The sequence below is a fragment of the Punica granatum genome, chromosome 6 (assembly GCF_007655135.1).
Source record: "Punica granatum isolate Tunisia-2019 chromosome 6, ASM765513v2, whole genome shotgun sequence".
Classification (NCBI taxonomy): Eukaryota; Viridiplantae; Streptophyta; class Magnoliopsida; order Myrtales; family Lythraceae; genus Punica; species Punica granatum.
In genome coordinates, this window is record NC_045132.1 from 26,394,599 (window position 1) to 26,671,302 (window position 276,704).

The 276,704-nt window shown below is 39.5% G+C and overlaps 35 protein-coding genes, 2 long non-coding RNA genes, 1 other non-coding gene and 3 pseudogenes across 62 annotated transcripts; 18 read left to right on the forward strand and 23 right to left on the reverse strand.

Moving 5' to 3' along the window:
• Positions 1–654: 654 nt before the first annotated feature.
• On the forward strand, positions 655–2,364 carry LOC116212040 (arogenate dehydratase/prephenate dehydratase 6, chloroplastic-like). The gene has a single exon (XM_031546619.1). The coding sequence runs from the start codon at positions 798–800 to the stop codon at positions 2,085–2,087; it is 1,290 nt and encodes a 429-aa protein (XP_031402479.1). The 5' UTR covers positions 655–797; the 3' UTR covers positions 2,088–2,364.
• A 7,998-nt stretch (positions 2,365–10,362) lies between these two features.
• Positions 10,363–18,921, reverse strand: LOC116210685 (transcriptional activator DEMETER-like). 7 transcript variants are annotated; one of them, XM_031544672.1, is made up of 22 exons: positions 18,774–18,921; positions 17,846–18,302; positions 17,624–17,758; positions 16,484–17,518; positions 16,092–16,376; positions 14,276–14,366; positions 13,500–14,148; positions 13,325–13,404; positions 13,149–13,233; positions 12,946–13,037; positions 12,759–12,827; positions 12,625–12,661; positions 12,465–12,547; positions 11,932–12,360; positions 11,809–11,845; positions 11,669–11,726; positions 11,418–11,545; positions 11,275–11,340; positions 11,079–11,193; positions 10,958–10,996; positions 10,729–10,872; positions 10,363–10,620 (listed from the first exon to the last, which is right to left on the reverse strand). In XM_031544672.1, exons 1-21 carry the CDS (start codon positions 18,798–18,800, stop codon positions 10,742–10,744), a joined length of 4,128 nt encoding a protein of 1,375 aa, XP_031400532.1. In that variant the 5' UTR covers positions 18,801–18,921; the 3' UTR covers positions 10,363–10,620; positions 10,729–10,741. The 7 variants fall into 7 exon arrangements, with proteins under 7 accessions (XP_031400532.1, XP_031400529.1, XP_031400528.1 ...); XM_031544669.1 differs by having other exon boundaries at positions 17,609–17,758; XM_031544668.1 differs by having other exon boundaries at positions 10,363–10,616; positions 17,606–17,758.
• A 3,111-nt stretch (positions 18,922–22,032) lies between these two features.
• Positions 22,033–27,791, forward strand: LOC116211236 (protein TIC 100). The gene is made up of 11 exons (XM_031545524.1): positions 22,033–22,778; positions 23,195–23,266; positions 23,516–23,605; positions 23,694–23,867; positions 23,948–24,038; positions 24,495–24,557; positions 24,654–24,720; positions 24,889–24,992; positions 25,081–25,207; positions 26,081–26,832; positions 27,214–27,791. The coding sequence occupies exons 1-11, from the start codon at positions 22,129–22,131 to the stop codon at positions 27,607–27,609; spliced, it is 2,586 nt and encodes an 861-aa protein (XP_031401384.1). The 5' UTR covers positions 22,033–22,128; the 3' UTR covers positions 27,610–27,791.
• A 4,115-nt stretch (positions 27,792–31,906) lies between these two features.
• LOC116211799 (uncharacterized protein At4g22758) lies at positions 31,907–33,204 on the forward strand. The gene is made up of 2 exons (XM_031546312.1): positions 31,907–32,620; positions 32,761–33,204. Exons 1-2 carry the CDS (start codon positions 32,194–32,196, stop codon positions 32,943–32,945), a joined length of 612 nt encoding a protein of 203 aa, XP_031402172.1. The 5' UTR covers positions 31,907–32,193; the 3' UTR covers positions 32,946–33,204.
• Positions 33,205–34,895: 1,691 nt separating this feature from the next.
• On the forward strand, positions 34,896–37,976 carry LOC116212055 (histone deacetylase HDT1-like). The gene is made up of 10 exons (XM_031546640.1): positions 34,896–35,048; positions 35,718–35,788; positions 35,882–36,096; positions 36,455–36,468; positions 36,571–36,618; positions 36,708–36,877; positions 37,085–37,150; positions 37,238–37,328; positions 37,407–37,530; positions 37,628–37,976. The coding sequence occupies exons 1-10, from the start codon at positions 35,024–35,026 to the stop codon at positions 37,686–37,688; spliced, it is 885 nt and encodes a 294-aa protein (XP_031402500.1). The 5' UTR covers positions 34,896–35,023; the 3' UTR covers positions 37,689–37,976.
• A 589-nt stretch (positions 37,977–38,565) lies between these two features.
• Positions 38,566–38,648, forward strand: TRNAL-UAA. The gene has a single exon. It is a non-coding gene; the product is annotated as a tRNA-Leu (tRNA).
• A 2,535-nt stretch (positions 38,649–41,183) lies between these two features.
• Positions 41,184–44,392, reverse strand: LOC116212310 (annotated as a pseudogene).
• Positions 44,393–47,173: 2,781 nt separating this feature from the next.
• Positions 47,174–54,338, reverse strand: LOC116211080 (glucomannan 4-beta-mannosyltransferase 2-like). Its single transcript, XM_031545281.1, is given in 10 exon segments — positions 47,174–47,915; positions 48,368–48,565; positions 48,755–48,954; positions 49,070–49,120; positions 49,122–49,184; positions 49,812–49,948; positions 50,533–50,643; positions 52,831–53,083; positions 53,288–53,386; positions 53,557–54,338. Coding segments are annotated over 10 exon segments (1,599 nt in total). The 5' UTR covers positions 53,887–54,338; the 3' UTR covers positions 47,174–47,758.
• A 14,948-nt stretch (positions 54,339–69,286) lies between these two features.
• On the reverse strand, positions 69,287–72,013 carry LOC116211683 (AT-hook motif nuclear-localized protein 1-like). The gene is made up of 5 exons (XM_031546161.1): positions 71,467–72,013; positions 70,628–70,695; positions 70,382–70,510; positions 69,991–70,155; positions 69,287–69,805 (listed from the first exon to the last, which is right to left on the reverse strand). The coding sequence occupies exons 1-5, from the start codon at positions 71,825–71,827 to the stop codon at positions 69,569–69,571; spliced, it is 960 nt and encodes a 319-aa protein (XP_031402021.1). The 5' UTR covers positions 71,828–72,013; the 3' UTR covers positions 69,287–69,568.
• A 2,482-nt stretch (positions 72,014–74,495) lies between these two features.
• On the reverse strand, positions 74,496–76,601 carry LOC116210919 (uncharacterized protein C227.17c). 2 transcript variants are annotated; one of them, XM_031545069.1, is made up of 3 exons: positions 76,175–76,601; positions 75,906–76,024; positions 74,496–75,173 (listed from the first exon to the last, which is right to left on the reverse strand). In XM_031545069.1, the coding sequence occupies exons 1-3, from the start codon at positions 76,260–76,262 to the stop codon at positions 75,000–75,002; spliced, it is 381 nt and encodes a 126-aa protein (XP_031400929.1). In that variant the 5' UTR covers positions 76,263–76,601; the 3' UTR covers positions 74,496–74,999. The 2 variants fall into 2 exon arrangements, with proteins under 2 accessions (XP_031400929.1, XP_031400930.1); XM_031545070.1 differs by having other exon boundaries at positions 74,496–75,147; positions 76,175–76,599.
• A 515-nt stretch (positions 76,602–77,116) lies between these two features.
• On the reverse strand, positions 77,117–84,038 carry LOC116210918 (DNA repair protein RAD5A). 5 transcript variants are annotated; one of them, XM_031545067.1, is made up of 20 exons: positions 83,301–84,038; positions 82,923–83,056; positions 82,728–82,809; positions 82,506–82,559; positions 82,280–82,426; positions 82,035–82,186; positions 81,872–81,956; positions 81,496–81,762; positions 81,199–81,345; positions 80,959–81,114; positions 80,377–80,444; positions 80,128–80,250; positions 79,947–80,046; positions 79,745–79,857; positions 79,133–79,408; positions 78,812–79,012; positions 78,467–78,560; positions 78,303–78,374; positions 78,077–78,205; positions 77,117–77,856 (listed from the first exon to the last, which is right to left on the reverse strand). In XM_031545067.1, the coding sequence occupies exons 1-20, from the start codon at positions 83,850–83,852 to the stop codon at positions 77,734–77,736; spliced, it is 3,075 nt and encodes a 1,024-aa protein (XP_031400927.1). In that variant the 5' UTR covers positions 83,853–84,038; the 3' UTR covers positions 77,117–77,733. The 5 variants fall into 5 exon arrangements, with proteins under 5 accessions (XP_031400927.1, XP_031400924.1, XP_031400928.1 ...); XM_031545064.1 differs by having other exon boundaries at positions 82,674–82,809; XM_031545068.1 differs by having other exon boundaries at positions 78,077–78,195; positions 82,674–82,809; positions 83,301–84,037.
• A 2,865-nt stretch (positions 84,039–86,903) lies between these two features.
• Positions 86,904–95,059, forward strand: LOC116211461 (DDT domain-containing protein PTM). Its single transcript, XM_031545853.1, has 10 exons — positions 86,904–87,057; positions 87,250–88,213; positions 88,430–89,143; positions 89,352–90,567; positions 91,371–91,659; positions 91,766–91,890; positions 92,036–92,496; positions 92,587–92,615; positions 92,876–93,334; positions 93,629–95,059. The coding sequence occupies exons 2-10, from the start codon at positions 87,390–87,392 to the stop codon at positions 94,534–94,536; spliced, it is 5,025 nt and encodes a 1,674-aa protein (XP_031401713.1). The 5' UTR covers positions 86,904–87,057; positions 87,250–87,389; the 3' UTR covers positions 94,537–95,059.
• Positions 95,060–95,548: 489 nt separating this feature from the next.
• On the reverse strand, positions 95,549–104,867 carry LOC116211462 (AP-2 complex subunit alpha-1-like). Its single transcript, XM_031545854.1, has 27 exons — positions 104,350–104,867; positions 102,644–102,775; positions 102,395–102,520; positions 102,196–102,258; positions 102,016–102,113; positions 101,701–101,908; positions 101,550–101,621; positions 101,381–101,473; positions 101,051–101,152; positions 100,816–100,913; positions 100,433–100,514; positions 100,245–100,333; positions 99,882–99,987; positions 99,739–99,804; positions 99,376–99,482; positions 99,193–99,297; positions 98,982–99,102; positions 98,650–98,835; positions 98,305–98,538; positions 97,766–97,846; positions 97,509–97,673; positions 97,342–97,428; positions 97,123–97,248; positions 96,918–96,998; positions 96,765–96,836; positions 96,363–96,442; positions 95,549–96,213 (listed from the first exon to the last, which is right to left on the reverse strand). Exons 1-27 carry the CDS (start codon positions 104,479–104,481, stop codon positions 96,075–96,077), a joined length of 3,051 nt encoding a protein of 1,016 aa, XP_031401714.1. The 5' UTR covers positions 104,482–104,867; the 3' UTR covers positions 95,549–96,074.
• Positions 104,868–106,107: 1,240 nt separating this feature from the next.
• LOC116210792 (BTB/POZ domain-containing protein At3g44820) lies at positions 106,108–109,871 on the reverse strand. The gene is made up of 4 exons (XM_031544847.1): positions 109,029–109,871; positions 108,468–108,537; positions 107,088–108,299; positions 106,108–107,011 (listed from the first exon to the last, which is right to left on the reverse strand). The coding sequence occupies exons 1-4, from the start codon at positions 109,079–109,081 to the stop codon at positions 106,436–106,438; spliced, it is 1,911 nt and encodes a 636-aa protein (XP_031400707.1). The 5' UTR covers positions 109,082–109,871; the 3' UTR covers positions 106,108–106,435.
• Positions 109,872–110,490: 619 nt separating this feature from the next.
• Positions 110,491–113,824, reverse strand: LOC116210793 (UDP-D-apiose/UDP-D-xylose synthase 2-like). Its single transcript, XM_031544848.1, has 9 exons — positions 113,377–113,824; positions 113,035–113,127; positions 112,815–112,922; positions 111,971–112,085; positions 111,751–111,884; positions 111,549–111,650; positions 111,378–111,470; positions 111,151–111,286; positions 110,491–111,054 (listed from the first exon to the last, which is right to left on the reverse strand). Exons 1-9 carry the CDS (start codon positions 113,662–113,664, stop codon positions 110,939–110,941), a joined length of 1,185 nt encoding a protein of 394 aa, XP_031400708.1. The 5' UTR covers positions 113,665–113,824; the 3' UTR covers positions 110,491–110,938.
• A 3,658-nt stretch (positions 113,825–117,482) lies between these two features.
• On the forward strand, positions 117,483–120,701 carry LOC116212343 (annotated as a pseudogene).
• Positions 120,702–121,921: 1,220 nt separating this feature from the next.
• Positions 121,922–122,796, forward strand: LOC116212342. Its single transcript, XM_031546898.1, has 3 exons — positions 121,922–122,121; positions 122,215–122,323; positions 122,430–122,796. Exons 1-3 carry the CDS (start codon positions 122,002–122,004, stop codon positions 122,606–122,608), a joined length of 408 nt encoding a protein of 135 aa, XP_031402758.1. The 5' UTR covers positions 121,922–122,001; the 3' UTR covers positions 122,609–122,796.
• LOC116212339 (protein SAAL1) lies at positions 122,674–127,003 on the reverse strand. Of its 2 annotated transcripts, none has more exons than XM_031546892.1 (11): positions 126,734–127,003; positions 125,994–126,323; positions 125,494–125,559; positions 125,223–125,362; positions 124,671–124,797; positions 124,426–124,577; positions 124,200–124,335; positions 123,994–124,078; positions 123,638–123,900; positions 123,399–123,515; positions 122,674–123,251 (listed from the first exon to the last, which is right to left on the reverse strand). In XM_031546892.1, exons 1-11 carry the CDS (start codon positions 126,845–126,847, stop codon positions 123,060–123,062), a joined length of 1,722 nt encoding a protein of 573 aa, XP_031402752.1. In that variant the 5' UTR covers positions 126,848–127,003; the 3' UTR covers positions 122,674–123,059. The 2 variants fall into 2 exon arrangements, with proteins under 2 accessions (XP_031402752.1, XP_031402754.1); XM_031546894.1 differs by having other exon boundaries at positions 122,689–123,251; positions 123,379–123,515; positions 126,734–127,000.
• Positions 127,004–127,295: 292 nt separating this feature from the next.
• LOC116212341 (magnesium transporter MRS2-11, chloroplastic) lies at positions 127,296–132,436 on the forward strand. Of its 2 annotated transcripts, none has more exons than XM_031546896.1 (14): positions 127,296–127,756; positions 128,288–128,360; positions 128,483–128,553; positions 129,105–129,190; positions 129,269–129,359; positions 129,611–129,679; positions 130,260–130,340; positions 130,427–130,592; positions 130,706–130,751; positions 131,113–131,193; positions 131,384–131,466; positions 131,673–131,716; positions 131,813–131,924; positions 132,014–132,436. In XM_031546896.1, exons 1-13 carry the CDS (start codon positions 127,379–127,381, stop codon positions 131,906–131,908), a joined length of 1,365 nt encoding a protein of 454 aa, XP_031402756.1. In that variant the 5' UTR covers positions 127,296–127,378; the 3' UTR covers positions 131,909–131,924; positions 132,014–132,436. The 2 variants fall into 2 exon arrangements, with proteins under 2 accessions (XP_031402756.1, XP_031402757.1); XM_031546897.1 differs by having other exon boundaries at positions 127,448–127,809.
• Positions 132,437–132,714: 278 nt separating this feature from the next.
• On the reverse strand, positions 132,715–135,567 carry LOC116212340 (SRSF protein kinase 1-like). Its single transcript, XM_031546895.1, has 4 exons — positions 135,186–135,567; positions 133,963–134,946; positions 133,538–133,585; positions 132,715–133,425 (listed from the first exon to the last, which is right to left on the reverse strand). The coding sequence occupies exons 1-4, from the start codon at positions 135,393–135,395 to the stop codon at positions 133,039–133,041; spliced, it is 1,629 nt and encodes a 542-aa protein (XP_031402755.1). The 5' UTR covers positions 135,396–135,567; the 3' UTR covers positions 132,715–133,038.
• A 336-nt stretch (positions 135,568–135,903) lies between these two features.
• Positions 135,904–138,575, reverse strand: LOC116211690 (aspartic proteinase-like protein 2). Its single transcript, XM_031546167.1, has 10 exons — positions 138,245–138,575; positions 137,964–138,093; positions 137,617–137,867; positions 137,313–137,540; positions 137,042–137,204; positions 136,861–136,934; positions 136,662–136,758; positions 136,514–136,577; positions 136,361–136,432; positions 135,904–136,264 (listed from the first exon to the last, which is right to left on the reverse strand). Exons 1-10 carry the CDS (start codon positions 138,484–138,486, stop codon positions 136,104–136,106), a joined length of 1,482 nt encoding a protein of 493 aa, XP_031402027.1. The 5' UTR covers positions 138,487–138,575; the 3' UTR covers positions 135,904–136,103.
• An 8,626-nt stretch (positions 138,576–147,201) lies between these two features.
• LOC116212464 (aspartic proteinase-like protein 2) lies at positions 147,202–150,154 on the reverse strand. Of its 2 annotated transcripts, XM_031547092.1 has the most exons (11): positions 149,748–149,964; positions 149,608–149,668; positions 149,285–149,414; positions 148,933–149,189; positions 148,622–148,849; positions 148,355–148,517; positions 148,187–148,260; positions 147,995–148,091; positions 147,847–147,910; positions 147,704–147,775; positions 147,202–147,607 (listed from the first exon to the last, which is right to left on the reverse strand). In XM_031547092.1, exons 1-11 carry the CDS (start codon positions 149,824–149,826, stop codon positions 147,429–147,431), a joined length of 1,404 nt encoding a protein of 467 aa, XP_031402952.1. In that variant the 5' UTR covers positions 149,827–149,964; the 3' UTR covers positions 147,202–147,428. The 2 variants fall into 2 exon arrangements, with proteins under 2 accessions (XP_031402952.1, XP_031402951.1); XM_031547091.1 differs by lacking the exon at positions 149,608–149,668 and having other exon boundaries at positions 149,748–150,154.
• An 8,639-nt stretch (positions 150,155–158,793) lies between these two features.
• LOC116211585 (lysosomal Pro-X carboxypeptidase-like) lies at positions 158,794–161,831 on the reverse strand. Its single transcript, XM_031546034.1, has 9 exons — positions 161,263–161,831; positions 160,925–161,114; positions 160,723–160,856; positions 160,496–160,608; positions 159,993–160,254; positions 159,722–159,874; positions 159,537–159,616; positions 159,301–159,350; positions 158,794–159,133 (listed from the first exon to the last, which is right to left on the reverse strand). Exons 1-9 carry the CDS (start codon positions 161,659–161,661, stop codon positions 158,994–158,996), a joined length of 1,521 nt encoding a protein of 506 aa, XP_031401894.1. The 5' UTR covers positions 161,662–161,831; the 3' UTR covers positions 158,794–158,993.
• Positions 161,832–164,974: 3,143 nt separating this feature from the next.
• On the reverse strand, positions 164,975–169,333 carry LOC116211587 (lysosomal Pro-X carboxypeptidase-like). Its single transcript, XM_031546036.1, has 9 exons — positions 168,905–169,333; positions 168,564–168,753; positions 168,250–168,383; positions 168,047–168,159; positions 167,668–167,920; positions 167,390–167,542; positions 165,708–165,787; positions 165,490–165,539; positions 164,975–165,361 (listed from the first exon to the last, which is right to left on the reverse strand). The coding sequence occupies exons 1-9, from the start codon at positions 169,301–169,303 to the stop codon at positions 165,222–165,224; spliced, it is 1,512 nt and encodes a 503-aa protein (XP_031401896.1). The 5' UTR covers positions 169,304–169,333; the 3' UTR covers positions 164,975–165,221.
• A 5,308-nt stretch (positions 169,334–174,641) lies between these two features.
• LOC116211586 (lysosomal Pro-X carboxypeptidase-like) lies at positions 174,642–177,557 on the reverse strand. The gene is made up of 9 exons (XM_031546035.1): positions 177,069–177,557; positions 176,744–176,933; positions 176,364–176,497; positions 176,163–176,275; positions 175,791–176,043; positions 175,478–175,630; positions 175,192–175,271; positions 174,960–175,009; positions 174,642–174,869 (listed from the first exon to the last, which is right to left on the reverse strand). Exons 1-9 carry the CDS (start codon positions 177,471–177,473, stop codon positions 174,730–174,732), a joined length of 1,518 nt encoding a protein of 505 aa, XP_031401895.1. The 5' UTR covers positions 177,474–177,557; the 3' UTR covers positions 174,642–174,729.
• A 7,712-nt stretch (positions 177,558–185,269) lies between these two features.
• Positions 185,270–185,611, forward strand: LOC116212311 (cyclin-dependent protein kinase inhibitor SMR1-like). The gene has a single exon (XM_031546864.1). The coding sequence runs from the start codon at positions 185,270–185,272 to the stop codon at positions 185,609–185,611; it is 342 nt and encodes a 113-aa protein (XP_031402724.1).
• Positions 185,612–199,452: 13,841 nt separating this feature from the next.
• Positions 199,453–200,993, forward strand: LOC116210320 (histone H2B.2-like). Its single transcript, XM_031544179.1, has 2 exons — positions 199,453–199,943; positions 200,056–200,993. Exons 1-2 carry the CDS (start codon positions 199,568–199,570, stop codon positions 200,628–200,630), a joined length of 951 nt encoding a protein of 316 aa, XP_031400039.1. The 5' UTR covers positions 199,453–199,567; the 3' UTR covers positions 200,631–200,993.
• Positions 200,994–202,056: 1,063 nt separating this feature from the next.
• LOC116210080 (RING-H2 finger protein ATL57-like) lies at positions 202,057–203,532 on the forward strand. Its single transcript, XM_031543889.1, has one exon. It carries the CDS (start codon positions 202,344–202,346, stop codon positions 203,232–203,234), a length of 891 nt encoding a protein of 296 aa, XP_031399749.1. The 5' UTR covers positions 202,057–202,343; the 3' UTR covers positions 203,235–203,532.
• Positions 203,533–205,272: 1,740 nt separating this feature from the next.
• LOC116211204 (RING finger protein PFF0165c) lies at positions 205,273–210,370 on the reverse strand. Of its 4 annotated transcripts, none has more exons than XM_031545469.1 (9): positions 210,149–210,365; positions 208,512–209,633; positions 208,065–208,183; positions 206,873–207,757; positions 206,472–206,781; positions 206,224–206,389; positions 205,957–206,062; positions 205,677–205,864; positions 205,273–205,562 (listed from the first exon to the last, which is right to left on the reverse strand). In XM_031545469.1, exons 2-8 carry the CDS (start codon positions 209,331–209,333, stop codon positions 205,747–205,749), a joined length of 2,526 nt encoding a protein of 841 aa, XP_031401329.1. In that variant the 5' UTR covers positions 209,334–209,633; positions 210,149–210,365; the 3' UTR covers positions 205,273–205,562; positions 205,677–205,746. The 4 variants fall into 4 exon arrangements, with proteins under 4 accessions (XP_031401329.1, XP_031401330.1, XP_031401332.1 ...); XM_031545470.1 differs by having other exon boundaries at positions 205,273–205,590; XM_031545472.1 differs by lacking the exon at positions 210,149–210,365 and adding an exon at positions 209,757–210,097.
• Positions 210,371–215,230: 4,860 nt separating this feature from the next.
• Positions 215,231–216,277, reverse strand: LOC116210317 (uncharacterized protein At1g08160-like). The gene is made up of 2 exons (XM_031544177.1): positions 215,839–216,277; positions 215,231–215,717 (listed from the first exon to the last, which is right to left on the reverse strand). The coding sequence occupies exons 1-2, from the start codon at positions 216,216–216,218 to the stop codon at positions 215,465–215,467; spliced, it is 633 nt and encodes a 210-aa protein (XP_031400037.1). The 5' UTR covers positions 216,219–216,277; the 3' UTR covers positions 215,231–215,464.
• A 1,877-nt stretch (positions 216,278–218,154) lies between these two features.
• On the forward strand, positions 218,155–219,689 carry LOC116211499 (cyclin-dependent kinases regulatory subunit 1). Of its 2 annotated transcripts, none has more exons than XM_031545923.1 (4): positions 218,155–218,311; positions 218,421–218,506; positions 218,608–218,668; positions 219,267–219,689. In XM_031545923.1, the coding sequence occupies exons 2-4, from the start codon at positions 218,454–218,456 to the stop codon at positions 219,417–219,419; spliced, it is 267 nt and encodes an 88-aa protein (XP_031401783.1). In that variant the 5' UTR covers positions 218,155–218,311; positions 218,421–218,453; the 3' UTR covers positions 219,420–219,689. The 2 variants fall into 2 exon arrangements, with proteins under 2 accessions (XP_031401783.1, XP_031401785.1); XM_031545925.1 differs by having other exon boundaries at positions 218,195–218,311; positions 218,391–218,506.
• A 460-nt stretch (positions 219,690–220,149) lies between these two features.
• Positions 220,150–222,600, forward strand: LOC116211497 (DNA repair protein XRCC2 homolog). 5 transcript variants are annotated; one of them, XM_031545920.1, is made up of 3 exons: positions 220,150–220,446; positions 220,580–221,633; positions 221,707–221,899. In XM_031545920.1, exons 2-3 carry the CDS (start codon positions 220,652–220,654, stop codon positions 221,787–221,789), a joined length of 1,065 nt encoding a protein of 354 aa, XP_031401780.1. In that variant the 5' UTR covers positions 220,150–220,446; positions 220,580–220,651; the 3' UTR covers positions 221,790–221,899. The 5 variants fall into 5 exon arrangements, with proteins under 5 accessions (XP_031401780.1, XP_031401781.1, XP_031401778.1 ...); XM_031545921.1 differs by having other exon boundaries at positions 220,641–221,633; XM_031545918.1 differs by having other exon boundaries at positions 220,151–220,446; positions 220,567–221,633.
• A 1,703-nt stretch (positions 222,601–224,303) lies between these two features.
• LOC116210334 (zinc finger protein ZAT5-like) lies at positions 224,304–225,653 on the reverse strand. Its single transcript, XM_031544199.1, has one exon. It carries the CDS (start codon positions 225,328–225,330, stop codon positions 224,458–224,460), a length of 873 nt encoding a protein of 290 aa, XP_031400059.1. The 5' UTR covers positions 225,331–225,653; the 3' UTR covers positions 224,304–224,457.
• Positions 225,654–227,368: 1,715 nt separating this feature from the next.
• On the reverse strand, positions 227,369–230,395 carry LOC116212065 (superoxide dismutase [Cu-Zn], chloroplastic). The gene is made up of 8 exons (XM_031546656.1): positions 229,885–230,395; positions 229,527–229,588; positions 229,386–229,425; positions 229,145–229,240; positions 229,028–229,059; positions 228,858–228,933; positions 228,417–228,470; positions 227,369–227,664 (listed from the first exon to the last, which is right to left on the reverse strand). The coding sequence occupies exons 1-8, from the start codon at positions 230,123–230,125 to the stop codon at positions 227,639–227,641; spliced, it is 627 nt and encodes a 208-aa protein (XP_031402516.1). The 5' UTR covers positions 230,126–230,395; the 3' UTR covers positions 227,369–227,638.
• A 749-nt stretch (positions 230,396–231,144) lies between these two features.
• LOC116211056 lies at positions 231,145–236,729 on the forward strand. Of its 2 annotated transcripts, none has more exons than XM_031545248.1 (7): positions 231,145–231,714; positions 231,986–234,793; positions 234,988–235,041; positions 235,142–235,495; positions 235,629–235,727; positions 235,822–235,871; positions 236,281–236,729. In XM_031545248.1, the coding sequence occupies exons 1-4, from the start codon at positions 231,253–231,255 to the stop codon at positions 235,397–235,399; spliced, it is 3,582 nt and encodes a 1,193-aa protein (XP_031401108.1). In that variant the 5' UTR covers positions 231,145–231,252; the 3' UTR covers positions 235,400–235,495; positions 235,629–235,727; positions 235,822–235,871; positions 236,281–236,729. The 2 variants fall into 2 exon arrangements, with proteins under 2 accessions (XP_031401108.1, XP_031401109.1); XM_031545249.1 differs by having other exon boundaries at positions 235,849–235,871.
• A 2,806-nt stretch (positions 236,730–239,535) lies between these two features.
• On the forward strand, positions 239,536–242,740 carry LOC116209799 (E3 ubiquitin-protein ligase RZFP34-like). Its single transcript, XM_031543500.1, is given in 14 exon segments — positions 239,536–239,769; positions 239,959–240,099; positions 240,212–240,299; positions 240,392–240,451; positions 240,775–240,807; positions 240,911–240,988; positions 241,091–241,134; positions 241,260–241,300; positions 241,432–241,514; positions 241,605–241,696; positions 241,933–242,002; positions 242,110–242,151; positions 242,251–242,364; positions 242,367–242,740. Coding segments are annotated over 13 exon segments (897 nt in total). The 5' UTR covers positions 239,536–239,769; positions 239,959–239,992; the 3' UTR covers positions 242,412–242,740.
• A 1,643-nt stretch (positions 242,741–244,383) lies between these two features.
• LOC116211614 (protein UPSTREAM OF FLC) lies at positions 244,384–248,273 on the reverse strand. Of its 2 annotated transcripts, XM_031546069.1 has the most exons (7): positions 248,008–248,271; positions 247,452–247,921; positions 247,304–247,373; positions 247,086–247,201; positions 246,088–246,973; positions 244,933–245,229; positions 244,384–244,814 (listed from the first exon to the last, which is right to left on the reverse strand). In XM_031546069.1, the coding sequence occupies exons 2-7, from the start codon at positions 247,639–247,641 to the stop codon at positions 244,745–244,747; spliced, it is 1,629 nt and encodes a 542-aa protein (XP_031401929.1). In that variant the 5' UTR covers positions 247,642–247,921; positions 248,008–248,271; the 3' UTR covers positions 244,384–244,744. The 2 variants fall into 2 exon arrangements, with proteins under 2 accessions (XP_031401929.1, XP_031401930.1); XM_031546070.1 differs by having other exon boundaries at positions 244,934–245,229; positions 247,452–248,273.
• Positions 248,274–250,304: 2,031 nt separating this feature from the next.
• LOC116212382 lies at positions 250,305–252,221 on the forward strand. Its single transcript, XM_031546968.1, has 5 exons — positions 250,305–250,518; positions 250,961–251,032; positions 251,149–251,277; positions 251,465–251,645; positions 251,788–252,221. Exons 1-5 carry the CDS (start codon positions 250,390–250,392, stop codon positions 252,006–252,008), a joined length of 732 nt encoding a protein of 243 aa, XP_031402828.1. The 5' UTR covers positions 250,305–250,389; the 3' UTR covers positions 252,009–252,221.
• Positions 252,222–254,133: 1,912 nt separating this feature from the next.
• LOC116210036 lies at positions 254,134–255,823 on the reverse strand. Its single transcript, XR_004157399.1, has 3 exons — positions 255,712–255,823; positions 255,427–255,564; positions 254,134–254,267 (listed from the first exon to the last, which is right to left on the reverse strand). It is a non-coding gene; the product is annotated as an uncharacterized LOC116210036 (long non-coding RNA).
• Positions 255,824–263,312: 7,489 nt separating this feature from the next.
• LOC116212021 lies at positions 263,313–264,269 on the reverse strand. Its single transcript, XR_004157799.1, has 3 exons — positions 264,158–264,269; positions 263,795–263,975; positions 263,313–263,650 (listed from the first exon to the last, which is right to left on the reverse strand). It is a non-coding gene; the product is annotated as an uncharacterized LOC116212021 (long non-coding RNA).
• A 4,829-nt stretch (positions 264,270–269,098) lies between these two features.
• LOC116212312 lies at positions 269,099–274,469 on the forward strand (annotated as a pseudogene).
• Positions 274,470–276,704: the final 2,235 nt, after the last annotated feature.

The following is a 276,704-nucleotide window of genomic DNA, read 5'->3' on the forward strand; positions in this document are numbered from 1 at the left end:
AGGGATTACGATGGACTTCCAAAAATAATAATTAAATAAAAGAAATAAAAGAGGGATATGATTTTCTCGCGATAATATTATGGCCCTCTTAACAATTTTGGGTCCCAGATACCTAATGGAGATTGACACCTGTAAGCTATGCATTAACCAGTTGCTAATTTCCTCTTTAATTTATGATAAATGATAATATCATCCACTTGAATGTGTAACGTCTAATTAAAATATCCGAAAGTGAAAAACTGACCCCACAACGACTCCATATATTCTTACTTACAAGCATTTTAATTTGTTCTTATATATCCAAAATGAATGAATAATATCCATTGAAAATTTTCTCTAACTGGATAGCCTGTGGTGAACTTTGATGGGATGTCACCAGTAATATATGAGAACTATGCCTGGTCAATAGATTGTTTTTCTTCATTTGTAAAATTTCAACTCTGTAAACAAGCATAGGAAATCATTACAGTATAAATAGTTATTTTTTATGAATAAATAAGAAAGAGAGAAAAAAAAAAAGAGGAAAATTTTGGGGGTAGGTGGGGGATTTGACTGAACCTCACATTGTTCTCAAGTTTTCTCTTGCTGGGTCTTCCCTTCCCTTCCCTTCCCTTCCCTCCCCTCCCCTTCCCTCCCCTCCATATATATACCAATGGCAGCCTCCATTTCTTCTCAGCTTGCTGTTCCCTTCTCTGCAAGAGAACTTCAAGCTTTTGAGGAAAGAAACTTTTCCCCTTTTTAGCAGTTTAATCCCTGTAAGATATTACATCCCAGTCCTCGACGACAGGCCATTAACCATGCAGGCCCTCTATCCTCCTACTCCGGCTCCTCTCCCGAACCTCGGCTCCGCCACCCGAGCCCCACCCGCTCGAGCTGTCCGGTGCGTGTACCGATCCGATGCGCCTTACTTCTCCTACGGGATAGGCTCGAGCCGAGTCGACTGGCAGAGCTCCTGCGCCATCCTCGCTAGCAAGATTCTCTCCGTCGAGCAGCTCGCTGCCGGCAGCTCCGACAGCGTGGTCGCCGTCAATGGCCACAAGGCGGCCGTCGACCTCAACCTGGTCCCCATCGAGAGCAAGGACAAGCTGCCCCCGGCTGCAATGGCGGCGGCCGCCCTCCAGCCTCCGAAGCCGCTGACGATAACGGACCTATCCCCTCCGCCAATGCACGGTTCCCAGCTGCGCGTGGCCTACCAGGGGGTCCCTGGGGCGTACTCTGAGGCGGCGGCCGGGAAGGCATACCCCGACTGCGAGGCCATCCCGTGCGACCAGTTCGAGGTGGCCTTCCAGGCGGTGGAGCGGTGGATAGCGGATCGGGCGGTGCTCCCCATCGAGAACTCCCTCGGCGGATCGATCCACCGGAACTATGACCTCCTCCTTCGTCACCGCCTGCACATCGTCGGCGAGGTCCAGACGCCGGTCCATCACTGCCTCCTGGCTCTGCCGGGGACGAGGGCGGACTGCCTCGCTCGAGTGATCTCACACCCCCAGGCCCTCTCCCAGTGCGAGCACACCCTCACGAAGCTGGCCCCGAAGGCCGTGCGCGAGGCAGTCGACGACACCGCCGGTGCCGCCGAGCACATCGCTGCCAACAACCTCCGCAACACGGCTGCAATCGCCAGCTCGCGTGCAGCGGAGCTTTATGGGCTCGAGGTCCTTGCTGACGGGATCCAGGACGACTCCGGGAATGTCACAAGGTTCGTGATGCTAGCGAGGGAGCCAATCATCCCGCGGACCGACCGGCCGTTCAAGACCAGCATCGTGTTCGCGCATGAGGGCGCAGGGACGAGCGTGCTCTTCAAGGTGTTGTCAGCGTTCGCGTTCCGGGACATAAACTTGACAAAGATCGAGTCCCGGCCCCACAGGAACCGGCCCATAAGGGTGGTCGAGCCCGAGGACGGGAGCGCGGGGACAGCGAAGCACTTCGAGTACCTGTTCTACGTGGACTTCGAGGCCTCGATGGCGGAGGTGCGGGCCCAGAACGCGCTGGCCGAGGTTCAAGAGTACACGTCCTTCCTCCGCGTACTCGGGAGCTATCCGATGGACATGACTCCTTGGAGCCCCAACTCCGACGATCAAAATGCGTAATAATGCATCGATCATCGAGCATTACCGACATATCACGTCTCTGCATGAGATGCCGGACATACAACATGCAAGAAAGGAACACACACCAAGGGAAAGGAAAAAAAAAAATTGCAGCGGGTTGTTGTTATTATATATGCACAGTCAAGAGAGATTTTTCAAGTTTGTGAATTGTAACTTCAAATTAATTCTTCCCTTTTTCTCCCGTACTGATGGATGGGTGTTGAGTATAAAAATGAGCATATACAATGACAACTATGATGATATAATTGGTGTCAAATTTCGTTCCATCGATTCTGTTAATTAATTACTTGTACTTAACGATGTTCTCCGATTGAATTTGACCTGTTATCATCCGACTTTTCTATCGGAAATCACAGCATGTTCAGTAATTGTTGTAAATAATTTTTTTTTCAGAATTTAATGACTTTTGGAAGAAATATTGTTTTTATCCCCCGATTAATCGAGTTTCCCGGTCAAGAGTTGTATGGTTGAGCTAGAAATGAAAGATACGATAGTTAGTGCTGCCCACACTTCAGCACAAAGTGATGTCGAAGATTAGATGATATTTCCCCCCCCGTTTTCCCAACCAGACTTTCCAAATCAATAAAGGCAGGTAGAGAAGAGTAATTTCACCAACTATTCATAAAACCGGACTAACCGGTTATGCTATGATGAAGAGGGCATCGATCATTCATCGCGGGTAATTGGAAGATAACATTCGGAGCCCTCTTAACGAAATCTGAGGCATGAACAATGAGGCTCGTGCTGAATGATCGATTCAATCACCGATTATTTAACCAAAAAAAAAAACTCTTATCACCCGGTATATATATATATATATCACCCTGCATATTATTGAAATTTGACATTGATCTGAAGTGACTCAAGTCATGAGTAAGGAAATTATCCGACCTCGGGATCCAAGAATATAACCATTCCAAAAAAAGATCGAGCGTGGTAATAATATCCGAAACTATGCTCCTAATCTTCCACGGTGAACTATGCGGGTGTAAAATGGAATCTACTAATAGTATAGCGTCACAACGTAGTTAAATTTTCGTCAATTCTCTTTCTGTAGCTATAGATTGGGCGAAGAGGGCTGCTCAAGCCTCTGCTTGCAGCGGCTTGACTTCACGTGAAATCTGATACCATGAGAATGCTGGAGGGCTGTTTGGTTGCTGTAGAACACCAGAAAAGAATTAGATAGAAGAAGTAGTGATCATAAATTCTCAGTGCAAACCATAAAGAAAAGAACAAACGCGATCTGTACGTATATTATATCTAATTTTGTTTGTCTAATTTCAAATCGACCAACCAAAAGCAATTAAAAGAGGCCCAAATTCATGTAATCATATTTTTTCAATTAAATGAAAAGAATCTTAATTATTTCGGCCTCACCTACTCCCCAAGAACAAAATTAGAAGACCGGCCACAATTTTTTTTTTTGAACTTTGATATCCGAAAGTCTAATTAGGCCCTGAGTAATCCAGTCGAGTCGGTTCAGTCCACGAAAGGGTAAAACTCTCCAAGTATGAATTTTCTACATTCACAACTACTCCAACTCAAGACCTTGCTTAAGCGGAATAAATATCGAATCGCTTGAACCAACCCATGTTGGTTCAATTAAATTTAATGAAGTGACTTCATCGTCATTATGTTTTGCTTTAATTTCCATATAACTGGATAAGGGAAAATAAATACTAGATAGTAGATACCACTTTTTTTTGGGTAAAGATGATACCACTCTTTACATATATGTATTCTATTCAATTAATTTATTAACTCACCGAAAAAGGACAAACATTTTATTTCTTTTTTCTTTTCTGTTCTTTTTTTGGCTGAATAACAAACATTTTATTTCAGCTATATATCGCTTAGAGAAATTCCATCTAATTAATCATGAAAATCCCCCGAAATTTAACTATTCCAAGGGAAGAGAAGAAGATATATATCCAGAGTAATTCTAGCCTTTTCCTTTTCTTTTCTTTTGTTTCTTTTCTTTTTGTTAATGAAAACAAATAGAATTTATGAATTTCCCAAGTGGGATTATGCGTAGAAGTATAACAAGCGCATATATACCAATAATTGACTTCGTATATATATATTGAAGTCATACCACTTCTTGACTTATGCATATATATATATATATATATATATGTGTGTGTGCGTGTATGCGCGCATAAGTCAAAAAGCATACTGTTTCTTCCCTCCTATTTCTATGAGATTTTCTTAATTTATTTCAATGATGATATCAGAATGAATTATCAGTAATAAACTCAATTCGATTGATAGGTCTAATGTTACTTTAATTAGATATTATCATATATTAAGAATATTAAGTATACATCCCTTCCACATATAATTATAACTTAATGTTTTGACAAAGAAAAGTCTTTAACCAGTCGTTAGAACATATTCTCAACTTCAAGCAATAAAAGGATATGGGTTACTTACATATGATGACATTGATTACATGTTCAAGTTCAACTAACCCAAAGCAAGCCTAGGTACAGGAGTTCATCACAAAATATCGTACCCGCGTTCAACGAAAATATACACGTGTGTTTAAGAAAATCCAATTGATAAAAGGTAGATTGCATAATCTCTCGATAGAGGATGGTGGTTGGTGAGAAAGGAGAAGAGGTGCTCATTGTGATTTTTCTTTTTTCTTTTTTTGCTAATAATTAAATTATATAAAACAAAAAGAAGTCAATGTTAATTTATTAGTGGTTGAAAGTTACTTCACTAATCTCCTACTAATTAATGACGCCTTCCCCACCTCCGCCTGACGTACACACGTCGCCCCTCCATGGCTCTAGCCTCTCCCTAAGGGATTTCTTTATATATCAAACTATACTAAACTAATGGGAATTTCAATTTCATCAATCGCACAATTTATCGAGGAAAAAAAACCCAATAATATTAAAGCAGGTTCCATCATAAAAGGGGGAAAAAAAAGACAACAAGGTGTAGGAGTGAGCGAAAAGGAAATCATAAACAACGACAAAACCAGTTTTGCAAAGTTCGATTCTTGCGGGACATAATTAATTTAGTAAAGGCTTTAGATTCAATTTGGAAAAATTGATCATGAAAGTTTCATAAGAATGAGAGCACTATCTATCCAGTTAGGCTAGGGTGGTGGTTAAGGCCGGAAATATCGGTGAGATGAAGATCGAATTGGATTACCATACGAGTTTATCCCTTCTAGTGTTATTAGACATGAGGAGCTTCAAAAGATATTGACATCGGTATCTTTTTCTTTAATATTTTTTGGGGATGCATGTCTTGATTTAAATATATATATATATATATACATACATTATTATATATATAACGAGCTTATATAAATGAGGAAAAAGATGGTTAAAAATGGGATTAAAGAAAACATGACAATACCAACAAAAGTGTTGACTGAGTGGTAAGCAACTCACCTCCGTAAGGAGGATAACACAAGTTCGAATCTCGGGAAGCGCACCTGTTGGGAGAAAGAATAACGTTCAATGCTCGATCTCCCGACTGAATTAGTCAGACCCCATTGAATTTTTGGATACCAGGGCACACACCGAAAAAGAAAACATGACAACGATAATATATATATATAAACAGGATGCTTGTGGGTATGTATATCTTAATCTTAAAATTGGGCTAATTTGTGTCCAAATCCTTAGCAATGGGCTTCATACAAACACCAATCCTTGTCTCAAGCACTCGTGGGCCAGACTTAATTCCTAATAATGGACTTCCTTAAAACAAACAAAAAAAAACTGATGCCCAATGGATCTAATATAAAAATCTGTCAAAAATATTAAGTCAAAAACATAAAAAATTGTCAATTGATTCTAGATATATTAAAGCTGCCAGTAGGAACAAGGAAACTAAAAGGGACATCACGCCAACGAAATAAGAAGGAATCTAATCTACTTATCAAAAAAAAAAGAAAAAGAAGGAATCTAATCTAATCTAATAAACTAATGTTGTACTGCTTTATTGATCGATGCTTTGCTGATGTATGGACCCACCAGCTTGTAGCAAGTCATAAATGGATTACTAATCAAATGTTGAGGAATCGAATTGGTTGATTCAGACGAACAACAAAATGATATAATTAGTGGAGTTGGTTCGGTAATGCTAGTTTAAGCACTGACGTTATTTGATCATTTTGTCAGAATCGAAGCATAGAATAATCCTATTTATTTTATGAGCAAAAGGAAAGAACCTAAAAGATTTCTCATAAAATATATCCTTCTAAGAGTTTAGAAAGCACGTTTTTTTTTTCTTTTTCCCCTCGACCTTTGAGATATAAATAAATTATTGAGCCAGAAGAAGCATCATGGACACTTTCCTATGCGTAATATTCCCTCTTATCATCATCAAATGAAGTCTTTGATTAATTAATCTTTCACTGCCCAGTCAAAGCTCAATTTAAAATTTGACCTCGTTGACCGTTGAAGATTCAACTTCAGGACGGGACTTGGTCAAGATGCATCCGGAAATGTGTCCCGAATGTTCAGAAAACCATTTATTTTAAAACATACTACTTTGCTGTCAAGGACCGAACCGATTGTCTACGGCCGTGGTGGGCTGGCCCATTAATCACGCTAGACAACCATATTGGGCCCATGAATCTTTTTTCCAAGGGCCCATTAACGCTAGACGCCTCGACAAAATGAGCTATAAAAGGAAAGTGCAAAATGGGCATAAAGCCCGGCCCAAATTTTATAGGCCCATAGTTTTGCGAGTTCTAGTCCTCTTAACCATGCCAAGATTGATCCTTTCCATTGCGCGTGGTCAGAACCGTCCCTTTCCGGGCACAAAACACGTGCGATTACTAGCCGCTGATCATCGAGGGAAGCAAAAGGCCATGCATCTTGGTTCTTGACCCCGAGGAACTCGCGGGTCTCAATAAAACTAAATAATCGTTCGACTAACTCTTCAAAAACCGTACGAAATTGTTGTACTTATAAATATGCATCAATTAAATTAATTTGCATCAAATCGGTAAAAAATAATGGTAATATCTATTAATATGCATAGTTTTAGCTATGGAATTTGGTGGCTCTCCCAATAGATAATAATTGTGCGTTTGGTTTCAGAGTTAAAGTAACTCTGATTTTAATTGTGAAAAATGACAAATAATTGTGTAGTGTGTTGAGTTAAAGTTAAAGTTAAAATTTTTGACTCGAGAAATGTGTATTTTTATTGCGTAATGTGTTGAGTTAAAATTAAAATTTTTGTGATTTTAACTGCAAAATTAAACGGAGCATAAGTTACGGTCAGAGGGGCAAATAATGCATTCCAATTTTATCTTCAGAATCATGTAACATCAAAAGTGATTCTATTTATGGGTCACCAGAGGAGAAGAGTGGGTCCCAGCCTTCAGGGGCCAAAATAGATGATACTGATTGAACATAACAAACATTCAGGAAAAGGACGCGTATATGTATATATATATATATGTGCTCATGTCCTCCCTGTGGAGAGGGAGGGCAATTAATTATCATTATCTCCACGTCTTCATTAATTGATCCACACAGTGAGTAAATAGGAACGGGGTAACGACAGATAATCTTAACATTTTTCGAAATTTCATCCCGATCGATAAACATACAACAGGCAATTTTAACGTTGTCGGTAATCTAACAGTGCTCTAAATGGGACGGCACTTGATACTTCACATTCCCAGTGGACCAATCATATGAATCATCCTTAATCTGTCCACGGAGGATGCTTATTTATGCACGAGTGAGGGGCCACGTATGCTACTTCACTTGACGAGACGGCATCTATTCTAGTGATGAGACTACACGTGTTGTAGCCATCGAACGGTAACAAAAATCGGGAAACGCCACTATCGAACGCCAATCGCCCATACAGAACACAGCTACCACTATCGAACGTGACTGAAGTGGCATTAACTATGTCAGTACACTCGCACCCGTACGACTCGGCTTCGGTTATGTTATGCGTCGAAAATATCTAATAATTATTCATTTATCCGCAAGGAACATTTTTAATTATTAATCATATTACAAAAGATCACTTTTTTTAATTAAAAAAAAAAAGAAGGGTAAACTTTGTTGGTCTCTCTCAGTCATCTCAGCACTGCTCCTTCCTCCCCCCGGTCTCTATGTCTCGATTTTCTCAACTCTCTCTGATCTGCCGGAAGAGAACAATCTCCAACTTACGGTGTCCTCTAATGGCGGAAGCTTAAGGAGAGTTCCACTGCTCGAATCGAAGCTGAAGTAAATTAATGGCGCCTTCCTTCAATCGGTCGCAAGGTTCTCGTCTCATTAGCCGCAAATGTTCCACGGCCCAAGTCTGCCTCCACAAGATCCTCCGCACGATCGCCGCGTGCCCGTACTCGAGCGGGAGCAATCCCGGGGACGGGAATGGCAGCTCGGGGATTGATTTGGCGCTGAAGATGGGTTCGGTTGATGCTGATGAGATGTTCATCGGTGGGAGCGATTTGACGATCGAGAAGAGCTCTGAGAATCTACAGGAGCGAGCGGAAGGTTCGGAGGTCACTAATGGCGAGGGAGCTCGGAGGTTCGAGGAGGCTTTGGTACAAAGCAAGGTGAGCGAGTTCGGAGATTCCGAAGATCGGCCGGAAAGCTCCAAACTTGACGGCTTCCTGGGGCTGCTCGTCGAGGCTGCGAGGTGGGTTTCCGGCGGCTTCGGGGATGGTGACGATGGGTCGGAGTCGGAGGGGCAGAGTCGCCGGGAGGGCGGGCGCGGCGAGGGGACTCCACCGGGGAGGGAAGAGCAAGAGGTGGGAACGAGCGGAGGTGGTGAGAAAGCTCCGAGCGGAGAACTGGGGGACTCGGTGGAAGCGGCAGCGGCGGCGACGGCGAGGAGATCGGAGAGGGGGAGGAACCGGGTTATGCCGTGCAGGTACAGGGACTCGGTGCTGGAGCCATACTGGAAGCGGCTGTCGCCTCCCCGCCGGAGTCGGAGGATGTCGGGGCCACGAAGGCCGAGGTAACATAAAAGTGGAAGAAATAATAATAATAATAATAATAACTGAGAAAGAAATTGACTAATATTTTTGTTTTGTTTTGTTTTGTTTTTTTTATTTTTCCTTCTTTTTGGGGTAATTTATATATTATTAAATATATATTATTATATTATGAGTATGAATGTTAACTGAAGTTGGAATTTTACGATGGCCAAGGAAGCTCTATAGCATTAAACTAATATTATCCGATGAAAGAAATCAATAATTTATTTCTTGCAAGAATACTGCGTCTGGTGTTCAGAGAAACAAACTCGGATATATTAATCGATTTGTCTTTGAGAATGCGTCTTTTCAGGGACTCGAACGAATTGCTTTTTCTCGTCTTGAATTGGTTCGCTTTTGGAAATTGCCATCGATGAATGCTCATGAAAAGGGTAGAATTAATATGAAAGGGACTCTACTTTTGCCGGAAATTGTCACATGAAACCCAAAAAGATAATTCCCTTCTAGCTTTTGAAGCCAAAAGTAGCATATCATATCATTGATTAGAAAGGCATTTTATACCCTCCCACCCACAAAAAAAAAAAAAAAAAAAGATTAGAAAGGCATTAACCAAAAAAACAAAACAAACAAAAAACAAAAGAAAGAAAAGAGAAATTATTGACCAAATTAGAGAAAAAAAAATGTATAGAATAATGACAGTTGGCAAGGCCATTTTCCACGTGTCACTTTGTGATATAAAACCTCGAATCACATTTGTCTCGCATTTTGGAATTTGCTATATGAAAATTTGTCTTTAATCCATTTACTCCTTATCCATATCGATATCTAATCTAACTCCTAAGATTATTCGCATCCTCCCATATTCTAGTCATTAGCAAAGCTTCTAATCTAATTCCTAAGATTATTCGTATCCTCCACAATTCTAATCAATTCCACGTTGCGAAGATCTTCTTGTGCAACGCAACCTAGGTTCATCGAAAATCATTGGACTCTTCTTCAACATCGGACCGACCATATGGAAGAGACCCCCAGGCCCCAGACCTCTCCGGTAGGTCGGTCCCGAAATTTCCTAACGAAAAACTTTTACCCACAGTGTGGCATGAGCCTTCATGAGGCTCGATATCCAGTCCAGTAAAAGCATTTGGGCTCTCTGAGGGCTTCGGGCCACTGTTTATATATTTGGATCTAAGAAATTCGATTCAGCACAAGAAACATGTAAATCCGATGTGCTATAATTCTTCTTCGTCGAATTTCCTGAAAATTAGGCGAAGCTATGTGAACGCTGGAAATCCCCGGAAAATTAGGTGAAGCCATGTAAATACGGGAAAGACCTAATGATTGCTCACAATGTTCATAACAGATATCAGCAGCTGGTTGCAATCCTCCTAAAGATTGGATGACTACAAATAAATTAAACATAGAAGCAGCGACATTTGTCGCGGGCAATTTTTCTGCCTAATTTTTTAACATAAGAATGATTCAATTCAATCGGTATATACAATGGGCGTACCCCTGAATGGCCAGCCTCCTAACTCCCTCCCTCCCTCACAGCTCGTCGAGTTTCTTCCCACCTTTCTAAGAAAAACCGAGTTACCATTCTGATAAACGGCACATATATTACCTTGTCTAAAATGTATCATGAGAGACTGAGCAAACTAGCTAATAGAAGGAAAAAAAACTCACCTCACACTTCGGCCTACTCATCATCTGCAGCAGCAGCAGCAGCAGCAGCTCCTTTGCCTGTCTTGCTTGTAGGACGATGGAACCGGATCGATAGAGGCCTAGGAGCCCTAGTCTTGCGATCAAATCCTCGTACGCAAACAAATTCTGCATCATCAATGTTTTTACCTCTCCAAGTGATTCATGTTATTCAAAGATGATTCTACAGAAAGTAAGGATTTGCTTTTCGTACCTTGCCAAAAGCATTTCTGAATTTTCTGGATCGGTAATCCTGCAGCACAGTTCATTCATAGTAAGCTACACAATCTAAACCTAATAACTTTTTTTGGTTTTCTATATCATGGAGTCATCACCTCTCAAAATAGTAGTGGTTGAGGTCCCGAAATACGCTATTCTTTTTGTTAAGAACCATATCGAATCCCTAGGAACGTCGATCGGGTCACGACTAGATTCATCATCAGCAAAAACCTGCATAGTAAAGACTTATTATGTTTGACTACCAAGTTGAATTCAAGAAAGGAAAAACAAAAATATTTCGAAATAACTCACCTCATTTACTTGAAAGTATGTCCCATTTAAAGGAAATGAACCCCTCATTGCCGTTCGACATGGTATCTACTCCAGAATTGTTACTAGGTTAGTTTTGTGCTCCAAAATATTACAGTGAGCATTTGGGTTTAATTTCTACCTACCAGTATCGTTCCTTTAACTGTCTTCGGACTCCAATCCCCACAAGCATGACAAGATAAGCATCTTTCATTGTTACACAAGTCTCCTGGGGTTTCAGACTCGCATCTTGATTCCGGCAATTCTAATGGACCTGGCATTTATCAACCAATCCATGTTACTATTGAGATATCAAATATCAATGATAGTTGTTCGTCAACATTTAAAAAGGTTCATCACGTCTTAAATATTTAGTGAAATTGTATAGTGGTTATACCAGTGGGCCATATGGCAAGAAGGTAAGGGCATGGATCATCAGGTTCGCGTCTATCAAGCTGTTATAAGAATGGCTGATTTATTAGAAACACAAATTCTCAGATGATTCGTTAAAAGAGAGATCGTAGTAAAGGAGAGTACCGATCTCACAAGGGGATGGTCATCTGGGAGCTCGTACCTACAACAAAATAAAAATATTTCATATCATCATCATGGTATAATGTAAGAGTTCTATAATCACATGAATAGAATGTGGCTACTCACACTTCGTGTTCCGTCCTTAGACGACCGACATACTTCAGCTTAGTCGAAGGAATGGATGCAGCTTCCGGTGTCAAAACAACCAGTGCTTTTGAAGCATCTTGAATCGGCCTGTTATTCTCGTTCATGATACTACACAAATTATCAACAAATGCACTCGAATTCAGCTTTATGGTTGGGATTTCATCATCACTATCATTGCCAAGGCAAAGATCTTCAATATCCCTCAACGGTGAGATACAAGTCTCTGGTTCTGGGGTCGCTGGCTCCTCAATAATAGGCTGACAGATACTGGCCTGACTGTTTGGCTCCAACAACGGGACGGAATTTCTAATGACTGTTGAGCTCTGGTCGAAATTATTTTCATCGGCTGAAACAGGTACCACCGAGGTCACCACACTTTCATCCCGTGGTGGTGGGAGGGGAAATGAACTGCGATAAAATAATCCTTAGTGTTGGGAGCAAATATAAATATGAACGCTTTCTAGGCAACATTTCATTGCGGGATAGAAACATAAATTCTTTTTATATCAGACCTTGCAAATGCACTTGCAAAATGTTTGCAGTCCCCCCTTAGTGGACACGCATTGCAATTCGGACTTCTCTTTGTGCAAAAAACCTGCAAAAAATTACAATGAGCAGAAAAAGCAAACTCAATCAAAGATAATATGCAGTTAAACAAAGATTGTAACGTACCTTTCCAAATGTAATCAGATGATAATGCAGCTCGTATCTGACCAATAACCGGAACCAAACAATTTACTGATGAGTAGTAGTTTTAACAAACAATTAAGCCATCTACTCACAAAGGAAAGTTAACGAAGTCTTACAGTGTTCGCTGGTGAAGAGTACAAATTCGTGGCCATAGATACCTTTGAATCTCGTCCATTATCGGGTATCTGCATGTAAACGAGGTCTAAATTTTCTCTATACTTCCACATGCACAGTTTTGTATTGATAACAGTGCTGACATTAAAAAGGGAATAGGAGGGCTCTCTATTGGTGATTTGGTCTTACTTTTCAAGCAGATGCAATTGAAGGTTATCTGGTAGAGGTAGTAATGGTACCCAACCAAGACGGACTGCTATGCGCCCAACATTAGTATCGACCTTCTCAAATTAAAAGTAGTCAATTTGTGAACAAACAATCCATATATATACGCAATACCACCAATAGAAGGGGGAAAAAATCTAGCAGATTGTGCTCGATTAGATCTTTACCGGGAAGGCCATATTTCGAAGACACAAAAGTCGTACACATTCAACACTTTTCAGTCCCAATCCATTCACTTTTAGAAGGTAATCTCTGCGCCATAAACAAATTAGCGAGCAAACAGTCAATTAACCTATTGCATTGTGAGAATCTTGCCAATGAACTGCATCTTAAAGTAGCTTACTTCGCTTTATTGGGTGGACAGTTACGTAACCATTCAAGGTCGATACTACCATGCAGCGTAACCAAACCCGTGAGGAATTCCTACAAGTTATTTCGATACAAATAAGCATTAAAAATTTAATTAATGACAAATGCTATGGTTTTAATTTCTGTGGGGACAAAAGAAATTCCAATACCTGTATTCGTGACGCGATGATATAATGCTGACCTCGTTCTCTAATTGTCTCGGCTACTTCCTCGAGCTTTGCACATCTCACTGCCTCCCAGTCCACCGAGTCCATATGATCCTTAGGTCTTGGTCCATCAGTTGAATATATTTTCCTTAATCTTTCCCATTCTGCGGGGTCCACTGTCTTCTTTTCCTTCTGAGAAACACTCTTCTTCTTTCTGCTCGGAGAAGCTGTTTCGTTTTCCACTTGAGCATGATCTTTTTCACTAATTTCTTCGAATATTGGGTCACTTTGGACTCGTCTCTCAGCTCGAACATTTACCGAATCAATCTTCTCGATCACATCTTCTGGAAATGGGCTACTTTCTTGGGAAAGACAAATTGAGGGAGAGCCTTTGGCAGGAAATGGAAAGACATTACAAAGATTTTTCGATTCAGTTGAAAGTGAAGGCATGTTCTGCACATATCTGCTTCCTTGATCTACACCTGAGCATTCATCAGACCCTTTTCTTGTCCCATCATCCAATTCTGTTTCAGACTCGACAAATCCCGCATTACTCGCAATTCGCTCCGCACGCTCGTCAATTTTCGCATCTTCTCTATCTTCATTTGCTGACTTAGGAGGAAACTTGGCGCAGAGTGACATAAAAGCAGAGCTGTAGTACGGCAGAAAGTGCTAATTAGTTGCTTGCAATATACGTTATGTACCAAAAACAAGACCATAAATATTTGTATTATCGAAAGAACACGACTTCCACCAAGATTGGAATAACTTGACCTCACCTAGAGAGATAATCTGATACATTCTGAGTGAGGAAAACTCCAACCACCGAGTCTACGACTGAACCTTTCCATGGCGTGAAACGTCTATCTCCTGCAAAGAGAAGGGCGTTTTTTCATCATTTATTATCAGTGGAAAAAAGAGATAAGTACCAAATCAGACCAAAAAATCTGCCTACTTTTCTCTTTAAGGTCAAAACGTTCATTTTCGTTATTAGTATGGCCATAACATTTCTTATAATGTTTGTATAGGGCCTTTCATCCACTTAAATTATTTATTCTGATGACATGGCCAAATTTCTGTCCACATGGATTTACACCCAAAAATATTTGAAATTGAAAAAATGTAAATATATCTTTTCGTTTTATTCTTTTTTTCTCCTTTTGAAATATAGACTGAAAACTGCAAAAAAATGACGCGATTTCCCTTTTACCAGGCTGCCCACATCCCTACTAGAGCACTGAAGACTGCTACTGCAAGACAGATTTCTCTCAGCTCTCTCTCAACTAGGCCGGGAAAAAAGAGCTCGGTCGAGAACTAGGAATGTTAGCCCTATGCAATGATTTAATTGCGAGACAAGAACGGAGAAAAGAAATGATTTTTTTTTTTTGGATTCTTGCATTATATTAACTATATGTGCTAATGCTGGTATGAGAAAATTGATGAAATAATGCAGTCGTACATAAGACCTAAATAAACAGTGCAGACATCCTATTCGATCAATGTTTGAATCAAACGGTATAACTATATAAAAGCTATTTCAACAAGCATATTAACAACTTAATTGGGCCAAGCAAAAGAAAAAATACTTAATAGGAAAAATTATATCAAGGTTACATGGACAAACTCCCTAAATAACTCAAAACTTGCAAGCCTGCATCAGGCAAATGTCTTTCAGCCATCAACATTAAAGACTTTGATCTGCAGACCAAAAATAAGTGAAGCGATACTTCAATTGACCATGAAGCAACAATCAACAGTCCCTGAATAAAATAATATATTGATCTGCAGATTTTTCATTATGGAAAAAGATGAAGCAATGCAAAGTCTGAGCATCATCTGAAATTGTTAATTGGAAAGTGAACAATGTACAAGAAAACTAAGTTGTTTAAAGAGCATACTTTTCATTGATAAAGAGAATACTTATCCGAGAATAGAATACCTTTAGTATAACTTCCCCGTCAAAAGTGACATTAAGCGAAACAATCTATTGCATTGGTTGAGTTCCCTCTAATACCAATCTTGCAATTCAAGCTAAACTCTAACTTGTAAATGAAGAAAAGCTTTGTTAGCATGAATCAAAAGAGCCATTATTCTCAAACCTGTAATTCCATTGCTAAGAATATATGAAGCCCTGACTCAACCATGGATCTCGTACGAGCATCAAAGAATTGAAAGAGATCGATTTTTGGACTCTGGAGTTTGGAGACGTGAAACTTACAGATACTTCCATGAGCAACTTCTCAGATGACTTTTAAATCTGCCTTTTTTTCCCCAAGTAAAAGTTTATTTCCTAAAATCATAAAGCTTGGGGGTTTTTTTTTTTTTTCACAGCAAAAGTGACTTGGCTGCGGTGTAATTCTAATATTTTTGGGTCTAAACCCATGTGGAAAGAAATTTGGCGATATCATCAGAATAACAAATTTAAGAGGATGAAAGGCCTCAAACAAACATTTAAGAAATGTTACAGCCTTACACAAAAATAAATGTATAAAGAGAAGAGTAGTCAAATGTTTTGGCCTGATTTGGTACTTAAACTAGAAAAAAAACTAGCAAGAAGCAATAATAAGGAATATGCTTCGCATTCAGAATGCATACCTAGGATCATGTGCATATAAGCGGTGAAGTTCTCAACCCATAAACGAAACTTATCTCTCTCTCTTTCCCATCTTTCGTCTTTTTCTGTTTCCCCGCTGTTGTCATTGTCCGCATACTCTAACATCATCAATTTATTCCATGCTCTCATGGTTTCAGCGTCTAGAAGGACCTTTGGTGCCTTTTGCTTAGGCTTATAAGGAACCAAACTCAGAGTGCCAACTCCATCTTCAATACTCAAACGCATCAGCTTCTGAATGTTTTGTTCGAGCAGTTTTTCCACTAGGCCTGAAAGCAAAGTTAATAAGAATCTTTCAAAAATATTGCACGATGATAGAGAATTACTAAAATTGTTTTTTTAAAAACAAATAAGGATTACTTAAATTGTGATATACCTTTTGTTGTACCGGCTCTTTTCTTTGGTGCTTTTTTTGGAGAAGCTTCAATTATCATATCACCCATCTGAGCATTATTACGACTCTGTTGTCCCCCCTCAACAATTTCAGTAGATTTCTCTTTCGCATTCTTTACCTTCAAACCTTTCATTTTCAGCTGCCTCCTCTGCAACAATTTTCTTTGTTTTTCATGAACAACTTCTAATATAAGTAACCAGAGTCCAGGTATATTTGCTCTAGACCTCCTAATAGACCTCTTCTTCTTGAAACTTCTTGGGAAACAAGGAAGACAGCCCAGAAATGCTTTTCGATGCCTCTCGGTTCTCTTCCCCTTGTATATCTCTGGAAAATTTGGCCCAACTTTTCGACTTCCAATGAGACATTGACTTCTTCTAATCACTCTACCCTGAACTCGAGGTTGAGATATCAATTCTTGAGGTAGCAAATTGAGGTCAAAATTCTCAGTACGATCATATCCCTTCACATCTACCTTCGGGAACTCATCAAAGTTCAAGCGCCGCTTACACGATTTCTCTCTAAGTCCAAAAGTTGGGTCACTTGCTTTTTGGATAACACTCGGAGAAGATTTACAGCTAGGAGAAGAATATTCCCTCAAAGCATCCTCAATGGGAGTATTCGGCGACTGATTCTTCCTCACATTCTTCCTGGGTGATTCTTCTACAAATGGTGTTGATGAACCTTCCACAACATTTTTCCGCACATACTTCCTTTTTCCTGTAGAGGAACCATTCTCTCGAGTTTCAAGCTTTGGAGTTCTCACAGGTTTTCCAGTAGCAATTTTGGGGATGGCATGCTTCTTCTTCCTTGGTTTCGGCCTTGGTGCCTTGTTTAAATCGATGCCAATTCTGCGTATCTTGTGCACATTGCGACTGTGCAATGGAGTCGGAGGAGCAAAGGCATCTTCCCTTGAAGTGCTCCCTGTTGTGTGGTCGTGACAAGCCTGATCAGGGACTAAACTTGTAGAGTAGGTGGTGTTTTCCTTAGCAACCTGATCTTCACCGTTACCTTGATCACCTGCATATGACAACCCCATATAAGAACATAGGAAAAAAGGCATAAATTTGAACTAGGATAACAGGTGCAAACTCTTCTAATAAATACCACCATCCGCTGCAGAACCTCTTTTCATACTAAATGTTTCGAGGCTTGCCGTGCTCCCAGTTGCTTGGCCACAACGAGCCTGATTAAGGCCAAGACTCGTAAAACAGCCGGCATCTCCCTTTTCAACTTGCACGTCTCCATTATTGCGATCACCTGAAAACGGAAACTGATAAGAACATCCAAGAAAGGCATAAAATTTGAACTAAGGAAACAAGTGGAAAAGCTGGAAATAAGAACCACCATCAACTGCAGAAATTCTTTCTATACTGAAGGATTCGATATTTGGTGCAATAGATGAGCTCAACAGTTCAGTGAAACTAATTCCAGCCAATGCAGCATCCTCGGCACTAAAGGCATCTAGTAAATTGGTGACTTCGGCACCCTCCCAGACTTCTTTATGCCTGTCAGTTTTGCTTCCATGCAGTGCCGTGCCATCAGCCAGAACAAAATTTAGAAGTTCGCCTCCTGTACTACGCTGTTCACCTTCACCGAGATCATGATCCTCTCTATTTTCGTCCAAGATATCCATGGCAGCAGAATCTGCTAACTCTGCCTTTAACCTGCTCATCCTCACGTTCTGCCGCCTCCTAGCATAGACCTGAACAAGTTTTGGTGGGAATGGCAGTTTTCGCTCCGAGTGACCTGCATTTATCTCTGCAATGCTGTTGACTATTGTTTTAGCTCTCCGCTGATACACCTAAAACACAAAGCCCAAACCTTTACCTACCTATTCTCAAACAACTAAGACAAAGCACAAACCTTTACCGACCATTTACAAACAGCTGAAAGAAATCCCACAAAAGCTAGGATCAGCAAGCATGAAAAAAAGGAAATCCCGGAAGAAAACCCCAAACCCGACAATAAACAAACAAGGCATCGAGAAATCGACGCAATTCGACACGGCGATTCTCTTATATCACGATGTGCGTCAGTTAAGGGGGTCGAAACAGTCAGTGAACCAAGCAGAACTGGAAAATTTGGCCACGCGAAACTGACCCGGATCGCAAGACTACAACTTGGACTGCATGCATGACTATGAGAGAGCGGAAGCAATTGACGGCAGTAGAGCGAGTGAATGCAGCGCAGGTGAAACAAGCAGCAAAGTAGAGTGAAGTTTGACCGAAAAATTAGGCGATCGAGACGGCTAATTGAATCGAGCTCGCTCTACCTGATGATCACTGCGTGAAGTCTGCATTTTTTGGTTACAATTGCGACGCTGATGATCATGAAGAACCTTTGAGAGTAACCCTGAGAGATAACCGGAGAAGAATGCGTTTCTTGTTTTTGGAGGCCTCGTAGGAGAGTCAGTTAAAGATTGGAGTTAACGGGGCCCCACGCTCAGGTTTTGAGGTTTTTTTTTTTTTTTTTTAAATGGCTTTCGGCTGACTGCTTGGATTCTTTGGAAGCAAGTTCGTTATTATAATAGTATTATTAATATTAATTAATTATGTTAATCTTACTTCTCTAAGATATTTCTGTTAAACTTGTATTTTAAAGTTTAAATTGAGATTTTCTATAACAATTAGATTTTGTAAAGTTAAATTACATTTTTATTTATTTATTTATTTATACTATCATTTTAAGTAATATTTTTTCTAAAGATATACTTTATTGTTATTTATAATATATAAATTATAAATAAATAAAAATAAAAAACCATTAATCTATTGCCTCGAAATAATAATTATCTATTTTTCATAAACGACTTCTAAAGTAATTAGAGCCCGAGTATATTTGCTCTAAAACTCCTACTAGACCTCTTCTTCTCGAAGCTTCTTGCGAAACAAGGAAGACGACCTAGAAATGCTTTTCGATGCCCCTCGGATCTCTTCCGCGTGTATTTCTTTGGAAATTTTGGCCCAACTTTTCGACTTCTAATAAATAAGATATTAAGGGGACGTTTGGATTCAGAGTTAAATTTACTTTGATTTTGATTTTAATTTTGATTGTGAAAAATGACAAATGAGATGTGATTATAAATTTGACTTGAAAAACATGTGTTTTTGTTGTATAGTGTGTTGAGTTAAAATTAAAATTAAAATTTTTGAATTGGAAAATGTGTATTTTTGTTGTGTAGTATGTTGAGTTAAAATTAAAATTAAAGTTAAAATCAATTGTCTTTGAATCCAAATGGGATTTAAGTTCTTCTAATCACTCTCCTCCAAACTATAGATTGAGCTATTAATTTTTGAGGCGGCAATTTGAGGTCAAAATTCTCAATATGTACGTGTCCCTTCCCTTCTACCTTGAGAACTCATTCAGGCTTGCGTATGGAAACCGAAGATAATTAATTATTATATTAGGACAATGTCATTAGTCCAAACCTTGATAACCAAAATGACAATATGTTCTAATTTAAATACAAATGTCAAAATTGTCGGATGAAAATTGTGAATGTGCTATATATATAATCAACGTCAACACCATTAATCGCAAAATTAATATCCGACTAACAAAATGATTTATAAACCATAGTACAATATGCTGTGATTAATTGGAACGCCGATGATCATCAAATTGGAAACGGTAAAACCCGGAGAGATAACCGCAGAAGAATTCGTGTTTCTTGTTTGCGGAGGCCTAGTAGGAGAGTCAGTTAAAGATTGGAGGTGATTGACCCCACGCTCAGGTTTTGAGTTTTTTTTTTTCAATGCATGACGGTTGACCTGTTTGGTAACAAGTTCGGTATTTATAATAATAATAATAATAATAATAATATATTAATTAATTGTGTTAATCTTACTTTTTAAGATATTTTTGTTAAACTGGTATTTTAAAGTTTTAATTGAGATTTTATATAACAATTATATTTTGTAAAGTTAAACACACTTTTATTTGTACGATCATTTAAGTAAAAATTTCATTTTGAAAAAAATATATAATCTATAACCACCACAATTTTTCCTAGAGATATACTTTATTGTTATTATAATAAATAATATATAATCTATAAAAAAAATTTAAAAAACCCATTAATCTATTTACCTCAAAACTTTTCCAAAGAATTGGATCAATTTTTTAAAATAAAGATGTTTGTGGCAAGACGCAAATGTTCTAATATAAATACAAATGTCAAAATTGCCAGATGAAAATTGTAAATGTGTTATATACATATATAATGTCAATACCATTAATCCAAAACTAATATTTGACTAACAAAATGATTTATAAACGATAGTACCAAATGCTGTGGTTTTATTGAAAGATTACTCTCAACCAAAATCTCTCACAAAGCATAATTTCTTTTTTTTTAGAAAGTGATTTTTACCTCATATAACTCATATTTTACAAATTTTGTCAAATCTATCATATGCTTTTTTTTGCAAGATATATCTCATGGTTTACATTTTGTTCCAAATTTATCCCGCCGTTATATCTCCGTCAACTTTTAATTGTTTTGCCGCTGTGACTCATTTTATCTGGAATAGATTTGAGAAAAAAATCAAAATCCTGTGGTAGTTTTGAGGAAATAATTAAAGCTATATGATAGATTTAAAATAAAAAATAAAAATACGAGATAAATTTGGAACCTACTAACGTTTCATTAACGGATAAGATAACATCGGGATAAATTTGGAGTAAAATATAAACTATGAGACATATATTGCAAAAAAAAAACACATAATAAATTTAACAAAATTTATAAAACATGAATTATATGGCGTAATTTTTTCCTTTTAAATAAGTGATAAATTTTCGGGAAAGAAGTGCCCACACCCCAACTTGGCTTTGTCTCTCCCAAGAACTTCTCGCAGGCAGACAACGCACTCAAAAGAAGAAGAAGCGGCATCCTCGTTCATGGCTACTAGAGATAACTGTTCTAGGGAATGAGGGGAGCAAAATCTTTTTCCTTCTTTGTATTCAGTTACCGTATATTTTTGGGAAATGAGGGGAGCAAAAGGAATCTCCAATCTATGAATAGAAAGCATAATTTATTTTATGATTTCGATTATATAATTCAAATATTCTTATATAGCTGGATTCTATCTTCATGACCTACTTGTTATCGGGAGATGAGATGGAGGGCACAATCGATCAAAGTGTAGTTGCGTGCAATCAGTTCGAGTGCAACGAGATATACTCGAGGTATGGACTCGATCATCGATTTGGTGTAGTTTTTGACGGACAATGTCATACCTTGAATCTGTCATACTTTGAAGCTAGTCCTGCGATAAAATTGTGTCTTTTTTGAAGATAGTGAGTAATGATCGAATTGCCGGGTATGTTTCTAGGAGACAAAAAAAAAATTGAAACTAAAGGGACTTTTTCTTTCCGGCCTCAGACTATTTGAGGACTAAAACATAACAGATGAAAAGTTTATGGGCTGATATTTTCTTGGCAAGAAGTAATGAGGCTGAATTGAAATTGACCAAAAAGAGAGAGGAAAAAGAAAAAAAGAAGAAATACCTCTCGTTTCTCTGCTAAGCGCTAATGCTTATGCGCTCTCTTACAGAAGCACTTCGTCGTTCCTATCGACCCCGAGCTCACCTTATCTTCTCCCGCGCTCTCAATCCTCAGTTTCAATGGCGAACGAAGAAGATTCCCCAAGCCCTTCCGAGTCTCAGCAGGAAGAGCTGGAGCAGGAGTTCGACCCGCAGAATGACCAGAACCCGGAGATGGACAGCTCATCAGACTCCGATTCCGACTCGGACTCCTCCTCCGACGAGGAAGAGGAAAAGGAAGCCGCCGGAGAAGCGGATGAAGCTCTGGCCTACATCCGCCGCGGGGACGAGCCGGAGGAGTTGGAGAACACCCCCGAGGCCAACATCCAGCAGTTCTCCGAAATCCTCAGCGGCCGCCGCATGAAGCGGAAGCAGGAGGAGGAGGACCGGTCCTACGTCTTCCATGAGGACCTCTTTGATTTCCCAGAGGACCCCGAGAAGTGGAGGGAGGAGGACCTGAAGGAGCTGTGGGCGGATGCCCCGCTCGAAATGACCAAGCCCGGGTGGGACCCGGTCTGGGCCGACGAGGAGGACTGGGAAATCGTCAGGGAGGAGATTAAGGCTGGGCGGGACCCGCCCATTGCTCCGTTCTACGTCCCCTTCAGGAAGCCGTACCCCGCTATCCCCGACAATCACTACGATATCTCGAACCCGAAGGCCGTCATCGAGGAGTTGGATCGGATTGAGGAGTTCTTGAAGTGGGTCAGCTACATTTTCCCTGATGGGAGCACGTAAGAGTTCAGCTCAGTTCAATTCAGTTCAGTTCATCGAAAGCTTGAGCTATCAAGTGCAGGCAGTGTGTTCTACCTGTGATTGAGTATTAGAAAATGTCGTAGCTGAAGTTCATTCTAACTCTTTATGGTCAACTCAGTCAATCCGTCTTTTGGGTCGTCGACTTCACTAGTTGGAATTATTACGGAGAAGTGCTCATATTGTGTTCGACGAAATTGCTCTGTGAAATGTGAATATGGTCGTATCGGTATTTTTTTGTTAATTGATTCTAGTGGTGCACTAAAGCGTTGCCCCTTGGTTTTCATCATATTGTGGCTGGAAAGTTCTGAAGGCACTCTCGATGTTGGCATTAGATTAGACAAGTGGAGAACAGCTCTGAAACACAATGTCATGTCTGAATCATTTGTTCTTCTAGGTACGAAGGCACGGTTTGGGATGACTTAGCTCATGGAAAAGGTGTTTATGAAGCTGAGAATGGACTTGTCAGGTTTGTCCGTCACTTATCATCTACATATCCAAGACGTATCGTATATCATTGTTCATTTAACTCTGTATTTGTTGGGAGTAGTTGTTGCTGCTATCATGTCATATGGTGCGGTTTCCTTGTCTAGCTGCAGGCATTCAGTGGTGAAATTACGCAAAGAATGTAAAACTTTGTTTTATCTTGTTCAAAGAAAACAAGCCTGTCAGTACCATATGTTTCTGAAATCATACGGTATTGGATATGTTTCTCCAGGTATGAAGGTGAGTGGCTCCAAAACAATATGGAAGGTCATGGAGTCGTTGAAGTTGACATACCAGACATTGAACCTGTGCCAGGTTCCAAGTAGGTTTAAAAGTTTATCTCCTATTGTTATAATCATACCATCTATTTAAATTTCTACCAGTGTCATAATGCTTTTTTATCTTCCCAGGCTCGAAGCGAAAATGCGAGCTGAAGGGAGAATAATAGCGAGAGATTACATGTCACCAGAAGATAGAGAGTGGTTGGAGATGGATATAGAAGACAGCATCCGTCTTGCTGGAGGAAATTATGAAATCCCTTTCTATGAGAACAATGAGTGGATCAAACAATTTGGCGAAAAACCGTAAGTTTCTTCTTTGTTGTATATTTTATCCCGTCCTTCTACTGGACATGCTACATAATCATATTTATTTTCTTAACCAGGGAGAAAGGCCGTTATCGCTACGTTGGTCAATGGAAGCACGGGAGAATGCATGGGTGCGGCGTTTATGAAGTCAATGAGCGTACCATATATGTAGGTCCAAATCAACAAGCCATTTGGAATTTTACTGAAATTTTACTGAATGGTCTCATTGTCAGCATGATCACCTTCAATTAAGGGCTTCAACTTGGAAGAAGGGAAGGATTTTTTTTTTTCCTTTTTTTTGTTGGGGGGGGGGGGGGGGGGGGAGGGGTTGGGCTGCTGGTGTTTGAAATCTAACTGTTTTTAAATTTTTGGGATAGCTCTAACTTCTAAACAGTTATCTCTGAGGTAGGTTGCATTTAAGTTGGCTCAGATAGATCATAGGCCAAGGACTGGGCTTTTATGATGTATCTGGTCTTTTGAAGCTTTAGAAGTTATATTTTCCTTTCTTTTTAGCATATGTATATATCTGGTTATACTCTCAAAAATTATATTGACATTCTTGATGAAATGTTTTTATCATCCAGTAAAAATGGTAGAGTGACAACTTGCATCCTTTGAATGCAGGGAAGGTTCTACTTTGGGGAGCTATTGGAAGATTCCTATGGCTGCGATGAGAACGTTTCAGCCGTATATCCTCAAATCTAAAACTTTTAAGTGCTCAGATTTTATATAGAGGTAAAAGAAAAGAATTTCCAGAAGCTCTCATGCATGGTAATGTTCCAGCTGCATGCAGGGATAGCAGAAATAGCTGCTGCAAAGGCACGGATGTTTGTCAACAAACCCGATGGGAGTAAGTTTTCCTATGCTCTGTCTTAAACTGGACAAGGTTAACACAAGCATCTTAAAAATCACAAGTGCAATAGTAGTTTCCATGAGATCCATCTAGAATTTATGTCAAATTTCCCCTCTTCTTGTTTTATAGAATATGGAGCTAACTTGCCTTTTATTGTCTTGACAGTGGTCAGGGAAGAGAGGGGTCCATATAGTGATCCTCAGCACCCGTACTTTTACGAGGAAGAAGATGTGTGGATGGCCCCGGGCTTCATCAACCAGTTCTACGAAGTATGTCACGTGTCGAGATTATTCTGGGAATGACTATACTTTATTATTATGTGGTGTAAATAATAATTTTACATTGATTTTGGTTCAGGTGCCTGAGTATTGGAAAAGGTATGTGCATGAAGTAGATCAGGAAAGAGAGCTGTGGTTGAACTCCTTCTATAAAGCTCCGCTGAGGTTGCCTATGCCTGCTGAGCTCGAGTACTGGTGGTCAAAAGGTACAATTTTCTAATTATCAGACTCTATCGTTAAGAAAAATTATATTCTTTGTTTCCAAGATTGAGCATGAAGATCCAATCTCTCTCTCTCTCTCTCTCTCTCTCTCTCTCTGTAGATTTTAGCTGGAAAGGAAGAATGCTAACATGTCTTATAAGTATACATGGATTAAATTGTCTAGGGAGGGGTATTTTATGTTGATGTTTGGTCCAATTGGTCTTTTGTGGTCATTTCTTTAATCTGTCTATATTGTGTTGGAAAAGTCTGTGCTAAGACTATTGTTATCTGTACAGGATCTACTGTTCCCACGAGTTTAAAATCGAAAAATATTTTTCATTGAAAGGAAATTTGGAAATAATTGATTTTATTAATCTTGATGATGCCAAAGTTATCTGAAAAATAATTAATACCAGCACTCATATTGAATATGAAATATCCGATCACACGCATATAATAATTTATAAAAAAATGTAGTAAGTTTGTGATAATTTTACATTGCAATTAGTATATGGGGTTGGTTTTGCCAAAACAGGTTAACTGTTACAGTACTTATGTATAATCAGTTTTTTCAGAAAATCGTAGTGGAGAGGAAAGTGTTTACTCATTCTGAAGGGGGTATCACTTTCACTCTTGCAGGTGGAATTTGTGATTTTAATGAGTGTGAATCTTGCTTTTGAACAGAACGGGGGACTGTATAAGATTCTATGATTTCAGGCCTTTGGAAGTCTTAGGTCAAGCAATGTACCACTTTAAGCTGCAAAAATAGTTTTGCTAGATGAGTGATAATAGATACTGAATTTTGTTTAGATAGATAACTTGTTGAAATGTTATTTATTAGAAACTCCGTTTATGTGTTTATTGTTTTGCTTGATCAGATGAAACTCCTGAGTTTGTTCTGCTTAACAAGGAACCTGATCCTGATAATGATGATCCATCCCAACAGTATCCAGAAGATCCCGTAATCCTCCACACGCCCACTGGACGTATAATCAATTATGTTGAGGATGAAGAACATGGGATCCGATTATTCTGGCAACCGCCTTTAAAGGATGGGGAGGAAATGGACCCTGCAAAGGCTGAATTCCTCCCCCTTGGTATTGATGAGTTCTACGGGCGAGAAGTGAGTGAGAAAAAGGAGAGCTTTTGGAAACGTCTTGTTCTAGCAGCCGAGAATGCTTGCAAGCCTGCCTTCGAGAGGTTTGATAAGTGGATTGAGGAGAAGAAGAAGGAAGGTGAGATGAAGATGAAGCTCATCGAGAAGGAGCTTGACCTTGTTGAGGCTGAACTCTGCTTGGAAGAGGCGATTGAGGACATGGATGAGGAGTTGAAAGAAAGAGAGAAGGAGGAGCAGAGGAAGGCTGAAATGGGTTTGCAGGAGGAAGAAGACGAGACCTCCGAACTGACAAAGGATGAGGGAAAAGCTTCCCTGGAAGTGGAAGAGGCAGAGGAAGCAGAAGAAGGGGAAGAGGATGAAGAAGAGGAAGAGGATGACTCTGCTCTGTCAAGTTTTGGAACTGTTGGCAATAACCAGGAAAAGCCAAAGAATGGCCAAAAACGAAGTAAACCTGAGGATTCGCCATTTGCTGCCTCCTCGTTGGGCTTTGCTTCTTCTAGCCTCATCTCAGCTGTGAGTAGTCATTTTCCTTGGAGTTCTTTGAACATTCTCTGCGCATTACTGTAGTTCTTTCTGGTTCACCATATTCTCTTTTTGAATAGAAATGAATAAACGGAAAACTTATTCTGATCTGCAGAACCAGAGATATTCACGATGACATCTTCAAACCATAGTTTAAGAAACCTGTCCGACTGGGATCATACTACTGTCGTTGTATAGAAACAGCGTCGTTTTCCTAAATAATTGTATTTCCATTTTTTTTCCCCTTTTAGTTTTATAAATAAGGCGGACGCATTCAACTCTGCTTGAACCTATATCACGACTGCTCTGTTGCTTAGTTCAGTTCTGAAGTGTTTGCTTATTGTTTAAGTCTCATCTCCTGTTTCTTTGCAGGTCTCTTCCACGGTGCAACAATCATTTTCATCATGGAAGCAGATCCAATCAAGGGCAAATTCATCCTTCAAGGTCTCTTGGGTTCTTCCCCAACCAGTGGGAACTGTCACTTGTCCTCGACCAATCCATCAGAGCGGGAACTTGAAAGCCGCAAGACAAGAATGCTGGCGATTTCAAAAGGGGATAACATCTGACAGGAGCTCATCTCGCATGCGAAGCCTATCAAGGATCATAGCATCCCATCCAGGCCCAATAAAATCGACGAGGCGTCCAATGGAGCCGAGAGTACGAGACTTCAAGTGGCTCCATGAAGCACCAGATGGGGAGCTGAGCAGGATACTGTCTTTGCATGACCAAGTGAATCGTTTGGAGTCACATTTGGATAGTGACATCTAAAAATGTGTATGTTCTCATTCTCAAGCTTTTGTAGGATTCGTCATCTTTAGTTTATTGTTTTCTTTCTGTAATGTTGATTTTCTTGGCCGAGTTTTGGTTGTACTTTTGGCTTAAGCGGAGCTACTTTGAGGCGCAATTAAATTCCAAGAGAATAATGAAAAGAAATTTGTTGAGTTAGCCCATGGTAGAAGGGTCGAGCACACTCTAATATTTATGTGTAAACATCCAGCTGTGACATCGATCGATGGCTGGCTAGATGATGCCGACCTTATTGGTCCAAGGGGGCTTCCCATTTGATTTGATATTAATGCCACGGGCAGCCAGAGAGGGCTTTTCTTTCCTCGTGGCCCCGAGGCACTAGTTGCCTGATGGATAGGGCTGTAAGGTCCACATGGTGATACGACTGCATTTGTCTGATCGTAAATAAACACGCATGATGTTTGTACAAGCCTCCATTCGGGACGGGGTGAAATGTCGGGGTCGGGGTCCAATAATTTTCCGATAAGCTTCCAAGGTGAAAGCGATGGGTAATCCTGCAAATTGTGCATGGGACCTTCCTGTGCTTTGCATAATAACAAAGGAGGAGAAAGGGACACAAAGTGATAGCAGAGCAAAGGGCCGCATCAGGACCTGCACCTTCTCACCCGTTTCGTTTCAAATCTCGATCCGATTATATTTCAGAATAGCATTAATCACGAAAAGGGAGCTTATTGCAATTGTACTCATTCTGATTTGCGATTGATCTTGTAAGAAATTTTTTTTTTTTTTTCGGTTACAAAAGAGGCCCAATGCCTAATGCATCTCGTAAGAATATCTTTTTTCTTTTAGGTTCGGGGAAATGATCTCAAACTTCAGGAGCGAAAATAGGTACGTACCGTGTAAGAGGTGTATGGTACAAACTGAGAAATCAAGAATCTAACCGGGGAACAAGTAGGTTCTTGTACTTTTCATTTCATCATGTAAATTGCAAAGTGGACAGGATGCCGTTTCTTGAGACGCAATTAGGGCTTTTTGATTGAATGTGGAATCTTCCAAATCAAGAGAAGAACAAATCTAATACTCAAAGTTTCTTATCTCTATTAATCCCCAGAGTAAAAAGACATGGCAACCCCCCTTATTAATTCAGACCGAAGTCATTATCAGACAAGGACAATTTATCAAATTAGATAGACCAGATTTTAGGTCCCATAAATGTTCAAGATAAGTCCAGATCTCAATTTGTCATTCCAAATCCAATGCTAGCTATAGCAATATTAACTGTCATCGGATCAGAAAGCCACCGTCAGTCGAGTCACGAGCGGGAGGACTTCTTGAAAAATTCAGGTGTCATTGCATCAACTCAAATAAGTAAACATTACACTTAACTCGAGAGACGACATCATTAACAAGTAAATATTCAATCAGTTCGCGGGTCTATTTGGATACCTATGTAGAAGGAAAAACATCGTCTATGATTGTCATTACAAATGCACCTCTACCTTCTCTCGTGTGGTATTCCCTTTTTAAAATTTTTTAGGCATCATATCATTCCGAGTAAACCACGTGAGTCACATGAATACGGTTTATATAAGCAATAAGAGCACGTGAATTTAAACCGAATACGATTATATCGAATGGAATCTTTGCGGGGTCGGGGGAGCATCCCTTGTGGCCGAATTAGCAGATCGTTGGACCCCAAGCAATCCCATCCTATCGTCATTATTGAATCTCAGAGTTCAAAGGCGTTTGGAACACAAAATCTGTAACCTAGTCACCTTTTGGCCTTCCTTCCTGACCCCACTGGCTGGTAATAATAGCTGTGTATGAGTTTCGGTAATCCGTCTCGCCACGATCGAGTTTCGATAATTTATCTTCCCACATACTTTGTATTCGCTTTCACATTAAATAATGGCAAAAAATACGATTCGAAAGTGATCGTTCCGTATATTATTAGATCGAATAATGATTCACATGACGTATATCCATGTATTCTCGTCTTTTTCGAACTATTCATCTGCATATCATGAAGAGAAGTTTAGCACTCCAACGAAGACGATGACGACGACGACGACTTAGACCCGAACTCCACCAGTTGAGACCTGACGAGGAAAATGTCGTATATGGGGGACCGGTTGGTAACCAAATAATTGAGAATCCTGGCTGGGATGCGACCTACAATGCGTACTGCCATAAATATTCCTCGTCTCCCCCACTCTACTTTGACTCAATACGCAGCTCTTTTTTGTTTTTTTTTTGGGAAGTCTCCACCCTGAATTATGATTGCCTCAAAATTATATAGTTAATCTTCTCTATAATCTTGGAAAATATTAATCTTATTTTCTATGTATTTTGAAGAACTTGGTTCGATATTTACTTAATCGACTAACTTATTGCCAAAGATATCTGTGTAAATATATAAACTTATATTTATTATAAGCAAGAGGTTTATAAAATAATAGTTTCAATATCAATAACCGCGTAATGCTCGGGTATATGATGTGGACTTGTTACTAGTCAGTAGTAAGTAAGTAGTGGTAATTGGCCCAAGCACATATATATTTTTATATGTAGATACCATACCTAATTTTGATTTTATTTGCTTCTATCTATAGATAAATATACTATATTTGGTAACTCGGTGGGCCCAAGCATATATTTTGAATTTTTGTGTGAAGTATTTGGACTAGCCGAGGGGAGTCAATGGGCATGTCAAATAGTTTAATTTATTATTTCCCCCCGAAAAAAAAGTATAATTTCCGACCTCTCCACGTGATCCATATGTTTGAGCGATTGACTGGTTCCCTAATTGTTTAATCGTCCATCTCCAAGGTAGGTAAAACCATCGTATTTAACTCCATTGATAAGTAAATAGTAGACTTTGTTTGGTAATACTCAACTTAACTCCGCTCATTGTCCAATTATCACTTTTTCTCTTTTTTCTTCAATTTTTTTTATCTTAATTACGATTCAATTCAATTTTTAATACTAAATTTTCTCAACTTATTCATTACTTTTTCCACAATTTAACAACACAATCATTAATTTTTTTCAATTATTTTTCACTTTTTCTACACTACAATCATTACAATCCCAATTAAACATATATATACATAGTTGTAATGGAGTGATGTTAAACTTCACTCCATTTTCAAACAAAGCCTAACACTCCGATTAAAATTATCATAGATATAAATGGTAAGTGTTACTACCAGTGATTTGATTGTTGTTTTCAAACATTATTACTCCATATTAAAGGTAAGTAATTAAGCATTACTTATTTTAATGACATAAAATAGTGCTTACACTAAAACGATGATGTTTATCTTAAATTACTATTGAATTTTGTGATTTGATTGATCCAGATGATGAGGATATAGCGTGCAAGCTTTACCATTGATGACAGATGAAATGACATTTGATATGTGCATAAATTTTAGATAATCTTATCTCAAATAACGTGGTAAGAAATAATCAATAGGAATTCTGTAATGAAGATCAATTATGGTAATTATTCGAGTAATTAGCACTAATTCATAGTTTCAAGCATTTTGATTGGTGTTTTCTCACGCTACGTGACGAGATAAGATCACCTAATAATTTCTCGTGTTTCTATAATACAACTCTACACGTATGAATAATGACAACATTTTTTTCCGTGCATAGTTAACACACTTACCTAATTAAGTGACCAACTTTAGAATTGTTTATATAACTCGATTTAAAAAAAGATGTACGTCCCCACGTAATTCAGGCACAAGGATAATCAGCCATGTTCACACGATTTCCACGATTGGTTAGATTGTATCATCTTACCCTGAGATCATGTGGCGCGTGCTTCTAATTTTAGCTCGTCGGGGGCGCAATGACCCTTTTGCCCCTGCCTCCCAACCCCAATGATGCAAAATAACCCACGTGACGGTGCACGTGAGGGAATGAAACTACATTCATTCATTCATTCCCCCACCTGCAGCCGCCTTTGACTATTACTGGCCGAGTGAGCTACTCTACCCAACGTCTTCACCTCAGCTCCAATATGAACCTTCCCGCCACAGCCCTCCCGCAACGTGTCACATCACTCGCTCAGCGCCCGCCACGTCACGGTCCTCCCGAAGCCGTTCGACAGAAGCGTAACATGGACCGCGCACATTTCCCAACCACCGGCAGCAGCCGGTAAGCCCCGACCCCTACGGGATTCCTTTCTAGCATAATACAGATCCCTCTCTTACCGGACACAGCCGGTGGTTCGTTCACGAAAAACCGCGCCGTTTCATCACGCGCCTCCCCCACCTTATCTTCTCACCAGTATAAATTGTGGCGAAGCGCTTCGTTGGGCTCGTCGCCCGCCATCTTCTCGTGAGCGGTGTTGATACCGTCGTTGCTTGATTCGTTTAATTAAGCTCGTGCCGTTCTGGGTTATGGTAGCTGCCGACCACGGGGAATCGGAGAGCCGAAGCTCCTCTCCAGCTCTCGGTTTCCCCCGCCCGCGATTCTTCCGGTTTCGCCGATTGAGGTGAGGTGAGGTGAGGTGAGGCGCTCGCCGGATCGGGTCCTACGGGGTTGAAACCTATTCTGCTGCGTGTTGCTCTCTTTTGTTGCGATATCCCAATGCCGAACTCGAAGACAAGTCACCGGAGAGGTCAGGAGGCCTGGAAAGACCAGAGCCGGAGGGGGAGGTCGACGGAGAAGGCCTCGTCGTTTCACGGCAGGTACCCGGTTGCGATGGAGGAGGCGAAGCAGCTGCGGCGCCCCAGGACGCTTCCGGACCTGCGCTCCACGGCGGCCTCGATAAAGCCCTCTAGCTCCGGGGCCAGCGTGGCGGCGGAGGAGAGACCGAGGCTGACGAAGCTCCTCCTCAACGTGACCATACAGGGGAGCCTGGGGCCTGTCCAGGTGGTAATGACGCAGGATTCTTCGGTCGCTGATCTGATTGCGACCGCCATGCGGCAGTACGTGAAGGAAGGGCGGCGGCCGGTGCTGCGGTCAGCCGATCCCGCCGGCTTCGACCTCCATTACTCGCAGTTTAGCTTAGAAAGTAAGATATTTTAACCTCTTTTAAGTTTAAGTTTTAGCCGTCCGATCTTCATCAATCAACCATTAAAAAGCGGAGCTAATCAGTCCTGATCGTTGATCTAATTCTTCGTGGCTGATTGCTTTTGGTTTTGGTTGGGCCAGGTCTTGGGAGAGATGAGAAGCTGATGACGTTGGGATCACGGAACTTCTTCCTCTGTCCACGGAAGCCTCCCGCGGCCGAGACGGACGGGGCTACGGCGACGCCGGCCGCTTCCTGCTCCAAGGAAGCCGAGAAGGCCACGAAGACGGGCTCTAATTGGCTCAAGTTCATGGCCTTCTTACTGTGATTCCTGCGCGCCGCTATCCATAGTTCTTATTTTGTAACTAATGCTATTCTATTAATCGGATTATTGTTAGAATGTGTATGGTGAAATTACACAAGTCTAGAATTGTTTGCTCGATTTTATTAGAGCTATTTTTAATTTTTAGACCGGTGAATGAAATTGCAAATGCAATGCGTTCATTCAATTGTTAAATTCGGTCACGTAGTTGGACAGTATGCGTGTACATATATATAGATATCGTGTTTCTCAATTTACCTCCGTCTATTCGATCTCGGATAATTTTGAACTTGAATATTAGTAGACATCAACTAGTCAATCAATACTTTCTTATATGCAGAAATCGAAAGGGATAACGAGATTCTCAGCTGAACAAGAACACTTTTTTTCTCGATGACTTGGAAGAAGGATGAAAACGAGTTTTTTTTTTTTTTAATTCTCTTGTTGGTTTGTACCGTGGTCGGTTCAGGAATATGCTCCAGCCACCAATTCCAACCTTAGTGTCCCGCAAACACAAGACAAGACATCTAAAAAAGGAAGAGAGATTTTGGTTGGTCTTCATTTTCCATTATCCATTTATTTACTTTGCATATCGAATTCTAGTTATTGTCGCTGCCAGTCAAATTGGCTCGAGTGCAAAATCAGAGGGGATAATAAGGACATTCTGGACGGAGTAAAAATGCATTTTTACGGTAGTATCATAGTTTGCGAGTAGGATTTCACTAACCGATTACAACCTTATCGGCCCAAAAACAAAACGTGACCTCATTGACACTAATGTCATCGCATTCACTACAAAAATTACCACTGTAACTTGTATACGTGTAACGACAGCCTATTGGCCAGACATTATATGCATTGCATTTCATTCAAACCAACATCGGAATGAAATTTTTTTAGTTTCCGCCAATAGTGTGGAGATACTTTGTGGTTTGACCGATAAAATTCATATCAATATGACCCAAGTGTGAGAGCAATTTATCAGTTGGGTGAAGTTATTGGCCATATGAAGTTGGTGGACGATACTCTGTTAGATACAGAGTGGGCTCAGATGAGACCATAAACTTTTGGTTTGATCCCTGGCACTCTGTAGGCCCCCTCGCAGATTCTTGTTTTAGAGGTACCGATTGTTTTCCTTCAATTAAAGGGCATGATCCTGTTAGTAAGGCGTATCGAAATGGTGGATGGAGGTGGCCGCAAAGTAAAGACCCACAGGATGAACAGATTAAACAGATTGTTCTTGGGCTAGTTTTGGATAGTGAAGATAAGGTGACCTGAATCCCTGGTAACACGCGTACGTGTATCACCCAAAAATGGCTTTGACTGTCTCAGATCAAGAAGGCTAGTGTTTCCATGGAGGAAAGCTGTTTGGTTTGCAGGACACATTCCGAGGGCTTCTTTCATCAGCTGGTTTGCTGTCTTGGATGGTTTCAATACTAAAGCCGGACTAAGTGTTTTCGGTTTTGAGTTCGAATTCTTTGGCTGTGCTATTGAAACCAGATATCATTTATTTTTTGCCTGCAGGATTACGCACTCTATTTGGAAAATCCTTCCTTGTCGATTTAGTATTACACAACAGATTACGGACTGATAAGCTGATGTAACTTGGATCAAAATGAGCATTTAAGCTTGAAGTTACTCCTGTCAATAGCACAGTTAGGAGCATAGTCGATACTTGTTAGAATGAGGCTTTTGTCCATCCATCCCCAAAGTTGGACATGAACGAGCAAATTCAATGTGCCCAAGATTTGGGGATATTTTTTCTTTTTTGGTTTTAGTAGTTTTCTCTTGGATGAGTGGCTTGTACATGTTTTGACTCCTTTTTATTTTTATTTTTTAATAAAAAATAAAAATAAAAAATTGGTGGAGGATAGGCCCAAGCAGCCAGTCATGTTTATATTCCGGGCCGGCCCAATTAAAAGCCCAAATTGTGGCGCCTAAACCCTTCACCGGGGAATGGACAAAAACCCTAGAAAGAACCTTCTTTTCATTTCGCACCTTCTGGAAGCCATTACCCACTCTCTCTTCACTGTAGAGCGTCTTCTCGTCCGCTCGGTCCTTCGCTCTCCCTCCGGAGACTTTCCATGGCCCTTCCTATGGAGTTCTGGGGTGAGCCATCCTAGCTCTACTTCGTCGATTATCTTCACTTCGCAGCCGGTTTTCCGGTTCTTATTCGGGCGAGCTTGATTCTGCTATTGGAAATTTCTTTCCCTGTTTGTGTGATGTTTGTCCGAGTTGATTAGTCACCGAGCAATCGATGATTAGGTGCCAGAATGTTTGAGATTGCCGTGGCCACTCGCTCTTTTCTTTATGCTATATTCGGAGCTGCATTTTCTGTTCGTTTCTTGGTAAAGGATTCCGCCTATAGCCTTGAGGACGTTGCTGGTGTTCTCCTCACTTCTGACAATTTTTCTCTGGCTCTTGCATGCGATTGCTTCGAGCTCGATATTTATTTTACTTACACTTAAAAGCGATCATTTCCACACCACTGCTTCGAACAAGATGAGAATCTATATGCTAACCTTTTTTTTTTTTTAATTGTAATTCCTTCACTACTAACTGAAAATTGAGATTCTCCTCGTGTCTTTGAAATTTGAATATGTTATTAAGTTAGCTGTATGCTGTCTCATGATGTGATTATGATGTTTCGCATTGTAATTAAGGATCATCGTTGAAGATTCTTGAGTGTTGCCATTGCCTGCTTCAGTCATCCTTGCATTTTCTGTTGCAAAAACATTAGTTGTTTCGCTAAGTTTTTGTAATTATATGTTCTGTAAGGTGTTGAAGTCAAGGCTGGACAACCTCTCAAAGTCGTCCCTGGAGAAGCTAAAATTTTGCATCTTTCACAGGTCAGGATAGGCAGCAGCTGTTAATTTTGTTTTAAGCACTTGGAGTTACAGGAATGGTCCTCGTTACTATCATGTAATGTATTTTTTTTTTAGGCATCACTGGGCGAATCGAAGAACAGTAAATCAAGTGATTCCGTGCCACTTTTTGTTAATTTTGATGGCCAGAAGCTTGTATTGGGAACCCTTTCTCCTGATAAATTCCCGCAACTAGCTTTTGATTTGGTCTTTGAGAAGGAGTTTGAGCTCTCACACAACTGGAAACATGGAAGTGTCTTTTTTTGTGGATACATGACTGTTGTACAGGAAGGATATCCTTTTGCACAAATTTATATTCTGATGGAATTCATTCATCAGCTGGATATCTTGTGCGCTTGGACCTAGTTTATTGATCTCTGTTTTAGGCTAGGTTTGCTACCCTATGAAGGACCAGTTCTAGCTAAAATAGAAGATAAGAGTTCATATTTTATCAATTGTGAACCGGTCTAGCAGTTGTTTTACCTTGTCACAGGACCTGTATGATTGTCTGGCGACAATATCATTGTTTCTAGGGGATTTAAATATTTGGGCAGCTATGGAAGTTCTGCATTTCGCACACTTCATTGATTATGTAACCATGCGTACCCCTTTTTGCCGTTCCTTGACTCTCTCTTGTCTTGATGTGAGCACGGATGATTTTTCTGGTGAGTATGGAATCAATTGTTAGTACTCTCTTCTTTTTCTCTATGTATGCGCTTGTGAAGATGGAGTAATTTTTCTTCCGTGTCTTTTTTTCTCATGTTCAGAGGATGAATCAGATGAGGAGGATATACCATTGATTACTGCAGAGAATGGTAATATACTTTCTTCGGTCAAATGCTAACAGTTGTTTTCAGTGTTACGAACACTGCTAATATGTGATCCTTGGTAATGTTGTATCCAGGAAAGGGTGGCTCAGAAGCTTCTGCTAAGCATTCTACAGCCAATGCTATCGCTGCTAAGCCTGAATCATCAGCAAAGCCGAAGGTTAGAATTGTGGAACCAATGAAAGTCGATGGGGAAGATAGTGATGAGGATGATGACGAAGATGAAGAGGATGAGGACGATGAGGAGGTATATATTTCATGTTTATCTAGCTTTATCAACGTTTTTCGATATTTTCACCGGATCCACGTAAGAATTCTGCTCACTGGATTTTCTTAATCTTCACATCTTCCACATTTAAGGTGGTTAATGTCTCGACTTGTAATATATTTGCATTGGATTATATATTCTTCCAACACAGAGTTTGCCTAATTCTCTCATGTCTATGGAAATTAGGGAAGCGATGACAGTGAGGCAGAATCTGATGAGGAGGATAGCGATGAAGAGGAGACCCCAAAGAAGGTCTGCATGACATTGTCCGACTGATTGATTATGAACAATGGTTGTATAGTCGCTCACTTCATCATTATGCAATGGTTGTATATGCAGGCTGAGCAGGGAAAGAAGAGGCCTGCTGAATCTGCACCCAAAACACCTGTTTCTGACAAGAAGGCAAAAGTTGTTGCTTCACAAAAGACAGGTGATGTTTCTCTTCCCTCTGGGATTTGCTAACTTTGTATGAGCTAATTGATAACGGTAGCAGTCGGTCTGGTTTTAGATGGAAAGAAGGGCGGTCACACGGCCACTCCTCACCCGGCAAAACATGCTGGGAAGACTCCTGCTAATGCTAAGCAGCAAACACCGAAATCCGATGGCAAAATCTCGTGCAAATCTTGCAACAAGTACCGTCTCTGTCTCTCTTTCTCTGTGTTGTGTGTATTAAAGAATCTGTTTGCTAGACTAGACCTGACCGAGTGTGTCTATGTTCACTGGCACCAGGTCATTTAATTCAGAAAATGCTCTTCAGTCCCACTCCAAGGCCAAGCACGGTGCTAAGTGAAGACGAGTGATAATGATGGACTCGAGAAGGAGAATATATTTCTGGCCTTTTAAAACTTTTTGCTGTCTATTGAGGTGAGGGTGAACTAATATCAGAGTGAGTTTATGTCTTGAAAGGTTATGTCAGTTCCAGCGTGATCTTAGTGTATGTTTGAGGCTGTGGGTTTTGACCCGTTTTTTAACTTTGATCAATGAGGAGCCCGTATAACATGATAATGGTCCGATCTTACCATGTATGCTTTTTAACTATTTTCAAGCCAAGATGAATGAAGGCCATCAAATTATAGTAGCGTGTGTATTGGCCTTTCTCAGACCCAAAAAAAATAAAAGAAAAAAGAATAAAAAAGAGAGGGTGTATTGGCCTTGATTCCCATTCTCATGAAACTCAGAACCTTGCAAGGGAAAGTCTGGGAGACGGGATGGGAGGAGAGTTAAGACACATTGACAAGAACGCGACTCGGGGAGTGTCTTGGTCTGACCCAAACATGAATTGTGCTCTACCGAGGTCTCAGAGCACCGTTGTATGTGTTTTGAAGTCCCACTTCCCATTTAAAAACTTTGGCAAGGGATAATTGAATGTTACAATTAGATGTAGAGCAGGGTGGACCTCCGAAATTGAACTTTTGGGCCGGTTCGCGTGCCCAATAGGCAGAGCATGATAATGTATGCAAGACTAGACCTAGAGAGTACATCAAATTTCTGTAGCTGTGAGGGAGAAGATGGTCCACCCACCCTTTGGTCCATCCCCATCTCCTACATTTTAATTTGGGTCTCTGGATTGCGGTGGCAGGCCTAGTTTTCAAATTCTCGTGGGGCCTTTAGGCCATGAAAGCTCATTGATATACTAATCAAAGTTGGAAAGAAGGGGGAAGGTCGGAGCTGGTTTGCCCGAGAGGTTAAGGGGGAAGACTTAAGATCTTCTGCACATAAGTGCGCGTGGGTTCGAACCCCACAGCCAGCATCGTTGATCATTTGTTATTCCTAATTTGATGTTTCTTTCCTCTTTTTTTTTTTTTTAAATAGTTATTATTTTTTCCTTGAAAAAAACAAACTTTGTTGCACATTTCATGTTAGGTATCAAGTTCTGGGTTACCTATTCAGCAAAAAAAAAAAAAAAAGAGTTTTGGGTTACTATGTGATTCCATTTGTCTCTGTCTGATCTCAATCTGCGGTGAAATTCTGAGGTAACAAAGAGAAGAAAATTCAAGTTGGCAGACAAAGAGTCATGGAATTTATTTTCCCTTGATGAATGACATGGCGATGATGAGAGAGAGAGAGAATATGTACAATCATACATATTACTATATATAATAATATAATAAATGAAAATTAAAATAAAATCGGTGGTGTGAAGAACCTGACAATCACAACCAGTGAGAAAGAGAGGGGTTGCAGAAGACATGGGGCTCCTATGTTTCCCACATGAATTGATTGCCTCACACCAATAATATTAAGTTGTTCACTTGCTAGAAAGACAGACCTTATGCCCCTCCAATTTGGCATAAGGTTCTCTTTCTAGCAACTGATAAACGAGAACAGACATCTCACCTAACTCTTAACCTAGCTAATTAATTAGGATATGCTTATAATCCCACTCGTAACACAAAAAAACTCATACTAATATATATAACATCACGGCGCATAATGGAATGAAATGTACATATTAAATTCAGGATTTCTCTTAGGCTTAGGTTTTATTTCACGAGTAGACAAATACTTCGACTTATGAAAGAAACTGTATTCTCTACTCAATAAAATTGAATTGGAAGAGGTGCTCGCAGATGCACATGTGGGCTCTAGATCAAACCTAAGATTTATTATTATTATTATTATTATTATTATTATTATTTTGGTTAGGGGTTTCGGGGTGGGGGTGTGTGTGGGGTTCATATACTGCATGTATTATAAGGCAGATAGAAGGATTGATCGCCTAAATATTACTATTGTACATATTCGTTTCGTTTTTATTTTCAAAAAAAAAAAAACAATGTAATTTATTGTTCCTCCTCATCAATAATTGGTCCACCTTCACATCTATTTTCAAGTCACATGCCACACATTTTTTTTTTTTAATCCCAGTTGACATTATGTCAGCTGGCGGATGCAATGTTTGATCGTATCAAACAGATTTATGAGCACCCCATGGACCACTCTATGTTAGAACAAGAAAAGGGAAATTTAATACTGTTTGTCCCCTATGTTTTAGATGTTATGTTACTGTAACATTGAACAATTATATATATGTCTCCTAAATTTTGTGATCAGATTGTGCAAAGTGGAAATATTATTATTATGATATATATATATACATGTATATAGTACTTGAAATATATCGTCATAGAGATTCCGTTGTATGTAGAGACGTCTCATGGGAAACACTGCGTCCCCCAAAGGGTGTGGAAGGAAGGAACAACCACAAGGTTGGAAAGAGGCTACTTGGTATAAAAGACAGACAAAGTCGCCCTGTCATTTCTTTCTGACTTCTGACGACATTCCAATTCCCTCCACGACAAACTAAAAAAAGCTGTTTTTGGATTTCAAAAAAAAAAAAAAAGAAAAAAAAAGGAAAGAAAGAGAGACTGTTCTTGGATCTACTTTTGTCTTCAATTCATGACACCACCTTATGAAGATTCATCAATTTACAGAAAACGCTCTGTAATTTCCCCACATACGTTTGGCAGGTGTAAATAGGGATAGGCTAGAACATCCAACTCATGATATTTAGATGCATCGCAATTAAGGTAAGATCTAATATGTACTATTATAGTCTCTGAGGTGAAACGATTAAACGTATTTTATCACATGACAAAAGGAAATTTCATGCGCAGATTGGATATAATGAATATATACGCATGGAGGAGCCTCCTTCACACTGTCTGTATCTTTCCCAATGAGAACACGGGTTAAGAGACGAGTGAAGAGAGTGACGCCTGTTTTTATAAATTTGTAATGGGAAGCTGCCAATGGCAAGTCAGTAGCTATCCTTATAACTACTAGTTTTGTCAGCTGGTAAATGCCAATGGCATCATAATGACAAGAGGGAAAAAGGGCACAGAGGCAAACATTAACTAAAGCAGAGAGCAGTAAAAAGCCTGATGAAGAGTAGTGTTCGCAGCTTTAGGGGACAAATAGTTGGGTGTTCCTAAGTAACCCTCCAAGGCCTGCCCTTCCTTCCTCAAACTGTATGCAAAGGGAACGTACAGGCAAAATTGTAATCATTGGCAATACTTCATGCCTAGCTTCTAGTCTTTCGTCTTTTGACCCTATATATATATATATATATATGTACATATATAAAAGGGTCTCATGAGATTTACTTTAATTAGGATTAGGATTAGGATTAGGATTAGGATAGGATGTATTCGCAGTTCCAAAATATGACGTGGATATGTATTGAATGAATTAATCTCCGTAGTTTGTCATTCAGTCTTGATACCTTTTTTTCTTTTTTCCCCCCCTTCAGCTCAATGTTTTTCTATGTGCCACGTCCTTATGGTTACATATGATCTGTTGTTACGGTGCGTGCAACGTTACTGAGAATTTCTCGGGAAATTCTCCGAGGGTCCTGGTCGATCTTCCTGGTTTGCAAGACATTTTTGGGATACATCCAAGCAACTTGTATCTCATCCCATGTTGTTTGAGAAAGGATATTTTCCATCAGAGTAAAAGGTAATATCAAGCAGAATCTTCTTTTCTTTCTTTTAGGACATTATCAAGAAGCAGCAACGGCGCCGGCTAATTATTTTTACAACTACACAATTAACTACTACTTTAACTTATTTTCCCACATAGCCCTACCAATACAAAATCAAATATCTCCGTAAAAATACCTAGAAAAATAAATTAACAACACTTGGAGAGAAAACTAATGAGTTATGCGGCACATGTTGCAGATTCATATAACTTAACTTGCGCAGGACTTTCTCACTTCAAGTTATGGAACAATTATCCCAATGCAGCCGAATCCCACTATGAGGAAGGTGATCACCTGAAGGAACAGGTAGACATAGTAGTGGTGTTTCCCGTACATGTAGTCGTAGCATGCACAAGTGAAGAGGAACACTCCGAACCCGAGCTCAAGAAGATGGATCCTGGTGAGGTGGAAACAGAGGATCTGAATTCTGAAACTAAGCAGAACAACATTTGGTTGTTTCTTTAAACAAAGATCCATCGAGATTCCTTTATTGTGTTCGTAACTGGCTCTACTCTAGCAAATAATGGTATAGGACTTCCATAAGAAGATTCTTCCCATGGAAAAAAAAACATAAGGAGCTTTTGCTTTCATAGTATGTGCCCTGCCCTACCTTGGAGTCCCGACTGACGTCAATATGGCAATGATGGAAGGGATGTAAAAGGAGCCCCAAACCGGAGCTTCGACTTCAGGGATGAAAATAGTCAGAGGAAGCACGACACAGTAGAAGAAGAAGGTGATCATGCTGGCTATGATCTTCTGGACGAAGAAGGAGCTGTATATGACATGCAATTTCTTCCAGAACTCAATTTTCTTCAGTAAATTTCAAAAACCAAAAGATAGTTAACGGAACACGTAATTTCAAATGCTTGCGTTCCTTAACCTTGCCCTTCTCTTGAGGTAGAGAGGCAACAAAGAGCAAACCTTGTTTCTGGTAATTTCCGTCACCGTCTTCCTAAAGAGGTTTGCTGGGCCACAGGATCAGCGGTGCTGCTGAAACCAGTATGCCTTGAAGGTACTCGGGAGTTCACTCTTCACCTGTCGTCACATATCATTAGAACATATATCTTGGTCATCAAGATTCACATAAATAAGTTACATGATTATTATGGACCTTCATGTTGGCACGACAATAGAATGTGATCTCGCGTCAGTCAGTATCTCTTTCTGGTGTAGGTAAGATCATCAATTTAACTGATAATCTACCGTTCCGAATCCCCGACTCAACAACAACATACATTTGCAGCAATGCTTGTTCATGTTTTCTAGTAATGAGAATTTATTGAACTACCAATTTGGTTTATGGATCGCAATTAATTAATTCGAGGAATCTGCACTACACCTGAAGGTCACCGAGGTAAACGAATTTCCAACCACAGAGGCTGGCTCTAACAGCAAGGTCCATATCCTCCACGGTGGTTTGGTCCTTCCACCCGCCTGCATCATTGATAGCTGCTATCCTTCACACTCCAGCAGTCCCTGCCATTTCAATTCGATCGAATGCAATATTATATACTTTGTCGGACCCCTGCCTTATAATTTAATGCATTGGACTATACAATATATCTTTTATCTGAGCCTTGCTTTGCCAGAACTATATATCTGCCCTTTCGGCCTTTTCACCTACCGTAAACTTAGCCTCTCCAATCACAATTGTTAATGGCTATCGATCTCGAGAATATAAGGTTCAATGCTCCTAGTTTGGAATATATGTCATTTAATTTCGCCTCTTACCATTGAAGCCGAAGAATGAATGAGTATCTGACCCGACTTGCTGCTCCACCTTGAAATGGTAGTCCAATGACATCTCCTGCATCCTCGTCAACAAGCACTCATCTGCATTGCATCTGCATTAACTGTAGCATCCCGCCCAAATTTAAATAAAACATCAGCATTACTATTATCAATATTAGTATTATGATATACGCACTTTGAATTTTCCTCATATTCACTAATTCTATTAAACAAGAAAGACCACTTGGTACGTAGTTTTAGTCGGAATTGCAATTCCAAGCCGACCTCTAAATGGGATCAGTCTCAGCCAATTAGGTCAGGACCCTCGTGATCTTACTGGGGGGAAGTGGGAGTGGCTAGAGTGGTGGTATAGTGGCCTGTTTACATAGATTTTTACTTTTGTATGTCCAATTACCACTAAGATCTATGTGGTCTATTAGGCACCCCATGCCTCTGTCAAGATCATGGCTCTGCATGGTCATGGTCTAGCTAGTATAAAATGAAATTAATACTTCTTCCATACTAATCAGTAACATGATAATTAATAACAAAGCAAGCTCAGTCTCAGCAGGTCATGTCGTGTCCTACCGAATCTCCAACGGGCCTGGACAAGGGCAAGGTCGGGGTTGTTGTTGAAGAAGGGGATGGCTCGTTTGAGGAAGTTCTGTTCGGGCCGGAAGTCCGCATCAAAGATGGCGACGAACTCACAATGCTTGACGTAGTCCCGCTCCAACCCTTCCTGGAGGGCACCCGCCTTGTAGCCTCTTCTGGTCTCCCGGGTTTGGTACATGATGTCGATTCCCTTTGCCGCCCACTTCTGGCACTCCAGCTCCACCATTTGCTGCCATTCAAAACCCGAACCTTAAAATTGGTAAATTCGACCCTACTAAATGTACTGACGAACCCGGAATTCAGAAAGCTCAAATCAATTTGAAATGCTGGAATTCGACTCAAATGCGAGTCACCCTTAATGTAGTATAACATCATACAATTGTTAGTCATGCGAACGGGAGCAAGTAATGTAAGGACTAATTATTGACTCTAATGAGTGTTGACTGAAATACAAATGAAGGTGGAGTAAACCTTGGTGACGGGGTCGGTCGAATCGTCGAGGTCTTGGATCACGAGACAATCTGATGGCCATGAGAGACCACAAGCTGCTCCGATAGAGATCTTGTACACCTGTCACATATGCCCACGAAAGCCTCAATACAATAGATATGATGGGGAGTCAACATACCGATCCGAAGGAGTGACCCAATTTACTACACCGAGTCCATATCTAATATCTAATAACGGTAACTAAACAGTGTTTCGTTAAACTTATGGGATATGATTTGCCGTCAATCTATATCATTAAATTACTGCATCTTTGATGCACCATGCATGTACAATCAACGACTAAGGCTCTTGCACCATTGATAGCTTACATCATGCGGAAATGCTCGAGTCTATTGAAATTTATACTAGTTGCTTTTAAAGCTAGGTCAACTCGACAGAAGCCATAGATGTCAATATCTTTGCTCGTCACGCCTATCATGAAGACACCTTCTCTTACTGCAACGAAGGGATGCTTGACTCTCCCATGACCCGAGGGAGCAACCCGACTTACTAGTTACTACACCATGCCCACCTCAAAATTTTCCTTCCGATTAAGGAAGGAAAATTCAAACCTTAAAAAACGGTCGGTTTCCATAAAGGGAAAGTGGTGGTCACACGTGAGGCATGTGACGATATTTGTCACTCAGTAATCAAAACTCTTCACTGGCCAGGCAAAGGAACTCGCCATGAAAAGTGGGTCAATGAAATAGAAATCAACCAATCGAAGGGGCTGGCTGATATTCCACAATCACTGACGCCCAATTATTATTTCAATTAAAATATGGCTTCTTTCTGTAACGTCAAAGCAATTTATCTTATGATGATCAGGGTTATTCTTTCCTTAGAAAAGAATTTAACGTATATCGATAAATGTGCACACACATATATCGAATTTGAAATCTTGATCTTATGATCAAGATCTGAAATTTTCTCTTTTCTTTCAATGAAATCGATTGGCATTGATGATCTCTAAGATCAATCTCTTATATATCTGATTTATCAAAGACCAATATATAAAGAGTATATAAAAAAATAAACATATTTATTTTTCATAATAAGAAAAAGCATAACCATAAATATTGATATAAATATAAATATATATAACTAAGGTGCGACTTCTATGCATTATATTTAAATTAGCATGCACATCATGCATGTTGAAAAACAATTCTTCAATTAATGATGACGCCTTCTACTCATCACGCATACATACATATATATATTCCTATGTAATAAATGAGCTGACCATGCACCCTCAACTTTTTTTGGCTAAATATAGATTCGAGTTCAAATATATTGATCATCTAGATAATAACTGGAATGAATCATGATGTACACTCCCAACTTCTGTTGTAGAATGTAGATGCATATATATATATATATATATGATGTATAAATCATCACTCTCTAGTTTAATTTTGGCGATATCAGATCATCTTTTTTTTTTTCAAATTCATATTTACCTACTAATAATAAAGAAATTTATCCTATTCTAAATCTCAAGTTATTCTCTCGTTCCCCCATAAAAATAATCAATTAAATTAGGCCACTAATTAATCATTTAAGTTCACATTGGTAGATCTAAACTAACGTAATCCATATGTAATGATCACCACAAAAATAATAGAGCAATGAAAGAAAAAACCCGGTCACATGTGAGGCATTTGACCAAAAGAAAAATTCCGCGGTCCCGTACATCAGACTCCCCTAGGCCTATCACCTGCTAATTTCCAATGAATTGCCAAAAAAATGACATCATTTTATGTCCAGTCCTGCTACAAAATTTACCCGAGGTGCTCTTTTATGTTGCGTAGTGAAAGTTTACTGATTGAGCCGTAAGTCTGTGAAGAAATATAAGGAGGAGCTAGGTCATAATCTTTGCAACATTGCCGTGAAGAACATAGTCGTCGGGATGAAATCTAGATCATCATCATTAGTCGACAGCAGTAACTACTCTATATCATCAGAATTTACCAAAAACATGTCTTTGTTCATATCAATTATTATACTATCATTATTAGAAAACTACCAATGGCAAGGGAGTGGCTTTTTATTTTATTTTATTTTATAGGTAAGAGGATAATAACTTCTATTCAAAAGGTACCTAGAAGGTACAAACGCGTGTACAAAAGGTCAAAAGAACAACATGTACAAAAAAACAAGCTTAGAGGATAGTCGAATGATCATTTACATCAATAAATAGGCTAACATCCCCTGATCGATTCCCATTTACCCAAAAACTAAACATCTTAATCCATCTACCTAACAAAATATTTATAGAATTCTCCAAACCTTTAAAAGTTCAGTTATTCATTTCCTTTTATATAAGTCAAAAAAGAAATAGAGGAATCATCTTCATGACATTCTTTTTTTTTTTTTTTTTTTACTATCTCCAGTAGCTTGGCGAGAGAGTAGCCCTTATTATCATTATTTATAGGTAAATGCCAAAAGAGTCATAATTATAATGATATAAGAGAGAAGAGCAAGGGAACATTATCAAAAGCCGCCGAGCTGCAGTAAGTAAACTCTGCAGCCTGAAGAAATGGAATGCTGATAAAGCTTTAGAGGATCAAATGATTGGATGTTCCTCAAAAACTGTATAGTCAAAGGGACAATTGAAATTATTGGCCACACTTCATGCCTTGCTCCTAAGAATTATATTTTCATCATGAAACCACGATCCAAAAAAGAAAAAAAAAAAAAAGTCCTATGTTTCCTAAATATAAGGATGCAAACATACGGTTCAGAATTTGTGACGCGATTTATTGTACTACAATCGAACGCTTAGAACTGGATACCTAAATTCATAGGTCCTCTTTTGTTCGGTCTGATCCTTTTCTTGAACTCGATGTGTCTCTATAATCTGAGGCACCTTTAATTAACTCCATTTATGTTGTTTGAAAAGGAGAATTAGCAAGACGTTTCTTTTGGGTAAAAGAAAAACATCGAGCAAGACCTTCTTTTTCATTATTTTAGCAAATTAAGAAACAGCAACTAGAAATCATTACAACTATATATATAACTGCTACTGACGGTTGACTACTTATTATTACAGCTTCTTTGCCCTCAACCCAACCCAAAAAAGACAAAAAGGAAAGATAAAAGAGTGAAAGTGACAACAAAAAGCCCCAGAAAACAAGCTTTAGGCCCTCAAAATACTATCTAATTAAAAAATGGAAAATAGGAGAAGCCCGTACAGATACATAATATATCTATTCCCTGATCCTAGGTTCGTGTTGTGCCTCCTATTACATTAGTCCCTTCAGGACTCTGTGTATTTGCAGCAAAAGAGCAGTTTGTGTCTTTTTCTCGTATATCCGCATTACAAGAAAGCAAGGTGAATGATCTATTTCGATTGCACGATCTGGAATAATTTCAATAATTTAATGGAGCTGTTTTTTCCCCCTACATAACCCTATTAATATAAATCTCCCTGTAAAGATACACAATGCAAATAAATTAACACACTCGAAGCGGAAAAAAAAATGTGTTATGCGGCACTTGCTGCACATATATTACTCGGGGAGGCCTTCCTCTGTTCGATTTTACGGGATGATTGTTCCGATGTAGCCGAATCCCGTGATAAGGAAGGTGATCGTCTGAAGGAACAGGTAGACGTAGTAGTGGTGCTTCCCGTACATAAAGTCGTAGCACCCACAAGTGAAGAGGAACACTCCGAATCCGAGCTCGAGAAGATGGATCCTGTTCAGGTGGAAAACAGAGGATCAGAAACCAAACAGCACCATATTCAGCTGCTTCTTCCTATGGAAGATTCGTTGAAGTTCCTTCACTAAGTTCATTAATGGCTTTTCTATAGAGAATAATAAGAGCAGGTGGGATTAGGTAATGGTGTAGGACTTCCACATGTTATCTTCATCTTCAGAGCTTAAAAGAACCATTAAAGACTTAAGACAAGGTTTCTAAAAGAATATATTCGACCCGCCTGGTTTCCTGTTATCGGTTTCCTATCTATAGAATTTGGCCTATTCCATCTAAAGAAGTAAATATATGGATTTGGTGAGGACAACCAAGCTGAAGCTTAGTTCAGCTAATTTAATGTGCAGATAAGAAGAAAAAGTTGCAACCAATAGTAATTTATTTTGTATTCAAAGTGGGGCTGATAGACCAGAAACAGGAAGGGGGGAAAATTTTACCTGTCCCCGAATTTGAATCGAGGTCTTTTGATTGAGGTCTTGTTGTTTGATTTGTTCTTGAGGGCATCCCCGAGTTTCTCGGTGACGACCCATTCGTTGGCTCTTCCAGCTTCTAGTAGACCGATGAAGGTTGCCTTTGTCCGGTGCAACGACATCACGTTCTCGAAAAGGATCCAGTAAAACAGTAAGTGAATTGACCTGCAATAACAGTAAGGTATTAAGGACAGGTTGTAGGGTACATATAAGGTAATTCAACCCATAAAATGCTGCTTGATTCTGATAAACCCAATTTAAGGATCACAGTTTAAAGCAAATAAAAGTTCTTGTTGGTTTAGTTAAAGCAATAGAGACGAAAAGAAAGCCTTGCTTTCATAGACTGTGGCCTACCTTGGAGTTCCGACTGAATTCAAAGTGGTGATGATGCAAGGGATGTAAATGGTGCCCCATACCGGAACTTCGACTTCGGGGATCAAAATGGACAGGGGAAGCACGACACAGAAGAAGAAGAAGGTGACCATGTGGGCGATGATCTTCCGGACAAAGAAGAAACTGTAGATAACGTACACTTTCTTCCAGAACTTGACTTTCTGCAGCAAATCATTGAGAGGCCGAAAAAAAAGTTAACAGGAGAGGTTATCCGAAGTACTTGTGCTATGTGAACTCGCTGTTCTTGTAAATTCTGAGAGGCAACAGGGAACAAACCTTGTTTCTTGCAATCTCCATCACCATCTTCCGGAAGAGATTAGCAGGGCCCACAGGACCAGCGATGCTGCTGAAACCGGAAGGCCTTGAAGGTACTCGGGAGTTCACTCTTCACCTATCATATCATATAGTAAAAAAATATCTTGGTCATCAGGATTCACGTAAACAGCCATATCGTACAAGAATAGAACGCGATATCGCTTTCTTATAATAGTTTTCCAGTGTAAGTTAACGTTCATCGATTAAAACTAATTATAATTCAGTCCCCAACTCTGGAACGATGCTCATTCCTAGTAATGCTCGCTCATGTCTCATCCTTGTCAATGAAAATGCACTGAAAATGCCAACTTGATTGGGACGAGATCGATCGCTTCCTTTGGAAACGAAATCAAATTTAACTTAACTTCATTTCACTTTATTTTTTCCTTAATTCAATAATACAATCATTAAATTTTTACTTTTTTCTTCAAATTAATAATAAATTCTTTCACATACTTATTCTCGTCTATTTTTACAATTAATTTTTTTATATTAAATTCTTCCAACCATTCGTTACTTTTCTTTCAATTCAACAATACAATCATTATTATTTTTTTTCTTCTTCAATTTTAATAATAAAAATTTTCAACTACTTTTATCTTCATCCCGTGAAATAAAGCCAAATCAAATTAAATCAAACTTCACTCTGTTACCAAACGTAACATAAGGATCGCAATAGAATTATGTTAATGTATAACTGTACCTGAAGGTCGCCGAGGTAAACGAATTTCCAACCGCGGAGACTGGCTCTAACGGCAAGGTCCATGTCCTCCACGGTGGTTCGGTCCTTCCAGCCACCAGCCTCATTAATAGCTGCTATCCTCCATACTCCAGCAGTCCCTGCCAATTCAATCCAATTTCCATTACTACATTGGATCCCTTCCTTGTAATTTAATGCATTCGAATATACATATCATCTTAGCGCTTGCTTAGTCAGATCGATTCATCTGTCCTTTCCTTTTGGCCTACAGTATGACTACATACTGCAACACAGAAAAATTCTTCGTCTGCCCTTCAAGCCCCAGTTGTCATCTATCGATGCCAAGAGTTTTAGAGCTCGGTGCTCCTAATGTCCGAGGATGTCCGGAAAGTCTCAACTATTACCGAGTCTTCGAGACCGGTAGGTGATTTTCGTATCTAGAATTGGGAATGAATGTCATTTTCAACCAAAAGCTTAGGCCAATCCTCCAGAGAAGTCGTGAGACAGGACAAGAAGAAGACAACAACATATCACATCCTCCTACCTGCGTCCCTATCTTTAGAAACGGTCTCTTTTCAAGAACCACATCTCATTGGAACTGATCAAATCAACGTTCTCGGTTCAAATTGTAAAAACATTATAATATGACTTTGCTAACTACACCTTCAGGACTTTCATATATCAGAATAATCGCAACGAATAACAGAATGGGATAAATATATACCATTGAAGCCGAAGAAGGCATGAGTAGCTGACCCAACCTCCTGCTCCACTGTGAAATGATAGTCCAACGACATCTCTTGCATCCTCGTCAACAAGCACTCATCGGCATTCACTGCAGCATCCCCCAAAATAATAAACATAACATAACCATTGTTGATTACGTGTGATTTAGTAACTCTTATTATAATTAGTATTATCATTTACCCAGCAATATCCTATTTTTCCTCGTCTGGTTTCATTCTTTTCCATCTTATATATTTTCCTTGTTTCATCATTGGCTACACCAAAAGGCTCACAGTATCGCATACAGAACGAAAACAATGACACGCATACACTGACACAAACATGAACAGCACAGGAGATGCTCAATGATAGGAGGAACATGGGGGGACTACGATGGCCCCACGTTAATTGTTTGCAGACAAAAATTGCTCTGCACCACATGAGTTGGCACCTCACCATTCGCTAGCTAACGACTATAAATCACCTCAAATAAATCAATTATTATTTTAATTGAATGAAAAATCAAGGGAAAAAAATAAAAAATAAAATGAAGATAAAAACAAATATCTTCACGTTTACATAGCCGTTTTGCCATGCTGCCCCCCCCCCCCCCCCCCCCCTCACGTGACGCAAACAGGAACGTGCCACGTCAGTCCCGGCCACACTCATCCGTCCACACCCAACCCAAGCCCGAATATAACACTAATCGTACGCACCCCAAAAAAAGGAAGGGGGAAAAAATATTTCTTCTTTACCATAAAAAGTGTCGGCAGGAAGTAAGCTATGGCCCGTCCGGTCGAGTCGCCATTCCATGGTGAATTTTCACGTGATTATGTATTCAGTAATTCAACGAATTATATTGAATATACGTAAAAATAATCTATTCGTGAATTACACTGTTTTTTCTACTCTACTTCGTATTTCAATTCTCTCGATTTATTATTATTCATCAAAAAGAATTCTCTTGATTTATTTTATTTGACATTTTGTAGGGATATTAGGAAAAAATAAAGAAAAAGGGCACGTGCTGGGACAGTGGAGCTGCAGGCGATTGCGAAAAGACCCTCAGATCCTTCAGCTACTCTTTCTATTAATAATGTGGACTCCCAACTGAGTTGACCGGTGCTCCGTACTATCCGGGCAGCTCGGTAAAGCAAAGCAGAGCAAAGCAAACTAGTACGCTACGATTTGTTCCTCCTTTTCTTTCGTTTAGAATGACGAAACTGCCCCCTCGCTGGATTTCTATTTCTCACATCAGCCAGAAGCGACTGCTTTTCAGCAAGCCTTATATGTGTATACGCACATTAAGAGGGGGCAGAGTGAAAAATATATAGTCTTCTTATCATTTCCGAACAGCATAGCAGTGATCTGAGAAACACCATATGCATAGCGTTCGCCGCCCGTAGTCTGTTTATTCTCAATACCCGATGTTCGACACCCGAATGCTTGTAACTAATCACGAATCACTTTGTACAATACGTGAGAGTTGCTAGAGTGGGGTGGCGATGGTGGTCTAGTAGTTGGTCTTTACTTAATTAATACTAGTTCACCTTCTTATATATATATATATATATATATATATATATATACGTATAATGATGGGGCCTACACACAACACCCAATTACCCGTGATCTACGGTCAATGGGCAGCCATGTGTCAAGATCAGGATCCTACATTGTCTGAACCCGTGATTGAAGGTGGGCTTTTTCCCTCCCTCCCTCCCTTTGGTGGACCCCATCATCATGCCCCATGAAGCCTGCAGCGAACCCCGCCGGCGACAACATACAGAACTAACTAGTCTCAATTATTTATTTTACGATTTACCAAAAAATAATGTAGTTATTTTATTCAATAATTTATAATGAAAAAAGAAAAAGGGGTTAAGACAAAAAAGAGAGAGAGATGAGAAAATACTAAATATTGAGCAGACCAAACAAAAAGTCCACCGACACTTCTAAATTTCATACCCCGTAGTTAAGGGGCGACCTCCCATTAATGGCGAGTGGTTCTTTATAGTTGAGTTGCGGAGATGTGAAGAGTTTTTTTTAATAGATTTTTAATTTAATTTACTCGCCGTAATTTGTCAAATGAGAAGATAGAATTATTACTACTTAATTTAATTACCCCATCAGGTCAATGATCGAAATTAATCATATTTCTGGGAATCCTAGTAATTAATATATTCATTCATAGTAATTGTAGTAACAGTTATAATATGTACTTACTTAGAGTAATTAATTAATATGGAAGGGAAAAGAGAGCTCATTGCGGGCAGGTCAGGTTGTGTCTTCTTACCGAATCTCCAGCGGGCCTGAACGAGGGCGAGGTCGGGGTTGCTGCTGAAGAAGGGGATGGCCCGTCTGAGGAAGTCGGGTTCCGGCCTGAAGTCGGCGTCGAAGATGGCGACGAACTCGCAGTGCTTGACGTAGCTCCGCTTCAGCCCTTCCTTGAGAGCACCCGCCTTGTAGCCTCCCCTGGTCTCCCTGATTTGGTACACGATGTTGATTCCCTTCGCAGCCCACCTCTGGCACTCCAGCTCCACCATTTGCTGCCCGACGACCCCAACCAAACAATGACACCAAACTCATCATCAGTAAAATCAACCGGAAACATTCAGAGCTCAAATCGAACTTCCAGATGCGGAATTCGACTCGTTGCAGTCGGTCGATTGAGCTGACGATGATGGTGCAAGTAAAAACTAGTGCCCCGATTGAAAGAATGCAAATGAAGGGGGGACTATAGTATTGCATACCTTAATGACGGGGTCGGTGGAATCGTCGAGGACTTGGATCACGAGACGATCTGACGGCCATGAGAGACCACAAGCTGCTCCAATGGAGATCTTGTACACCTGTAACAGATGCCCAACGAAGAAGCCTCAACAGACCCATTACGAGAGAGATACATTGTCCAGATTCTCTTTCTAATCCCATCAAAATCAGCAGAGGAAACGAGAAAGGACAAGAAGAAGATGAACGTAAGATGACGGAGGAGAGGAGACCAGAGCAGACAGACACTGACCTCTCTCTCGTTGAACATCGGGATTTGGACGAGGACCACAGGGTAGGCTGCGCTGCCGGACTCCAAATCCTCCTCGATAGGGTTCCAGTTGTAGCGGTCCTCCGGCTTCTTCCAGAAGAGCTTCACGAGGATTATGACGACCCCCATGTAGAGACGCTCGATGAAGAGCATGAGCACCATTGCCAGGCAAATGTAGACCGCGAGATTAAGCAGGGGGACTATCAATGGGGTCTTTATGAGCTCCCACATCATCCCAATCTGCCCCGCTATGTCCTCTCTGCTCACCATGAACGAATCCGGTATCAATGCCTTGGGCGAGACTTCTGCCATTTTCGCCCGCTCCCCCTTCTATCTAGTCTCCCTCCCTCCTTAAAACAAACACAGCAGACCAGAGGAACCGGAAGAACAAGAAGAAGGTAACAGGGGAACGGGGATCCCCAAAATGTGGATTGTAGAAGGGTCGGCTTTATTGGATTGGGCGGCTCATTTAGATGGAAATGAGCTCAGACCCAGTTCAGATCTCTCTCTCTCTCTACCCCTTTCTCTCTCAAACCATATACAGGTCCTGCTCTCCCTTCAATGGAGCTTCTTCTGTCTCATGAGTTCTTCAGATAAGGTAGTCTAAGCAGTGACAGAGAAGGAGGGGGTTGCTCTGCTCTCACTAATTGTGCCGACAAATGCCCCTGTTTCCCTTTTAATCAAAGGGAGAGGAAACAGAGCCACAGTAGCACTGAAGTGGGCTGCGAGAGAGAGAGAGAGAGAGAGAGGGGGGGGGGGGGGGGGGGGGGGGGGGGGGGGGGGGGGTGGGGGGGGGGGGGGGGGCGGGAGAGAGCAATGGACTCACATAGAATAGGCGAGTCTTTTATAGTCAGTTTCGGTCCTATTTGGAATTTTCCCTTCATTAATTATTCCCATTAATTTCTTTTTCCTCTATTTTCCCTTTTCCTGTTTCTACTTTCCTTTTTTCTTTTGTATTACAAATAAAAAGAAATATTCCACCAAAAATGAAACTCTTGGTTGCGTTCACATAAAAGGTTAAAAAATAAAAATTTATGGGTTCCGATCAAATATTGTTATCAGGAGGATATTGGGTATTATTGCACTGGATCCTCATACCATATTTTTTCTTTTTCCTAAGGCTGCATTTTCGTTAATTATCTTTTTGAAAATAAGAAAGAAAATGTAAAAGATTTATAAACCCAGAAAAAGTGAAGATCACATATGCACTTTCTTTTCCCATTTGAAGTGTGCTTCACACAAAAGGGCTTTGATTACACGATAATTGCGGCAAGTACAAAATTTCATGAATAATAAATATTTCTTTTCCATAGTGTAGTTAACAACAAAAGAGTAAGATTCAAGGATTGCCCAATTTCATGTCGATTGTCCATTTTTCAATCCTCTTCCCCCCTGAAATGATATCATGTCCTCTTTCGTTCTTGTGTTATATTAAACAAAGTGATCTGGGTTTGAGATATTATTACTTTTTTTATTACAAAAGAGGCTCACGGGTCTAAGCTGTAATCTCTTATTTGACAGGTGCGTCACTACGCTATACTCATTTTCTCTCCAAGCTATTATTACTTCGTTTAAGAATAAAATATTCTTAATTCGTTATATAATTATTGTTGAAGAGATTAAAATAAAACACCGCAAATTGAGAAATTTTTCAGATACTATCTTGTCACAAAGTATTAAAATAAGTTTACAATAAACCAAAGAAAAAGTTTACTGCATATAGTAAATGATTAAATTTTATACACTGAAAAATTAATTAAATTATTTTTCAAAATATTATTGCGATAAAAAATATTCTTTTAGTGAAAATGAGAAAAAAATATATTAAAAGTTTTCTCCCGGAGATCATAAATCTCGCAAAAGAAAAGATGACGCTCCCAGTCCCGCAAGCCTCATCCATGCAATTTCGTGATGGGCCCCATCTAACATGACATGGCGGATTTTAATTGGTCGATGATACTGCTAGGTGGAGCCAAAAGGACTTCCAACTTTAGACAGTTTTAATCACTTTTTATTAACCGTTACTGCACTTGCCTGAATTTTTTACCCATAAAAATAAAAATAAATAAATAAATAAATGAAATATGATAAATCACACCTGTCAGTTAGAATTAGAAAGCCCAAAATCCGAAAAAAGAAAAGAAATCATTTGTTTATTATGAAAAGGAAAGTCAGTCAATTGCACGCCAATGGATGGCCCAAATTTTGCGCTGAAAATCAGCTTTTTTATTTATTCTCTCTTTTTTGCATATGAATTATTCAGCATTTTGTTAGGGAAAAAAGACAGATGAAAATCATTACCACTGGTCTTACTTTACTTGTTAACACTTTTGAACAAATTAATTAATTAAAATGGCAGTAGACAATATGTGTCATGTCTGGAAAATCTAAATTTAAAGCGTTTGATGAAGTCGATTTTACTATCGGTAATGTGTTAATAATAGTCGGCTAAAAGCTTTTGAATAATGTCTTATATGTTGTTAAAGCTGTTGGTCTGCTTTTCTTCTTCTTTTTTGTACAATTAAGAGATTAAATAATGATGTTTTTGACAAAAGAAAAATGAAAAAATAAGAACATTAACAGTGTGTTTGGTTTTAAAATTAAATAAAATTGAGTTTTAATTTTAATTGTATTGTAATGATTGTGTTGAATAATGAAAAAAAAAGTGTGAAAAAATAGTGAATAGTTGAGAGAATTTAATATTAAAAATTGAATTGAACTATTAAAAATTTTGAAAAAAATGAAAAAGGTAATAATTGTGTTGTTAACTTTTGTTGTGTAGTGATTATAGTTAAAGTTAAAATTAAAATTTTAAAAATTGACCCTAAAATCAAACGGGTTGATATTTAGTTGCCCGGTGGCAGTTGTTTTTCTAGAAAAAGAAAGGGGAAAAGGCGGTCACATGTGAGGCATGTGACGACATCCGTCGCTCTTTGGGGGCAAGGAAGAAGCCATCGCGAGGGGGTCATATGAAGAAAATCAACTAATTAAAGGGGTTGATTCCATAAGTATTGAATATTAGTGGGCTTATTTGCAAACAATTATGCACTTGATCACCAATATGAATTGCAAAACGACATCATTGTCTGCCCACTGTTACAAAATCTATTTGATGTGATGTAATATGGGCAAATGCTTATATATATAGTAAAATACCACTTAGTCTATAAGTGATTGAACATATCTTTAATCCAAATATTCCAGTTCATAAGTTGTAAAATTTAATCTCTGATAAACTTATATTTTTATATACTATTTTTCCTTGTGGAATTAAATCCCAACAATTTTATCGTAATATATATCTTTGTGACATTGCCATGAAGACTGAACTCGATCGAGATAAACTTTAGATCATTACAGTGCGGTAATTACTCAATATCATTGATCGGTGTTGGATGAAAACCTCATAACTGCTCGATTTCGCTCGGAGAATATGCCAGTTTTTCTGGCAATTTCTTATCCTTCCAATCGATATAAAATAAATTAATAAATCTAAAAAGTGGAATATGGGAAATTGAGTCAGTCAAACATTGAGGTAAAATTGATTTTGCTGGATTTGTTCCTTAGTCCCTCTCAAACTTTATCTATTCATGTATTTATTTTAATTTGCTATATGCAAGGATAATGACACATTCCAAATCATTTTTTGACACATTCCAAATCATTGAATCTATATATTTTTTATATTAACCTTAACTACTTGTTTAACTTGAAGGAGATCACTGAATGATTCTACATAAGTTACATTGCGGCATCATCCGAATGATCTTACTGACCGTATCATTGTCGGTAGAGACTACACATCCCGATCAAAGGAATGACCGCGTGTACATAAGGTGAGGATCGTTTCAACTAGTGCAATTTTAAAAAAGTTTTGATGTTATCATTGAAAAGGGAAAAAAAATTCCAACTATCGATTCGGGAATTGTGTGTATTTAGTGAATTAAAGTCGCTTAAAAAAAAATTGAAGCGCCTAAAATTCAACTAAATCGGTCCAAATGTCCGGAGAAAGCCACAAAAATCCAAAATTAGAAGACATGAAAGTATTTCTTTTTCGTATATTAATTCCTTTGTAAATGCATTCAATCTCTGCGCACTTAATGGCACTCCTCGAGGTGCCTTCGGTTAATTTAAAGTCAAAAGACAAACAACCAAAACTAACTTTGATTTCTCTCATGCTTCCACGTAAGTACACAATTATACAGCAACGTTATGAGTCGAAAAAAAGAGAGAGAAAGAAATCGACAGGAAGGGACAATAGTTCATTTGGTTAATTAGCTGTTACAGTATAATAAGTCGCTAGCTAGCTGGCTAGCCTGTGACAGATTATGAAGTCGATCGGTTTAGATCTTGAAATAGAGAGCTATGTTATAAGACACACTAGCTTTTAATTGACAAGATCAATTAGGAATTACGTACTGGAAGGAAGAGGGAGAAAAGATGCCTTATGGTTAGATTTTAGATCAGACATCGATCATATATATGCATGGGAGAGTTCTGACAGAAGACAACTCAGGGAAGCCATTAAAGAAATGCATGCCCTGTCCTCTTTATTTATGATATCTCTATATGTCTATATATTTATTTTTTCTTTGATTTTTTTTTTCGTTTTTCCTTAGTTAATGTTGTAATTGGCCATGGAGGGTTGACGAACAATAATTCATTTATTAATATTTGAGGAATATATCAAAGTGCTAGTTTGATTACTTAACTAAAAGGAAGTCTAGAAGATCATTTCACAGAGAACAATATTCTTTCTCAGCGACAAGAACTTTTTTATGGGTATGGGGGACTTTTATATATATGATTTTTGTTCCATTAAAATTCACACATGTCTTTCAAATATCCCGATCAACTAATCGCAATTTTCCATCCTCATTTAACTTGTTTGCCGTTATGACACGATAAGACTGGTCGGTTTGAGTTGACATTTCACATTTGTACACAAGAAAAAGCGAGACGTACCATATAATATCGGAATGCATTTCTTTTACTTAATTTCGATTTGCAATTTCTTGAAAAGTTCGTAACAAAAAACAAGAGACCTACTGGGGCATTGGCTGAGGATGAACTAAGAACATTATTTAATTTTTTTTCCCCTCGTACCGAAACTTGCAAATTGTTTTTTTTATATGCAATGTATTTCTGTATAGTAAAGCCATATAATTTAATCCTTTTATAATTACAAATGTCCTTCTTTCTTTAGTGTCAAAGCAATTCATTAATGTTCTGAGCAAGATTATTCTTTTCTCAGAAGAAAAAATATTATATATACTTGGGAAAAACTAATATCCAATTGACCGAGTTAGAAAATTATTCGTGGTACATCTTGTGTTTCTGTTATAAATTAATGAGAATTAAAATGCGGCAATGCTACTCTACTCTGTATATATCTGATGTATTTGCTCTCAGTTATCAAATTAATAAGCTCGTATCCCACATGAGCTAGCTCATTAAGTAATTAATTAATTTCATCCAAAAAAGTACTTAATTAATAACAACAGCGACTCAAAATTATTATTATTATTATTATTTTGCAATATGTTGATTTGTAATACTGTCTGAGATCAATTAATTTGTTGTGTTGTATCTGATATATCAAAATGTCAGTATATTAAATATGTATATATAAAAGAGAATAAGCATAATTTTTCAACCAAAGAAAAAAGAGAATGGACACAATTAATTATAATCAAATAAGGTGAAGGGGAACATAAAGTCAAGTCCATGAATTATTGTCAAATGCTCTTCTTCTTTTTTTTCTTTTTTCTCTGAGTTTAATGGGCAAGCATGCTCGCTTGGATCCCGGCTAGCATGCGCATCATAAAAATGAATTTGAAAAAAATCTTAGATTGACGATGACTACAATTAATTATCATGTATATAATTTTTATACAATTAATTATGAGATGACCAAAAGAGAAGTGACACTATTGAACTTCTAGATCTTCTGTAATATTTATAGGTTCAAGTTCTTATTTTGATCGTCATCGAGATAAATATGCACTGTCTAAAACTCTATGCTCCAATTTATTCCAAATACGTGTGCATTTGAAGGATGCACAAATTAGCAAAACGAAATAAACCGTTCGAGTATATATGGAATTGTATACCCACATGTATAATCTACAGAATTCAGGTTGTCCAAATTGATTTATTGTTTGCATTAACGTTTACTTTTCTCCGTCGGACTCTTTCTCAATTAATTCATAAGTAGTAATGATGAAAAATTATACCGTCTTTAATTTCATCATATTCTTTTTTGTTCCCTCGAGGAAATTAAATAAGGGCATTAATGAATCATTTAAGTACACAATTAGTGATTCACATACCCAAAGAAAGTACACATTTAGTGAATGTTGTTGAGGATGTTAATCCCACGTAGAAAAAATGAATGAATATCCATGGATTTATATAAGATTTGAGTACCACCACTTATTAGCTTGAGTTTTTAATAATTAATACATATGGATCACATGCATTTAGATTTATTAAATTTCCATTGGCCTTATACAGGTTTTGGCCCATATTCACTTAAAAGCTCAAGCTGATAAGTGGTGATACCCAAACCATATATTAACCCATGAATTTTCTTTTTTTTTTTTCCGATGTGGGATTTATCCCATTTTACTCCTCAACACCCGCCCTCACGTGTAACGTATGGTCTATTTCTGCCTACACATTATCACGTGCCTTTAAACACCCGCCCTCAACAATTGACCTCGAGCCGAGCTCATCTTTCGTGTTCAAGCGAGAGGGGACACTAACATGAGGCGCACTCTTGGCTGCACTCGACATATTGGGCCTGGCGTGGTGTGGGTGCGCACACGAGTGTAGGCACGCATACGCGTAACCTAGACTCTGATACCATATTAAATTTTCATCGGGCTTAGACGGGATCGAGCTCATATCTACTTAAAAAGCTCAAGTTAATAAGTGGTGGTACCCAAGTCATATATTAACTCATGAATTTTTTTTTCTTTTTCGATGTGGGATTTATCCCATTTTACTCCTCAACAATATGTACATTTTTTTTTCAGTAATGAGTGGCATTTTCAATCACATCTTCACGAAAATAACTTGCTCAAGCCCCTCCAATCTTACATATTTACGTACTTCAGCTGGCTTTTGTAAAGGGCAATTCGTTCATTGATTTCCGGATGAAATCATGGTTCACTAAACACGATCTCAATCGATATCTCTTTCCCCTTTTCTTGTTCGTTTGTCTTTGCTATATATAATTTTATTATATATTATTTAAATAAAAATCCAAACTTCATTTTCAAAGAAAGATTTGGTAAATGAATTAGGCATTATGTAGAAGCATATATGCATAGAGCCCTGCGTCCATTAATTAATTGGGACAGTCCGCTTTGCCCCACCCACAGAATAATATAAATATATATATATATATATGTTATATTCTGAATCACGAAATAAGATTTACTGCATTTGATATAAGAAATTATTATGATTAATTAAAATTCAGATACACGTAACATAATTAATTATGCTAAAAGATCATGGCAATTGACACTATAACACAAATGATATATTGAAACGGCATTATATGTCTCTATAGGTTATTTATTTGCCTCTATAACATTTGGAGACAAAAAATTAACTGACCATGTTGGTACTGTTTCTATAGACCTTTAGAGGCAAATTTGAAATAAATTTTTATTTTTTTAATTAGTTCAATTAAAAACATGATTTGCCTCTATAAAAAAGTAAAAGAATGCCATAAAATTATCTCTATATACTTTTTAGAAATATAGTTGCCCAATATGTCTTTTCTTCCAATATATAAAGCTCTACAAAAAAGTAAATATTTTCTATGAAACCAAGTGGTGGTCCCCAAATCAAACAAACCAAGTTAATTCGCTAACACAAGTAATTCTAAGACAAAGAGATTGAACCATTGACCTCCATTTGAGTATAATATTACCTTATCCAATGCACCAATACTCCTTACTTGTTTAAATTTGCGAGTTTTATTTTTTATATACTTTAATGATAATATTTATATTCTAAATAAATCATTAATATTTGTATGTTTAAGTTTTATTTTCAAGTTACCTACAAAACAATAATATTTATTCCAATAAAATATTTTGTGAAAGTTTATCTTTTTAAAGAAATATTTTTGATAGACTTTTGTTTGAAATTATATCGAAAAAATTTCGGATATAATTTTGTAAAAAATTTATTGGTCTAGCGGAAAGGCTAGAAATTCTTATGCCTGCCGAATTTTTCTTAGATTAGTGGTCGTCGAATTTAAGTAGAGAATGAGAAGAGAGATATGGTTAGGAGGAGAAAGAACTGAGAATAAAATGTAAAGCATGACAAGAGAATATACTTGTAATGAAGAAAAGACCGGATGAAGAACAAAGAGATATACGAGAAATGGTTTTTAGAAAAAAAAGGATGAAAGAGTGAAAATTGAAATGAATAATGTAAAATTAATGAATTGCAAGAATAAAATTCTTAATTTGTAAAAATTTTACCTTTGAAAATAAAAGTTTCAAATTAAATTTAGCAACTCTTTATTAGTCTCTATACATTGATATACTTTAAAAGCGTATAAATTAGTCTCTATTGCTCATACTTAAGTCAACAATTTTTTTAATTCATTGTATCGGAGACAAATAGTATATCATACAGAGACACAATTTATTTGTTCCTGAAAGTAAAGATTTAGAGACAAATAACACTATATACAGATACATATATCTGATTTGTTTTTAAAAGTAAAGATTTATAAATAAAACAATTAAGTGTCTCTAATTTTTGTTTCTATAGATCATTTGTGATGTAGTGGGAACGGGACATATACATAAGTGACTTCTACGCTGCTTCGAACAACTATATTAGTTAGTTAATTAATTTAAGCTAATTAATTAATTGTAGTTTTTTAATATGATTTAGTTTGCTGCTCACATGATCGGGTTAGCACGAACTGCGATGCAGAAATTAACACTTGGACTTCAGCACCTTGTAAAACCCCTATATATAGTCTAGTCTACTGATGAACTTTGCCGAATCTTAAGTTGACGCCTCCGTGGATTAAGCAATGCCTGTTTCTTTGATGTAAACACCACTAATCTCTAATTTAATTTTTATATTATAATTAGGAACATGTTTTTCAATCATCAACCAACTAATATATATATATATATCTATGTATGTATTTGAAAAAAAAATCAATTTAATTACAGAAGCAAGAAAACTACCACGATAATTCAGATCATGAATATATATACATATATATATATATACACTATCAACTAATATATATTTGAACAAAAAAAATTCAGTTTAATTATATACTATCGAGATTTATAATTTGTTGGGAATATATATAGAAGCCGATTTGGCTTGTGAATATTATTAATGTACTGTGAGCTAAAACCGAAAAGCGTCTGTCCGGTTTTTGCTTTAGAAAATCGAGAGAGAGAAAAAAAAATCACGAGAAGAATGTGGCATCCGGGGAAAAAAAAAGAAGTTAAAAGAAGAGACATGGTGAGACCTACCATGGACTTAATTGGATCTCATGAACATGTTACATGTACCCTACTTCTTTTGTCCTTGTTCGGAAAACATATAAATTTCTTCTCTCCCTTCTTTTCTTCCCTCCCCCCCTTTTTTTTATTCCCCTTTAAGTATATATACGATCGAAATAGTAAATAAAAAGTAACAATAATTATTCTTGGACAATTGAAAAGGAAAAGTAGGAAATGAATAATATCATTATTTATCTTGACGAGCGACAAAACTTTTGATTAACCGTTTGCTCAAGCAACTGCCAATTTGCCTTGGAGACTATATATTATTCTCTTGAGCAAAACTTATTAAAAAAAAAAAATCTCTCTTGAGCAAATTTAGCCGATGAGCCATGTGAGTTTCAAGCACCTTATATAAACTATAAAATTGAAATGACTATATCGACATATGTAAATATATATATATATATGGAATATAAAACCAATCTGCTGTTTTTCCCTTGTACACAAAACCCCAGTCAAGAGATTAATCAACTGGTGAAGCTTCTATATATATATATATATAGATATATTTATATCATATATCGGCACATAATAATAATACTCTTAGCTGACGACCTTTCCTTATCCCCCAACCGACAGTCTCTTCACCGTCGTTCTATATTCAACAAATTAATTAAATGGGCTAATTAATATTAATTAAGAGAGAAATATCACCAAATAAAACTTTGGATTTATCTTTCAAATTTCCTTTTACATATCATTCTAACTAATCAAACTGTGGTATGTTTTATAATCACACACGCACACACACACATATATACATAATTAATTACACAGTCAATTTTCCCTTGGAAAATCAAGTCTTGGTGGGTTTATTCTTGTTATGGACCACAATTTATTTTTTTTTAAAAGAAACAATATAATTGATGGAGTCGAATAAAACAGGATCATATACTTCAACTTCAATTAGGCAGATCTAATTCTAATTAGGGCACTCTCTCCCCCGCAAACCCCTTATGCGCTTGTGTAGTATGGACAATTACATTGCGTTCGGTGACGAAGTTAAATTTGATTTAATTTGATTAAGTTTAATTTGAGGAAATGAAGACAAAAGTAATTGGGAAAAGTAATTTAAAAAAGATAAAAAAATAATGATTGTGTTATTTAATTGAGAAAAAAATGTGTTGAAATTGATGAAAAAATATTGAATAGTTGTGAGAATTTAATATTAAAAAATTAATTTGAATAATGATGAGAAAAAGTATAAGAAAGAATTTGAAAAAATAATAAAAAAAAAGTATCGATTGTATTATTGAATTGAGAGAACAGTAAAATTAAGTTAAGTTTGATTTTGTTACCAAACAAAGCATTAAACTACTTAAGTATGAAATGCTGAACCAACAATGTAAAATCGAAGATGTATAGCCGGTGAATATGATAAGTTACCCAATACATACAAAACCGCAAATTATTTATTTATTTATTTATTTTTCTTTTTCCGGTAAGGACGTTGTAGTTTTTCATCAAATACGTTCATGAAGTGTTTTGCATTCCTTTTTACTCTAAATTTGGAAAATATACTATTTCTTACTTGGGCATGAATTACTAGTACGTAATTGATTTATGACCCAAGTAATTACAAGCTCGCTTGGTTTTAGGGTCGATTTTTAAAATTTTAACTCTAATTTTAACTCTACTCACTACACAATAAAAAATAACAATACAATTATTACTTTTTCTCTTTTCTTTAATTTTTAATATTAAATTCTATTAACTATTCATTACTTTTTTTTCCACTTTTTCTCGTAATTCAACAACACAATCATTACAATCCAATTAAAATTAAAATTCAACTCTATTTAACTCTGAAATCAAAAACACTTTACATCTTTTTGGGCTGTGCTTGGAGTGGACCGAGAAAAAGGGCAAATGCAGTACCCACACACCCACAGTTAATTAACGTTTACTAAATATATATTAACTCAACAAACTAAATTAGATAAAATATTAAATTAATTTTAGTGTCGGTGTTGCAGCTTCTCCCCCTCTCCTCTCCCACAGACTAAACAAACAAACGTTTTGTCAGCTGCCAGCTGTATATTTTGCCTGCCCTTTTATGCCAAAGGTGCCCACAGCAGCAGAAGAAGATGAAGAAGAATCAATCAGCATATTCTTCTCTTTGTATCTCATCAACATTAATTATTTTGATCACTCGGTTAAAAATTTAAGCTTATGCACGCAATTGATATTATCATCTGCTAGTTTGTCAGTGAAATATATTTAGATATACAAATAGTTTAATTATGATTTTTGGCATTCGATTATTCTCTGCCCAGATCAGAACATTTCGGGGTCGTTCACCGAACTGAGGAAGGCCACGTCACGTGAGTAGCCGGCGAGGAACCCAAGTTAAGAAATGTGGGTGCCGACGGAAGGTAGGGTATTTCATATTACATTTATTTTGTAATTAAGTCTATGCAATTGTGTATATATATGATTATGACCATATATATTATACAATTTTATTGCCGTTTAAACGTCAAATTTTGATGATTGAGATAACGGTCAATAAAATAAGATAGTCTAACATCACTTAGCGATGCAATTTGGACACATACATATATACATATATAGATACATAAATATATGTGTATATAGCTAACTAGCCACCTCGTGTTTTATTTATATAACTTTGGCTTTGCTTGTCAAAAAGATATTTATGTCTTGAACTTTGAGAGGACCACCACTCCCACACCCACAATGGCAATGGAATCACCAATATGAAAGAATAGTACGTACAAAAGTGTTTTGTGAATATATATATATATATATATACACACACTATATATATCACTTAATAATTCATGGCCTATAAGTTAGACATGAACATAAGATATTACCTCATGTATAGCATAGCTCATGATTCGATATATATGAGAATTAAAGGGAATTCAGCTATGGCTTTGCTTGGTAATTTTTGATGAAATTAATGCATGCCACAATTTCTTGTTTAGACGACCGCAGCAATGAACGGAGTTCTCCGTCGATCTTGTTGTTATATTAAATGGCATTTTCGACAATAATTTCAACCTAAGTCTAAGTCGTGTATGCATGTAGCTATTTGATAAAAATATCTGAAGATTGGCCCAATTTCGTCTTGTTCCTTTAAATTATTAATGTGCCTAAACGGGGGAAAGGGAATGCTGTGTGGAAATGGGTGACAAAGAAATGCCATCCTCCCTCACTCCAACCCTTAATAGCCCCTACAAGGAAGAACCAATCCTTAAGTTGGAACAATATATATTGACAATCATACGTGTCTTCATCAGTAATATTTTTACGTAACTAGGGCCATCCACGCGAAAAGATTTTACTGCATTATTAACGGGTGATCACTCGTGGACTCTGGCTGGTTAAGCAAACTTATAAATCGAAAAGACACCCTTCTCGAGATCATGTCACCAGCCATGTGCATGCACAGCAAGCCTCTCTATTTATATAGGCAGTCGTCAATTGATCACGTTATTTCTGTTAACTTACAGTGACGGGAAAGCTTACTAAGACCAGTGAAAGAGCTGGGAAAAAATTATGAGCACCGACACTGTCCAAGGTATATATACGTTGTGTTTTGCTTGCTCCACCTACCACTTAAATTCTTAGTAATTTATTTGTTGAAAGAAGAGGGGGAGGGGGGGAAAGAAAAGACACAATGACACGAGTGGAGTGAATAGCTTGATGGTAGAACGACCTGAATTGCCAACAACCGAGGCTTAATAATAATGCATATATCTTTGCAAGTACAGTTATACATATAGTGTTTGTATATATAGCAAAGAAGATTTAAAGGCATTGAGAATATCCCTAGCTATGATCCAATCCTAGCGCTTGAAGAGATTAGAAAACAAAATTCCAAATACTGCGTACATTACACCCTGTTTGGATTTCCAAACACTTACGGTGCGTTTGGTTTCAGAGCTAAAGTAACTTTGATTTTGATTATGGAAAATAACAAATGTTGTATAGTGTGTTGAGTTAAAATTAAAGTTAAAATTTTTTACTTGGGAAATGTATATTTTTGTTGTGTAGTGGGTTGAATTAAAGTTAAAGTTAAAATTTTTGTGATTTTAACCCTGAAAACAAACGGGGCATTAATTTTAACTTTAACTCAACACACTACATAACAAAAACACACATTTCTCAAGTCAAAAATTTTAACTTTAACTTTAACTCAACACGCTACACAACAAAAATACACGTTTCCCAAGTCAAATTTATAATCACATCTCATTTGTCCGTTTCCACAATCAAAATCAAAATCAAAATCAAAATTATTTTAACTCTGAATCCAAACGCACCCTTAAATTTTCCAAAAGTAATTCTTACAGTTAGAAGAATTATATTGTAACATAAATATGTTCATATATATATATATATATGTAAAATATATGAACACTTACCAATATTTTTTAAGTACCATAAATGAAAAAGGAAAACGATTCAAGACAAACCAAATGCACAGTCAATCCTCTTTGTCATGACTCCTGGGAAAGTGGAAAACCTTAATTAAGATCAAGATTTTACAAAAGTTAATTTGTGATATCAACTCTCTGCTTTACGAATCTACTCTTTTAAGGATGTTTTCGTCTCTTTAATTCTTCTCTCTCTCTCTCTCTCTCTCTCTCTCTCTCTGATCTTCAAATCACATTATTTTTGTCGTGATGGCCGAATTACGCTAATCTTACCATATTATTGACTGACTGATGCAAAAGCAGATGCTTTACTTCTTCTGCGAATCAGAACAAAATTAATTAAGGGCGGATATTACGCAGGCGCTTCTGTTTCTCCTCGTGTATTTCTACATAAAAATTGTCCAAAAAGTCAGTTTAATTCTTTTTCTAAAGAGTGAATTACACTGGTGGTTTAAAAAATTTTATAAATATTTTAATATGGCACAAAAAGTTTGTTTTGCTACTAGATGGTACAAAATGTTTCGAAATTGTTTCAATATAGTACAAACTGTCATCTCGCTATTGTGAGTGTTATTTTAGAATTACAATTCTAACTTAACTCTACCTACTATAAAACAAAATAACTCATACAAAGTCAAAGAGTGAGTCTCATTTATATTACTTTTTTCCACAACAAAACAACATAACTCATACAAAGCCAACGGATGGGGCTTATTTATACCACTCTTTTTCAAAATCAAAATCTAATTTTAAAATCCTACTATGAAATCAAACGCAACAATATATTTCACTAAAAATGAAGTAGTTTGTTTCGTTAGTATTTGATATCAATATAATTAATGTCAACACTTGCTCAGTAAGTCGTTTATTGTGGGTCGGACCAATGGGATCATTTAGATATTAATAACATCATCTTTATAATTGAAATTTACATGTCCTAATTTAAATTAATTTTCTGAATTTTCATAAAAAAAAAAATCTCCGGCGCCGAAATGCAGGAGAATATAGAAAAGCCATCTAACTGATCAAACCATATTCATGTAGGGCCGGCCCCGGCCACCGAGAATATTAATTGGGGGAGATGCAGATTCAAGCATCGTCGATAGATTGTACAGAAGTAAACTGATGTGTGTGTATATTTCAAGGAAGAAATCATGAAGGATATGATCTATTCAAAATTGACAGTTGAACTTATCAGATTATGATACGTAATATTAATCATGGATTAATCTCAAGGCAGCAAGAAATCCCCCCCCCCCCCCCCCCCCGGAGACATCTTCTGAACCGACCGACAGTTTTTTTTTCCTTTCTTTTGGATGAAGGGGAAAAAAAAAACATAAAGAGGCTTTCTTTTTCATCACGAAGATTAATTAATATATACAAGGATAGAGATTATAAAAGAAAAAGATGTAAATTGACTCAAACGATATGCCATTTAATTTAGGAATCGTGCCATCAATATCAGGAAATAAAAAATAAGTGAAGTGCGCAAAAATCTTTGAAAACTTTGACCGATGAAAGCGATACCATTTCTTGCAGTATGATGTATCTTAAAATCCGATGAGATTGCAACAGATGAGGGGATGATTAGTCTAAAATTTCAGCAGCGACATTTTAATTATGCCCACTTATAAAGACGTGATTTTATTCTTTATTGCCATATCAATGTGAGGAACATACATGTAAACAGATGACATAACAGAACCAATCATAAAAACATTGATAACAGAAACCTACATTACACAGTGTGGGGGTCAGGCCATATAAATCGAAACATGAGAATTTAATAAACTGCAGGACCAGTTTGATACATGGAAGCGCGTTTAGATTACAAAGACGACCATTGAATGAATGTTTACAAAAGCTTTTTGCTTTGTTCCTGTAATTGAAATACCAAGCGGAAAAAGCTGCTCTCTAGAAAGCGAAACATAGAATGTGTGCATGGAAACCATAACATTACGCCGGGATTCTCAAGCTAAAGATGCGATTTAAAATGCCTATGAGAAGCCGGGTCTGTTATCAAATGTTACTGGGAGAGAGGTCTTCCGCCACATCGAGGATCGCGTCCAATCCTGCAGATGGTGGTATCCCATAGCACCCATCACCGAGTATTACTGTTCCATCAAAATTACTGCCAGAGTTCATCAGAGCCTGGTTGGGATATGCAGCAATGCTAGGGGCTGGTGTTGGAGATTTGCGAGGTCGCCCCAATTTGCTCTCTTTCGTGACGGTTTCCGTGAAGGTTCCGACCACAAGCTGGCAAAGGGTAGAAACCGAGCAATCAAGGTTACATTGGTGGCATTGAACTACATTAAGGGGGAGCCGGCAAGTTGTTTAGCATCAAGAGGAACCATTCCCTCTCCTTTACTAATGAGCATCAAAGCAGAGAGTTGGAGAAATTGATATGATGGATAATACAGCAGAGAAAAAGTAGAACTTACCTGAACTGGGCCGGCAGCAATTAGCGCCCCAGCAACACCACCCCCAAAGACCCGCCCATCGGGTTTTGCCAGGACAATGCTGAAAATGTTCGGCCGTCGACCTGCACCAGCGACCGCCCCTCCAAATGACAGCAGTCCTTTAAGAGACAATATCTCGAAGATGCCCTGCACGTTTGGGGAAATATACGACTACGTGATTCTCGTGCTAATCTTGCTTGCAAAGACCGATGGACATATATAAATATGTAATCAGTGCTTTCAGCGGAAATGAATCAGTAATCTAGAGGGCCCTTTGAAATGTCACGGGAAGACAGGCGAAGATCTCAAGAAAATGCACGAGAACATAAAACATGCAAGTACGCAATTCCTAATATTGTTACGACTCCCGTACCTCAAATCTCAAAGTACCACCGGAAGAACCGGGTTGGCGTATAACTGCACTAGAGACTGCACCAGTTGCAGACACCACACAAACTGATTCACTTGTTTGATGGAACGAGTATACCTTGTTAACGATGTCCTGAGATATCGAATAGTGGAGGAAGAATCAATCACTTTCAGTTTCTGTTAACAGTAATTATTGGCACTTGCAATAGAAAAAAAGGGTCTAGTATAGTCCTCGAATTTCGCATCATACCTCCCCGATGTGTACCGTTACGATCTGAATGTTGAAGTTCTCTCCAACCGTCTCCATCGGAGTGCCACCTTCAAAACAAGTAGTCATAATAATAGAATCATGGCGAGTATTTGATCAGGAAATCGAGCAATATTATAATGTGCATGATCCAGGGATTCCACATTGCAAGATTATAATACAAGAAGCATTATGAGTGAGGTCACAGAGCTGCAGAACCGCTTTACAAACAGTTCGATCTCTCAATCTCAGAAAACTAGCCAGAAGTTAGGAGTTTCTCGATTTTGAACAGAAGTATTAGCGACCACAGCTTGAATCTTATGCTCCTAATGTTTTTTTTCAGGTCATCAAATTGTGAAATCCTAATATTTGAACATTTTCGATATCATCTCTCAGAAATGGAATCGATCTCATACGGTTTCTCCAGCAAACATAAATCGAAAAATATCTCTCTTTTAAAGCACAGCACAACATTGACGATACCCGCATTAATGAAACCACATAATGAATTAGAACCTAGCTGTCTACCATTCATTACAAACTCATCGAAACAAAAAAATATATATACATGAGTTTGAAAAATCATATATGTTCTAATTCAAATCCACGGGATGGCACATTAATATGTTTACTCATAAATCGATCAAGCTCATATTTTTTCTTATCACAAAATAAATCATTCGAGCTTTAAATTTTAATATTCTGCAGAGTACCAAAAAAGAAAAAGAAAAAAAAAGAACTATTAATGCAAAAGCGGACGTTACTGCTTCATGCAGAAACAGAGATGCATTCATATCTTATCAATTCATTCAAACAAATAAAAAGGTGGGGAAGTAACTCACCGGTGTAAGGCAAAATCTGCCGTTTGCCAGACCCTTTCGGCCTCCCTCTGCCGCGTTTCGGCAGCTGAGAAACGGGCGTGACAGAGATTGGCGCTGGCCTCGTTCCAACCACGACATCGGTCTTCCTCGGCCTTCCTCTCCTCCTCTTCACCGCCGAGGTGGATGCACCCGCAGCACCACCAGTAGCATCCATGGTCGTCCCACTGCTGACCTCTCCAAATTCTCCACCAACAACACGGGCCTTAGGCATCCCGTTTCCGTGCTCCGCCATGACAAGCTGCTTATTGCGAGCTGTGTCCACCAACACTGCGGACTCCACCACCGGGATGACTGGCATCGCTGTGCCATGATTGGCCTCCATGAAGGGAAACTACCCTTGCTCAGCCAAAAATAAAAATAAAAACAACACATCAATGACAGAGAAAGGCAATACACCATAACATAAATCAGAACGATCCATCTGTTTTGAGAAGCCGAGAAGGAGGATGATCACGAAGAAAAAGAACAAGAAGAATAAGGGATTTTGAAGGGCTTCGGACCAACAGTCATATGTACATTTATATATAAATATCATAAGAATGTATACATCATGATATATATTATGTGGGAAGGGCGCCAGAAGAGAAACTCACCACCTTCCTTTGATTTACAGCAATGGAGATTTTCTTATAAATTAAAATTTGGTTAAAATGGAGCTTTTATAATATATATATATATATAGATTCTACAGAATATATTATTCAACTTTTTCCTTACCAAATTACCCTTCATTGAAGTATTTAATTTATTTCTCTATTTTTTTCTTGCCAGCTATATTCATTTTAATATTATATTTTTTATATATACATATATGCACACACATCACAGAGTGTATATTTCACATTTCTGCTCTTGCCAAATTATTAATTAGCCTTTGTGAAATATTTATTAATTTTCTCTTATCATTTAAATTCATTGTTTACACTTAATATTTTAAATTCAATGATAAGTAAATATTATGGAGTAAAAATCTGCCATTTCGTTTCTTTTGGGTTTCTGTTTCTGTGAAGATTTGGAGGATATTACCTGTATTTTTTTGGAAATCCTGTGGATTATTTGCCTGTTGCTACCATTATGAGATAATTTTGTTCAATATGAGAAGATTTTTATTACCAAAAGCAATAACTGAAAACTGGAAGATGGTTAATTCTCAATTAGTGCTTATTCTCAAAAATCTTATTTTTGATTTGAATCTATTTATATTAAATAAAATCTGACACGCTCGGAATTCACTGTATCACAATTAGTTACTTCCTCGAATTTTCTAGCTGATATTGAACCGATGGTTAATATTTCCCCTAAAAATCTGATATGTAGATAATATTAATTCAATAGATACACAAAATAATGTGATGGCAAAGTATAATATGACCGGTTAATTGTAAATTCAATATATTTTACACTCAATTTCGTAAATTTATTTTCTCATGATTTTATTGATATTTTTTCGATGTGAACCCTGGTATCCGAAAGTCTAATTGGGCTATGGCTAATCTAGTTGAGTCAAGTCGGCCCACTAAGATGTAAAACTCTCACAACATGAATTTTCTGCATTCACAAGGATTCGAATCCGAGATTTTATTTAAGCGGAATAAGTGTCGAACCATTTAAATCAACGCATGTTGGTATGATTTCATTGATTTAATTATGGGATCAAATCTAGAGCTTCTCACTCATAGTAAGTTTAACCTTTCTCAATTTTCATGCTTATTTATTTGGTGTATGTATGGAGATGGTTGATGGGCTCAAATAATCTTGACCCCAAGGAAAGATTCTTCTAATAATGGGCCTGAATTGGGCTAAAATATCTGATCGTAGCCCATTCCCTTGAAGCCCAAATGAATAAGAAAGGTTTTTCTACAAATAGGCCCGAATTGGGCCTCGCAAGCCTTAGTATAAAGTAACAAATATTTGACCATCCATGAGGATTAGCCCTCACGTGACGTTTGATTCGTTGTAATGAAATTGAGGGGGAGGATTGACAGAAAATGGAACTTGGGGGGAATAGAATCTAAATTCTGAAAAAAAAAAATTATTTGATTGGGGAATAACAAAACTGAAAAATTGAAATTTTATATTTGGTTGATCGGAATACACGAAAAATACAATATATATACCATACTTTCTAAAAATTAAAGTAATGTAAAAATAAAATAAAATATGGATCTACGAGAAGAAGATGAACAGTACAATAGTAGATAACTAAGCCACGATGATCCTATCGCTCTAGAGCCACGAGGGCTCGTGACCCCCCATATATGGGTTCGCGGTTTATTCCTGTGGTTAGCCTAGGGTCACAAGGCCTTGGTTGGGGCGAGCTGAGACTCCAGAACCATGATCTTGTAGAGAGAGAAACATGGTCGTAGAGAGAGAAACGTGCTCACTGTCGACGGGCCTCGTCGCGGGGTCGACAACCTCACTTCATGGTCACCCTATGCTCGTGAGCTCAGGGCGAGCCTGAGGGGCCCTCGACAAGCCCCTCCTGTTGATGCTCGTCAGGTTAAGGTTTTGACAGATCTCCTACCGGTCGAATCTCACCCATGCCGATGAGATATAGCCACGACGAGCCCAGAGGCCTCATCGTGCCGAGATCGGCCAGGAGAGGTCTGTCAAGTGTCAAAGGTAGAGGCAGAGGATTGACGGCGCGGCAAACGGTGGCAGTGGGTTTCGGAGACCTAGATATCGTAAATTTGATCAACAGTGAACGGCAAATTGGGAGTTTCGAATTTTGGACCTATTCTTGGTGGGTCAGAATTGGGGGGAATTCCAAATCCGCGTCCGTACAGAATTGGCCAGAATCGGATTTCGAATTTTGACCCAAATTGGAAACCAAACGCGGGCTCTCTTATTCTGGCAGAATTGTGTCAGATTCGAATCCGGATGCCGCCCCACCAAACATGCCCTTAGCCTATCGCCTGGGAGTAAATCTCACTTGATCCATGACACCATTTGACCTTTGAAGGCTCATCTGACCCACAGGTGCACCATAGTAGCCGGTAAAGTAATAGAATTCCGATCCACCAAAAATAAGTGACAAGGATTTGAGCAATGCCCTTCGGCCGCTTTGAAGAGAACATCTTCATCAGCAGGTTACACATAAACTCAATACATGAAGTCCCAATAATCTGTAATGCATATCTCGATCTTGCCTCTGTCTTAGCAGCTAACATCCTCAGCAATGTTACTGTAAGCTTGAGAAATCAACGTAAAGATTGAAATGTGAAATGATGAGACTAATCTGATATTTAAATCTTGAGAAGCAAAGAGGAAATGAAAAGAATCTTCCCTAGAGTGTAATCCGATGTTACTGGGAAAGTTACTCCAGTACTTTCTTGCAAATAATGGAAGAAACTGTACGAGAAGCGATGCAACCTCGAGCAGCTACTTTTTTATTATCAGTCCATTAATCGATCAAATCTGAAAGCTGACCTTCTGTTTTCTCATTTAGATGTTCTTGCAATAGTACCATCGAGAAGTCGGCGAGACTGGGAGCTCTAGGCGGCAGCAGCAGCATCAGCAGTACCTCTGTCATTCCCTTCCATCCAAATGACCAAACAACTCTTCCCAATGAGCCTTAGATTCCTCCGGAGTTCGGAACTTCCATATATGAGGCTTTTGTGTCTCGCGCTTCTCGAGAATCTCCTGCAAGAAATTTGTTTTTTCATGACCTGCATTGCAGTGATGGACTCCATCCATGAAAACGAATACTGGCCACAAACTCCAGCTAGACAGAAACTAAACCGCAACCAGATAGTTCAGAATAACTCGATACCTACATTAGTGGTACTCGTACAGAGATAATTCAGAGTCATAATATAGCAAGCATACTGAACCGACTAAACTTTAAGAATTCTTCCTCGAACAAGATCACCGTTTTAGCTCCAGTCTGCTTAGGAGACCTATCGTATATACATCCATGGCATGATAGGGACTAGCTTCTTGACTCGATTGACCCGAATCTATATATTATTCCTGTCTTATGTCGCTACAATTGAATAAACCGACCCGTGATACATGGGACAATTTAGATGAACCAGGCAGACAGACAGACAGACAGACAGACAGACAGACAGACCATCACATCTAATTAGCTACTCTCATTCACTCACGTTCAATGGCCATTCCACCAGCCCACAACTGTACACATCGAACTTTAAAAACTGTAACTTTGATCAGCTATGCTCCCAATCGACTAATAAATGAAACAAAATGGAGAGGAAAAGATCGATAAGATGTAATGTATCAAAGATTTGCATTAACAAGCACAAACGACTATCAAAACTAGCAAAATTCTGCCATAGTCGAGGCGATAATACATTAAATAATGCTTTCTACCCAAGAACGGATTGAATTTCTCATCGAGTAAAATGAGAAATTGAATGCAATTCAACAGAACGGACCTGGACTTCAGAAGCACGTTTGGTCTTAAGAGACAAACAGTCGATGAGAGCACTCCATTTAGCTTTGCAATTATCAAGCTCCCCGAACCTGTAATACATCTGCATCTGATGCACTGGAGCTGCCGGAACACAAACCACAACAAACGAATTATCAGGTAGAACAACATTGAGCTTTAACGAGAGAGATCTTTGATATGAGTGATCTGTGAAGAGTGTTTCAGCTCAAGGGGTTCCAAATGGGAGAGGCAGAGGAAAGGAAAGGGGCGTACAGTAGCAGAACCAGAGGGCGTCGAAGCAGGCGGAGCATGTAAGTCGCCGCCGTGCAGCGGCCGAGGTTTCTTCCTTCTCCGCCGCCATAGAGAACCGACGAAAGCTGTAAGGAGGAGAACGGAGGGGTGAGAGGGACCGTCCCTTCCCCGTTTAGGCTTTGCTGAGGTTTTTTGTTTTGACCAAAAATGTTTTCTTTTTAATTATCAGAAAAAATTTAGGGATAATATCACAGCTGGAGCACAAGTAGCAGGTCGCAGCTGGAGCAGAGCAGCTGGCCAAGATCGATGGCGCAGCGCAACGATGGAGAAGAAGGCTACAATGGAGTTGAGCAGCGGAGGCAATGGTCGTAGACCAAAGGGCGACGATGGCCTAGTCTGGTGGAGGAGGGGAAAGAGGAAGGGAAGAGGGTTCCCTGTTTTTCTAATTAATTCTAATTAACTTTATTATATTTGTCAGATACAAAAATACAATAACATAAATATATATATATAAACAGATTCTAGTACCAATTGCACCCTATACAGTAGGATCAGAACTCGTTTTTATCAGTTCTTTAAATTGTTAACCGAAGCCTACCCTATTCTGACCAATTTCAGGCTTACCCCGATATCCATGTGCGCCCGTATTTAAGATCGTCCCATGTCGTGCTTCGGGTAATGGCAAGCCAGTCATGTCTGCTGGACCCAAAGGAGCAGTTCCTCAGTGGTGATTGCCGTCTTTGGAGGTGTGAATGTTTCAGACTTGGAACATTTCCAAGCCCCAGCTAAGAAATATTCGGTTTCCTTGGAATCAATTCATGAATTTCTGATCTTAGATACATCGTGTCAACAGGATGCTGAGACATTGTTCCGCGTTGCGGCATATTAGTAGATGATGATTGATTTTTAATCCCGATGAATTGATTAGCAAGGGACATGAATCGGGCAAAACAATAGTAAATGTGCTCTGCTCGGAGGATAAAGCAACTCTGCACCTCAATGATGTCCATCCAAACAATTGTACTTCTGGTTCTAAAACAAACTGAGTTTTCCAAAGCTAAAAATTACTCACAAAGCCTCCGGTATGAATCATCACTGTATTGCGGAAAGCTTGTTCCGGACGCCCAAAAAAAAAAAAATTATAGAGCATCAAGATCTCATCTAAATATAATTTTGACCCGAGGAATCGAACCATTATATCTCCTACAGAAGGTAGTTGCAATTCCCAACGACACATCAAATTAAGACCCCAACAAGCTGATATAAATTAACACCATTTCCCCTTCTCATTGTATCAGAAACTGGTTTTCCACCATCATTGCAGCTTAAAGGACGAGGAGGACACCTTCAATGCTTCTGTACAAAGGTCTCCACCAAAATATCAGCTTCAATTGCGCATTGAACTGCAAAGATGAGCGACTTCGATATTGGACTTGTTTGGGTCTGTCAACTTGAAAGAACCAACTTCATCGGACTGTTCCTTGGACTGTTAGAATGAGCTGTAGAATGCTACTGAGTTTTGAGCAACCTTTGCTCTTAATGAACCTAAAAGGATCTCTCTTCTCCTCAAGGTCCCTCTCCTATGTGAAGAGCATCTTAAGCTCCTCGATACGGGCGCTCCTGACTTCTTGATCTGTCAAGGCACCAGATATCAGCCTCTGCTTCCGAGCTTGCAGCGCCTCCATCCTCTCCTCCACTGTTCCCTGCTCATGTATATTAGATATTCCAGGAAACAAAGTCAGAACAGAGAGATAATAAAAATTACTCCTAGAAAGACAATTATCTGCGACTGAATCGACTATGGGCATTCACTTTGTGGAACCTATGGTTATCAGTGACATGGGACTGCAGGTGACTTCTACTTTAAACTTACTAGGAAGGTAGAAGAAATGAAAGCTATAAAAGCAAGCAGGTCTCAAGTACAAGAGACAAAACGGAGGAACCTTCACAATGAACCGTTTGATCATCACTCTCTTGGTTTGCCCTATGCGATGAATCCGCATGACAGCTTGCTCCTCTACTGCTGGGTTCCACCATGGATCCTACAGTACACTAGCGATCATTTGCTGTTTACACAGAGCTAACGGTTTTTTCTCAATGAACAATTAGTAGAACAGAGGAAGTCTAGCTTGGGAAATCTCAGCTTTACCATGACAAAAGCATTAGAAGCTGCTGTCAGATTTATACCAACCCCACCAGCCTTCAGTGACATCAATAACACCTGAATTCAGACCCAACTCATTTGATTAAGTCATGTCCTCTATTTATGTTACCCAACTAGATGTTGAGAAGTGAAAAGATGCATGTACTAACCGGAATATCACTGTCTTCTGAGAACTGTCTTATCAAATTTTCACGTTGTTGCTGGTTGAGAGATCCGTCCAAACGAAGAAACGGGATCTTATTTCTGAATGAAACAATGAAAATAGATTAACTTCCCCCAGAGATATCAAGTTCCCGGGAGTATTTCAAATAGAGGGATGAATGAGTCTAAGCTACATATAACAGATGGCTCGCAATATTCTATAACACTGTCATAAACCTGGGCATAATAATTCATTCGCACTCAGCAGGAGGCGAGGCAAATATATCAAGATTTGAGGAAGATTATGCAATAAGGCATGCATTAAGATGCTGAATTGCAACCACCAATCCTACCGAGAAAGTGGAATTTGCAAAAGGTCCAGAAAAGCAGTCCACTGGCTGAAGACGATGCTCTTTGAACCCAATGACCGAAGATTATCAAGTTCATGCAAGAGAACAGCTACTTTGGATGATTCAACCCAGTTTTTCTCGATATCGATCTGGAAACGACTTTCAGTGGGGGCAGTAATCAAATCTTGTCTGCTAATAATTTTCCTGTAAAGATGACATGTAGATCTGTTAGTTTCAGTTTCCCTATCCCATAACACAATCAAATAATAATCAGAAAAACATAATAAGGATAATCTGAACTTCTAAATTGACGAGCAGATACACCTGCAAACAGGGCATAACCCAGAATTCGAATTTCGCCAACTTGCCAAGAGACACTCTCGGCATAAGCGATGAGCACAAGGGGTCAATACTGCGTCTTCGAATGCTTCGAGACATATTGGACACTCTCCCTGTTCCCCTTTGCGCAGCTCTTCCAAAACCTCTTGAATGTAAGCCCTTGAAACTACTTTGCCTTCCTTATCCAGTACATCCGCACTGCCTTTCAGAAAGCGTTTTGCCAGCTTGTTCAAGTCAGCAAACTCTTGTGTGTCCCCTCGACTGATAAAACGAAATTCCATCAGAAGTGAAATTGCACAACACGGTGTTTCAAAAATATTATCATTCGAAAGGATGATAAACCATCTGAACATGAAACTTCAGCGATTAGATTGTAGGGAAAGCAAATTTAAAATCATGAATAAGAAGACTATCATAAGTATGAGAAGAAAATTGAGAAGGTTATGCTCATGGAGAGGAGAATATTGTATCAGTATTTTAAGTGCTCTCCCTTCATTGCCATAGCAAAAAAAAAAAAAGGCAGGAAAAGATCATTGATGTAGTCAACAAGTAAAAGTTAGTCAGGAAACAAAAATGCAGCAGATATGGAATTCACACCTCATGACAAGAAATGGATGATCACAGCACTGGCGAAGGCGCAAAAGTAACTCTAATATGGAAGCATAATTGTGAAGAACCCTCCCTTGCTCAACGAATTTATCAAACTTGACCTGAAGAATTTTCCATAAGCATGATATGAGGAAGGCAGTCACAGTAAATGAATGTTCCTAGCAACTAAGCTGCGTGTGTCAATCTAGACCTTGGATTTTTTGAAAAGTGCTTCATAGAAGTCTCTCTCTGCTTCTGTTAGATCGCAGTAAATCACTTGAATATCAGCAGGAGGAAGAACCAGAATGGGCCTGCAGAGACGCAAATGTAAGACGGCATATTGCAAGAAAAACAGAGACCAGAAAACTGTTATCTTGAATTATTTGACCTACCTCCCTTCTTGGTCAGTGGTAAACTTTGTTCTCCTTAACATAATCGGTTTTAAGATAGACTGCACCAACTTCAACCCTCTTTCATCGCCCTCCTCAAAAGGTTTTTGAATTAGTTTATTCCACCTAGATTCAAGAATGAAGGCACTGCATAAATAGGAGGGCATATATATGTGTGTGTAAAGACATACCACATAAATCATGCTTCAGTAATCCCTAATGGGAGAAGCGAGAAAAAGAAACTAAACTTACCATGCCCAGTTTCCCCAAGGTTCCACTCGTAGAAACCGGAGAAGACTGTAAATGTCCTCGAGGCTGTTCTGTGACGAGACAAATCGAGTTGCATATAAGAAAACAGAGAACTTTTCCTACGAATGACTCTTACAAAGCAAAGCATGTATTGCATCAATTTGAACAAGAGCCGAAAGCTGTAGGTAAATTTTCTCAGTCTATTCTTTCCAATTATATAAAGAGGAGAGGATCCTGATTTAACCAACAAAAAACAAAACATTCTTAACCACCTCGAGCAGTTAAATTATGATCAATTCTTTAAAAAAAAACAAAATATTCTGAAAACTAGATATCAACCCATGCAAAAGCCGATGGACCAAAACCACTTCGTAATTTAACTAGAATCACAAGCTCAGATGAAACCATTTAGTTGCTTTGACTACATCTGGCTGTAAAACTTGACTTCAGAAGGAGGAAAGAAAACTCAGATTGCAATGAAAACTTGAGGAGATAACTTGGAAATTGTGTGTATGAACTAAAATAGTTTATCCGCAACTTCTATATGAAATATGCTATTAAAAAAATTTATATGCGAAATATAACCTGGATAGGTGTGCCGGTGAGACACCACCGACGGTCAGCTTCGAGAGCTGCAGCAGCCAAAGAAATTTGACCTTTTGAGGATTTTATTGTATGTGCCTCATCAAGTACCACTCTGAACCATCTAACTGAGAAAAGCCCCCCATTTTCCTCAGCATTCTGCATACAGAGTAAGATTAAATAAATGCATTGTTTGGGCAGACATATCAATAAGTAAACTATATACTTAAACAAAAAGAATACCTCTGAAGAAAATTCTGAGGCTAAGATACCATATGTAGTAATAACAACATCACTCTGCGAGAGAATCTTTGCATCCTTTGGTCGACTTTGTCCGTAATGTGTATATATAGACAACGATCCAGGTTGTGCGTGACTTTCAATTTCAGCCTGCCAATTGTGTTATATAGTAACAGCCATTAAAAATGCAGAAGCATCAACTTGTACAGATGTTTATACACACAATACAATTACAATCAAATCCTTAGATAAAGAAAAAAGAAAAAGAAAAAGAAGTTCGATGGGATAAAGCAGAGTTACCTTCCATTGCCCTAGAAGTGTCATCGGGCATACAATCAAACTGCCACCACTTGCAAGTACATTCCTCTGCTTCACCAACTTGTTGAACCCCAGAAGTTTTGTCGCCTCCTTGGATTGATGTAGGGACAGTTCCAGAGCATCTTCAGCAGATTCATTGGATATCTGAGATGTGCTTTGACTACGAGGCAATTTTCCTCTTCCAGAATGTGCGAGGAGAAGAGATAATGTCATAATTGTTTTTCCAAGTCCCATAGAATCTGCCAGAATCTTCAATTGCACAGCAAAGTCATGTCAATAAGTAGAAGAGCATTAATCCTTGAAGTACTAACATTCACAAGGAAGCTACTTATTACTTATCATGTTTTCTCAATCATACCCCTCCTCGAGCCATCTGAAGTGTGCTTGGAAATTCTGTTGTAGCATCCCCTGAGAATGCATTCAAATAGACAACAAGGTTCCTCCTGTAATCAAGACCTCCAGTGAGCCCATATCCCAGAATTAGTAGACTAAACCAAGAGTTTTGAAATAATATAACACACTTGTCTGCTAGACGATAAGCTTCCCAGCATGGATGAAGGGTTGTCGCAGACTCAACCATGCACCGTCCCTTCTCCAAATGGACCATCCAATAGAGGGCCTGCTTTTGGTATGGACGAAGTTCACATTGAAGAGTGCAGGGAGGCTCCATCTCCTAAATTGAGAAGTCCTCTGTTATATCACCTATAATTGACACTACCATAACCACTACTTACTGATACATGGTATGTTGAAAAAGGAGTGTTACCTCCAACTCAGAGTTTTCTTGAACACCAACAATTTTGTCGACATCAGAATCTAAGAGAGCCACCTCATTTTCAGCTTCTTCTCCATTCCTAGATAGATTACTATTTTTGTTGACAGCTGACAATGCAGCTGGGAGACCAGAACTGACCTGGGGAAAAAAAAAGTATTACATCATAATATCATAAGAGTGTAAGTGTTAATATGGGTAAATTACGCCCTTCCAATACCTTCATATCCAAAGGTCGTTTCCTTGTGTGCAGATCACTGGGAGTGTACTCTGCCTAATTTAAACAAAAATAAGGATGTCATGAAATTAAAGATTAATTTCAAATGCAATGACAACACAAGAAGAGATCCTTGTTCAGGACTTATTCAATCAGGCAGCAAAGCATTACCCTTTTGAAGGGGGTTAGACCAAGCAACCTGAAAAGATTTGGAAGCGGATGTACCACTGACTCATCAGCAGAATTGAGCGTTGCCTTGAGTGAGGTGTGATGTTGCTTACAGAACATTGAACTATTGATGTATACACTGGCACAGATAAAACTTTTAGCTTCATTGAAGGCCAACAATTTGCATACTACTTAAAAGAACCAGAGATGCGTAGGTGAAGAAAGAGATGCAGTTGTCTCTTGAAAGTTTACCTCAGAGATAAAAGAACGGTGTCCATAATACTCAACGTATCAGGAGCTGATTTACAAAAGCCCTCGATTCTCACCTTCTTGTCCCTCACCAGCGGCAAGAGACATCGAGCCCACTCATTCGGTATCCGACCAATCTACAAACACCACCATTTGAGATACTAAGCATATCCTCAACAAGACTTTTTTTTATGACAAATAGCAAGTGCGGAACGACCCAGATAATGACAAAGCACCACTTTGAGATTGACATGAGTTTACATGATTTCGAATAAATCAACTGTACCTTGAATCTTTCAAAACTGATACGAAACATAGTAAAGACACAAATTCTGACAAACTACAATGATATGGTCCCAAACGAACATCACTAATTGATACCTCTCCATGATCCTTAGTGGAAAACCGCACAATCTCTGAACAAGCCGCCAAGCTCCTCCCTTTGACGATTTTTCCAGGAGAAGGGGAACTCAAACTCTTCTTCGATGGAAATGTGAAAGTCACTTCATCACCTGACTTCACTCTCCTCCCCTTACACGTCGACAGCCCAGCCACTTCACCACCACCGACAAACCACCAGTCACTCTCCGTCGAACCCGAACCTTCTCTACCATCTCCCACGGCACTTTCCCCAGCAACCGAGTTCATACGTGAGTCATCCGTTGCACGAGCGACCCCGTTATCTACTGGATCCGGCTTCAAGGAAGCCCGTCTGTTGTCGGCCTGGGAGCTGTGACTGGACACCCTAGGGTTTCTCGGCATCTGGGGCACGCCTTTCGAGCTGAAATTTGGGGTGTCGAAGATAATGTTGACGGCAGCTGTCACGTCATTGTTCGCCAAGTGCAATGCTCTAATTATATCCATGTCCGTGTAATCCATGCCGACGACGGACCGGACGGTGGACAGTTGCTCCTCCGTCGCCTTGCTCCCCATCTGAAAGATCACAGGGCAGGACACGGAACCCTAACTTAGGCCGCAATTGCAAGAGAAGAGAATGCAGAGTGCAGAACAAGCCGAGGAATCCGCCGGATACGGCAGTGGACAGAGGCGGTGGGTTCAACGGCCGCCGGCGCGAGGGATAAATTGAAATTCAGTGAAGAAGAGTGTTTGAAATGGCGGGGACGGTGAGGGAAGGCAAAAAGAGGAGTGCAGTGTAAGCTTGACACGTGGCTTCCCGCCACTTGAGCGGGGGTTTCCCGGGGAAAGCTATGCGGTATTAAGTACTCTCGGCGCATGCTCCTCCTTAGCCAAATGCACTGCATTCCTGCTTTACCTTGAGCTAGAAGGAGCATGCACCCGGTGTAACTAAATTATCATCCATAGAGCTTACGTCATGTTTGATTCACTGGGCCGACAATGCGAAGCCCAGTAGTCCTGTTCGGGCTTTTGAGTCTGAATGTAGTGGGCTTTCTTTTTTTGCTCTTTTTTGGGTGATAATAATACTTGTAAAATCTAGGAAAACTCTAACATGACAACAAGTTATAGTGACGAACTTAGTATTTTTGTTTAAATGTTTAGTATTTCAATTCAAGTATTTAGTATTTTTGTTATTTGTGATGGATTATAGAAAATAATAAATACTTCAACCGTAATAATAAATACTTAAATTGAAAGTAGAAGTAAAAAGACACTTGTACAAATTACGATTATTAAAGGTACTAAACACTTGAACTGAAATACTAAATGCTTGAACTAAAAGTACCAAATGTGCCACGGTAACTCAATGTCATGCTATAAAAACCCATGAAATCTATGTTGATTTTTTTTTTGTTACAAAACAGATTGTGGGCATAGTATAATAAAAAATAAATATTAATAGCCAATATAGGAACACGAATAATCTCACTGGATATCAAACATATTACCTCTTGATTGTTAAGCAAAATGGTGCACAACTGCAATACACAATCTTTTTAGTTGATCATAAGGTTTTAAATTTTAATTTAATTAAAATAGATTATAATTGTTTTGGCTACTAAAATAGACTAGAATGAATTTGCTATTTCATTAACTCACCTCCCGAGGCACGTAGTGTCAAATCTTTTGCTTCTTTTATAGATACGAGTAACGAGGTAAAGTACAAATAGCACAGCTAATGCCTCGTGGTAATCAAATATAAATTTTTACAAATTACTTATCACCCTAATAAGATAAATTTAGCATTGATTCTCCGGCGATGCAATATATACGAAACAGATGAGTTGAAGTCTAACGAACATACAATGGAAATTATGACATACATCCGATGTATGGATAATCGTACTGGACTAATCCTGTTCAAGTTGATACATTCAACGTATGAATCGAATGCAAACTACTCTTTTACTTCGCAAATAATGTTTGGAATGTTATCGCGTAATCAAATTCGGGTTATACAGTACATAAGATTGACAATGGTTAGGGAGTCCAATGAATATGAGGATAAAACTCAACTTTAAACGAAAGAGAGAGAGAATGCACAATGAAATTCATCGAAACAAAAGTGATTGGAAAACAGAACGATGTAGAAGAGGAGGATCATGAGCAATCAACCGCTAAAGAGAACATATCATCACCTCGCTAAATAACATTAATATAAAGATCGTATCAGGTAACGACTGATTTTCAGTGATCATTAATATGGACATTTTTTTGAATTATCATTATGTAACAACTAAGTAAGTCGATACTAATTGAAGGAATGGAGATGTTAAATATAAACTCAATAAGGATTTTATCGTTTTCATGTCCTTGGAATTCACATGCATAGAACAAAGGATTTTTAGGTGACTTTTATTTTTTGAGCATCTTAATATTCTTTGGTAAATAGAAAAATAAAATATCAGGGGGGGAAAAATAGAAAGAGCAAAAATGAAAAAGTCATGTAATCCCAATAAAAGAAACCGCCGACGAATAAAATTCGTAGATTCCTAAGCAAACCACAAAAAATGAAATTGGCGGGGCGACAAACAAAATATTAAACACGAAAATGTTCCCGCCAATTTGAATTCCCTCATAATTCCCCCCCACGGCAGGCAAACTTCAACCCCCGTAAGCCGAGTGGAAGTAACTTATTTTTAAAATTAAATAATTTTAAAAAAACCGCAAAACGGGCCCCTGAGTTGACTCGGGCGCTGCTGTCCCGCCTGAGTGGAAATAGCAATTTTGCGGCGTACGGTCGTCGGAATACATGTATCATTCACTAATATTTCTAATCCCATTGCCGAAATTTCCTTAAAATGAACAAGAAAATATCATACTACATGGCGAGTTGGTCGGCGCCATATTCCATTTTTCGGGGAGATAATATATATATTTTTATCATTTTACCCAAAAACAACTTCATTATACAATTTTAACAATAAACAAAATATGTTTATAGATAAATAATACACATAAGATGTTTATTCAATTTTATTTCTCTTTTTCTTGACAAAAATTATCATTAGGTTACGAGATATAAGAGATGTTCCATGAGGCGTGGTACTTCATGCGCGCGAGCCATCTGATGAAAAATTTATAGTGATCTAAGGTATATAAATATATGAATTTATGGGTACTCAAGTGACGTTCTGCTAATAAGCATGGCCCATGAGAACTTGTAGGCCCACCAAACAAAACAAGTAAGTCCGGCCCACACAAGCCAGACTTGTGGCCAAGCGGAAAAACATTTTCCAAACGGTGATCATTTATGTTATGTTACGATATAATAGCACAAATATAAAAGATAATATAATATTTTTTCGAGAAGCCGCGCACGTATATGTCAAGTGACGTTGTGGTCTTTGTATACGGGGTTGCCGAAAGTTAATAAATGATGTACCGTGTTTTTTATGATATCTTAGGTGTCCGTGTTCATCCAAAGCAGTATATATATACCCCTCACCCCCCAATTGACTAGGGGCACACCCAGATTTTCCAACCACACTCCTCTGCCATCCGAATCAAGAACGAGTCAGGCGGGTTGTGACTCAGATTAACCGAGTCGGAGAACTGAGTCCGACACGTAACAGCGCGCGGTAACTTTAGCTTTGGGTAGAAGGTGGAAGGTGTGGAGATCCCGTACTCCTCTCCTTCTCTCTCTTATTAGGGCTTCCGCTCTCTCTCTTTCTCTCTCTAACCTCAGAGAGCTTCAATGGCGGTTATCACTCGCCTAACGGTACGTCTCCTCTCTTCTTCCTCTGCTCCCCTCGTTTTCCCTTTCACTTTCAGAGGGCTCCAATGAATCGATCGAATATCCGAAGAGATTCGGACCTCTCTCGCCCACGGAACGTTCAGTTCCATACACACCGTTCTACTATGCGGAGAAGCATCATTTTCATCTCATTTCGTGTTCTGGTTGGTCTTATAGGATCTGCGCGGAGTGTGATTTCGTCGGAGGTAGCAGCGAGGCGGTTGCTGAGTCTGGTGGCCGTTGTTGCTAGCATAGTGGAGGCTTTGGAGGACGAACCCTAAGCTTCGATTCAGGATCTGATCCTGTTGGATTGCTCAATGGAGCCGGCATTACCAAGAAAAAGGGGCAGGCCGAGGAAACGGCCGCTTCCTGAGGTGGAAAATGACGTCGGTGAGAAGTCGGCTCCCGACTCTAAGAGGCAGACAAGGAGCAGCATGAAGCCGATTGCACTGGTCGGTCGATACGTGCTGAAAGAGTTCTCGGGAAATGGGACCTTCCTGGGGAAGATAGTGTGTTATGACACGGGGTTGTATAGGGTGGATTACGAGGATGGGGATTGTGAAGATTTAGAGAGCAGAGAGCTCCGAAATATTATTATAGATGAGAGCGACTTCACTGATGAGCTGAATAGAAAGAGGAAAAGATTAGATAAACGGGTATCCAGTAAGAGGGCGAAAACAGTAGATGTCCCTGAGAAGAATGAGGTAGATAAGGCCGGGTCATCCTCTGGGACTGAAGTATGCAGTGCGCCCATTGTTGAAGATAATGGAGATGTAGCTGACAGTGATGTGGATGCTGATTCGTCAAGTGAGTCATTCGAGTGTGAACAAGATGGTGTCTCGGGTTCTGAGGCTGAGCCAATACCTGTACCACCTGCACCACTATTGCCAAAATCATCGGAGAGTATAGGTGTTCTGCAGGAGTATGTGCCACATCTGCTTTCTGTATATGGGTTTTTAAGGTCATTCAGTGTCACACTCTTTCTCTACCCCTTTGGCTTGGATGATCTGGTAGGGGCCGTCAACTGTAATGTTCCAAACACATTGTTGGATGCAATTCATGCTTCTTTGATGCTAGTATTAAAGCGTCATCTCGAAAATCTCTCCTCAGAGGGTTCAGAGCCTGCTTCGAAATGTCTGAGGTACTTGCATTGCACTCATTGCAATACAGATTGGATGTTTTTAATTTAATGAAAAACAATGTAATGCAATGCTGTGAGAGATTGGTCTTTGCTGATTTAAAGGTAGTTACCAGTGTCTCTTTGAACAATCTAACCATATGGGTGATCAAATACCGACTCTTGCTCAGGGATTAGTGCACATATGCTTTCAATCTTATGTTGTCTCTTTGTTTGCAGGTGTGTCGACTGGAGCTTGCTTGATACTTTAACATGGCCTGTTTACGTATTCCATTACTTAACTTTGATGGGCTATGTGAAGGGCCTGGAATGGAGATGGTTTTTTGATGGCGTCTTGGAAAAGGATTATTATTCTTTACCTGCATGGAGGAAATTGTTAATCCTGCAAATTCTATGCGATGAAGTGTTGGAGTCTGCGGAGCTGAGAGCTGAAATTGACATACGTGAAGAATCAGAAGTTGGAATAGACCCAGATGGAGTTGCAAGCAATCCTGCAGATAATCGGCCAAGAAGGGTCCACCCACGCTATTCCAAAACATCTGCTTGCTATAACAGAGAAGTTATGGAAGTAATCTCTGATAGTCATGATATGAAGTCACGTCCCAATTCAAATTCCAAAGCCAGTACTTTTGATGTTACAGAGATGGTTGCGGCTGAAGGGAATGTTGATGAGGATAGTAATGGTGACGAGTGCCGGCTTTGTGGCATGGATGGAACCTTGCTTTGTTGTGATGGGTGCCCATCAGCGTACCACTCCAGATGTATTGGCGTGGCGAAAATGTATATACCTGAAGGGCCATGGTATTGTCCCGAGTGCACAGTTAATAAAATTGGGCCAACTATCACATCAGGGACCTCACTAGTAGGTGGCAAAATATTTGGAGTTGATCCATATGGGCAAGTTTTCCAGGGTTCTTGCAATCACTTACTGGTGTATGTTTTCAGCGACCCTCTACTTACCCGTAATTTTCTAAATTGATATGTCTCTTGAATTGCTTCTTAATTCCTCCATTATCTTGTTGGTCATCATCTATGTGCTGCCTAGATTAGCCATGTTTTACATGTTGCAGCTTATTATTTGTGGAAGTTGTCTATCTGTTATATCTTTTGGTATTGAAGCTAAGAAATTACTTTATTGCAGCCTGAAGACATCTTTCAGTGAGAAATCATATTGCCGATACTACAATCAAAAGGATATTGTGAAAGTATTGCAAGCACTTAACTCATCGATGCAACTTGCAGTTCTCTATTTGGATATATGCAAGGCTATTGTAAAACACTGGGACATTCCAGATTCTGTCTTTTCCCTCTCAAAAATCATGGAGGCATGCATGAATCAAGGAAATCATAGGGAAGCTAAACATGGTTCTGCTCAGCCACTTAGCTCTTCAGGCAAAGAAAGCCAAAAGGTCGTAGATGCTGTTGAAGTTCAAAGTGTAAGCAATGTGACTGGAAATTCTACAGATGCTGTGCCATTATCATCTGGTATGAACTTGTCAAATGGAAGTCAAAGAACCCACATTGATGCCCATGATCCTCAAATTGCTGGTGACTTGCTAAAGGAATGTTCCCTTGTGAGTTTGGGGCTACGGGATCAGGTTAGAGGAGGGACTGACTCATGTTCAGGTTCCATTAACCAGCAAGCTGAACCATCCAACGTAACCTGTCAGAGCGTTTGTGACAGATCAAGCACAGCCAACCATGTCATTAATATGCATTCAAATGGTATGCCTCATAATAAGTCTTCGTCGAGTACAGTGCATCAGCCCACGGGGATGGCAGTAGGTGATAGAAAATTTGCTGGTGATTGCTTGTTCTTTGGTTTTCTTTTCAAACCACAGGCATATATAAATCACTATATGCAAGCGTATTTTGCTGCTTCGGCTGCTGCAAATTTGGCCACTCTCTCGGCAGAGGAGGGCCAGGTCCTCGAGGGTCATGCTGCTAGAAATCCTAAGAAAGTTGTATCTGTTATTTCTCAACAAATGAAGGCATTCTCAAGAAGTGCCTCTCGATTTTTCTGGCCCAGTTCAGAGAAGAAACTTTGGGAGGTTCCAAGGGAGAGGTGTGGTTGGTGTTACTCTTGCAAGAGTGGTCCTGCCAGTAGGAGAGGATGTATGTTGAATTCAGCAGCCACTATCGTTAGTAAAAGTACTCTGAAGGTTCTCAGTGGTCTTCATCCTATAAAGAGTGGAGAGGGGTGTCTTCCTAGCATGGCTACATACATTTTGTTGATAGAGGAGAGTTTTCATGGACTCATAGGCGGTCCCTTTCTGAATGAGAATTTTAGAAGAGAGTGGCGCAAAATGGTAGTGGAGGCTTCAAGCTGTGTCATACTCAAAGCCCTCTTGCTTAAGGTTAGTATGCACTGTTTACCTCTTTATCCTGGCCTTTTTTTTTTTTCCCTTTCCGTTTGAGGTAAGATGTTCTTCTAGCTTTCTATTTGCTATTTTCATGTCATAGGAAAGTAACATTTACGATGATTAGTGTCTTTCATGATCCTTTTACCTTTCTCTAGGTTTTGTTCTTGCAAGTTGTTCGTTGTGTGAAAAAACACCTTTAAGCAAAAGGAAACCAAGACAGACATTTCTTTTCTTTATTTTTTTTCCCTTTCAGTTTGATGCAACATTGGTTTATGAATTTTACTATCTATTAAGTTTTCTGTGCATTCTTACATTCACTGAGATGGTCTTTAACATTGTCCAAATCAAACAAGTTTAGCAAGCAAGTTCAACTGTTTTATTGGCTTCTACGTGTCCAGCTAAGCCCTCTCCAATGCTGCTGTTTTCTCCTAATAGATATTTTATTCGTTCTGCTGTAAGGGATGTTTTGTTACAAAAAAGGAAAAGTATGTTAATGTATGCACTATGCTGTAAAACAAATTTCCCATGTTTAAGAAACTTGAACATCTCACTCTTATCTTCCAACTGTACTGGAAATTATGATGTTTTAAATCATCTAGCTGTGAAGCACTGCTTCTGGATTGTGTCTTTATTCGTTATAGATAAAAGATGCAGTGCATTAGGGGAGGCAAATGGTGTTAAACTCTTCATCCTTAAGGTGCATCATTGATTGAGGTTCAATTTTCACGATAATTGCTGTGCTTTATGTTTTACTAGATCTATTCCCTCCTTAACTGACCAAATGCTTAAACTGGCAGCTTGAAGAACATATTCGGCCTGTGGCTCTTTCTGGTGACTGGTTTAAATTGGTGGATGATTGGTCAGCTGAATGTTCAGTTACTCAAGGTACTACTTGCACTACTGGAATTATACAGAAGCGTGGACCTGGTGGGAGGCCGAACAAGAAGCAGTCTACTCTATCTGAAGATACAGAAGATGATTGTCTCGAAAAAAGTTTCAGCTGGTGGCGAGGAGGGAAGCTATCAAAGATTTTATTGAACAAAGCAGTCTTGGCGTGCTCAATGATAAAAAGAGCAGCTCACCAGGGTAACTTCTGCAAAAAACGTTTCAATTTATGTATCGCGCTTTTTTCTCTTTTTAGATTTTTCAGTGACACTGTCTTTCCTCTTCCCCCCCTCTTTTACATGTATAGCGGGTTTGAGAAAGATCGCAGGTGTGCATTATGCTGATGGCTTTGAGGTTCCCAAAAGAAGTAGGCAGTCGGTTTGGAGAGCTGCAGTTGAGATGAGTAAGAACGCATCCCAGCTTGCTCTCCAGGTTTGTCCTCATTTTCTGTTCATTCAACATGTACATCTTTTCCAATTTTTTTTTGCTTTTAATTAATTATGTCCTCTATTGATTGCAAACAAATCGATGTAAAAAATTTAGGCAGGAAACTCAAGTAGGTTTTGATTTGTACCAGGTCAGATATCTGGATCTGTTTTTGAGATGGAACGACCTCATTCGTCCAGAATTGAACCTTCCAGATGGAAAAGGCCCTGAAATAGAAGTTTCGGCTTTTAGAAATGCCAGTGTTTGCGATAAGAAAATTTCCAAGAATAAGATTGTATATGGAGTTGATTTTGGGATGCAAAAGCACCTTCCATCCCGAGTTATGAAGACCATCATTGAGGTAGAGCCAATTCAAGGAGGAAATGAAAAGTACTGGTCCTATGAAACGCACATTCCTTTATACTTAATCAAAGAGTATGAGGAGAGGTCGAAAATGCTCTCTCCATCTGAGGTGCCATCAAATGTGCTAGTGAAGTTGCGGAGGATGAGGTTCAAAGCGGCTCGCATGGATATATTTTCTTATCTCGAATATAGGAGAGATAATGTGGAGAAGTTCTCTTGCTCGTCTTGTCAACTGCATGTTTCGATAAGGTAATTGTCCACAATGTCTAAAGATGGTTTTGTATTTCCTATTTTTAACTTGCTCTAATTTGACTTGCATTTTTCTGGTAAAAATTTCAGGGATGTGGTAAAATGCAGTGTGTGCCAAGGTATGTTAATACTTGACTGATTTTTTTTTTTTTTGGTTTTCTTTTGCATAGCTTTTTGCTTGAATGAAGTCTTACCCTTTGCCTTCTCGGCTTCTTAGATCTAAAGAATTGCATTCCCATAAGTCAGTTTCTCTTTCAAAATTTTAAGGAACAATTGGTTCACTTAAGTTAACCAAGCAAAGAGCCCTGCTCTAGGTTTGCTACCTTGAAGACAATCTTCATCAGAATGCTTAAGTTATTTTTTGCAATCTCCATACCAGGTTATTGCCATGATGGCTGCATCATATTCTCAAAATCATCACAGAATGGGCAAATTCAGTCCTCCATGACTTGCAAGCGGTGTCACCATGCAAAAGCTTTTATCAAGAAGGAAAGCACAGAATCTCCAACTAGTCCGTTGCTTTTGCAAGTCCGAGACTACCCGAAAACCAAGACAGTCCATGAAGTTCCTAAGATCAAGATCTCTATTCCACCATCTTTATCTGTGAAGTCAAAGGAGAAGGATGCCAAAAATGGTACCTCGGCCACAAAAGCCCGGAATACTACTTGGGGGATCATCTGGAATAAGAGGAACATTGATGATACAGGCTCTGACTTCAGGAAAGAAAATATTCTTTTGATTGGCAATGCGGATAGGAACAGGCCACAGCCCGTTTGTAAATTGTGTCAGAAGCCATACCATCCAGATCTGATTTACATCCGCTGCCCATCTTGTTCAAGTAAGTACCTTTTAAGAAATAAGCATTACTTTTTGCAGATTATTCATCATACCCTGAAAATTGTTTAACTGAGATAAAGTAAGTAGATAACAACTTAGGGTGCAAATTGCTGGTATGAGGTGATTCCAAATGCAATCAATTAGTTGATTTAATTAACTCAACAACTTAAGGGCGCAAGGTGGCCATAGACAAAACTTCCTGTTGCAAACCATTACTTGCTCGTTCTGTAGGAACTTTTTCCTATATAGTTTCTTATTGCTTCTTTTATTCATTTCATCTTTGGGGTATCTGCAGATTGGTACCATGCTGATGCTCTTGAAGTAAAGGCGTCTAGAGTTCCTGAGGTGCTTGGTTTTAAGTGCTGCAAATGTCGTAGGATAAAATCACCCGAGTGTCCATATGATGATAAAGTCAAGAACAGGGTGAAGCAGCAGCAGCCATCAAATTTGAAGCAGGATACTACTATACTTTTGGACTCTGATTCTGGAGATATGTCCGAATCAAAAGGATGGGAGCCCAGTACACCAATGATTTCCTCAGAAGAGTTGTCGACCCATGAAGTTGACCCCCTCCTTCAATCTGCCTCGCGAGTTGAACACTTAAAAGATGAAAATCTGGAATCTGGATTCGACTGGGCCACTGCTTCTGGGCCACAGAAACTGCCTGTGAGGAGGCACTTGAAGCGGGATTCGACGGCCTCATTTAGTCTTGCTGGTAATGATTTTTCTCATTTGGATCCATCCACAAGCCTCCCAACGGATATCCCATTGAGCATGGATAATGGACAGACTCCTACGACGGCATGGAAGTCAATGCATGAAAATGAGCAGGTCTCTGAGTTGGGAGGGTTCAGCTATGAGGATATGGAATTTGAACCTCAGACTTACTTCACTTACACGGAACTATTGGGTCCCGATGGTATTGGGCAGTTGGGTGCGGAGGATGCGCCTGGGGAGTGGGATAACTTGGATGCGGCAATATCTCAGGACGGGGGGTTTGCATTCAATGATGAATTGGAACATGCAATCTCTTTGGACACTTCCGTGGATGTTCAGTGTCAAGTTTGTCTGGGCTCGGAGCCTCTACCAAATCTTTCTTGCGAGGTATGCGGGCTATGTATTCATAACCAGTGTTCTCCTTGGGATGAGTCAGAGATCGAGCTTGGGGGATGGAGATGTGGCAATTGCCGCGAGTGGCGGTGAGAACTGGTTTTGAGGTCTGAGATGTCTTTGGGTTTTGGTTCGATGTCTTTTTTCTCATGGTGGAAGGCGAAGAAAAGAGATGCCTCAGTGGTGAAGATACACTGGGAAGGCCAAGCCAATATTCTTGATACTTTGTTCGCTTGAAATTGCGATATTTACAGCAATCGGGGGTGATTCTCTGTTGGGGGGGGGGGGGGGGGGGGGGGGGGCACTTCCGCAAGCGGAGAATTGGCATGGCCCTCGCAACAGTTGTAAGTTAGATCGTTCAGATTGTTGGTCATGGGTATGGCCATATAGTAGTCTGCGATTTGCTGTTGTCTTAGGCGTAGTAGGATCCAACAGGTAAAGAAAGCATTGGGGTTTTGGGTATATGCAATTTTTTCGGATCCTCGAAGATAAGCACCTGTTTCCTTTTTTATCAATCAGGGTGCTTATCCCATTGAAGCGCTTGTACAAAAAATTCGGCTTTCATAGACTTATTATTATTGGGATCAGGAATTAAAGTTTTCATTGTACATGCAAATCAGTTTACTGTTCTTTTTTTCTTTTTCCCCGGGGTATTGGATGGAAATGGAACAAAGAAGAACCAGTTAAGTTATGGTGCTGTACTTGCTGTCGCCGACGCAGCAAAGCGTTTATCGGCCACCTCGAATAATAGGCTGCATAGGTAGACCCATGCTGCAGTAGGATCGGTTGAGCCCAAGCGCCGTGCACAACGTTGGTCAGTTCTGCTGACACACAGGACGGGGACATGCTGCAAATTATGGGCTTGATTTCATGGGTCCAAGTTTTGAAGAGGCCAACCGGGCCTGAAGGTATTTTGGACCAATTCATGGATTGTAGGCTTGTGTACTTACACATACGATGGGACGACGATAAAGATAGGAGGGAGGGCCCAGCCTGAACCCGGGCCTAGATTTAAGTCAATTCTAATACGCATTACTTTCTTCATGGTCAAATCTATAACCTGGTAACATCCCAGAAGATCACCAATCAGAGAAATACAAATGCGGAAGATGAAAATCCAACTCTCTCAGTTTCCCTTCTCTCCATTACAGACAAAAATCTATTTATTGGAAACATAAATATCGAATCGCCATAACAAATGCTAAAAGACCTTGTTACAAACCGGTTTCTACTCCAACATGGACACACACATATATATGTATATTTATATATCTTACACGTGCTGTGCTGCGAATCTTCTAAAAAGGAACCCGTATGGTGAAAATCATCATACTAAAACAGAGAAAAGCGAAAGAATATGCAGCAGCCCCAATACTCTCTAACGCACAAAACTGCGCACAAAGAATCTCAAAATGCCGACTAACCCCCGTGAAACTAAAATTCAACGTGAAAAACCCCCAATTACAAATCTTACCTCACCCTGCAATCCGCCAGCCCTTGCATCATCAATATGTGTTTCTATTTGCCCTCTTGGAGGGAAAGGATGGGCGGATTGGCCATGTATCCAGCTCATATAAGGCAGTTTACTTGTATACAAACAAATCCTCTAAGTTGGATGACTTCCAGTTTTATCACAGCAATCCCGCCAGGAGAGCAGCAGGATCATCCGGTGGTATCGCTGGGCCCTTTGGTGGAGCCGGAGCTGGTGCTGCTGGTCCACGAGAAGCTCCTGGAATGTTTACCAACTGTTCCTTGATGAATTCCTTCAACCTGTATAGTAAGCATCCAATTACAGGATCTCCCGAGGTAAATAACAAAAAAAAACAGAGAGAGATAGAGAGAGAAAAGATGGAGAGGTACGCTCTGTTGTTAATGTTCATGACTACACATGTCCCATTGTAAAAAAAAATGACACTTACTCGAATGTTAAGGTGGGATCCCCTGAAGCAACTGTCATACGCAACTGCGTTCTGTCCGCTGGATCAGTCTCAACTCTTACCTGGAAAACGTTAAGACAATACAGGGATTAAGCAGTCAATTCAATACAGAAGCTCTGTTTTCACATTTCTACTATATTGACGGAGTTACATGTCTCATTTTAGCGGGATCTGAAAAGCTCATGAATCAGGCCACATGAAAATCAACTTTTAAAAGTTTCAGTTATCATCCAGCAATTACTGGATAGGAGAAGCAAACTGGGAGTCGATTATACTCATTTCAAAGAACCAAAGTCTTTCGTCAGACATTAACAAGATCTGCCAAGTCTAGTAAAGAGGGGGGACTCAGAAGCGAGAGGTAAAGAAAATGGAGATAGCAATTACCAAGCACAGCATTGCCCGTGTGCTCTCTGAATAGAAGGTTGTGCTTGCGACCAGATTATTAGGATTTGGGTCCTGGAATAGACTATACAGGTCAGAGCTCATGCATCATCGTTTTAGCTGAAAAGAGGCTCAAATTGAAAAGATGGAACTTACTAGGCCTGGTAAAACCATCACTCTGAAACTGTTAAATAAGTTTGCCATTTCCATCAGAGGGAGAGGTCTTACACCTCTAACCTGCAAGATAGTGGAGATATATGAGAAGATTGATGACGCTCAAAGCAGCTCAATCTTATGTTAATAGATACCAATTAACACACTCCTTTTAGGCACTCATCACAAGAGAAACAGTGGCTCCTACCACTTCTTGAAGCTTAAGTGGTGGTCCGGATAATGATCTCCACTGAGGAAAGAATTCCTCAGCAGTCAATTGTATAGGCTGAAGCAACTTATTCATCACAGCAGGAAGGCGAAGCTTGTTATTGACCTGTAAACAGGAAAACAAGTAACTTATTGCCATTTATTTTCTGCCAAAGAGTAAGCACAAAAGGCCAAAAAAAGAACTCCATTTTAATATTACCACACTGGTACCGAATGTGTAGGAAAAATCAAGCACTGCTATATCCCTACTTGGTCGGAGATTAGTGACCTCGAGTGGACATTGCACCTTAACCAAAAAAAAAAAACTGTCATCAGAAAAGGACATATAAATTAGCTACAAGGGGAAAAAGAAAATGAAGCTTTTACCTGTGCCCGTGGAGGTATAGTGTCAGGTACTAATGCCAGTTCCATCTTTAAATGTGAAGGAGATAATATGAGAGCGTGAACTGACACTAGTGGAGACGTATTCTTGTTACCCAGGAAAAGAACAAGACGTCCTTGATGCGCACGCCACTCAGCTTTAACACCAATCTGGGATTATTGAGAGAAGATACTGTCAGGGCTTATGGAATTTCTGAGATAATAATACCAGGAGAAGGAGATGCTGAAACTGAAAGATCTACCTGAATGTGAGGATCCTCGTATAAGACACCACTATCCTTCAAGCATAGAGCATGGAATCTTTCTGCAATGTTTCCAATAGGCTGCAAAGGTAGATGAAAAAAGAGGCCCATCAAAAAGGTAAATGAAGCCTAGTCTCTACTAAACTGCAACCTGAAATGGTAGGCGGGAAGTACAATCTGTTGGAAGAACCATAAAGATCAACAAAATTTTAATATAAAGAAGTGTGATGAGCATGACGCAGACATGAACTGAAGGGTACAGTATGCATTGACAAAATAATGCTGAAGAGTTAAAAAGGAAAAATAAAATGACGATGAAGAATGGGAATTAACGATCACATTTCTTATCTCGAGAATACTCGAATTCCAAAATGAGTCGATATCTATCCATACATCATACATACAAATACATGTGTATTCTAGAGAAACATAAAACAAAGCAGAGAAAGGTATAAAGTGGCCATGAACAGAACATGCAGAATACTTAAGCAAAAACAATCTTCACTTTCATATATCCAAAAAAACATGAATATTAATACCTGCACGGAATTTGTCTGCTCCTCAAGAGGAACAATGGCTGCAGCATCTGCAGCACTTGGGACACCTTCTACTCCAGATACCGCAGTCTGCTCTGAGTGTACAGCACCAGGAGGGCCCTCAATAGCAAGTGGACCCAACAGATCCCCGAGGAGATCAGCTGAAGGAGGCTGAGAGTCTGTTTTGCTCAGAGTCCCATTAGTCTGGTTTACTCCTTGATCCACCACATTGTAATCCTGCCATTATTGACAGACATGTCAAGTCCAAAATATACCTTTAAAATTTGGGCAAAACTAATGCTGAAAAACAGCACATAAGTCCAGCTTAAGCAGGGATCTTGGACTTACCGAGTTACCACTCATGCTAGGCACCTTCACGAGACTCAATGAGCCTACTGGGGGAGGTGTCCCATTGGGGGGGCGCTGATCTGTCACTACTAATGCATTTGATGGTTGCTGTTGGGCACGCAATTTGATAGCGCTTTGTTCTGCAGTATCCGTTTCAATATCTTCGGCTTTCTTGATTAATGCAGACTGCAAATGAAAAACAACAATTGAAATTGGAAAATCCCTCCGATCAACTTCATTTCTTTCGCTGGACTGATTGAGATTATGAGCTATACATTTATTTAATAATTAAAAAAGGCCATAGAATGAGCTAAACCCTGGTAAATTCTAACCTGTCGTTCAGGGAATTTCGGCATTTCAGCCAATATATCAGCCAGAGCGGGGCCTTTCCTACTTAATGCAAAATATTCAACAGCCCTTTGCTGTATCTCAGCATCAATGCAGCTCTCATATCTACAATATTAGAATCAGGTTTAAGAAAATCCACATAGCACATCATCAATGAGTAAAATATAGAAATGTGAATAAGGTGCAGAAATTTACTTCTGGAAAATTGCCCAAATCTGATTCTGTAGTTCCAGATCTGGCGGTTGGGTGTGCATCAGGATTTTAGCATATGTAGAAAGAAGAATAGGAATGGTAGACGTCCTGCAAAAAGCCTCAGGTTCTAAGAGAATATTAAAAGATCCGGAAAAGATTTGAAAAGCATATGCCTAGTACTCTTACGATACTGTGGGGAGCTTCTCGTGGATAATACTAAATATGTCCTTAGGGCTGCAACCAGGCCGTCTTGCCAAAAGGTGGCTGTACTCTCCAAGTAGATAAGCACTCACCTGTCATATGCCAACACAGGACTAAGATGAAAACTCTTCCCCATACTTCACTTTATACATCATACCAGGAAAGAATCATCAAGTATATAACAAAACCAATTTTGTGAACGGCCCACTGGGTTAACAGATGTCACTAGCATCAATTTATTAAGGTGTCAGGGACTAACAGAAAAACCTGCTACCAGTGACACAGGATGAGGAATCTGAGATATCATGGACCAAGATATGAATGATGAATCATAGCCGAAGGTCATACCTTCACCATGGTCTCATGTATGGCAGGCTTGTCAAGATACTCTCTTGCTTTCACAGCAGCATAAGGCTGGTTAAACAAAAAGTCTGGTCAAAAGAATATTCTTGTAAAAGACAAGGAAAAACAGGCAATTTTTAAGTTCTCACCTGTAGATCTTCATTATTAGTGACAAACTGAACAACACGAAACCATATGTCATCACTAACAAAATCTCCCGCCTTGTCAATCAACTGAAGAATCACATCAACATACCTGTAAATTTTCAAGAATATATAAGATCACAAAAGGGAGAAGAGGTGCTACTAGAAAGCAATAAATTAATTCAAGCCAAGCAATTCAGGCAGCAAATAATTTGAATAATAGGAGGAAGAAAATGCCCCAAAAGAATCATTCAAATATAAGGTTTTAAAGAAAGGTCATTTACAAATTCCAATCCAATTAACTATCCTCACATACTTTTTAAACTTTTAGCTCATATTTTTATTCTTAAAAGTGTGTGGCACACTTACCATGACAAATCAGGGGCAAATTTCTCAGCAAGGATAGCAGCTTTCAGTGACAATTCCTCACGCATAGTGAAGTCTGAAGTGCTGAGATACTGAACAACAGGTGAGAAATTAGTTGTCTCCGAATCCACTTCTAAGTAGAAGAGCTCACTAAACATTTCTTTCAAATGAAAAGAACTCAAATTTTGTACCTGCAATAACTCTTCAACTATGTCTTTTGCATTAGAAACATCACACATGCCATATAGAAGATCAAGGGCCCGTCGACGAATGCTGGGGGATATCCAGGTGTTAGAGAGAACCGATGGAAAAGTTCTCATCAGTTAATATCAAACTACAACCAACTTTCTTTGCCCGCACACCCCATCCCATCTCATAATAAGCCAATATTTCGGTCCATATGCAAAATAAGAATTTAGAACAAAAGATTCAGGTTGAACACGTAAGCAATAATTACTAAATCATTCCATTAATCACACAATAGGTACCTCACTTAATGTATATTCCGACAGCAGCTACCCTATCTGAATTAGTGAGCAAATAATGCTGCAGCACAGAGTATGAAAAAACCAACCTAATGTCTGGATCCTTCAATGATGTTATGATCTGAGCTTGGTGTCTCTTTATGATGTCTTGCACATCTGTTACCATCAACATTCGTGTCATATTCTCCTGCAGAAAGTCAATGTTGTGCAGTATCATAATCAGAATAATGGACATACTCAGATCAATCAATGACGGTTCATGCATATTTTTCTAACATCAAAAATGAAAAGAGAAACAGGAGACCTTGTAGGCTTTCAACTTACCAAGCCGAGATATCTAATGTTTGGTTCACGAACAGCAATGAATTTTCCAAGAAGGGCAACACACTGAGACATCATCTCCTTTTCAGCATCAAGGTGCATAACCTGACAGGGAACGATTCAAAGATGTTAAACAAGTTTCAATGAGCAACCTACTTATTCTAACAGGTAGCAGAGAGACTTATCAGTAACTATAGAAAACTACCTTACACCTAACACATTTATTCTACTCATATAAACAAATGGTATTTTCCTGTGAAACAAAGCCGGTTTATGACCAGCAATGGAACCAATAACATATTAACGTGAAATTTAAGTTGTTCAGAAACTTACCAAAGAAAGTGCTTCAAAGAGAACAGCATGTGATGCATTGTTCTTGTTAACATTTTTGACAACGTCGGTTCCCATCAGTATTCTTTGCAACACCTAATCACCAATTTGAGTTTCGTTAAATACATATGAAAAGCATGAAATAAAGTAAATTGCTGCGGAAGAATCAAACCTCAAATAATGATCTTCTGGTATTAGGATCTTCAATCACCGGGAAGTACTGGAGAGCTCTCATGGTCTTAACCTGAAAGTGCAAACGTATATAATCATTATGGAATTATCCATCATAAACTAACTAAACAGAGAAAAACTGCTACACAGACCTGTAGCCAGGGGGATGGAATGCCATAATAGGTATACTCTTGGGGAACGTCCTGGTTTCGAGCGAGGCGCTCCAATATCTTAACACACTTTGGAAGACAACTCCAATATGTCTCATGGTGATTTGATACTAGAGCAACAAGAAGACTCATTGAAGAAGTTAAAACGCCAAGATCGCGTTCGTCTAAGAGCTGTGCCATCCGATCCGCCCTTAAATAACATAAACAGAAAGTTCGTCAAATGAAGCACATGTTCTGTAGAAGCAGACAGAACCCATTTTCACACAGCGAGCCTTTCACAGAGGAATTTGGACTTACCAGCCATCTACATTTACAACATCAGGGTTTTTCCTATACAAGCGCAAAAGACATAATGCTGCTTTTTTCCTCACAAGTGGTCTGCAACTACTAGAAATCTGAAAATAAAAATTTAGTTAGACAAAAAAAATAAAAATACAGGACTAGAATATGTGGATTGATACAGGAAATGTCACTCACAAGTAACTTTTGAACATCCGGGGCAAGAGATTCCGCAAACTCTCTTCCGCCAATATTTCCTACCTACAAAAAGAAAACAAACTATAAGAAAATATTATAGATTACTAGATATCCCAAGTGGAGATGATGGCATTTTTGGTAAACTATGGTTTCACATGAGAATCAACTGAAAAGTCAAGAAGCATTTCCGAAACTATACCATAGTCAATGCCAAGCATTGGAAGGTTTCATTGCGACCAATGATGTCATTTCGGACAGTATTAATAGCCAATCTGAGAAAGTCGTGGTTCTCATTGAGCAGGCATGCTGTCACGATATACCCAACCTGCATCCACATAAAGAACAACTTATCAAGTCCAAGAACAGATCAACCTTCTCTCTTTTCTTTTTTCCATTTTTTTTTCTTTTTTAAGCAATTGAAGAATTAAAACCAAGAGTAGGATCTTGCCTGCTTTTCAGGATACTTTGGGGCGGATATCAACGAAACAGCTTCCATGTGACCAAAATCAACGTCATAACCAAGCATGTATATGTAGAGCATCTTCCAGACATATTTTTTCTTCTCATAAGGCGTCAATCCCTGTTGAAACGTATCAGGGTAGACATACTAAGATGCATCATGAGACTTCTCAGGAAACAACTCTAGTGAATTAATACACGAGAAGCTCCAAGGAACAGTCTTAGAGCAGATCACAAACCCAAGATGTTTTTGGATCAGTAATTATCAATTGTTGCCAGAACTGGTATCTCTTGCTTAGAAATTTTATATTACTGAAAGCACCAGTAGGAAGTTAGCCAGATTTATATAAGCAATAAGACCCATTTTTCCTCAAAACACTTACTTCCTCATGACCATATAGCATGTACCTTGTCCATCTCCGCACATGAGATCAAGGTCTTCATTTATATATAAAGATCAGGATGGCAGTATGAGTTGTTTTCCTAAACAGGTACACTTTTCCAAATTTTAGTCAGATAGAGTAACATAAATTGTACGGTGTAATCTCCTGGATACTACAAATGCACACACTTCTGCTCTACAGCATAGGGACCAATATGCTACTCTGACCAGAAGGAGCTCTCTGGGTCTCATTTAAAAAATTTACATTAAGCAAGAAGATACTAGATGTAGCCTAGCACAACTTAATTCTTTCACCTAATTCTTTTAGAGCAAACCCTTATCTTAGGGGAAAAAAACAGCCAACCAAGCAAAAAATGAGCCACAAATCTTAAAAAGCATCTGTATCCAAGCACTGCTGCCACTGTACAAAACTGCTCCTAACAGTAATATCAATCCAAAGTAATGGTACTTGTATCTTAGAAGAAGAATCAAAGTTTCCAAACTAATCTCCAGCTGAAGTCAGCAGCCCACTACATGATCCTTAACTGAATAATAGAAAGGTGAACCCATGAGTACACCGTAGCATAGCAATATAGCAACAGCTGGCATACTGAAAATCCAATCTGTCGCATAAACCACAATATTTCATCATCAATTTTCCCCCTTTGCACAGTTTTCCAGAGTTCATTGCTTCATTAGGTACACCTTGACATGGGAAATATGGAATGCCGATGGCATTGCATTCCATCAGCTCATCAAACACACAAAAATAGCAATGCCTGTGATAGTAATATGCTTGTGGCTGCCTCACGGCCCGGGCTCTTCACAACAATCACTTAACTCTCTACATCAAATTAGTTGTACCACAAAATACTAGCTCAGAGATTTCAGACCAAAATTGACCTAAGTACTCCAAACAAGTATCCAAATCACAACATTGTGCACCACTTAAGAAAATGAAGAAATAGAACTCTCCTAAGGTTGCGGAGGCCAACTGGAGATTCGATGCAGTTGCTGGGTTACTTGGAGAAGAATGAGTTTAATGTTTACAATGGTAATAGTTTCAAACGCGAGAAACAGAAACATATTAGATACTATCACCAAAAGCAATTTCATTAAACAACATAGAGCTGCTATAGAAGTGGAACCAGCGAATTGTTCTTCGCGTCATAGAAGCATTGAAGAATTGCCCAATGAGACGCCAGAATTTAACACATTCAATCGCATTGTCCGCAGCACTACCTAGGAAAAAAAATTGTCCACTGTCCACGGAAGGAGAGGGAGTGAGAGAGGGAGAAGCGCAGAACCCTAACCTTCTCGTTCTTGAAGCGAGTACGGATGTTGCCGAGCTCCTTGTCGACGCGGAGGCGTTCCTGCTCCTTGTTCTGGCAATTGCGAATGTCGCTGATGAACACGGAGAGGCCTCTCATTCCCGATAGCGCCATGTCCTCTCAGATCGAAAACTCGATCATAAAAACGAGCAGACAGCGGAACAGAAACTCAGTCAGCTGAATCACAACCCTTTCTTCCCCCGCCTCCTCGTCCCCCGGTCCACCTCTTCCACCTCCTCCTGCGGTTGCTGGACTGCGAATCGCAGATCTCTGAATGAGCGAGGGAGCAGAAGATCCGCCGAATTGCGACTTGGAAGGAGAGATCAGCTCGAAGAAGCAGAGAAGAAATTCGGTAATGGCTGATCTACAGAGAGAGAGAGAGAGAGAGAGAGAGAGAGAGAGAGGAATGGAGCTCAAAACAAATGCGTTGTGTTCTTTTCTAGAGAGAGAAATGGAGGGGGCAGAGTTGGACTGAGCAGAAAATGAAATTGGGAAGGCCGACGGGTCCAACCGCGCCGAAGACGACTTTCATTTTCCTTATTCACCCCCCCCCCCCCCCCCCCCCCTCTCTCTTTTTTTTTCTTTTTTTAATTACTTATTTATATTTATTATCAATCAACAGTTATAATTATCAAAATTTTAGGAAAAAAATTTAATTATCATTCTGCTATGTCGCGATGTGCAACTTATTCTCATTCTCGTATCTACTTACGGTGATACGATATGTTTTTGGTGAGTTTCAACTTTCAACTCCTATTTTATTATTCTTCGTGGTTATCGAAAGTAAAAATTAAGATTACTTAGAACATGTTTGGATTCAAGAATAAAAAAATTTAATTTTAACATTAACTTTAACTCAACACACTACACAATAAAAACACACATTTCTCAAGTCAAAAATTTTAACTTTAACTTTAACTCAACACACTACACAACAAAAACACACGTTTCTCAAGTCAAATTTATAATCACATCTCATTTGTCTTTTTACACAATCAAAATCAAAATCAAAATCAAAATCACTTTAACTCTGAATCCAAACGCACCCTCAATATTTCGATACGTAAGATTACTTTAATTGTGTTTGATAATGAATTTAAGTTTGATTTAATTTGATTTAGTTTTATTCAAAAAGTAAATACAAAAGTTGTTTGGAAAAGTATGTGAAAAAATTTAAAGAAGAAAATAAAAGGGTAATGATTGTGTCGACGAATTTAGAAAAAAAAATGTTGAATAGTTAAAAGAATTTAATATTAAAAAATTAATTATAATAATATATAAAAAAAGTATGAGAGAGAATTCGAAAAAAAATGAAAAATAAAGTAATATTAGGTTAAGTTCAATTTAATTTTGTAAATAAACGTACGATAACTCTGTTGTCAGCCCTGTACTAATTATAATTTTTTAATTAATTTAATAATTAGTTAAATGCCAATTGGGTTGGGTTATAATTCTTTGAGGGGCAGAATTATGTCAGAAAGGTATTTATCACATTCATCATTGCACAGATCGGATCGTGTCTTTTTCTCTTTTTCTTACCTTTTTTTCCCTTTCATTTTCCTTTAATTTCTGGTCATTGCCGACTCTGCAACGACATCGATGTGCAGGAAAAACGCCACCGAGAACCGAACTTGAACCGGGAATTTGGAACATGATCCTATGAAATGCAGTCCTACTCCGGACATGGAAATCCCCTGTCAATGTACTCAAAGCAGACGCGAAGATTGAAGAGCCGAACAATGAAATCCACTTTAACAGGTTTCTCTATTGCTGTCAAGAACTTACAGTTCAAGAGCATCGACATCTTCGCCAAGTGAACTGTACAGGTGTAAACCCGATAGTAAGATGTACAGACGCACACAAGAAAAATCGAGTGTACTATGTATTGCAATCGCCATTTCTATGTAGACTTTCGAGATCAGTAGAAATCTAAATGAAGCAGATCAGCGGAAAAACCTGACTCGAGCCAGTAAGAGAAGAAGCCGCCGTCAGCCTTGATTGTGGCTCCTGCCCTTACTGCCTTCTTTCCAACACGACAACACCATAAAAAATGAAAGGCTTGCATTGGCTATGAAAACAGTGAGAAGCTCTTCCTGTGTCTTGAATGATGAGAAGGACGGCCTCGCTCATCTGAAATCCTCGGAGCGCTGGACCCACCAGCCCCGGGTTTTTCTGCTTGATGAGCATCTGATGGTCCGGGGAGAAGCTTGCACCCAATTTTTTGAACCAAATGAGGTGAACTGAGGGAACTATGAGACTTTGTAACCCGCTTCATCTCTTGCTTTATCCTACTGAATTCTTCCTCAAGCTCTCCCACCCGGGACCTCATTTTCTCCATATCAACCTTCAGGACTTGGTTCTCCCGAACCACCGAGACCCACCCGTCTCTCTGGACTATTTGACCTGCCATGTCACTTGGGACAATGGCACCTGCCTGAGTCCCACTTTCAGTGTCTAGGATATGGAGACAGCCTGCTAAGGCTGTTCTCAACTGCATCTGCTCGAAGAAGAGGACCTGAAGGACGACCCTGAGGGGTAATCGGTTATTTTGTGAAGCGTGCGCACAAGCATCGATTGAGAGCTTCTGATAGTCAATGATGTTGCAGAGTTCTTCCTTCTCTTTGTCAGAGAGCCAAGGGTGTGCCTGCAACAACACCATAGATTAATGTTCACAATTGCAAAGGCTCTTAACTCGATCATTCCATAACAAAGATTCATACCTTGAAATAGATATCGACAGCCCTATAAAGTCCGTCGTGCAAAGTTCTAGATGATTCAGGAAGAGCCTCGGCAAGATAACGGATCTTATGAGGCTTCAGATTCACATCAGAAGCGACCTCAGCTAAGTAAGCATCAATCAACTTTGCGACTTCCGTTAATGGCCCGGAAGAAGGAGACACTTCCATGTCACATGATGATGGAGAGAAAGATGTTGCGTTCGATTCCAAGGATACAAAATAATGGACGATTCGTTCGACAGTGTCAGTGTCATACAAGGTGTCAGAATCTGAGCTATAAGACGGAATGAGAAGACCCTCAAGGGTTGCCAGTTCCAACTGCATCCCCACTGCCCTCTCCAACGAGTCCTTGCACGCCCGATCAACATCCAGAATAGAAGCAACTCGGAGAAGTCCCAAGAGGAATCGACAATATGATTTCCCCTTCTTGTTAGGGAGAAGCCTCACAATGCTCTCCAATAGTACCCGCTGGTCTACTGTAAGTGGGACCAGGCTAAAACTGGTGACAGTTCGAGCTTTCCCGCTCGGCCCAGTGGGCCACCGTCCTAGACCAGGCAAGTACTTCCTGGCATAATACATGACCGCATTAGCGAGATTCTCTTCCCTAATACCTCTTGCTGCCATAGCCTTTATAAGCCTCTCAAACAGGGCCACATTGAGATACGAGATGTCCTCGACCCACCAGTCAGAGTCTGAGCTTCGTATCCTCGCTCCTGTGTTTATCCCGTTCCATAGTATGCTTCCACCTGGGCTCTGAAGCCTCCCATACATCATCATAGGCCATCCAAAGAGGCTTGGGTCCGTGCACACCATAATCGAGATCGCATCCAAACATTTGCCGACAATTTGGAGTTTCTCGGCTGTAGCAATTACGGGTTCAGCGCCTTGAAGAGCAAGTATACAGTCCTTCCAGTTTTTCAGAACATGTTTGTGAAAATAGCTCTCACACTCAGACAAAAGGTTTCCTTCTCCATACTCATCTGTCATTTTGAGGAAGTCTGCTGCACAATAGACTGGAACTATGTTTCTTGGAGTCAAATCAAACCTCATCACATAGCAGAACTTGACCACGATCAGGAAGGAGTCAGGCCCTCCAGGCAAACCTTCGAGGTTTACAGTGAAAGTCTTCTCTTGGGTGCTCTTAGATTCTTCATATTTGCGGGCTATCATCCCGCACTTTGATATGAGAGGAAACTGGAACACGAAAACCAACCACATTTGTCACAAAATTTGCTCAAATCTTCCATTGTCCAAAATTCAGCTCAAAGATTATATCATCACTCAGTAGTCAGTCAGAAAATGACCAGCACGCGCAAACTTAAGCAATCTACCGAGAAAGAACGGGACTCGGATTGGGTATACCTTGTGAAGATGGAAGTTCACTCCATCCACGATGACGGTGACATCACTCGGCAAAGCTGAATTGCAGTACCTGCATAACCCATGAAGGCTCTCGGCATCAAAACTCAAATGGATTTAAACAGAACTCCCAGGAAACCAATTTCTATCCTCCAAAACTCGAAAAACTCGAAACAAAATATTATGTAATTCGAAAAACCAAACAGGACAAACCGAACCTAAGGATTACTAGATTCTGAACTGTGCCTAGCAGCGGGAGTCCAAGTTCAAGCCTAGAGATGATTAACCCAGCGAATATGATGTTGAGACAATCAGACACCAATCGGGTTCGGCTATCGAAATCACACCATCCAAAATGAATACTTCCACATACGGAGTCGAAACACAGATTGCCAGAGAAAATCAACATTAACCGAAAATTTAGGTTCAACGGTACACGAAATGGGACCTCTCACCCCCAACCAAAAAAAAAAAAAAAACAAAAACAAAAACAGCACTCCAGTTGGTGCTCTCACAGCCGGGAAGCAAAGCATCGTAATTTTCAGAGAGAGTGAAAAAGAGTACCAGTCATCGCCTTCACGATGGAGCCCGGAGACCTTGCCGGCAGGAGGAGGCATAGCTGCCGACCTCCGGACAGGAGCTGAGCTGAAGACTTGTTATTCACTCCACCGTTCAATAGAGTAGGGCTGTGGGAGTTCAACAACCCCCCACCTCAACCGCAATTGTGATGGCAGAGTAAGGTAAGCCCAGAAATTATATCAAAGAACTCCTTTTCTTTTTCTGTTTTTTTTTTGGGGGAGATATTATTATAGTTTGTGCTTTCAAATGTGAGGGGGAAGAGTCCAAACAGCGTCAATTGTGGTCGGAGGGTGGGGCTTCCTTTACAGCTCACATCAGTCGACAGCACCAGCCCTCCCCCACAACACCGATCAGCGACACCACCACCACGGACCCTTTAATACTATAATCCGAAATCCACACACCCCCCACATCATCATCATCATCGCCATCACCGGTGGTGTCCTCTCCTCGTGTGCCGATCCATGCCTTTTGTCTTGCCAGAGCTCAATTAGAGCACGGATCACAATGCCGAACCCGGAGAAATCGGGAAAAAGAGGAGAAAAAGGGGAGTGGGAGCAGGGAGGGAAATGGCAGTAAATGGGAAGGCGACGAGGGACTTAATTATGCGCGGGGATAGGGTGTAATGATTACAGAGTGGGTGTGTTGAGTGTTATAAAAGCTACACGGAGCCGGTCAGAAGAGGTGGTCGGGAGACGGTGTAGGCTTTGAGCCGGCCGGAGACTAGACAGAGAGAGAGAGAGAGAGAGAGTCCTGTCACCTGTGCTTTTCAGTTGAAAGGGTGAAGGGGGGGTAATCGTGGGGTGCCTCCAACCGGGAGAGGACAGGAATTTCATTGAGAAGCCCGCGGTCGGAGGTTGAAAAAAAAAAAGGAAAAGATTAGGAAAAGCCAGTGTGGGTCCCAATGCCCATTATATGTGTTCTCAGTTGAATGTGTTGGTTACTTGCAGTGATGCCGGCCCGAGGCTTCCATTCCATGGGGTCATTGCATCGGCCAACTTATGATACGATTGTAATCTCAAACGTGAACAAGGATTCAAGCTGAACTGCAGAAACTACTCCAAATTTTTTCCTCCGATGGCTTGCAGATTAATTTCGACAGAGTCACGGGACATTGATGCACTGACAAGGGCAGTTCATTGGACACATCCGAATAAAACCTTCGGAGAACTTACATGCCCCTGTGCCAAATTCATATGCATATCCCTTGATAGGATATGCAAAAGAGGAGAGAATTGGGATTCCATCAAGAAAGTAGACAGATGAGGCCCTACACAGGATGGGAATCTTTCCTGTGCCGCAAAAGTTGAGAGGAAGAATCAAAAGAACTGAATAGGAAGCCAACGTATAACACTCAAGACTCCCTCACGGAACTAAAATTATCCATCACGAAGCAAGCCAGTCAAAGAGAGGACGCAGATCGAGTTCGATCATGAGCAGATCCAACTGAAACAATTTACATTTCCCCTTAATCTGAATGACAAACTCTACAGATCACAGAGGAAGACAGCTCGTACGTACCCATTGATGTAAATGAATGATTCATCCTTTAATGGATAAAAAGAAATATTACAAGTGAACGAAAGATAACAACGTTCTCTTGGCCAACTGATACAGTTGCTGCCCCTGTACTATATGCCCCACAGCCGAAAGCTCAGAAACAAGAGTTACAACAATATGATATGATTCCTCAGCGAGTCTTGTGCTACAACCCAAATGAAGATGCTCGAAGCTACAGACACTGTGGCAGCAGAAAGGCAAAAGAATGTAGTGCATCGCAGAATCAAATCCACCACTTAGATACTTCCAACTTCATCAGAAAAGGAATATGAGAGGACCGACAATTCAAATGGCTGGTCTATATCAACCCGACGAGTTTCTGCAAATCCAGCTCATTAGCTTGATGCGATAGGCTTTGATAGTGTCTGCTTGATAGCCTCAGCATATGTCCTGTGCTGATAGGTAAGGGTCGACTCCAGCAAGTCCCACAGAGATGTCTTGGGGTCCCAACCTGGTAGTAGAGATCATTCTTAACTTGTGATAACACTTTTTAAGAGATGAAACTCCAAATTCAAACAACACGAGATCAAGCATCAAGATGGCATACCTAGTTGCCTGTTGATAATGGTCATGTCAGGTATTCTCTTATCACTATCATCGTATCCCTCACCATAAAACTCTTTCGAGCTCACGTCAACTGTAGGCTCTTCTAAAGCTGCCTCTCCACTAACCTTTGCGTACACCTGTAGGATGAGAAACATAACCCTTGAATCCAGCAGCAAGGATTCAAAATTCATCTCAAGCGACTGAGATTGTCAAAATGAAACTCCTCACCTGAGTCATCATTTCAGCAAGCTGCCTGACTGTAACTTCATTGTTGGGATTGCCAACATTAAAAATATGACCATTTGCCCTGGCAGGGTTTTCCTGAAAAAGGAAATTCAAGTCCTCAGCAACAGCATTTGACAGCGGTTACCAAGTTTAGACAAGAACAAAAAAACTCACAATCATCAGCAGAACGGCTTCAATGGCATCCTTTATGTAAACAAAGGTCCGTTGAGATTGGCCACCATCAACAAGTTTGAGGGGCTGATGACGCAGGAGAGCCTAAAATAAAGAAAAGGATATAACATATTAGGTGAACAAAAAAGCGGAAGTGATGGAGAGGGAAAAAATAGCTCAGGGTTGACAGCAACAAATCACTTACGTTACTGAAGCATGCTAGTACACGAGGAACACCCTCATTTGGACCATCAATACCAGGTATAAAGTCCATCCTGGGTCCAATCCAGTTGAAAGGTCTCACGATTGTAAACTCAAGGCCATTCTCTGCCCCCTCGGCTGTGACCAGCAGGGGAAAAAAATATATATTAGAGGAACCCAGTTACGTACTTTGTCTGAATTAGCAAGATAGGGAAAACACTAACCATAAATGAGCCTCTCAATCAACTGCTTTGCACAAGCATAGGACCACCTCTGCTTTTCAATCGAGCCAAATATGCAGGGCGATTCATCTTCTTTAAGGACATAATATTTAGGATCCTGTTACAACGGAAAAGCAGAGTCATATACCTTACTACAGACAAATGAAAATTAAGGCAAGCCATTGGCAAGAAACTAGCATCATAATTGCAAGATAGTGAAGAGGAATGACTCGAAATCTTCAGTAATATTCCATTACACAAAGCCTCCTACCGCCTTTCTAATCAGATGCTTATAATAGCTCAAACTAGTTGAGCAGTTCAATTTTGGACCTCCCATCGCATTTGTACTATATACAGCCAAACAATTAAAGGGAAGTATACCCCAAGAAAGTCAAGCGTGTGAAAAACCAGATTATCTTCTCTGATTTAGAAACAACGTCCCCTATACTCGAAATCCTTCCTTGGCTAAATAATATCTTCAATTGATTCATATCGCCAAGTTCAAGAAGGTCAATCTGGAAGGGGGTTGGGGGGGAAGAGTGGCAGCCAGAAAAGTCACTCGTAATAATCCATGAAGCTTATTTCAATGGTATGGGATTCAATTCCAAGGAAGATTGAACAATTTCGTCGAGACACTCAGGAGGTGGAGCAATAATAACAGATTATACATCAACATGTAATAGATACTATCAACGTAGCCAGTAAGTCAAAGAAAGAGCCTGACCACCTCAATTTTCACTTCATAAAGAAGACAGGAGAAGATTGCAGGAACAATGTCAACAAGAACTGAAAAGAAAAATGAGAAAGATAATGACAGGATAGGAATTGAGACAGGAAAAAGCCTCACCTGGCGAAGAGGGTGATCCCTTGGGAGAAAGCTACCAATGGTTTTCCCATATACTTCACAAGTAGAGAAGTGAATGAGACGCTTGCCATTCTCCGAACAATACTTCACCTGAAAAGGACATCAACTTCAATCATTAGGCAAATAGGATTCCATCACTTTCAGCGCCAAATCTTTAACCAAATCTCGGGAAAACACAGACCACGGAGACAAAATTACGTACCACAGGCAGTGCATCGATGAAGTTACTGTAGATTGTGTCCAGAGGACGCGTATTATAATCCGCAGGCGTGCAGATCGCAGCAAGATTAATCGTCTGCGTGACAAAGAAGACCATGATTAAGCACAAAATCACATCTTACCACGTGAGGAACTCCACGAAAATGCAAGAATCAAAAGATATTTCCCACCAATTCACATCGTGAAACCTCGAAAATTCAAATGGCAACGCTAGTCCGCTCAAACAATCCAAGAGATGCGCCGCATTATCCAAACGGCTTCAGGAAAACAAGAGCGGCGGGAATCGCACAGAGAAGGCGAGGGAGCGGAGGGGAGGGAAGCTTACCAGATCCGACATCTTGATGAGGCCTTCGAGGCGGGAGTCGTGCTTGATGTTGAGGCGGTGGAACTGTATGCGACCTGCCCAAGGGCAAGGGAGCGTGCTCGGCTCGAGGAGGTGCTTGATCTTGTCGCTGTAGACGTCCAGGGCCAGCACCTTGTGCGGCGTCTCCGCCATCAGCTTCTCGCACAGGTGCGAGCCGATGAAGCCGCCGGCGCCGATCATGCATATCGTCAGCGGCCTGATGGGCCTCCCGTCCAGATCCACCCTCGCAATTCCAGCTCCACTCTCCATTTGAACCTCTCTTGCTCCCTCTTCTAATGGCGGTCTGATTCTTCTTCCTTCTGTCGTTGCAGAGAACAAAATGGGCAGAGATCGGGGTGCGGTGGGGAAGAAAGGAAGAGGGAAAGCAGTGAAGCGGGCGAGGGGGTATTTATTTACTGGGTAAAGAAAAGCCAGCGGAGCGAGGGAAGGAATCCTACGGGCCGTACATTTTCTGCCGGGTCTCCTCGACTTACTCTCGCGCGTAGGTAAAAAAATGAGTTATCCGCTTGCTTAATGCGCCACATGGACCCGTGATCTGTGCAGCTACCTCGCCACGTGGCCGATCTCTGTTTGGATGTGCCTATTTCATTCACGGTTGGAAATGGTAATGGTATGATTTTTTATTTTTTTAAGTGGAATAGTAATGGTTTGACTTCTTTTCACTCCCCTCTCATCGCCTTTTTTTTTTATCCCGATATGCGGATGCATAACAAGTTTGTATTAAATTTAATTTGAGTTGAATCGATACATTAGAGAGTAAAACTCTCCCGATCTATTTTTTCTTAATTTATTAGTTCATCAAAATAAATAGATGTAAATTTTTACCATGTAGAAGAAAAAATAAATAAAAATGATTTTTTAGTAATGTATAGGTCAACAGAAACTATGAGATGATAGAGTAACATGACACAAATATATTTATAGTATGTATTTAACGGTAAAAGTTTAGCGTCTGTTTGGTTTCAAGATGGTATTTTAAAATCACAATTCTAACTTAACTCTACCCACTACAAAACAAAATAATTCATACAAAGTCAAAGAGTGGGCCCTATTTATACCATTTTTTTCACAACAAAATAACATAACACATACAAAGTCAAAGGTGGGCCCCATTTATACCACTCAAAATCAAAATCAAAATCTGATTTTAAAATCCTACTATTAAACCAAACGCAACCTTAACGAAAACAAGTGGAACGGATATAAGCAATCGTATAAAATTAATGACATGATATTTTAATCCGACATAGTAATATATATTGGGATAATTTTCTATGTTGACCAAGACAAAGGCGTAGATTTACGATGAGAGTCTAAAAGTGCGTTTGGTTTGTAAGTAACATTTTAAAATTAGATTTTAATTTTAAAAAAGAGTTGTATAAATGGTTATGTATGCGGCTCACCATTTGATTTTGTACGAGTTATTTTGTTTTGTTGTGAAAAAAAAATTGTATAAATGGGACCCACCATTTAACTTTGTATGAGTTATTTTGTTTTATTTTTGATAAAATTAAATTAAAGTGTGATTTTAAAATCACATATATGCTCAAGCTGCTTGAAACTTGTGGTGAATTTTAGAGGAGTGAATAAATAATTTGGTCCCTCGTATTCGGATATAACATCAATCCAATTCGTAACTTTTTTTACATCAATTGAGTCCCTCAATTTTGAAATTTACATTAATTTAGTCATTAATATATCAATTAGGTCCTCAAATTTTCATGATTACATCAATATGGATCCAATCACATCATGCAGGTCCCTCAAGTTACAATGTTCAATTATTATGGTCCTTCTGCTACATCAATTTGATCTTATGCACCATCAATTTGATCCTTCAAATTATTTCCGTCCAATATTGTTGCTAACTTCGTTAAGACATGGAAAATACTACATCAAACAGATCCAGCGTTACATCAGATTGATCATTTAGCCTAATTTTGATCCTTTGGATATAAGACATTAATGACCAAATTGAAATAACTAATTGAAAAGTACCCCTCACTACATCATTTTTGGTTTACGTTACATCAAATTGGTCCATGTGGTAGTTAACTGCCGCCTAACGGCGTCAGTCATGAAAACTGTCATTGTCTTTGGATCCAATTGATGTGCCCAAGGAACCCCCATGATATAATCTCTTATATGGAGGACCATATTGATGTAACCATGAAAACTGAGGGATTAAATTGATGTAAAAAAAAGTCAAGAATTAAATTAATGTAACGTTCAAATCTCAGGGACCAATTTGCCTATTGACTCAAGCAGTGAGCTGTCTTTCTCCATGCATGTGTTGCCTGTGCCTTTCGTACTCCTCCCTAGTGTATATATATATATATATATATATATATGGGGTTATAAGCAGCTTAATGATTATTGATTATGAAATATGTTAGTAATAATAAAGGGCTTAGGATGGAACTTTGATCTCGAAACGTACATGCATACAAGTAAATTTTTCACCGAGCGACTGGATCTATCTCAAATTTGAAAACTTGAATAGATAAATTGTGGAATCCAATCTAGTGTGGATGATAAACTAGCCATGACTTCCATATACTCGGGTTTAAATTGGACAAATTGGCCAGGAATCCCATGCCGGGGCTTGGATTTAACACGAGGCGCACTCTTTGACTGTCTCAATACTGTACTTAGAATATCGTGAAAGCATAATTCGCTATGATATACTAGGTACAATTTTGAAAATTTAAACACATACATATCTATATACGTACAAATCTTTGTATGTTTATCAATTTGCGTTTTATTATGAAAACAAATATATATCTAACAGTATATATAAAAGAAAATAATGGAAACTTTTTACATGCCTTTGTCTCGGCGTAATTTAGTAAACCTTGCATAAGGTGTACAATGGTCCACTCTTATCAAAGTATAAACCATCTTTGAGAAAAGAACATTTCGTAATGGTACATATTAAGTAGAATATTTATAATTCACAAATCTATACATTGATTAAAAGGGAAAACCCAATTTCTCTGGAAGAGCCTACCGAAACATCCAAGTTAGAAGTAAGAGTCTCTGTGTTCGCAAATTTGGTTTTGTTTCCGGAGAGCGGGGTGAAGAATACGATTCCAGGCAATGTTTATTAGGTAAACAATGATTTCTGTAATTCTTCTATTTCATTGCACCGTCATTCCTTATTATTAATATGAATCAGAACCACCAATTCATAGTAAAAATGAGCCAATTCAGTCTTATGTGCCTGAGACCTGAGTTGGAATTCGGAGCTGTTGATTAACTTGAATTTGATTTCTCCTCCTCGCCTGCCACCGCCACCGCGTATCCAGCAAAGGCAATGACGATGGGAGACGCACAAAGAAATGTTCAGACAAGAGAAGTGGACAAAACATGCGGTAATACGTGGTCATGACGGTCAGGATGCACGCATCCGCGACCCGAGTCACATGTTAGAAATTGCCTTGTGGTTGTTGCGCTCCCATCATTGTGGGAAGCTTCGAAGAGTCGGAGGTTGTCGAGGCCAATTCGAGAAACCATGGCGATTGGCGAAGACAATTCGAGGAACCAGCCACGCGACGTGTCATCGTCTCCCTTATTCTGTCCCTCGTGACCAGCCGATTGCCAAAAGCCTGTCAAAGTTCAGACGCAGCAAGAGTTTGTTTCTCAATTTCCCACTCCTCTTCTTGACAAAGACAAACTCCACGGAACACATCAAAAAGACACACACAAACATCATTAAATCTCAGTTCCAACAACAACGACCAAAGCACCCAATGCACACAACACATAAATGACAATTGGGAAGTTTCTTCCACTACAGTGAGAGAGCAGAGCACAGAACAATGGTGAGTTGGTGACAGCTGATACAGTAATGCCCTGCATGCATGCAGAGAAAATGCCCAGACAAGACTAGTGTCATGGTATGGCTTCACTTCCACTCCCCAAACTCTCAGCACTTTTTACATCTATTTTCCACCGACGAACGTTTTCTCTTGCAGAGCCTTCCTTCTTGGCAAAGCTTCGATGGCCTCCTCATTGTCCTCAATCCTCAGGTTCAGGAAGCTGTGCTATGTGGGGCTATTTAAGTGCCCTTAACTGATTTGGGCTCAATCAGAGAAACCCAAAACACGGCTACTGAGGACCCATTGAGGAAGGAGGAGGAGGACGACGCTGTTATTGTTAGTAAGGGGGAGGGGCAGTCGAAGCAATGGAGGTGCGTTGATTCCTGTTGCTGGTCAGTCGGCTGCTTCTGCACTGCTTGGTGGTCCTCCTCTTCCTCTTCCTCTTCCACTGCCTGCCTCCTTCCCTGACCTTGCCCGGGTTTCAGGCGGCCAAGCTGCCGGGGGCTCGGCTCAAGAGAGAGGAGGGCTTGACAGCGCGCTCCACCTTGTCGTCCTGGTGCCCGGGATCGTCACCGGTGGGCTTGAGCTGTGAGAGGGCAAGCCATGCGCCGAAGGGCGGTTCTGGAAGTGGCTACGGGGCAGCAACTTCGCTGAGATCTTGAAAAGGTCGGGGATTCGTAATGCCAATTCTGGCATGACATTATTCATCGAGTTTCCCATACATTTTGAAGCTCGGTGATTACCAAAGTAAGACTTAATTCTACTCACAACAAAACAAAATAACTTATACAAAGTAGGTGAGTCACATTTATACCACTTTTTTCCACAATAAAACAAAATAATTTATATAAAGTCAAAAGGCGAGCCTCGTATATATCACTCTTTTTCAAAATTAAAATTTGATTTTAAAATCCTATTTTAAAATCAAACGCGGCATAATGTCTATGATTGTATTTAGGCCACTCTGCTTGCTGGAGCACCTGTCATTGGATAACGAGACGGGCCTCGACCCACCGGTATTCCGGTTTGAGCAGTTCCTGGCCTGATTGCAGCCGATTATTTCACACCATGGCATTTCGTGGGCTGTTTTAATTGAGAATCTGGCGAAGATTGGATATGAAGAAAAGAATCTTCATATGGCTGCATATGACCGGAGACTATCTTTCCAGAATACAGAGGTACTGTGCTCCTTGCAATCTTCAGCTTCATAGCAAGTTCCTGCTATATTGATATAGCTGTTAGCAGTTCTGTTATCTCCGGAAATTTGTTACAAGCCCACCCGTTTGGACACAGCGATAGGCTCGGCGTATTGCTCTTATAGTTGTGTCTTTTGTATGGAATAGGTGCGGGATCATGCTCTAAGTAGACAGAAAAGTCAGATTGAGCTAATGTATTTAACTAACGGCAAAAAGAAGGTCGCAGTGGTGCCTCATTTGATGGGAGTCTTCTCCACTTCCTAAAGCAGGTTGCAACACCTCCTCCGTTGGGCGGCCGCAAGGGGGCCAACTGGTGTGCGAAGCACATCAAGGCAGTCATGAACATTGCTCCTGCATTTCTCGGGGTCCCAAACACCGTAACTAACATAATCTCCATTGAGGGCAGAGATATTGCTGCCATCAGGTTAGCTTCTCAAGTTTATTCCTCCTATGGTGTTTGGCAGGCACATCTTGTTGTCAAATGTGTGCATGAGATGGATGTCCATTTGTGTTTTATGGTGGGGATTGTTTCGTTATTCGGGCCTCCTTCACTCTAATGCCAGATATTTTTCGACAAGTAAAGGTACTAATTTTATCACCAAAAGGGGAAAAATGGTATAACATTCGTGTTGGAAGATTCAAAGCTAGCATACTGTATTGAAAACTATTACTGACCATTTATTCTTTCTTTTAAATGTAATCCTAGAGCTATGGCTCACGGAGTCTTGGACTCGGAAATCCTCGGGCTTCAGATGCTGAAGCACTTTATGCGGGTCTGTAGAACATGGGATTCCGGTATCTCATTGATCCCAAAAGGAGGAGAGACCATTTTGGGTGACTTGGACTGGTCCCCTGAGGAAGGGTTTAGTTGTGGTTTGGAGAGGAGTAGAAGTCTCGAGTCCCCCGTTTTCGTCAAGAACGCAAACAACAGTGAAGGGAGGGAAAGTTTCATGATAAAAGAGAGTGCTAAGTATGGAAGAATGATCGCTTTTGGCAAATCAGTTTCATAATTTATGATCGCTTTTGGCAAATCAGCTTCATAATTTCCTTCTCGCGGCTCCTCGCACTCGATATCAAGGTATGAGCTCTCTTGATATTCGGTTTGGAAGTTTCTAAATCAAAAGAAATTATTGTATGGTCAGGGACTACTGATAGCTGCTGTTAGCTAGATCGATCCATGTTCTGACCGATGTTGCTTCTGTGGAAAATTTAGCAGGAACTTTCACATGGAGGCACCCTAACTAAAGTAAACTCGTCATGCCAAGAGGTTTGGACTGAGTACGATGAGATGAGCGGAGAAAGCATTAGATATGTTGCAGACAACAAAGCTTATACTTCTCGAGCTGTCATAGATCTCCTACGAGTGCTGGCCCCTGAGATGATGAAGCGAGGAGAGGCTCACTTCTCCCATGGGATAGCCGACAACCTCGACAACCCCAAATACAATCACTACAGATATTGTTCCAATCCTCTCGAAATGAAGTGCGCTCATTAATGCATTGTAAGCAACGGGAACCGTATTCTATCCTGATCAGTCCTGAAGCAGATTATTGTGTCTCAGGTTACCTAATGCCCCAGAAATGGAGTATATGCCTAGACGGGGTTGGAATTCCCACGGAGAGGTCCTACATCTACAAGACATCGCCCATTGATCGGTGCAAAAGCATCCCCTTTCCGCATCGACAGCTCGGCTGAAGGACACGAAAGGGAGGAGTCTACTTCGTGGATGGGGACGAGAGCGTGCCGTTAATCAGTGCCAGGTTCATGTGTGGAGGAGGTGGAGGAGGAAGACGCGGTTCAATCCCTCAGGCATGCTGACGTACGTGAGAGAGTACAGGCACAGGTCACCTGCTAGCCTGCTTGAGGGAAGGGGATGGGAGAGCGGAGCTCACGTGGATATCATGGGAAATGTTGCCATGATTGAGGATGTATTGCGGGTCGCTGCCGGGGCCAGTGGGACGGAGATCGGAGGGGATATATTTACTCGGATATAATGAGGATGTCTGAACGTATATATCTTTGGCTGTAGCAACTCCGGAGATGGACAATGGACACCAGACACCAACAACACTAGCATCTGAGGCTCACAGGAAACAGTTGACAGGTTTCTTTCCCTACTCACATAGAGAGCTTAGGATTCAAGAATAAGGTAAGTTTGGCTTCTGGGATTCCTAGGATGTTCCATTAGCGCTACTTATCTGTGTACTGAGAAAAGAAGAAATCAGATAGCAACAATCATCTGGGGGCTTTCCGTTCCGTTTCGGCATTTCGTTGTTCTGCCATTAATTAATCTTCTTGTCCATAAGAAAGTTATTGGATCCACGAATGCTATAAATCACAAGGTTGTCACATTGCTGCCATGAAGTACTCTTCTTATCCATAAAAAGAGTGCTATAAGTCACGAGGTTGTCACAAACTCATAGCAATGTTCAGTTGCATTTTAGACGGCAGCAAGGTTTTGCCTCAACCTAGTTTATTTGCGTTGCAAGACTACAAGCTGGATCGTCTATTTGCATTGCATGTGCAGTAGACATACTGATCGCTGCCTCCACAGTCGGACTATTGGTGTTCGCGTTTCTGCCCCTATTAGGCACAGCAATGAGCGCAACAGTGTTCCTTGTTTTAAGTTGCATGGACCATCGGTTCAATGGGTACTTGAATCGCAACCTTGAGAGCGCCGACTCATGGTCGAGGACAACTCCTCCTCCACCCTCCACCACCTAACGGGGCAGGACTGCGTGCAGCATATGCCTGGATGATGACAAGGACGTCGTAGAGTATGGACGTCACCACTGGGGGCTCCCAGGTTGCAGGCACACTTTCCACTATAACTGCATACGGAGCTGGCTGATAAGGCAGGACTGGTGCTGCCCGCTATGTTACCGGCACATCCGTGATGGGGGTCCTGCATCTACAACGGCGATGTCGAAGCCCGGAATCTCCGATTGGTAGACATCCTGTTGGTACAGATTATTTTGTTTCCCTTTCTAGGTGATTAATATCGAAATCGTCTGACTATTGTTGGAATGAATATTGGAGTGCAAAGATGTGTTTTGCATTTCGACTTGGATAATCTATGAGAACATACTTCTGACTGCTTTATTATTCATATAGTCGTACTAGAGGTCCATCATGTTACACATGGGTAAGTTAGAAGTTTCTGTTTTGTTCGGGATTTAGAATGAGATGTGCTTCTTCGCATCCAATTACATTAAATCGCGCGCTAAGAATGGATTTATTTATTTTTGTAGCGGGCAGTTAAAAAAGTTATTTATGACGAAAGAGAATTTTAACGGCCTCACAATCCTCGGATTCAAATTAATGGAAGAAACGTGGATCATCATCTGCATCATTCAAATTACGGGATCCTATCCATGTGCAGTACAGTAAAGTAATGTGTAATAATAAAGGAAAGAAGGAACATACCTCGGACAACTAGCTTAGCTCAAGCCCGGAACGCAGATTGGCGATGCCGTTTTGGTTGAAATGTCTCTTTTACTTAAAAGAGGTTCTCCTCCAGCGAGCGAGCGGGAAGGAGGGTCCGACTCCGACTGACTAGAAAGAGAATGGACTACAGCTTGGCAGCGCTGAAGATGCTGAGCTTCCAGTTGACGGCGGCGAAGCAGACTCCTTCTCAGAACGCCCTCACCCTCGGCGGCATCCTCTTCCAGCGGGCCTGGTTACAGGTTTTTAAAGTTTACGTTGCTCGATTCGCTCTTCCACTTCCACTTCCCCGCTTCATTACTGCTCTCATCCAAACCTCGTCTGATTTCGTCCAGGGCGTCTTGGTCTCCGTGATCGATGAGAACCGGCTGATCCTTGATGATGGCACCGGAACTATCGAGCTCTCACTCTCCGGCGAGTTCCGCCTTCGCGGGTGGCGTGCTGGTAAGCTTAGATTCAGATTCTCTCATTCACTGGTGCATTTTAGGATTTCCTCTCTCTCTCTCTCTCTCTCTCTCTAAAGTTCCTTCCATTTGATGAATGTGTGTAGGTATGTATGTGATGGTTGTTGGAGGCTATATTATCCGAGCAGGCGAGCTCCCCATGATTAAGGTTCACAAAATGGTTGATCTTTCGGCTTTCCCAGATCGAGAGGCAATGTGGTATCTCGAAGTTCTCGAGGCTTATAGACTGTTCTACCGACCATTGATTGAAGCTGAAGAAGAGTAACTCATACTAGCAATCTCTACATTGCTTGTAGCTCGTGACTTACAACCCGATCGATAACAAGAGAATGAAACAGAGAGAGATTTCCGCTGTGGCACTTTCTGTTCTATGCAATTGAACAAGGGTGAAAATTCTGTAAAAAGAACAGAGAACAATGTCTAGTACAAGTATTAATTGCAAATGAACACTCATTAGTCTCTCGGGTCTTTTGTTCGTTCAACTAGAAATTCTCACGATACAAGCAGCAGCAGCTCAGAGAAGATGACTCGTGGGAATAGAATGAGATCTTGCTCAGCATCGAAGCAGACTGCAGCAAATGACAAATGCATCAGTCAAGTGCTCCACAGCAGGTGAAGGGATCATACTGTGTCTGCTTTGAATCCACTCCAGGTATTTTAGCTCCAAATACCGAAAGTGGAGGATTTCCTGCTCTCTATTTGATCACGGGGGCTACTCATCCCTGCTCCACCAGGATATCCCTTTCTAAGAGGTGAGGCAAAAAGCTCATGTTAAGGAGGCGAGGCAAAAAGCTCGAATGCCCAATGATCTCAAATCCACGAATCCTGAGGCAGGCTCTGGTTAAGAGCAGAATTCGGTGCCGTGAGGAGTCAAAAATCACTTCTTCAAGCTCTGGACTTCTAATCATCTGCCAGGACCCAAAAGATAGTGCCATATTAAGATAATGCTGCTATTATTGTTATTATCCAGTAAGGCAATCATCCCTAAATTTTCAGAACAAATTAAGTGGAAATATAGGAGAATGAAGAACTCACTTGATATATCTATCACAAACCTCGAGCAATCTAATAACAGCTCCATAATTTGCACGATGCTCCTCGGTCACATCTTTCTCCTCAGCAATATCTTTTGAGCTGGTCCAGTCGTTTAATATACTGACTATCTGTCTAAGCTGTTCGAATCGGTTAAAGGAAACAGGAGGATTGAAAAAAACCAAGATATTGATGCTAAACAACCACAAGGTAAATCTAAACATAAAAGATTTCATGAGAAGAGCAATTGATGACAGGATACTGCAGTAATCGCAGGATTTGATTTTGTCCCACGAGTGTCTGAGCTCTCATGCTTGTCCAATTGATCTAACTGATGATCTAAAAGATCTTCTTCAATCAGATCACACTTGCATGCTAGAACCGAGACATACCGATACAGTTCAATCGTGCTTCCTTTGATTTGGTTCAGTAACTGAGCAATTGTGCTCCATAATGCACTCCTCGCTTCAGCATCGTTTGATGTAAAAGGCAATATATCGAACAAACCCTGTAACAAAGGTAAATCTGGAGATGGAAATTGTCAGACCTCAAAATTTTTAGTTTTCTAGTCGATTCATCCTGCAATACATTCATTCTGACCTCCTAGGACCACATTACCTTGTGACATCTCAGCGGCTAAGTCAGGTTCGTCAGACAGAATGTTTGCAAGTAAAACTGCAGCAGTAACACAAGACTCGGAGATCTACAAAAATACAATACAACTGTGAATAAAAACATTCTTTCATCTATTTTGAGATGAGAAGCAATATTTAGGAGATGACAATAAAACCACCATCAATAATTATAAAAATTTAGCCAGATACCTCCATTTTGTCAGGAAGTTTCACGAGGTTGCAAATGAGCTGAACGAGTTCCTTATTTGAAGAGATTTCTTGAGAATAATCGTCCATAGTAGACAAAGCTTCGATAGTCCGAAGAATAACATCGAGCACAGGGAATCTAAACATACAGGGTAATTGCCGTGTACTGTGAATAACTTATTTCTACAATGTTTCAAGTCCATTGTAACTCAGGACAGTAGAGAAGTACCTCTCAGGGGTTATTTCGCTCGTCAATTTGCTTATCTCATAATCTAGGAGGCTAATTAGCAGCTTTGTTAGACCAATTTCATCTAAACGAGGAAGAAGGATTGGTGCAGCTCCTCTTTCACTTTCCAAGATAACCAACATAAGTCCAACGCTCTGGGAGAAACAAGACTTTCTTTTAGCAGCCAAAACTATAAACAGCACATCAAGTTAAATTTTTCTTGTCTTTTCCATGTAAACAATCATTACCTTTTCTAGAAGAAGAGGATTCAAGGTGTTTTCTGCAATCCACACTAGACGCTGAATTACATGGTTGGGCTGCAGTGCCTTTGCCCAAGTGACACATTCGTTACTTTGAAGACATAAGGTTAACAGCCTGCACAAATATCAGCAACGAAGGAATCGAATGTAACACAGTCATCTAATTGAACATGAGATGGGCAAGAACGTGCCTGATGAAATAATAACATAAATGAGGGTTCCACTACACCTCTAATACATACGGTACTTAAAAGGGAGACGACAGTGGCATGAAAAGGCATGAGAAGAACATAGAACAGCATTAAAGTAACATACATGAGTTGAGTTTGAAAACAAATCAAAATGACAAAGGATGCCCTTGTCGTTTTTAAAAACAAATAGAGAAAGTAGGTGCCTTAATAAAATTCCAATTGCATGGGTCTGTCGTAATGTGGGACAGAACAGACAAATCAACCCAGCAAAGAGTTAGGGATCATAAAATCCACTATCACTTCGAATAATAATTACAACAGATACAGATAATGATGTGAATACGCATACCGGCAAGCTTCAGATAAACATTGGCTGTCATCCAAAAACAATTGATCAATTATTGTCTGAATCAACCCACTGGTAGACACTATACTATCCATGAGCACTTCATGACAGGCTAGATTCCCAATAATTCCCAGGCAAATCTCCTGAAAACCATGACAAGGAAAACAAATTAAAACCAACCCAATCTATTCAAAATGACTGAAATATCGTTCCTTTAACATATTCGGAGATCAATTTTCTGAGGAAAGCAATCAAGAAGGCCATCGAAGCTTACTTTAACACGGACAGATTGGGGAACCATGAGGTTTGCCTGCAGGACCTCGAGTACAAGATTCTGAACCTGGAGAAATGATCAACACAAGTCCAATAAGGAGAAGACATTTTACAGTTATGCCTTCTTATACTAAGGTTAAAAACCTCAGTTATGGCTTCAATTGACAATTCATCGTCATCATAGCGCATTATCCCTCTAGACAGCTGGCGCATTCCATGTAATCCATAGAGTTCAGGCAGCTAGCAGCGGATAATGCAGGGAAGAGGATAGATCAAGATGACAGGGAGTAAAGCCATATGCATTTCCAAATCAGAGGCATTCATCTTAAATTGAAGAAAAATTCAGCACAGCAGTCCCAACCAGATACTATGCATCATGAAGTTTTGTCATCACATCACAGTCAGAACTTTGGCAAAGTTAATGATCTGAGAAAAGCAATGGCAGACAATACATATCCCATCTCCCAATCAAATGATACAGCAGGGTTCTAAAGGTGGTACCATAAGCTCTGCATTAGTACGACTCGCCGCAAGATCCCACAAAATGCAGCCGTACTCTTCCCAAGTCTCTTCTCCCGCAGGTACACCATGCCCATCAATTTCTTGACCCATGGGCATAATCTCGGACTTGTTCCTTAAAGAGCTCTCTACTTTACCATCGGCAGGAAAAACTTCCGTTTCTTGACTACAATCCATCCCAAACTTATGATCATTGCCGCTGTTATTAACCCCTCCACTAAGATGACAGCTATCAGACTGAGTGGTTGGTATAAGTTTCCTTATGAGAGAGATAATGTAGCTCGGGTCGACTGTTGTTGAGATATCAAATAACTGCATATAAACAACATAAACAGCATATAAAAGTACTCACATTACCATCATAATTCATAGCAGTAGATTTCGTGATACTGATGTCGTCATAAACTGTCATCAGTTGAGCTGACTCCAGAACCGCAGGACAAGTAAAAAATCCTCAGCATAAGACAAATCAATCATATGGAGATCATACATGTCAGACACATTCTCCTTGACCAACCAGAAGCTACGAATTAGGAGCTCGTACAACTACAGACTACAACCGAATCCTACCTAAAAATGTAAAGGGAAACCTTCCATCAAACCTAGCCAGCTCAGAGCTCAGTATTCTCCAACGTCTAGCTTGTTATGGATTGATGGAAGAACTTAAGCAAAGGTTTATATTTCAGATAAAATTGAAACAGTGCCGCCAGAGCAAAGTGTACCTCGTCAGGCGGTGCGACGGGGTGATGCGCCGGTGCACCTTCCTCAGGCACCTGAGCCTCCTCCTCCTCCTCTTCTTCATGCCGTTGGGACGCCGGGTCCAAGTCCACCGCCATTCTAGCCGGTCACTTTCGAACACACAAGGCCGAAAACAGGTTCGAGCTTTGTCCGCCGATCGCCAGCTTTAAGCTCGCGGCTGCTTCCGGGCCGACATGCCGGGTCGGAAAACACGACCCGAACCGGTCCCTTGTGGGCCGGTCCAATTCGAACCCGCCCAGTCAGGTCTGTCAAAGTCAAACCCACCAGGCTATGTTTGATATGAATGGTCCGCCGTTTTGGACATAATTATCGTTGGTAAGGTAGGTGGCCACATGGCGTTGCCACGTGTAACTCCTCGAGCTCCATTAGAAAGTCCTGCTAAAAAAGAAAAATCTCCGGGAAATAATTTATTAGCCACGAATATTATGGGATTAACGGTCCTACTCGCCTTTTGACCAATGAAATAATTGCAAATCACTGGAAAATATTTATTTATTGAATTGTTTAACGTTATCTGTGAATAGTAAATTATTATTTCGTCTTCGATAGTTGCAGCTTCAGCTTCCAGCAACAGATTCTTCTTCCATGTCCGAAACTCGAGCTCGGAAATGGCGCTAACTCCCTCCACGCCACAAATCCTTCAGTTTTCGTTCAATTCTCCTTCCACTCCAGCTCCCTGCCTCCTCTCCTCCGACGTCACTGGCTTCCAGGCCTCTCTCCTGCCATGGTCGCAGCTGCAGATCGCGCTTCACAGGGGCAGAGCTCCTCTCGGACTCGCAGCTACGAAAGTGAAGTGCCTGACGAGGTCCACGGAGGAAGAACGGTGGAATGAGTCGGACACCCTGACGTCCGACTCTGATGATGGGGAGCAAGATAAGGTCGAGAGCCGCCAGGACTCGGTCGCGGCCATTGGTGCTCAGAGGACTTCGACGGCGTCCTACTACAGTGACTCCCTGTCTCTTGGAATCCGTGAACCGGTCTATGAGGTTTGTAATCCATCAGCCGGTCTTCGACGGCGTCCTACTACAGTTTGTTTAAAGTGAGAATTTTTTCCTTCTTTTTTTTAAAAAAAAAAAACCAGAAAGATAAATTCATAATTTTGTTCAGAGAGAATGCGGTTGGGCAATTCTCATGTAATCAAAGTGAACGATGAAGCATACATAGCCTGCTAGGTCGGCTCTCCTTCGGGTGTCATGGCCTCAGGAATTGTTAGCTGTGGAGTTCATTTGCTGAAAGTGAGATTCTTGGTGGAGAGCTCTCCATCTGCTATTCCAGAATGTCATATGATAAGAAGAATGTTTTAGACGAGATGCCAAGTTGTAATCACTGACTTTGCGATATGTCGGAACATAGCTCCACCTGGAGTGTTGAGTTGAATTCTAGTATTATCTGGTTAAAATTTGTTGGCTTAGGCTAGCGTTTCTCTTGGGACATGCTTGGCAGTGGAAGCGTAACACTAGATTGCCTTGACACGTTGCTTGATTCTTGATAATGTCTCAATGCATTTACTTATATAGGTCGTAGAAGTGAAGTCCAACGGGATGGTGTCGACTAGAAAGATTAGCAGACGACAGTTATTGAAGTCTAGTGGTATGCCTTTACATTCATATGCTTTCTTTTTCTTAATATATATTATCGAATCTAACTTCCCCTATATTATCACCTGTTGGTCCACTGATCCTCTCTATCGTCTATTGAATTTATGTTACCAGGGCTTCGACCACGAGATATTCGGAGTGTTGATCCATCTTTGTGGCTCACAAATTCAATGCCATCCTTGCTGGTACTCAATTTAGTGGATTTTCGTCATACCATTTCCATTTTGATTACGAATGGTCTATAGTATAGCCTTCTTTGGATTGTAGAGCTAATAAACCATGGACCTTTAAAGTTCAAACATACATAGGGATATCTTTTGGAGAATCATTATGTGCTCCCCTCTGAATCACTTCTTTAACTAATACAATGGGAGCTGAGTTGAATCTCCATTATTGCATTTCTGGCTTTAACGTTTCTCTCCTCAGCTTACATACTAATCGAACAAGAAAAATAAAGGAAACAGATTGAACAACTTGCCTGGAATCTATGTACTTGCCACTGTACTGAAGAAAAGGCAAGCAGCAATTATATTCTGCCAATGGAGTACGTTGGCCCTGGTGGCCTAACACCCATTGGAATCTGAGATATTCCACCAGACCTTCTAACATGGAGAACTCATCATCTCCAGGGGAAGCTTCCTTTTGTGATAGTTGATCTGTATATTGTATGATATGAAAACTTACAATTGGTTGGCTGCAATTGATTTACAATATTGTCTGCTTGTACACATGATAGGTTCGTGAACATGCTATTCTATTGAATATGGGTTCTCTACGTGCCATAGCAATGGCTGAAAGTGTACTCATATTTAACTACAACAGGTAATGACTATGGCCAACTAAGGAAGGTCTATAAGTCAAATAGCATTGCATGATTATGACAACATTGATCAATTTCAGGCGAGGAGGGAAAGCCTTCATAGACTCTTTGCTGCCTCGGCTGAATCCTAAAAACATGAATGGAGGCCACTGTATGCCTTTCGAACTTGAGGTAAGTTTGTATTGACATTGCTTTTGCTTGCTAGAGGCCATCCAGAAACAAGTTCTGGGTTGGTTTTGACCTCTTCAATTTTAATTTGGTCATTTATTTGCATGGGAGCTTTGTACCAGCATGTTTGTTTTTTCCAATCCCAAATCCTTTTTAGACATAAATCTATAGTATAGCACTAGGTAATCAAAATCTCTTCATTTCTTAATGCTTGTTGATATTTGATCCATTATTCTATTCATGGGTGCTTTCAGGTTGTTGAAGCAGCGTTGATGTCTCGCATACAGCGTTATGAGCAAATGCTAATGGATATAGAACCTCGTGTGAGTGTAGAAACATAGAAAGTCAATTTGTTTTTACTCTGTTATGTTTATTGTGAAAGTACGGGGACTAGAGGGATCCATGTACCCCATCTATATTTAGTGGAACAGCAGGCCTTTCGCATCATTGTTCTCTTTTCTCATCCTTTGTTCAATTGGATCCCTATAACCAAGTTTACTTCTTCCGTACAAAATTCATCTTAGCTGCAAGTTTTTGCTTTTCCTAGCTTGAAAACTTGTTTTCTAGCGCTGTTGTCTACTGTACTATGCAGCCTATAGGTAAATTGTCCTTGGAATATTTACTTACATTTGCTTAAATTTCCTGTTCAGAGCGCCTTCAGACCATGCACTTCTATTTTTTTATTTTTTTAAGGCAATTCTGCCTTGGGATTAATTCCACTACCTTATGCTCGCAATATCATTTTGATGGGCAGCTAACTTTTTATCAATTGTAATCTGATGAGTTCAATGGTTCTCAAATGTTTCTGCTCTCTTCCCATCTGATGGACACTTTCTAAATGAGTGGTTACTAGATATTGCAGCGTAGCTTTGTACTCATCTATGGATTTGGTATTTGATTCAGGTCCAAGCTTTGCTTGAAGTCTTGCCCAATCGATTAACAGCCAATGTATTGGAGGAACTTCGCATTAGCAAGCAGACCTTGGTATGTTTCCTTTTAATTAGTTTGCTTCTACAGCTTACTTACTTTGCCGCGACGAGAAACATCTGATTCCTTATTTATTGAAAAAGGTTGAATTGGGTTCAAGGGCTGGGGCTCTCAAACAAATGCTTCTTGACCTCCTCGAGGACCCTCATGAAATACGCCGCATATGCATTATGGGAAGAAACTGCACACTTAAGAGAGGAAGTGATGATGTTGAATGCTCTCTCCCATTGGATAAGCAGATAGCTGAGGGTAAGTGGGCTTCAATTGGTTGCTCATATAAATTGAAATCAGCAAAAATATATGTTTGGTGCACAAATATCTTTCTCCGTACCCGCTCACTTGAGTTTGATATGATATCGCAGAAGAGGAGGAAGAAATTGAGATGCTTTTGGAAAATTATCTCCAGAGGTTTTTATCTTGATCCCACTTGTAATTCTTACTGATTTGTTTTAGAGAATTTTCATAAATGCTTAGTTCACTTTGTTGTTGAAACCTTGATTCTGTCACATCATTAATCATATAATGGCAGTAGTTTTCTGTTGAGACATATGAGCGCGTACTATGTTATAAAAGCAAAACTAAAAAATATATTTTTTTGGAATGCTCAGGCAGAAAGGGATGTATCTTTTAGTTTTCAGTCAGAAAGGGAAAATCTTATCTACTGAATTGGTGTATATTTCAATTTGAAATAGGAATTCCGTGTACAAATACAATCAGTCAATAACTACTTACATGTACGTTCATTGCTATTTCCACATTGCAATTCCAGGTGTGAATCTTGTCACGGTCAAGCGGAAAGACTTCTTAATTCTGCCAGAGAAATGGAAGATTCCATTGCTGTCAACTTGAGGTCTGGGAGATGAGTTACTGATTTCTTGATTGCACTTGTTCAATACATGCACAGCTTTCACCAGTAACACTATTATATGTGCTTATACAAAATCAATTTATCATATGGTGCTTATACAAAGCATTAAAATCCTTCAACTTGAGGATGGCATAGTTTGTAATTAAAATCTAACCTCCTTTTCATTGCTCAGCTCCCGGAGACTCGAAGTTAGCAGAGTGGAATTGCTTCTTCAGGTCGGAGCTTTCTGTGTGGCGGTTGGTGCTCTAATTGCTGGTATGTCCATCCAAAGATATTCTATTTCATAACTTCTTCTCCGGTGAAAATCTCTCTCGTTCTTCACTACTCTTTCAAGTTCCAGGTGAAAGTAATTTCATGCGCTCCTTAATGAATTAAAACATTAAACTTCCAAAACTTGCATGATGGAAACTAGGATTTATGCATTTGAGGCCATGTCAATGTTGGTTCTTAATCCATTGCAGGTATATTTGGCATGAACCTGAAGTCCTATCTCGAAGAACATGTGGTATGTTTCTCATTTCAGATGCACTTTCTTTCCCATCACATCATTACTGTACAGGATACGATTTCTTAATTACACTTCTCACGCGACATGTTGCAGTTTGCATTTTGGCTTACGACAGCAGGAATTATATTTGGTGCTGCTGTGGCCTTCTTTCTCATGTATTCGTATCTCAAGGCGAGGAAAATCCTGTAGACTAGAAAGAAGTTAGGTATGAATTCGAATTTTCTCTTCACAGTTTCATGGCAGTTCTTGTGCTTCAATTCTCAGAGCCTGATAACAGTCTGATATTTTGAGCAGGTTATCTAGAAGAATATCAGAAACAGTCCATCTTAAATTGCTCAACAAGCCCGTCTACCCAGAAGGCACTGGAGCACAATAAGAGCAAGCTCCCTAGCTCTCAGTTCCTACTTTAACAGTTATGAGTGAAGAATAACAAGTAGTGGAGGTCTTATTGGATAGTTGAATATAGTTAGTGTAGTTTTACTGCTATAGCAGTATTGCCGATAAGATTTGGCCCCGTTTGCTCTTAATGGGGGACATGTCCAATTGATTTTTTCCCGCTGTCAGCGCTGCCAAGGGGATGCCATTTCATTTTTCTTTCTTATGTGCTGCATCAATTCAGATGGACCAGCATTGTGAGACATAAGACTCATTTATCTGTAAATGCTGTTCTTTGTCCAATATAATTGAGGATCAAGAATTTTATAGATTTGCCGTAAACTATGGAAAAGATGTGAGAAGGACCTTAACTTGCATCCTGTTGATTTTATTGGTGATGACAAACTCACTCAGTAATGACGAATGATCACTAGAACAAGGCAGAGATTCTTCTCACTCAAAGTAATCACAAATGTACATATATAAGCTGCCAACGGGATGTATTAGTAATTTAGTCTGATGGTGAGGTTGGACACGAGCTTATGGTCACCTGCTTGGATATCCGCGATGATCAAGGCCCTTACGATGATAAGAACCTTAAGTTAAAGGGGCACAAAACAAAAAAGAACCTGACATGAGGGATGGAACATCGATAGTCAAGAAACAGATCTTACAATGAAGGCCATATTACAGATTACAGCAAATGGATCGTATCAGTTCCTCAACCGTACAGAACAGAGCCGACCAACTACTCAAAACTGGGTGGACAAGTGCTCCCCTCCCCACATCGCACTATACTCCACCAAGGTAAGGGGTCATCAAATGACATCAATTGCGTCCAAAGAATCAAACAGATGACAAAATTGCAACAGAACAATTCGAGATTCGAGAAAAACACTTGGTGGATGAGCTTCGTTTTCATTTTACGATTTTCCAATGGGTTGTCATTTCTTTGCTGACTTTGGAGTCCCAGCGATTTCTATATTCCCCAGCCCAACTTCCATCGCCTCCCTGTCGTTCTTTTCTTTTGCCTCCCCTGAAATATTCCCATCAGAGGACTTTACTTGAGTATCGGCCGCTGAAGGCTGAAGAAGCCTTGGCCCAGCAGATATCCAGGGATGTGTGAGACATTGAGCAGCAGTTGGCCTCTTGTCAGGCATGAAATCCAGTAGAGGAACAAGAAAGTCAGACATATCCTTAGCGTCTTGCCCGCTGAAATCGTACTTTTCCATGAGAACCTTCTCGACGGGCCAGAATCGTAATCTACGAATGTGTCTTAATTCGCCATATCGGTTGAAGAAATCTCGAGAATACCGGCCACCTAAGGCAATCTGCAGCAAACAACACACATAGATTATAAAACAATCAGTGTGTTCGAGCTAAAAGAACTATATTGTGAATGACAATGAAAAGCTGAGTTATAAATAGCAACTCCCTACTCACCTTCCGTGGCATCATTCCAAGGAGTTCCATCATGAGTGCCAAGTGATCCTGTAAGTCAAAAGAAAGAAGATTTAAGTATATAACTGATTGTCCAAGTTGAATGACAAGACTAATGACGGAAAAGGCCGCTCTGATTCTACTACATCATAGAAAATGGAGCCTCACAGGCAATCAGTCTCAAAACAACTTGAAATCTTCATAAAGTTGTGGAACTCAAGGAAATATTCTTAACCATATTAATGAAACATACAACAGATAGACTGAGAGCAACTCTAGAGAACGACAACAAGAAGGGAGCCTTTTCCAACTTCAGGAGTTCAGATAAACAGACTACGCCGAGACATTATAAGCTACTATAAAAATCAGCATGAAGCTTACTCTTCTGTACAAGATAAAAGCTCATTAAAAGTAACTAGTGCACGTACCTCATCCCTATCGTAGTTCTCCCCGCTGTGGGGATCAAAAAGGACATCGCCAGTAGCAAGCTCAAAGCAAATACAAGCAAAGGACCATAGATCAGCTGAAATTGAATATTTTGAGCCAAGGATAACCTCAGGGCACCTATACTGTCTTGTTTGTATATCGCTTGTAAACTGTTTATAGGTCCAACAAGCGTTCCCGAAATCAACCAACTTGCACTTGAGATCGAGCTCGGCCAAAAGCTTCTGCCTCGTGGCATGGCTCCCCCTTCTACGACTCCTACTTCCATGATCGCCATCCTTCACTTCATCACTCTTCACGGCTCCATCCTTATTCGAAGAATTACTTGTTTTCCCTTCAGCATCGTCGTTACCTAAACACTCAATATTACTGGTATTTCTGGGGCTTGAGGCTCCAGAACCTTCCTCATTTTCCTCAAGAACTTCCTTCCCAACACGCCCTTGAGCTGCCTTCTTGGCCTTCTTTCGGATCTTCTTCTTCTGGTTCCGGGTCAAATCCCCATTCAAATTCTTGCCATCCGTTACCGTAGGAGATGCCGGTTCAATTTTATTCTTTCCACTCGGAAGAACAAGCGGAGCCCCTGAACGCCTCGGATCTTTACTCGCATCGATCATGGACATAAGCAAGATATTCTCTGGCTTCAAATCAGTGTGGATAATAGATAGTTGCCGATGCAGATAGTCCAGACCCACTAAGATATGGAAACAAAGTTCTTTAACCATGTGGAGAGGAACTCCTCTATAATCACTGTACTTAATAAGCGTCAAGAGGTTATCTCCCAAGTACTCAAAGACCATGCACACGTGCTGCCCGTTTGGCCCCGAGTGCTTGAAGTGATCAAGAAGCTTCACCACGCACTTCTTGTCTTCCGGGTCACCATCGGCTATCTGTTGGAGGATCTTGATCTCATCCATTGCCGCTTCAGTGTAATGCTTAGCGCTCTTCTGGACTTTCAAAGCTACATAACGCTACAAACAATGAATTTCTCGAGTTGTTAAGTAGTCGAACGATGAAACTACACGGCAAGTCTGCAATTCCAGATTAGTCATTCAAGATACAACGTTCTTTTACACTGCAAATCAATGAGTTCGTCTTCCACGCTCAGCTCTGTCTTATTAGCTACTTCATGCGTTCACTTTGATACCAATTCTTCCACAATGTCTCAGAAATGGAACAGCAAGTTTAGAGAGAGGGGAATGAGTAGTACCGATCGGAGAGTATCCCAAGCAAGCCAGACGGTGGAGAAATGGCCCCACCCGAGCTTGCGCTGCACAACATAGCAGCCGTCCTTGAAAGTGTCTCCAATCCGCACCGCGTGGTAACCTCCTCTCCGGTAATCCTCCGTCCCCTCGTCCTCCGATGTATAATCGCTCTCGTCGCTTCTCGCCCCGCGCCCATTCTTCTCCTTCTCCGCCATTGATACGAGCCAGCTCCTGACCAGCTTCGTAATTCGCGTCGACCAGGTTGAAGTTTTCCGAGACGGGGAGGAAATGGAGGGAAGAAGCAGAAACCCAGCCCTAGGGTTTAAAATTCGAGCTCGGCCGCGCGGTGGTGGCTGTGGCGGTGGTTGGAGAAGGGTGTCCAAATAAAATTAAGCGGAATAGGGGTTATAAGGGGTTGAGCTACGGCAGTGGCGCGTGTATTCAGACGAAGGGGAACGCGCGTGCTGTTGACTTCTCCCATCCCGGGTTCCGGTTCGGGTTAAATATTTAAGGATTTTCTAATTTTGCTCCCTAAACTCTGTTCACTTTTACTCATTCCTCCCTGCAGTGCAGATATCTGTGCAAGTTACCATTTATTCACGACGTTTTACTGTTTTATACTTATATGGCTTCTTCCAAGCTCGTTTTAGATTAAAGTGCAAGTTTCGAGTCAGTGGAACCAAGAGAAGGCCCGGAAATATATAAGATTCGAGAAAGAACACTCTTGAATATAGGTAACGAGTTTGATTATTATTTATAAAAGATCGAACTGAAAAACAAACAGAAAACCTATGGTGTGCAGCAAAGCGAATGGCTTTACCGCTTTAGGGTGAACAGAATTATTATGTTCTTGCTGGTGTATGCAACTATCGACCGGCACATTGAAAGGACTATATGCGTGGAGAAGGAAACTCCGCAGGGTACTATAGGAACATGTAACTGCTGACCATCAATGTGTACAGTATGCTAGTTGTTGCGATCCAAAGTATCGACTTCTCAGGCAAAATCCTCGGGGAGTGGCCTACAATGACAGTTTCAGGTTTCCCGGAGTTTGATGTTGTTGAGACATTAACTGATCGTGAGCCTGCAGGTGATTCGATATTATCCGGTATTGTTCAAGGAATTCCTCCTGCTTCATGGCACAAGAGAGAGATCTTAGACCGGTATGAGAAAGACTTACAGTCGTAGCTGGTCCACCCGATCCGTTGCCTGGCGAGATCATAAACGATGATCTTGTCCTTCAAAACAAGGTCTGCAAGGACAACAAAGAAGCATATGTTGGTTGGATCAAAGAGTAACTTGTTGGATTAAAAGTCGAGTAGATGACCTTTACCTCCTAATATTGTCAGCCCACCCTTGACACCCATAAAGCCGATGCACCACAAATCGTTACCGCCCTGTGGAAACCATTCGACCAATCAAACCATTAGGGAGCACAGTTCCATCTTATTCGGAAAACAAGAGTATCATTGACCACTGACCGTGGAGCCCCCCTTTAGGAGATAATCCCGAGGGCCTAAGACCATTGAAGCGTCGCCCTCAAAATTGAAAGTGACTTGTGGAAAATTATTGTCAACGCTGCATATTTTAACACATCCAAGCACGAAAATGTCTCAGGTATATGCGCCACACAGAGACCTAAATATAATGGGAAAGAGAAAGAGTTGCCGGAAACTGAACCTTGAAGTAACTAAGTAACACAGGAAGTTATCGGTAGGAACTCGCTGCACGGACACAGAAATAGCGGCATCGATCTGTATTCAAGATATCAATCTTCATGGGACCCTTTTCTTTCCCCAGAGAATACAAACTCCAGCCGAAAAAAAAGAAAAAGTAGTTAACTCAGAGGTCCAAGGCTTACAGCAGGGATAACGACTTCGTAAGCTTTTTCTGCTAAGTATGCAATAGTTGTCCCGGAATCGATTATAGTGCCACCATTGCTTGATGTTGCAAATACAGAGGGATCAATATTTAATGCCTGACCATTCACTGAAATGCTCTCCAGATTTACATTGTAATGAGGCCTGCAGAAAAATGTCGAAATTTGGAGCACTTGAAACGACATGAAACCTTGTATAGAACAGAAGATAGTTCGAATGAGAGACTTTCACGAGGGAGGGGAGGCGACGTACTGAGATGGGACTAGTGGACTGTAGATCATGTTCGGCTCCACGATCTCACCGAGGACCAATATTCCTCCACCGGCATTGTCTCCTTTCAAGCAGTGTGAGAACACTTTGGGAGTTATTCCTTGTGAAGCCAATTGCGAGATGACCGATAGACTCTGCGGCCCAAACCCGAATATACCGTCAACTGCCTTGTCCGTTTCCGTCAACCGCCCGCCCACCGCCATGCTGCACCTGTTCCAAGTCGACCCATAATGAACAGAGTAAGATTCCTAGTTATGTTGTGAGCGAGAGATTCCTAGTGGATTACCCGAAGACGACGGAAGAGTTTGCTGTCTGAGACTCTCTTGGGACCTTATCGAAATAAAAAGTGTCCGAGACATAATATCCCGATGCGGTGCTCCCGTCTCCATACTGGAACGAGTAACTGCAGAGATTGCCCTGAGCAGAGCAGGTCATGTTCGAATATTGCGTCCCCTGGGCCTGGGTGCACATTTCGTCTGAGCACGAGATCTTTGAGGCTGATGACGAGCTCATGGGATTGAAGGAATTAAGCGGAATCTGCCAGGACGGAAGTATACTGATTGAATATCACTAAACTGAAGATGCTAAAAGTTAGCGGTAACACGGGCAAGGATTGAGGATCGAAGACTATACTTTGAGACCACTTGTCAAAGGGCAGCCGCTGCACGAGCTGCAACTGACCCACAGCACATCGCTTCCGGTGTCGATCAGCACGTAAAATTCCTGAGGTGGGCTGCCCAATTGCACTTTTGTATAATAAATCCTACAGAAGTAATTCAATGGAGCAACTGTTAACAGTTGAATTCAATTCTCTTTGATTGGTGAATGTAAACGCAATGGAACGCTCGATTTCAAACATGAAATTCCATCATCCATGTTCGTATTCATAACGAAGCTTAATAAGTGTCTCATACCCGACCGGGAAAGAGTTGCCATCAACAGGGAAGTTGACAACACCAGCACTGTTGGTGGACTGCAACATTCTTCCGTGCCTGGCCCTGTCCCGAGCTATGAGCTGACTCAGCTCGACATCACCACTCACCGGAAAAGCCCTCTCAAGAGTCATGGTCGTCGGAAAAAGTCCTTCACAGAGCACCACCACTAAGGAGAACACCGTGAAAAGGACAGGAATCCTGCCGCCCAACTTCCGTGCCATTGATGATATACAGACCTTCACCTCCCAGTGACTTGGAGCAGTTTCGATCAGGGAAAGCGAGAATTTTTTCGAAAATTCGGGTTGGGAAAATGTGGTCTATGAGGACATAGGGGATGACACTGGAAGACGTTTCGATGCGTATATGTACTTATTTATTTAACATTGATAATTCCGTTTGTTGGTAGTTTCTTATACATTGTGGCCACATCGATCGACTTCCCACCTCGTCAAAATCAAACTAGAGGTCAATGTCCAGCTTATGGATCAGTCATGCCCTGCTGGCATGATCAATCGGTATCATCGATTGGGTAGTGTCTTGTTACTGCAGGTGTTTTAGGATCCAGCAACAAGTGAGTACGCCCGTTATTTATTAATGTACATTATCGATGTCCCATGTATGTGTCCTTTATATTCATCTTTTTAATCCGCAGCTGTTTCCTTACATTTTCTCTTTTCTGTCTAAACTACAAATTCAACAATGTTCGACAATTGGTGAGACTGAGACCTCTATTCATTATTTGAGGTTCGATGCATTTTAGGCATTGAGGTCGAACAATGAACATTGACGTTGATGGATAAGTTCTCCCCATGTCATTGGGCGTATTGCAAGCTAATTATTTGGAATAAAGAAGAAGCAATAAATGAAAAAAAAAATCCTCTGCTTCGGATTTTACATGAAAGCCCGATAGGGAAATAGTCAACTGCTTCGAGTTAAAAATGGTCTTCCCAATCTTAACTCAAAGTATATACGCAAATTTAACAAAGACAAACGATAATCTGGTTCGGCTCAACAGAGAGAGCGAGAGATGAAATTAAGAAAGTTTTTGTTCTTGATCATTAATTCTTGAGCTCAGCATAATACTGGTCGATCCATCTCCGTATTATCCTGACCTTAGTCTTCCGTTGGTTCACTAACCAATCCGGATCACCCTTCTGTGATGGAAGCAAGTCCATACAATGAGATCCTGCAAAATCACATTAAATCAGTTAGTAATCTGCCATTCTTCTGATTATTCATTCACATTTCAAAGTATTTTACACCACACGTAAGCCTAAAAATTCAAAGTAGGGGGATGTACCATTAACAGAGTACGCGGCACGGATGGTCCTTGAGAGGTCTTCGAGTACCCTGAAGATTTGAGATACATACAAAGCTGTTAATTAAGAACTTGTGCACAGTTAAGCCGAGTGATCAAAATTTAGAGCACGCAACTTAGTATAACATGTCATCACGACTAAGGAAAAAAGATTTGGTTCTCCGAATTGTATCTTACCTGCCACTGCTGAAAGGATCTACTATTGCAGAATATAATGTTGCTCGTGAAATGACGGAGGACTGATTTCATGTCCTGCATCCAAAACGTGTATATATGCATTTACTTATGATATCTATATGGTTGCAATGCCAAAACAATATTATAAAAGGTGAATGTCAAACGTTAATGCTACCATGGGGAGTACTGTGTAACACCTGACCACCAAAATAAGTAGCGATCCTGCAGTGTGGTCGAGGAGCAACATCGTACTTGGCTTTGCAGCCATCAATGTAACTTCTCCGGGAGGTAACATATGGTTCAAACATACTATCATTAGATCGGGCTAGTACGTATGTGAGCTCGCTGCATACTTTTCCAAAAACCCAATAATGAAGTCCGGTTAATGTATTCTCTATCAAAATATCGCGCGACCAAGTTTTATCTCCATTCATCCGATAAATTTTCAAGAGCTACTGTACAAACGATTTATTTATTGGATAAAATGAAGAAAATAAGCATATATATACCTTCCAATCCTATCCTATATCAGACTGAGTATCATCATCCACGGGGTTAATAAAGCAAGAGGAGCCCCTAAATAGAGCAACTAGTCCTGAAAAAACTTTGCTCAAGACGTTCGAACTTTTGCTCGAGTTGTTTATTCCACCACGAAGGATAGAAAGAGGCTCTGTTTGATCGTTATATTGAGCCGTACCCGCATATAAATTAACTAGGGCCTCCTTCAGCTTCGAAGCATTTTTCAATGGCCTGACACATAAAGAAGTAAAAACAATTGTAAAACAGAGATTTTTCTTTTTTAAAGTATTACCGAGAGAGATTATTGAAATACGTAATTGCAAGTCCTGAATGTCTACTTAATTTCAAGAGACCATCTGGCCGGGAGGCATCTCTATCGATCTCTGATCACGATTGTTTTATGGTGTCATGGCAACTCTCACTAATGTCCTGCACCATATATATGATTCAGTAGCTTCAACTTTCTGTTTTTATTGTTCTTTTGACCACTTGATCATTTCAACAACATAAAATTAAAGAGGAGCTACATGAATTTCATTTACATAGAAATCCTTGCCGACAACCGAAAAATAACCGTATTGTGGGGTGAAGTTGTTGAGTAGAAGGACTGGGGCTGATGAGCCAAGGCTCCAAGGGCAACATGAGGATACTTGAACCATGAAGCAAGCACTACAGGGATTCACAATTTACGAACGAAAATTACGATTGGAGTACTGGTGAATTTAAAATTAAGCATGAGTTTTGAAAATCAAAGGATTTATGTGAATTTAGGTTCGAGCCGAAAATGCTGTCTTCTAATTCAATCGTCAAGCTATATACAGATTAGTATATACTCGGTATGGAAGATGAAGAAAATATCTCCAAATAATATAAGAAACTATCCTAAGTTAAGGAAAATGAGTTACGGTCAACTAACTTACAATGGAATTTGTACAGTATACACAATGAAACACAGAAAAAAAAAATCTGTACTAATTTATTATTAATCTCGAGTTTTCATTAACATTTAGACTTGCTTCCTCCACATGAAGCTCCGATGACGATAATCGGTGAAATTTTGGTATTCAACTTCTGCTTTACGCGTGGATGAGGATCTCCGCGTAATTGGCCAACGCTTGAGCCGAGCTGAAGTACCTACGGGTATCAGGGTTCTTGATAACTTCTTCGAGTCTCAAACCATGCGGGATCGATTCCCCGTGAAACCGATGCTAAGAAGAGAAATTATCAAGCGTTATTTTAATTTATGGATAGGTGCATGGTGTTTTATCGAGACGCCGGTATGTATGTACCGAGCAAACACGATGAAAGGTTTTAAGCCACCTTTCAATGAAGTTTATCCAAACATAGGTTATGTATAATTCAAAAACCCCTCCATAACCCACCCCATCCCATCTCTCCATAGCCCATTCCACCCCGCTCCTCCATAACCTTTCATAAGATGCAATCCAAACAAAGTAAGAGAGAGCGAAGGTCCGGAAAAATATAAGTTTCGAGAAAGCATAATTTGGTATATATGTATGCGTGGTGTACGTACGAGTCTGATTAAATAAAAGAGAGAATCGAAAAACAAACAGGAGAACGATGGTGTGCAGCAAGCGAATGGCTACAGGGTGTACAGAAAATATTACACTCTCGCTGGTGTATGCAACGCTATCGACCGATTGACGTTTTAAAAGGACTATATGTATGGAGAAGGAAACTCAGCAGCGCAGGTAGGTACTGCTGAGCATCAATGTGTACAGAACGCTAGTTGTTACAATCCATAGTAGGGAGTCGCTCCTCTTCATAGGCTGGCCTGCATTGACGGTGACGATTTCATTTTTCCCAGAGCTCGAAGTTGTTGAGACATTAACCGATCGTGAGCCTGCAGGTGATTCAGTTGTTATAAGAAACTGTTCAAGGAGTTCCTCCTGTTTCAAGGCACAAGAGAGGAATCCGAGACCAGATGAGAAAGACTTGCAGTCATAGCTGGTCCACCCGATCTGTTGCCTGGCGAGATCATAAACGACCATCTTGTCCTTCAAAACAAGGTCTGCAAGGACGACAGGAGCATATGTCGGTCGGATGAAAGAGTAGCTTGTAATGTCGGATTAAAACTCGAGCAGATGGTCTTTACCTCCTAATATAGTCAGTCCCCCCTTGACCCCCATAAAGCCGATGCACCACTCGTACTCACCGCCCTGTGGAAACCATTCGACCAACCGAACCGTTAGGGATCACAGTTTCATCTTATTCGGGAAACAACAAGAAATATCATTAACCATGCACTGACTGCGGAGCCGCGTTTAGAAGATAATCCCGAGGGCCTAAGACCATCGAAGAATCCCCCTCAAAATTGAAAGTGACTTGTGGAAAAATATTGTCAATGCCGCACATTTTAACACATCCAAACACGAAAACATCTCAAGTATATGCGCCACACAGAGATCCAAATAACGGAAAAGAGAATTAGTTGCTGGAAACTGAACCTCTAGATAACCGCATAACATAGTAATTCTTGGTTAGGAACTCGCTGTACGGACACAGAAACAGCGGCATCGATCTGTATTCAAGATATCAATCTCCATGACATCCTTTTCTTTCCCCGAAGAATACAAACATTAGCCGAAAAAAGAAAAAGCAGTTGACTCATTGGTCCAAGGCTAGCAGCACGGAGAACGGCTTTGTAAGCTTCTTCTGCTAAGTATGGGGCCTCGAGGGGACTGATTGGGGTTTTTTCGATTCCGGCCTCGGGGGCCTCGACCGGCGACCCGAATTTGGGGGGTGAGGGCTGGCGTCGAGGCCCCCGAGGATGGCAATCTTTTTTTTTTTTAATCGATTTTTCTTTTTCTTTTTTTTTTTAAATTTCTTGATATAGCCAATCACCGTGTGACGTGTGACACCATTAACCGCCGTAAATCTACGCGTCGGAGCCGTTAGCCACATATGCGTGCCACATCAGCAAATTGAACGAAAAAATTAAACCGATGGTAGATGTGAAACTTAAGTAATAGCTGGTGTATATTTTTGGTAAATTTTGAAGTTCGTAATATATTTGAGACAAAGTGCATAGTTCATGATTTTTGAGGCAAATTTTCCTTATTATTATTATTAGCCTCATAAAAATTAGATTAGGTTAATCTCTTAATGAATGATTAATCATTTTATCTAAAATTATTCAAAGTCATAAAAATTAATCATGAAATATGAGTGAGAAAAAGACAATTGGGACTACTTAATATGAAAATTTTATAGACCTTTTTATTATTAATCTTTCTTTTAAAAGTTAGGAATTTTGTATTTTTGGATTTTCTGATTTTTTTTTATAAATTGAATTGATAATTGAGATCATGTATATGAAATATTTTATAAGAACAATTTGCTTATGAGCTCTTAAATCAATTGTCTTGCATTTTCTTTCATATTAAAATTTATATAGTATAATTTTTTTTATATATTAACATAAATTATAAATCAATATTAATAATTTTTTTGATGTCTAATATTTTATAATAAAAAATTTCTTTATAAAATCCATGCATCATACGGGTTCAATAACCTAATGATAAATAATATTAATAACCTCATGATAAGGCCTGCTTAATTATTTCATGTATACATAGACAATGTGCTTCGTAGCACTAATGCAGACTGCGACTGCATACTAATCACAGTTCCGCACGTCCTGAAGTTTCCAACCCGACTCAACAGCATCAGCTGCATGAGGTTTAGCTATGAGCGTTAGAGTCTCCGACAATTATGTGGACATTTTTTCACGATATTTTTTTGAATTAATTAATCATTTAAAATTAACGTAAAGTCAAAATTAAGAGAGAATAAGGAGAGAGCGGCTGCTCAAATTGCAATTTACTATCCTATATTCTCCATTATCAGTCTTCATTTTTTTTTTCCTCATGCAAATTAATTTGCAACTATTTAGGGACACATAACGTATCCATCTATCTATTGTAAGTCGGATCAAAACATGTTGCAGCTTAGTGAATTCACTAGCTAAAATGTACAAAAATCGTCTCATAACATTACGGCTGGGGCAGACATTCACTAGGTTTAACATACATTAGAAGGATTGAACAGGCGATGACCGAGTTTGTGATCATTCTTCCTTGACTACACACACACACACACACACACATATATATATATATATGCCCATTTCTTATTACCAGTCCTTATTGTCATTGAAACCAAAGGTTTGAGCAGTTAGCTAGCTTAAATATTCTTTATAAAATCCTTTGTCATACAACTAATTAATTTTAATTGTTTCCCCCAACATAATTAACGAATAAAACCAAAACCAAAAACAAAATCCTTTCTTAGGAAGAGAGATAGAGGTCTCAACATAGAATGCACGATATATATTTACTATTAATCCATTCATCCCCACCTTATATATTATACATATGGAACTTATTATATAAGAGTTCACAATACGGTACAAATGTACCCTCATAGCCCCACTCTTTGGCAAAAAAACTACCATTATGATCTTCACCAAAGACATCGTGCTCGTGCACGGTAGGGAGACTGGTCTCGGAACAGATACAAAACCTGGGTAGTCTATAGTACCACAATGACAGCCAAATCCCGGCAGTGGTGGAGGATTGTTACAGTCTGCGTCTGATCGGCACGATCTTTTTATTAAAGCCTCCGCATTCTTCATAACTAACGGACCTGCTCAGAAACAGCACACATCTTCAACATATCTATATCTATATATATATATAAGTATAACAAATTGGGAGAAATAATTAATATAATCTTAGCTGTAAAAATCATCATATATAAGTCGAAGGTGTGAATATCGAACCTGCTATGAGAACGAAAATGAGCAAGAGTGACACAATCGAGTTTTTCTCCATTGTAATCGACTATTCAAGGATTTGCAAATAGTAATCCTACGGGTTTAATGAAGGTTTCGCCTGTTTTACTCAGGGGGAAAAAAAAAAAAAGAAGGTTTCCCCGGTTTTTCGAATGAGAGGATATGACCTATTTATAAGTATTCTTTAGCATATACAATAACTTGATATTAATTAATTCGCAAATAATGCGCATCAATTGAATTGGATGTGGATAATTTATGGCCTATTTATAAGTATTCTTTAGCATATACAATATCTTGATATTAATTAATTCGCATAAATAGATGTTAATGCGCATCAATTGAATTGGATATGGATAATTTATGGTCTATTATAATAATATATGTTGATATTAATAATTAATTCACATAAAAGATATTCATATTTATGGGCATCAATTGAATTAGGAAGGAAAATTATAGACTCGTTCATTTATTTTCTTCTTCTTTTCTTATTGTTTTAATTGATATTATTCCTTTCTCGTGAGCAATCAAATGGTAATTAACCTCAACATCGTGTTCTTGGACATTATGGATGTCCTATCAGGCTTCTGCCTTCGTGATTTTATAAGAAAGGCTGTCTCCTTCGTTTTCTAGATTACTAATTTAGCAATGCTCCATAACTTGGTTATATTCAATTTGAGCCAAACCAAAGATTACTGGTCACGTATGAAGCCATGCATTCTTTGAAGTTTCGATACAAAGATCAACCCGTTCAATATAGAAAATCAAGAAGACAGACTCGGATAAACTAAGCAACCGCAGAAATAAACTATCACCAGACAAGAAATTATTACATGAGGAAAACGTATGCATCACATGGATAAATTCCGCATGGTTTTATTCTTTTCAACACCGTGAGGATGCAATGATAAATGACCGATCGATCTTGTCTTACGGATCAAATACAAACTGAGGGTTGTTTGAAGAGATCACATATTTCTCCATTAGCATACCCTACCTATCGACGGACAATTGGGCCATATAAGTGCAATTGGACTTGTATATGGGCCCCTCCGTGTGATGGATGGGCTCGTGCGTTGTGCCCTTCTATGCTTCGGCTTTTACATGAAAGCCTGATGGAGACCTCAGTCAATTAAAACATTTCAATGGTACAGAAAAGTGATTGTACTATATAATAATGACACTATTAGACCACATAGTTTTCTCTTTTTTTCTCCTGATCAATAATTAATTCCATCGGATGCTTAGAAAATTATTTTCTCAAGTATACACACAAAGAAGAACAATTCTTTGGTTTGGCTCAACAGAGAGAGATGAAATAAAACTAAAAAGAATTGATTTAAGCGATTCGATACTTATTCCGCTTAGATAATGTCTGGAGTTCGAGTCCTTATGAATGCAGAAAATCAACACTGGGAGAGCTGACTCGACTGAATTAGTCGATGACTAATTTAGTTTTCGGATATTAGGGTTCAAAAAAAAAAAAACAGAGAGAGATGAAATTAAAAGGAAGTCTTTATTCTTTGAAAAAAGAAAATGACACTTGGGAGAACAAAGCAGATGAAATCTTTACTCCTGCAAGCATATATATTATTGATCCATCTTCTTAACATGGTGACCTCAGTCTTCGGTTGGCGAAGAAATATCCTGACCTCAGTCTTCCGTCGCTGGAATATATGGATCTCCCTTAAGCGATGGAAGCACGTCCCAAACGGCGTGATTTTGCACAAAATCACATGAACTAATTAATTTATAATCTGCCAAAAATTTATAGAATACTATCCCCTTTGATCAGGGGCCCAATTATTATTCAACTACCAATGTAAATTCTCAGATTAGTCTTGCCCATTTTTTAAAATTCTTTTTCTGGGCCACCCCAGATTAGTCATTCAAGATACAATGATCAAACAGCAGGGTAATGGGTAGTACCGATAGAAGGGAAATGTAAAGAGTCCCAAGATGAACTATCTCCACTTACTAGTTACGCCATTTACCCTTGATGTTTGACTGTGTTATATAATCTGTCCCGAGTTCGGTTTCGATTAATAGAGCGTAGGTTCGGGTCCAGAGAGGAAAGAAGGAAAAGCAGATGCCTGGGAGAAAACGTAAAAGTTCAAGAAAGAACCAATCCTTTATATATGTGTATGTGCTGCACTTATAAGTTTGATTATTTACAAGTGATCAAACTGAGAAACAAAGAAAGAACCGACAGTGCGCAGCAAAGTGAATGGCTGTGTGGTGAAAGAATTGTCACGGTCTCCCTGGTGTATACAGATACCGACCAGCAAATTAATAGGACTATACGTATGGAGAAAGAAAAACTCATATTAGGGGAACATGTAATTGCTGAGCACCAATGTGTACATTATGCTAGCTGCTACGATCCAAATTATCGACTTGTCAGGCAAAGTAATCGGGGAGCTGCTCCCATCTATAGGCTGGCCTGCAGAGACGGTTTCAATTTCCCCGGAGTTCGATGTTGTGGAGACATTAACTGATAGTGAGCCTGCAGATGATTCAAAGCTATAAGAAATTGTTCAAACAATTTCTCCAGTTTTTACATATGAGAGAAGAATCTGAGACCAGGAAGAGCAAGACTTACAGTCGTAGTTGGTCCACCCGATCCGCTGCCGGGCAAGATCGTAAACAATGATCTTGTCTTTCAAAACAAGGTCTGCAAGGACAACAGATCAGACGGATGAAAGAGTCATTTGTCGAATGAAAAGTCAAGTAAATGATCTATACCTCCTAATATTGTCAGTCCCCCTTGGATTCCCGCAATGCCGATGCACCATACGTCAACCCCGCCCTGTAGAAACCATTTGCTTGAACCGTCAGGAATCGTACTTCCATCTTATTCGGGGAACAATAACAAATGTCATTAAGCACTAACCGCAGAGCCCTGCTTTAGAAGATAATCCCGGGGACCTATGACCATCGAAGAGTTCCCCTCAAAATTCAAAGTGACTTGTGGAAAACCATTGTCAACACTGCACACATTTTAACACATCCAAACACAAAAACCTCCGAGTCTTATGCGCTGCGCTAAAGAACGGAGAAAAGAAAGAGTGGTCAGGAACTGAACCTTGAGGTAACCAAGTAACACTGGTTGTCTTTGGCAGGAACTCGCTGTATGGACTGAGAAACAGCAGCATCAATCTGTATTCAAAACGTGATTCTTCTTAAGACCCTTTTCTTCCCCGGAAGTGTACAAAATATAGTGGAAAAATTATAGTTTCGGTCCAACGCTTACAGCAGTGACAAAAGGTTCATAAGCTTTTTCCGCTAAGTATGCAAGCGTCGTCCCGGAATCAATTATAGTGCCGCCAGTGCTTGATGTTGCAAATACAGAAGGATCAATATTTAATTCTTGACCATTCACTGAAATGCTCTCCAGATTCAAATTGTAATGAGACCTGCAGAAAATCTTCGAACCTCAGAGCCACTTAAATGACACGAAACCTTCTATAAAAACAGAGGGCAGCTTGAATAAGAGAGTTTTTCGAGTGAGGGAACGTACTGTGATGGCACTAGCGGAGTGTAGATCATATTTGGCTCCATGATCTCGCCGAGGACCAAAATTCCACCACCGGCATCGTCTCCTTTCAAGCAGTGTGAGAACACTTTAGGAGTTATTCCCTGTGAAGCCAATTGCGAGATGACCGATAGACTCTGTTGCCCAAACCCAAAAATACCGTTAACCGCCCTGTCCGTTTTCGTCAATTGCCCACTCACCGCGGTGCTACACCTGTTTGAAGTCAACCAACAACTTACAATACTAATGTCATAATTACCACGTATGTTCTGATATATAGGTTCCTGATGGATTACCCGAAGACAACGGCAGCAGAAGAGTTTGCTGTCTGAGACTCTCCTCCTCCTTGGACATTGTCAAAATGGAAACTGTCTGAGACGTAATATCCCGATGTAGTACTTCCATCTCCGTATTGGAACGAGTAACTGCATTGATTATCCTGAGCGGAGCAGGTTGCATCCGAGGATTGGATTCCCTTGGTGCACCTTTGGTCTGAGCAGGAGATCGCTGAGGCCGATGACGAGCTCCTGGGATTGAAGGAATTCAGTGGAATCTGCCAAAAGGAAGTTATTGAGCAACATGACTAATCTGAAGAAGCTAAAATTAGAGATATCATGGGGAATTATTTCTCGGATAGAAAGCATATACTTCGAGATCAGTTTTTGAAGGGCAGCCACTGCAGGAGCTGCAACTGACCCACAAAACATCGCTTCCGGTGTCAATCTGCACGTAGAAATCCTTCGGTGGACTACCCAGTTGCACTTTTGTATAATAAAGCCTACAGAGAGTACCCCGAATTTAGAATATAATCAGTCGGCGGCACTGCTCGTTTTGAAAAGGAAACTCGAGCTTTTTGTGGACAACATGGGCCGTTGTTCATCCACAGAAAGCGCGATTTCCATTGTTGTTCAATAAATCAAAACTCCAGCATCATCAAACGCATTAGAAAAAGGAAAAACATCCTTCAAGACCTTGTCCTAGAAGGAGAACACCAAGGAGAGACATCCACAGGAACAACTCCATTTCCATCAGCTGAATTCATTTCAGAAGAAATACCATCAAAACTACGAATAAGACTTTCGTCTACGTATCGAAGCTTATGTTATCATACCCGACGAGGAAGGGGTTGAAAGTGCCATGAACGGGGAAGTCAACAATTCCGCCGGTGGTCGACTGTAGCATCCTTCCATGCCTGGCCCTGTCCCGAGCTATGAGCTGACTCAGCTCGACATCACCACTCACCGGAAAAGCCCGCTCCAGAGTCATGGTCGTTGGAAACCCATCGCAGAGCACAGCCACTAGAGAGAACACCGCGACAAGAACCGGGATCCCCCTGCTCAAGCTGCTTGCCATCGAATATAGACCTCCGCGTTCCTCTGACTCGGATTAGTTTTGATCAGGAATCAGGAAGGTGAGTTCCGTTCACAATTAAATCCGGGTAGGGAAGACGCGGTCTACGAGAACATAAGGGATGACATGAGAAGAAGCTTCGGAAAATTGGGTTACGTGACATTGTTGACATAGCAATGTGAATTATATATATATATATATATATGTATATGTATAATATAATCCTATGCGGGTTCCGTCCCGTTCCTTTCAAGGGGAAGAATTAGCCGGCGGACTTACATGGCGTCTTCTTCCGTGCCTTCTTCGAAACATTGGTGAATGAAGCAATCCGTCAATAAAGACACGCGCGTTGACCACGCGCTTCTCTCATCTCCGTTCGTTGGTTTTCCGTCTGTTGTTAATTTGTACTTCGACTCTCCACTTCGTCAAAATCGAATTTCTGGTCAACGTCCGGCTAAAGTGGACCAGTCAGTGCTCGACCGCCCCTGCAGCTGGAACGATCGTACGTAATCATCGACCCTGGCAGTATCTTTCTACCTCAGGTGCTTGCGATCCGGCAACGAGTACGCACATCGTGTTCTTCCGTCGGACTTACGTCTTCGCCTTTACCGTTTCGCTTTCTAAATTACAGATTTAATTATCCTGGACAACTGGACTTAAAAGAGTGTTCAATATATATAAGCCTACCAAGGATTATTGATTACGGATGACGCCATGCATTCTTTGAAGTTTCGATGCAAGACCAAACCCATTCAAAGTAGAAATTCAAGGATATGGGCTCGATCGGATTAACTAAACGACCGCAGAAAAAACTGGAGGGCGTACTTTAAAAACACATTTATAAGCAACCAAACTATCACCATATGATACGAGAAACTATATTATTCGAGGAAAATAGACGCATCATCCGCGAATTTCTAAGTATATGACATAACTTATATTATATGTCTCGGTGGATGAATCGTTTGAGTGCTGGCTAGAAACAGGAATGCTAATTTTTTGGGAATGATAAAAGACGCAATAAAATGATTTCCCATAATATTATATATGTAGTTGACCCGATATAATATTTATTGAAACTCCTTCAAAATAATTAAAGCGTACAATTTTCAGATTATCAGTCATTTTCTTCTTGTAAATCAAATCATATCTAGGGGAATCGCATTAGAGATACGGGGAAATGTTAGGTGAGTGGATATGTCTCTATGTTTGTCTAATGTCAACTGTAGGATTCATTGATAAATCTAATAATAAATGAATGGTCGAGCTTGTCTTGCGGGTCAAACAGCACAGTTTTATCAACTGAGAGGAATGTTTGAAGAAGTTAGAGATATCATATTTCTCCATTAACAGGCCCTATCCACGGACGATTAGGCCATGAAAGCCCGATAGAGATTCTAATCAATTAAAAACCTTTCTAATGGTACGGGAAGTGATCGGTACCTACACGATGATTCTGCCCTACAATTTTCTCCTTTTTTTTTTTCCGTGGTCAATAATAGATAGTATCGGATGCTTAGAACATTGTTTTCTCAGGTATACATGCATACAAAAATGAAGGATTATTTGGTTTGATTCAAACGATACGAGACACGAAAAAGGATGTCTAATTTACTCTCGATCAATTAGCATTCGATTGAACAACCGGGGTACGGTGAAAATGAAATCTTACTCCAGCCTGCATATATTACTTGTCGAGTTCCAGTTGTAGGCTCTTCAGCTCGGCATAATACTTATTAATCCTTCTGCCTACTATCTTGACGTCACTCTTCCGTTGGCTCACCAACCATGCCGTCCGGATCTCCCTCAACTGATTATGGAGTTATGTCCACGCAATGAGATCCTATACGCCAACTCACATGAACTAATTATATATATCATGATATATAAGAATACTAACTCCTGTGATTAGGGGTCCGATTATTATTCACGTATTAATGTACGTGATCTTATAAATATAACCGGAATAGTAGAATGCGTAACATTAATGGTATACACAGCATCAATGGCGCTTGCAAGTTTCTCGAGGATCCTAAGATATATAATACATGACGATGCTGTTAATTAAGAACCTGTAAGCAGTTGAAATCGTAAAAATACATACCCAGCTCTTCGTGTACAACATATCCTCTCAAGTAAGCCAGGAGAAAAAAGATTTGTTATTTCTGAATAATATCTTTATATAGAGTTTGTGATCAAAGATGCTTATTGTTAGCTTGGAGTGCGGGCAATACATGATAAGTAAGTGGGCATATAAACTAGCTAGAGCTCGCAGTCACACGTAAATCCCACCTCTATGTATACTCTGAGAGGCTTTTCTTAAACCTCTTTCCGGTTAGTACATCACTAATTTATTATATATATATATATGTTCCATTGCAATGTTTTCCGGTAGCACCAAGTATTATGAACTCATTCAGGCTCGACTCACCTAGATTCAAGTGAGCGAGGTTGGTCCACTATAGAATAAAATTATCATATTCGTGAATTTATGTACTCACAAAATTCGAACTTAAGACTTTAACTAAAGAGAATAGGCATTGAATAATTTGTAACTATTAACTAGACTCAAACTCAACACTGTATAAGGAAAAATGCGTCGAATCGCTTAGTCCAGCAAATGCTTGACACTCCCATAAGAATTCTATTTTCAAGATAAAAGTTGATAGTAATTTTTCCTTCTTAGATGGACATGAAACCTTCTGTGAAAACAAAAGGCAGCTCGAATAATAAGAGAACTTTTTCCAGTGAGGCGACAACTGCGATGGGACTAGCGGACCCCAGACCATGTTCGGCTCCACGATCTCACCGAGCACCGATATTCCACCACCGGCATTGTCTCCTTTCAAGCAGTGTGAGAACACGGTTATTCCCTGAAAACTCCGTCAACTGCCGTATCGTTTTCTTCAACTTCCCGCTCCCCGCGGTGCTACACCGGTTCCAAGTCCACCCCACGACTTATAAAAAAAGTATCCAGATTCCAAGTAACGTTTAGATGGACATATAGGTTCCTAATGGACTTCCCAAAGATCACGGGGGCAGAGGAATTCGCTCTGTACGTGCTACTCTCCTAGCTAGGACCTTGCCGAAAGTTTCCGACGAGATGTCTACTCCGCTTGGAAACGGAGTTAAATTTAATTTAACTTATACTCACTTGACTTTTTTTTCTTAATTTAATAACACAATTATTATTATTTTTTTATTTTTTTTATCAATTTAATAATAAATTATCTCGTATAATTTTTCTTATATATTATTATAATTAATTTTTTAATTTTTTATTACTTTTTCCTTTATTTAATAATACAATTATTTTTATTTTATTTTTTTCTTCTTCAATTTTAATAATAACTTTTTTTCAATTATTTTTATTTTTCGTTCTGTGAAATCAAATTAAATTAAATTCTACCCCATTATTAAAGGCATCAGTAATATCCTGATGTGATGTGACGCTTCCATCCCCATACATACTGGACTGAATAAGTATTTGCCTCCCTTGGGCGCAACCTTTCGTTCGAGCACAAGATCTCTGAGACTGATGATGAGTTGTTGGGATTGAAGGTGTTCTTGTTCAGTGGAATCTGTCGAAATGAAAGCAATGTGATTGAATATTACTAAACCTAATATGCTAGAATTAGCAACATCACGGGGAAGATTCTCGGATAGAAGCACATATTTGGAGACCACTTATCGAAGGGCAATCGCTGCAACTGACCCACGGAACATCACTTCCAGAATCGATATCACGGAGATCCTGCTGTGGGCTACCCAAATTGCACTGTTGAATAATAAAGCCCACAAAGAATCATCCGACCATCAACCACGTGACATAATGTTATGTTAGAATTTCCGAGAAAAAGAAAACCGAGACCTTCAGAGGAATAACTCAAATGTAAGGAGAGCGATCATAAGGATAAAAAGTGGCGGTGGGAGGGAGAAGACAATTTGCCCCACGCCGGCTGTAAAAAGAAAAATGGGGCAATTAATACAAGGTAAAAGTTCAGTGATTCATCGATTTTAATCTTTCGAGTTGCACATTGCCAGAATCCGAATTTAGGCCAAATTTTATTTAAAAATTTATTTTTCCAACACACTTGAACGCGAAATTCCATAAAAAATGCTATGAAGAAGGTTCATATTTGTACCGAAGCAGCCTGATCATATATCCGAGGAGGAGGGGGTCGAAGGGGCTTTTGACAGGGAAGTCAACTAGCACCCCTTGCGGTGAACGGCAACATTCTTCCTTGCCTGGGCCCTATATCCCGATCTATGAGCTGACTCAGCTCAACATCACCACTCACCGGAAACGTTCTCTCCAGAGTCATTACACTCCGTTTGATTTATCAATTATATTTTTAAAATTTAACTCTAACTCTACTCACTATATAACAAAAATCAATAACATAATTATTAATTTTTCTATTTTTTTCTATTTTTAACCATTCAATTCAATTTTTAATATTAAATTCTCTAAACTATTAATTACTTTTTTCACAATTCAACAACACAATCATTACTTTTTATCAATTATTTATTATTTTTTCACACTTTTTCTCATAATTTAACAACACAGTTATTATAAATCAATTAAAATCAAAATTCAACTTTACTTAACTCTAAAATTAAACACACAGTTTGTCATTGAAAACCCATCGAGCAATGCCACTAGAGTGAACACCGTGACGAGACCTGAAATCCTGCTCCTCAATTACCTAGCCATGGATCATAGACCTCCACCTTCCTAGGACTCGGATTTCTTTTGATCAGGAAGGCGAGGTTTAGTTCATAATCCTGGTTGGGAGAACGAGGTCTACAAGAACATAAGGGATCAATGGCATCGGAATTAGCTTCAGAAAATTGGGTTACGTGACATTGTTGACATAGCATCATATATATACATATGTACATATATCTACACACTATGCGTGTCATCTTGTAATTTTTATGCGGGGGAAATTAGCCGGTGGATTTTCACGGTGTCTTGCTTCCCTTCTTTAAACATCGTGAAGCAGTGAGTCAACTCTCCATCTCTGTTCATTTCCGGTTTGTTGTTAGTTTGTCCACCGACTTCCCACCTCGTCAAAATCGAACTTCAGGTCAACGCGCAGCTAACCGACGAGTCCTGCTAGTCCCCTGCGGCTGGAACGATTGTAATCATCGACCAAACAGTATCTTGCTATATATCACGTACGGTTGATTGCGATCGACAAGGAGTATACGTACATGAACATCGTGTGTTCTTGTACATCTTGGATGTCCTATCAGACTTCTTTCTTCGTCATTTTAATCGATCCATCTTCTTATTATCACGACCTCAGTTTTCCGTTGGTTCACTAACCACCTCCCTTAACTGGTGAAAGTGCGTCCACACGGTGAGATTTTGTATACGCAGGCGCAGATTGAAAGGTCCTTCGAGGACCCTGAGATTTCTTACATGATTTATGCTGCTATTTCAGAAATCGTAAGCACTTGAGATCGCAAGCATGCATATATCTAGCCTTAGGAGCGATATCCAAATTAGAGCGCACATATGTAGCATATCACTCAAATAAGAAAAAACGATTCGTTATTTTGCCCGCCCTTTCTGTAAGGATCTATAAGCCCATAATTGGAAGATATTATGTTGCCACGATAAGGGTCCACAAAAACCATTTCTAGAAGGATCTACAAACAATGAATTCTCGTGCTGTTAAACAGCTGAACAATGAAACTCATCAACTGCAAGCTGTCTGCAAATTCTCAGATTAGTCTTACCCTTAAAAAATAAATATAAATAAATAAATTTTCGGCTAAATTATAGTCTCATATCCAACCTACCGAGGAAAAAGATTACAGTCTTATCGAAATTATACACGTCAACCACTGTTACCATAAAACACATCGGAAACAAGTACACCACTACTGGGACTGTCACACATAGATGCAAACAAGAAATGACTTCAACGCAATATCTCTCTATCTATCCCAATTTCGATTGATAATCATGAAAATCCGAATTAACTTAATTTATATCTCAACCAACTGAAATGCATAACGAACGGTTGAAAGGACTACCCGGCGGTCGACCAGATTTGATAGGCCGGCCCATTGTAAGGCCTGGGCCCCAATACAGCCAGGCCGATTAACATTATTTTCCTGAGATACAGTTTATCCACCATTTATCTGTCAAATCAACATCGAAACGGAATTAGTATTAGCCATTTTTTAGGGAAACAAAAAAAGAAAATCTATCTTGTCAGTCCGAGAAAGTTTCATATATAACATGTGGCAGTGTCACAAACAAAAAATGCTACACTTGTTTGCCATTAGCGGTAAATCCGGCTAGTAATGTGTAAATTTGGATTCAAAGAATTGATGGAGAGATTTTGAATAAAAATAGAAAACTACCCTTACTACACAAAGAAGGAAACCCCCAATATATAGTAAGAGTTTATTTATTAAAAAATAAATATCAGATAATATTTATTAAAAATATAAAAAACTGAAATTAAAAAAAAAATCTCTTTTCTTTAAAGAAATGGAGACGAACACTGTCATTCCCTGGTCTGCCTGATCTCAGAACTCTCTCTCTCTAGCCCCCGAGCTCGGGTTTGTCAAACTCAGTGCTAGCAAGCCTCGTGGCTGGATTCGCGACCCGATAATTCAGATGTTGCTACTAATTGCGTTTTCTTCCCTGAGATAAGCGAAAATTGGCGCACTAGAGTTTGCGCCATTCTAGTGCTTGAAGTTGATGACAAACTTCTGCTTGAAGGTCGTGTAATTCTGAGGACGAAAACTGAAGTGATCGAGTGTCTGGTTGAAGAAGAAAGTGTGGAGATTAACTTCATGTTTTTGTTGCTGTTGTTTTAAACTTCCAGAAACGATTCTCAATGGAGAAATGTAGCTAAATGGTGCAGTTGCAATAGCGGAAGCAGAGGAGATGATGAGGAGGAGCAGAGTGAGCAGACAGCAGGTCGATGAAGACATCATTGCAGGGATGATCTGGCCAATAACTTGGGATCAGTACATTGCCGTTTATAAGACTTTTGAACTCTAGTTTTTGTCATTTGTCAATATTATTACTGTAATTATATTATATTATATATATAATATAATGAAAATGAGTTCCATTTTGCTCTGAGAGGGCGACTGGAACCGTTTAATCCTCGACAAGCTAGTTTTTTTCTACTAAGGATAAAACTATTTTCATTTAAATTTTCTCTATTATCAAGACTCAAACTCGTGATCTTACTTAAGAAAAATAAGAATTTAATTACTTGAATCAACTCACGTTAATCCTTTTCCCTTTCTTTTATTATTACGTTATCTGTATTTTTTTGGTTTTTTCCCCTATTGCAATGTTTTTTGCTTTGAACCATATGTTATCCCGACATCCAACCAACCTCAACTGACCCCGATTCGAGCTGGTCAACCAACCAAAGGGAGAAACTCTACTAATTGTTAATTTTCTTCATTTACAAGATTCGAAATCAAAACTTATAGAAAATGTGCCAAACATTATTCTGAACCTATCCATGCATGTTGAGTTTGTTCATTTAAACTTCTTCAAATAATGAATTTTCTTCATTCATAATACGCGAACTCAATATATTGCTTAATTAAGGAAAAGAGGTACTAGACCACCTGAACTAATCTATGTGAGTTATCCCTTGCAAATTTTTAAATTTCAAAATAAAGTCTGTGCAAGGATCTAAAAGTATATATATTTTAAAACAAATTGGACCTCGATCTTTATTTATCAAATTTTAATATTAGAAAAGGGAAAATGCATTAAAAAAAATCAATTAGATAAGTTAATAAAATTAGCTAGCAAAACTCTAAATATGTATATTTCACATGATTTTCGAGAGTCAATCAGCAAAAGCCGTTGAAGTGTCGAAGAAAAAATCTAAAAATAAAAACAGAACCTGTTGAAATGTTAACAAACAAATCTAAAAATAAAAATATAAAAACTTCGAAGGATGAAAAATGAAATATAGTATGCCGCCCCGCCCGAATCAGCATATTATATATGATCTTAGAATATTTGATTTTTTAGAAAAATTTCTCCAGCAGCATTGAGTGGGTCCATATTACTAGTCGCGTATTTAAAAGCTAATCCCCTTGGACATTAATAAATAATGCTTATCGGCATAATCAGAGACTAATCAACATATAAGCTTAATAATATCGTAGTCAATACGGTGTCCTAGTTCCCAAGATTTCCTCTAATATTCATTTTATGGTTAATCACCTAGAAAAACACAATATTTACATTTTTTCCTAAATATAGCACGGCATGTGAAAAATAGCACAGAAATGCATGACCTTTGTATTTTTTTCATAAGCGTAACACGACCTTTGAAGAGTAGTATAGGAAGGCACAACATTTACATTATTTCCTAAATATAACACGACCTTTAAAAAATAGCACCAGAAAGGCACGACCGTCAAGCATGATCTTCTTTTTCAACATGCTATAATCGCAACTGAATCTGAAGATCTGGCCATTCTGTGCTAATTTTTAAAGGTCGTGCTATATTTAGGAAAAAGTGTAAAAGTCGTGCCTTTCTATGCTACTCTCTAAAGGTCAGGCTATATTTAGGAAAAAATACAAAAATCGTGCATTTTTGTGCTATTTTCTAAAGATTATGCTATATTTAGGAAAAAAATGCAAATGTCATGCTTTTTAAGGTGAATAACTCTCTTTTTTTAATTATATTTACGTTCAGTGTTCTGGAATCGTGATAGAAACTATCAGATATCGACGTCTTATATTAAATGGTTGAGTTGGAATCAGTTTGCAATAATAGATAAGTGCTGTTATTAGTGGAATTAGGAGTCCGGACATTTGATTAAGAAAGAACAGAGAGGTTACGGATTCAAAACTGCCGGCTGCTCGGTAAGGATAAAGTGATGGACCAGATGAAGTTTTTATTATTGATTTGGCATTCGAAATTAAGAAGCAATCAAATGAGATCTTTACTCCCGTGCGGAAAGATAACTTCTTGTGCGCTGACCGGGATTATTATGCATCACGTAGCGTCTTAAGCTCGGCATAATACTTATTGATCCATCTTCTTATTATCCCGACCTCAGTCTTCCTTTGGTTCACTAACCAATACGGATCGCCTTTCACTGATGGAAGTAAATCCAAACAATGAGATCCTGTAAAATCACATGAATGAGTTAATAATCTGCCATCTTATAATTAATTATAAGAATGCAAATAATAATGTCCTGCAACTAGGCATCTGACTCACGTATCAAATCTATATATATATATATATATATGCAGTCTTGTGAATATATATAGCTGAAGTAGAGGAACGAACCATGAACAGTATACACAGCACGAACAGTTCTTGAGAGGTCCTCGAGTACCCTGGAAGTTTTAGATTATATAAAGCTGATAAGTACTTGTGTTTAGTTAATTAGTGGTATCCTTAAAATAATAAGAATGATGCATATGTCCCCGCTCTTGTGCGAGCTATCGAAAGTTACCGCACGATTACTATAACATGTCATCGCGACTAAGGATCTATATTTGGTTTCCCAAATAGCATCTTACCCGCCATTGCTATAAGGATCCACTAGCCCATTCGAGAATATAATATTGCTGGTGAAATGACGGAGGACCGATTCCATGTCCTGCATCCAAGACGTATATATATGCATGATCTTATATCTAATTACAATGAGAAAACTATATCGAAGGGGAGGTGAAAAAATTGAATGGCGCCGGGGGATACATACCTGACCTCCAAAAGACGTAGGGATCCAGTGTGGCCGAGGAACGACGCCATATGAGGCATTGCAGCCATCAATGTAGCTTTGCAGCGAGGGAACATAAGGTTCGAACATGGTATCATTGGAGCGGGCTAGTGCATATACGATCTCGCTGCATTCCTATCCAAATATATATATGTCCAGAATATTTATCAATTTAGCGTTATCGATTTAACTTGATGATCCAAGTGTCATGACGATTGGATAATTGAAGAGATTAAGGACATATGATATGGACCTGCCAGTCCCATCCTATGATGGTCTGAGATATATTAACTGGGGGGTTAACGAAGCAAGGTGGGACGGGCATTGACGATTGATTTCTCTTGAGGGCAACTAATCCCGAGAACACTTTGCTCAGCACACTTGAGCTTCCATTAGAGTTATTGATTCCATCGCAAATGTGAGCCACAGGCTTTGTATGTGGATCATTATACTGAGCCGATGATGCATATTCGTACTCTAAGTACCGTTTTAGCTCATTAACATCTTGCAATGGCCTGCACTCGAGAAAATTGTAAACTCTTAATTAATCATGCCTTCACGCCTTTGATAACCTATGAACCGAAAGGAAAAAGAAGAAGAAGAAGAAAAAAAACAGAAACAGCTATATAAAGGTCTTAGCAAGTTCAAAGGTTGTGATCGAAGTCATGTTCTGCTGTATAACCTCGCTTAGCAAAGTCAGCAAGGCAGAGACAGAAATTAGCTGGGGGTATAAGATTAGTGCACCGTAGTACATACTTGCAAGTATTGAATATCTTGCTCAGTTCCGAGAGCCCATTTGGTTCAGAGGCGACTCGGTCAATTTCCGACCACGACTCTTTTATGGTCTGATAGCATGTCTCGCTAGTTTCCTGCAACCATTATCACGCCGATCGATTGTCTTTTCTATTTGAGTCTTTTTTATTTTAGATTAATCGGGAGTTGCAATAGGGGGAGATTAGCAAGGTTAGTTTTAATTCAGTTACCCGAAAATCCTTGCTGACAATCGAATAATAACCAAAATGCGGAACAAAGTTGTTGAGGAGCAGGATCGGTGCTGATGAGGCCAAAGCTCCATAGGCGATATGCGGATACTTTAGCCGAAACCATGAAGCAAGCACTGGATCAAAGCATAATAATTAGAAAATTTGGAAGTAATGACGATAAATTGTATATATTTGGACTTACTTCCTCCATATGATCCCCCCATGACTATAATTGGTGAATTTTTGGCGTGCAGTTTCCCCTTAATGTGTATAAGGATCTCCGCGTAATCGGCCAATGCCTGAGCCGAGCTGAAGTACCCACGAGTCTCAGGACTCTCCAGCGCTTCTTCTAGACTTAATCCATACGGGATTGATTCCCCATAAAACCGATGCTGAGAGAAGAGAAGAGAAATCGTACCAAATGTTAAGCAGATAAGTTTGTGAAACCAGTTGTACGTACTCCTTAATTAATTGAGTACGGTAGCTTGAAGTGCAAGTAGCAGATTGATGAATAGTCCAATTACAGGTACAGTCTCTCACCTCTATATATACTATGAGAGCCTTGAACTGAGGCGCATTGTCTGGGAGAAACCCGATAATCGGGATATCACTGCTGATTGGGGCTTCTTCCCCAAGATAGGCGAAGATTGGCGCACTGGAATTTGCACCACCCCAGTACTTGAAGTTGATGACATACTTTTGCCTGAAAGTCGTGTAGCTCTCGGGCCTGAAGCTGAAGTGATCGAGCGTCTGGTTGAAGAAGAAAGTATGGACGTCACTCGGAAGGAAGTCGTAGTTAACTCGCACATGTCGGAAACTCTCTGAAACTGTTCGCAGTGGAGGAATATAGCTGGAGGGAGTTGCAAAAGCAAAATGTGAGGAGATGGTTAGGAGGAGCAGCAAATTAGGCGCCCAACAATAAGACGATGAAGACATCATTAATTGGAGGATCTGATCGTGGCAGATAATTAACTTGATATGACATGTTAATATAACTCGCTGCCTCCGGTTCTTGGTTTTTTCAATGAAAAAATGGGCCCCTTTTGTACAATGCGAATTTGTTTACAGATACAAATTAACTTCATAAAGTTTAAGATCATCGATCTAAAAGGATTTATATCATTAACCTCGGATTTATCGTGGTAGATACGGTTTTGGATAGTCCCACCTCCTATACTCAATTTACTTTTGACTGACATTTTAATTTTGATAGAAATTAAGAACTGGATTGTTTTTATTATCATAAGTGCCAAGGATTAGTGGACAAATAAGAGTCCAGAAACTTGATTAAGAAAGGGCAAATAAGCTCATATTTTTAAGCTGCCGGCTGTGAGAAAATAGGACAGATGGAGTGGACCCAATCGATTAAAGAAAAAATTTTACGAGGAAATAAAGAAACAAGGTGGACCGAATTATCTAAACAGACAGGGATATGTGTGAAGGATATCTTCCAGCCAAAAAGAACAACAAAATAAATAAATAAAAGAGAAATAATACGATCATTTTTTGGTGGGCCTGGGAACCGTATGATTTTCTTTCCTTTTTTTTTTTTTGGGGGGTGTGGGGAGATGGAATTCGCCTATCCATATATTGGCTGATCATGATGTGCCGGGCCAATCAGGCTGGTAGAAAACCGCATGTGCTGCCTTGGCTTTCACCGTCATCTCCACATATAATATACAAAAACACATTTTCCTCCGACAAAGTCAAACTCCGAATCCTGCGAACTACACTAATCGCCCTTGATTTTGATAAAAATTACAAGTGTGCCACTTTCTCTTCTTTCGGCAAGTGCGACTCGGAGGATCCAGCAATTCTATATAAAATCTATATATTAAGCTAGAAGAGAGTGCCAAAGAAATCTTCTTAGCTTACCACATGTCATTATGTGAAATTTCAAGAGAAAAATATTTTATTTTCATCTATATATAATTTATTATGCTAAAATTTGACTTTTTTTTTTGTACCTTTAATCAATAAATTAATGAATGGAAATGTTGTGCAGTTTTCTTTTGAGTACTTCCAATTATAAAGTAATTCTTAGACAATATATAGAGCTCGAAATAAGGTCCATGATATGTTAGTCTGAACTCTTTTTCATAATATCAATTTACCTCTCATGAATACACGCATGCAAAAAAGCACAATTAGAAAATTATTATCCTTTGTCCTAGCTTGAAATAATACTTACATGAACAACAAACATTTCGAGAAGTATATAAATATAATTTTAAAAGATTTATAGTCTTTCACTCTTTAGAAAATAAAATTATTTTTGCAAATTTTTATAGATGAAAAATATTAAATTAGTTCATAATTATTTCAATTTTAATATTTTTGTGGCACCACATATATATAAGTATATGCTCATTTAGTTTTTAAATGATGCTTATCAATTCACACACATATATATAAGCGCTTTTACACAAAATAAAATGAATTTTTTATTTTATAAGATCCATATAATGAAAATTCTTTTATGTAAAATCATTTTATATTCAACTAGTAATGAATTTTACCACTAGTATATAATGTAATGATTCTTTTAATGAATAACAATTCAAATTTTTACCATGAATTAATCTACATATTTTTATGCAATGGTTTAATGTCATTTTTTTACAATAAGTGGCATCACAATAAAAGAATGAACATTTACATGATAGAGAAATTATAGTCCTAAAATTTTATATTCGTGCATCGCACGGGTCAATCGAACTAGTATAATGTGAAGATGTTGTTTCAATGATATTAAACTAGCTAGTTCGACATGCGGACATTTACAGTGAAATTTTTAAACTAAGTTTTTATGAAAGAAGAGATGTCAATGACTCCGGAAGTCGCGAAGAGAATAAATTAATAAAATAATTAATTTTAAAATTTTTTTATTCATTAATCACAATCATATGCCTATATAGGCATTAATAAGAAGTAAAAAAGACAGATGACTATGGGCTAAGGGGTAGCTCATTATGCTTATGTGGAGACTTCTCCTCAAACAAATGGAGCAATCTCCTTAAATTAGTCTAAATTTATATATATATATATATATATAGATATACCTAGAAATTTGAAATAATGGCATTTGTTAGTATAAAAATATATTTATGCATTAATTACATTACTTCAATATGTATATTCGTCTTTCCATCATAGTGGAAAAACATATTAATTTTGATTAAATTCAAAGCTCCCTCTATAAATAAATAATATATATATATATATCTATATATATATAATATATAATATCGAGACAATAGAAAGAGGCAGAATTAATGTCGTTGCTTAAATTTTATTAAATAATCAAACCTCAGCTTATCATTCATTGGCCTCCCATTTTCCATCGGAGATAGCTTCAATTCATAAGAAATTGGGAAAAGAAATAATTTTTATATACATATAAGAGTACATAATTATTACACGGATACTTACTGAAAATTAATGTATATATAATTTCAAAACTTCAAAAATCATAAATTAACACTTCATATTAAATAAATATATAAATTATTATATAAATAACTCCACAAACTTCGAAATCATAAATAAATTTATACAAGACTTAAATTTATAATATATTTGCTAATTCTATTCTTTCCTCTCATAGAGATAATTTATTATATATAGATAAAAGTAAATAATTATTTTATAGGTACTTATTGAAAAAAAAATATTGATAATTCCATAAATTTCAAAGTCATAAATATACACTTAAACGTAGAAATTACTATATTGATAACTTCACAAACTTTGAAGTCATAAATAAATTTCCAATCAAACGCCAGCCATTATAATATTTTTCAAGCAAGATCGAAAACTGATTAAACAAATCGAGAGAAAAAAAACCAAGTCAATATATTAATACTTAGCCAAATTGTTAAACTTATTCTTTTTAGGAATTAGAATTCAACGCACTATGAAAATAAAAATAAAAATAAAAAATATTATATATAAATATCTGTAAATTTAATTTATAAAATGTTAATTACAGATAATAAAATATAGATTGGACGAAGACGTAATATATACAGGAGTCTCATCAGTCAGGGGATTTATATGTAACTAAATTTAATTTATATGATATTCATTAAATTGTATGTATTCATTCATCAAATATGAGCTTAAAGTTGAATTATTTGCTTTGTCCGCATCTGCTTTCCGCTGCTGCTTACGTTGCAATTTGACCGAAGATATTTTTCAATTGAACAAAGTTTTAATTTTCTTCCAAACATCGAAAAAATCACAAATCATCTTCATCTGAAATAATTTCCTTCAAACAAATGCAACCTTTTTTTCTTGTGAAGAATAAGACAAAATTATTTAATTAATTTATGCTTTCTCAGTGCATAACCATTCCAACTCATTTATTTGACTAGGCTATTTGAATCATATAGTACGCGTACCGAGAGTTCGATGTACTCTGTGAAACTAAATTAAGGATACAGAACCGTCCGTGCAATGCCAAGGATAAAGGGCTAGTTACTAGTAATTCGAAGGTCTTAGCTATCTTGTAATTCCTTAAGATCATTATAATATACATGGATCCATCTTCCCATGATCTCGACCTCTGTCTCCCGTTGCTTTACCAACCAATCGGGATCTTTCGCCGATGCTGCAATTAAATCCAAACAATGTGAACCTGCAAAGATTGCATACCCGATATTACAACCACCCAGGGCCATATAAAATGAACAACAATCCGGAAAAATCAATACCACTTATAGCTAAGCAGATTGTAAAATATTTTCGTCAGGGAGAGGGACTTACCTTTGGCTGTATAAACGGCAACAATGGTATCCGAAATGTTTGCTAAGACCCTAGAGATTGATAAGAGGAAAAAAAAAATATCAGTTGTGTGAGGACAATATTCGGGGTGAGCTTTTGTGAAATTAAATCGATTAATAACAGACATGTCGAATCAAAGAGGAAAGAGGACCATTCAGTGCTCATATATTTTTTGAGATTTCATGACCAATAATAATTACCCGCCATTGCTAAAAGGATCTTTGAGCCCGTTGGAGAATATGATGTTGCTCCCGAATCTTTGGAGAGTCAACTTTATGTCCTGCATATATATGTATTCCGATTATAAAATGGCGTGCAGATGATGTATAGGTATCTGTATGACATACATATAAAACGCACATAGTATACTATAGAACAATGATTATGGTGCCTAATATGGGCGGGCTTAATGGGTTCAACTTTTCAAGTCATCACTACACTATAAAAAAGGATTTATGATGACGCTAAGAAGGGACTATGGTGACGAGTTATTGATGTCATCGACTATTGGTGACACAACTGGGTAACACAAAGGCCTGCGTTGCCATTGATGGCGTCGTCTATCAGTTGGCGACACCTAAACTCTGGCGTCACCAAAGAAAAATCTGTGGTGACGAGCTTTTGCTCGTTGCTAGAAGTCGTGGTAAGGGTGATGAAAGTTACTTGTCGCCATATTATATATTAAAGTGAAGCTTACTCCTCGTCTCCATCGGTACTCTAAATGGTGATACTATATGCACGTCATCATAGCCTTTTTTATTTCAAAAAATTTCGAAAATTAAAAATTTGAAAACAATTCGCGGCCAAGTAGCCCCAGACTAGGGGCGCAAACTGGGCTTGGGGGCACCGTGCACCCACATGAAAATTTTCCTACTCCCCCAGCACGTAAGGAGTTTCGATCCTGGACTCCAAGGGCATACTCTACCTTCCTACCATCAAGCTATATGCTTTGGTCTTGTCATCACTATTCAATTACTTACATTTATAGAACTGAATTTTTAATTATAAAATTAATATCTTTTTTTCTTTCATAAACAAAATATTATTAATTATATTTATTTTGAATATTTTTTCTAAGATTATTTATCTCACTTGTCTTTGTTATATATAATGCATTTGATTTATTAGCAATAAAATCTTTTAATTATGATTTTTAAAACACTACCGACATTTTTTATTTTTATTTTCTAACTTATATTTTAAAATCTAGTTATATGTGGTCCCATTTATACTCAATATCCCAACTAAGTAATGAGTAAGTTAATAACTTGATTAGTATCCGGTGCATTTAACTTTTATCGCATGGCAAAGGCGATGATCCCTTCCCTATGTTACTGTAACCTTGACCCTATAGTGACGTCATGTCATCGCGTCACCAAAATATGGATTCTATGGAGTTGTCGTTGAATACGTGTATCCATAGACTTGGTTCTATGGTGAGACCTCTTTATCGCATCACTTGTATTACTCAAAGGCGACGACTCATTCCTTGTTGTCATTATAACCTTGGTTCTATGGTGACGGGATCTCAACGTGTCGCCAAAAAGTAGATCCTATGGAGACATCACTGAATAGGTGTCTGTATAGACTTGATTCTATGGTGGCGCCTCTTGGTTTCGTCGCCATAGTACAATCTTTGGTGATGTCATCAAGTAAGGGTCTCCATAGACTTCGCTCTATGGTGACGCCTCTATGTCGCGTAGCATAAAAAGAATATTTGGCAATGTCATGGAAAAAGCGTTTCAATAGCCTTTTCCACTAGATCTACGGTGACGCATGGTCGCCCTATCTCCAACGTTGCGTCACCATAGGTCTCTTTTGTTGGAGTGCTGGGATATGTCCAGTAGGACTTTATTATTGGATGTAAAAATAGTATTATTACCTGACCACCGTAATACGTAGAGATCCAGTGGGGTCGAGGAGCAATGCCGTATGAGCGCTTGCAGTACTCTATGTAGTTATGCAGGGTGTCACTGTCGGGCTGAAACATAGTCTTGTTGTTGCGGGCCAGGGGCATTATGATATCACTACAATTCTGCATATATATGATGATCATCAATCCCTTAGTTGAAGAAAGAAATTGTTTTACTCATAAATATGCCCCGATAAAAAGACTGATAAATTGAGCTTAGATATAAAGCCTTGATGAATATATATCACCTGCCATGACCAACCCAAGGTAGTTTGTGAAGCATTTCTTGGGGGAGTAATGTCGTAGCACGAGGAATTCGTGGAATTTCCCATAGTAGCAACCACCCCTGCGAATATTTTGTTAAGAATGCTTGAACTTCCATTGCTATTCACAGCATCACAGAGTTTGGCCACTGGTGTTGTGAAGGGGTCGTTGTATTGAGCAGCTGTGGCGTACATAGAGATCAGGTAGTCCTTAAGCTCAGAAGCATTACTCAATGGCCTAAAATCAGATAAAATATGTCAACTAATTACCCAGGAAGGATTGACTAGAAATCCTGAGCACTATATAACTGCAATTTGTAGAAGATATAAACCGGGGAATTTGTTCTAATTATCATGTGCATACTCGCAGGTGTTGAATGTCTCGGTCAGATACTGGAGTCCGTGCTGCTTGGAGGCAACTCGGTCGATTGCTGACCATGATCTTTTTATTGTTTCGTAGCATGTCTCGCTAGTTTCCTGAAGACAATCGATTGGGATGGACATGGTTATTGTAAAAATTTAGGACGGAATCGATAGGAGGAGATTGTGCCAAAGTTTAAAACTCACCCGAAAGCCCTTGCTGACGATGGTATAATAACCATAATGCGGGGTGAAGTTGACAGGAAGAAGGATCGGAGCCGACGAAGCGAAGGCCCCGAGAGCGATGTGCGGGTACTTTAGTCGGAACCATGCAGCTAGCACTGAATCGAACAGATCGATGAAATAATTCACGTAAAAGGTTGAAGATGATCATAGCAAAATTGTTTCTTTTCTTTTTTTTTTCAGGATAAAAAGCACATAGTAATTATCCATAAAAAAGACGCATATGGTAATTGAATTTGATCATATTAAAATGGGGCAATATCATCTCAATAGCTTACTTCCACCATACGACCCTCCCATGACAATCACGGGAGATTTTTGCGCGTTCAACATCCTCTTCACGTGGATGATGACCTCTGCATAGTCGGCTAAAGTTTGCGCCGAGTTAAAATGGCCACGAGTATTGGAATTATTCAGTGCTTCTTCCAGACTCAATCCAAATGGAATTGATTCCCCGTAGAATCGATGCTGATATCAACAACAATTTAGTTTACTCTTCACATAATAAATCGTGATCCAGAAGTAGTACTTTCAGGAATGGATTGTATATATTGGTCAGATTGTCATAATTATTAATTGCTCCTTTGGCAAGGAATAAATTTGGGTTAGATAAAAATACCTCTATGTAAAGTATAAGAGCCTTGAACCGAGGCGCATTATCAGTAAGAAATCCGACAGCGGGTATGTCTTGGGCCACCGGTTCCTCGCCGCCGAGAAAAGCGAAGATGGGCGCGCTCGAATTCGCACCGCCCCAGTACTTGAAATTTATGACGTACTTGTGCTTGAAAGTCGCGTAGCTCTCAGGCATGTAGTTGAAGTGGTCGAGCGTCTGGTCGAAGAAGAAAGTCTGGGTCTCATTAAGAATCGATTCCGTCACTGCATTTCCGGAGTCCTGCAGGAAACTGTCCGGGGCAATCCTTAGACTCGGAATCCGATTAAGATGAGATGCCGAAGTGGATGAGGAAAAAAGTAGCAGTGAAAGCAGCAGAGGGCCGAAGAGGCCGTAGGTCGAAGACATTATTGCTAAGAAGAGCAAATGTTGCTAAGACCAAAGGGAACGTTGGTTTTATATATACATATGGAAATTGGACTGGACCGTTTACTTTTCATCCTTATGGACATATGTGTCCCTAAATCAATTGAGATCGCAGGAACAAAGTCGATCGACTTTTCCTCAGTCTGATCTTTCCTTCTGTACTTTCTACTTTCTACTTTCTACTTTTATAAACAAAACTTTTCCAATCTTTCAGTCAAAAAATTATTCCTCCAAAGCGTGTCGAACGAGACTACACTCACCACCATTAATAACTATGTTTCTTGATTTTCGCAACTTATTGAGAAAGTATTAGATATAACAGTTATATATAATGAAATTTACGTGGTAAAATCGCAATTCTTTAGGGTATTTCAATTTTTATTGATTTTTAAAAATATCAGAAAAATTAAAAAAATTAAATTTTTTTATAATTTTATCACGTGAATTTCGTTACATATCCAAGTTCTCGGGCACATAATTAATTCGGAGGGAGTCAGCTTCTCTTTCTTTGTTTAATCGTCTCATCAAGAAAAAATATTGCATGTGATTTGATATCGACCCTCTCCCCGATAGCAACCTTCGACCAGCATGAGGACTGCGATAGATTTTTGTACGACGGGTTGCGTTTAACAATTAACAATTGCTTATGTATCCATTGGATCAGATCTATCTTATGGTGGGAGAATTTTCTTCCCCTTCTATTCAAGGAGAAAAGAAAATGACTTACAAAATTTTATCGCCAATCCATGCAATGACCATGGAGATGATAAATCTTTCACCTGTCGATTGATCAGTGGGATGAATTACACCTCGATGAAATGGGATCAATAGCATGAATAACAATATCTGAGCTATCAAATCAATTCATTGTCGAGAATTGAATAGTATATGACATAGGAAGATCTTTTATCGATACGGAGTAAATCATTGGGTCCCGAAATTGTATGTGAATTATATGGTTCATTGTCTAACGATGCTTTTTCGCGCTTCTTTTTTCCTCCAACCCAACGTCCAATTAAGTATGTGGATATTAAGTTTTATTATTGATATCGTGTTCGAAGAGTAATAAATAACAAGGATATATATCGAAATGATAAGACAAGCATGCTCATGGACAAATTAGTTGCAAGGGTTTTACGAGGAAATCAACATGAGTCGGAAAAGAAAAATCACGAATCAAAGAAAAGAAATGAAGTTTTTGGAGTCTGATTAGATTGCATGAGGAAGAACCTCGTCAAGAGCGAAACCTTTAAAATGAAAAGTAAGGAGGACAACATCCATGTGTGGTTTACGTGCACGATTGGCCTATACATGCTCCTCCCAGTCCTTGACGTGAACTTAGTCAAACCCAAAATGAGCCCTCAAAAGTGGGCTTCTTATTTTTGTTCGTATGAACAGCAATTTAAGCAAAAACCAAATTCTCTTAGCTCGATTCATTGAATGTTTGTTTCTTTGCTGACCAATATGAACTTAATTTTGACTAATCAACGTTGAAGCAAAATGAAGGGCAGAAGGAGAGAGAAAATAACTATGCCATATCCATTCCAATGAACTCAACATCTCGATCGAACAAAAAGTCATTGTATGAATAAAGAAAATTCATGCTGGAAAATATTTACTCTTTAGTGAGTTGAACCGATTTGAATTGGATTTAGTTAGGACTCATTGGATTTTTGAATACTACGGTAGACACTGAAAAAAAAAAGTCATTGCGATCAATTAATTGCTATGATTATTCTTTGCAAGTTTCGGACAAACTTGAGTTCCATCTCTTGACTTGAGAGTTGAGTTGTTGTTGGGGTTATTTTATATCGGAAAAGTATAAAGAAAACACCTAGAATTGTAATTAGTAAGTAGATCGGCTTGCCTTTCTACAGATTAACTTCATAATAAAGTTTACGATAATCGGCCGAAGAGGATTTACATCATTACCGTCGGATTTATCGTATAGTCTTGGATACTCCCCCTTCTTCCTACGCTCAATTTACTTTCATTTACATTACATTTGGTGGTCATAAATTGTGATAGAAAGAACTGGATTGGTTGTTACGATAAGCGCCTATAATTAGTGGACAAATGAGAGTCTAGAAACTTGATCAACAAAGGGCACATGAGCTGAAACTTTTAAGCTGCCGGCGGTGAGAAAATAGAAGAGGCGTAGTTGAGTCAATCGATTAATGAAAGACAATTCGACGAGCAAATAAAGAAAAACAAGGACGACCGGATTATCTAAACAGAGGACTATGTACCAAAGATGACTTGCATGTTTTTAATCACTTAATTCTGAGACTCGCATAAGATAAGAGAAATAATACGACCATTTTTGGGTCGGCCCCTTAACTATATATATTATTTTTCTTTTTTTGTTGGGAATTGGCCAATCCATTTTGGCGATCATGATGACATGTGCCGATCCAATGGCCCAGCCTTCGTCCAATTTTACAAATTAATAAAAACGCATGTGCTGCGTAGGCTTTCGCTATTATTAATTATCAATTGAATTATAATATATAAAATCTAGGACGTGTAGATGAAAAAAGTGCCATGCAAGCAAAAATTTAAACGACGCTCAACTACACGTTGCATTGATCTTTTGATTCCAGTTTTATGAATTTACATTATATATTTTGTTGTGCCATATTCGCCGCATATTAGTTAAATGTTTATATGATTTGTATGTAATACTATATAATTAAATTTATTGAAAAAATTAAAAGTTTCTCAATAATTGCAAAGAACCCCGCAATATATATGAAATTGTTTAAATTCAATGTGTCTTATTTCAATAAGTACAAGACACGAAAACTTGAATTTTCACTGATGAAATTATTTTATTTAACCATCGAGTCAACCCTATTAGATTTATATTACAAGATTGTTGTTATTTGCATTTCTACTAGACTAAATAATGTATTTGTTACCTACCAAAAAAATAACATATTTGTTTGCACTCATATTTTATAGTATTTATTAGGTGTACTTGGTATATTATATAGTCTTTGACATACTTTTTCTTCATATCAATTATGCGTTAATTACTTACTTTCGATCCTACTAAGATTGATAAAAAGTTATCACACAAAGCGCCAGAATCAACTACTTTGTAACTGGAGCTTTGCTTGGACTCACGGGAGTGGCCATTTTTTTCCTTTTCCCTTTTTTTCGTAATTGCAGCAAAACCTTCACTAGTTGTAAATTTCTGTAACTTAGATAGAATAATCAATATTAATGTTGCATTTGGTTTCATAGTAAGATTTTAAAATCAGATTTTGATTTTGAAAAAGAGTGGTATAAGTGAGGCCCACCCTTTGACTTTGTATGAGTTATGTTGTTTTGTTGTGGAAAAAAGTGGTATAAATGGGGCACACTCTTTGACTTTGTATGAGTTATTTTGTTTTGTAGTTGGTAGAGTTAAGTTAGAATTGTGATTCTAAAATAATATCCTAAAACCAAATAAGCCCTAATCGTTTTCACGAAAAGTAAGGTTGTCTATGGTACTCGTGATTGAGTCTTCTCCAATAGGTTTTGATTTATATACATATATATATATATATGGGGTTTTTACCTAAAATGACTCATGGTTTATCCGTTTTGTCAAATTTATCCTATACTTTTTTTTGTCAAATCAATCACATGGTTTACTTTTTGCATCAAATCTATCACGGCGTTATCTTTTCCGTCGACATCTAACGGCCGTGCTGACGTGGCACGTGGAGAGACAGTGGGCCACACTTGCCACGTAGGCACCACGTCAGTACGGCCGTTAGATGTTGACGGAAAAGATAACGCTGGGATAGATTTGATGCAAAAAGTAAACTATGGGATAGATTTGACAAAAAAAAATATATGATAAATTTGACAAAACGGGCAAACCATGGGCCATTTTAGGTAAATACCCCTATATATATGTACACTAGTTATAGAGCCTGTGCGTTGTACAGGAAAAAAATGTTACATAATTTAGGTTTTTTTAATTGGTAAAAATAATGGTAATTTAAAATATATTATTAAATATATGCCTAATGGTACTTTAAATTGATGAAAAGATATGGAAAACTATATTAAAGAAGTATAAAACACATCCTTCCGATGCACATACAAAGCAATATTCTTTATTCTGAATTTTGACGTGATATATATGTATATAATTATTGAATCCAAAAGTTTCACAAGATCCCATTTTTCAATTCAAACATTTTAAAGCTATTAGTCTACATAAGTGATCGAAAAAAAAACAATTAATTGAAAACTCACCTATTAATCTTGCATAATGATATACAATTTTATTAAAATACTCACCTTCAATTTTGATATGTATATCAAGAAAAAAAATTCAAAGGATAATATGTTGCATACATAGGACAAAAAATGAGATTTAATGAAAAAGAAATTTTTTCATAAGAACATAAGTAGACATACAAAAAAAGATAAAGGAAAAAAAAGATAAGATTGATTTATCATGGTTTTCATGCTTTTAACGTTGAGAATTTGAAGCGAAACAATAAAAAGCAAAAAATCTAATGCATCTTGTGCTTGTGATAGATATACTTTTTGAGAGTTCACGTCTAGTGGTGCTCGTGGTAAACATATTATTTGAGAGCTCACTTCTAGTGGTAGAGATATGATTTATGCGGATGGTGCTTCCTATTTATAATGTATTATCTCTACAAAATCTAAAAAATATATAATCTTGATTTGTTTTTTGAAAATTAAATATGATTCATATATCTATAAATTATACGATGTAATCCAAATATAATAATATCAATTCATTATATATATTATATTTAAGAATCACTCAACACCAAATCTTTAAAGATAAAGATATTTTAGAAAATATCGATATCGATAAAGATATTTGTAGTTTATAAAAATTCATTAAAAATAAAAAATGAAAATAATATTTAAAAATTCGAGAAAATTACATTTAGAAATAGTGCATCCTTAGATCATTTGGTTGGATCATCTTGTTCCTGCTTTTATATATATATATATATATATATATATATATATAGATATACATGTGTAAATATGTATACACAATATTTACAAATTTATCGATATTATGGTATTATACCATACATAATAATCTTTAATTTGTTAAGCAAATACAACAATACTCAAAATAAAAGTAAAATAAGGCAAGATTTTGCGCATTGCATCAGCAACAAAGCTAGTATTTTGTATTAAAGATTAATAAATTTAATACCAATAGAGATTATACTAATAGTTTAGTATTTTTCCATTTATTTTATATTTATATCTATATTAAATTACATATATTAATGTTGGGAAACGAAAAGTCATGAATCAACCAGAATTTTGCAAAATGAATGGAGACATGTCATTGCACGGTCGATATGGGGGGAACCGACTTTAAGTATTTATAATAAATAGATTCGACAGTCCTAGCTATCTCGTAATTTCTTAAGGTCATCATGATATACATGGATCCATCTTTCCATGGTCTCAACCTCTGCCTCCCGTTGCTTTACCAACCAATCAGGATCCTTCTTCGACGCTGCGGTTATGTCCAAACAATGTGAACCTGCAACGATTTTACCACCAGAAAAATCAGCACACGCTTATATATATAGCTGAGTAGATTGTAAAATATTTTCTTCAGAGAGGGACTTACCTTTGACTGTATATATAGTAACAATAGTGTCCGAAATGTTTGCTAAGACCCTACAAATTGATAAGCAAAAAGGAAAGAAAATAAAAGAATTAGCTCCGCGTGGGCAATTTTTGGTTGACCTTTCGTGAAATTAAATCGATTAACAGACATAGCAATCAATCGAAGAGAAAAGATGACCATTCAGTGCTCATATATTTCTTGAGATTTCATCATCAAATTAATTAATAATTACCCGCCATTGCTATAAGGATCTTTGAGCCCATTGGAGAATATGATGTTGCTCCCAAATCTTTGGAGAATCAGCTTTATGTCCTGCATATATGTATTCCGATTATAGAATGTAACATATATTGACGTATCTATACTGCCCGATGAAATCTATATGAATGACATATACTACTAAAAAAAATTGGATTTATGGCCAATTAGAGATGCGTCCATTAGGAATTAAATGTATTATTAGGGCGCATGTGAGCAATTGCTTGGTCAAAGAAGGTCAAGCGTAAGAATCGTATTACCTGACCGCCATAATATGTGGAGATCCAATTGGGCCGAGGCGCAACACCATATGAGCTCTTGCAATATTCTATGTAGCTATGGAGGGTGTCCTTGTCGGGCTGAAACATAGTCTTGTTGTTGCGGGCCAGTGTTATTATAAGATCACTACAAGTCTGCATATATATGATTATCAATCCCTTAGTTCAATGATGAAATTATTTTACTGAGTCAGCGTATTAATACACACACACACACATATGTATGCATGTCCCGATTATATAAAGACTAGGATAAATCGAGCTTAGATATATAGCCTTGATGTATATGTATCACCTGCCATGGCCAACCCAAGGTAGTTTGTGAAGCATTTCTTGGGGGAGTAATGTCGTAGCACGAGGAATTCGTGGAATTTCTTTTGGAAGCAACGACTCCCGCGAATATTTTGTTAAGAATGCTTGAACTTCCATTACTATTGACAGCATCACAGAGTTTAGCCACTGGTGTTGTGAAGGGATCGTTGTATTGAGCAGCCGCGGCGTACATAGAGATGAGGTAGTCCTTAAGCTCAGAAGCATTACTCAGTGGCCTAAAATCAGATAAAATATACTAATTACCCAGGACGGATTTACTAATTGCAGTTACTATATAACTGCAATTTGTAGAAGATATAAACCGGGGAATTTGTTCTAATTATCATGTCCGTACTCGCAGGTGTTGAATGTCTCACTCAGATACTGGAGTCCGTGCTGCTTGGAGGCAACCCGGTCGATTTCTGACCATGATCTTTTTATTGTTTCGTAGCATGTCTCGCTAGTTTCCTGCACACAATCGATTGGGATGGACATGGTTATGGTAAAAATTTAGGACGGGATTGATAGGAGGAGATTGGGCCGAAGTTTAACTCACCCGAAAGCCCTTGCTGACGATGGTATAATAACCGTAATGCGGGGTGAAGTTGACAGGAAGAAGGATCGGAGCCGACGAAGCGAAGGCCCCGAGAGCGATGTGCGGGTACTTTAGTCGGAACCATGCAGCTAGCACTGAATCGAACAGATCGATGAAATAATTTAATGTGGTCATGGAGAGAGAGAGAGAGAGAGAGAGAGAGACATGAGAACCTCGTGAAGTTCGCGTAAAAGGTTGGAGATGATCATAGCAAAATTGTTTCTTTTCTTCTTCTTTTTTCAGGATAAAAGGCACATAGTAATTATCCATAAAAAAAAGACGCATATGGTAATTGAATTTGATCATATTAAAATGGGGCCATTTGTATCTCAATAACTTACTTCCACCATACGATCCTCCCATGACAATGACGGGAGATTTTTGCGCGTTCAACATCCTCTTCACATGGATGATGACCTCTGCATAGTCGACTAAAGTTTGTGCCGAGTTAAAATGGCCACGAATATTGGAATTATTCAGTGCTTCTTCCAGACTCAATCCAAATGGAATTGATTCCCCGTAGAATCGATGCTGATATCGACAACAAGTTAGTTTACTCTTCACATAATAAATCGTGATCCAGAAGTAGTACTTTCAGGAATGGATTGTCATAATTATTAATTGCTCCTTTGGCAAGGAATAAATTTGTGGGTTAGATAAAAATACCTCTATGTAAAGTATAAGAGCCTTGAACCGAGGCGCATTATCAGTAAGAAATCCGACAACGGGTATGTCCTGGGCCAGCGGTTCCTCCCCACCGAGAAAGGCGAAGATGGGCGCGCTCGAATTCGCACCGCCCCAGTACTTGAAATTTATGACGTACTTGTGCTTGAAAGTCACGTAGCTCTCTGGCCTGTAGTTGAAGTGGTCGAGCGTCTGGTCGAAGAAGAAAGTCTGGGACTCATTAAGAACCGATTCCGACACTGCACTTCCGGAGTCCTGCAGGAAACTGTCCCTGGCAATCCTTAACCTCGGAATCCGATTAAGATGAGATGTTAAAGCGGATGCGGATGAGGAGAAGAGAAGTAGTGAAAGCAGCAGAGGGCAGAAGAGGCCATAGGTGGAAGACATTATTGAAGGGAAGGCCTTCTCAAAATATCTACTGAAGCGCAGAGGAACATATGTTGCTAAGACCAAAGGAGACGTTGGCTTTATATATACATATGGAAATTGGATTGGACCGTTTACTTTTCAATTCTTATGGATATATGTCCCCAACTCAATTGAGTTCACCGGACCAATGTGAGTGAATGGTCCACTCATCGCACGCTCGATCGACTTTTCCCCAGTTTGATCCTTCCTTCTTTATTTCCTACTTCTTGTGCAAGCAAAACTTTTCCAATTATTTGGCCAAAAGCGATTCCTCTAAGCGTGCCGAATGAGTGTACCACGGAACTACACTCACCACCATTCATTATATATCTTGATTTCGGAAGGTTTTCAGGCTGGCACATAATTAGTTCACAGGGAATCAGCATCTCTTCCCTTGCTTAATCATCTCATCGAGGAAATTATTGAATGTGGCGTCGACCCCTTTTCGATGGCGACCTTCAACCAGCATAAGGGTTACGTCAGATTTTTTGTACAATGGGTTGCGTTTAACGAATGCTCATGTATACATTGCAAGAAAACCCACACGACTCGGAAAAGAAAATTTATGAATCAAAGAAATGAAGTGTTTAATTAATTATGAGTTTGAACGTGAAGTTTTTGGATCTTTTGATTACGAGATTTATCGAAATGATTGCATGAGGGAGAACCTCGTGAAGAGGGAAACCTTTAAAAGTAGGCCTTTTTATATATGGCCCTCCAGTCCTTGACGAGAACTTAGACAAATCCGATATGAACCTTGAAAAGCAGGCTCATTTATTTATCCTTTGGTTGCATAAACAATTTAAGGAAAACCCAAATTTTGCAACGTTTCTTAGCATTATTTGTATCTCTGCTGATCAATGTTGACTTAATTTGACTAATCGATGTCGAAAGCAATATGAATGGGTGAAGGGAAAAGAAAATATCAATGCCTCACTATATATATAAAAGTGTGATAAGTTTTTTTAATTTTTAACATTTCAAAAATACCCTTATACCATCATGACTTTTCCTTATACATTTTTTGCTCATAATTTTTGGTTGCACATTTTCACTATATATATATATAAACTAGTTCTTTCTATTCATTACTTATTTTCGACGCTTTATCGCCATGCATCTCTCTCAACTGAGTTGGCCCTTCATCATAGGTATATTTGTTCTGTTATTATTTCATAACGATTTGTAGTTTCAAAATTTTATTGCATCATATGTTCGTTTTCAACGTCTATTGTCATACTAGGTTCATATATTTTTTGTCTCATCGCTATGAATCACGTTATTATTTCCCAATTTTTGTTCCAAAAATACCAGTATTCTTTATAAATTTATATATTTCTTTTTATACCTTTTACTTCTACACTTTTGGTGTAGTTCGTTGGAATGACTTTTTTCACACATTTTCAACTCTTGATTCATCGCCCTTCTCAATACTCGTTGCTTCACATGCTCTATCATATATTGCTTCAACCGAGTTGAACTTCTAAAGTACAACCATTCTCAAACTATTTCTCCAACTTTTTTTTCCTTTTCGCCCTTGATAAATTAATAATATTATTATTTATCATTTACTCAAAAAATACGAATGTCACTAACATCAAAGAAAAGAGATACCATATCATTAATTTATTTTTTATTTAATTTTATTTTCTCTTATCTTAGGTTTCCTCTTCTCTCCCTATATTTATTCTCTTCTTTTTTTCTGTGCACAGACATCGGTTACCGTTTTATCCATTGTCACTGCAGTGCGTGCCACCACCACCTACTAACAATGTTACACAAGCTTAAAGTCCTCATGCTGTCAATGTCCTCCTACACGAGCTCTAGATACATTTTCGTTCTTGCTCCTCAAGGATATGTGTGTAAAAAGGGAGAGATAGGTTGTTTTCAATATAAATGTAATATCGATTATTAATACAACTTATCAATTTGCAACTGAAATTAAATTTATTATTGTGCCTTAGGTGGGATCTAATGTATATTGTTTATTTTTTATTTTATTTCTTAAGAATAAATTATAATATATAATATGAATTACTAAAATAAATTTATACATACATAAAATCGGGTATAATCAACTTCCTTCCAATTTTCTTTCTTTAAAACTTAAACCTGACCCTTAAGGTCTTTAATTTTCGGAATTTATCGATCAATTTGGGTTGGATTTTTCTGAATTTTCGGATTATGGGTGTCATTACGAGACTATTCATGAAAATAATATTTCTATTAATTATTTTGTAGACTTTTGCTAAAAATTAAAATTCATTTCTCTAATTTTTCTTTAGGATATTCTATTGAAATGAAAGATCAAGTTAGAAAAATATATCAACTGGAAAAAATTTCTTGAAATAAATTATTTTTAAATTGCATGAATTTCATTTTTTAAAATCATTTCAATATTTTAATCGTACTTATCAAAGTTCTATTATTCATACACTAGACTCTGCATTAGTGTTACGCCCAGTGTGAAAAAAAACAGTTTAAAATGTTAGCTCTGTATTTTCATTATCAAATACCATTTGTAATTCTACATAATTGTGCTACTATTAAAAAAATAAGAAAAAAAATTGAGATGGAAATTGAAAAAAATTTGTGAAAGAAAAGAAAAATAACGTAGGTTGAAATAGAGATGGCGTGGTGGTTAAAAAGAAATAAGTAAAAGGTAGAGTAGAAGATGACTACGTGTGAATTGATAGAGGAGCGAGATAAGATATATCAGTTTAAAATTTGAGCAGTTTTATAATTTTATTATGGCATTCAGCTTTACTTTTCTTGAATAGAGTAAAAAATAATATAGATAATTTCGTAAAATTATACAAAAATTGGTACATATATTTAGATATAGTGATCTACCATTAGTATATTAATTTTGTATATATATTTTTATGTTACACATATGTAAATACAATTATTAATATATATATATATATATATATGTTTTCATTGTATTTAATATTATTTATTTATTTTATTATAAAATTAAATGAAATATTTTTGTGAATATTATTTATTTCCTTTAATAATTGTTATTTTTAATTTAATATTTAAATATTCATGGGTCTATTTGGTAGATTTTCATGCGCCATATCTACAATGTTAGTGCCATATTAGAAAATTTCTTTAAAATTGACAGGAAAGTAATGACACTCTAGACGTTATAAGAAACTCATAATTTCTAATTTTTTTCAATTTAAAAAATTTGTTCTAAGAAATAATAAAAAGGCCAAATTTTCACTTTTTTGAATCATCAACCCCATAGATATTTTTAACTACTTTTTTATTTATTTATAAATTAAAATAAGAACATTTCTGACTAAAAATGGTCATTATTCCATTTAAAAGGATATACTATTAAGTTACTTATAAATTATATATTTCTTTTTTAAAAGAGTTTTCTTATATATTATGTCATTTCAGTATTATGTATTTTACGTGCAATGCACATGTAAATTCACTAATGTGGATATATATATCGTTGCTATGTCCACTCCAGTGGACCCAACATCTCGATTGAAAGAAAAAGTCATTGCGGATCAATTAATTGCTATGATTATCCTTTGCAAGGTTCTGACAAACTTGAGTTCCATTTCCATTGAAATTAATCGTGTAACTTTAAGAGAATGGGGTGTGGTGCAATGCAGTGACATACGTCTCATGACGAATTTAACAATAGATTTTATATTCGATTTTCATAAGTGAGATTGCGTGTCTTATGTCTTTTTGTTTGTTGAACTTTTTGGCACTTCAAGGGAAACGATTACTCGAAATTGTGCTTCACTTTACAGAGCTTTCTTCAAAAGGAAACATAAAAATCACGTAGAAAGCCAAAAAAAAAAAGGTAAAAGGAAAGATGAGAAAAACTCGGAAAGGTGCCCTCTCCAAAACTAAAAGCATTGGTTATTTGAGCGGGATTAAATATTCATATCATCGTATAAATATTTTTTTTTCCTTACCACCCATATATATATTCATATTTATTCACATGATCGGCGTCAGACTTATCAAGTGCTTTCGACAAAGTCGGTCCATTCAGTGAATCATCATGAAATTCAAGATCCATCCACATGCAAGAACATAATAAAATTGCAGACTATCCATCCAATACTACATATGTACATGTCCCAAATGAATGAGTATTCATCATTATTAAGCTTTGTGCGCATGCCACAACGGGGAACTTCTTTCTTTTTTCTCTTTTTTCTTTTTTTCCTTTGTACGCTTTTTCCCATACGCAGCCATCATAATAACAAACTTTGCAATTAAACGGTGTATAAATAGATTCCGAAATTCGCAGAAGAAAAACGTGTATTGGCAAGAAAGAAGGATATTTGGTTTCGACCGAATTAAAATATCCCAACGATCCAAACTGATATATTTTTTGAACTTGCAGAATGTTCACGTGAACCGTCGAGTTTAAAACGAAGTCCAGAATCTCTCTTTATGTAAATAAAAAATAAAAAATAAAAAAGCCCATCGATCTTCCAACCCAACAGTCTTGCAATTGCATGGAAGTTGGAAGTCGGATATCGGGCTTTTGGACGTACAGTCCCAGAGTCAGAGAGATCCAACCCAGCAACAAGCACTCATGCTAATCTCTGCCCAACGATTTGGGCCCGATAGTGCACTAAGAGGTTGGACTTGGACTTCTTTTTTGGTGGTTTTTCTTTTTTCTTTGCGTGGTTGGGGTTGGGGGTGTGGGGTGGGGTGTGGGGTGTGGGGTGTGGGGTGTGGGGTGTGGGGAGGGAGTAATTTTTTTTTTAATTAGGATTCTTCTTGGACATGAGTTTACTTAATTCAAGTCCATATCAAACGAGGGGATCGAATCATTAAATGAGGACGGAAATGGGGTTTCATTTGCCATGCAGGTTTGGTAAGCCGGACTTTGACCGGTATTTATAGCATGTCAATATCCCAGTTCCATCCCTTGACTTGAGAGTCGAGTTGTTGGAGTTGTTTTATATCGGGAAAATATAAAGAAAAAACCTAGCTAGAATTGTATTTAAGTAGATCATCTTACCCCTCTACACCATCTACAACCACACTACTATGAAATTAAGATCTAATGTATATATATTTTGCAACTTAATGAGGAAAATCATTTTTCTTTCTTTTCTTTTCCATTTTTTTAAATAAATATAACGACCTCCAATGCAAAAATGAAATATTGTTATGTCCCGATCATGGGAGATAGCTAGGTAGCTAGGTGAGTATAATTTGGTGGTGCAAGTTGCTTCGTACGAGCTGAAAACGAAACCAATTATATGAAGGAAGCATGCGGGGAAGGAACTAAAACGGGCATTGTAGAAGGGAATTTCGCACAGTATTGTACGTAAATATGTATATAGATCATACATTTGGATGAATTTGGGATGTATTGATAAGTACAAAGATTTTAAAGGTGGCCCACAAATCTTTTAGGATAACCAAAAAAATTCTAACTTAGAACACGGGGCCGGGAGTTGAAATATGAAAGATTCCTATATATCGAAGCTTCACTTAATTTGTCCTTCTCCCTCCTCCTCCTCCCTCCATTTGACATTATTCGCAATGTAAATTACAGCCCTTGCGGCCTGTATAGAAGAACACAGTTTCAACTTACGTACCATACCCTACTGTAATATGTTTTCTTTGCGATTATATGTACTGATAATTTATTATGATCCTATATATATGTGTGTGTTTGTACATGTAAAAGGGCTCCTTCCAGCTAGCTAGAGCTAGCTCATATTTATCATGTGGATACAGTACAACTCATAAACTTCTCTGAACATATTTGAGATATCATGTGTATAGGTACTTACTTTGCTAAAAACTCGTGTATCAACTACTCAAATTGTGAACTAGAATTTTTTGAAGGCCATCGATTAGACCATACTTAGATTTCGAAATTGAAATCCTCGTCCATTACATCTACTATATATAGGTATCCACAGCCAACTATCCAAGTGCACACGCAATATATTCGTATATGGATGCATGTTCGCCCCTGTTAAAAGGGAGAGGTCAGAGGTGAATTTATAATTGATTTTTTTTAAAAAAAAATTATACTGTGGTGGATCGTCCACGTTGTACGTCCAGCTCCCAATTAAAGTCCAAAAAACAATAAAAAATTTTGGGGTATCCAATGCAAATCCATCTAAAGCTCCAAACGGGGTATGAACTGAGAATACAGACAAGGAAAAGGGGGGGCGGGGTAGAGAAGATAGATAGGTACGAGTTGACAGGTGACGACGGGGAAGGAATAGAGAAGCCTAAGATAAGGTCGAAAGAGGAAAACCCAAGAAAAGGGCACTGTTTGCATGGGATTCCTTCTTTGGAATGTCATAGAAGGCGAGGCAGTCCTTCCCCCACTCCCTATTTTTCCTTAATGAGAGAGAGTGTTGATCTGTTTAATTTCTAAGGTTCACTACACACTTAACACACAAAATGACCTCATGCATGCATTCATGTATATATGCATATACCATATATATAAAGCATAGCTCCCATGGTGAAGTGATACGACATAGAATTGTTATAATCTGTTTGATTTTCCTAATACTCACTGAAAGCTCTTCGGTTTACTATATCGACCGACTATATTGCTGCTGTCAGCACATAATCGTAACTTGTGGGTAAGACCATTCATATATCGATTGACTTCTCGAGATTCAATTGTTTCTTTTAGCCAAGCTAACCGGATGCATATCAATGCAGCACTCATGGTCTCATTTTGTGAAAACCTTTTTTTTCTTGCTATAGATAATTAAATTATTTATGAGGCATTTGTTTTACCTTAAAAAAAAAGGGGAGCTTTCTAATATATTGCGCGCCATATTATCATATATTTTTTAGGGAAAATTCTAATATGACTCCGTATCACTATGACACGCTTAGTATTTTAATTTAAATGTTTAATATTTTGGTTAAAGTGTTTAATTATTTTGCTATTTGTGATGGATTATATAAAATAGTAAACATTTCAATCGTAATATTAAACACTTAAATTGAAAGTAGAAGTAAAAAATATTAACATTAATCACGGTTACTAAAAATATTAAACACTTGAAATTGAAAGTATAAAATGTATTATAATGACACGAAATCACTTTAGCAAAACTCTTTTTGGGGGAGATGCACACAAGGTACCTAATTTTCATTCTCGAACCTAGCTAGGTCTGGCACCGCGGTTATATATATATATATATATGAATATAGCTTCCACTGCATGCCATGGAAATATAGTACGAGATGCACATGGTTTTTGCAAGATCACCTCTTAATTAGGAGAAAGTCCTTCTCAACAAATATTTTTTTTTATACTCAATTCCTGATGTGTCTACGTGTGCTGACTTCAGGAAAATTCTAAAAAAAAATTAAGCTAAATTTTGGAGCACACGTACGGGGGTGCAAGAGTTTCTTTGGTGGGTCCTCTCGTTCGTTAAATAGCTCGACTTTCACGCTTCCATAGCTTTCATAGAAAAGAAAAAAAGAAGGTGAATAAAATCAAATAATTGATCAATTATAGTGGCATTAAATTTATTTTGTCTCAATTACACAGTTATTATATAGTCATGCAATAACACATGTAACTTAAATGATTAGACTATATATATATATATATATAGGGGGAGAGAGAGAGAGAGGGCGGGGGGAGAACACAAAGGGAATTAAAGAAGGGGCAAAGTCCACACATAGCTTTCAAGATCAGATAAGAATCTAACAGCCCCCCCTCTCTCTCTCTCTCTCCCCATTTCTCCTTCGAAGCTCATTAGAGTTCTTCCGATCAAATCCATATGTCTAAGGATCATAAACCAGTGAAAGACGATCATCCTTCTTCTCTGAAGCTCGACGAAGAGTCGAGAGGATGCCTCGAGAAACTCTCCGCCGAGAATTGTGATTCACGAGCTGCATTGGATGACTGTGTCGAGTGCCGCACTCCTGTATCAGAAGATCACAAGATCCCACCGGTCCGGAGCTGCCCGCCCACGCCCCGGAAGCAGGCACCTGGACCGTCCCGCAAGAGGAAGTTGCACTTCTTCGAAACCTCACGCAGGGAAGAGGTGGAGTCATTCTTCCGGTCAAGCTTCTTGGAGCTCTCAAAGGCTGCCGATAAGAGAAGATGTACGAGCATATGATAAGTTAATTAATCAACTATAGATCTTCTCTATATATCTTGTAAATTTCTCTTGCATTATTAAATTATATATACTACGTATGCTGATATATATTCACGAGTTCTAGGTAGGTCATGTATGTATCCCCTTCACTGTATTTGTAATACAGGTTCGATGTCGATTAACTGTTCCTCTGAAATATAATTATTGCGCTCGAACCTTGTAAGCCATGCTGCCGATTCATTCAATACCAGCTTCACAGTAGGTTTCAACATAACTCTTTTCCGATCCTTAATTTTGTACATTACTCCATATTATATAAATAAAACTCCAAGACGTTCTTCCCCATTCTTTCCTCATTTGTGTTAATACTCTGCATGTATTGGGTCTTCTACTTCTTCTTCTTCATGTTCTTCGTTTAACTGGGCTCCGTGTGCAGCGCATATATCTTACCGAGCTATTTTCTATGGGTTGTGTGCTGATCACATTAAGCTCACCAGTGTTAATTAGATATATCACGGGGTCGTCACTAGCCTCTGCATATATTTAGTTGTGTGATTCAGGATTAATTTAAAATATATGATATGTATGGCATATATTCACCGGGAAGATCGGATTTTAATCCATGGCCAGCAGACTATTTGATGTATAATGTAGATTTATTTATAAATTCATTACTAATTAATTATCAGAAAGATATATATGAATGCATGGCGTCGCGAATATTAAGGAAAAGTATACTGAACTTACGTGTGGATCATATATGTGCAAATTAGGTAGTTTTCTCTTCACTGTTAATAAAGCGTATATAAAGATTTTAGTTGCGTGTTCGCTTCATCTAGTAACATTTACACTGCTTGTGGCATCTGAAAATCTTGAACGCTGCTGTCAAAATGGCCAAATAATGTTCCATATACATATGTAAGTTAATTCGTACAAAGTAGAGAGAGTTGATCCAAAGGGGATGAAGAACGGCTTCCCTATTCAGATAACGTTCAGTTAATGAGAATGCCATAATTTAATTTGAGAGATATATATAAATTGAGTTTTCCCGTTAATGATAGAAGCGATTATCTCGTTGATATATATATATATATATACACACACACACACACATACATACATACTAGAGGGTAACCGTGTTACAAAAGGAAGGCGTACGTCAAAATAAAAAGTAAGCATTGAAGACATAATTTGAAAAAAAAAAAAAAAGATAATTTTATAGAATGTGGGATTGATACGTGGGAGGAAAGAGAGAGGAGAAGTAGAATAATTTCAAATTGATATTGTTATCTTTCAATTTTTTATTTTATTTTGAATAATGTGATATTTAAGGTAAGAATAGAATGTTATTTTCTATTGCTTAAATAATAGTGTGTGTGTGTATATATATATATATATATTTGGGCGGAATCGTTGATAAATTTTTAAGCAGTATATGTATTACTTCTGCAAAGTACATATTATAAGGCTAGGCAGGCACTCTCTATCTAAATATGTACAATATACTCTTCCATTTCGTTACATGCAGAAAAAATTTCCAGAAAGCAACCTAATAGAAAGGTCCCATCAAGTCCTGCAATTATACGAACCATTTCAGATCTCCTTGAAGGTTTTCGATCGGTATCGAAACGTATTCTTTGAACATTTCATGGGAAACAGTAAGAGAAGACCAGCTGCACGCGAGGGTCTCCATAGGCGATGAGCTAATTAAAGGTCGTATGTAGCTAGAAGCTATACGTGATCAAAAGATGAAGCAGGTGCATCCACATTCACTCTCTCTTCGAGCAACATATATAGGAAGTACATTATACGCGTGCACTTCCCTTGGATAAATTTGTCCGTGATTAGATAGGTAAAACACGATATCGTAGACCCATAGTAAGAATTAAGAAGAGCTAGCTGCCGTAGCACAGGGCAAATTTTTTTTTTTTGAATTTTTTTCAGCAGAAAAATATTGCCCGAGGTAATTTTGATGATGTGTTTGTTTTTTAAAAAAATTTCAACTCGACTCAACTCCAATTTAACAACACAATCATTACTTATTTTTAATTTTTAATTTTTTTTAATCATTCAATTCAATTTTTAACATTAAATTTTTTCAACTATTCATTACTTTTTCACAATTCAACAACACAATCATTACTTAATCATTACTTTCTCTCAACTATTCATTACTTTTTCATATTTTTTTCTCATAATTCAATAATACAATCATTTCAAACTAATTAAAATCAAAACTCAACTCAACTTTAAATCCAAACGCATTCCGAATATTTTCTGGTTCCTTTTGGTGTCATTGGCGCCCAGACACAATTTCCCAGATTTCTTCACAAGCAAATTAATTCAACCCATCACGTGCACCTGATTGGACATACACAAACAACCCTAAATTGTTTCTGATATCTTACTTGTTGAATTTCCTTTTTTGTTAATAAATTTTTATATCCCGTTTTGATTGACTTTTTAATGATCTTGCGCACGGGTGCATGGGGTGTATAACCCAATTTTTAAGACTCCACTCACAAAAGAGTGGCTCCTTCCATAAGTATGCAACACATTACGTATTGAGGACATTGTTGAACGTATATTATATCCCCATACATATTTATATACTAGTGAATCTATAAGCGCATTGCACGTGGAAAATTTCTCGATTAAATGGTAAGACGCGATAATTATAAAATGCTAGAAAATATATAAAAAAAATTAAATTTCATCCATAAATATATAATTAATTATACAACATCATTAATAATTTTATTGGTTGGTGTAAAGATACCAAATCAATAAATATGAACTACTTCGTATCATTAATGTATATTGATAATTTTTTATTTTGATATAACATAATTTAATATCAACAATTATAAATAATTAGTTCAATTTTTGTCAGAATTAAATCAATTTTCCTTTAAAAATTGAGGTTAATGCTTTCAAGAATTAATTTAGTTTTGTTATTATGAAAAGGGGCAAATTTATACCATCATTATTTAGTTAAGGGCAGAAATAGAAAGAATAGTTGGAGAAACGATTTATACTTTTAATTTTGCCATTGAAAGCGTAAAAAGTCCAAGAAACATAGACTGTGTGAAATCGCTAGGAAATGAACATATGATATAACAGAATTTAAAAATTATAAATCGATATGAAAAAACAGGACAAATGTACATGCCATAGAGACTAACTCGATTGAAATGGATGTGAAAAGAAAAATGTTAAAAATTAATGAAAAGAGAAAAAAAGCTGAATATATGCATTACGAAAATATGCGACTAAAAGTAACGAATTTAGAAGTGTGCAACGAAAGTTATGAGGGTATAAAAGTATTTTTAAAATAATAAAAATTAGAGAAACTCTTCGTACTTTATATTTAGTATAGATATAGTCCAAATCAAGAAACTTCCCAAAGAGATACACAAATCTATATGTGCTCCGTTATTTTACTTTCTTTTCTATTTTTATATCAGGCTCATGGTTCCTCTTATGATCGGAGGAAAAAAAAAACTCAAATTTATATAACTTTTACTAGGTGCATTTACATGTATATATGGTTCAATGTTTCACATTTCTATGTCGATCGTATCAAAGAAAAAATAAAAGATGAATATTATAAGCTAAAATTTCTCTCTTTTTCGCATGATGAGTACCAAAGCTGACATGATGTTAGCTGCAATTACTTATTTCAAAAACCACGCATAAAACAAACATAGAGATGCTCTTAATAAGAAGATGAAAATATAGATATGTACCCTCCCATATATAATTAACGCTCTAGACTTTAATTAGTATTATAGGGATGAATAGACTTTACTAAATTAGTCAGGATTCAATTGGGGTTTCGGATGTTAGAGTTTACATTAGTATTAATCAATATAATTAAAAAAGTCAAGTCGTGTTAGGTCACGCAACATTGACCACTTCCTAGTACTAATGACAAATTATTGAATAAATACAACAGCAAGATTGCTCTGCATGCAATAAGACGGAGACCTTTGTGTGAGTGAGGTATATATTGTCAAATGATGATATGCGTGATTGGTGTGAAGAGAAGAATTAGGTTGAATTTTATATAAAGGCAGGAATTACAAACCCTAATATGATAATTGACAGCAATTTAAGTCAACCTCAATGTACTTTTTCTGGTGATTTATTTCGTCTAATTATACATGAATCCAAAAGTTATGAATGCCAACGAGTATTAGGTGGTCATGACCTTTTTATAATCCTTTTTTTCTTTTTCTTTTTTTCTTTTTTTTTTGTTATTTGCAGTTTTGGTTTAGGTTGAGATGGAGAAAATCAGGAATCCAAGAACATGAACTTAACCCACCCAATTAATTACTTTGGTATTAGCTTTTTGGTGATATTATTATTATTATTATCGTTATTATTGTTATTGTTATTATTCTTGTTATTGTTATTATTCTTGTTATTATTATTGTTATTATTTTTATTATTATTGTTGTTATTATTATTATTATTATTATTATTATTATTGTTATTATTACTATTATTATTATTTAATAAACTAAAAAATGCAGTGTTAGAACCTATAATACTTTTTAACTAAAACATAAATTTATCACTTAGAATATAATTAGATATATAGAAAAATTAGATTTTAAAGAATATATCATTTTTCGGTTACAAATGAGGCTCAATGACTAGTACAATAAAAAAGAAATCCTAAATAACTAATAAATGGGTACGGCTTGTCCTACTAATTAGATTGACCAATGACAGATTTTTATTTTATTTTTCTTTCCAACGCTAATACAAAAGTGGGAAAAGTTGTTTTGTTTTAATATAATTTTTTTCGGTAGAGTTGTTTTAATATAAAATTTAACAAGGAAGATTATGAAAATAAAATCTTACCAATAATTTTTTTTAACTCGAAGATATTACATGGCATACATATATATAAAGAAACATGATTTTATAATGTGACGATACTCTATAATGTGACTCTATGTAGACATGACTCTAATTAGTTATCATATAAAAATGTCGCAATGTGAAATTTTTATGTTGATAACTCTCAGCTCTTTAAATTTTTAAATATTTTAATTGTTTTAAATTAACAAAATTATGGCATTTATTGTTGTCCTTGTAAATCACAAATAAAATAAAGATTTGCTTAATTAAAAAAAATTCTCGATGAGTTCTAATCATTTTCAGATAATCAATACTGAATAAATTATTATACTTTTACAATCTCGATCTCTTGTTTATTTGCTTTTTTTTTAATAGATAAAATTGATTTTCTTAAGCAATCAAAGAGCAGAAATGCAAGGGTATCCATCGAACAGACAAAATGAAGCAGAATTTGACATGAACCCAACGTGGCTCAGGTCGTGTGCAAGGGAATTCTCAAATCGAGGAATCCAAGTACATCGACATTCCGATAATCTACTGAGGAAAGAAGTTATGCCAAGCATAATGTTCCTAAGATCCCAAGGCACTAGCTGGGAGTTAGAGATCATATTATAACTAACAAAAGAAAGTCGCTTTTGATCCGGAATTTATTTATTTGCTTAACGCGCAAATTTGTACCTAATTTGGTATTAATCATATTATTATTCTGCCTAGTACATATAATATCGCGGAGCATCAATCGAGATCACACTCTCAATAGCATCAAGCTGTGCTTGTCTGTGTCACCTCGGATTCTGCAATTCTATTATTGAGCTTTGAGTCCACACCTAAATCTGGGTGTTACCTTGTTGTATAAGACTCTTAATGACATCGTGTGGGACCTTTATTTTAAGAATAATTCTAAATGCACTATGAGGGAAAGATAGATTGGCTGTAAATCTTCACACCTTAGGGTGTGAGTATGTTCTCATTATATATAAAAGGAAGTGTACAGATTATAAGTTAACTGAATAACAAAAGAGATATGGCTACAACTGAAATGATTCTAATTCTATTTGAATTCAAAATCTGTAACAACCTTAAGTATCTTAAATATCTCTATTACTCCCCCGCAAAAGCAATGGGAGAGGTCTTACATTGAGCTTGAACCGTATATCAGCAAAACGTGCAGAAGAGAGACCTTTGGTGAGAATGTCGGCAAGCTGATCAACAGTGCCAATGAAGGAAATGTGAAGCTGCTTTCGAAAAACTCGCTCACGAACAAAGTGAAAATCGATCTCTATATGTTTAGTGCGAGCATGAAAAACCGGGTTGGACGTTAAGTAGATTGCAGACATATTATCACACCATAAGGTCGGAGAACGAGTGAGCCGAAGACCGAGCTCTTGAAGAAGAGACTGTATCCAAATAAGTTCAGCAGTTGCATTTGCCAAACTTTTATATTCAGATTCTGTGCTGGAGCGTGCCACTGTACGCTGCTTCTTAGAACTCCAAGATATGATGTTGGGTCCAAGATAAATGGCAAAACCACTAACAGACCGACGATCATCGGGATTACCAGCCCAATCAGCATCAGAAAATCCATGAAGAGTAGAGATAGGCCCAATAAGAAGACCATAAGTAATAGTACCCTTTAAGTATCATAAGATCCGTTTGACCGCAGCCCAATGTATCGTTGTAGGACGATGCATGAATTGGCACACCTGATTAACCGCATAGGAAACATCAGGTCGAGTGAGAGTGAGATACTGAAGACAGCCAAGAATTTGACGGTACAGAGAGGGATCATCATGAGGGGTTCCATCATGCAGAGATAACCGAGCCCCAGAAGAAACCGGAGAAGAAGTTGATTTGCAATCTAGCATGGAAGCTCGGTGAAGAACATCATGAATATACTTAGATTGTGTTAGATAGAGTCCATCAGCATGATGCTGAGCCTCAATACCAAGAAAGTAGTGTTGGGAATTGGTGTATGCCCTAGAGGCAATCTATAATCAGTTCTGTAATATGATATCTATTTCATTATATTACGAGGCATATCTGTTATTGTGTAGATTGCGCTAAATATGATTTTACACAATAATATCCTTGGAATAGTAGGTTCAATAGGCATCAAGTGTGACTTGATTGTGAGATCCTATAATTAATGAACATTATTCCTAAATGTCCATAGTCAAAGTATTATCGTTAATTAGGACAACGATAATACGGTTAGACTAGTGTGAGTGTTGATTGATAACCAAGTCTCATAGGTCATGGATATAGAGATATCAAATCACACCACATGTATACATTAAGAGTAATGTGTATTGGACTGACCCACCATGAGATTGCTACATGGGTTGTTACGTGACTGTCATTAGCATATCTCAAAGTGACTATAGTGTAATGGTCCTTTGACTTGAGGTCACCATAGATTCCTACATGTAATGTCATATACTTTGATACTGTCAAACGCCACTGTAACAGGATGGTTATAAAGACAGTTATTGGGTATACCACAGAGCATGGAGAGGAATGTGAGTGATCAAAATAGAATTTGTCCCTCCTACGAAACGGGAGCGATATCTCACGGCCACTTGGTGGTTAAGTCTAAAAGTGTATGCATACCCAAATGAGTCGATATAACGATATCGAGCTCATTTGTTCTGATAGACTTAACCGGTAAACCAAGAAAGAGAAATATTGAGCCATACAAGGATGTCATCGACCATGCCTTGGGCTCAATAGAGATATAGAAGACAATGGATTATATTACACGGTAATATAGGTCACGAGGTTCATCGAGAAATTGACTTTCCGATTACTTGAGTAACGGTGATGCATTGCTAGATGCCGCTCACTGTTTGTAATATTGAAATAGAGATTTTGATATTACTATCAACGTAATTGGGAACCTACAGGGTCACACACTACGACTAAATTGACGAGATATTTTGAAACAAATAAAATCGTCTAATAGAGATTAGATGATTTAGGATGTGACTAATTAATCGGATATTTAATGAGATTAAATTTGTCGATTAATTAGACCCGATTTATTAGATTAAATGGACTAAATTGATGCACGATTAATGCGGTGACACATGGGCCAATGGTTTAATGACATTTACTTGGACACATGTCACTTGGAGCTTTGATTTTCCTTATCCCACATCGGCCAGGGATTTAAATTGCTTCCTCCCCTGTTGCTTATAAAAGGGGGGCAGAGTACATAGAATATAGATATATGATATATATAATGTGTGTATATGCATATACTTTTTATATATAAAAGCAACACATATTTATATGTGCTGATATATGTGTGCGTGCATATATATGCATATAAAGTATATATATAATTTGGGTTGAATTGTTCAACTCAAATTAGGTCCATTAGTCTTAAAATTTTCGGGTGTTGCATCGGTGTTTCTTTCGAGTGTTGGTCGCTAGCACCGCCGATCTCGAAGACTCGTCGACAAAGTCGGTGTGGACACCGGTAGAGGCGTCACGCGTGGGACGCTTGGTCGACAATTTTAAATATTCCAGGTACGCTTTTATTTACTCTTATTCTTCTAGTAGGTCTTGGAGTTAGTTTCACGGGTAGGAAATTTTGAATTTCTGTTCCTTTTTCGTTTCCGTTGCGCCCCGTGAAACTAGCAAGTAGTGCAGCAATCCCAAGTCTTTCATGGCAAATTCCTAGTTCAGAGACGATAGGATAGAACTGAAAGGAGCATTAGGTGTGCCCGTAAGAATAATATCATCTACATAAACCAAAAGGAATGCACAATAAGATGTCGTGCGAAGAATGAACAAGGAGGAATCAGCTCGTGACCCTTTGAAGCCAAGTCGTAACAGAAATTCACTTAAGCGAAGAAACCATGCTCGAGGAGCCTGTTTAAAACCGTAAAGAGAACGGTTGAGACGACAAACAAAATGAGCCCGTGTCGAGTCAACGAAACTAGGAGGCTGCTGCATATACACTTCTTTGTCAAGATGGCCATGAAGAAAGGCATTCTTGACATCAAGCTGACGAATAGGCCACTGAAGAGAAATGGCAATGGATAGAACGGTACGAATGGTGACCGATTTGATGACCGGGCTGAAGGTCTCCTCGTAATCGATGCCTTCTTGTTGATTAAACCCCTTAGCAACCAACCGAGCCTTAAATCGATCGATTGAACCATTTGCTTTCTGCTTGACCCTGTATACCCACTTGCAGCTAATAATATGCTGATTAGAAGGAGGTGGAACAAGATCCCAAGTGCGGTTACTTAGAAGAGCCTGAAACTCGTCCTGCATTGCCTCGACCCATCGTGGATCCCGTTTGGCCTTTGCAAAAGAAGTTGGTTCCTGAAGACCAATAGAAACAGAAAAGGCCACAGGATGCTTGGAAAGATCAAATCGTCTCGGTGGAAGAGAACCATCTCGAGACCGAGTAACCATGTGATGAGGACGGGAAGTAGGTGGAGCAGGGGCAGCAGGCACAGACTGAGAAGCAGGAACAAGTTGAGGAGCATAAACGGGCTGAACAGGAGGCACGGCCTGAGCAGTAGGCACGGGCTGATCAGTAGACATAGCTATAGGAGACACATTCTCGGCCAGAACAGCAAGTGGTGATGCTGGCTCAGGTGGAGACAGAGAATCCGTGACAAAAGTAGAAGAAGGCATAGGAATAGAAGGAGAAGAACCAGAAGAATCAGAGGATTGAACAGAAATTGGCAAACCTGGAGAGGATGGACAGGAGCTCTCTGAGAAGTTTGAGACCTGTTGTACAGCCACGAGAGAACCCGTTGGACGAAAAGGGAAAGATTGTTCGTCAAAAACCACAGTACGAACAACAAATATACGATTAGACTTTGGATCAAAACATCGATAGCCAAGTTGACTTGGAGGATAACCGAGAAAAACACAAGGACGAGAACGAAATTCAAGCTTATGCTTAGTGTAAGGCCGTAAGTAAGGGAAACAAAGGCAGCCAAACACTCGGAGAAAGTGATAATCAGGAAGCTTGCCATGGAGCTTTTCAAATGGAGAGGAGAACCCAAGAGACCTAGTAGGGAGGCGATTTATGAGGTAGACAGCAGTATCGAAAGCATAATCCCAAAATTTAGAAGGAAGATGAGCATGAGCAAGAAGAGTTAAACCCATGTCAATAATGTGCCTATGTTTCCGTTCTGCGGAACCATTTTGTTGAGGCGTATGTGGACAAGAAATACGATGAGTGATGCCAGAGTTTTGTAGTTCAGTCTGGAAATTATTAGATAAGAACTCCTTGGCACCATCAGATTGAAGAGACTTAATTTTGTAATTAAACATAGTCTCGACTTGTAAACGGAAAGCACAAAACACACGAAGAACATCAGCCCTTGTTTTTAAGACATAAAACCAAGAATATTTAGTATAGTCATCCAAGAAATGAATATAATATGAATGACTAGTATGAGATAGCACAGGAGAAGGACCCCACACATCAGTATGAACCAGTGCAAACGGAGTAGAAGTTTCATTCAAGGTTGGAGGAAACGGAACTTGAACAATCTTGCCAAGTTGACAAGATGAACATACAAGATTTGTATGATCCTTATTATAAGAAATAGACAGTGAATTCAAAGTCCTAAGAACCATTGGAAAAGAAGGATGGCCGAGTCGCTGATGCCAAAGGACACTCGAACGTGATGTAGTGAGGAAGGCACGAGGTGAAGGACGGGTCCTAGCTGGTGGCTGCAAACAGTAAAGACCGTCTTTAAGCGGTCCCCTCAGGAGCTCCCGATGTGTACTGAGATCCTTGATAACAAAATGAGTGGGAAAAATTTCAAAATAACATGAGTTATCTCGAACAAATTGAGGAACAGAAATAAGGTTTTTGGCAATGTGAGATGTATAAAGGACATTATTTATGGCAAAAGAGCAGTTAGAAGTATGAATACAGGAAGAACCAGAGGAGAGGACAGGTAAACCTGAGCCATCACCAATCAAGAGCTGCTCCGGAGTAGAACGGTTCTCATGAAACTGGATGTTACCAAGATCAGATGTGACATGGTGAGTAGCACCAGAGTCCACATACCAGTCAAGGTCGTGAACAGATGAAGTGTTGCCATGAGTAAGGAGGGCAGTAGCACTTGATGTAGCAGGTTGAAAGCTTCTAGGTAGAAGACGACACTGGAGTGCACTATGACCCAGCTTTTGACAGAGTTGGCAGGCCACCACAGAATGAGTAGAAGAGGACTGTGATGGACTAAAATGCACTGAACCTGCAGTAGAGTTGAAGTGCTGTGGATTTGGACCAAGAATACCAGCAGCAGCATGGTTTGATCTAGAAGAGACGGGACCTGCAAAGTTCTTGCCTTTCCCCTTTCCTGCAAAGTTCTTGCCATTAGAGTAAGAACCTCGACCACGACCTCGGCCGCAACCAAAGGCAATGTTTGCTGAAGCAGAAGGTGGAGCAGATGGGGAGTCTAGCAACCCAGAGAGAGGAGGGGCCTGCGATTGAGTTGAAGAGGCAGCCTGAAATTGTCTACGTGCTTCCTGATTGAGCAGCAGAGCAGACAACTCTTCTATTTGCATGGACGCCAAGTTGGGTGCGAGGGCAAGGACCAGGGGCTCCCAGTCTACACCAAGACCTGAGGTGATACGGCGATTCACCTGTTGAGAAGTAAGGGGCTTACCAAGAAGTGAGAATCGAGAAGCCAATTGTTTAATGTTCTTCAGATACTCGATCATAGAAGAGTCCCCTTTGTTGAGTTCTCTCCATTGTTGATCTAGGAGATCTTCTTGAGCCACGGTTTGTGAATCAAACAAAGTTGAGAGAGTTGTCCAAGCCTGAGCTGCAGTCTTCACTCCAAACAGATTGGCTCCAACATCCTGATTCACAGCTAGCATGATACAAGTGAGGGCAAACTGATCACGAGTCTGCCACAGCACGAAGTCAGGATTCTCTACAGTGGTTTCAGCTCCATCAACGGTCTTTGTGATGGTTGCAGGAGGAACAGAAATGCTGCCATCAGCATAGCTGAGCAGTTGGTAGGCCCTGAGGAGGGGAGTCATGACACTCTTCCAAAAGTAATAGTTAGTCCCATTCAGTTTGATAGGGACAGTGGGAAGACTTGAGGGAAGAGTTGAAGAGAAGAAAGAGGATTCAGAAGACATGTTTAGTAGATGAAAGAGAATTGATTAGACGATAGGAAGCAGTAGCCAAGAGTATGGCTCTGATACCATAAATGCACTATGAGGGAAAGATAGATTGGCTGTAAACCTTCACACCTTAGGGCGTGAGTATGTTCTCATTATATATAAAAGGGAGTGTACAGATTATAAGTTAACTGAATAACAAAAGAGATATGGCTACAACTGAAATGATTCTAATTCTATTTGAATTCAAAATCTGTAACAACCTTAAGTATCTTAAATATCTCTATTAATGTTGAGGAGTAAAAATGGGATAAATCCCACATCGGAAAAGAAAAAGAATATCCATGGGTTTATATGAGACTTGGGTACCACCACTTATTAGCTTGAGCTTTTAAGTGGATATGGGCCCGAGCCCATATAAGCCCAATGGAAATTTAATATGGTATCAGATCTCAGGTTACGCGTAGCGCACCCACGCGCGTGTGCGCACCCACACTGCGTCAGGCCCAATATGTCCGAGTGCAGCCAAAGTGTGCGCCTCGTGTTAGTCCCCCCTTGCCTGAGCACGGAAGAAGAGCCCGGCTCGAGGTCAATTGTTGAGGGCGGGTGTTTAAGGGCACGTGACAACGTGTAGGCAGAAATAGACCACACGTTGCACGTGAGGGCGGGTGTTGAGGAGTAAAAATGGGATAAATCCCACATCGAAAAAGAAAAAGAATATCCATGGGTTTATATGAGACTTGGGTACCACCACTTATTAGCTTGAGCTTTTAAGTGAATATGGGCCCGAGCCCGTATAAGCCCAATGGAAATTTAATAAATTCAATTTAATTTAATTCCATGTGGAGTTGTATAAGGTTTGGTTTGATGGACCCTAGGAATTTGATTAAAGAGACGAAAACCATACGAGGAAACTAATGACGTATGTTGGGAAGGCATGCATGATAAATGGGGCATTGCAGTTCCTCGCAGGTTCTGTCTGAGTTTCTATATAAGGCAAACAACACCGATGCCCATCCGCGTAATACAATGCTAATCCTTCGGATAATACCTAGAATTTATGATAGGACTATACCAATTTTATTGTATCAATATCGACACCTGATCCTAAAGGGGTTAATCCAATATTCCAATTTCTTGATAATCCTCTCGCCTATGGAAAACCAAAAGAACTATTAGGTGTCAAAATAAGTGGATCCCATGCGGTAAAACTCTTCTTCTACCTAGAATATGGGAGTTCATTGTACGATTCTCATCAAATAGAATTTTCAAGTTGATTTATTTATTTCGCCTACTCCTCAAATTAGTGTAGTGTGCGATATATACAAAAGAAACAACTTCTAGTTGAATGGTAAGCAAATTTCACTCCCGTAAAAAGGATAATACAAGTTGAAATTTCGAAAAGAAATGTACTTATTAGGAGAAGAAATAACTTTTAATACTTTATTTTCAGAATTACAAGAGTAATATTTCTCACCATTTTTATTTCCAAAAAAAGGGATGACCCTTTGTGAGGTGCAAGCGGGATGTTCGTTCACGACGGTAAGTCCATGGGCTTTGGGACCGTAATGGCCCAATCGATCTACCTCTCCTGAACCCAAACCCAGCCCAATATCTGAAAGGCCTCATAGTCATAGTCATGCTCATCCGTTTGTCAAGAAAAAAACCGGAGTCCCTTGCTACCAGCAGCTACCGAAGGTGGTCGTGGGCGGGAGGCATGGCCTCGACCCTTCCACCGGTTTTCACCCTTTAACCCCAACACGTAGCATTTACACTTCCCACTAGCCCGACACGTGTCACCCCACCTGTCCACCCTCCTCAGTCAACCGACAGAATGTTCTTTCCCTCTCCCTATCCCATCCCATTTTGATTTCCGGTTTTGATTTATAGAACTAGAACAGAACAGAGAGCTGTCTGTCTGGACATTTTCTTAAAGTAGTCGTCTTAATTTGCCGGGGAGATCAGTAGCTGCACGCAGCACGTGCGTTGATGGCTCCAAAGCGGAAGGGGAAGAAGGTCGTGGGAGTGGTGAGGACCACCAGGAAGGTTGTCCAAGAAACCGTGCAAGTTGCTGTGGTTGACAATGACACTAACAATGGCAACACCCAGCCGAGCCAGATCAGTTTGCCGGATTTCGAAGGCGAAACCGAGGAGCTTCAAGAGGAACAGGAGCTGGAGACTGGGATGGGGCTAGGTACAGAAGAAGAAGAAGAAGCTCCTCTCACTTTCATCGGCGGCAGTGCCAGCACTCCTCCCTCGAGTTCGATGACGAGGAGGATGTCCACCAGGCGGACCATCATTGTCGAAGACAAGATACCCGAAGGTGCTCCCACCAAGCTGCGAGTTCCGGTCGAGGAACCTGCAGGTCAGTCGTTCGCTTCGTTCTCTCATACGATACGACCACCCCGCGTATTCCATCTTTATTTGATCTTTGGAACTTTGCGGAATTATCACATCGTGTTTTGGTAATGTGGCAGCGCCGAGGGAAACTGTCGCTGTAAGAACTGAAGGATGGACTGAGGAGAGGCGGCCCGAAGAGCAGCCTCAAAGCACGGAAGAGAACCAAGAGTCCTCTAAAAATCGGATCGAGGAGGAGGACGTGGCCCGGGAATCAGAAACTCGGCGAGAGAAGGGCCCAGTATCAGAACAAGAGGCCGAGGAAAATGATGCACGGGAAAAGCCAAAGGCTGAGAAGGGCGATGGTGCGAAGAAGGCGAGGTCAAAGCAGAGGAGAGGTAGGCGGAAGAGAACGGAGGAGGTTGGGAATGAGGAGTACAGGAGGTACGTGTTCAAGGTGTTGAAGCAGGTGCACCCGGGGATGAGGATATCGGGGCAGGCGATGACGGTGCTGAATGGGTACATGAACGACATGTTCGAGCGGCTGGCGGATGAGGCGGCCAAGCTCTCGAGGTACACTGGGAGGCTGACCCTGTCGTCGAGGGAGATCCAAGGGGCAGTGAGGCTGGTCCTGCCAGGGGAGCTCGGGCGGCATGCCATCGCGGAGGGGGCCAAGGCCGTGTCCAACTACATGTCCCATGACGCATCCCGATAACTAACTAGTTTAGCCTTGAGGTGGGAAGACCAAACCAATCAAGTCTTTTTAGCTTAGGTTTATTAATTAACTTTTCTATGTCTTTGGCTTTGTTATTGTGGTTTTGAAGTGACTTTATTTTTTTTTTTTTTTCGGTGATATTGAAGTGACTTTAGTTTAATCCTAGTCTTAGGTTATGTGTATCCAAGTGTGGATTAGTTTCTGCTATTTGGATAAGAATGTTTGTGTACGTTGTATTGTTTGCCTCCTTATGTTTTGGTTTCAGGTCGTGTTAGAAGAGAAAGGGGGGCTCGAATCGGCCACAAACAGCTATATGTAATATCTAATTAATCAATGGTAGGAATATTTATGTTGTTAGCATCACCTCTCCCTAAGATTTTGTCGTGGGAATGTCTACGAGCAGTGTGTGATGCTATCGCTTTGTCACTACAAGCGAACAGCGTGCATCGGGACGGACTCCAGATTTTGGTGATGAGGCAAGTCCTTACGAGGGAAAAGGGAAAGTAACTTTGTCGTATTTTGATATGGGGGGAGGAGAAGTGCTTAGGGAGGGAAAAGGGAAAGATAAGTCTGTCGAGTTATGGAGTAAATATAAACTTTGTCGGATTTTGATATGGGGGAGGAGAAGTCCTTGGGGAGGGAAAAGGGAAAGATAATTTTATCGAGTTATGGGGTAAATATAGGGAGTAAATATAGGAGGTAAATATAAGTAGTTTCATTAAAAATAAAATAAAAAATTATAATTTTTTTTTTACATAATTAGGGGACTATAAGTAATTTTATTAAAAATAGAATAAAAATTTATAATTTTTCACATAATGAAAATTTTAAGGGAACAACTGTCATCTCCGGTCCTTTAGTCCATCCCTAGCAATGCTTGGCCGTAAAAATCTAAGCAAGGGTTGGAGTCGGGCATGGAAATAAATCATCTAAGCAAGAGTCGGAATCAGGCCATTGTAGGGTAAAACTTCAATCGCTAATCAAATTGCACGGTTCCAATTTGCCTGATGAGTCCAAAAATGCTTAAATCAACCTCATTGATATGGCATCTTTGTCTGGAAAAACCTGAACTGCCTGCCCACCATAAAAGCTTTCATCACATTTATGCAGCAATCCATTAAAATACAGGGGGTTGGTTGCTTCGTGCTTAGCTCAGGCGCTTGTGAGATGGGTGGGCCCAACGCACGGAGGATCCGCGAGCAAGGCCCAGAAGTCGGGAGGCCGCCCCTCTACCGCGATCGGATTTGGGTGTTGTTTAAGTTCAGCTCATCACGTCAGATATGGTCACTAGTTCTTTGTCATGTCCGTGTAAAAATGTCGCATCACACTGTCATATATCAGCATAGACGACTATCGAGACGGATTGATCCTGACTTCCCCGGCTAGTAAATGAGGGAATTTAAGACGAGGGTGATCTTATCGAAATTCATTACTGTAATAGCCCCAAGCACGAGTCCATACGCGTCGCAACCCATCGATATCACATACACATGATACATGCATCGAATGACAACGCTGCCATATCATATCTCCAAAGACTAAACTCGCTCTCTAGAATTTATTGGTAAGTTTGATAAGACAGATCCCTCTGTTTTCTTGTTATCTCTCCTGGGCCTCAGTCACTCATCCTCATCATCAGACCTCCCAATTTCAATTTCGAATCCTCTCTCTCTGTCTCTCTCTCTCTCTCTCTCTCTCTGTGTCTCGCTCGAAATGGAGACTCGGCCCTGCCAACACCGTAGGTGTAGAATCCTACTATACCACGACAGTGCTCCGTACACCACATCTATTCCTCCTTCCCCGCCAATTCTCTTCCCGCGCCACTCCTCCTCCCTCCCTCCCTTCGGCTCCCCAGGTGGTGCAGCCACCACCACCTCCAGGCACACCCTCCGCCAGCCACCCCCGCTGACGAGGCCGCTGCCGCTGGCCCCGGACCCGCCCTTCGACTCCTCCGTGGCCCTAACCATCCTCATCCTCCTCGGCGCTTTATTCTTCATGGGCTTCTTCTCCATCTACATCCGCCGCTTCGCCGACGCGGACGACACGGGCTTGAGCATCGCCAGGGGCCGCCGCCGCCACCTCCGGGTGCTGGCCCCATCTCGAAGTCGAAGACCCCCGTCCGGCGGGCCGTCGCGCTGGGTAGCAGGCAAGGGCGTGGACCCCGCTGTCATCAGGGCCCTGCCTACCTACGCCTACGACGGGTCCGCGAAGTACCAGGTAGATTGCCCGGTCTGCCTGAGCGAGTTCGTGGAGGCAGAGACGGTGAAGGTGATCCCACACTGCGAGCACGTGTTCCACGTACACTGCATCGACCAGTGGCTCCAGTCCCACGAGTCCTGCCCCGTCTGCCGAGCCACACAGCTTCTCGAGGTGGCGAGGCCCTCCTACGTGGCGGACCAGGTCCCTGACGCATGTCCAACAGGAATCAACGTTGTGGCACAGGGGACATCGGCAGCCGTCGAGGTTGACACGTGCGCGGAATCAGGGGCACGGGAGGCGTCGAGGGCGATCATGAAATGTAGCAGTTGGTCTGACTTAGGACGAGGAGGAGGGGATTCGGTGGGAGGTCGACAGGCAACGATGTACAGAACGTTGAGTTTTTGATGGCACGTGCGATGGCGTCCACGCACGTGTGGATGTGTAGATAACTTGTAGCCCGTACCTGGTTTTGTTGGTTAATCACATCATTATTTGCCATAATTATCACTTTCCGGTTAGCTTGATGTTTACTTTTAGGTCCAAAAAAAAAAAAGAGGAGTAAAACATGAATTGTACTTCGGTACCTTGTTTCATGGGGTGATGATATAGTAGTTCGGAAGGAAAAATAATCAGCACGGTTATTTTATTTCTTACCGTCCGATCCTCTTATTTAAGATTATGACCGTATACGTGTCATTGATTATTTTGATTTAAGATTTACCAATTATAATTTTATTATTGATGTTTTTACCACGCGTCTTCATTGACGCTCGCTCTCGCCGATTAACAAGCCCGATCCAATTTCATATTAAATCGAATCGAAGCGCATCGGTTCTATCAAATAAAAACAATTTATTTACTCTAAAATAATAATAAACAAATATCAAATGTTATCTTCTATTTGTATCCTCCTAATTAAAGTCGCCCGGATAGAAAGAAAAATTCAATATCATTAAATTGAAAGAAATATCGAGAAAAGCCGGGAAACTCATCCGTGGCATTCTCTATAGATAGGCCTCCTCATATAACATATGCATTGACCAGTCGAGGCCATTGCCTTTGCAATTTGCCTCAAATGTACTTGCTGGAATGTCTTTTCTTTGACAGCAGTTTCCTTTTTGTTTGTGTATCTGCGAATTTTGTTTCTCCGACCAGAATCAATGAAAAAGATTTGCGTTTTCAATTCCTTAATTGCATTTTCAAGTCATTTGATTTATATACATATTATTTTAACAAAAGAAACTCTTATATCTTATTAGAATTTCTCAGAATTTTTCGATTCTTGCTATGATTTTTTGATTTTTTATTGACAATCCATTTATTGTACTTTTTGGAGAATTTTTCCTACAATTGGGCGAGATTGAATTTTTCTTTCGATATGGGAGATTTGATTTCTGTTCGATTGGGAGTGTACAAACAGAAGATAATATTTAGTGTTTGTTTATTATTTGTTAATTAATTAATCATTTTTATTTGATTTAATCGGTATATTTCGGTTTGGTTTAATATCAAAGCGAATCCGACTCGTTCACGAGAGAGACCGAGCGTCGACGAGAAGATGCATGATCGAAAATATCAATAGTCAAAGTATGAGGAATAAATCTTAAGATAAAATAATATTGAACACGTGTATGGCTAGTAGCTTACGTAATGGGATCTAACGACAACAATGAAACAACCATAATAGTTGTTTTTGCTAGTCAATCAATGTAGAATCTCCATTGTTTCATACTATTTCTTTCGATGACCAGTACCAAACTTCATAGGGATATTCATTTTATTTTGGGTTGATAACCAAAAAAGCATGAATTTTTTCCCTTTGTAAATTTTAATACAACTTTATTTTCTAGTAAAAATTGTACTAACTTTGATTTTTTTTATCAAGTTAGGCATTTGTGATATTTTCCATTCATTTTGCTGACATGGTGAAAAATGATGTATGCGTGACAAACTGTGTCATGCCACGTCAACAAAAATAATAATAATAAATTCAAAAAAAAAGAAAGACTTTGATTGGAGAAACAATAGCAACCCCGTCGGGCACTAAACCCTCCCCACCTCTCCCCCAATTGGGATCGCTATGGCACTGATTTGGGGGGGGGTTGGGGTTTAAAGCCTTTCTCTTTATATATATATATATATTATTTTTTTGTTGATATTATTTGCTACGTAGACACCATATATCGCCATGTCAGGAAAATAGATGCAAAATGATACAAATGTCCAATGTAACAAGAAAATCAAAGTTCATATTTTTTTTGTCAAAAACTAAAAATTCTAAAAAAATTGAAAAAAATATCGATTTTTTTTTTGTAGTTAACCTTTTTATTTCCATTTCATTTTCCCATCATATATCTTTTGATTGGTCATGTTATGAATTTTGTTGCGGAAGTTTACGTTGCAGGTTATATTAAGCAAAGTCGGGTTCAAGTATTTTACTGCAGTGCGAAAATTGAATATCGGCTTTTCACTTGAGCTCCCTCAATATAGAGATGAGTAACAACTGTCATCTGTCATTCTGTTGAACACAAAGTTTATAACTACAACTTCGAATAGTTCCAATTAGAATGTTTGCAATTAAACCATTGCAAATCCTTAAAACCTTGCAAATCCAGTCAGATTTACACGCTTCTCTGTACTATCGACAACTCGATCAGATCAACTCCTAGGACTGTATGCAGACCCAACCTGAACTCGTCCCAGGCCTTCAGAGAGCTGGACGGGGGCTATACTCTGGGGAAACAAATAGAGCCGTGTTATCCTGAATCAAAACCAAGGCTTTAAAAACTACATTCCATGTACAGTCGAAAAAATTTGGATGGACGGAAAACAAAATTATAAATATACCGGAATAGCCTCAGAGCATGAATTTATTGTTGTTAGTTGGACATTCTTCCTTCCTTTCTTCTCCTAATCTTTATGAAATGAAGTATGCTCGGATCACCTCAACCACTGGTGCCCGACACATTGGGCACTTCCCTTGTCTCTCTACCAATTTATTTGCACATTTTGAACATGCACACATGTGTCCACATCTGCATCCAAAAGATATTTGATTAAAAGTGGCCTCACAAATTTTGATTAGCGCAATTGCAGCCCCATGGTACAGTAGAATTTAGAGCTTCACCTGTACAGTAAAGAATCAATATTGCTATCATGACATATACAGCAAACTCCCTTCCTCACATGCTCCCATTTGGCGTCATCCCCGAAATTATTGGTCTCGCAGACACCTGCCATAGGAACCAGCAAGGTTATCACCTATTTATGTATAAATAAGCCGCCCAGTTAAAGACAAGGTTAATTTCAAGGTTTTGAGGGCTCCTGGATCAATCCAGGACTGCAACATCAATTGATGATTATGACCTTGTAACTACAATGCTCTTCAACTAACCTGATGAAGTAGTCGACCGATTCAACGCAGCTGAGACTTCCTGCCTTATTGAACGCTGCAACTCAAGTTGCATGTCCATGCAGGCTTCCAACATCCTTTGCATGTTGTTCATCCTCTGCTGGAGCCTTGCCATGTCGATCCTCAAGTCATTAATCATGTCCCACTCCTGCACCAAGTTAAAACCTGTTTAACTTGAGTTAAGATGAGCTCTGCAAATGACAGTGAAACTGACCAGAAAAAGAACTTACAATTCCAAGGCGCTGGTGCATATCCGGCTGTGGCCAACTATCACTATGCAAGTCATGGTCCCAATGCGACTGCATAGATGGAATAGGGAATGCTGGCAGTGCAAGTGGGGGGCTTCCAACAGCACTCATCTGAACCTCAACATCTCTATTCAACTGCTCCAGATCCTGCTCCACAGTTGCAGGGTCATGGGACGAAGTCTCGTGAAGCTCCCACTCATTAGTAGCTTGACCTTGCCTCTCCACGTACGATTGGATCAGCTGGTCAAGGCTCTCACGAAACCTACTATGCAGAAGATTGGAGACACTCCTCCTACAACAATTCCAGAAATGCAAATTAAGTTTCCAATCAATGAACCACCCCAAAGTATGCATGCCCCGATTCACCAGAATAGTTTTCTTACCTGCTTAACAGTTCCCGGAGTTCCATGCTGTATACGTTCTCGTCATCTGGTGGATAAAATGCGTTGACACTTCCATTGGAAACAATATCCCGATTAGAAGGCTGCTCTAACCAGCTCTGTACGGCCTCTTGGAAATTATCATCTTGATTTTCTTCCTCTGGGAGTTCAGAAAGGTAACTGTCTTCTATATCTTCATTGCCATACTGCTCTTGAAACCATTGGTTCTCAAATTGACTTTCATCAACGACTTCACCAGTAGTAGCATCGCTCTGTTCAACTGGCTCAGCACTAGTTTCATGCTGATCTGCTACAGTTTCAAAGCCATGCTCGAACTCTTGCACTTCGGCAGTAGAATCCTGCCCTATTAAATTCTGTGCACTGTTGCCTCCCAGATCATCTGTATGTTGCAACAAGCTACTAGTGGAAGTTTCCTCCCTTCTTGACCCTGAGAGATCACGAAGGGCTTCACTGGCTTGATGCCTGTGATCTGCAGATTCAATTTCCCTGGCTTCATGACTCAGGCCAATATTCGCTCTGTCAATAGAGAGGAGCTCTCCCTCTACCCTGACACGGTCCAACTGCTGATTATTTGATGATTCATTTTCTGCACTGGGCTCCTCTGTTTCTTCACGATCATCATTCGCTTCCAGCTGAGTGATACCTCCAATGGTAACTTCAGGATCATCCCTAGCATCAGACGACTCGCAAGTGTTACTTTCTACAGCAGAAGGCTCAATTTCTTCAGAAGTTTCGTTCAGATGAGAAGGCAAATTATTCAGGTGATCCTGATCACTCCCATTATCATTGAGGTCACAGTTGGAAGAGGTGCGAGACAGGTTGCTGCTTGCATGACTGCCACTGTCCAATCTGGAGAGAAATCCCTCTCTGCGTTTTAAATGGGCAGAAAAGTAAATTGGAATCAATAGCCCTTTCATAAGAGGAAAATGAATGATAAACGATATTTATTCAATGCAACAACACAATTAAAGGAATGTGAGCTCGGGAAAAGAAATGAATCACTGTGACGAAACCTTCTTTAGATTCTAAGAAATGGTCAAAAGAGTTATATATCTCCAACTTCAATAATATAACTAGGAATTACTTTAAGAAAGCAGAAAAGGCAACTAAAAAGGAAAGATCAGGAACAATAAAAATGTATAAATTCCTGAAGGAGGGGATGCTTAGGATTTACCTGAGACCAGATACAGTTTGCCTTTGCCTCAACAATCCTAGTTCACTAGCTGCTAGAGAACTGGTTCTCTCGGTCACCATCTGCCTTTCATTCCGCAGAAACCTTCCTCTCAGTAATGACTGCAAAGTAATGCAACATTTAGAGACCATGCCACAGAAGGTAACATAGAATATCTTACTCAGTAAATATTTAATAGCCAACTATTACATTACCACACCACAAGAAGACTAACTCTACCATTCAAAAGGAGATGCAGTCAGATCGGATACATGGCCAAAGAGTTATGGCTCAATTAATGAGGGCAACCTATAGGCAGTATAACAAAAGTTGCCAGTTGAAGAATAAATGCTAGATACTTAAGCAGGAACCTCTTGTTAGCCTATTGTATAGAAAGTTATTAATAAGGACCGGACATCCAAGACAGAGTAAAATGACTTGAAAGAGTACCTGAATACGGTTCCGATGAGCAAACTGGGAAACTGGTTGATGTTCCAACAAACTTTGGATCTCTCGCTGCCTGTCCCTTTCTGCTTTCTTCAACATATCAAGTAAAACCTGCCTCCCACATACTCGACGAATGCCCCTTCGAGTATTCTCCGCTCGAGATTCATTCTGATTGGCAATCAAACCGTCACGTACTCGTTCAATTTGAGCACCAATTTCAGCAGCTTGATCTTCCCTTGTGTCACCAGAAGGATCCCTCTGGCTATTTATCTGCACCCACTCCCGTATAATTCTAACTCTCTCCTGCTCTGTCTCACCAAGCACAGTCCTTGAACTATTGTTGGTGCGGGAAACGTTAGATGAATGTTCCCTCGCACCACTGCTCATCCACTCCCTGAAAATTTGCCTTACTCTCTCCCTTTCAAGTTCCCCGAAATCAGAAGATTGCACGCAGTCCAGACTGTGTTGATTCCCAGTTTCATTCTGCAACTCAATTTGACTCCCAGACCATGATTCATTTCCATTTTCACTCACAGCCACATCCTCCACAGCAACCTCATGTTCACTAAGACTAGCTTCAGATGCATTTGTACTAGAGGTGGCACCATTGGAAGTATTAGTCCGTTGTCGAAGGAACCCTTCACCGACTGTGCCACGGGGACTCAGCCCATGTTCATCCTCCAATTCCCGCCACATCTGCAGAATAACAGATGCTCTGCTACCTGGCCTCCCATGATCTAGACGTTGTCTAGATGCTGCAGACTGAGGCTCTCTAAGAAAAGAAGAATCAAGAACAGAAAGATTGTGCAGACCAGCAATAGCCATTGCTCCAGAAAACCCAATAAAGAAAAAAAAATCCCCTTCAACCCATCTGCTTAAGATGCATTAAAAATGTGCACTGAATGGGGAAAAAACCCTTCAAGCAGATGATCAATCCAAAACAATATCGTTGCTTTCGAATATAACCAACTATAAACTAAGCACTCATCATCAGCATCTTTATGGTTCTTGAGATTATTAAAATTCCCAGTAGAACCAAACAGAGTGAGCCACGAAGGTCAGACTGCATCAGAATTTCCAGGACATGGATAAATAAGCTCGAAGCCCAAGATTATATTCCTCTTGCTGCATCAGAAAAAAAAATGTTATTTCCAATCCTAAACAGTATAACTCGTAGCTACATATCGAATTTCTGAAAATTATAAAGAAGACGGGCAGAAATATTTTCTGGACAGAAAATTTAGATACCATTCAAATCCAAAACATGGTAAGCTCGGCCAGTTTAATAAATTGGGCGGTGGGAAATTGCGGTGCGATACAGGGAATCAGAACTCTGAATCTGAGATTCATTAATGTCCGAAATCCTACACATGGGAGCAGCCATTGAGCTGAACCGGACAACTTCACACTCTCCAATCTCAGGAATCCGAAACATGATATCGAAATCCACGGATTCCATTTCCCCCCTCATTCTTTCTAACAGCAAAATCACAGGTTCCGCTAAATCGGCATTAGCTCCGAAACCGAAATCAGATCAGAGAGACTCACGACACCGGACGAAGTTGAACCGGGACGTCGACGGACAGAACGAATTTTTCAAGGAACAGGGCTGTCCATATAAAATGAAGGAGAAAAGTTACCTGTCAAGCTCGATTTCTCTGGCTTTCGAAGCGAAGGAAACCCTACCGAGACGTGAAGATGAAAGAAAGTTACAGAGGAAGGGGAGAGAGAGAGAGAGAGAGAGAGGAAGAGAGAGAAACGGAGAATTGTCAATGGCATAAAACTTCAAGCTCACAGAGGCGAAGAGAGAGAGGAGGGGGGCAGAGAGAGAGAGAGAGAGAGAGAGAGCGGCGATTTGGAAATATTAAATGCGGCCACGTCATCGGGCCATGAATTTTGCCGTAACACTAACGTCTATAAATCCTTGCCCGGGTGGAGCGCCACGCGGCATGTGTCCCTGTCATTAGGGGCTAATCGGTCATTTAAGGGGGGTTTCCCGATTCTTAAATTAAAATGTAACGGGAGGCGGGGAAGGGAAAACTTTTTGACTGCTCGACACGCCGTCGTATTTCGCGGGGATAGTGGAGTCGGTGAGGTCACGTGAGGTGCACGTGCTCCGGACCGGCTCAACCGTTGGATCGGTGGAGGAACGTGTGGTCCAGGGCGGAGTCCCAACGGCAATTCAAATAAATCATTTGCTCTTCTCGTCCCGGTACTTCATCATCATTTATTTTCCATTTATTATCTTACCTTTTCAAATAACTTTTTATATAAACATATGCATATATGTAATTTAATTTTGTGGTATTGTTTATCCTCTACCTTTTCCTCTTTTTCTTAATTTCATACCATACATTTATCCGTGCTCATAACGACCTATCCTGCACATGTCCCGCTCCAATTATATATTTTTTTCTTATACTTCAATGGATGAATTGATTTGGACAGGGAAAAAATTTAAGGGTACGAAAAATAAAAAGTAAAAGATAGAGACAAAATTTGAATAAGAAACAAAAATAATGTGATTAGATGTGGGTTAGAAAATCGAGAGGAGAAAATGAAATAAAAAAATTGCCAAATAAGAGAAAATAGAAACGTGAGAATAATATTAAATGGACGATATTATTCTTCAAATTCTTCATTTTATTTTAAATCGTATTATATATAAACTAAAAATAAAAGATATTCTCAATTTTTCAACCCGTCCTACATAAATAAGGCATAGTTACAAAGTTAGATTGCTAGAACATCATAGATAACGTTGCGCCTCTTCACATATATGGACTTCGCGTCACCAGTGAAAGCATAGTTTCTTTGATGTGAGCATAAGACTGAGATGACAGTTTGTGCGAACCTGCCAATTTACTTTTTACTATGCTAGCTAATTTGAGTAACTTCAATTACATATTGAGAGCGCCATTTAACCAATGCCAACATTGTAATTAATCATCAAGCAACCCCTAAACTCCTTTTCGGTTGTGATGATGTGATATTGAATTTTCTTACCTACTTTTCATCGGCTACACATTTTCCTCCATAAATTTTTAGTTTCCTTGAGATCATTAACTCTCTCCTTGCACGTCATATTTACGGAAATATTCCAATCTATATCCGTTTCCCCCCTAATATTTCAAAATTAATTTATTCCATAATTTAACGAACTTCATTTATAAGTTTCATTTTTAGGTCTGATCATTGTTTATATCCTTTTTTTTTACATTAGGGAGCAAAAACCAATTTTAAATGCAAATAATGCCTTTTGACTTTTGGCAGCTTCAGAACCTTTGGGTTTCCCCAAAAAAATTAATGCACGACAGTTCGGGAAACATATAATTAGTTGCTGATCCAATTAATTAATGCTCAAAGACCCCATCATCAAGCGACAATATCAAATTTAATGGGTCGCATGTAGCCGACCACGTAAGAATGATAAGATATTCCATTGTAAGAATTTTTAATCTCCTCATGGGTGCAAGTATATATCTATAGCTCCCGGTGCGTGGTCCGTTATTGGTTTTCCTAGTCTGAAATCCGATTTAATATATGAACCTTGGGTCCGAGTGCAGTCGAATCTAGTCTTAACATAGAACCTAACCGAGTTTACATCCATCGGGAGAACTAATAATTTTATGGAATCGAACTAAATCCCGTGGCGCGTACCCTTTTCCTTTTTTGTCTTTTTCCTAATGGAGACATTAGATGCAGAGGGAAGTGAACATGTGATGATAAAAGATCCCAATGTCCTGCAGGGGGTTACCCACCCACACAGCCACATGCGCCCTTTGCTGCACTGTCAAGTACTTATAATATCCGCCCACACAGCAACATGTGCCCTTTGCTGCACTGTCAAGTACTTATAACTTTATAAGTGAGCTCTCCAAAAAAAAAAAAAAAAAGTCGCAATACTGCCCTAAATATGGAGAAGAAATTATTGACATTTCTGAAAGAAGAAAAAGGGTCCCAATATAATTTCACTTTCATTTCATTTGTTTTTTTTTGTGTGTGTAAAAATCTGAGACGATGAGCCTTCCTTTTCTTTAAAGCTATGAGTCATCCGTTCTGCTTATATATACCTGCAAAACCATATTATATCATAGGGAATTTCCTTTTGTACAGCAAAATGAACATATATGCTTAAGTATGGCGACTAATTAATTACTCACATTTTACGTTAGATAAATTATTAATCCCTTCTGCATTATCGGAAAGTTCTCCGACCATAAGTATGGAACGTACGTACCAAGAGATCGCACCCACATGATGATGATGATATTATAAGTACAAGACTGATCATGAAGAGAAAGGGACAACAATATTAGGACAAAGGCATAAAAAAACAGGCCTTTATATATATATATATATATATATATATATATATATATGGTACTTTTAAAAAAACTTTAGGGTTCGGCCGGAAAGTGTTGGGATGCATGCAAATTTGTCCCTTAACATATAGACAGTGCCTCAAAAAAATAATGGAGAGGGACCCCGTCGGATGTGTTAGGTTTTGCATTGTCCTCGGCCTTTCATCTGAATATTGACGCACTCCTTCACATCTAGTTCCTTAGCTATATAGGGTTACCCCATGATATATTTCTCTGTGGGACTGATCTCCCTCTGTTTAGGGCAGCCAGCAGCCCTACTACATCCTAAAGCGTCGTAGGACACATTATGCACGTGATCAACTTCCTTGTACGATCAACTTCCTTGTACGAGCCGACCTTGCCCTAATCTTTCGGGTCCTTTTGTTAGAAATGCATCCTCTGGGAAGATCAAAGCCAGAAGATATTCTTTTGGTGATCGAAACCTTTGCATTAACTATATCGCGCGCGTGATGAATATATTGCTTTTGAGGGTGAAACCTTGAATTATCTTAGCATGGGCCGAGGCAATACATGAAGTATATAAATGCTTGTATGTACGTACATGTCACTAGATCGACAAGTTGATTGGATAATGTTCGGCTGCTTGAAGTTAATTTATTTCTTAGCTTGGAAGATCTTGGAGAGAGCAAACAAAATACCGTAATTTACCCCCCAAAAAAAGGTACAAAATTAACCGATGGGATTATGACTCGACCTTGTTGGAATTTTCCTCGAAGCTTCTTGGCCTTTTCTCCTAAGCAGGGGAGTAGAGTTCAAGACAAAAGTCGACAATGAAACATTACACAGATTGAAGATTCAAGGAAAAGACACATATTGGATCCAAAGTTTTGGGACATATACACGAGATCAATATATTAGTTGCAATATCAGTAACTTAGGGTGCGTTTGGATTCAGAGTTAAAGTAAGTTTAATTTTGATTTTGATTTTGATCGTGGAAAATGACAAATAGGATGTGATTATAAATTTGACTTAGGAAACGTGTGTTTTTGTTGTGTAGTGTGTTGAGTTAAAGTTAAAATTTGGTGTTTAAGAATCCAAACAGGCCCTTAGGATTAGATGACCCGCGTGCATGCGCACTCGTGCGTTATGTCAATCAAAAAATAAATATAATTTCCATATAGCCGGGTCTAGTGAAGTATTTGTTGCATTCATAGTATTTAATCGTACGTATTCATCCCTTGATACGTTCCTGACCCGTTAGTTCAGAAACCAGGAATAGGAGAGATGCTCGATATATGAAGATGCGTCTTAACCTAGTTGTCCGTTCTAAGTCTATATTTAATTTATCCTATCGAATTGAACTGGCAAGAGTCATTTGGTACATTGAGGCTACTGATCTCATATCGCCCTACATCAAAATCATGATCAGTTTTATACTCGTATATACTTTGGATATATTTCATCCAAGAACAAAAGCAGAATCTTGCATATTTCAAACAATATTTGTTCACTCTTTTCTTGTTGTTTTTTTTTTTTTGGTTCGGGGGTTGCGTGTGGTGTCTAAGCAAATGAGAAGCAACGCTGTTCGCTTGGCGTAAACGAAACGTCATTAACTACTACAAAAGTTTGGTGCAACACTCACCCTTTCTTGAATATAATATCTATCTGCACATATATGTTTGGAGCCCTAAATGATCGAGAGCCCATTTCCCGTTATCAGCCTTTGCTATAAATTTAAATGGGCCGAAGGGTCCAATAATAGTTTTGCTCAATGTGAAGCCCATTTCCTCTTTCGTTTCATTTTCGTCTTACGAAGATGACCTTGCCAAATTATAGTTAAGTGACTACAACCGTCACACTTAGGACAAGTTACTAACTTTATAGGGGGGAGGGGGAAACTACCACGCCAATCATCCACTTTTCACTCTCATTTTTTTCCTTTCTTCTCTCAATTATAACCTATATCCTCTCATACTCTTTTGACACGTGCATGTACAATCAAGACGCGTATACGTGTCCTATGTACGGTCTGCATTGTATTTTAGGAAGTGAAGAGTTGATGGTTAAAGAAAATCAAAGTTATAATTTACTCTCAACTTCCTCATAATGTGAGGTTTGTTATTAATTTAATTATTTTTGTTATGGACAAAATCTTTAATTTTTTCTTCTCCCAGTATTTCTATTGTAATATACATATTAATTAAAGACTTCCCGTCCCCTTTATTTTCTCTTGTTTTTTATATTTTATTTTAATTAGTTAGATGATTTAAAGATTGCACTAACACGACCAAAGTAGTTACACGTCGAAGACTAGCGTGAGAGAGAGGTTTTATCATATTATATGTCCTTTGCGTAGTATGGGTGGGCACCTCTCTAGTGCCAATAAATCGAAGAAGAACATGAAATTCTCAAATGCATTATATACTCAGACAAAACAAATCGTTACAAATCACATAATCCACAAAATGAGGCAAAATACACAACCATTTGTCCCACACAGAGCTGCAAGGCACCAAGACTGTAATCTATACTGCAAACGCTTTCCTTTTAAAAAGGCAAAAAAAAAAATGAATGAATAAATCCATGGTTGGTGCTTTAGTCTAATGAATTGATTGATGAATAAGTTTTAATTAAAGCTGAATGTTGCACTTGGTCCCCTCAAAGCTCTTGGACCGGGTGAAGTGTCCCAGAACCGGGGAACAGTAAATCTTGACCGTCCGATCCCTTGACTTCCATGCCCCCACCTTGTACCGGATTCTCGCCCTGATCCGCACGTCCAACTCCACCGTCCCGGCCGTCCTCTCCAGCCTCAGGTTCCTCGAGATCACCTGGAGCAGCGGCACATCACGCGCCGACGGCTTCACGTACAGCCGTGTCACATTCCTAATAATTAAAGATAAGTCGAGCAGTTAGTATGATATCACAATGGAAAATCTCCATATGTACTTGCTTTAGTTAATAGCATGTGGTGCATGCGCATCAATGTTGAAACATCCAGACTTACTTGTGGCCCTGATAGAAAGGCTGGATCGTGTCGAGCGCGAGCTTTTGGTCCTCGTATCTCACAGACAGCTCGGCGGAGTCGTAATAAAAGGACACGTGACGGTTGCGGTTATTGATCACCACAGTCAAGTCAAAGGTCGCACTGAGGTGATCATCCGTGAGGTTGTAGTTGTGAACGTACGCATCCTCAACGGAGACTATAACGTGTTTTGGGTGAACAACGAGCCATATTATGAGGATGCACAGGCCTGCCAGGATGATCAAGGTCAGCAGTATGCAGGCAACGCACCTGAAGATATTTGAGTGGGTAGGACGCGGTGCAGGCGGGGGCAGCTGTGGCGGTGGCGGTTGCGGTGGCGGCGGTTGCAGACGGGTGGCCATTTTAGACTGCCTGTAATGGACTGAGTGTGGTGTTGTTGGACTGTATTGTTAAACATGGGAAGGGCAGGGGATGTTTTATAGAGAAGAAAAAGCTCCTCATTAATTAAATTAGCAAGAGAATGTTTTGGTCGCGAAGCTAAGGCCAATATTCTCTCCTCTTAAGTATAAAAAGGCACAGACTATTTCATTAATTCAGGGGTTAATTGGATCATATGTACAAAAAGTATGCAAAATGCAACACTTTGGTACAAATGAATTTTTTGTTAGGATTTGGTACAAAATGTTCGAACTTATTGCAATCAGGTGCCCTCCGTTATCTAACCCTTTAACGCCGTTAGTTTTTGGTGACGTTGCTGATGACGTTTCAAACTGCATCCAACGTGGCGCTGAATTTAAAATAAATAATAAAAGAAATAAAACAATAAAATTATTTTTATTTTATTTTTGTATTTTAATTAATTTTTTAAAAAATTAATTTTTATTCTAAATTTTGTGCCAAGTTGGATGTCATTAATCCAAGTCATTGAGTCTTGATGCCATTATGACGGAACGCACCTAATTGCAACTAATTCGAATATTTTGTATCAAATCTAAACAAAAAATTCATTTTGTATCAAAGCATTACATTTAGCAAACTTCTTGTATCCTGATGTAATTAACCCTTAATTCAGCCCTTTTCTTTTCAGGCAATGTGTGTCTGTAGGAATTGGGCGATGATTATATATGTATCCTTCTTCTGTATGAACTTTTGTCCTTCGTTTTTTTCCCCTTCTTTGAGGTTCTTCGGGCTTTTTTTTTTTGGTGACTTTTAGAGGGAACTTTTGGTGATTTTTAATTGGTTGCTTGAATGAAACTCAAGGAGACACTTTGTTCTTTCCTTCTCATTGAAATCCCAGAAGGGACCTCTGAGTTTTAGAAAACAAATAGTGATATAACAGATGCATCCAATAATGCCACGACTCATTTTAGTTCGACATAACGTTATTGAGGGAACTCCAAACCTGATAGACTACATTTTTTGTAATTTAGAACTGAATCAGTTCTTAAATATATAAGGTCGATATAACGGTATGAATTGCGAGTTTTGTTTATTTAAATTTTTTTCGTCAAATTTTTCACCCGAAAAGAAGATGAGATAGCCGTAACTGTATGCACCTGAGAGATAAGATTCCGATATTCAGATAGTCCTTGTTTTAGAGTGGAAAAAAGTTTTTAACCTCGGCTGGTTCTTGCCTTGTCGCAAGCATTATTCCAAGACCAATTCAAGAAGTCACGTATGGTACCCTTTTGAGATACTTCAGATGGACCCAATTGTTGAAACTGGCTGGAGACTTGGGCCAGATTTGAATAACTCAATGCTTTGGCCCATTTAGTTCTCGTAGTGGCCCACCTTCCCCATCTCTTTGATTATCAGTATCGTTTTTTTTTTTTTCCCTGAATAAGTACGAGGTTCGGATTTTCTAATCGTATGTATCATTGGACCAAACGTTCATCCAGTGACTGGGACCGATGCACGGTCGGGACATTCAACAAATATATAGTCATCGATTGGCAAAGCGGAATGTTGGATGCTAACAAGTGTTGACTCTAGTGGGAAACTTGATATCGAGACGTTGAGCTAGAACATGTTTGGATTAGCTGAAATTTTCGGTTGCGGCTTTCTAGTACTCTAGAAGTCGAGATCGATATGTGAGCTTATTTGGAATTGGAACATATCTTGCCGTTCATAAAACCATCATTACCTACCATATATGTCTGGTAAAAATATACAAAATTATCTGAAGATCATTATGGAGACAATTATAAAATGGGAATAATCATGATTAATTGATTAATCATCAACAAAAAGCGGAATTAAGCGGGAGGAATTTCAAAATTTGAAAAAGCGGCAAATCTAGTTTTAACGAAAGAAGAAGATGAAAAGAATATGGTTAAATTACGACCTACCCCTGTCGTCCTTGTTTTGCCCACTCCTCTTTCACTCATCTCTCTCCACAGACGCAGCGACTCTCTCTCTCTCTCACATTTCATTTTCGGCGCATATTCTCTCTCTTCCTCTCTCTGTCTTCATTCAGCGTCTGCCTTCTGTTCTGGTACGTGCTTTACTCTTGGTCCAGTTGCTCTGAGTTTCCACAAATTTCCGTTTTGATTTCTTGCTCTGATCTGTCTCAGTCTGACCGTAATCCTAATCGCTGTTGTTAGTTGCGCGGAAACTTCCCTTTGCCGCCCGAGAAGATGGGACAGATTCAGTATTCCGAGAAGTACTTTGACGACACCTTCGAGTATCGGTAAGTTGCCGTGTTTATCATCTTCCATTTCATTTCCTGTCGTATTTGTCAATTTCGAGGCGTTAGTATTCAATTTCGTGGGCGATAATTTGATCGGACAGGCACGTGGTTCTTCCTCCGGAAGTCGCCAAACTCCTCCCGAAGAATCGGCTTCTCTCTGAGGTAAGTTGATGAAGAGCTTGATAGATATTCTGATCGGTCGATTAAATCTGTGGGTGCAATCGATTTTGATAGGAGATCGGATAGGTTCATGTGATGATGGATGGCCGAAATTATGAAATCAATTATTACGTTTCACTGCTTGATTTTGCCTGTGTTAGCTGTGGGAACAGATTGATAAACTAGATCAATCCTTCATTCTGGCTATCACCGCATCAAGATTGGTTTTAATGAATGTTCGAAGTTTCAATAAATCGTGCAGGATGAATTCATTGCTCTCAGTGAAAGCTGTAGGAGGTGGGTTCGTTGCTTTTGTTGTGGTAGTGATTCAATGCTTTGCTGCTCTTGCAAGGATAGACATAGAGCTATAAGAATGTGAATTTGCTTCAAACCAAAGGATTAGTGATTACATTAGGTCAAAGTTTATACAGTCACATGCTTTGTTCTGTCCAATTGGTTGTTGATGTCTCGGTCCATTTGGGGATTTTTTGCAGAACTTGGGTCGCCAACCTTATCTGTTGAATTTCTTTTTGCTCTATTGACCTTAACCTTATTTTGCGAATCAAATCTATAGTCACTTTGTCTATCCTCTGTCTTTCAGAACGAATGGCGTGCAATCGGAGTTCAACAGAGCCGTGGATGGGTCCACTATGCTATCCACCGCCCTGAGCCACACATCATGCTCTTCAGGAGGCCCCTCAACTATCAGCAGCAGCAAGAGAATCAGGCCCAGCAGAACATACTCGCCAAGTGAAGATGCTGCTGTTTTATCCCTATAAGCATAGAACCATATATGATAATACTTTAACCTTGATGGTCTCGGTATATGTGTAGGACCTGTTGCATATGTGGAAGTCTTGGTGTATCAGTGATAATTTATCGCGGTACCAGTTCTAGTATGTTTGGTGTCAATGATCTTTGCTTTGATCTTTGGTGGCTTAACTTTTGGACCCTGAGGATGTGCTTCTAGCATGACAACAAAGTCTTGGTGAACAATGGCTAGTGGTCTTTTGTTTCGTGATTTGTGTTGGTTTGTCATTTTCGACTTTCGCACATCTAGCTTGCTAATGGTTGCAGCTATCCTTTCCGAGTTTCTTTAATTTGTTCCAATATGCGAGTGGTGGTGGTTGATAGTGATTGAAAAAGGGAGGGCTTATACTATGAGCAGATTATTTCTTGTAAGATTTCGAGGTTTGGTTTGGTACACGACCTACTTGGGTGGTAATGAGAAGGAATGCTACAGGTGATGGAGAAGAAGCCTGTGCCATTGTTATTGCAGTACTGAATTTGCAGGGTGTTGTGAATGGATGGTATGGTACTGTTTATTGACATAGGTCGATCATACTATATAAGAAAACGGAGGGCCTATGGGGAGTAGTGTCTATAAGTATGATAGAACCGAGTTCTTTGTTGGGATCGACTACGATTAAAGACCATCTTGAGAATCACTAGGACTCTATCGATTCATCTAAAAAAATCATGGACCTGAAAATTCTTATGAAGGAAAACACTGTGAAACCTATTCAGCATCGGTACAATGAGATTTGAGTTCGACTCTTGAATCTGGGAAACTTAAAATTACAATCCTACCCTGGGGTTTGCTCAGATTTCACCATTCTCTGTCCGCACGCCGAGACACTTGCCATATCGGTAAATTACTCTCGATTTGTAAAATTCGTTGCCCTCAGAATTCAATTCCACGGGCGATTCTGTGATCGGAAGGGACATGTGACCGAGGTGGCCGGACTTCTCCCAAACAACCGACTTCTCTTCTCTCTGAGGTTAGTTGATGTTGAGCTTTGCCAGATCTTCTGATTGATCGATTTTATCCGAGCGTGCTATCAATTTCTGATACATTATTACGAATCGAGAGCTTATGGAAGTTCCAATGTTCAATTAAGTGCACAATATCAGCTCACACGCTTCTGCGTCTGCGTCTGAAGCTGAAGCTGTCCGTTGAGCTTTCATGGTGTAGGAGGACGGGGAATGGAAGAGAAAGGGGTGAAAGGATGGATTGATGGAGACGAGAGCGCGAGAGAAATGCTGGGGAGGGTTCTGAGTGAACGCCCGGTGATTGTGCTCCCTCCGCCGCTTCACCGGATCCCTGTACGCGCCGGGAATGTGGTCGAAATCTCTGGCCCCTCTCCTTCTGCCAAAACCCTTCTCTTGATTCAGGCAGCTGTCCGCTGCATTCTTCCTAGAGAGTGGAAAGGAGTACATTATGGAGGCCTGGGCCAGCTGGTGCTTTACATCGACTTGGATTGCCGCTTCGAACCCGCTCGCCTTCTGCAAGTGCTCAGGTGCCGAATCCTCGAAGCTAACGGTCGTCAAATTGATGGGGGCCGAGATAATGTAAATGGATGTGATGAGGAGTTACTTTCGGTTTGCATGAGAAGGTTCTTATACATCCGGTGCTATCACAGCTTCGAGTTCCTTGCGACTCTGAAGACGCTGCACCATAGGCTTGAAAAGGAAAGACCATCGCACGGCGAGAGGGTTCAGTTGCTTTTGATCGATAACATCGGAGCATTTCACTGGGTGGATCGAGCCTCCATGGCTTCCCCGCTCGAGCTTCGTAACAGGAAAAGCCCGTCGCTTCAGAGTGTGTGGGAAGTTGTAGTTCAGGATCTGAGGAAGCTCTTGCTGGTGCACCCCATGCTTGTCATTGCTTCTAAAGCAACCATATTAGGGAATACTGTGAATGAGGGAGAAAGGCATTTTCGAGGAAGGTTCTCTGTCGATATGAGTACTGACACGAGGAGCGGAAAGAAAGAGTTTCAGATACAGAAATTCCGTGAATATATGCCTTCTGTCTGGCAGGCCATTGTCACTCACAGGATAGTCGTGCAGACATCAGAAGAGCATCCTGCAACTGCTAGTCATCGGCAGGATCAGCCAGTCCTGCACCTACTGGAATGGCTGCTGCCAGCGCTCAGTATCATGGACAAATTCATCGTCAAAGATGCCGGTGCTTTCCTCACTTCATGAACTGATTGTTTGCTCGCTTTGGAAAATCTCTTACGTACTTTATATATGTCCAGGCAATTTTCACTTACAGAGGCATTGCAGCTACCCACATCAGAAAGTTATAAGGAGACACTCGTGTGCAATCCACTCGGTCTAAATTTAGACTATCCTTGACTGCTCTGTATTCACAGCTATAAAAAGGTCTTATCTGCTACTGCAAATTGATCCGGGAGAAGCCGATATTCATTTGGGTGGAGATCCCGTCATTACACAGACGGTCCAACTGACCATCAGTAGTCCCAGAAGGTTAACTACTAATTACACACACATGTTGACAAAATGCATATAGCAATTAGAAATTCGATACTCCACTCCCGTTCGGTCGGCACAGTCCTTCATGACTCGCACTTGGAAATTACTGATTTAGCCTGGCATCACCTAATTCTTCCCCGTTAATGTTCATAAAATTGTATATATGTATATACATCCTTTACGTACATGGAGCCAAACTACTATATAAGCATTTCCCCTATGCGAATGGGTGCGTCTATATATATATATATATATACGCGCGCGCGCGCACACACAAATAGACTGATAAATATGTTTGGCTCTAGGAGGACGACAGATGACAGGCAGCAATTAGAGGGCGAGGACAACACCTGGGAACTGGAATCTTATATGTCTACACATGTTTACTATCAAATTTCGCAAGAAAACAAGGAGAAGGAGTATCTGACGACAGATGGGGACATGATCTTGTGGATCAGAAAACCCACGTCTTAACGTATGAGTGGCCATTGACCACAGGATTGCTAACGAGACAACGAATACCAAACATCTTCATACATAAATTTGTCAACAACTGGGAGTATCGGATGTCTAAGATATTAGTGAGCGGATGTTATGGAGAATTATTGTTACGCATGGAATGCATGCATGAATTATAGTTTTGTTAGTAAGAATTGAATTTGGAATTCCTATCGGTTCTCTGATCAATCCATAACTTGCAAGGACGACAAGATAAAAGAGAATTGATAGATACCAATGTAAATTGATGCAAGCGATTCAATGTTAGTTTCCTTTATGTAAAATTTCGAATTCGAGTCTTGTGAATAAAAAAAATTCATGCTGTGAGAGTTTTACCTCATTAGTAAGTCGACATCACTCAACTGAATTAGTCAGGGTTCATTGGGCTTTCAGTATTAGGGTGCACACTAAAAAAAAAAGAACTGGTAGATGAGTTTCCAAAATGTCAAATTAATGATGAAATAGATCTTCTTCTGTAATGGATTTGGACAGCTATCTGAACTATAGCTACAAATATAGATGTGGCCCCACATTTTTGCTCATCTCATCACCTAAACCATCATTTTCCTTATTCGTGCACATAACTAACTCCAAGTCGTATACCCTCCATGAGAAGGGAGTGTGAATCAAGTCAACGAAGCGATGAAAAGGAAGCAATCGTCTCGAGATTTGTGTGCTCATCCATACGTTAATTTCATGAAATGATAAGAGGCATATGTGTTGTGTATCCCTGAATACCTTTCACCCATTCCGCGCAACATCGAGAAATCATGACATATTAATTTTGTATGTATCGAACGATATAAGATCAAAAAATATATATGAGAACCGATGATACGAAACCGTACATGATCTTAAATTCTCTCATAACCATGGGCACTGACCATGGCATGTCTCACGAGAACTCATATGACATGTGCAAATGACAACGAATGGTTTGGTCCAGTTTGTGGGTTAAGTGACTTGCGAAGTAAGGGAGATGCATGGAAGTGAGTTTGGTTGATTAGGTAAAAGAAAGGAAGGGATTGGACTAAGTAAGGAAAAGGTCGCTACACGAATACACGTAATAAGGACATATATGATCAATTTGGGAGAGAGGAATCGAAGGCCGCATAGAAAGAGAAAGGGGGGGCTGGTGATGAGATTGAAGGGAACACAAGGCATGGGCAGTTACCAACTAAGCTTTATTTTACTATTCATTCAATTCTTGTCATTTAATGGAACAAACCCTTTGTGTGCTTGTGTATGCATGAAGAGAGAGATTATAATTAATTCCCAATAAGCTTCCATTTTCAATCAATAAAAAGAACAAACGAAAACGTCTAATCCTCATTTACGTCGGTCCATGGTGGCGCCGCTCCCCCAAACCTAATCATACCCGTTTGCAATACTAATTAAAAGACTGAGAGATACTAGTTTTCATTATTATAGGCATGTAGTCATATATCAAAACGAAATAAAACGTATTAAGTTGGGGTAAGATCTTGCTTTTAAATAATTTGTTTAATATATCAGACCGAGCATCTCTCTATGGATGCTCGTGTAGTTATCGCGAAGGAAATGAGAGGTGAATTGGGGAAAAAAAAAAAAAAGAGTGGAAAGAGATACTCTATCACTCACTTTTCGTGAATGAAAGGCCACCATGCATGAATACCGTCCACTCACTCTAACCATATATTCAGCACTCTCTTCAACCAAGTATGGCTAGGAACCTTTCCGGCCTAAATTCTCAAATTTTAGCCATAAGAGCTGCTGATCTATGGACCGATCATGTTCATCGATCTCAGTTCGAGTATGATGACGTCATTATTTGCATATATTAAAAAAATAATAAAAGAGATAATAAAATTAAAACAAAAAAGAACCCACCAATCTGGCAATTCGATTCCTTGTAATTTCAACTGTAATTATAAAAGTGCAAACGATAACAGTACTTTAAATTGATGCCATACTATCCATCCACTGTTTTGTTTTGTTTTTTTGTTTTTCTTTTCTTTTTCCTTTTATTGGTTCCGTCAGTAATGGCAGTCCACCAAGGCACTGGCTGAGATAAAAAGGGGTGGTGGCACGGGTTGACCCGGCCCGTACCCGAATATGGAATCCCCGTCGTCATCCTCTTCCGGTGCCGGAAGGTTGAGATCCAGCGCCAGGAATTTCCTCGGCTTCTGGTTCAAGTCATCGGGCCTTGCGGATACAGCAGGCTCATCACTGTTCATTAATGCTGACGATGACCTGTGCCGCCTCATGTGGCCACCGAGGGCCTGCCCTGAGGCAAACTCCAAACCGCACACCGAGCACTCATGGACCTTTCCGGTCCTGGCTCCCAGAGACATGCCCGGGAGGCCCAGGACCGGTGTGGGGCCCGGGCTAAGGTTGGTTCTGTAAATCTGCCCTTCTTGATGATGATCATGATCCCTAGTCCTGTTGATCAGCTGGTCCTCTAGCAGCATGCCATTGGCCTTGGTGGGCTTGCTGTGGCTTGCCCTGTGGCCTCCCAGGGCTTGGAATGATGGGAAGACTCTGTTACATGTCTTGCACTCATAAACAACACCTAATTCGGAAACCTTCTTGCTCCTAACCCCGGAATTAATCACACCCTGCGGTATGGATTCTTCCTGTGCCACATGTTCTTGATGATCGTTTGGGCTAGCCGTGCCATCTCCTTGGGCCAGGAGGATCAGGCAATTGGCCATGTCCTCGTCCTCTCCTTCCGCTGCATCCACGACTGAGTTATAATCTCCTCCTCCGACACTCGATGAGCTGGAGGCTGCAGTGGGTGTGGTGCTGCCACGAGGAGATGGCAGGTGCCTTGGTCGGCGGGCACGCTGCCGCTTGATGACACGGGAGGGATCACTCAGTCCCAGGGATTGTTCTGGCCGGTTCTCCATGGATGATCAACAAGAGAGCTTTTCTTCGGAGAGTGAAGTTATGGATGATTAGTAGATTGAATGTGTGTGTGTGTGTGTGTGAGAGAGAGAGAGAGAGAGAGATACAAAGGCAAAGGTGGTCGGGGAGTGATGCTTAGAATATATAGTCAACAGTAACAACCTAAAGCTCTGTCCGTTGATGTAAATTATAGTGAATGGTTGGGAGAGTTACCCTTGTAGTTTCTAGTACTATTACACCAGCACACTTTTTTTTTTCCTCTCCTCTATTTTCTAACAATCATTATAATATAATCGTTTTGAGTTCGACTGATTCTAGAGACTTGTGCATTTGATAATTACAATGCGATATTTTTTTCTTCTTTTCTTACTTTACTTAGGGTTCCTAATAATGAGACATCACCCGTTCCATTGAGTTGGGGCTAGGGATGTGGTACCTTGGGTTACCATTTTCACCAGATCATCGAAACAAATGAATGCACCAACCACTAACCACAGATTTTTGCTAGTGGAAATAATTATTGGTTTGCTGCGGAAATAGACAAAGAAAAAACAAAAAAAACGGCAGTCTACTAATAAATCTTCATTAATTGAGGGGAGCAGTTTTTTTTTTACTTAGAGAGTAACTCCAAGAACTCTATATTTAGAAGATTATTAAACATTTTACCCCCCCCCCCCCCCCCCCCCCCCCCCCCCCCCTTCCCTTCCCAACAAAAAAAAGAAAAGAAAAGAGATTATTAATATATTTTTTAAAAGAATTTCGAATTTGGGGTAGTTTTAAAGCAAGAGGGGGGTGATTGAAGGTGAAGCATTAAAAGCATGGGGGGTGATTTATTCATCTTTTCATCAGTTCGTGATCATGAGCTAAAGTGGCTGTCAATTTGAGTACTTTGTGCCGTTTTTTCTTCATCTAAAGCTCGTGAGAAGTGGCAGGAGATTATGAAAAAAATTATATAAAAATTTGGAAAAACATTTTCCAGCACACAGGAAAGAGGTAAATTAAGGAGGGAAAACGAAAGCAAAGGATGCCCATATCTCAAGTTGGGGCTCAAAAGAATACACAGGACAGGAGTGACAAAGGACAGTTAATTTTCAGTAACTGGCAGATTTGGGCATTTTCTGGGGTACCTGTGCTGGAGAAGCCAGTGCTTTGCATGCTGCTTTCATAAGGATTTGAGATCCCAAAGTTGGATTTTGGTACAGTTTTCGCGCATAGCTGGACAACAACTATTGACATCTACTAAGTGTAATGGGAAAGAATCTCATGGGGTTCGGGATAGCTGTGTTTAATTTCATCTCGAGAAATGGTTTCTGATGAACGAACAGTCGATCCATTAACTCATATAATTAATTATGCCATACAAAATAAGATTTGTACTTATCCCCAAAAAGAAAAGAAAGTAAGAGCAGACTAATCGATTGGCATACAAATTCATGGATGGAAGGATTAAACAGAGACATTTGATGAGGCCTTTTTTTTCCCCTAATTAATTTCTTTAGGTAGATGTAAGCAAATAAAATTAAGCTTATCAGGTTCTATTGGAAATGAGAGAAATTCGTCTTTTTTATCAAGTGAGAAGCCCATGACCAAACACGGAGTTACTCAGCAAAAAAAAAAAAAAATTGAGAGTACGGACCAGAATTAAGTGAAAGATTGTGCTCTCTTTTTTCTTTTTTTTCCTTCTTTTACTGGTTAGTGAAGAACGAATAATTAATTGTTCATAAGCGGTTATAAAATAGTAAAATGACGGCACTCCCTTGCACTCGATCTAAAATTAAGAAATTTTGCATTTCGATTTTTGGAAATTTTCTGGTAGATGAGCACATAATTACTTGGAACTTTCAGCTTGAAATAATTTGCAATAATGGCCAATCATTAGCGGTTGTTAATCGTTCTTCAAACAAAAAACTGTGCCCCTTCATCTAGAAACAATAAGCTATCATTAGTCGAACTCAGGATTTACTCACTCTCCCAATGATGTTGTACTCAGACACCACAGATCAGATGCCAGCAGAAGCATATACCATCGATCTTCCAATGTAAATCTCAAACATGAGCACCTTGAAACCAGATAATAAAATTCTTATTCATCACATGAGCAAAATGAAAATGTTCTCCCATGAGAATTGATACACCGGTTTATTTTAGTACGTGTTCCTACGACAATCATACTTCCTGCAGATGAACAAGGAGTCTCCATAGTTTCACATGCTGACTAAAATCTGGCTCGACAAGTATTAACACGAGACTCTATATGGAAGCCCGGCTGAAAGGACAGAACCTCTATGACAGGGCATGGAGCATAGAACATTAGATTGGAGTCAGACCCACCACACCTGCACAAAGATATGTCGATTTAAAAGTAGGTCGGAGTAGGAGCATGGAACAGCTGAAAGGGAACATCATGGAGCCTAATATATCTACTGAGTGCTGCTCAGCTTGATTCGGAAATTGGAAAAAGGTTTTTCATTTTTCTCTTCTCGAAGAGAAGAACAAGAAAATAAGAGGAAAATGTTCTGGATTGTACTTCAAAGTAGGCTCACAATCCTACATGTCTTCTAAATTGCAACATACCTTCTTCCACCTTATCTTCATTTTGATTTTGTAAGGGAAATCCAGAAAGCAGGAAAACATCCACCAGTTTTCCCAAAAATCAAAGTTATCTTTGCTTAGACTTGTCAGCACATAAGAGTAAAGGTTAATCTAAGTTCCATGTGCGACCCAATAAGAAGTTTGAAAGAGAATGCTTTAACCACAAAATGGTGCTAAAGGTCTGAGCAGTTCATATCCACATGACAAGCGAATGCAGCAAAGAGCACCCTGAAGACCCTACAAATATCGGTGTCCATTTGAATACCTATTTGAGTTAGGTAGATATATGTTGGGATTAATTTAAGATGGTGATAACAAACAGGTAGAAGAACCAAATTTCAGGTGCTGACTTTAATGGGTCAGATGAGTACTGAGTAGGTCTGTGTACATGCATCACCAAGAAATGCAAAACAAACCTAAAATGAAACTATCCATTTAAATGATTCTCAGCAATGGAAACTTGAGAAAAAAGTGAGAGTAGATATATTCTGCATACCACATGCCAGTCTTCCTCCAGCATTCCCTGTGGTTAGGCTAAGTTCATGCCCACCTGTGCATGCATTATGCGTGTCAGAAAAATCTAAATCCAAAGATAGTCAACAAACTGAGACTGAAACACAGTTTACGGCCCCGTATTTATCTTAAGATGAAAGATACCTCATAGCTCCACAATTTGAGGACACAATGGCCTCTTATTCCTACTTATCCCTACTTATCCCTCCAAGACCAATAAAAATTACAGCTTCAAGAACAATTCAATTCTTCACCTTGCGACTATGTTTTCCGAGGAGTGTAATGTATCCTCTAGCTGAGATTACAGGATACTCGAATCTTCTAGAGAAGACCATATCCGAAAGCATTACAAATAGCCACCACATATTCTCCCAGATGTCTTTGACAGATTTCAATTTTAACCAGGATGTTCATGAATGCTTACCTTTTCCAAGATCGTCCTCGAGTTCATGGACCACGAAAGCTCTCCCGACAACTGAATTAGGACCACTCAATGGAATCTGCACAATTAGGAATTTTTAGTAACTGCTGCTGACGAACCAGAGCTGAAAATATTTGTGGGTGTGGATGGGGGGAGAAGGTATTTAACAGTACCTGATTGTCTACTATAGTTGCCTCTGCAACCCCTGCATGAACAAAATCAGAGAAGTGATCAATTCACTTGTGATAGAAGAAAACATGAAAAGGAAAACTGTTAAGGTGAGAACCTACCATCAGCATTGGCAATTATGTTTCCCAGGTCGCCCGCATGGCGGATTTCATCTTCAGGAGCACCGTGCGTCATATTGTTCGGGTTGAAATGCGCTCCTACATTTGAAAGGTAATTAATACAACCAAAGATAACATAAACATTACAATTGAAGATAACACAAATACTACTACAAGAGAAGAAAAAACTCTTGCCATCCGAACTAATGTGTATTGTCCAGAAAAAAGGGAAGTCAAGTCTTACCAGTCGAAATGCAGCCATTGGTCGTGTCTCCATACTCGTGCTAACGAAAAAGAAAGGGAGAAAAAAAAATACTCAAATGTGACGAAATGTTCTGAGCTACTAAGCAATTCAACGATAGAAGCTAAAGCTGGAAACATTTACCAAGTGAAACCCGTGAGGTCCCGGAGTCAGCCCAATAACTCGAACATTCACTGTCGTAGGACCTGTAGGACGGAAATGGATTCAATCCATCAACCCAAGTAGATGCCAGCCAACCTCGTTCGCAAATTCAAAAAATGCAGGCAAAAATCTAATTTCCAAATCCGGAAACCGTAGCTTCATTGTCGCTCAGCAAATATCATTTCTTTTGCAACGCCTATAAAGTACCAATTTTTGGCCCAACCCACATGACCTCGACTTGCTTGGTTTCTCCATGAACTTGCTAACCGCCCGAACATGAACATCCTCGCAGTTTTCTCTCGCTATCGCCTAAGTACATGATTCAAAGAGAGATACATACCGCCCTCGTCTTGGGTCAACGTGACGACGCCCTCGACATTGGAGTTGCCCTTCAGCACAGCCACGGCTTTCTTGGTCGCCGCCACGACGGTGAGGGATCTCCGTGCCCGGGTGGAGAGAGTGAAGGAGCGGAGGGTTGGCTTGAAGGAGACGCCATGGAAGGCGGAGGACTGAAGGGTCCGGTGGGCGTGAGCCGAACTGGGGCAGAACAGGGAGTGAGCCGAGACTGATGCGGCCTGCATTTTGGTGGGCAGAGCGAGCGAAGGACAGGAGTGGATTGCGAATTGAAGATGGGAGATTTGAGATAATATGTGGCAGATTGTGAGGGGGAGAGAGTGAGAGCTTCTGGTGAGTTCTTGGTGGGTGACGACGCTATGGCTCTTCTTTGTCTCTTCGAGGTCGCTGAGGTGTTCCTGGCTGCAGGGTAGATTCTAAAATTGCAATGGTACCCCTGAATTTTGGGATAATTACTTGTAGTTCCCTGGATGTTTTAGGTCCTTTCTGAGTCAAAATTGCCTAAGGTGTTTGTATTATGATTGACTGGGATGGGAGTGGACTATCTTTTGCATGTACAAACATGTGTTGTGCTCAAGTCATTTGAGCACTTTTTTTTTTCCCCTCTTTGGTCATCTCCAGAAGCAATATAGAAGATCACATTATATAATGGCAACAAAGTATGAGATAGAGTTTTGATGAGGATGTTATCTATGTTTTAAGTGGGGTGACATGAAAATCGTGTCAGAAGTAATTCTGATTATACCAAAACCATCTTTAGTTTTGTAATACCGTCAAATATATGGACAACTTAAAACAACTAAGACTAAAATAATAAATTTATAGTGAGATCACGAAGTGTTTTATCACTTTGTTAATTTCGACTTAATTTTGATCACAAAATTCTTCTGCCTATGTAAAGCATAATATCGGCTTGAACGAGCCTATACTGAACATGGTTTGTTAATCCCAACAAACTTGGTGCTTATACTGTTCTGGTGTGTTTGATTTTAGAATTAAATAGAGTTAGATTTTAATTTTAATTGAATTGTAATGATTGTATTGTTAAATTATGAGAAAAAGTGTAAAAAAATAATTAAATGTATGAGGAAATTTAATATTAAAAATTGAATTGAATAGTTAAAAATTTTTAAATAATAATAATAATAATAATAATCGTGTTGTCGTGCAGTAAATAAAGTTAAAATTTAAGTTAAAATTAGGATTAAAATTTTAAAAGTCGATCCTAGAAATCTTTAAACCCAAAGCCTCCTCCTTCCTTCTTCTTCTCCTCCTTCCCCGGCTGGCCCTCTTCTCCCCATATTGATATTGTTATGTTCGGCCGGCGCTGCTCTTTCTCACTCGATACTTCTCCATGACGAGCCACTCCGCTCCCTCCATGCGGGTCCTGAACCGGCCCAGGCCCGCCCAGGCTCCCTCTCTCCCTCCCATTCCGTCGTCGTCGTCGCCCTCCTCCTCCTCCACCTCCGCCCATCCAGATCCCCAATCCCCATCTCAGGGCACCGTCGTGGTGGGCTTCATCTCCCGCCGACCCGACTATTCGGCCCACCTGATCGACAGGGTGCTCGACTTTCCCGCCTTCGGCTCCGGCGGTCTAGACAAGATCCTGCAAATTGATAAGGACGAAGTGAGGGATTGGTTCAAGCACAGGAGAATTAGTTACTACCATGATGAGGAAAAGGGGATTCTTTACCTGCAATACTGCTCCACACACTGCCCGGTCGTTCACGGTTCGTCGACTGTTGGGTCGGGCTTGGATTCGCCCGAGGAGGAGCAAGAGTTCGGGGATCTTCAGGGCATGCTCTTCATGTTCTCCGTGAGTTCCTTCGATTTTCTTGAATTTATTTTCGATGTTTTAGCTGTGAAGTAGCTCTTGGGATATATTGACAATTAGTTTGATGCATTACAACGTGAGCTTGCTGCACTTGACAACTCGAACTTTTGCTTGAATTCGGGCAATGGCACCCGGTAGCAGCCCTCTTCGAAGTATCTTTGTGTTCCATAGGAAGACCAACTGGAACTTACTTAATGCCCGTTGAAGATATCACTTCCAGAGCTAACCGATGTGATATACAACAATTGTGCAGGTCTGCCATGTAGTCATATACATCATGGAGGGCTCTCGATTTGAAACTCAAACCTTGCAGAACTTTCGATTGTTACAATCAGCGAAGCATGCTTTGGCTCCATTTGTTAGATCTCGAACCATGCCACTCTCATCATCGAGGCCTCCTACCTCATCTTCGCGACCTACGGTGTCAATGGTCTCTTCTAGCAGCATTTCTCCTAGTAAAGGCAGGATCTCTGGCCGTGGGTCTTCGGGTATATCTATCATGTCGGGTTTAGGTTCGTATGCTTCTCTCTTTCCTGGCCAGTGTACTCCCGTGATACTATTCATTTTCATAGACGATTACTTGGATTCTACAAGTTCAGCTACTAGTTCTGAGGAAGTGACAGAATCCTTGTCGTCCCTTAACATGCCTGCTAATTTGAGCGGTTTGCCCAGATCAAGCTTAACAACTAAGGGTTCAGGTTCTGTAGTTATGCTAGCACGCCCTGTTAATAAGTCTGAGGGCAGTTTCAAGAAGAAACTGCAGTCATCCCTCGAGACACAAATCCGATTCCTGATAAAGAAATGCCGGACGCTCTCAGGATCTGAGAATGGTCAGCCTGGGTCGAGAAGTGCAGGTGCCTCTAGCTCAGCGCCACTGTTTTTGCTCGATACATCGAGGATAGCCGTTTTACTAGAAAGAGTGACAAATCAGAGAGGGGAGTCTCTTGAATTCGCGACAGGACTGGTGGAGGATGTACTGAAGGGAAAGGCAACATCGGATTCTCTCTTGCTTGAGAGCTACCAAAGTCAGAATGCAAATAAGGAAGATACAATATCTATAAGGGAGTTCATTCACCGGCAATGTGATGTCTTGAGGGGGAGAGGTGGCTTGATGGGGACTGCCAATGGTGGCGGTGGAATGGTTGCTGTTGCTGCTGCAGCCGCTGCTGCTTCAGTGGCCTCAGGAAAAGCATTTGCTGCTCCCGAGCTTCCGAGCCTTGAATTATGGCTCTCCATGAGCGAGGTTGTTCTCCATGGAATTCTCACCGGAAAACGTGGATTTAAAGATGATAATGAAATCACCAGGAGAAAATCCAGGCAGCGCAATGTCAGTCCCCCTCACCGAGGTCCTGTAACTTCTAGTGGAGCAGAGCCTCAAGATATTGCAGTGTCTTGGTTAGAACGAGGAAAAGGGCTCAATGCTAAGTTCTCGACTTCGTGGTGCCAGAAAGCGCTACCAATGGCCAAGGAGGTCTACTTGAAAGACTTGCCCCCTTGTTATCGGACTTCTCAGCACGAGGCCCATCTGGAGAAGGCCCTTCATGCTTTCCACTCAATGGTCAAGGGTCCGAGTGTGCCACATTTTGCGAAACTATTGGAGGATGAATGCAGTTCCATATGGACGGCAGGGCGACAGCAGTGTGATGCCATGAGTTTGACAGAGAAACCTTGTATGCACCGTAAACATAATGTCGAGGAAGCTGGTTCATTGCATTCCAGTGGGTATGTTTTCCTCCATGCTTGTGCTTGTGGCCGCTCACGGAGGCTAAGAGAGGACCCTTTTGACTTTGATTCTGCTAATGTGACTAATTGCTTCTCAGACTGCGACAAGCTTCTTCCTGCACTTGAATTACCAGATATAAAAATCACGGGGCCTATTAAGCCATCTTCATGGAGTTTGATCCGTGTGGGGAGTTCAAAGTACTATGAACCTTCGAAAGGCCTAATGCAGAGTGGTTTCTCTTCCAGCCAAAAATTTCTTCTGAAATGGACAATTTGTCTAGACAAGAAGCAAAAAACAGGTAATCAACAGCCACTCAATGCTGATGAGCAGAATAATCTAGTTAGGTCAGGCAGAAATTCTATTGTAGAACTAAATGCAGCTTCTATGATAACAAGGAATCCTGCTGAGATAGTGAAGTCTAGGAGTTCCCGACCTGGTACCCAGGACACGAGACCAGCAGAGAATGTCTTTTCTGATGAGAAAAAGATTAGTTTTGGAAGAGGACTTCCCAATTTTACAATGAGAAAACCTTTCTCGGAGGTGGTTGCAGGATCAGCTGCTGCAGATTTGGCCTTTCCTCCCCTCCAGCAGAGGAAACCACCTCAGTTAGTTTCTGAAAATGGAGCTAAGCAAAGCACTGCAGTGGATAGAAAAAGTGATCCCAAAGAAGCCAATAAGCTAAAAGATAATTCTTCTGATCAGGAAACTTCAAATAGGAACCCTCCCAATGGTTTTCAGACCGGTGACCCTTTTCTAAGGATAGGCAGTAATATAGTTCCCGTAAACATGATTCCTGGTGAAAATATTGAATTGGACACTTCGCCAGAGCAGGTAGTTGCCTATGTTGGTTTTGAGCATGAGTGCCCTCATGGACATCGTTTTCTGTTGACCCCAAAGCATCTCAATGAACTTGGATCTCTGTATTCATCCCATGAATCCAATGTAGCATCATTAGAGACTACTCTGGACTCTACTCAAGCACATCCTCCGAGGTCCGGTGGAAATGGAAGTCGTGATAAAGTTCATTCAGGCTCAAGTTCTTTCAGTAAGAAGAGGAGGAATATGAACAAGTCAAGAGGGACCTCAAGCAATGGTCAAATTTCAAGACAAGAAAAGGAATATAGCCGGTCTGATAGTATGTCTGGACTTTCTTCTGAACTAGGGGAAGATGTTCAGGAGAGTCTTAGCTGTCCGCCCCTTGATAATAGTGGGAGTGCTTTCTGTATGTTGAATAGAAACTTGCCGATATATATGAACTGTGCATTCTGCAAACATTCGAAGGACAATGCGAAGGCGAAATTTGCTGGCACAGTGTCTCAACTTCAAAGAATTTTCCTGGTATGAACTTTGGCCATCCTCCACGCCAGACTAATTTATATGCGAATTTTTGAGAGCAGATACAAGTCTAACAAGAGGTTCTTTGACATTTTCGTTAGCAACAAATTTTTAAGAATCGTGAGGTTCATGAGTTGGGACATATTAGTCCTTGTTTTCCGACTATTTAAATTCTTTGATATGAAACTTACTTTCAGGTCACTCCTCCTTCCCCAGTCGTATTAGCAGCATCCCCAGCCATCCAATTCAAGGTATGCTTGGTTTTCACTCTTGGTCATTTGCTGCTTATTCCTGATCTTAAGCATGTCACATCTAGATTTCTTTCCTAAGGGGTACTATCCGCATTTGCAGGCATCATGCCTACCTTCAGCTGTTCCTGCGGTCAAGCAAAGACTACAGTTTAGCCTGGGGTGTCAGGTGATTTTACCTCCAGAGAGCTTTCTTGTAATTAGACTCCCTTTCGTCTACGGTGTACAGCTGGAGGACCAAACCCTACATCCGCTCAGTGCTTTAGAACACCAGCCTGAGCAAACTGCATGGATTGAAAAGGGTACAGCATTGTTTCTAACGTCCAAGGGAGTTGGTCTCAATGATGGAATTTCCACGTAGATTGAGTTGACTAAACCTCAAGTTTTGGCTACTGGAGCTATTACTTTCATAGTCATCTGGGGCGCATTATTTGGATGGGGCAGAAAATAGTGGTTGGTAAGTTCATCCCTAACAAAGTAGTTATTTTTTTTCTTTTTCTTTTTTGGCCACAAGAAGGTGTTTACTTGTTCAGAGGTTTCATTAATATGAATCAGATGTGATCTCATATACTTCTTACCGAATTTTGTAGAATGAAGAGTTGCATGTATGACTTCATCGATAGCTTTTGAAATGACTGAGCTGCGGTTGGAAAATGGTAAAGTTACGAGAAGGAATTCGTGTCCATCAGGTACCTTCCTTTGGCAGGTCCCCTAGTTACTTTTTCTCATCCTTTTTCTTTTTTGAAAATTCTGTAGTACATATGTTGATGTTCCTTCTATTAGGACCTCTTTGTTGTCGTCGGTCTTCAGAGTGAAGCTCCCCAGTACCTAAGGTATGCCCTTGCTCACATGTGAATAGTTATCATATGAGAAGTGCTTCATGATAAGCAGAAAAGTATAAATTTCACGAATTCGAGAAGATATATAATGTCTATATTTTGAATCATCCTCCTCCTATCTAAGCACTCTTGTGATAATCGACTCTCCACAAAACTGGGATTACCCAAATCATTGAAAGAGAATATTGCTTGTGGTACCTTACGTAATTTGATGTTTTTCCATGCACCATAGTACCTGCAGATTTGTGATGGCAAAAAGTAAGAAAGTAATGTTATCCATTGGACCAGAAAGATGCGAGAATCCTGATTATTACCTTGAAGTCATGCTTTGGTATGCTTTGTTGAGTTGGCATATCTCCAGTGTCTTATCGTGTTCTTGGATTTGTTCTTTTTTCCTTTTCAGTTCTCAATTGGTGACTAGAACTTGCTGGAAGCTGGAGCTAAGCCAAGATCCACCTATTCGAGCTTTGGACCAATGGAAGGGATTCACAAAGCCAGTAGCTGTATATACACAGGCACAATGTATTTGATATCATACCTATGATCACTGCTCAATCTGAAATTAGATGAATTGGAAGATGTTATGTCGTGAGTAGACATTTCGTACGAAATCTCGGTCAGAGCTATTCAAGTGTTTTTCCGGGTTTAAGTTGGTGCAGTCGGGAGATATATGAGGTTCGGTTACTAAGACATCTTCACTGCACCGCACAGGCCTTATGATGATGGAGATATATGAGGTTGGGTTACTAAGATATATGTGGTATCGAGTCTGTCTTCCTGCATTCATCTAAGAAGATCAACAGCCAGTTTTGCAGTGTATCATAATGGCAAAATATCAGCGAAATATCTCCAGACAAAGTTCAACCAATATCGTCAAAGGATGAATGATCTTCAAAGGTTGAACCGATGTGCTTAATTGCGTAGACATTGGACCAGTCTATCCACACACACACAAAAGAGAAGAGAGCTTCTCAGAAGGTGACGCTGGGGAAATCTTCTTCGCGTGCATCGCTTTACTTCTTTCCATGAAAACGAAACAAAGGTATCGCCATCTTCCGATTTCAAAAGAAAGCTCGGACCTAGAAAATTCGACGTTCACATGGTCTTAGCTATGGCCATCAGAAGATTCTCCGATGCAACGGATAGATCATAAAAATCAAACACTATCTTGTATTCATCCCGGGCCGTTATAATCAAGAGTAGTAGTCGATACGGTTTCGGTAAGAGTGGACGATATCGAATTTGCCAGTGATAAGCGGTTGAGCATCTTCCGTTGCCTAAAGAAACAGTAGGCGACGGTGAAGTGAGCCCCCCCCCCCACCTAGGAGGTATGGATAAGACACTAAACTAAAGTAAAGCTGACTAGGAGGCGAATCACAAAAAATAAAAAATATACGAATAAAATCTTCGCTTCAAGGTACTCCATGAGCCAGGAGCATGCTCCACTTTTCGGATACCATGGGATTCACCAAGGAGCGTACGCAAGCCGAGCCTTCCCAAACTCTATTTGGTAAAATACTCAAGACTGGTAATCCTCGACTCGATACACTTGCGAGTTCAAAATCATGTATAAGATAAATTCCTAATTAAGCAAAAAAAATCATAGAGACGGGAATAGGACTCGTGAATTAGCACTGACATCGCGTTTTTCTTTCTGTCCTTTTTTTATTTCTTTTTAGTGGTTTTTAATAAATTGAATTTCTCAAATTTTGCTGCTCTTATATTCTCAAATTTTCGATAATTATATTTTTGATATTGCAAACTTAATGTGTGCTGGATTCTCTACTCGGCTAAACTCACGATCAAACTCGAACTGACCTCACCGAACTCGAGAGTTGCCAAGACTCGACTCGGCTCGGTTGCACCCCCAGTTTTGCTAGCGTGGCTCTACGCACGGGTGGATTACATATCACACTATCAGTATCTCGCCTAATCGGTCAGGCCACTGACTAGGCGCCACGTCGTAATTCGCGAAGAGTAGGAGAGATGTGAGCTGTCTTGTCCGTGACAGACAAAGATCCGTTGTACCCCGGCTGACCTGTGGGCCCCACACCTAGTCAGCAATTGCTCAGATCCTAATCCACACCTTCTTCTTTTTTATTTTTCTGGCTTTTCTTTTTTCCTCTCCTTTTTTATTACCTTTTATTACCTTTCTTTATTAATAAGAAAATATATTTCAATCCTGTTTAGCAAGCCGCCATCCGACGAGCGCCACCTGTTTTCCAACTGCCTCTGTCCCTCGGGTCCCGGTTGAAAGGCTATAAACCACACGCTACCGGGCGGCGCGTGGAACACACTTACACTCATCCTTCCGACGCAACGTCTTCTGTACATATCCTCCTCAAATCTTCAAATCAATTTAGTCCTTCAAAAGCATAATCAATAGGTTTTTCATCCGTCAACACAACAGGCTTTCTAGTTTTCGGAGGGTTTAGCATGATCCGATGTCAGGTGACACCAAGGTCACGATCATCCACCACGCGTAGGCCCCACATTAGTCCAGTGGATGGATGGCCGCAATGACCGTGTGTCAACTAAAAAACAATCGTGCAAGAATATCCCTTCAATTTTATATTTATGTCGAAAATTATGAAGACATTTTGTCAAAATAGTAACGATATTCAAAAATAGAGATTCACGTTGACTTTTATTCAAAATAATGGTTTTACATCCTTCTGATTTTATATTGGAGATTAATATTCGTAGGCATGACAATGTTATTTTATTTGATCTAAACGCGTGGTAATTGTTTAGTTTGATTAAATATCGTACTTAATTTGAAGGAATTTCTAACTCAATAAAAAAAAAAGTAATTGATAGCAACATCCTCTTTGGCATGCAACACAACCAATGAACCGAAGGTGTGAAGCAACACTTTCCATGCTCCCCTAAGATCATATAGTTGAATATTATTAGGGAAGAATCAGCATTAAAATATTATTTCAAAAGGTGCATGTAAAAATTAAAGATTCATGATTAATTTATAACGGTCAAATGGCACCTTTGATATTTCATTCAGCAAGTCGAGATTTCCGCTATTCCTTATGTGAATAAAAGCATAAAATAAGATTGGAAGGAATGGGCAAACTGAGAGTGCGTTTGGATTTAGAGTTGAGTTGAGTTGAGTTTTGATTTTAATTGGTTTGCAATGATTGTATTGTTGAATTATGAGAAAAAGTGTGAAAAAGTAATGAATAGTTGAAATAAAGTAATGCATAAGTAATAATTGTGTTGTTAAATTGTGAAAAAGTAATAATTAAGTAATGATTGTGTTGTTGAATTGTGAAAAGTAATGAATAGTTGAGAGAATTTAATATTAAAAATTAAATTGAATGATTAAAAAAATTTTAAAATAAAAATAAGTAATGATTGTATTGTTGGATTGAAATTAAGTGGAGTTGAATTGAATTTTTTTAAAAAAATTAAACACACCGTGAAGCTTTGGAAAGAGGGGGAAGAAAAAATTGAGTCCTTCCATGATGGAAACCGCGACTCGCGTGGGCGAAGCGGCGCGTGGACGACTGAGTACCCTTTATTCCTTGGACGACACTGATATCTCGAAAATGCCCTTAACCGTTATCCGTTAATCCAATGGTAAGTGCCAAAAACCCCATTAAAAGGACAGGTCCTTTATCGTCTTCTCGGCGACTTTATCCTGTTTACTCTGCCGCCACCGGAACCGGCCCCCGGCGTCCTACTATATATATACAACACTCGCCGACTCCCAACATCCACCATTGCATTTGGCAAAGCAATCATATATCATAACATTAGCAAAGAAAGGAAGAAACTTTCAGAGCTTTTCTACATTTTTAAGCAGCTGGGAAGAAAGCCCACCAACCAAAGCTCAGGATAGCCCCCCATTTTTCTGTTCTGGTCGCCTATATTTCTGGTATGTCATCGGCTTTCCGGGGCCCTGATTCGGTTTTTTTTTTTTTCCTGGCTGTTGATCCATTGCTAATCATAGGTAGATCAGTGTGCGCATTAGATTGGTTATCTGCTATTACTATTAGTGGGTTGTGTGCTCCTTATGAGGGGACTCTGACAATGAATGGTCGTATTTGGGTCCGTTCTTTTTCAGATTAAGAAGAAAGAATATTGGATCTGAAACAGTAATGGAGGGTGGGTTTTTGACCGAGATGCCGAAGGGTCTTGAGATTGATCGATCCTTGGGGGCACGTAATCAGCCTGTAGTGGAGGCTGTTGGATCTGGCAGCTTTGGGTAAGTTGGGTCGTTTTGTTGATTTGGATTTTGGGATGTGGTTTTAGCTCTAATACAGAAGAGTAACTGATTGGAATGTCTTGTTTGTGGTTTTTGCTCGGGGTCGGGCCAGCTGCTCGCATTACAGAAGGAACTGCAAGATCAGAGCTCCATGTTGTAATGAGGTCTTTGATTGCAGACATTGTCACAATGAAGCAAAGGTATCAGCAACACAAAAACTAGAGAGTTCCTTTCTATCAAAATATGATTAAGATTTTGCAAGTGATTTTAACATCAATGTTACATTCATCAGAATTCTATAGACACGAAACCTGATGATCGGCATGATGTCCCGAGGCACGAAGTGAAGAAGGTCAGTTTATTATCTTCTGTTTTATTATCCACAAGGAACATGCAGCATTCTAGTGTTATTAGTTTTAACATGAAGTGAAGAAAGTCTAGTTAGTTTTGACATGGTATTTGGTCGAGGAAGACGTATATGGAGATTATAACATCACATGTTTATGCTCCTATTAGCCCTATTTATAAGTACTCAAATGATTGTTCGTTTATTGATCAATTCACTGCACTCTGAGGAATGTTCACCCTTGGTTAATATATCCTTCTTTTTCTGTTTGACCGTTTCTAATTTGTTTTCAAACTTTAATGGCATTTTTGTGGTGCTTTCCTTTACAGATCATATGCTCGCGGTGTGGCACTGAACAAGATGTAAGTGTATTACACTTTGATAGAACGAAAGAAGCAGTGAAAGTAGCTTATCATTAAATGGATGCTCATATGCATGGTTTTGATCTGCGCTTCATTCCTCCAGGTTCAGCAGAACTGCATAAATTGCGGGGTTTGCATGGGGAAGTACTTCTGTGCAAAGTGCAAATTCTTCGATGATGATGTAATTACTTACCATCCATTTCATTCCTGAAATTTATTGTCAAACACACCTTTCGTAGATAATGTATGAAGTTGTCTCACTTCTTCGTATCGTAATTTTCAGATTTCAAAGCTGCAATACCACTGTGATGAATGTGGCATCTGCAGGTAATGTCATTTACTTTGAGATTCTATTATCTTGCAAATTTTACTATTTTGGCTTTATTCTTGCTGTTGACGATATTGTGGGCAATTGTTTCTTGACACCAACTCTTCCGTGATTCTTTCTGCAGAACTGGAGGCAAGGAGAACTTTTTCCATTGCAAGAAATGCGGTGAGTAAAATGAGTGACCATAATCTCACATCTTTTGTGCCACCAGAAAAGGGGAAAAAAATAAAAGGAAAGCTGAATCCCTTGTTCTTCTTTTCTAAATTTCTCAAATGGTTTGGAACTTCCTTTTATAGGATGCTGTTATTCGAAGTCAATGAGGGATGCGCATCAATGCGTGGAGAGAGCAATGCACCACAACTGCCCCGTTTGCTTTGAGGTAATCATGAAGCCCTGAATCCGTACTTCTTCATTAGATTAAAACATCCGAACTTCAAACTCATCTCATTTGTGGCCTGATGATTTGCAGTTCCTGTTTGATACAATGAAAGACATAACAGTCTTGCCCTGCGGGCACACTATACATCTTGAATGTCTGAAAGAAATGGAGCAGCATTACAGGTAGGCACCGAGTCATCCGTCTAACTCCTGAAAGATATTTTAAGTGGTCCTGTTTCCTCCCAATTACGTGAGAAGACCGCCAGAAAAAGAGGGAAAAAAGAGGGGAAAAAAAAAGGGAAGGGTCTGCCAGCTCTTGGCTAAGAAAAGATCCACTTAAGGCAGTCAGTCCCCGTCTTGCTTAGACTTGATAGCCCTGTCTTACAGTCTGCATGCATTGCTTCTTGAAACATGCGCAGGTATTCCTGCCCAGTTTGCTCCAAGTCCATCTGCGACATGTCCAATTTGTGGAGAAAGCTTGATCAAGAGGTAAAATGAGTGAATTTGTTCTTGCATCTGTTCTTTTGTCTTATAATATTTAGGCATATGGACCCTCTCTCGAATACTAATGCCCCTTGACCCGAACTCCAATGCAGATTGAGAAAACACCAATGCCTGCAATGTACCAAAACAAAATGGTAAGCAATCGAACAAGACCACAACAGCTTTAGGCGAGTCATTCAAATCTTTCTTTATGGGAATGTAACTAAGACCAGTTTTCCTCACTGCCTCAACAGGTATGGATTCTTTGCAATGACTGTGGAATACAATCCCAAGTTCAGTTCCACGTTGTAGCACACAAGTGCCAGAGTTGCAGGTCGTACAATACACGGCAGACTCGGGGCGGCCCCACCAGGACTCCTCCCGCTCAATGGGGGTGTCCAAGATGCTGAGATAATGAATTTGGTGGCGATGCTGCTGTATTTGGGCTTGACCCGGTTGATTCTCTTCAATAATCCGCATAATTCGAAATTGTAGCGGTAGGTGAAAACTTAGGAAAACCGAGGGTCGGGAGGGAATCTTGTTTCCCCAGGAAGGGAAAACAAATTTTTCTTGTCCTTTTTCCTCTAATTGTCGTGTACGCAGTACACTTGTACAGTTTATTCACCTTATTTAGATTCCTTAGATTATTAATAGAATATGATGAGATATCTAATGCTGCAATATTTGCAGCATGACAAATGTATTAGCCACCTATGTTGAATAAAGTTCCATCTTCGGAACCAAGACGGGCGAAGACGCAGAGAAGCATGCTCCGGGTGACGAAAAAAAAAAAAAGGGTTGTGTGCTAACATAAAGTATAAACGGTTACACGAAATGTTCTATATTGGGTCAGAACCCAGAAGACTCGACCCTTGCCTTGAATTAACTGTGGGCCGTGGGAGAATCGGATTCTGTATGTTTCAATATTTGTCCTTATGAGTAGTTACTTTATGTAGGAAGAAAAAGAAAGAAAAAGGTACCGACGGCCACCATAGCCAACAGCTCCACTCAAACCCAACCCGACCCAACATGAGCTGTTCTGTTCAAAACGATAAAGGCGTAAAGCCCATTGCAACGGCCCCCAAGAACTTAGGTATAATTAATTGATTATTATTAATTAATCATCATTTTTGTAGTCTCCAATAAAAATGTAATAAAGTAACATTCAGAAAAAAATAATTAAAATTTAATAATTTGGTATATTTAATGAACCATTCCTTAGGGAAAAGAAAGATATCGGACCTCCCATTGTAAGGCATCTTCTTTCACTAAAATTATCTCACATTACGAGTTTTGACTTAAATGCATTGCCAATGATCCTGTCCCAAAATCATATCATTACTCTACTATTACGCCCCTTTTCGGGTCTAAATCCATAAAAAAAAATATATATATATATATATGTTTTTAGGTCTCATCTCAATTTGCCTCTATGGTTCATCACGTAAATTTGAGTCGTCAGTTTACTCAGAGAACCAACCGAATACGCGCCGCATGCATGACTCTTCGAGAGGGACGGGGCTATGATTTGTGAGGCAACCCGACTTACCATTGTTAATTCCAGTTTGTCCCTAAGTGGTGACAATGGAAGGAAGGGGAAAGCGGGTGGACAGCCCCACACTTAGGCAATACATTGCTTCGTTAGGAAACAAAGATCCCAACAGCTAAAAGCCATATGAAAAGAAAAGACCATGAAAAAGAAGCCTTTCAATCTGCCCTTTCTACTTCCTCCCCCTACCTTTCTCCATGATTCCATCATCCCTTTTTCAACCATGTTAGCCCCCAATCAGATATCCACCCCACTCATCCAAATAATTATGCACCGCATTATCGAAGCAAACAATGGCCCCATTCCGAACGACAGTGTCCAAAGATTTACTTGAAACACTCTCTTAATCATATCATCGCATAAAATATGTAAAGGAAAAGCAAAGGTCTGTGTGTGTGTGTCTTCTTCATTTTCACGTACATGACAGGAACAGTTTGGACTTTCACAAAGGACCATTTCAATAAGAGAGCCAGTGAGAATTTGACCCCTTTTTTTTTTTCAATTAGTGAGAGAGTCAAGTCAACTCACAGGATTCTGCTCTGCCCCAGCAGCACAGCATGCACTGTTTTATCTTTCCGAGAGACCGCTTTCTTGGCCACTAGCGCACTTAATTAACTACTACTCATCAGCAGAGCTCTCAGTGACTGGAAAGGAGGGGTCCCTCTCCCTCCCTCCCTCCCTCCCTCCCTCCATTGTTGTCGAAGTTCAAGAACTTAACTTTCATTCATTGGGGACATGAAAAGATCATCGGCAGCATCCATCTAGAGTGAGAGCACCAATGGTGCTCAGACACAGGAGCTTGTCCTCGACTTAATAAAGGGACTGCGAAAAGAGAACGTGCAAGCAACCAGTGGATGTGCAATTAAGATGATGCACAAAAGGTTAAAAAAATAGAGAAGGGGAGAGAATGGTACAGAGGGACAAAGCTGACCATAAAGAATCTGATTCACCAGCCCTCTTTCCCCTATACTCATGACCAAGTGAATAATTAGTTCCTCCCTTTCCACCTCTCTCTCATTTACTCCCTCCAACTTTCCAGATGGTCAGAATCATCACAAGGACCCGCCCAAAATTGGCTTTCATTCAAAATTCAAATATGAAGCAAGCAATTGGCTTTCATTCAAAATTCAAATATGAAGCAAGCAAATCATATATCTGGCTCATGGAATCAATCCTCTCGACCTTCAGTTTGTGGGGTTCTAGTAGCTCGTAACTTCAGTGTCGCATGGTGCTTTGGATTGGATTATAACCCGAGCTCCTGAAGCAAGCCTGTAGATTGAAAACCAAACACCAAATCTCAACCAACGGGATCATGAAATTGGTAATACAGAATTAATTTAACTAATTGAACATATGACACGAGGAGCGGGAAGAAGTCGAGACTTAACTTTCTTCGATTTTGATCACTTTCTCTTCCTCCCTGAACGAGCCCAATCTCTTTGATTGCTTGTCCCCTGATAAGGGTTCAGTGATTCTTCTACTGCTGGTGTTGGATGTGCTGGTCGGTGTTGTTCTGAAGCTATCGCCTCTGTCTGAGGACTTTCGTGGTTTATCAGAGAGAGGGGATCTCAGAGAATCACTTCGTGGTTGTTTGACTAGTGAACCTTTGATTGAGAGTGGGATGCACTTTGATCTTCCGGAGATTGACTCGCCGTTATCTGCCGAGTCTGATGCCTTACAAGTCCTGACAGTTTGCATATGTATTTTAGCACAAGAAATTGAAAGACTGGCAAAGAAGCATAAGTTGCAACGTCACAAAGAAGAGAGAAAACAAGAACATGACGCAATTGTTGTTCATGATCCATAACATACAGGAGTAATGGACCGCATGATTTCCCAACTTGTGGGGGTGATTCAAAGCACCAAATCAAGACTTTAGGCAACCAATTTAATGTCAGTGTGAAAGAGGCTAATGTAATGGTTGCAACATTTTATGGCAATTCAGCAGACAAAAGCCTCCAATCTCTTGAAAGGTGAAAGAACATGAGACGTGTCATACCAAAACATAAGTAATGTTTAGTATTGACTCCGCTTTTCAGAAGACTTTGCTTCACCTCATGAGGTATGTCACACTGGACAAGGCGAAAAATCAATGGGGCGGAGATCATGAACTTAACATAACAAATCATCCAAGCAGGAAAGTACTTGGATTTATATTACTAAACATAAGTAATGTATAGTAATGACTCCTCTTTCATAAGATTTTGCTTCACCTCATGAGGTATATCACAGCGGACAAGGCAAAAAATCTATGGGGCGGAGAGTACTTGATTTAAATTACAAAATCGAAAAGTTCTACCCTACACTGCTGAACAGCAGCCTTGTCGAAATGCATGAAAGCAATATTAAGAATTTTGCTCTTTTGTCCTTGTCTTGTGTAGAATGAAATGCGTCTAACGTTTAAGTCATACAAAAAATTAAGTTGAGAGGATTAATTATGATCATTCTGATAAACAAACATTATTTGTCAGATCAGATTCCTGATTCATGTTCCCATAAATCATGCAGGTCACAGCATCAGAGAGGAAGAGTAGTTAATGACCTGTCAGCATTATAGGAAGAGGATCGTTTCAGAGCAATAACACCAACTCCATCTTCCCGCAGAATTTTGGTCTCAATTAAGCTGCCACTAAAGTATTCCTTATCTTCAAGCCTCAATCCCATCAACCTTGGATTCTCAGAGAGGCAATCAAGCTCCCCAACCATCATGGAAGTAGAATACATTGGAGATGAAAATTTAGATGGGGAAAACCTCGGACGATATGTTGGAATCAGGCCAAAATTGTTGTCTTTCACTGATATTGACCCACATGAGATTAATTGCATCAGCATATTCGTAGCTTTGAGCCTGGCATTGGCTGGCATTCTGATATCATCCTCTTCAAGAATTCTAAAACTGTTCATCTTGCTAGCATCAGCTCTGATCAATGATTCCAGAGTTTCATTCTTTCCACCAGAAGACGAGGCACTTGAGGATGTTGGTTGCGGTGAAACAGACTCACTCTGAACCTCTGAGTTCTCCTTCACTGCCGAGGCCTTACTTTGACTGGCCTCGCCACACTCATTGTCTAATGAACCATCATCTGTCGAGACTCCCCTAGTACAAGTTTCTCGAGTTTTACTGCTGCTCACATTATCTTCGGTTTGCGTAGAAGCATCGGCTAATCCATCATTCCTGTACACTTTGTATTCGGTCAAGCTCAAAGAACCATTCCAGGAAGAATTCCTTCCAGTTCCAGAATCCGGCGACACACCCGAGGAACCGTGGGGATGGAGAGGAGAAGACAGTTCGTCCTCTTGCGAATGCTTAGCTTCCTTTCCATTCATGCTAGAAGATGAAGACGAATCATCTTGGCTTCTAGAAGATGCTGGTGCAGGCAATTGTTTCAAGGCCTGTATTTTGATGTTCGATACCGGACTGAAATGATCTGCAAAATGGGTTAAATGCGGATGCTAGATGTTAATATGACAACACTACATGAAAGATTATTATGGCCCTGATTATTTTCGATGGACAAATAAGATGCTAATTTCCATCACCTGAATTTGATTCATCAAAGAGCTCAGAACCTTTGAGGACATATTCATTTCCATTAGAAGGGAGAATCAGGTCATCCTCGCAGAGATCGTGCCAGACGAATCCATTCTTGTAGTTCCTGCAAACATTGACAAACCCGAACCAATTCAACATGATCACAGATTCTGAAAGGGGCACAAAAACAAGATCTCAAAGGAACCAGATGGATCGTGATGACTACCTCTTTGAAGACCATGAGTAAATAGAAGCCATTCCTCTGCCTCTGAGAACATTGAGCCTTTCAATCACATCTGCAGAGAGAGAAACAAGTGACATGCTTAAATTTTCCATGAAACGACGACAGAGGTCGCTATGATTTCCCGGCTTACCTCTCAAGCAGAGACCTTCGGGCGAAGACAGAGGAACTTCGATAAAATGAGGATGCTCGAGCTGTCGATTCCGGCAGAGATAATAAACCACGGGCACTTTCCTGTTTTGGTAGTACCTCGGCGACTTCTCCGTCCAAACCTTGGCTCTCTCAGGGCTCACTTGCCGATACTTCTTCATCCTCGCCTCCATTTCTGCTCCAAGCTCGCATCGAACTCCTACACTCCCCTAGGCTAGCAGAGAAACCAATCCAACAGAAGCAACAAAATCCAAATCCGCTCGGCTCTGCTGTCAGAACAGAACAGAAAACCTAGAGTGGAGGATAAACGAGCGTGAGAGAAAGATTGGCCTCCGGGATGCGCGCCGCCGATTTGCCGAAAACAGATCACCCAGTTAGGGGAAACCGCCCACCGACGACCATTGAAATGAGCGATCAACCGTCCCGAGCTCAGAAAACCAGGAAGAATTGCCGCTGCAGCATGTACTTGTAGAGTTAGTTATGCCCACATTCCGTTGAGCAGGCGGACGGAGAGGGAATGGAAAGGGTGGGGGGGGGACCTAAGAGAGAGAAGAAGATGAGGAGAGGCGGATGGCGAATTGTGAGCGGGACGCGCGCATTCAATGCTTCCCTGTTGCGTCAAAAGATGAGAGAGAGGGAGAGGATCGAATGTGGGGTGCAGTGGGAGCTTCAGGGAGACAGAGACGGAGAGAGGAAGGTGACAAGAGAGGAACAAGACCAGACCAGACGAACGAGAGAGAGAGAGAGAGAGAGAGAGGTTTTAGTCACTGCTACTGCTTCAGCTTCCTATTTTCAGGTCATCATTTTGGCGGATACTGTGCAAAGGCTTAATTGGATCCATTCCGCCATGGCAGCTCACCTCACCTCAAGCAGCTTAGCTCCCTCTCCTTCTTTTCACTTCTGATCCCTCAACTTTACATGAAGTTCCAAGTATGCCCTCTGCCGAAGAATCATATCCATGGGGCAGTTTTCCCCGTTTATTTTCAAAGAATTTGATTTTAACTTTAACTTTAACTTTAACTCAACACACTACATAACAAAAACACATTTTTCCCAAGTCAAATTTATAACTACATCTCATTTGTCTTTTTCCACAATCAAAATCAAAATCAAAATCAAAGTAACTTTAACTCTAAATCAAAACGGCCGAACTTTGCGGCGCCTGTGAGAGAAGATCGTAGATGACTCGACCCAGTGAACTGATCTGCACGCCAACAACCTGCATCTGATTCATTAGTGTGCATTTGGATATGAATATGAACATTCTAAATTTACCATCGGTATACTGTTCCATCATATTAAAATAAGTTTTTTTTTCTTTTTTCTATAAATGATCGATTTTATTATATATGAATACAGGGCATGCTAAATATTTATTTACTGATGTAGCTAGCATTGATGGGAATGGTCTTGCAAGAATCTAACTAGGCCAAATCCATGATAGGCAGGCCAACAAATATGATACTGAGACATCCATGTGCTGCATTATATATCATCGAGACATGAATATGTGATCCAACTTGCAATATCGATTCGTGCTGTCAAGATATACATGTGCATGGCCCATGAAAACCGCTAGCTTGCTTTTATATATCTGCAAAGCTCGTCACAATATAGCCGAACCATAATATGAACCTTGGTCCGTCGGCAGGCATTTGTCTCCGTTTCCAACATACATATTCATTGGATGAGTATATATGGAGTATACACATTTTGTATGAACTTTTATTATATGTAACGAAGATTGGGGACAGAATGTGTGTGGTGTAAAAGGGGCCAAATCATATGATACGAGGATAAGAATAGGACATGCTTCAACAAACGTTTGAGTTAGGTATGCAATTGAATTCCCCATTCCCAATTTGTGTGACCGAAACCTTAACCAATCATTTTCAATTTTCCTCTTCATGGCTAAGTTGCAACTTGCAAACCAATAACTTCAATTGTGTAATATAAATCAAGTACTTTCCCTGCCTGGATGATTTGTTAAGTTAAGTTCATGATCTCCGCCCCATCGATTTTTTGCCTTGTCCGCTGTGATATACGTCACGAGGTGAAGCAACCAATAGGCTCTTTCACACTGACATTAAATTGGTTGCCTAATGTCTTGATTTGGTGCTTTGAGTCACCCCCACAAGTTGGGAAATCCTACTTAGTCCATTAGTCCTGTATGTCATGGATCATGAACAATAATTGCGAGTTTGTCTTATGTTCTTGTTCTCTCTCTTCTTTGTGAAGTTGCAACTTATGCTTCTTTGCCAGTCTTTCAATTTCTTGTACTAAAATACATATGCAAACTGTCAGGACTTGTAAGACATCAAACTCGGCAGATAACGGCGAGTCAATCTTCGGAAGATCGAAGTGCATCCCACTCTCAATCAAGGGTTCGCTAGTCAAACAACCCCGAAGTGATTCTCTGAGATCCCCTCTCTCCGATAAACCACGAAAGTCCTCAGACAGAGTTGATAGCTTCAGAACAACACCACCTACCAGCACATCCAACACCAGCAGTAGAAGAATCACTGAACCCTTATCAGGGGACAAGCAATCAAAGAGATTGGGCTCGTTCAGGGAGGAAGAGAGAGTGATCAAAATCCAAGAAAGTTAAGAAAAAAGATAAAAGGTACCGGCGGCCACCATAGCCAACAGCTCCACTCAAACCCGACCCGACCCGACCCAACATTAGCTGTTACTGTTCAAAATGATGAAGGCGTAAATTCAATGGGCCTAATACAACGACTCAATGAAAGCCCATCATCTACCCTCAGCCGAGCCCTTTTTTTTACCACTTAACCCCGACACATCCCGATCCTGTCCTATCCTATCCTATCCTATAAATTAATGAACTCGTCCGCCGACAGATTGACCATCTCAAAGAACAGATTAGGGTTTGCAGGGAGCTGCTGATGCTGAGGTAGAAGATGGGGATGAAGATGGCAGTACCTTTACGTCATGCAGGATCAGCGATGGAGGGGTTTGCTTGGAATTGGGCGCACCGTATGCCGATCGAGAATTGGGCGCGCAGCTGGATCCATGGGCCCTACCCCAAGGTAGAGTAGCTGCTTTCGTTTAAATTCGACTGCCCGCATGCCTGCCTGCCTGTGCCTGCTCGAATCTGAGATTCATTCTTTTCCTGCCGCAAATTTTCATTCACTTCCATTACCGATTAGAAGTATATATAATATGTAGTTTGCTGGTGGAATATTAAAAAAAAAAAAAAACTTTTTCGATGCTCTAAACTTCTAATATGTAGCTCAGTAGGTATATCTCCTTCTGCCGCGAGAGCCGAGGCTTTCGCTCTTGCATCGGTTGTGACCTCAAAATATCGAATCAGTGTATACGTAGCACAGCCTTCCTTCCTCGAGCTTTCTAGATCTGTAAAATTAGAGAAGAATTCCGCTCTGCTAGCTGCCATGTTGATCACATTAGTAAGCCAGGGTCAAATTTTGGTTGGATTTGCACTGATCGTCTATTCATTACTTTCTCATCAAGCAACTACCACCGCCCAATTGGTTGACGCCCAAAGAGATGCAGTCCTACAAAGATAAGTTGGTGAAAAGCCAGGTAAATAAATATATAACTAATCCGTGAATGAATGCACGCACTTCTTTCTCGTGGCTCGCTCTTCTTTTACAGGGGTTTTCTCATCCTCCCGTTGTTCTGATTGGCTTAAAATCTAGGGCTTCGATGTTGATCACTTCCCTCATGCCAAAGGCCACCTAGTTCGACCGGCTCCACCTGGACTATTCGACCCTGCTCACTACGACCATCTTCTTCAGCTTGCTGTTGCTAATTACACTGCCTCCGAGGTTATCTCGGGCTTGTTGGCTGATCTTATTTTATTTTATTTATAATTTTTTTCCCCGCATAGGCTCTACGTTGGCATCTGTTCGCTCCGTTCTTTTGTATTGATTGCTTGTTTAATTATACTCGGGCCTAGGCGGGGGTCTCCAATCTTGAGAATAATAATAACTGATGATCTTCCTTGCCTCTCAGTGCACGTTGATATGCAATCCCCGACTTGTGAAGTCGAATTACGAGGCGTGCGGCATTGGTGATATTCACTATATTACATTCGAGGCACTGGACTGTGCTGCCGGTTTTGCTAAAGAGTATGAGGCTCGTGTGTTCGATTCTCAATTCGGAGAATCATTCTGCCACTTTTGCAGGGTCAAAGGTTTTATATTCAATCGATTGGATTACCCATTGACTTTTAGTTTTAACTTGATTAAGCTAGTCGCTCCCCCATCCACCCCCCCCCCCAAAAAAAAAAAAAACCAGACACATATTAATTTTGTTTCTTCTCCAATTATCTGTAGGTTCAAAGAAGATTCCTCCGATGCCTCGTGGTGTCTCTGCCCCTTCTCGCCCCAAGATTGTGGATTATAACCCGACGGACTGGTTTTCCTATAGAACCATAGGAGGAGGATTATATTTATATTTCCGGTTTGCTTACTGGTTCTGTGCATGGGAAGGTAGGAAATTGGAAGTCATGCTAAACGTGAAGAAGCTGAGCTTTGACTGCACAACTAATAGCTAGGTAGGTAGCTGTTCTGGGGTTAGCTTGGTCCCGAGATGAGGAATGATGTAGTAGAAATGGAAGTCCATCGACTTTAATTAGACATATTACTTATATCCTGTTCAATGTAATTAAGCAACGGTTAGCTAATGACGTGTGCGTTCCTCTTCTGGGTGGAAGGTTTCGATTTTCTATTCCATCTCTAATTATAGTTCCGGTTGGTATATGTATGTATATAGACGGCTTGAAAGTGAGTCCTGCAGATAAATTTTTTTTTCCCCCCGCCTTCAGTGGGGGGAAGGGCCCAAATTCAGTGGGCCTATTTAATACTAACCGGTTCCATTCCACCGACTCTCCTTGGGCGGCCATTGCATACTTTCATAGAGTAGAAGTGTATATATATATATATATATATATATATATATATATATATGTATATTTTTATAGCTGATAGAACGAAACCCTAAACAAAAACCAAACCTCCTAAAATTATTATATTATTTTCTCTTCTCTCGACTAAAAATATATATAGAAAGAATTATGAGCTCGAATTTAGCCAAATTAATTAGAGTCATTAACATGCTATTGGGACATTTTGGTCCTATAATTAATAAAAGGTGTGAATTACTCCAAGAGAAGTGGAAATAGCCCTACCCTAATTAAAGGAACATAAGGCAAATGCATATATTACATATATATAGTGTATATTTCTCGGGGTGAATAAATGGCAAATGGGGGTTATAGCCTGTGGATTTATGAGGAGAAAAGCAAAGGAAGCAGGCAAAGAGGGAATCGTGAGCTGGCAATTTAAAAACCTCCTTGATCGTTCCGATAGAGAGTGGTGGGATTTCATGTTCTTAAATTTAAAAACCTCCTTGGTAATTGGTTGGGTGAGTAATCTCGTCAATTGTCTTATATTCGAGGATGATAGTAACTTGTAGCTAGTCTCGAGGCAACTGCCACCAGTATGACAACATATATGATATTCTTATTAGAAGGGATAAAATATTGGTCCAATTTTATTTATAGATGCTTTAAATGAATGACATGCATGTGTTGAAAATCCTATACTGTATAATTCCAATTGGTACATGACAAAATTTCGATTTAAAGGGGGAGTGGAAAACAATCTTGTTGAGGGATGACTGGGGCAATTTTGTTGGCACATAAATTTAAGTCCAAGTAGTCCCCCATCTGAAAGCAATATATATAGGTTGGCATTCTTGGCTTTCAACTTTAATCAATGCGGCACATGCTTCCGACAAAGTCTTACCTTCGATCAGATGTAATCACCATATTTGAGATTTGAGAATACATACATATTAATTTTGTTTTTATTCCTTCTATTTTAAGGAGGAAAAAGGCGAAAATTTCCCTTGTCCCTCGAGACATCTTGCCAGATCAATCGAACAAATACAGTTAGTAAGTATTTGACATCTTACGTTTAGGTTTAAATATTGGCCGTTCCGTTCATTCGACGTTGATGATTTACCATGCGTTTGTCTACCGACGTTGTCCTTTCTAGTGCCTGTATAGAGGTGTTATTGATTTGTTTAGTTCGTGCTCGTGTCTAGTTTGTCATGAATTGTACTGGTTCTGGTTTGAACTTTTTAGGAATCGTGCAGGATTGATATTCAGTCTCTGCGTGACGTTGCCAGTTTATTGTTTTGTTAGTTTGTTTGACGATAAGAAGTGATATCGAGACTCTATGATGGTTCTGACATTGATATCGAGACAGGACCCGTGTCCGTCTTGTTTTCAGCCGCTGCAGAGCAGCATTCGAAATCTATTGCAGAGGGATTGGGAGGTCCGCATCCAACACACATATCAGGAAAGGAATACTTGCGCAGATTGATTGTCGAAGAGGGCGATTGATCTTCCCTTAGGGACGCATGTTCTTCATTCAGCTCCTAACGGGGCACTTTCACTGCTGTTAGGCGATATTGCTGAGGCCGTCTTACCCCGTTTCGTTTCTATTTGAGTTTTTTGTATTCGGGCTCTGCGCTTAATCTACCTAAAAAAAAAGGAACTGATGCTAAACAAAGGAAGTAATATACAATCACCTAAAATAGTGTCAAGGCGAAGAAAATATAATTTAAAACCACCAACCACAGTGTCTGAGTAGATCTCAGAACTAAGGCTGAAGATCAATGGAGGAATCATTATATTTGTCAATTTGAGGGATAAATGATTGAACTCACCCGGCCACTATGACCTGAGTACTCCCGATTTCAGCATAAGCAGATCCTGAAGCAGCATTCATTGCATTTGTTCTGAAAACTGCAGAAGACATGATAAAAGTCAGAACATGGCATACAGCTCTAGGTTGATCTCCTCGTGAAATAGCTCCATGTACGATGATAATATTCACATACTCATGTTCACTTCTCTCCGGTGTAAAAGAATTATAGATGAGAGATTATTTACATTGATCACAATTAATTGTGGACAGCATTCGCGTGCGGCCGAGGATGTTTATTTTAACCTGTTATATAATGTTGAAAATGATGGATATGACCAAAGTAATGCCGTGCAAATGAAAAGCTTAGCACAACCGAAAGACGGGACCAGCTTTGCAGCATAGCTATCACAATTGGCATGACTCGGTTGCAAAACCGTCCCAATACCAGAATGAAGTTACAAACAGAGAAGCCGATACACTCTGTGATGCCAATAAGTCACTAAACGATTAACGTGGCACGAACTCAGCGATTCGTGCAGACAATGAATCAAACCACGAAAGCATTGTCGGCTCCGGAAAACAAACAAAGGTGAACCCTTTCTAGTTATACAATCACAAGCTAAGAAAGTCATTCTAACCCAACAGACCAATGCAAAATATAAGAAAGTTACTGGAGCAAAGGAAGCATTCTCGTAGGAAGGACAAATGCATATAAGCTGTTGGAAAACATATATAATTCCATCCATAATCAACATGACAGCAGAGAGGAATTCATCCCTTATTTTACGGATTGGAACAGTCAAGAAATGGTGGGAGAGAGGGTGGATATGCTAATCTTTTAAACTGGTTCGACATTTTGAGGTTATTACTGACGCAACAGCCAGGCTACATCTATCTTCTTCGCTACAGAAGGCGATATATTCTCAGTTGACCATTGAAACAGTTTTTCGGCTTCCACCAGCCAAATACATTATACCAATGCATACAGAAGGCGATATATTCCCAGTTGGCCATTGAAATAGTTTTTCGGCTTCCACCAGCCAAATACATTATACCAATGTAAATCCTTGCACTGTGAATGCATAAAATTTTAGGTCTCCATTCAATCAATTATCCATTTTTTTGGAATTAAAAAAAAAAAAAGAGTCATAAACAGCCAGTAGGAGGAGGATGAATCAAAACATGATCGAGCTCAGCGAGAGGATTCGAGGAGTGAAGTGATGGAATAGGACAGAAGATCAGTTGCTAGTTCATTACCTAGCTCGGGCGCAGCTTCTCTGCAGGCATCCTGCGCCTCCAATTGAATTCTGGCCAGGAACGAACCGCTTCTTCACCTCCATCCATCCATCTGTGATGCTGCTGGGTAACGGAGGAATGTCACGCTCCTCTTTCGTCCTATTTGAATAAAAGAACCAAGTCATAATCAGCCAGTAGGAGAATGAATCATAACAAACAAGATCGACCTCAGCGCGAGGACTGGACTGGAGGAGTGAAGTGACGCAATAGGACAGCACGCAAATCAGTTGCTAGCTAGTTCTTTACCTCGGATGCATTACCGCTAGCTTCTCCATTAATTAGCATTCTTGTTGCGCCTCCGATTCCGGGCAGGCTTCTTCACCTCCGAGAGGTATAGAGTTTGCTTTTTCCATTTTTTTTTTCCGAAGTGAACATGATATTTGAAAATTCAATGAACTCCAACTAAAAGATAAAACTATATCAGCGTAAATTTTTTTCATTTACAAAATTCGGACTCGAGACCATCAATTAATTAATTAATGAAAGGTCTGCTCAAATCTCTCTCTCTCTTCACTAATGTTTTTAGGCTTGGGAGGTCGAGGTGCACGTAGTATATAATTTATTATAAATATAAATTTTATAATAGGATACCGTATCTATGTTCATAAAATATGAAATTGAATTCAATAAAATTGTTAACATGGAATTTATAACTATAAATATTTATATATAATATACAAAGTTCACTTTTTACTCTATATATTAAATTTATTTTATATAAAATAAGAAATTAAATTAAATGATAATTGTTAGTTTGAATTTTATAGTTCAATTTCTATATAAATATATATATATATATATATATACACATGTTAATACCAAGTTTTTCTTTCATTCTTGAAACTTAAGGCAACAAATACTATTCGAGCTGCCATTGACCCACGCCTATGTAATGCATATATATATATATATATATATATTAGATTAATTTGTTTACCTATTTTAATTTCCAAAAAACTTACTTCAGAGATCGAAGGGTTCATTCAACCCTTTGATCATATCTAATAAAAGTAAAGTATACTATCACATTAAATGTAATATTTAGTAGGAAATAAAATTGATTTATAAACATATGTATTTAGGTTTCCATGCTATTCAAATAAATTAACGTTTCAAAGTGAATTAAAATCTCTTTAGGAAAGAAAAGTAACATTTCAATCATCTTAGTCTAGAAAGCATTTGCTAAATGAAATGATTGATCCGACTCACACTGGCAACCTCAATCGAGAAGCGGGCGGCCAAAGGGGGCGCCCCAGCCCCCTTCTCTCCGATCACACCTTGGATTTTATTTTTCTTTTTTCTAAAACTACGTTGTATTTTGTATTTTATTTAATCTGTTTGGACTCGTGGTAGGCATTGGCATTGTAATTAGCAACCGCAATGTGAAGAAAATGAGGATGCGTATCACATTAGATTCCTCATTCCCAATTTATCTATCATGTGACCGAAACCTGAATCCAATCATTTCATTTTTCTCTCATGGCTAAAGTTGCAAACCAATAGTTTTTAAGAATGCAATTTTTCTGGATTTGTTCTTCAATAATTCAAAAACCCTGTCTTGCTTGGTTGAAATTTGTCTGTTTATTTCAGAAGTTACGTAAATGATCCGTCATTCTCTCTTTTTGGAACACTTACGCCAAAAAAAAAAACTGCAGGATTCACTTTCAAGCCGTCTATATACATACACATACCAACCGGAACTATAATTAGAGATGAAATAGAAAATCAAAATCCTTCCACCTGGGAAAAGAACGCAATTAGCTAGCCGTTGCTTAATTTGCTTAATTACTCTGAACAGGATATAAGTAATATGTCCATTTAAAGTCAATGGACTTCCGTTTCTACTACATCATTCCTCATCTCGGGACCAAGCTAACCCCGCAACAGCTACCTTCCTAACTATTAGTTGTCCAGTCAAAGCTCAGCTTCTTCACGTTTAGCATAACTTCCAATTTCCTACCTTCCCATGCACAGAACCAGTAAGCAAACCGGAAATATAAATATAATCCTCCTCCTATGGTTCTATATGCAAATATCTTCATCGCGGTTATAATCCACAATCTGGGGGCGAGAAGGGGCCGTGGCACCACGAGGCATCGGAGGGATCTTCTTTGAACCTACAGAGAATTGGAGAAGAAACAAAAGTAATGTGTTTTTATTGGTTTTGTGGGGGGGGGGGGGGGGGGGGGGGGGGGGGGGGGGGGGGAGTGTTTTGGGGACAACTAGGGCCGCACCGTTTGTAATTCGACTTCAGAAGTCGGGGCTTGCATATCAACATGTGCTGAGAGGCAAGAAAGGTCATCAGTTATTATTCTCAAGATTGGAGATCCCCGCCTAGGCCCCAGCAGAATTAAATAAGCGATCAATACAAAAGAACGGAGAAAACAGATGCCAACGTAGTGTGTATGCGGGGAAAAATATAAATAAAATAAAATAAGATCAGCCAACAAGCCCTATATAACCTGGTAGGCAGTGTAATTAGCAACAGCAAGCTGAAGAAGATGGTCGTAGTGGCCAGGGTCGAATTCTCCAGGTTCAGCCGGTCGAACTAGGTGGCCTCCGGCATGAGGGCAGTCATCAACATCGAAGCCCTAGATTTTAAGCCAATCAGAACAACGGGAGGATGAGAAAATCCCTGTAGGAGAAGAGCGAGCCACGAGAAAGAAGTGCATGCATTCATTCACAGATTAGTCATATATTTATTTACCTGGCTTTTCATCAACTTAGTTTTGTAGGACTGCATCTCTTTGGGCGTCAACCAATCCGGCGGTGGCCGCTGCTTCATGAGAAAGTAATGAATAGATCAGAACGCATCCAACCAAAATTTGACCCTGGCTTACTAATGCGATCGACATGGCAGCTAGTAGACGGGAATTCTTCTCTAATTTTAAAGATCTAGAAAGCTCAAGGAAGGCAGGCAGTGCTAGGTATACACTGATTCGATATTTTGAGGTTATAACCGATGCAAGAGCCGAATTTCGTTTCTCGCTGCAGAAGGAGATATACCTCCTAAGCTACATGAAAAACAGGTGACCGTACCCTACTTTGCGGCAGGAAAAGAATGAATCTCAGATTCGAACAGGCACGGGCAGGCAGGCAGGCAGTCAGTCATTCAGTCGAATTAAAACAGAAGCAGCCATAATCAGCCAAACAGATCATTGAATTACTGCTTGTAGAAACACAAAGCACAACTTTTAACCCTATATATATATATATATATATATATCGTGAATCCCGGAATAGCAAAGGCGGCCCTAACCTCTAAAACGAGAGAAAGTTTATTATTTTATCAGCGAGACAACTGAAGAGATGAAATCCATCAGAATGTAATCAGGTGCCACTACTCTACCTTGAGGTGGCGCTCAGGGATCCAGCGGCGCGCCCAATTCTCGATTCGCATCAAATTCCAAGCAAACCCCTCCATCGCTGATCCTGCATGACGTAAAGGTACTGCCATCTTCATCCCCATCTTCTACCTCAGCATCAGCAGCTCCCTGCAAACCCTAATCTGTTCTTCGAGATGGTCAATCTGTCGGCGGACGAGTTTACTATTTTATTATAGGATAGGATAGGATGGGATGGATGGGGATGCGTCGGTGTTAGTAAGGTGGTAAAAAAATGGGCCATTGAATTGAGTCGGTGTTAGATGCTTCAATTGAGTCGATGTATTAGTCCCATTGCCCGGCACCCAACGTTATTCGGCGGGGAATAGGATTACGGAAGTCCGTTAATTTGATTAATAATAACATGTTTAGTCTTCTGTTCATATCGTTCTTTCTTAATTCGTTCGCGGGTTGGACGATTGGTCGACGTGTTCTAATGGGACTTCAACATTAGGTTTTTTACCTGCCATTTTTTTTTGTATGCTCGATTTCTTGACTTGATTAGATAGGGCCCATTAGATTTCTAGAAATCAAGATACACACTAAATAAATAAATAAATAAATAATTGTATCATCTATTATATCGTATGCTATTATTTATGCTAGAATTCGAATCTGTAACCATCATTTTATTTATTATGTTGTGCTTTAATATTTCCCTTATTTTTAATTTAAACATGATACGATTAAAAATAAAAAAGGTGAGTTGAAAGAAAATATTGTCCACGGAACATATTCTATCCCCTCCTTTTTAACCTTCTTAATCCCATGTTCTATCACAGGAATTTCACTTAATTTTTTCTTCCAAATTTTATCTCACCTACTAAACAATAAAGATATATTGTATACTTTAGGTAAATATTATTTGTTTACTGCTAAATGTATACTAAAATCTGCATCTATTGCTCCCTGGGACCCTATCGAAGGACTCCATACCATTAAAAGGAGCACTCGTATTGTAGCTCAGACGTTGCGCATGCATTTGGCTCTTTTTTTTTATGGTTAGTATTTTGTAAAATGAGCTTGTGAATACCTAGCTATTGGATGCAAAATTTAACAGCTACAATCGAGTACGGAGATGACTTTTTGGGCGTCGTTTCTACATTACAAAACTCTGAGGATCATAGAAACTCAACTTAATCATATAAAAATTTTGATTTACTGCTATTGTATTGATAAATTTCGTAATTCATTTTGAGATTTGGAGTCAACTTAACTCGACCTAGAGTCGATCTCTCCTGCATTGCTTATCATGAATTCATAAGAAATTGCAAATTTAATGCTCAAATAAGTGAGCACTGAGATAGTAAAAAGAAAAATAAGTTCTCCATTTCGGTCAACATTACGAGGTAATCTTATTTTGAGTCATATGTTGTGTTTGAGAAGTGTTAAAATTTAGAGAGGAACAACAATTCATCATTTTTCCACCCAAAAAATAAAAATGTCATTTATTACGTTAAAGCATATGAGAGAGAGAGAGAGAGAGAGAGAGACGATACACTACGAGCTGAAAAAAAAAAGGTTGAAAATCCTACTAGAAGGCTATATATTGTTGTACGAACGAAGTTTGTTCACGGTATAAACTCAGAAAGTCTATTTTAATAATCAATATATATATATATATATATACACACACATTATTGCGACTCCCCCGAGGTGTTATTCAACTTAAGACATTCATCGCTGGGCAAAAATGGTCAAATTTGGAGTGCTAGAAGAGAGATTCCCTATTATTGCAAGCAAAAAAATACAACCTCAATAAATACACTTGCGGATGCAAGTATGATTGGGAGGGGGAACATGTGATCCTTTTATGTCGATATATTTCTCTCTTCTTTTCTTTTTTTTTTATTTTATTTTATTGTAGATGTTTTATTATTGTAGATGCACTGTGATAAACACCTATATTTAGTTCATACTGGGCATGCATGAATGGAATAAAGTGGGCTGAAATCACCCGTATAAAATGTTCCGTTCCATTCATGCATATCGAATATGCAATTAAACCCATCACTCTATAATGTGAATATAGGTTCCACGTACCAATTACTTGTTACCTTATTACATTTAATTGCCGATGGATTGTCATTGGTTATCTTTAACTTCGCCAAGCTAAGCAGTAGCTCGTGATGCGAGTGAATGAAGCATAGGGAATGTGGTCACTGGGGGTGGTAAGTAGAGGGAGTGAAGAGGGAACATGACTAGTATTAGATGAGAAGCAGCTGGTACAATAATGTTGACGAGCACGTATAATGGAAAACGAAAGAGAGGGATTTGAACCCTTGGTTCGAAAAAGCTCATACAACGGATTAGCAATCCAATGCTTTCGTCTACTCAGCCATATCTTTCGAGTTTTTTTTTATTAGGTAAATTAGATATATCATAACTAAATATGAAGCAGTACATCAAGATTCAAATACTCATCGAGCATACAAAATGAATGAAAATTCGACTTTAGGCCATGTTAGCCCAAGTTGCGTGCCCTTTGGTTATCCGAGTGTGGCATCCAATGATATTTCCATATTGAAAATATCGAAAGAATACTAGTGATATCCGAGACTAAAACTCCTAATGTCCCGAGGGGAGTGGTGGGAGTTGTGAATAGTATCGACGAGCAACAGAGCATCTGATTTAATCCATATTTTTCTCCATCCCTGTTCGAGAGCTTAAGAGATTGCAAGTCGGACAGCCATTGCTTCCGCCTAGAGGGGGACCTAGTCTCGGTGGGTAAGAACCATGAATGGGTGGTTTGCTAATCTGCAGTGCTTTTGATCCCTGCGAGACAAGCTCTCTCGGTTGTCCAAGTGGCGTCGGTGTGAAATTGAATGCATCTCCAATCATGCCATTTCTCCAGGTTGGAAAGGGATAATTAGGATATAACATAGAGCCATTGCACATAATGGAACATAAGGGTTGAAAAAAATTCCCTTTTTTTAATCTATTTTATAAATATATTATTTTACTGTTAAGATAGTATTTTACTATATTAATATATACAACTTTAATGTATACAACTTTGACATGTCATGTACTCGATGATCTCGTAAGAAATAATTATAGTATCTACTATCTATGCACGATCGATATTCGATAATTAATTTGATATTCGGTGAGAGATTGGAGAACCTAAGAATGGGATAATGAGGAAGTCAGTGATACCTTTTCAAATCATCAGTTGATTTGTACAAACACCAATGATTACGCACAACATCCTCCACTGCAAGAAGAAGTTCTAACTACTTCTTACCTTAGGCCATGGTTGACCGTCGGGTATGAATTGGGATTAGATTTGGGATTCATCGGGACAAAAACAATTAAGGGGGCAACCAACATCTATATCTTGCTTGTGAGCCGCCAAGTACCAGTCCCGCTACAGTACTGGCGCAAAAGGATCGGTCCTTCACTTGCTGATCGTTCGCGGGGTGGAGTAAGGATGGATTGGTATAGTGTTTGTCTTGAAAAGACAAAAATGCCCCTGTCCATATTTCAAATTTTAGAAAACTACCACTTTTTTTCTTTTAACAGTTGAATATGGGAAGGGCGGTGGAGGCCTGACTACTGGCCACTGTCGTGATCGCCAAGACCCAAAAGTCATCAGCGACCTCGCTTGGGGCGGTGGTGGCCGGTGTCGGGTTCCCACCGCCCTTATTTTATCTCTTTCTCTCTCTTTAAAGAGATATAAAGAAGGTAAATCTGAGCTATGGTGGCCCAAAATCGATGGTGACCTCTGTGATCACTTGCAATCTCAATTGGGACTATAGTGGTCGGAATTGAGCCACTGTAACTCAGATCTATCTCTTCATTCTCTCTATTCAAGTGAAGAGGCAAAGAGAGGACTTAGGCGGTGGAGGCCGACCTCGGGCCCCACTGCCCATATTCCTTCTTCGATGTTTTGTTTTCATTTTGATTTTTTGTTAAAATTTTAATTTTAATATTTCGAACTAATTTTGAGGGATATGTTAGTCTTTTTGTTATAAATAAGGGATATTTTAGTCATTTAAATAGAAAATTCCAATGTTAAATCTAAACACATTCCCAACATTTGATTATAATATTGTAATCTAATGAAAATTTAAATCCTAGCTCATCCATCCCTAATTTTCTCCCTAACCCGACAATGTAATTAGCAACCGCAATGTGATGAAAATGAGGATGCGTATCACATTAGATTTCTCATTCCCAATTTATCTATCATGTGACCGAAACTTGAACCCAATCATTTCATTTTTCTCTCATTCTAAAGTTGCAAACCAATAGTTTTTACTTTTTAAGAATGCAATTTTTCTGGATTTGTTCTTCAATAATTCAAAAACCCTGTCATGCTTGGTTGAAATTTGTCTGTTTATTTAAGTTACGTAAATGATCCGTCATACACATACACATACCAACCGGAACTATAATTAGAGATGAAATAGAAAATCAAAATCCTTCCACCCGGGAGAAGAACGCAATTAGCTAGCCGTTGCTTAATTACACTGAACAGGATATAAGTAATATGTCCATTTAGAGTCGATGGACTTCCGTTTCTACTACATCATTCCTCAACTCGGGACCAAGCTAACCCCGCAACAGCTACCTTCCTAACTATTAGTTGTCCAGTCAAAGCTCAGCTTCTTCACGTTTAGCATGACTTCCAATTTCCTACCTTCCCATGCACAGAACCAGTAAGCAAACCGGAAATATAAATATAATCCTCCTCCTATGGTTCTATATGCAAATATCTTCATCGCGGTTATAATCCACAATCTGGGGGCGAGAAGGGGCCATGGCACCACGAGGCACCGGAGGGATCTTCTTTGAACCTACAGAGAATTGGAGAAGAAACAAAATTAATGTGGTTTTTTTGGTTTTGGGGGGACGGGGGGGCGGAGTGTTTTGGGGACAACTAGTTTAATCAAGTTAAAACTAAAAGTCAATGGGGAACTCAAATCGACTGAATATAAAACCTTTGACCCTGCAAAAGTGGCAGAATGAGTCGCTGAATGGAGAACTGAACACACGAGCCTCATACTCTTTAACAGTGCCGGCAGCACAATCCAGTGCCTCGAATGTCATATAATGAGCATAATCAGTGCCGCACCATTCGTAATTCGACTTCAGAAGTCGGGGCGTGCATATCAACGTGTGCTGAGAGGCAAGAAAGGTCATCAGTTATTATTCTCAAGATTGGAGATCCCCGCCTAGGCCCCAGCAGAATTAAATAAGCGATCAATACAAAAGAACGGAGTGAACAGATGCCAACGTAGTGTGTATGCGGGGAAAAAATATAAATAAAATAAAATAAGATCAGCCAACAAGCCCTATATAACCTGGTAGGCAGTGTAATTAGCAACAGCAAGCTGAAGAAGATGGTCGTAGTGGCCAGGGTCGAATTCTCCAGGTTCAGCCGGTCGAACTAGATGGCCTCCGTCATGAGGGAAGTCATCAACATCGAAGCCCTAGATTTTAAGCCAATCAGAACAACGGGATGATGAGAAAATCCCTGTAGGAGAAGAGCGAGCCACGAGAAAGAAGTGCATGCATTCATTCACAGATTAGTCATATATTTATTTACCTGGCTTTTCATCAACTTAGCTTTGTAGGACTGCATCTCTTTGGGCGTCAACCAATCCGGCGGTGGCCGCTGCTTCATGAGAAAGTAATGAATAGATCAGTGCGCAACCAACAAAAATTTGACCCTGGCTTACTAATGCGATCGACATGGCAGCTAGTAGACCGGAATTCTTCTCTAATTTTAAAGATCTAGAAAGCTCAAGGAAGGCAGGCAGTGCTAGGTATACACTGATTCGATATTTTGAGGTTATAACCGATGCGAGAGCCGAATTTCGTTTCTCGCTGCAGAAGGAGATATACCTCCTAAGCTACATGAAAAACAGGTGACCGTACCCTACTTTGCGGCAGGAAAAGGATGGAAGTGAATGAAAATTTGCGGCAGGAAAAGAATGAATCTCAGATTCGAACAGTCAGTCATTCAGTCGAATTAAAACAGAAGCAGCCATAATCAGCCAAACAGATCATTGAATTATTGCTTGTAGAAACACAAAGCACAACTTTTGACCCTATATATTCATATATTGAATCACGGAATAGCAAAGGCGGCCCTAACCTCTAAAGCGAGAGAAAGTTTATTATTTTATCAGCGAGACAACTGAAGAGATGAAATCCATCAGAAGGTAATCAGGTGCCACTACTCTACCTTGGGGGGGGGGCTCAGGGATCCAGCGGCGCGCCCAATTCTCGATTCGCAGCAAATTCCAACCAAACCCCTCCATCGCTGATCCTGCATGACGTAAAGGTACTGCCATCTTCATCCCCATCTTCTACCTCAGCATCAGCAGCTCCCTGCAAACCCTAATCTGTTCTTCGAGATGGTCAATCTGTCGGCGGACGAGTTTACTATTTTATTATAGGATAGGATAGGATGGGATGGATGGGGATGCGTCGGTGTTAGTCAGGGGATAAAAAAATGGGCTCGGCTGATGGTCGATCATGGGCTTCAATTGAGTCGATGTATTAGGCCCATTGGAATTTGGGCCCGGCACCCAACGTTATTCGGCGGGGAATAGGATTACGGAAGTCCGTTAATTTGATTAATAATAACATGTTTAGTCTTCTGTTCATATCGTTATTTTTATTTTAAACATGATGCGATTAAAAATAAAAGAGGTGAGTTGAAAGAAAATATTGTCCACTGCGAGCACTGAGATAGCAAGAAGAAAAATAAGTTCTCCCGTTCAGTCAACATTTTGAGGTAATCTTATTTTGAGTCATGTTGCGTTTGAGAAGTTTTAAAATTTAGAGGTGTACAGAAATTCATCATTTTTCCACCCAAAAAATAAAAATGTCATTTATTACGTTAAAGCATCTGAGGAAAAAAAAAAGACGATACATTACGAGCTGAAAAAAAAAAGGGTTGAAAATCCTACTAGAAGGCTATATATTGTCATACGAACAAAGTTTGTTCACTGGATAAACATAAAAAGTTTATTTTAATAATCTATATATATATATATATATATACACATTATTGCGACTCCCCCGAGGTGTTATTCAACTTAAGACATTCATCGCTGGGCAAAAATTGTCAATTTTGGAGTGCATGAATGAAATAAAGTGGAATGAAATCGCCTATATAAAATGTTCCATTCCATTCATGCATGTCGAATATGCAATTAAACCCATCATTCTATAGTGCGAATATAGGTTCCAAGTACCAATTACTTGTTACCCTATTATATTCGATGGCCGATGGACTATCATTGGTTATCTTTAACTTCGTCAGGCTAAGTAATAGCTCGTGATGCGAGTGAATGAAGCACGGGGAATGTGGTCACTGGGGGTGGTAAGTTAAGGGAGTGAAGAAGGAACATGACTAGTATTAGATGAGAAGCAGCGGGTACAATAATTTCGACGAGCACGTACAATGGAAAATGAAAAGAGAGGGATTTGAACCCTTGGTACGAAAAGCTCATATAATGGATTACGGTTTCATCTACTCAGCCATATCTCCGAGTTTTTATTTTATTTTATTTTATTATGTAAGTTGAATATATCATAACTAAATATGAAGCAGTACATCAAGATTTGAATACTCGTCGAGCATACAAAATGAATGAAAATTTGACTTTAGGCCATGTTGGCCCAAGTCGTGTGCCCTTTGGTTATCCGAGCGTGGTATCTAAGTACATTTTCATATTGAAAACATCGAAAGAATACTAGTAATATCCGATACCAAGCTCCTAATGTCCCGAGGGGAGTTGTGAATAGCATCGACGTGTAACAAAGGATCCGATTCAGTTCAGATGTTTCTCCATCCCTGTTCGAGAGCTAAAGAGATTGCAAGTAGGACAACCTTTGCTTCCGCCTGGAGGGGGACCTAGTCTCTGTGGGTAAGAAGTAAGAACCATGAATGGGCCGTGTGCTGATCTGTAGTGCTTTTGATCCCTGCGAGACAAGTCCTCTCGGCTGTCCAGGTGGCATCGGTGTGAAATTGAATGCGGCTCCAATCATGCCATATCTCCAAGTTGGAAAGGTATAATTAGGATATAACACAGAGCCACTACACAAAATGGAACATAAAGGGGGTAAAACAATTAAGGGGGGCAACCGACGTTTATATCTTGCTCGTGAGCCGCCAAGTACCTGTCTCGTTACAGTACTGGCTCAAAAGGATCGGTCCTTCACTTGCCGATCATTCGCGGGGTGGGTTAAGGATGGATCAGTATAGTGTTGAACTTGAAAAGACAAAAATGCCCTTGCCCATATTTCAAAAATTTGAAAACTACTACCTTTTTTTTTTTTAAAAGTTGAATTTGGGAAGGGCGGTTGGGGCCCGACCATTGGCCACTGCCGCCCCACGCGAGGTCGCCAGCGAATCCATAAGTTATCGGCGACCTTGCCTGGGGCGGTGGTGGCCAGTGTCGGGTCTCCACCGTCCTTATTGTATCTCTTTCTCTCTCTTTGAAGAGATATAGAGAAGGTAAATTCGGGTTGTGGTGACTCGAGATCAATGGCGATGATCACTTGCGATTTTGATTGGGTTGTAGTGGCCGAAATTGGGCTACCAAACCCCGATCCACCCCATCTTTCTATCTCTTCGAGTGAAGAGGGAAAGAGAGGACTTAGGCGGTGGCGGCCAGCCTTGGGCCTCACCCCCCATCTTCCTTTTTCGACATCTTGTTTTCATTTTGATTATTTGTTAAAATTTTAATTTTAGAATATATTTTAATTTTAATATTTCAAACTTATTTTGAGGGATATGTTAGTATTTTTGTAATAAATAAGGATATGTTAGTCATTTAAATAGAATATTCCAATAATAGAATATTTCATTTTCCTCTTCATGGCTAAGTTGCAAACCAATAATTTTAAACATGCAATTTTTTTCTGTTCATTTTTTTTTTGCCCCTAAATATGCCTGTTTTGCCTTTACTTGCTTCTGGTTGAAATTCATTGGATCCAATTCCTAAAACGAGGGCACAGCAGCCCAGCCCATCTCAATCTAGAAAGGTAAAACTAACAGATCATTTACATACGTAACTTCTTAGAAGAAAATCTGCAGGACCAATTTTTAAGCCGGCTATATACATATGCCCAAGCAGAACAATAATCAAAGAGGAAAGAGATAATTGAAATCCTTCTATCCCGGATCGGAACGTATTCATCATTAACTGACCATTGCTTGATTACATTGAACAGAGATACGTCATATGTCTCTTCAAAGTTGATGGATCTTTGTTCCTATTACATCTTTGATTAGTCAGGCGTAAAAGTCGAAGCTTCAATTTATAGTTTACGGATATGGATGTGTCACTGTCGGTGTTAAAATGGGATGGCTGAGGACGATGACGGATTGCCATGGACCCGATCGGTTTAAATTAGGCCCATTGTAGCTGGGCCCAGCCATAATCTAAAGAAATGCATTTTGCTTTTCCTGACACCAATTGTCTGTGGAATTTGCAGTCGACGAATGGAGGTTAAGAAGGTACATATATAAAAGCTTATTTATAAAATGAAGAGGGTATTAAGATTAGGAAAGCCCTTTTTTTGTTTTTAATTATTATGATGATATCATTCAATTTTTACTGAAAATTTTAAGATGACAATAACGGGTCATGTGTAAATTGTTAAGTCGGGTTAGTCGTCCCGTTTACAGAGAGGTTCGGTTCTACTCTATCACATCCAAAAGTTTTCTGCAACTTCGATGGAGAGCAAAGGGAAAGTGCATCGGCTTTGAAAGCCTATGCCTAGTTTGGTCTTGTAGATAAAGCTCACCATTAAATTTATTCATGTTGATAGAAGAGTTTCATAGAACTGACCTCACGGTGGAGCTCTGATTGGGCCACCCAGCCCATGATCGAAGTTCTTGTGTGAGTTGGGATGTTCGAGCAACCTCAAGATTTCAGCCATAACGTGCCTCGTAAGTTGGGATCCTTGAACTTGGAATACCCTCTCTCATTCCCAGGTTAACAGGGAATGAGAACAGCCAAATACGCAGTCGATAACCTCATAGAGCCAATATTAGGGGTATACATGTGATATCTTCACATTAAAGGACCACACTGTAATTATGTATAGTTGTATCCCTTTCTCTCTCTATATATATATATATATATAACACGAGTCTGCCCATATTTAGGCAATGCCTCTTGTTCTTTTTTTTTTTTGCTTAACCAGGTCCTCCTAGCATAGCATTAGGTAATTGGAGGATTTGGGATATATTGTGGCCGATCGAAATCATCTGCTGCATAATGTCGAAGAGTGTGGGAGCTTGCAACCGTAGAGGTTTCCATCATACCGACCGAGGTGAATCTGAGCTTGAGTACCCGATAATGGAAATTGGAAATCTGAGCTTGAGTTCAAGCTCGAGAAATCGACCTTAAGAGTCCAGCATTAGCACTAGAATTTTCTCATTACCGGCATTCGACCGATTCTCCAACAAAATTTAAAGCATGGTAAAACCAGTTCAAATCAGTTGCGACGTGAAAAATGATTGACCCGACCCGACCATACCATACCATATCATCTACTCTATGCCTCTGATGGGCGTGGAGGATGGCCCAAAGTATTCCGGGCTGCAGTCGGACCCGGGAATGACGATAGCTCCGGCAACTTTCGCCTGAGACATTCTCGCCATTTCTTTCCCCCCCGGGAAAGCTGTCCCTCGCACTCTGACACTAAAAACTTGACGTTTGTCCCCCGTCCGATCTCTCTCTCTCTCTCTCCCTCTCTTCCATTTTTGATTCATGGTGTTGTTGCAGCTCCGCTCATGCTACGCCCAGTACCACACCATAGTCTTCTCTCCTCGCTTCAAGTCCCTCTCTCGCACCTCTAAGCCCTTCTCCCTCTCCCTCGTCCATCTCTCCCCCTAGCGGATTCCCAACATGTCCTCTAAGCCCTCCGCCTTCGACCGCCTCATGCTGAGCTGAAGTGCAAGATACCGCTGCTGAAGAAGAAGGCGGCGGAGTTCGACTCCAAGAAGGTGGCCAGTTGGGGCGAGGGCGAGAGGGTCCCGTTCATTTTCTTGTGCTTAGCTTTTGACCAGATATCGAATGACACTGGGCGGATCGTGATCACTGATATTGTGTGCAATGCGCTGAGGACCGTGATGACCTTCTTGCAATTGTGTACTTGTTGGCCAATAGGATTGCACCGGCTCACGAGGGACTGGAGCTGGGAATTGGGGATGCCTCGATCATCAAGGCGCTCGCTAAGGCTTGTGGGAGGACCGAGGTGCAGATTAAGAAGCGGTACAAAATCAAAAATTGACGTTTTTGTTCGTTAATTAATTGTCGCTTGGATTCCATCTTCTGGGTTGGCTGCATTTATTTGCTATGGCAAAGAAAAGTTATTTTCTCATCGTGTGTTGTTAGTTTTGTAGGAATTGGGAGATCTTGGTCTTGTTGCAAAAGCGAGTCGATCATCACAATCCACGATGCGCAAGCCTGATCTATTGACTGTTGCCAAGGTTTTTGATACCTTCCGGCTCATAGCTAAGGTGTGTCAGATAATTAAATTTGCTCTATAGCTCCTATTAAGTTGAATGTACACCTCTTGCTGCGAATTCCCAATATTTTCTGCTTGTAAACAGATATTGTGATTAACATCTAGTTCTTCTTTGCCTATTTATAGAGTACCATGGTCATCTATTTCTCTCCCTATTACGCCCCATCGCAGAAGTCCCACCCCCAGTTGGGCTGTTTGGTCCATGTGATTTGGAAAATGGTTCTTGATATGAGTTTTTTTGCCCTGCATGCATCCCCTCCTGATGGTATAAGTATTTGTGCTGGATTTGATCAGATTAAGAACGTCTCTTAATTTGTGTGATTGCTCACTGAGTTTTGAATCTCTACAGGAGTCTGGGCAGAATAGCCAGGAAAAGAAAAAGAACCATATCAAGGGACTTGTCGTTGCAGCTACTGACTGTGAACCTCAATATTTAATCCGCCTACTTCAGGTTATGGTTTGGAAGCTTACGAGTTAATGAGATTGCTGCTCATTCAATGCGCTGAACTTTAGTACGTTGCAGACAAAGCTGAGGATTGGGTTGGCTGAACAGACTCTTTTAGCTGCCCTGGGACAGGCGACAGGCGGCTGTGTATGCTGATAAACATTCTAAGCCACCTTCAGATATTCAGTCTCCTTTGGAAGAGGTAAATTTGACGATATGCCTTCTTCAAAATGATCTTCTCTTTTATCTTTGCACTGGAAATTGGACTGGACGTCTCGTTGAACTCACAGTGATGACTTGATTTGCAACAGGCAGCAAAGATTGCGAAGCAAGTTTACTCTGTTCTTCCTGTTTACGATAAAATAGTTCCTGCTCTTCTGAGTGATGGTGTATGGAATCTTCGAAAAACATTAACTTCACGTTGGGTGTTCCAGTTGGCCCTATGCTGGTGAAGCCAACAAAGAGTGTCTCAGAAATTCTTAGCAAGTTCCAAAATACGGTGTACACTTGTGAATACAAGTATGACGGGGAGAGGGCACAGGTGATGCCTTTGTGTTGAGATATTTTATATTTTTTACTATTATAGCTTTATAGATGTACTGTGATAAGTACAATACCTATTAAAAGAATATAAAATCGCTGATTGACCAGATTCATTACATGGAGAATGGTGCGGTTGAGATCTATAGTAGAAATGCTGAACGGAATACTGCTAAATTCCCGGATGTTGTGGCTGCAATACCGAGGTAGGTCTTTTTAGGTCATGGTATCTGACATAATTTTTAGATGTTATATCTTCGCTTTTGAATATTGAGATAATAGTGCTTAGTTCGATATCAGTTCATGCGAAGGCTTTGTAGTTATCTCAGGCACTTGAGGGTGACCGGTTCTTTAACCTTTTTATTGGTATATACATTTGATCACTGTAGGTTAAATAGATTAGTCTACTAACGTCAACAATCTTTTTCTTCATATACGATACGGGACTGTGTTAAATCATTTGTTCTAGATTGTGAGCTCGTTGCTTATGACCATGATAAAAAGAAGATCTAGCCCTTCCAGGTGATTAGTTTAGATTGTCTAAACATTTCTTCTGGTGAAAGCATCAGTTCTATATTAATCAGGATATAACACGATTTCATACTCAGGCCTAAGTTCTATTATATATAGTAAGATCATTGAGGATAATTTGTGTTCTGTGCTGTAACTGAAAAGATTATCCGGGCCTTAGAAAAATTAGGAACTTGCAATCTGTGCTAAATAGGCATGGTTTTGAACGGTACCTTGTTTTGGCAGACACTTATTACGACTGCACGAAAAAATGTGGTTATGAGTGAAATCAAGGTGGATGTTTGCATATTTGCCTTTGATTATATGCTCTATTTCAATGGAAAGCCACTTATTATGGAAGAACTCAAAGTGCGCAGGGAGGTACGACTTTTTTCTTTATGCTTAACTTAATGGCTTCGAGCTTTCTTCCCTCTGATGATTGAAAGATGAAAATATTATTAAGGAAGGGCCAAGGGGTTACAAACTCAGATACTTGTACAAGAACGAAATCTACTGAAAATTATTGAGTTTGACATCCAATTCACTGCACAATGATTAACAGATCTTTGAACTTGATATTTAGCAACATTTCATTTCATTATTTATTTTTCAATTGCTTTATGCAGCATCTTTATGAATCATTTGAGGAAGAACCTGGATATCGTCAGTTTGCGACTGCAATTACGTCTAATGACATAGAGTAAATCCAAACATTTCTCGAAGCTGCAGTGAATGCTAGGTAGGAACTATGTTCATCGGTGATTATTCAGTGGACCATGCTGAGCAGATTTCTTTTTAATATATGTGTTCCAAGTTTTATGATGAACCTGTTCCGTTTCCAATGCGGTGTCTCTACTGTAGTGCAGTTGTGAAGGCTTGATCGTCAAAACATTGGACAGAGATGCTACATATGAGCCTTCCAAGCAATCACTAAACTGGCTAAAGTTGAAGAAGGATTACATGGACACGTAATGTTTATTTTCCAGTTGCAAGGTTTCACCCAATGGAGTTTATATGTTAAAATTATATGCATTTTCATTTTGCAGTATTGGTGATTCTGTGGATTTGGTACCGATTGTTGCTTTTCATGGCCGGGGGAACGTACTGGTAAGTACAATCTGAATTACATCTGGAATTTCCTTTCTTTCATCCAAATATCATCAGTTGTTTAAGTTATAGCAGCTCATTAATTCCCTGAGCTAGAATTTTTCCTTCTTTAATCTCTGATGCAAGCTCAAATCAAGCTCTTGATTGGCACTTACACGTCTGCAAAATTGGTGAGTGAAAATAGTTTTGCAATCAACGACGATGAAATTGAAACTTAACTTGATAGCTTCTCAATCATTGGCAGGCACTGGTTTCTCTGAAGCAATGCTTGAAGAAAGATCTGCCAGTCTTCGCTCCAAAGTTATCCCAAAGCCAAAGGTGTGACTATTTACAACTCCCCTCTCCCTTCTCTCTATGGGTATATTCACTTCCTAACATGCTAGCTCTTTGTGAATTGCAGCCATACTTTCGTTATTCAGATACACTCAGCCAAGATGTGTGGTTTGAACCCACTGAGGTATAATTGCGATTGTGCTTTTTCTTCCTTTGCACTTTGTTTTGACCCTCCTACCCGTTAATTATTGTAGTTAGAAAGCAATGGTCAGTGCAGAAAGTTTCCCGTTTTCTAAAAAGTTTATAGTGAAATTATTGTTTCGGATTTTTTTGGTTGAGCTTCATTTGATTTCTCAATTCTCTCACAGCAACGTTTATGCATTTTCTTTACAGGTATTGTAGATGCTGATAAGGTTTGCCCATCTCACTGATGCCCAAGATGTTTTTGCTTTTTATAACCGACGTATATCTGCACCTTTCATGTCTTCTGCAGTCAGAGATCTATAACTTGTGGGTTGCTTCCGATACTTAATTGCTTCATTAATTTTTTCTTATGGAAAAGGGTATCTCTCTCCGCTTTCCGCCTCTGCTTCGTGTCCAGGAAGATAAAGCGCCAGAGCAAGCAACATCTTCAGAGCAAGTGAGTAAACATTTTTCTTTTCTCGTCATTCAACTGAACAATTTGATGGATTATTCATGTCCCGGAAGTGATAGATTATGGCTGAAGGAGATTGAATTCCAATTCCATAAAACCCTAAACTTCATATTCCGTTATTATGAACATAGATTAATCTTCTTCCCTCACATACAGATTGCAGAATTGTATAATGCTCAAAAGCACAACCACCAGAACAATCGAGATGATGATGAAGAGGAATGAAAGACAAGGCCATCCCTCGTGTAACTGGACGTATAATAGTCCAAGGAAGTTCAGTAAAAATGTTGGCCCATGAAGAGTCCATGATTGATCCAAGCTTGTGGCCTCATGCCACGCATTCAATGTGTCGGTGTACGCGTGGCACCTCTTGAGTAATGTTGGAATCGGAGTTGAAGGTTGCCTCTACTTATAGATGTAGGCATGCCCCTGTTTGCCGAGTCTGTGCTGTCTGGATTACTACTGAGATATGAACTGGTTCATGAAATTATTTTCAGCTTGGAGGAGACTTGTATACAGTTGTCTGTACTTGAAAACAGCTCTCTTTTCAGTGAAAATCTTGGTTTCATACTGGCCATTTTTGGTCTATTTTCCTTTATGTTACAGGGATGAGCCTGAAACACTGTTGTGCTTTACATCGGTATGTGGTCTTGGGATGAGCCTGAAACACTGTCTTCCATGCTCTGCCATTGGACAATGCCCATCAAACAGTTGTTCAAACAAATGCCGATTCCAAAAAGTATGGAGCAGAGTATTATATATATAGCATTGACATTACCTTATCTTGGGAGCAGTAGGCCCAACTGAGAAGGGAGCTTCTACCAATCTCCATTGATCTGCTTCAACTGACTCAACAAATTCTGAGAGAGCGGGAGAGAGGAAAAGAGATGGACAGGGAGAGATTTTTCTAGGGGTTTTTTGGAGGTTTCCTTTAGCTTTTTATAGAGGATGGCTGGCTTCTTTGCTTCTTCTTCTGCTTGTCGATTGCCTTTTTAGAGTATTCCCACCTTATAAACTGATGGATGGGGTCACAATGTGCTTTCAATGAGGTTAAACGTCTATAAGACGAGTGACACCAGCTTGATCATGTGAGGCAGTTGACATTCGCTTATTAAACTGCCATTAATTCCTATTCGAATATCGGCTTGGCTTTGACAAAAAAGTGCTTTCTTCTGTTAATATATGAACTCTCGCACTAAAGTTATCTCACATTACGAGTTTTAACTTAAATGGATTGCAAATAATCCTGTTTTAAAATCATATCCCTACTCTACTATTACGCCCCCTTTCGGGTCTAAATAAATAAATAAATAAAGTTTTAGGCCTCATCTCAATTTGCCTCTATAGTTTGTCGCGTAAATTTGAGTTGTCTGGTTGCTCAGAGAACCAACCGAATACGCGCCGCTTACGTGACTTTTCGAGAGGGACCGGGCTATGATTTGTGAGGCAACCTGACTTACCATTGTTAATTCCAGCTTGTCCCTGAGTGGTGACAATGGAAGGAGGGGGAAGTGGGTGGACAGCCCCATACTTAGGCAATACATTGCTTCGTTAGGAAACAAAGATCCCAACAGCTAAGCCATACGAAAAGAAAAGACCCTGAAAAACAAGCCTTGCAATCTCCCCTTGCTACTTCCTCCCCCTACCTTTCTCCGTGATTCCATCATCTCTTTTTCAACCATGTTAGCCCCCATCAGATAAAAAATTATGCACCACATTATCGAAGCAAACAGTGGCCCCATCCTGAACGACAGGGTCCAAAGATTTACTTGAAACATTCTCTTAGTCATATCATATCATGTCATCACATAAAATATGTAAAGGAAAAGCAAAGGTCTGTGGTGTGTGTGCGTCTCTTCTTCATTTTCATGAACATGACAGGAACAGTTTGGACTCTCACAAAGAACCTTAGAGACCACTTTCTTGGCCACTTGCGCACTTAATTAACGACTACTCATCAGCAGAGCTCTCAGTGACTGGAGAGGTCCCTCTCCCTCCCTCCCTCCCTCCCTCCCTCCCTCCCTCCCTCCTCCACTGTCGAAGTTGAAGAACTTACTTTCATTCCCTGGGGACATGAAAAGATCATCGGCAGCAGCCATGTAGAGTGAGAACATCTGTTGAGCGGCTCCCTGCACCCGACAAAGCAGCTGGTGTTATACAATCAGAGATACGGGCGGAGAGCCCAGTTCAGCTCGGTGCCTCCGTCTGACCCTCGCAAAATTCTTCCAAATCCTTGCTCACACCATTCCACTCCCCAGCTGTTGTGTACTATCCAGTATGGTTTCAGCAATCTTCCGCCAACCCCTGCCATCTCCGAGCCAAAACCAACCAGTAATACACAATGCCTCGGTGCCAATTTGCCTTCTTGATCCCTTCTAATATAGATGTCCTGAAATCCCAACTTACTGAACTCATCATCAATCGTAATAGCAATTACCAGTGGCTGCTGTAGAATGCCTTCAATCAGCCCCCTCTCGTCCCGTCCGTCCAAAACTTCCCAATCCCGAATTTTGTATCTCTAGCCATCCTGTAACAAAGATTTTTTTCTGTCTTTAGGGTGGGCAAACATTTGGATCCTACTTGTTCACTCAACTTAGTTATGGAATATAGGAAACTAAAAGTTAAAGAGATGATTAATCGATTGATAACATACCCGGCTGTTCCAATGAGACCGGCGAAAGAATCGAGGGATACCATCTCCAACATAAGGGTAGTCTTTAAGTCTCCTCACCCCGATATCACGGGCGTAATCTAATGCTCTCGAAGGACTGTTCGCATCATCAGGTCGCAGGAGACATCGGTGTGCATCCACCACGTCCTG

Bases quoted from the DNA above. Each gene is read 5' to 3' on its own strand.
- LOC116210918 (XM_031545064.1), bottom strand. From the start codon at position 83,852: ATGGGGAGCAAGGCGACGGAGGAGCAACTGTCCACCGTCCGGTCCGTC. The intron at 82,560-82,673 runs GTAATGCTTTGC...TGTTTAAATTAG, and splicing joins GTCTAACCCCCTTCAAAAGG to GCAGAGTACACTCCCAGTGA. The intron at 80,251-80,376 runs GTAAGTTTAGTT...TCTTGAATCTAG, and splicing joins CCTTGGGGAAACTGGGCATG to GTGGAATAAACTAATTCAAA.
- LOC116211461 (XM_031545853.1), top strand. From the start codon at position 87,390: ATGGAGCCGGCATTACCAAGAAAAAGGGGCAGGCCGAGGAAACGGCCG. The intron at 88,214-88,429 runs GTACTTGCATTG...CTTTGTTTGCAG, and splicing joins CCTGCTTCGAAATGTCTGAG to GTGTGTCGACTGGAGCTTGC. The intron at 91,660-91,765 runs GTAACTTCTGCA...TTACATGTATAG, and splicing joins AAAAAGAGCAGCTCACCAGG to CGGGTTTGAGAAAGATCGCA.
- LOC116211497 (XM_031545920.1), top strand. From the start codon at position 220,652: ATGGAAGAGAAAGGGGTGAAAGGATGGATTGATGGAGACGAGAGCGCG. The intron at 221,634-221,706 runs GTGCTTTCCTCA...ATATATGTCCAG, and splicing joins ATTCATCGTCAAAGATGCCG to GCAATTTTCACTTACAGAGG.
- LOC116210792 (XM_031544847.1), bottom strand. From the start codon at position 109,081: ATGCCTCCTCCTGCCGGCAAGGTCTCCGGGCTCCATCGTGAAGGCGAT. The intron at 108,300-108,467 runs GTATACCCAATC...TTCGTGTTCCAG, and splicing joins TGAACTTCCATCTTCACAAG to TTTCCTCTCATATCAAAGTG. The intron at 107,012-107,087 runs GTATGAATCTTT...GTGTTGTTGCAG, and splicing joins CTGTCGATATCTATTTCAAG to GCACACCCTTGGCTCTCTGA.
- LOC116212065 (XM_031546656.1), bottom strand. From the start codon at position 230,125: ATGCAGGCCGCATCAGTCTCGGCTCACTCCCTGTTCTGCCCCAGTTCG. The intron at 228,934-229,027 runs GTACTGTTAAAT...CTAATTGTGCAG, and splicing joins CAACTATAGTAGACAATCAG to ATTCCATTGAGTGGTCCTAA. The intron at 228,471-228,857 runs GTAAGCATTCAT...ATGCATGCACAG, and splicing joins CGAGGACGATCTTGGAAAAG to GTGGGCATGAACTTAGCCTA.
- LOC116212341 (XM_031546896.1), top strand. From the start codon at position 127,379: ATGGCGCTAACTCCCTCCACGCCACAAATCCTTCAGTTTTCGTTCAAT. The intron at 129,191-129,268 runs GTAATGACTATG...GATCAATTTCAG, and splicing joins CTCATATTTAACTACAACAG to GCGAGGAGGGAAAGCCTTCA. The intron at 131,717-131,812 runs GTATGTTTCTCA...GACATGTTGCAG, and splicing joins CCTATCTCGAAGAACATGTG to TTTGCATTTTGGCTTACGAC.
- LOC116210334 (XM_031544199.1), bottom strand. From the start codon at position 225,330: ATGGAGAACCGGCCAGAACAATCCCTGGGACTGAGTGATCCCTCCCGT.
- LOC116210685 (XM_031544668.1), bottom strand. From the start codon at position 18,800: ATGCAGACTTCACGCAGTGATCATCAG. The intron at 12,828-12,945 runs GTAAGACCAAAT...GTTTACATGCAG, and splicing joins CAATTGCATCTGCTTGAAAA to ATACCCGATAATGGACGAGA. The intron at 11,546-11,668 runs GTATAACCACTA...GATAAATGCCAG, and splicing joins TCTTGCCATATGGCCCACTG to GTCCATTAGAATTGCCGGAA.
- LOC116211056 (XM_031545248.1), top strand. From the start codon at position 231,253: ATGACGAGCCACTCCGCTCCCTCCATGCGGGTCCTGAACCGGCCCAGG. The intron at 234,794-234,987 runs GTATGAACTTTG...ACTTACTTTCAG, and splicing joins AACTTCAAAGAATTTTCCTG to GTCACTCCTCCTTCCCCAGT. The intron at 235,042-235,141 runs GTATGCTTGGTT...CCGCATTTGCAG, and splicing joins CCCCAGCCATCCAATTCAAG to GCATCATGCCTACCTTCAGC.
- LOC116211499 (XM_031545923.1), top strand. From the start codon at position 218,454: ATGGGACAGATTCAGTATTCCGAGAAGTACTTTGACGACACCTTCGAG. The intron at 218,507-218,607 runs GTAAGTTGCCGT...TTGATCGGACAG, and splicing joins GACGACACCTTCGAGTATCG to GCACGTGGTTCTTCCTCCGG. The intron at 218,669-219,266 runs GTAAGTTGATGA...TCTGTCTTTCAG, and splicing joins AGAATCGGCTTCTCTCTGAG to AACGAATGGCGTGCAATCGG.
- LOC116212342 (XM_031546898.1), top strand. From the start codon at position 122,002: ATGGACTACAGCTTGGCAGCGCTGAAGATGCTGAGCTTCCAGTTGACG. The intron at 122,122-122,214 runs GTTTTTAAAGTT...GATTTCGTCCAG, and splicing joins TCCAGCGGGCCTGGTTACAG to GGCGTCTTGGTCTCCGTGAT. The intron at 122,324-122,429 runs GTAAGCTTAGAT...GAATGTGTGTAG, and splicing joins CCTTCGCGGGTGGCGTGCTG to GTATGTATGTGATGGTTGTT.
- LOC116212311 (XM_031546864.1), top strand. From the start codon at position 185,270: ATGTCTAAGGATCATAAACCAGTGAAAGACGATCATCCTTCTTCTCTG.
- LOC116210320 (XM_031544179.1), top strand. From the start codon at position 199,568: ATGGCTCCAAAGCGGAAGGGGAAGAAGGTCGTGGGAGTGGTGAGGACC. The intron at 199,944-200,055 runs GTCAGTCGTTCG...GTAATGTGGCAG, and splicing joins TCCGGTCGAGGAACCTGCAG to CGCCGAGGGAAACTGTCGCT.
- LOC116211690 (XM_031546167.1), bottom strand. From the start codon at position 138,486: ATGGCACGGAAGTTGGGCGGCAGGATTCCTGTCCTTTTCACGGTGTTC. The intron at 137,868-137,963 runs GTATAGTCTTCG...CCGTCCTGGCAG, and splicing joins CTTTGACAAGTGGTCTCAAA to ATTCCGCTTAATTCCTTCAA. The intron at 136,578-136,661 runs GTCAGTGGTCAA...TGGTTTCCACAG, and splicing joins TCCTAAAGGGGGGCTCCACG to GGCGGTAACGATTTGTGGTG.
- LOC116212055 (XM_031546640.1), top strand. From the start codon at position 35,024: ATGGCCCTTCCTATGGAGTTCTGGG. The intron at 37,329-37,406 runs GTGATGTTTCTC...GTCTGGTTTTAG, and splicing joins TGTTGCTTCACAAAAGACAG to ATGGAAAGAAGGGCGGTCAC. The intron at 37,531-37,627 runs GTACCGTCTCTG...CACTGGCACCAG, and splicing joins TCGTGCAAATCTTGCAACAA to GTCATTTAATTCAGAAAATG.
- LOC116212464 (XM_031547091.1), bottom strand. From the start codon at position 149,989: ATGGCAAGCAGCTTGAGCAGGGGGATCCCGGTTCTTGTCGCGGTGTTC. The intron at 149,415-149,747 runs GTATGATAACAT...TACTCTCTGTAG, and splicing joins TTCAACCCCTTCCTCGTCGG to GCTTTATTATACAAAAGTGC. The intron at 147,911-147,994 runs GTTAGTGCTTAA...TGGTTTCTACAG, and splicing joins TTCTAAAGCAGGGCTCTGCG to GGCGGGGTTGACGTATGGTG.
- LOC116211204 (XM_031545469.1), bottom strand. From the start codon at position 209,333: ATGGCTATTGCTGGTCTGCACAATCTTTCTGTTCTTGATTCTTCTTTT. The intron at 206,390-206,471 runs GTAAGTTCTTTT...AACTTGGTGCAG, and splicing joins TGCACCAGCGCCTTGGAATT to GAGTGGGACATGATTAATGA. The intron at 206,063-206,223 runs GTTAGTTGAAGA...TTCCTATGGCAG, and splicing joins TCGGTCGACTACTTCATCAG to GTGTCTGCGAGACCAATAAT.
- LOC116212382 (XM_031546968.1), top strand. From the start codon at position 250,390: ATGGGGATGAAGATGGCAGTACCTTTACGTCATGCAGGATCAGCGATG. The intron at 250,519-250,960 runs GTAGAGTAGCTG...TTTCTCATCAAG, and splicing joins TCCATGGGCCCTACCCCAAG to CAACTACCACCGCCCAATTG. The intron at 251,278-251,464 runs GTTATCTCGGGC...CTTGCCTCTCAG, and splicing joins CTAATTACACTGCCTCCGAG to TGCACGTTGATATGCAATCC.
- LOC116211799 (XM_031546312.1), top strand. From the start codon at position 32,194: ATGCCGAACTCGAAGACAAGTCACCGGAGAGGTCAGGAGGCCTGGAAA. The intron at 32,621-32,760 runs GTAAGATATTTT...TGGTTGGGCCAG, and splicing joins CTCGCAGTTTAGCTTAGAAA to GTCTTGGGAGAGATGAGAAG.
- LOC116211462 (XM_031545854.1), bottom strand. From the start codon at position 104,481: ATGGCGCTATCGGGAATGAGAGGCCTCTCCGTGTTCATCAGCGACATT. The intron at 100,515-100,815 runs GTTGGTTTTTTC...GATATCCCCCAG, and splicing joins TTGAAGGATCCAGACATTAG to CATTCGTCGACGGGCCCTTG. The intron at 96,837-96,917 runs GTAAGTTCCATC...AGTCTATTCCAG, and splicing joins TGATGGTTTTACCAGGCCTA to GACCCAAATCCTAATAATCT.
- LOC116212339 (XM_031546892.1), bottom strand. From the start codon at position 126,847: ATGGCGGTGGACTTGGACCCGGCGTCCCAACGGCATGAAGAAGAGGAG. The intron at 124,798-125,222 runs GTATGCGTATTC...ATATTTGTGCAG, and splicing joins TGTTTATCTGAAGCTTGCCG to GCTGTTAACCTTATGTCTTC. The intron at 123,252-123,398 runs GTTTGTGATAGA...GGGTCCTGGCAG, and splicing joins CTGTTATTAGATTGCTCGAG to ATGATTAGAAGTCCAGAGCT.
- LOC116212340 (XM_031546895.1), bottom strand. From the start codon at position 135,395: ATGGCGGAGAAGGAGAAGAATGGGCGCGGGGCGAGAAGCGACGAGAGC. The intron at 133,586-133,962 runs GTACGTGCACTA...TTTGACTTACAG, and splicing joins AGAACTACGATAGGGATGAG to GATCACTTGGCACTCATGAT. The intron at 133,426-133,537 runs GTGAGTAGGGAG...TGTTTGCTGCAG, and splicing joins TTGGAATGATGCCACGGAAG to ATTGCCTTAGGTGGCCGGTA.
- LOC116211236 (XM_031545524.1), top strand. From the start codon at position 22,129: ATGGCGAACGAAGAAGATTCCCCAAGCCCTTCCGAGTCTCAGCAGGAA. The intron at 22,779-23,194 runs GTAAGAGTTCAG...TTGTTCTTCTAG, and splicing joins ATTTTCCCTGATGGGAGCAC to GTACGAAGGCACGGTTTGGG. The intron at 23,606-23,693 runs GTAGGTTTAAAA...TTATCTTCCCAG, and splicing joins GAACCTGTGCCAGGTTCCAA to GCTCGAAGCGAAAATGCGAG.
- LOC116210793 (XM_031544848.1), bottom strand. From the start codon at position 113,664: ATGGAGAGTGGAGCTGGAATTGCGAGGGTGGATCTGGACGGGAGGCCC. The intron at 111,885-111,970 runs GTTAGTGTTTTC...TGCTGGTCACAG, and splicing joins GATTGAGAGGCTCATTTATG to CCGAGGGGGCAGAGAATGGC. The intron at 111,471-111,548 runs GTGAGTTTTTTT...TTCCTTTTTCAG, and splicing joins AAGCCGTTCTGCTGATGATT to GAAAACCCTGCCAGGGCAAA.
- LOC116211683 (XM_031546161.1), bottom strand. From the start codon at position 71,827: ATGGAGGCCAATCATGGCACAGCGATGCCAGTCATCCCGGTGGTGGAG. The intron at 70,511-70,627 runs GTATGATGCGAA...TCGATATCTCAG, and splicing joins TAACGGTACACATCGGGGAG to GACATCGTTAACAAGGTATA. The intron at 70,156-70,381 runs GTACGGGAGTCG...CCAAACGTGCAG, and splicing joins GTGGTACTTTGAGATTTGAG to GGCATCTTCGAGATATTGTC.
- LOC116210080 (XM_031543889.1), top strand. From the start codon at position 202,344: ATGGAGACTCGGCCCTGCCAACACCGTAGGTGTAGAATCCTACTATAC.
- LOC116212040 (XM_031546619.1), top strand. From the start codon at position 798: ATGCAGGCCCTCTATCCTCCTACTCCGGCTCCTCTCCCGAACCTCGGC.
- LOC116210919 (XM_031545069.1), bottom strand. From the start codon at position 76,262: ATGGCGGCGGAGAAGGAAGAAACCTCGGCCGCTGCACGGCGGCGACTT. The intron at 76,025-76,174 runs GTACGCCCCTTT...GTGTTCCGGCAG, and splicing joins CGCCCTCTGGTTCTGCTACT to CTCCAGTGCATCAGATGCAG. The intron at 75,174-75,905 runs GTCCGTTCTGTT...ACTGCAATGCAG, and splicing joins AACGTGCTTCTGAAGTCCAG to GTCATGAAAAAACAAATTTC.
- LOC116211585 (XM_031546034.1), bottom strand. From the start codon at position 161,661: ATGATGTCTTCATCGTCTTATTGTTGGGCGCCTAATTTGCTGCTCCTC. The intron at 161,115-161,262 runs GTGAGAGACTGT...CTCTTCTCTCAG, and splicing joins CTCTCATAGTATATATAGAG to CATCGGTTTTATGGGGAATC. The intron at 159,351-159,536 runs GTAAGATGCTAT...TAAAACTTCCAG, and splicing joins GATCCTTATAGCAATGGCGG to GGTACTCGAGGACCTCTCAA.
- LOC116211587 (XM_031546036.1), bottom strand. From the start codon at position 169,303: ATGTCTTCGACCTACGGCCTCTTCGGCCCTCTGCTGCTTTCACTGCTA. The intron at 168,754-168,904 runs GTATTTTTATCT...TGTTGATATCAG, and splicing joins CTCTTATACTTTACATAGAG to CATCGATTCTACGGGGAATC. The intron at 165,362-165,489 runs GTAAGTCCCTCT...CAATCTTTGCAG, and splicing joins TGCCGTTTATACAGCCAAAG to GTTCACATTGTTTGGATTTA.
- LOC116211586 (XM_031546035.1), bottom strand. From the start codon at position 177,473: ATGTCTTCCACCTATGGCCTCTTCTGCCCTCTGCTGCTTTCACTACTT. The intron at 176,934-177,068 runs GTATTTTTATCT...TGTCGATATCAG, and splicing joins CTCTTATACTTTACATAGAG to CATCGATTCTACGGGGAATC. The intron at 175,631-175,790 runs GTGATACATATA...ATATATATGCAG, and splicing joins CCTTGGGTTGGCCATGGCAG to ACTTGTAGTGATCTTATAAT.
- LOC116211614 (XM_031546069.1), bottom strand. From the start codon at position 247,641: ATGGAGGCGAGGATGAAGAAGTATCGGCAAGTGAGCCCTGAGAGAGCC. The intron at 247,202-247,303 runs GTAGTCATCACG...CAATGTTTGCAG, and splicing joins TACTCATGGTCTTCAAAGAG to GAACTACAAGAATGGATTCG. The intron at 245,230-246,087 runs GTCATTAACTAC...GCAAACTGTCAG, and splicing joins TCTTCCTATAATGCTGACAG to GACTTGTAAGGCATCAGACT.
- LOC116210317 (XM_031544177.1), bottom strand. From the start codon at position 216,218: ATGGCCACCCGTCTGCAACCGCCGCCACCGCAACCGCCACCGCCACAG. The intron at 215,718-215,838 runs GTAAGTCTGGAT...TTTAATTATTAG, and splicing joins CCTTTCTATCAGGGCCACAA to GAATGTGACACGGCTGTACG.